Source organism: Callithrix jacchus, chromosome 3 (assembly GCF_049354715.1).
Source record: "Callithrix jacchus isolate 240 chromosome 3, calJac240_pri, whole genome shotgun sequence".
NCBI lineage: Eukaryota > Metazoa > Chordata > Mammalia > Primates > Cebidae > Callithrix > Callithrix jacchus.
In genome coordinates this window covers 8,065,817-8,309,609 of record NC_133504.1, presented here as the reverse complement: position 1 = coordinate 8,309,609, position 243,793 = coordinate 8,065,817, and the positions used below count along the sequence as shown (strand labels likewise).

The 243,793-nt window shown below is 40.3% G+C and overlaps 3 protein-coding genes, 3 non-coding genes and 1 pseudogene across 12 annotated transcripts; 2 read left to right on the top strand and 5 right to left on the bottom strand.

Moving 5' to 3' along the window:
* Positions 1-449: 449 nt before the first annotated feature.
* WWC2 (WW and C2 domain containing 2) lies at positions 450-227,515 on the top strand. Of its 7 annotated transcripts, none has more exons than XM_054252747.2 (24): positions 450-926; positions 104,231-104,340; positions 108,539-108,608; positions 118,558-118,761; positions 119,586-119,662; positions 146,156-146,235; positions 151,405-151,534; positions 154,764-154,910; positions 155,953-156,026; positions 159,701-159,943; positions 165,517-165,606; positions 166,810-167,429; positions 170,835-170,964; positions 171,544-171,624; positions 171,721-171,807; positions 175,009-175,201; positions 177,092-177,253; positions 183,772-183,905; positions 185,952-186,150; positions 189,622-189,786; positions 191,681-191,773; positions 194,561-194,803; positions 221,385-221,512; positions 224,693-227,515. In XM_054252747.2, exons 4-24 carry the CDS (start codon positions 118,611-118,613, stop codon positions 224,757-224,759), a joined length of 3,294 nt encoding a protein of 1,097 aa, XP_054108722.2. In that variant the 5' UTR covers positions 450-926; positions 104,231-104,340; positions 108,539-108,608; positions 118,558-118,610; the 3' UTR covers positions 224,760-227,515. The 7 variants fall into 7 exon arrangements, with proteins under 7 accessions (XP_054108722.2, XP_035148456.3, XP_035148458.3 ...); XM_078366190.1 differs by lacking the exon at positions 108,539-108,608 and adding an exon at positions 90,918-91,138 and having other exon boundaries at positions 568-926; XM_035292565.3 differs by lacking the exon at positions 108,539-108,608.
* Positions 64,745-64,805, bottom strand: LOC118152580 (U7 small nuclear RNA). The gene has a single exon (XR_004741325.1). It is a non-coding gene; the product is annotated as a U7 small nuclear RNA (small nuclear RNA).
* LOC118152427 (small nucleolar RNA U3) lies at positions 78,810-78,989 on the bottom strand (annotated as a pseudogene).
* LOC118152628 (small nucleolar RNA U13) lies at positions 180,368-180,471 on the bottom strand. The gene has a single exon (XR_004741364.1). It is a non-coding gene; the product is annotated as a small nucleolar RNA U13 (small nucleolar RNA).
* Positions 227,516-228,249: 734 nt separating the features above from the next.
* LOC100390461 (claudin-22) lies at positions 228,250-229,257 on the bottom strand. Its single transcript, XM_002745187.6, has 2 exons — positions 228,482-229,257; positions 228,250-228,390 (listed from the first exon to the last, which is right to left on the bottom strand). The coding sequence occupies exon 1, from the start codon at positions 229,197-229,199 to the stop codon at positions 228,537-228,539; it is 663 nt and encodes a 220-aa protein (XP_002745233.4). The 5' UTR covers positions 229,200-229,257; the 3' UTR covers positions 228,250-228,390; positions 228,482-228,536.
* Positions 229,258-230,623: 1,366 nt separating this feature from the next.
* Positions 230,624-231,436, bottom strand: CLDN24 (claudin 24). The gene has a single exon (XM_035292572.3). The coding sequence runs from the start codon at positions 231,387-231,389 to the stop codon at positions 230,727-230,729; it is 663 nt and encodes a 220-aa protein (XP_035148463.1). The 5' UTR covers positions 231,390-231,436; the 3' UTR covers positions 230,624-230,726.
* A 7,370-nt stretch (positions 231,437-238,806) lies between these two features.
* On the top strand, positions 238,807-238,910 carry LOC118152626 (small nucleolar RNA U13). Its single transcript, XR_004741362.3, has one exon. It is a non-coding gene; the product is annotated as a small nucleolar RNA U13 (small nucleolar RNA).
* The last annotated feature ends 4,883 nt before the right edge of the window (positions 238,911-243,793 follow it).

The following is a 243,793-nucleotide window of genomic DNA, read 5'->3' as shown; positions in this document are numbered from 1 at the left end:
GGTGCAGGAGGGGCTCGGGGCGCGGCGTGGGGAGCCTTTGTGTCCTCCCCGCTTGTTGGGAGTTTTTCCTTCCGAGGAGAGCTCCCACCCCACCCCCTTTCCTCTCGAAAGTTTTGTGGTTTCCCTAGAAGACGAGAGGTTGAGAGGGTTGCGGAGACTTTTTGCGATATTCCCAGAAACTTCTGGCGTTTGGCCCGGGGAGGTATCTGGGGTCAAGGGGAGGGAACCCGCCGCACATTCCTCCGCCGCCTCCCTCCCACCTGGAGCCGCGGCCCCTCCTCCGCCCCACCCGGGCGGTTCGCCCAGGCTGGAGCGGCGGCGCCGGCAGCGGCGGGGTTAAGCGCAGGAATGCGGCGGGAGGAATGCGCATGCAGATGAGGCGGGCGGGCGTATGCTAATCGCATGCAAATGAGGGGCCCGCCGCCGCCGCGGCCGCGTCGCCGCTTCCCGGATCCGAGCCCAGACGGCGGCGGCTCCGGCAGCCTGGGCGCCGCGACCCTCGGCGGCCACAGGGGGACTGGGCGGAGGAGGAGGAAGAGGCGGAGGCAGCGGCGGCGAGGGGGAGGAGGGTTCGCTCGCCGGCTCCGACGCAGACATGGTGGACTGATCCCCAGCGGGGCAGCGAGCAGCGTTTCCTGAGGCGCCTCCCGCGCGTGGTTCCGCCGCGCCCCGCGCCCCTCAGCCCCTCGCCGGCGCCCGCGTCGCTGGTTGGCGGCCGGGCCGGGCAGCCGCGTTCCCGCCGCGTCCCGCGCCGGGTCCCTATGGAGGCGCCGCTCGCCGGCGAGGCCGCCGACCATGCCTAGGAGGGCCGGGAGCGGTCAGCTGCCGCTGCCCCGGGGCTGGGAGGAGGCCAGGGACTACGACGGCAAGGTCTTCTACATCGACCACAACACCAGGAGGACCAGCTGGATCGACCCCCGGGACAGGTGGGCGCCGGCCGCGGGGGCGCGGGCCCGCTGGGACGCGGCGGCTGTTGTCCCGGAGACTTGGCCGCGCGGGGGGGCGGGGGTGGCGCCGGCCCGCGGTGCCCCGAGGGGTCCCGGGAGGGGTGCGGAGCCGCGGGTGCCCGGGCCCCTCCGCCCACCCGCTTCCCGACGCCCCTCCGGGACCCTGCGACGCGCCTGGTCCAGAGGCGAGGCTGGAGTCGCTGCCCCGGGCCGACGCGGCACACCCGGCTGTCGGACCCCAGGGGCCATCTGAGCCCTGTTCGGAACTCTACTCGGTTTCGAGGTGCCCATGTTGAGGCTGCAGGGCACCTTTGGCCTCGGGCGGCGGGGGTGGCCTGGGGCCTCAGTGCCAGGTGGGGAGCGAGCCCTCCGGGCCACCTGTGGCATCCCTCGGGCCGTCCTTGGCTCCCGAGCCTGGACTGCGAGCTCTTGGCGGGGGCGCCCAGCCTGGCTGGAGGTACCGAGCTGGGAACGGGTCCCGATCCCCGTCGGGCCCTGCTAGTGGGTGTGACTGGCTTTGCCCCTCAGAGTTTAGAAAAGCGCTTGGAGGTTTCACTGCCTGGAGTTAGGCTTCACCTGAAAACTGGAACCCACTCCCAGGTCGTAACAGGCATATTCTCTTTGGAATGAAGATGTAGTGGAATGAACGTTGGGTATTGAGGAGCTCTGACTTAGCTTACTTAGCCTGGTTTCTTTGTTTTAAAATTAGTTCAGGAGCTGATGTTTCGCAAATGTTTCTGTATCCCATATTTCTTTTTACCTTTAGAAGGAAGTTTCTTAGAATTGTTATAAGATTAATAGGAGGCATTCCTAATTATAAATTTGTAAATGATCCATTAAGGAGATATTCCTAATTGTGAATTTAGATAACACACCACCAGGGATAACTTCAACATTCAGACTTTTGTCATTTCTGAAAATTCGAACTTTTTATCGAATGTAGCCTTTGGGCTTTGTAACCTTTTTAAGTGCTTTTCCTATTTAACATTTTCCCTTTTCTCAGTTTGAAGCTGAAATACCTAAGTACTTTGTGTTCTCATTTACTTTTGCCCTAAAAATGTTGTTTTTGAAAGCTACTAAAAAGCAATTACAAGAAACTCATAAATGACATTATAAATTTATGGAACAATCTTTGTTCAATTATCCATGAAGCTATGGGCTTAGGTTTCCCTCCTGAAATGAGAAAAGGCACCTGTGATGAGGTTCGGTCTTGTCACAGCCTGGCTGCCTGTTGCCGGCCTGATGAAAGTTATGACAGGCATCACACCTTCACGGTCTCTCCAGACGCGCTACGCTACGTTGTCGTAGACTTCACGCACCAAGCAGGTACTTGACTTATGCCATTGCACTTTGAAACGACTTAACAGATAGTAAATGTCAGCGCTGATGGTGTGCACCCAACTGCGGCTTTTAAGGCACCTGTATAAATATTTGACTTTTACAGTTGTGTGGTAATTCTTTCTGCTTTCTGATACTTGGCGGTTCAGGTTATTGAAATAGCAATAAATTCCTGAAATATTTAGGCATTCTAGGTTCTCTTCTCCTTCACTTTACATGTTTTATGTTACCTCATTTGTGTCTACCAGAAAGCATTACAAGAATATGTAATGCCTGGGTAAAGTCAACAGAAAGTGGAGTAAAATGATATGACTTGGTGTATTCATATCACTACTTTTTTCACAAGTCAAGCATGTCCTTTATTTTAAACTCTTAATGGATTAGTGATTACTATGAACTGTTTTCAGGAAACTGGGTAAACAGTTCATTGAATGGGGATAAATAGTTTTGACTAAGATGGCTTTTTATTTTCCCAATTTTCCTTGCAGCTCTTCACTCTTAAATATTTAGAGACGTAAATTTGATGACTTACAAATATTTCTGGATCTCAGTATTAGAGTTTTAAAAGATACTCTGTGAGATCAGATCACCATGATATACTCAGTTTAAATTTGATTATATTTTCTTTTAGGGTAATTAAGTGAATAAATCTTAATAAATAGTGTAAGAGATGATGGGAAAGTATACTTGGAGTAACTATTAACTCTTGTCAGTTTTGTTACACACTTACCAAACATACGGAATGAGAGATGTTACACAGGCCAATAGGAGTGTGTGGATTCTTCTGCAGGATCAACTTACAAATCCTGAAAGAAAAACAACTTGATATACTATGGGTCTGCAGTGCTTTTGAACTATTAAAGCCGTTTAATTAGAATGGTCACGATGATTTACCTTGCGTATTTGTTATGTTATTCTGTTAAGAAAGAGAATTTTGTGTTTTTGATATCTATCAGAATTTGTAGAATATTTCTGATTCTATAGGTGATTATGCTAATTTAGCAGGGGAGGCTAAGGGATTTTATAAGAACATAACTTCATTCAAGAAGTTGTCATACCAGAATAATAAAGCCTGCTTTTAAGCTTTTGGAGGTAAATGACATCATGCAAACTTTGCTGGGATGTGAGCAAAGCTTTTATTGCTCCACCTCTTACGCTTATTGACTGAGTAAGTTTAGCTGAGTTTCTGAATGCCTCTAAACCTCCATTTTTTAGCTCTAAAATGAGGATAATGCCATCTTCTTCATAAGGATGTTTGTGGGCTCACAATCATAAGGATGTTCATGGGCTCACAATTAGGGCCCAGCCTCATTGTATTAGTGTGTGTTGACATTCCAGTTTAAGAACTGAGGGACCCTGGAAATATTAGAAATATTAGCATGGATAGTATTTCTTCAGTGTTTATTGTGTGCTAGCTAGCATGCCAAGCTCTTTAACTGTGATCTCATTTCATTCTCCCATTGGTCCTATGAGGTAGGTACACTCGTCATCTACCAGTTACAGATGAGGAAACTGAGTCACAGAGAAGTAGCCCTTGTTAAGTGTGGAGCCAGGATTTAAAGCCAGACAGCTTGACTCTCCAGCATGTGTCCTTAATCATTCCTTTAAATTGTCTCTCCACTTGGGCATGTTCAGGGGTCTTTGGGTGGAGTACATGGAGGAGCAGAACCTGTTTGTCTAGCATTTATTTTTTAGGCTGTCTGACTAGGCTAATTCTAGGGAAATTTCCCTGTTTGTGATTAATCCCCACCCTGCCTGCATGGGCCCACTTCCCTAGTGTTATTTTGTAGGTTTACAAGCTTTTTTTTTGCTCATTGTGGACACCTTTTGCCCATACCAGTTGGTGTTTATGATAGGCCATAGGTTTTGGCCAAATGGCCTTATGCTTTTTTTCTTTTTTTTTTTTTTAATTCAACAAATAAAAAGGTGGGATGGATTAGATTTATTGCCTTTTGGAGTAGGGAGCTAGAGTGGGCAGGCCTCGGAGATAGGGTGAGTTGGCTTTACCAACTCCTAGTAGTAGAATTTCGCTCATTTTCTATCCTTGGTTTGAATGTTACCCAGAGACACAAGGACTCTGTCTAGTTGAACTGAAAGATATCACACCGCACAAAGTGACTTTACATTGAAACCTACTGATAGATGCTAATCTGTGGCCTATGGCTAGGGTCAGATGTTGAGCAACCTATACCTTTTAATTGAATAAAAGCATCTTGAGGGGTGGGGAGGGTGAGAAGGGAGGAAGGGGGTGCCAGCTGGGTGTATCATTGATGTCACAGTTAACTTTTGACTCTCCACACCGATCTGAGGAACTCTGTTTCCTTCCCTCCCTCCCTCCTTCCTTCTTTTCCTTCCTGCCCAAGCTGGAATGCAGTGGCACAATCTGGGCTCACTGCAACCTTCATCTCCCAGGTTCAAGTGATTCTCCTGCCTCAGCTTCCTGAGTAGCTGGGATTACAGGCACGTGCCACCATGCCTGGCTAATTTTTTGTATTTTTGTAGAGATGGGGTTTCACCATGTTAGCCAGGCTGGTCTCGAACTCCTGACCTTGTGATCTGCCTGCCTCTGCCTACTAAAGTGCTGGGATTACAGGTGTGAGCCACCACATCTGGCCATTTTTTGTATTTTTTTTTGGTTAGAGACGGGATCTCACTATGCTGGCCAGGCTGGCGAAGTTTGTAATTTCTGTCAACCCACTGCTAGAGTGTAAACTCCTTGAGTCCCTAATTGCTTATTCCTGCTTTTTGAATTTTTTGTACATGGTAGATATTAAATAAATGTTGGTTAGTTAATGAAGACAGTTTATTCAATTAATGCAAGAATATTAGTTGAGCTACTGTCTTATTTCTAATTTCTTCCTGTTGGGCTTTCAAAAAACAAACCCATAACCACCAACAGAGACAATTGATTTTCCAGTTAGATTTAAAATAATGAGAGAATTGAGCTGTTGCATTTTGAGTAATAGTATAAATATGAGAATTACTTACAAGAGCAAAGAAAACAAAATGAGCTTTGATAGTCTTAATCACAACTGCCATTGTCATAGACTGCTGGAATTGTTCCTTTCCAGCAGGCTGTGAGTCTGGGTGCCAAGTGGTTACTGTGAATTATTTGAGTGATTATAGTATTTGAACTGTGGAGAGGTTGTTAAAAGAGGATTTAAAAAAAAAATCTCTCTAGGAAGGCCTAATTTAAACGATGCTGTCTTCCAAAAATTCCAAAAGAAAATCATTTTTAACACAGTTTGGTATAATGCTTGCTGGAGTGAACAGTACTGTAGTTGCTTAGTATATTTGAAGGACTCAGATTTCTTCAGTGACATTAATAGTCTATATCTTGCTGTTTAATTTTGTTGAAAGACTCAGGACAATAATTGCTTTTTAAAGAAAACAAATATTTATTAATTTTTTGAGACAGAGTTTGCTCTGTCACCCACGCTGGAGTGCAGTGGCACGATCCTGGCTCCTTGCAACAACCTGTGCCTCGTGAGTTCAAGCAGTTCTCTTGCCTCAGTCTCCTGAGTAGCTGGGATTACAGGTGTGTGACACCCTGCACCTGGCTAACTTTTGTTTTTAGTAGAGACACAGTTTCACCATGTTGGCCATGCTGGTCTCCAACGCCTGACCTCAAGTGACCCGCCCACCTCAGCCTCCAAAAGAGCGGGGATTGCAGGCGTGAGCCACCGTACCTGGCCACAAAAGACTATTATCTTTAAATATGTTATTTATTTTGAGCTGCAAATCCCTAAGCTTCATCTACATTGTCAGCCGTTGTGACGTGTGGCCTTCAAGCAAGTTGGATTTAAATGAAATCAGCAGAAGCCCCAGTGGACTAGGAAAAGGCTGGGAGTTGTCTGCTGGCCCACACTGCCTGGCCCTGCATTGCCTTGTAAATGTCTCTTGCTTAGTTATTTTCAGTACATGTCTGTAGGAAAATGAGGTTATCACTTTGGAGGGGCATGGCCAGCTTATTCTTGCTGATGGAGGAGTTATTAAATTAGCAGGAAACAGTGTTGGCCCTAATACACTGTGAATTCTTTTTGACAGAGCTTGAGTCTCTATATGTATATGCCCTGATTCCTATGAACTTGATTGAAATTGTTTGAACTGATCTTGAGTTAGAATTTTGGACTTGTTTCTTCACGCATTTTTGAAACTCCTGGTATTAAAAAAGTTACCACAGAATAATGTAGAAGAGGAAAGGGATTTTTAAAGGCCCAGTGTGTATATAAGTTATGGTTACAAATGATTTATCAAAATATAGGTTCACAATGTTTTCAATATCTTCAGTGATTTTTCCCAATTATTTTATTTTTACTGAGATAAAAAAAAAAATCACTCAGCCTAAAATTCATTATTTTTAACCATTTTGAATACTACACCTGAGTAGTTTTTAGTATACTCATCGTTATGAAACCATAAACACTGTGTAACTCCTGAACACTTTCAACACTCCCAAAACAACACCCCGTACCTATTAAGAACTCACTTGTCATTCTTCTCCCATCTCTACAGCCTTTTGCAACAACTGATCTACTTTGTATCTCTGGATTAGCCTATTCTGGAAGTTTTATATAAATGGGATAATAACATTTGTCTCCCTTTGTATCTGGCTTCTTTTTTCTTAGCCTAATGCTTTCAAGGTTCATGTGGTAGCATTTACTGGTGCTACTGCATCCTTTTTCATGACTTGATAATATTCAATTATGTGGACATACCGTATTTTGTACTTTCATTAGCTGATGGGCATTTGGGTTGTTTCTACTCTTTGGCTTTTATGAATGATGCTGCTCTGAATATCCCTGCACAGTTTTTCTATGAGTGTGCGGCTTCGGTTCTCTTCAGTGTATACATATCTAGAAGTGGAGTTGCTGGGTCATACGGCAAGTTTGTGTCTAACTGTTTCAGGGGACTGCCAGACTGATTTCCACCATTTTACATTCCCATGAGTGTGCAAGTTCTTCTGCATTCTCACCAGCCTTCCCTCCCTCCCTCTTTTTTTTCATTTGTTTTCTTCTTTTCTTTCTTTTTTTGAGATGGAGTCTGTCTTTCTCGCCCAGGCTGGAGTGCAGTGGTGCCCAGGCTAGAGGGCAGTGGTGATCTCGGCTCACTGCAGCCTCCAGCTCCGCTTCCAGGGTTCAGGAGATCCTCCCACTTCAGCCTCACAAGCTGGGATTATAGATACAAGCCACCATTCCTGGCTAATTTTTGTATTTTTAGTAGAAATGGGGTTTCACCACGTTGGCCAGGCTGGTCTAGAACTTTTGACCCCAAGTGATCTGCCTACCTTGGTCTCCTAAAGTGCTAGGATTACAGATGTGAGCCACCACCTGGCCTGACTTCTTTCTTTTCTTTTTTTAAAGTTATTCTAGTGGGTGTGAGGTAGGATCTGGTGGGTGTTGATTTGCGTTTATCTCTTCAGAGTGTTTTGATAGCCTTAATTTGACCCAGGTCTTCCCTCTTTATTTTAGCTTTTATAGCCATTGCTATTCTGCTCACCTTTTTGTTTGTGTGCTCTCATTCTTACTTGACCAGTAAAAAGGTAAGAGAAATTCAAGGCTTTTAGTCTTACATTGCTCTTCCCTTTTCCCCCTGTCTGACTGCTTTGAGTGATTTAACACTGACGTTATGGATATACATTAATTAACAGTTTTTATTGTATCAACCAGCCAGGTATCCTGGACTCTGGGAGATAAAGATGGATAAGATTTGGTCCCAGCTCAGCTTGTCGCCAATCTAGTGCACATAATCATCATTTAAAAAGTGAAAGAAAATTTTGTGTATTGTCTCTTAAATTTTCTCTATATTCCTATAATTCAGCCTGTGGGTACCTTCTTCCTAAACACTCAGAGGGAAAACAGTTGAAAGGAATTAAAAGCAGGATATATTGGCAAAGTGTGTATTAATTTTTTTCCTTTTCTCAAATGTGATATATTTTATGAGGCATTGGTGTCAGTCACATATGCAGTGTGTATATACATCAGCTTATTCAAAATGATTTGACATGTTAAGGCTTTTCCTTTTAGCTAGTTATATATGTGAATAATTAAATTTATTTTTGTTCATTGTTTTTAAAAAAAAAATGGCACAAACCTGACAAGCACAGCCTCCATTAGGTGATCAAGGGAAATAAATGTCAAGGCTCTAAGTCCTGCTGATCCACCCTTGATGTGACGTGATGGCAATGGCATTTTGTCTTTGTGGTGTTTCTCCTCCAAAACCATAGTAACTCCAATCTAATCTTGAGAAAAATACCTACTAGATCCCAGTAGAGGGGCATCCTATAAAATACCTCACCAGTACTCCTCAAAACTGTCAAGGGAAGTCTGAGAAACTGTCACAGCCAAGAGGAGCATAAGGAGACACCAAGAATAAATGTCATGTGCCCTGGGGGTAGGGGGGAGTCGTGGACTAGAAAAAGGTGTAAACTAAGGAAATCTGGATAAAGTATGGATTGTAGTTAATTTTATTAATTTTAATAGATGTACCTTGCTAACAGAAAAGTAAGTGTGGATTATGTATGGCAACTCTCTACACTAATTTTTTCTTTTTCCTATAAATCTAAAACTTCATTTTTGTTTTTTGAACAAAGACGTATGGATAAAACTTATTTAGAAAAAGTTTATTTTAAAAAACTTCTTAAAAATCACACAAAATGAAGTGGTTTTCTTTAGTGGAAGTGTAACAATGTTTGTTTGTTTATATGAACATTCTGCTCCGTAGGCCTCATTTTAGCCCTCCAGCTAAGAATGGATTTTAGATCATGAAAGGTTGTAAACAAACAAAGATGAAGAAGAGTATGTGACAGAGACGGAATGTGATTCACAAAGCCTGGAATGTTTATTTTGACCCTTTACAGAAAAAGTCTGCCATTGTCTTAAAAAATTTTATAGAAATATTTTTTAAATGTTTCTATAAATATTAACCTTTTGTGATAAAATGCCACATGAATCAGTGATCATTGCATGTTCTTTTATGCCAGCAGTCCCCAACCTTTTCGGCACTAGGGGCTGGTTTCGTGGAAGACAATTTTACCACAGAATGGGATGGGGGAGTTGCAGGGGATGGTTTCAGGATGAAACTTCTATCTCAGATCATCAGGCATTTGTTAGATTCTCATAGGAGTGCACAGCCTAGATTCCTCACATGTGTGGTTCATCACAGGGTTCCCTCCCCTCTGAGAATTTGATGCCACCACTGGTCTGACAGGAGGCAGAGCTCAGGCGGTAACACTTGCTTGCACCACACACCTCCTGCTCTGTGGCCCAGTTCCTAACAGGTCACTACTGGTACCAGTCTGTGGCCTGGGGGTTGGGAACCCCTGATGTATGCACAAGGGATTTGGACTGTAGGTACTGTGTGGGACAAAGGCAAGTCAGACATGGGTGCTGAGCTTGAGGAGTCATCTTGTATCTCATGTTACTTTTTTTTTTTAACAAGGGAATGCAGCATGTTACTTAGTTTTCCAAAGTGATTCTTTGAAGTGGCTGGACCTGATGGTAGTGGAAATAAATACGTCTGTTACTCTTAAGGTGAGAGTGAGTTCATGGGTCCCTGGTCAAATGTAGCAGCCTGTGGACTCTGTATACCTCATGATTATTTTGATGGAAAATCAAGAGACATCTTTGGGAACCTGGCTTTGCCATGGCAGGGCATAAAGCAGAGATAGTTTTTGTGGTGTAGAGACAGCTCAACCCTGGTCACTCAGTAAAGTTACCAGATGCCAGGCGCTGCTATGTAATTCTTGAGAATTGTGCATAAGGACATGACAAAAACAGGCAAAACGAATTTTTGGAAATACCATAGTTGTTTGTTTATTTTTTTTTTTGAGACGGAGCTTCGCTCTTGTTACCCAGGCTGGAGTGCAATGGCGCGATCTCGGCTCACCGCAACCTCCGCCTCCTGGGTTCAGGCAATTCTCCTTCCTCAGCCCCCTGAGTAGCTGGGATTACAGGCACGCGCCACCATGCCCAGCTAATTTTTTGTATTTTTAGTAGAGACGGGGTTTCACCATGTTGACCAGGATGGTCTCGATCTCTTGACCTCGTGATCCACCCGCCTCGGCCTCCCAAAGTGCTGGGATTACAGGCTTGAGCCACCGCGCCTGGCCCATAGTTGTTTGTTTATACTTTACTGTTGGAAGTATAAATATTATGGTATTATGCTTTGGTAGTTAGAAATAGTGACTTTCTTGTGGCATAGATAATATTTATAAAATTACAAAGTTGGTGATGATCAAGCAAAAAATTATCCCATATGCTGTCCTTACTATACAGAGCTGATGCCTGTCACTTTCAGGCATGTCCCAAAGGCTGCTCTGTAGAGCTAAATTTTTCTTTGTCAGTAATTTTTCCTATACTGTTTGCTCTAACGTCAGTAAAGAAATCATGGTTCCAAGATGGAGCCAGCTTAGAAGTGGGGTAGTCCTGCGCTAACAGAGGTATGTATTGGGAGCTGTTTTTTCACTCCTGTAGCTCCTGAGGAATTACAGTGGTGCCAATACAGCCTTTGAATTGAGGAGTACATTTGTACTTTGGTTTTACTAGGAGTGGAGGTAGCAATTTTAAATTTAAAGAAGCATAGACATTATATTATGAAAATAGTCATCACTGGTATTTTTGTGAAAATGAGGATGTCAAGATTTGGAAGGCAAAGAGGCTTTCTTTCGGTGTGAACTTTGCTCCTGCTGCATGTGAAGTGTGGTTTTCTAGTGTGGCCTGGGTTGTATTGGTCACCAGGTCTGAATGTGGACAGCAGAGGTAAATGTTGAGTTACAGAGATTGGTGCTGCAAACCCCTGATTAAAATTCTGACTTACTAATGGACTGTAGAATACGTTGTTCACTTTATTGATGATTATGCATTTTATAAGAAGGTAATTTTATGAAGTGGCAGTGATATTCAATGAAGTTTAAAATGTGGTAGACAACTTTGACTGCAAAAGATTTGAAGAACATGCAGTTTCATTTAGTGTGAAACTTGAATCTCTGCAGTTTTCCTTAGCATTTTGGTTTTTAATAGAGATGCATTAGAATTCCAGTCTTCTTTTTTCTTTGAAACTATGACAGTAAATGAATGTGTGGAATCTACTTTGTACGTAGTATCACTGTGTTATCAGTTTTGTTGACTTACTGGTCTAGGTGTACTTTTGGGCCAGTCAGTAATCCTGTCCACACTATATGTTCTTTTCTTATCTGCTGGTTATCAGTGTTTGAATTTGATAGAAACAGATCATTTACTTTCTGTTTTTTTTGAGACCAGGTCCGTGTAGTGGCAAGATCACTACTCATTGCACCCTGAATCTCCCTGGGCTCAGGTGATCCTCCCACCTCAGCCTCCTCAGTAGCTGGGACTACAGGGGTGCAGCACCAAACCTGGCTAAGTTTTTTTGTATTTTTTGTAGAGTCAGGGTTTCACCATGTTGCCCAGGCTGGTCTCCAAGTCCTGGCCTTAAGCAGTTCCCCCACTGTGGCCTCCCAAAGTGCTGGGATTACAGGCGTGAGCCCCCATGCCCGGCCAGATCATTTACTTTCTTCTCTTTGCCTCCCTGCTGAATGACATAGCTAATGATATTTCTCGTAAGACAGCATGACTATAAACCAGTATTTAACTTGGCAGAATGTTTAACTTAACATCAGTGCCCTGGTTTGCTATTGTAGATCAAAAGACTACAAAACTAACTTGATTGTCTGACTCCACTTTCAGTCCTTTATTTACCCGTAAAGGTATGCCTGCAGAATGTATGCAGATGAATTCTTGAGAGATTTCCTCATGTATCATGTAAGGAGCTTGTGTGGGTCTGCATCAATCATGTTTTTATAAAATTGATTCTGAGTTATTTGAGGATAGAGGATAGAGATATTTGTGTGTGCTCCTTCATGCTCACTGCTTAGATTCCCTGTCCCCATGGGGACACTCAAGAACACAGCGGAGCCCTGTACACCCATAGAAATGAAATATATACATTTGAAGGACTTTTTTCTTCTGCCAGTAACTTCAATCATTTGTCCCCAGCCTAGTTGACTGACTTGACTGCTTAGTCACTCACTCACTCACTCACTCACTCACTCACTCACTCACTCACTCACTCAGTCAAACTATTCATCACACATTTATTGAAATACTATATGCCTAGCACATATATTTCAAGGACACAGTGTTGACTGAAATAGGTAAGATCTCTATTTTCATGGATTTTTTTTTTTTTTGAGAAAGAGTCTTGCTCTGTTGCCCATGCTGGAGTGCAGTGGCATGATCTCGGCTCACCACAACCTCCGCCTCCCAGGTTCAAGTGATTCTGCTGCCTCAGCCTCTTGAGTAGCTGGTACTACAGGCACGTGCCACCATGCCCAGCTGATTTTTGTATTTTTAGGAGAGACAGGGTTTCACTGTTTTGGCCAGGCTGGTCTTGAACTCCTGACCTCATGATCCACCCACCTTGACCTCCTGCTGGGTTTATAGGCAAGAGCCATCGCACTCAGCCTATTTTCGTGGATTTTATATTCTACTTTGGGGAAGGCAAACACATTATAAAGATAGTAGTGAATGTGCTTTGATTAAAATAACCAAGGTGAAATAGTGTCAGTGGGCGCTGCTTTGGGTTAGGTGGTCAGGAAAGGCCTTTCTGAGGAGCTGGCAACTGAGCTATGGGGATAAGAAGGAGCCATTCACGTGAGGATCTGGGGGGAAGAGTAGTCTAGGCAGAAGAAAAGGCTAAGTAGAAGTACTAGCCCTGCAATTTCAACTATGTGCCTTCTAGGAGTATGTGGCTATTTAAAGTTAAACTAATTAAAATTAAGTTAAAAATTTAGTTCCACTGGGCACTGTGGCCCACATGTGTAATCATAGCACTTTGGGAGGCCGAGGTGGGTGGATCACCTGAGGTCAGGAGTTCGAGGTCAGGTGTGAGCCACTGTGCCTGGCCTTTCTTTTTTTTAAAAGATCTTATTTTTAAAAAGACATCATTGCTCTTTGGAGAAGGAATTAGAGACTTTTTTTAGTGAGATAATCTGGGTGAGAAACAATCAGAGCTTGCACCAGAATGATGGCTTTGGCAGTGGGGAGCAGTGAATGGATTTGGCCTATGTTTTTTAGGTAAAAATGCAGGAACTTGCTCATGATGTGGGTACATGAGGCCTGAGGAAAAGAGAGAATAAAAGATTTACTCTTAGGGGAAGACAAAGGGAGAATGTGGTTGGTAGGTAGTCATTTGGATTGCTAATCCAGAGTTCTGTTTCTGATGTATGGGTTTGAATATGTGTCCCCACTATTGTAATTTGTAATTCCTAATTGTTGGAGGTAGGGTCTGGTAGGAGGTGTTCCGGTTATGGGAGTGAATCCTTCATGACTTGGTGCTGTCCTCGAGTAGTGAGTGAGTTCTTGCAGTATCTGGTTGTTTAAGTGTATGGCACCACCTCCCCGCCACCACCCTTTCTTGTTCCTGCTCTAGCCATGTGACGTGCGTGCTCCTCTTTTGCCTTCCACCATGATTGTAAGCTTCCTGATGCTCTCCCCAGAAGCTGAGCAGGTGCTCGGGCCATGCTTTCTGTATAGCCTGCAGAAGTCATAGCTCCAATTAAACCTCTTTTCCTTGGAATTACCCCATTTCAGGTGTTTCTTTAGCAATGTAAGAATGGGTTAATACAAGGTGTGAGATGCCTATGAAGACATACAAATAGAGAAATCCAGTAGACACCTGGGTATAGAATCTGGAGTTCAGAAGACAGCTCAGAGCTAGAGATACTAAATTGGGTTATACATAGGTAGTATTTAACATTGTGGGATAGGATGAGATTATTGGAAGAGAGGAAAAGGAGAGGTTCCAGGATTGAGCCTTGAGACATGGCAATATTTTTTTGTGAAATCTTGCTTCAGCTAAAATGGTTTATTGGTTTTCACTCATACCTTTTTTTTTTTTTTAATTTCCAGCTTTTATTTTGGGTTTACAGAGTGCACATGTGGATTTGTTATGTGGGTAAATAGCATGTTGTGGGGGTTTGGTGTATATATTATTTCATCACCCAGGTAATAAACATAGTACCCCATAGGTTGTTTGTTTATTTGTTTATTTTTGAGACAGAGTCTCACTTTGTTGCCTAGGCTGGAGTACAGTGGTGAGATCTCTGTTCCCTGTAACCTCTGCCTCCCAGGTACAAGTGATTCTCATGTCTCAGCCTCCTAAATAGCTGGAAATACAGTCATGGACCACCATACCCAACTAATCCTCGTAGGTATCTTTTGATTCTCACCCTCCTCCCACCTTCCACTCTCAAATAGGCTGTGATGTCTGTTGTTCCCTTTTAGTTTCCATGTGTACTCAGTGTTCAGTTCCCACTTGTAAGTAAGAACACACAGTATTTAGTTTTCTGTTCCTGTGTTAATTTGCTTAGGATAATGGCCTCTAGCTCTATCCATGTTGTTCCAAAGATCATGATTTCATTCTTTTGTATGGCAGCATAGTATTCCATGGTGTATATGTACTGCATTTTCTTTATAAAGTCTACCCTTGATGGGCATTTAGGTTGATTCTCTGTCTTAGCTATTGTGAATAGTGCTGCAGTGAACATAAATGTGCATGTGTCTTTATGGTAGAATGATTTGTATTCCTTTGGGTATATACCCAGTAAAGGGTTGCTGGGTTGGATGGCAGTTCTATTTTAAGTTCTTTGAGAAATCTCCAAACTGCTTCCCACAGTGGCTGAACTAGTTTACATTCCTACTAGTGGTGTTTTAGCATTCCCTTTTCTCTGTAACCTGGCCAGCATCTTTTGACTATTTTATAATAGCCATTTTGACTGGTGTGAGATAGTATCTCATTGTGGTTTTGATTCGCATTTCTCTAATCACTGATGTTGAGAATTTTTTCATATGCCTATTGGTAGCATGTATGGTCTTTTGAGAAGTGTCTGTTCATGTCCATTGCCCATTTTTTTTATGGGGTTGGTTGTTTTTTGCTTGTTGATTTATGTTGTGAATATCAGATCTTTGTCAGATGCATAGTTTGCATGTATTTTCTCCAATTCTGTAGGTTGTTTGCTCTGTTGATAGTTTCTTTTGCTGTGCAGAAGCTCTTTAATTAGGTTCCATTTGTTGGTTTTCATTTTTGCTGCAGCTGCTTTTGGCACTTTTGCCATGAAATCTTTGCCAAGGCCCATGTCCAGAATGGTATTTCTTAGGTTTTCTTCTAGAGTTTTATAGTTTTAGGTTTTACATTCAAGTGTTTAATCCAGCTCTAGTTGATTTTTGTATATGGTTATAGGAAGGGGTCCAGTTTCAGTCTTATGCATATGGCTAGCCGGTTATCCCAGCACCTTTGATTGAATAGGGAGTGCTCTTCGTGTTGCTCATTTTTGTCAACTTTGTCAAAGACCGGGTGGTTGTAGGTGTGTGACTTTATTTCTGATTTCTTTAACCTGTTCCATTGGTGTATGTGTCTGTTTCTGCAGCATCATTGGAACACATCTTAGACTTTTCACCACTGTGCTAAAGATGATGATGACGAGTACCATAATATATGTTATGTGAAGAGCACTTCACATATTTATCTCAAGCTTCGTTAGGGTAGGTACTGTGTCTGTCTTATTCACGGTTGTTTCCCAATGCTCAGCATTGTGCAAGTTCTTAGTAACTGTTGAATAAAAGAGACTTTGATAGTACCATTATTATTCCCATTTTAGGAAACTGAGACTTAAGAGGTTTAAGTGACTTGTCTAAGGGCACAAAGCTGTCAAGCGTGTCTGTCTGACTTCCAAGCTGTGCATCTAACAATGTACTGCCTTTGATTACTGCTAGGAAGGGCCTTTGGCCTCCTAACTGGGTTTGGAAGATACTGCTTCCTTCAGGATTTAGCTGAAGTTTCATCACTTAAAGTTTGCCTTAACAACTTAGCTACCCATAGTCTTCTAGTACGTAATTCTTCTGCTACTTGTTTTTAGCATCTGTATTGAAACTACATGTGTATTCTATTTTGACTCCTTGAATTGAACTATTACTTTTTCAGAATTTACTTTGTATTTTCCCAAACTAGGTCATAGGCTCTAGGTGTAGTTAAATCATGCACAGTATTATTTATCCTCCCTTGCTGGATACCCAGCACAATGTCTTGTGAATATTAGTTGCTCAAATAAATTCTGATTTGCTTCTGTCATTTCTGCCTTGTTCCAGTGTTTTCAGTTCTTTCAGAGGCGGAGATCTATATGCTGTAAATCCTTTTCATTCTTGTCCTGTGTCTGATTCTAAAACCGGTTCGATGTTGTACCACAGCTTCCTCCTGATCTAGGCTTCTGTGGAACCATTTCCTTTTCAAATGTGCCACTTACACCACCTGCACTTCTGCATATCGGCTCCCTTTTCGAGACAAGTTGAACTGATAATGAAGGACAGAATTTTCAAAGTGATAAGGTGGAGTTCTAGCTCTTCCACGTTATTTTCTGTAGTTCTTTGTAGTTTAAACCCTGATGGGTGTCTACTATAGTCGGGGAAAGCCTTGATTTTCCCACAAACATATAAATTACAAAGCTTTGTCTTTTTGTTTTTTAAACAAAGAGACAGGGTGTCCCTATGTTGTCCAGGCTGGTCTTGAACTCTTGAGCTTAAGGGATCCTCCTGCACCAGCCTCCAAAGTGCTGGGATTACAGGCGTTAGCCACCATACCCAAACTGCAGACCTTGCTTAGGGATTTTTTTTTTAGATGGATTCTCACTCTGTCGCCCAGGCTGGAGTGCAATGGCATGATCTTGGCTCACTGCAACCACTGCTTTCCAGGTTCAAGCGATTCTCCTGCCTCAGCCTCCTGAGTAGCTGGGACTATAAGCTCATGCCACCATGCTTGGCTCATTTTTGTATTTTTTAGTAGAGACAGGGTTTCACCACTTTTGCCAGGCTGGTCTTGAACTCCTGACCTCCTGATCCGCTTGTCTGGGCCTCCCAAAGTGCTGGGATTATAGGCATGAGCCACCACGCCCAGCTGTTTACAGATCTTTTTTTTACATCTACTCTTATAGTCAAGCATCAGTCTAGGAGGAAAATAATTTCTTTCAGCAAATTGGCACATTATAGTTTGCTTTGAACAGCTTAGATTTGGATTCAGGGTAAAGAGCCTTCAAATATAGGAAGTGATGAAAACTCAGAGGGAGTGTGGCATGTTTTTGTTTGATTACTTATGCCATGAAACTTACCTGGAAGTGTACAAGCGGTCACCAAACGGTAGTTACAGAGGAATCTTCATTTGTACATTTGTTATCCCTGTCACAGGTTGCTCCCCTTTTTTTTCTGTCTTTATGGCAGCTGAAACTATATTGCATATCTGAGTCTTTGTTTTCCTACGGTTCTACATTTGACTTGGTTTGAGATCCAAGTTTGTGAATTTTAATTAAATGCCTAGATTATGCATGTGAAAAATCTTTTGTCCTGTGTTGCTATGAGCAACAATTGTTAAAATTAACTTTTTTTTGTTTGTTTTCCTTTTTTAGGAAATGTGGACAAATATGTGAATCCCAACAGATTTTTAAAAAGTCATCATTTAGCATTGTGAATGTTCTGGCTATAAAATAAATTGTTACTGTGACCATAATTATCCTGGCGAAGGGAAGAATGCCGTAGAAGTGAATAATCATCAGACACATTGACAAAACATTCCTAAAATACTATTCAAATTAGGAAAGACATTATGGGGCTGTAGCCGAGTAGCCAAGCGTTGAGTCCTTTTAGCCAGTTGTCTGCCTGGGTTTACTATTGTGACCAAAAAGAAGCTGTGTGTAGTGCTTTGCATGGAAAGGCCATGATTTATCTGAAATATCTCGACTTTATTTTTAAATCCGGTCTCTCATCCTCCCCTGACAACACTTTACCTCATTCTTAAAGACTCCTTTTGTCCTGATGGTGTTTGCTTCATTGCTTTCCACCATTCTTCAGTCTAAATTTTACTGACTCCTAGTGATTGCTTAGACTTGCTCTTTGATTCTGTTGTGTGATTTTTGATTATACTCCTTTGTGCTATTTAAACTAGCAGTGTTTACCTAAATTAGTAGTGGTAGTGAAGGACCCAGGTTGGCCCATTTGAATGAAAATCAAGAGCATTGCCCTGCCCTGCCGTTGAGACAAATTTCTGTGAATTCCTTCTCCAGAAGGGCTTTAGGAATTTGGCTGGACTATGGAGGCCAATTCCCCTAGTTAAAGGTATGGAGTCTGGGACTGGCTTAGTTTAAGGATTTATAGTGATAATTCTCCCACTGAGAATATAAGATGCAGTGAAAAGATGCCCTTCGTTCTCTTCCTGCATTCTTGCCTCTTCTTCAGCTCATTGAAAATGAACCCTGAAGCACTTGTCTTGTACACAGTTAGCAAGAAGAAAACATGACTTGCTTCTTTAAGATTTTGGAAGAACCTGCTGGGCACCTCACCTTCAAGAGGGGCTATAAAGCCCCTCCTTATATTTGCTTCTGTGTGTAACCATGCACTTTGCCCATGGATGTGGGAAAACAGTGACTTTTTAAAACAAAAGTTTTAATTTTGAAAACATAAATTGGACTTTTTTTTTGTTTAAGATGTCAGTTTTTAAAACACAGATATAACTTAGGATATTAATTCCAAAAGATATTCTGAGTTATGGGTGGGAACTTAAAATGAGCATGTAATGTATTTGAGATGGATGTTTATTTCACCCATGGAGGAAAGTTTTTTTATGTGTAAACCATGGAAGACCATGTCACTTACGTACTAAGTTCATTTTCTTTCCACAGTTTTTAGTTCTTCTAAGGTCAGCCTTTAACCTCTGAGTTACTCAGTCTGATATACATACATAGTGATAGTTATATGATTCTTAAACTGTTCATTCACAGAACTTAAATTTGTTTGTTGTTGGGTTTTTTAAAAAGCCACAGTGGAAATGGAAATCATTTAAACAGCTGTTTTTGTCAAGATATCAGAAGAAGAGAGACGACAAGTTACCTCTACAGCTATAGAAAGGCTGCTTTGCTATTTTATGATTCTATTTTAGGGACTGAAAGACCAGGAAAGCGCGTATCCTTTTTGGCCTGGTAGAGGAAAATGAGGAATCAGTTAGTTGGAAAATCAATTGTTTAAAAATTTTCAATGTCAGCTGCCTGAAAGGGAATATATGAAAATTTTATTGAAAAACACCTTTATTCATGTTAATTAAATCATGGCATATAGAATGAAATACTGTGAATTGATAACAGAAAAGATGTATTAATGCTCAGATACCAAGATCTCTACTATGATTATGTGTGCGTTCATGCATGTACAGATTGGTGCTGATATTTATGAACCAGAGCCATTTCGAACAAGACATCTTTATTAGTGGCTGCTTCTGGGGAGTGAAACTGTGGACTAGAGGAACAACTTGGAGTTTATGGAATTACTTTTTGGGTCAGGTGAAATGATTATGTGTATACTGTACTGTTTTAAAATTTTAATTTAAATGAAAATTTCCATTATAGAGAAGAAAACGTTTAAATAATTCAAATTTGTAATAACAGAGAACATATAAGCATTAGTTAAAATCATGATATTCCCTAAATTTCTGTTAATATTTAATATGATTTAATTTTACCTTATCTTTAGTTTTGGGGAAATTCTCTTAAATTACTTTGGTATAAGTTGGTTGTGAACAAATGAAATACTGCTTTGTGGCCCAGGTTGGAGTGCAGCAGTGCAATCATGGCTGGCTGTAGCCTTGACTGTTGGACTCAGGCAGTTCTACTGCCTTGGCCTCCCAAAGTGCTAGGCTCACAGGTATGACCACATGCCCAGCCAGAACACATTTTAAAAAGTAACATTGTGGCCAGGAGGGGTAGATCACACCTGTGATCCCAGCACTTTGGGAGGCCAGCAGATCACTTGAGCCAGTTTGAGACCAGCCTGGGCAACATGGCAAGAACTTGTCCCTATGAAAAAATACCAAAATTAGCCAGGCATGGTGGTGCGTACCTGTAGTCCCAGCTACTTGGGAGGTTGAGGTGAGAGGGTCACTTGACTGTGGGAAGTGAAGGCTGCAGTGAGCTGTGATGGTGATCCTACCACTGTACTTCATCCTGGGAAACAGATAGATACTATCTCAAAAAAAAAAAAGTAACATTGTGGAGGAAAATAATTAAATTGTTGATGTATAATTTTCTGTGATGATTGTTATGCTCATAGAGTTTGGGTATTCCTTATCTGAAATGCTTGGGACCAGAAGTGTATCAGATTTTGGATTTCTTTGAATTTGGGAATTTTGCATTATATACTTCCTGGTTGAGCATCCCTAATCCAAAAATCCAAAATTTGTAATACTCCAATGAGCATTTCCTTTGAGTGTTATGGTGATGGTCAGAAGTTTCCGATTTTGGAGTATTTTGGATTTTGGATTTTCAAATTAGAAAATCCACCTAATAGAGGTGGATCAGAGGTATATATATTTATAATTTTGATAGATTGTTTCAAATTGCTCTTCATGGAGGTTGTACCAATATATATTACCAGTAGCCCATGAATTTGTGCCTATTTGCCACACCTTTGTCAATCATTATGTTTCAAAAACCGATGAGAGAAATACAAATTATAACTACAGTGAAATAGCATTTTCACCTATTATGAGTGAGGTTGAACATTTTTTTGCTTGTTAAGAAGCATGTTTTTTCTGTGAACTAGACTTCATATTCTTTGCTCTTCATTTTTATTGGATAGTTGGCATTTTCTTGCTGATTTGTAAATGTTATTTATGTATTAGGCAAATTATAAAATCAGTGGGGCAAGAATGGATTATTTAATAAATGGTGCTGGTACAATAGGCCGTCTGTTAATATATTAAAAATAAAAATCAGATCCCTGTGTCTTCCCACACACAAAAAAATTGTACATTGATTTATGCCTAAAATCAACAAAGAGAAACAGATTTTAAGCTGTTAGAAAATTATAGGTGGATGGATATCTGTATTTCATAGTAGTTTACAGTACTACAATAAAATTAAAACTCTGACATGACAAAAGGCAGAAATCAAGTTAAAGACAAAAAGGGGAGATGTTTGCCTATAATCAATAAAAAATTAGTGTCCTGAATGAATAAGGATCTGTGTTTTATTTTTACTTTTTTGTGACAGAGTCTCACTCTGTTGCCCAGGCTGGAGTGCAGGTGAGATCTTGGCTCACTGTACCCTCTGCCTCCCAGGCTGATGTGCTTCTTATACCTCAGTCTCCTGAGTAGGTGGGATTACAGGCATGTACCACCACACCTGGCTAAATTTGTATTTTTAGTAGAGATGAGGTTTCACCATGTTGACTCTTGGCTTCAAGTGACTCCGGGCTGTTCTTGACTCCTGGCTTCAAGTGATCCACCTAAGTTGGCCCCCACAGTGCTGGTACTGCAGGCGTGAGCCACCACGCCTGGTCAAGATCTGTATTTTAATAAGTAAATGAGAACAAAGACGATGGGCGTAAAAGTTAACAGTCAGTTCTCAGAAGAGAACAGAATGATCAATGAAAATATGAAAAGATCTTAATTTTATTAGTAGTAAGATAAACACAGAGTAAAACTCCAGTGAAATACCATTTCATTTCCATGAAATTTACCAAAATTAGTAGGGCTAATAACATCAGGTGTGGAGAAGAGGTAGAGAAGTAGGAGCTTTCATCATTGTCGATAGGAGTGTGAGTTGATATTACCACTAAGAAGAGCTATTGTTGGCACAATGTATGTCAGGTTAAACATTCGCATCCTGTTCAGCTCAGGATTCCACTTGCATATCCTAGAGAAACTTTTGTATCTGTGTTCAAGTAAGTTCATTGTAGCTTAATTTGTAAAAGCAAAAAATTTTCAACAATACAAATGCCTATCAATGGGAGATTGTATTAAACAATTTTTATGGTTTAGTTATAGAGTGCTATACAGCAGTAAAAATAAATGAACTAGAATCTTCCTACAAATACCAACATAAACAAATATCAGTGACAGTGTTTAGAGAAACATAGCAAGTTTCAGATGTGTATGTGCGTGTGTGTATATATATTCATGTAAAATTTTTTTTTTTTTGAGATGGAGTTTCGCTCGTTACCCAGGCTGGAGTGCAATGGCGTGATCTCGGCTCACCACAACCTCCGCCTCCTGGGTTCAGGCAATTCTCCTGCCTCAGCCTCCTGAGTAGCTGGGATTACAGGCACGCGCCACCATGCCCAGCTAATTTTTTGTATTTTTAGTAGAGACGGGGTTTCACCATGTTGACCAGGATGGTCTCGATCTCTTGACCTCGTGATCCACCCACCTCGGCCTCCCAAAGTGCTGGGATTACAGGCGTGAGCCACCGCGCCCGGCCCTTATTCATGTAAATTTTAAAACCCTAGAAAACAGGTATATAGCATTTATGGATACAAATATAGGTGGTCAAGATTTAAAAACAGGAATACTCTACCCCAGCATCAGGATAGTAATTGTCTCTCGGGAGGGAAGAGTGTGTGGGGGCATCTGTCATGAAAGATATCTACAGTTCTTTATTTTTTAAATCTGAGCAAATATAGCATAATATCATTTCTTAAAATATAGCATAATATCATTTCTTAATCTTGGTGTTATAGACATATATGTTTATTTGCCTCTGTATTTTTGGACCTATATTAAATACGCATATTGAATTTTCCACATGTCTTTTCACTACATAGAGATAGTTTGTGCTTTACATTATTAATATGATGAATGTTATTAGTAAATTTAATAGATTTTCTAATTTTGAATTTTGATATGAAGTTGGATTCAATTTGTTAATTTTTTAAAGGATTTTTACATTAGTATTTGTGAAAGTAGTCTAGTTTTGTTTTCCTCCTCTTTTGATGCCTTGTTTACCCGATTTTGGTTGTAATGTTATGCTGACTTCCTAAAAAAATTTGGAACGTTCATTCTTCTCTATGTTCTGGAACAGTTTAAGCATTATTGGAATTAAACATGTTCTTCGCAGTTTGGTAGAAATCACATACATAGATTTTGACATCTTATACTTTTTCTGGGAAGGGGTTGTTCTTGTAGATAGCCATAGAGATACCCAAACAGTTACCTGTAGTTATCTGTTTGGTAGCAGATAACTGTTTTGGTATCTATATGGCTGATTTTCCTGTCTTAAGGGGTCGGTTTGGTATTTACATTTTCCTGGAAAAGAGTCTTCACTGTTTTCAAATGTATTGGACAAGATAATCCTTTAATGTTCTTTTCCACTAATGTTACTTTCCTTTTCTCATTTATAACTTTGTGTATTTGTGCTTTTTTCTTTTTTTCCTTTCTCTAGTTTAGGTTGCCTCACTTCTCAGTTATTTGGGTATTTTTTTTCTTAAAGTAACCAGCTCTTGGACTTATTGATATAAATGACTCTTTTTCTAATTCAGTACTTTTTGCTTTTGTCTTTGTTTTTTTCTTGTGCTTTGTTTTTCTTTTTTTTTTTTTCAAGACGGAGTCTTCCTTTGTCACCCAGGCGGAGTGCAGTGGTGTGGTCTCGGCTCACTGCAACCTCCTCCTCCAGGTTCAAGCACTTCTCCTGTCTCAGCCTCCTGAGCAGCTGGGATTACAGGCATGTGCCATCTTGCCTGGCTGCTTTTTTGTATTCTTAGTAGAGACAGGGTTTCACCATGTTGGCCAGGCTGGTCTTGAATTGACCTTGTGATCTGCCTGCCTTGGCCCCCCACCGTGTTGGGATTATAGGCGTGAGCCACTGCGCCCGGCCCTGTTTTTCATTTTCTGACAAATTATTCAATCTTTAGATTTGCTTAAATTATCTTCATTATTTATTTGCTTTTAAAGCTATGAAATATTTTTATTTATTTTATTTTATTTTTTATTTTTTTGAGACAGAGTTTTGCTCTCGTTTCCCAGGCTGGAGTGCAATGTCATGATCTCGGCTCATGGCAACCTCCGCTTCCTGGGTTCAGGCAATTCTCCTGCCTCAGCCTCCTGAGTAGCTGGGATTACAGGCATGCGCCACCATGCCCAGCTAATTTTTTGTATTTTTAGTAGAGACGGAGTTTCACCATGTTGACCAGGATGGTCTTAATCTCTTGACCTCATGATCCACCCGCCCCAACCTCCCAAAGTGCTGGGATTACAAGTGTGAGCCACCGCGCCCGGCAGCTATGAACAATTTTTAAATTACTGATCCCTGCTTTAGTTATATCAGAGCTTCTGCTATGTTGTGATTTTGTTATCTTATACTATCAATTTTCAGTTTTGAATTCTTTATTCAGAACTTAGAATCTACAATAGCTCAGACTCCTCCACCAAAGCATGGAAATGACTAGACACACCGAAGTTTTTTAATGGAATGTGTGGCCAAATAAATTGTCCCAAGAGCAGGAAGTGTTCTCAGTGCTCAGCACTGCCATGGTGTTTAGAGGGGTCCTGGGGCTATTAGGGCTGCTCGTAATGTGTGGGACCAATGCGAGGATCAGGGCTGGAGTTACAGGCTTTCCTTCAGGGCTTTTTCATGCCCACAGTGCCTCAGGGCTGGAAGCTCTTATATCAAATAAGGCATGTTTCCTGGATTGAAGATGTAGGTGCATCCTTGGTTTTTACAGGTTCGATTTGCAAATGACTCGGTTCAAGGGTACCATGAAATCTGCTTTTAGGTGCTGTGTTCAAATTATCTGACAAATATTTCTAGCTATATATAGGTGCTCCCTGACAGCTGTTCTGTTTTGGTATTGTAGCTGTCATTGCTTGTAGCTTATAGTTATTGTAATACTTAAATTATTTGTCACTTACAAAAATGAATGTTAAAACATTTCGAAAATGTTATTTCTAGTGAAAAACATGAGGACTCCTTTGCTTCAATCAAATGCTTGTTTGATTCAAGCTGGTTGTCTACGTGTTCAGTTGTGAAAGAAAATGAAAAAGATTTAGTTTGGTATTGCATGGTGTAATACTGGGTCTCAAGTTTTATAATATTGTCTAGTTTTCTTGCTCCTGCCAGCCCCCGTATAACATTAGGCCCTTTGAAAACTTTTCATACTCTACTTAGTGTGCCTTTTTAGGAATTGTCTTAATATCAAGTAGAAAACTCTGTACAGTCTTTGAGTTTACTTGAGTCTGTAGGTATTTTATTTGTCTTTGGTATTCCAGAAGAATTCATGCTCATTCCCATCTTCCTCTCTCCATGTTAGAAGGGAGGATCGCTTGAGCCCAGGAGGTGGAGGCTGCAGTGAGTTGTGATTGTGCCACTGCATATCAGTTTGGGCAACAGAGCAAGTTCCTGTCTTAAAAAATCAAAATGTCCCTTTTGTCCTCCTTGTTCTCCACCTTAATCTTTTACTTTCTACTTGTTTTTTGGTTATGTCTTTCAACTCTTTAAAAATGGGTGTTTTTCAGAATTCTCAGAAGGTAGGGGCCATTTATCTTGCTGCCATTGTATAGTCAGGGCCAGGACAATGCTTGACACATGTGAAAAGCTGTATTTATTAAACGGATGGACGAATGTACCTCTGTCCTCGTCCTCTAGCTGTTTTCAGGATATTTCCACATTGGCATTCAGATGTTGCCTCCAAAATAATGTCCCAAAACAATCTCATGTAATAGATGTAGTGTATCTGAACAAGCTATATATAACATTCTTATGCAGAACATAGTGCTATATAGACTGACTAACCTCTTAGTTAGGCATACTAGTAATCGAGTGATTTATTATATAAGTACTGTATTGCCTGGTGGACATATGAAGGGAAAGGACTTAAAAGTTTTAATTGATTATTTGGCTCAACATTAGCAAAGAGTGTGACCTGATTTTTGAAAATGCTAAGGTGATTTCGTATGATCAGAATAATAAGTTTTGCTTTTTACTATGACACTATAAATGGAATACTGCATTTGGTTTAGGGATATCAGTTACCTGGAGTTCATTGAGAACTAACGATTTAAAGGATGGTAAAGAGACTGGAAATTTTGTCACAGGAGGAATGGTTGGTGGAAAGGTAAATGCTTAGCCTGAAGAAGAGAATTTTTGGGGGGGAAGGGTATCTCTTATGATTGGATGATCATATAATTGTTCAAAACAGGGCGCTTTGAGACTGAAGGTCAGCACTATATGCTTATCCTGGGATGATGGGCGTGAACTAGGACTGCCTTAGCAAATGGAAACATGGTTACCTACTTATCTTCAAATATTTCAAGGTTTGTCTTGTTAAAGAAAGATCAGACCTTATTCCTGGGAGAAATAGGACCAGTGGACACAACTACAAGAAGACCTGCATCTTTTTCTTTATAATAAGCTATAATCCAATTATTCAGTTGTTGAAGAAGGTAAGGGCTGCCTTACAAATTAGTATGTTTCTCATCACTGTTGATGCCAAGAATCTGTATAGTTGTTCTTTTTAAGTCTTGATAATGTACAGGTTAGATGAATTGATTTGTGCCAATCCATCAAATGTTTGGGTATTTTATTCTTTTCATGTACTATGCAGGTGCATGTTCTCATTACATTTAGTTTAATGATTTGGATACCTCTGGCCTTTTACCAGGGAAAGTTAGAATCCGTATCTTTGATGGCTTTTGTGATAGCTCTACCTCTGCAGTCCTTTGATCACTTACACCAGCTGCAGAACCCGTTCATTTTATGTTACAGCGCAGCTCCCTCTTTTCTATTCAGCAGAGTGCAGGGCTCTTGTGTTTTCTGTCTCTGGCCTTTTTCTCCACTTTGAGCATCTGCTCTTCTTTTCCTGGAAATGTCAGCATCTGCTCTTGCAACCTCTATTTGGTGTAATACTCTTCTTTATTCCTAAGCACCTTTAAAATTAAAAAAAAAATTCTGCGTGGCTGGGTTTTTATGCTAAACAAAGATGTTTATTCTGATCTTCATGGCAGAGCAGTTACACCTAAAGGGCACAAACTTTGGATCTGTTCAGTTTGTTCTGTGAGTGCTGTGGTCTTTCCTTGGCTTCCACAGGGCACTGATTATGTACTTGATTCTTTGGTACCTTATTTAGTCCTTAATAGTCCCACAGATAGGTGTGACTATTTCCGTTTTATAAAGAGATTTAGAAAGGTTAAAGAATCTGTCTGAGGGGACCTAGCCAGGAGGTATCTAAGCTGGATCTGAGCCCAGTTTCCTCATTTGCCCACATATTTATTCATTCAGCCACTGTCTGAGTGCTTGCATTGTGCCAGGCATCATGCCAGGTCCTGTCTGCTTCTCTAGACTTGAACATAACAAGTCACCTTCTTTCCCTACAAATATACATCCAAGTCACATTGGGCATTTTTCTCTATCTCCTGAAAAAAGACTCAAAATTTTCTATTTAAATGTTAAATCTTATCTAAAAAGTAATTTTACAGCACCAGCTAGACTAGTGTTTGATCAAATATCTGGGTACTATGTCCTAGCCAGTTTGACACATAAAGTGAACCATCACTGCAATCAAGACAGTATGATATTTGTGAAAGTTACATATAGATCAGTGAGACATAATAAAAAATTCCACGATAGACCCACACAAATATGGACATTTGATTTTCAAAAAAGCTCAAATGCTGTTTAATGAAGGAAAGTTACTCTTTTTAACAAATGGTATCAGACATCTGTATGCAGAAAACAAACCCCCATGTGAACTTCACATCTTCTACGCAAATTAACTCAAAGTCAATCGTAGATATAAATGTAAAATATAAAATGATAAACATTTTAGAAAATACATCAGAAAAAAATCTTCATGAACTTCTGTTGGGCAAAGAGTTCTTAGAGGTGACACTAAAGCGTGATTCATGAAAGAAAAAATGGTAACTTAGACTTCATCAAAATTGAATACTCTTGCGAATGCTGCTGCTAAGAAAATGAGGTTGAACATGTTTTTGTATGTTCATAAACTGTTTGTTTCCCTTTTCTTTGAAATTCCTGGATGGAATTTTTGTTTTTCTTGATTGCTCGTCATCTTATTGGTCAGTCTTTTATTGATTCTTATAAGTTCTTTAGGTATTTGAGAAGCAAATCTTTGTGAGTTGTATGTGCTGCAGATATCTTCCACTTTATTGCTTGTGTTTAAACTGCCTTTATGGAGTTTTTGATGAACGGCAGCTCTGAAGCTAATGTGGTCAGATTTGTCCATCTTCTCATTTGTGCTTGTGCATTTTGTTTCTTGTTCAAGCAACCTGTATCCTGGATCCTGAGGTTATAATGAGTTATACTACATTATCTTTGCAAAGCTTTAGAGATTTGCCTTTTATATTTGGGTCTTCAAATCACTAGCATTTGATTTTTGAGTATGGGTTATAGGATGAGACCGGTTTTATTTTTTTCTCCTGTATGTGTAACTTGTCATCACAGCTCTGTGTATTGAAAAGTCCAGCCTTTCCCACTGAGCAGCCACGATGCCTCTTCTACACCAGTTTCTTCTATAAATCAAGTCTCCAACTTTGTGTGGGTCTATTTTTGTGTTGCAGTTAAGTTCCTTTAGTTCTTTTATTCATTCCTTTTGCCAATATCATGTTGTTTTCAATATTATAGTTTTATAACAAATCTTGATATTTGGTAGGGAAAGTCTCCCAGATTATTTATGTGAAGACAGCTTTTACTGAAGACATTTACAAATAATGACACTCTTTCTTCCTTGCTTATCTTTAATCCTTTTATTTCGTTTTCCTGCCATTCAGTACTAGTTTGGACTCACAGTACAGTGTTGAATTGAAGTAGTAATAATGAGCATCTTTGTCTTGTTCTAAATCCTACAGAGAGTACTTTGAATGTAAATAGATATTTGTAGACACCTTTTATCAGGTTAAGGAAGTTACTTTCTGTTCCTAGCTTGCTAAGAGATTTTTGTTTCTAATATATGGGTGTTAAATTTTATAAAAAGGTTTTCTGTTTCTTTTGAGGTAATCAAATGTTTTTTTTTTCCTGTGAATAGCACAAGTTTTATTAAATACATTAATTTACATTCTAATGTCAAGCCAACTTTACATTCCTGGAATTAACCAAAACTGGTCATGAATGATGAGGAGGATAATGATTATTATTATGGCACTTGCTAGGATTTGACTTATCAATACTTTATTATTGGCCCCTATTCCCAAATTTAAAATGCATCTCTATTTCAGGGATATTAAGTTTTCTTTTCCATCTTTCCTTTTCTCCTCTCTTCCCCCTTCTTTTTTTCTTTTCTTTTCTCTTCTCTTTGCTTTTCCCTTCCCTTTTGTTTCCCTTTTTTCATTTCTTCTTCTCCTTTTTTTTTTGAGACCAGATCTTGCTCGTTGCCCATGCTAGAGCCAGAGTGTGATACTAGCTTACTACAGCCTTGAACTCCTGAGCTCAAGCCGTTGTCCAGTCTCAGCCTCCCAAGTAGCTGGGACTATAGGAGCGTGCCCCTTTGCCTGTGTGTTCCCTTTTTTTCAAATGGCAAATTATAATTACAGGATGCCATAGATTAAGGTGTAGTCTGGTTTTAGAGATTTGAAAATGTGTGTCATAATGCCAATTAAGTGGCATTTTTTTGTTTTATATCTGTGTTCTCAGGTGAGCTTGGTTTACAACAATTTTACTTTCTCATGTTTTTCGTGTTTTCTTTTTTTTTTTTTTGAGACGGAGCCTCACCCTGTCACCCAGGCTGGAGTGCAGCGGAGTGATCTTGGCTCACTGCAACCTCTCTCTCCTGGCTTCAAATGATTCTCCTGCCTCAGCCTTCTGAGTAGCTGGGATTACAGGTGCCCACCACCACGCCCAGCTAATTTTTGTATTTTTAGTAGAGATGGAGTTTTACCATGTTGGCCAGGCTGGTCTTGAACTCTTGACCTTGTGATTTGCCTGCCTTGGACTCCCAAAGTGCTGGGATTATAGGTGTGAGCCACTGTGCCTGGCCTTCTCATGTTTTTCTTGTCAAGTTTTGGCATTAAGACTATGCACCGTGATGAAATGAATTGAGAAACATGCCCAAATTTTCTAGACTCTAGAATTGTTGGTGTAATATTTATTTATTGACTGATTGAACAAGCCCATAAAAGCATGTGGGTGTGGCATTTTAACTACTGATAGTTTCTTTATTGCTTACAAAACTATTCAGGTTTTCTGTTTCTTCTTGATTCTGTTCTTTTCAATTTCATTTTTTAAAGGACTTTGTTCATTTCATCCATATGTCTAAATTTGTTAGCATGAAGTAACTCATAATAAATTCATATATGATTAATCTACATAACATCTGTTGTCTTTTTTTATTTACAATTCTTTTTGTTTGCTTTTGTTAGATGTTAGTCAGTTTTATTCTTTCAAAGAGCTAAGTTTTGACACTGACGTTCATCTTTTTTATAGTTTGCTGTTTCATTATTTTCTGTGCCTATTAATATTTCTGTACTTTGGGTTGATTTTACTGTTTTTTTTGAACTTCTTAAAAGGGATGCTTAGGAGCATAGTAGATGTTGGTCTTTTCTCTTTAAAAGTTATGCTTATTAGATAATAAACCTAAGAATTTTATTATTTAGTTTTACAAATTTTGTAATTGTTATTTCATTTTCTTGTACTCCTAACTATTTAAAAGTACCATTCTGGCTTTACAGACAGCTAGGATTTATTATTGATTTTGATTCCTGATGTATTTGAATTGGGGTCAGAGAATGAGTAAGTATGGTGCCAGTATTTTGACTTCATTGACTCTTACTTTATTTCCTGTTATATGGCTTAGTGACTGTTCCATGTGTGCTTGAAAATCATGTATATCGTACAGGTGTTGGGCATCTGTTCTATATGTGTGCATCAGATCATACCTGCTAATTGTATTGTTCGGGTGTTTTATCTTGTTGCCTTTTGTCTGTTTCATCTCTGTTACTAAAAGAGCTGCTTTAAATCTCTCACCACGAATTCTAGTTTGTGAAATTCTTTCATATAATTCTCAACTTCAGCCCTTGTTATTGGTCTATTCAGGGTTTCAACTTCTTCCTGGTTTAGGCTTGGCGGGGTGCAAGTGTCCAGGAATTTATCAATATCTTCCATGTTTACTGGTTTATGTGCATAGAGTTGTTTGTAGTAATCTTTTATGGTAGTTTGTATTTCTGTGGAATTGGTGGTGATATCCCCTTTATCGTTTTTTATTGTATCTATTTGATTCTTCTCTCTTTTCTTTTTTATTAATCTGGCTAGTGGTCTATTTTGTTGATCTTTTCAAAAAACCAGCTCCTGAATTTATTAATTTTTTGAATGGTTTTGTGTCTCTGTCTCCTTCAGTTCTGCTCTGATCATAGTTATTTCTTGTCTTCTGCTAGCTTTTGCATTGTTTTCATCTTGCTCCTCTGGCTCTTTCAGTTTTGATGATAGAGGATAGGGTGTCGATTTTAGATCTTTCCTTGCTTCTCATGTGGGCGTTTATTGCTATAAATTTTCCTCTAGACACTGCTTTAAATGTGTCCCAGAGATTCTGGTACATTGTGTCTTCGTTCTTGTTGGTTTTGAAGAACATCTTTATTTCTGCCTTCATTTCATTGTTCATCCAGTCAACATTCAATAGCCAGTTGTTCCGTTTCCATGAAGGTGTGGGGTTCTGAGTTAGTTTCTTAATCCTGAGTTCGAATTTGATTGTACTGTGGTCTGGGAGACTGTTTGTTATGATTTCCATTCTTTTGCATTTGCTGAGGAGTGATTTACTTCGAATTATGTGGTCAATTTTAGAGTAAGTCTGATGTGGTGTTGAGAATGTATATTCTGTGGATTTGGGATGGAGAGTTCTGTAAATGTCTGTTAGGTTTGCTTGGTCCAGATCTAAGTTCAAGTCCTGGATATTCTTGTTAATTTTCTGTCTCATTGATCTGTAATCATTTCTGTAATATTGACAGTGGAATGTTAAAGTCTCTCACTGTTATTGTGTGGGAGTCTAAGTCTCTGTATAGGTCATTAAGAACTTGCTTTATGTATCTGGGTGCTCCTGTATTGGGTATGTATATATTTAGGATTGTTAGCTCTTCTTGTTGCATTATTCCATTTACCATTATGTAAATGCGCTCCTTTGTCCCTTTTGATCTTTTTTCGTTTAACATCTATTTTATCAGAGACTAGGATTGCAACTCCTGCTTTATTTTGCTCTCCATTTGCTTGGTAAATCTTCCTCCTTCCCTTTATTTTGAGCCTATGTGTATACTGAGATGGGTTTTCTGGATGCAGCACACTGATGGGTTTTGACTTTTTATCCAATTTGCCAGTCTGTGTCTTTTGATTGGGGCATTTAGCACATTTACATTTAAGGTTAATATTGTTATGTGTGAATTTGATCCTGTCATTTTGATGCTAGCTGGTTGTTTTGCCCATTAGTTGACACAGTTTCTTCATTGTGTTGATGCTCTTTACCATTTGGTACATATTTGGAGTGGCTGGTACTGGTTGTTCCTCTCTATGTCTAGTGCTTCTTTCAGGAGCTCTTGTAAGGCAGGCCTGGTGGTGATGAAATCTCTGAGCAATTGCTTGTTCGTAACGGATTTTTTTCTCCTTCGCTTATGAAGCTTAGTTTGGCTGGATATGAAATTCTAGGTTATTCAATATTGGTTCCCCCTTTTTTCTGGCTTGTAGGGTTTCTGCTGAGAGATCTGCTGAGTCTGATGGGCATTCCTTTGTGGGTGTCCCGACCTTTCTCTCTGGCTTCCCTTAGCTTTATTTCCTTCATTTCAACCCTGGTGAATCTGACAATTATGTGCCTTGGGGTTGGTCTTCTTAAAGAGTATCTTTTTGGTGTCCTCTGTATTTCCTGGACTTGAATGTTGGCCTGCCTTGCTAGGTTCGGGAAGTTCTCCTGGATAATATCCTTGAGAGTGTTTTCTAGCTTGGATTCATTCTCTCCATCACATTCAGGTACATCTATCAAACATAGATTAGGTCTTTTCACATAATCTCATGTTTCTTGGAGTCTTTGTTCATTTCTTTTTACTCTTTTTTTCTCTAATCTTGCCTTCTCGTTTTATTTCATTGAGTTGATCTTCAATCTCTGATATCCTTTCTTCTGCTTGGTCGATTCAGTTATTGAAACTTGTGTATGCTTCACGAAGTTCTCATGTTGTGTTTTTCAGCTCCATCAATTCATTTATATTCTCCTCTAAGCTGTTTATTCTTGTTTGCGTTTCCTCAAACTTTTTACAAGTTTCTTAGTTTCTTTGCATTAGGTTGAAACATGTTCTTTTAGCTCAGAGAAGTTTGTTATTACCCACTTTCTGAAGCCTTTTTCTGTCAATTCATCAGACTCAGTCTCCATCCAGCCTTGTTCCCTTTCTGGTAGGAGTTGTGATCCCTTGGAGGAGGAGAGGTGTTCTGGTTTTGGGTGTTTTCATCCTTTTTGCACTGTTTTCTTCCCATCTTTGTGGATTTATCTACCTGTGGTCTTTGTAGTTGGTGACTTTTGGATGGGGTCTCTGAGTGAATGTCCTTTTTATTGCTGATGAAGTTATTTCTTTCTTTCTGTTTTTTAGTTTTCCTTCTAACAGTGAAGCCCCTCTGCTGTAGAACTGCTGGTGGTCCACTCCAGACCTTGCTTGCCTGGGGATCACCTATGGTGGCTGCAGAATAGTCAGGGTTGCTGCCAGTTTCTTCTTCTGCTATCTTTGTCCCAGAAGGCTACCTGTCAGATGTCAGCCTGAGCTCTCCTTTATGAGGTGTCTCCTTGGATAAATGGGGGTTGGGGAGCTACTTGAGGAGACAGTCTGTCCCTTATAGGAGCTCAAGTGCCGAGCTGTGAGCTCCGTTGTTCCATTCAGAGCTGCTGGTCAGGTACGTTTATGTCTGCTGCAGCAGAACTCGTAACTGCCTTTTTTTCCCAGGTGCTCTGTCCTCTGAAGGTAGGGCTTTATTGATAAGTTTTTGATGTGCTGCTGCCTTTTTTCAGATATGCCCTGCCTAGCGAGGAGGTAGCCTAGTAACAGTCTGCCAGCAGAGGTGTTGCTGAGCTGCTGTGGGCTCTTCCCAGCTGCTGTGAGAACTTCCTCGTGGTTTTGTTTATAGAGGTATAGTTAGAATTGCCTTGGTAATGGCGGTCTGCCTCGGTAATGGTGGACTGCCTCAGTAATGGTAGACTGCCTCGGTAATCGCAGATGCCCTTCCCCCTGCAGAGCTGGACTGTTCCATGTCCAGCTGTGCTTGCCTGTGAAAGTCTCAATCCAGAATGTTTCAGATTGCTGGTCTTTGTGGGGGTGGGACCTGCTGAACCAGATCACCTGGCTCCCTGTTTCAGCCCCCTTGTTTTCAGTTGAATGGGTGACTTTGTCTCCCAGGCATTCTAGGTGCCAGTTGAAATGTCTGTCCAGATAGGTGTGAGATTTTGTGCAAAGACCAGCTGTGCCTGCTGAAACAGCGGTGCTGGAGACTTGTGGCACTTTTCCACCTAGGAATCTCCTGGTTTGTGGCAGTAAAATCTTGCTTGGAAATGCGGTGATCACTCATCCTCTGTGTTCTCGCTGGGAACTGCACTCCAGAGTTGTTCCTATTTGGCCATCTTGGATCATGTCTGGTGTTTTCTTTTTGTTAATAAAATTTTAATGGAACACAATAACATTCATTCTTTTATGTGTTTTCTATGGCTGCTTTTGTACTTCAGTGACAGAGTTGAGTGGTTTCAGCAGAGACCATATGGTCTGCAAAGCTGAACATATTTATTTGGTGGTCCTTTATATAAAACTTTGTTGACTCCTGCTCTAACTCACTAATCTGATAGACACCCTATCTCATTAGATGAAAGTCTCCTTTAGGGTCCTGATTCCTTTTCTGGTTATTGCTTTGCTTCAGTTCCTGCCCTGAACAGTCTTTATTTTCTCATCAGCTCATGGACAAAGGCAAGTTGTTTGTTTTATAAGTAACACATTAAGGTGTCTTAAGCAGGATTGTTGATCTGGGCATCTAGTCCTTCATATGGCTGAAAATAGTCTCTCCATATGTATTTTGATAGCATGCCCACAGTGATTTATTGTCAGGTATGGGATGTACTACAGGTAACAGCTGGATAGATGAGTTTGCAGAGAATAATGTCACATGTACTCTGTGCCTTGAGTTCTCGTCGGACTTGCAGTAGATTTTGGAATTGGAAGAGTGGCAGCTGACTGTAGTGGAGGGTCATATCAGTAACATACTACTGATTCTGTCTCTTAGCAGCCAAGAAATTTAGGTGGGACCAGCTGCTTTGTCGCCCCAGACTGTAGGATCACAGTGGTAATTCTTTTGCCCCCTTTAATCAAGGTTCACTTGGGAGTCGGGAGCTAGAAGCTGGAAATCATCATCGTTCCTGTTTGGATGGGGTAAGCAGAATGAGGACACTCACTTCCTTGGTGATGTCATCTAGTCATAGGTTTAAATTTTACGTCTGTATGCTCAGAAATCTCCAGTTTAAATTGCTGGCCTAGACTTCAGACCTACTTGACAGGTCTACTTTGATGTCTGGTAGGCCAGTCATCCAAAACATGTCCAAAAATGAACTTCCCTTCTGTCTCCTACATTTGACTCTTTCTTTTCCATCTCAGTAAATGTCAACAGCATTCTACCAATAGATCCGGCCAAAAACCTTGCAGTCATTCTGTACTTCCTTTTTCCCTCTTTCCATTTGCCAAGGTCCATGAGCAACCACAAAGAACAGAGCCCACTGTTGACAGGTGATGGATATGATAGTGTGAGTGAGAAATAAACTTCGTTGTTTGAATCTTAAACGTGTTTGTGGTGCTAGAATAACTGGGCCTATCCTAACTGATACAGTTTATTATGCTATATGTACACACACACATGCATTCACCCCTGCCCTCCCACTGCCCCCCCGCCATCTGCCACCACATAATGTCAGTTTTGAGAGCAGGGAATTATTTTTATTTTTTAAATTGAGGCAGTCTCATTCTGTCATCCAGGCTGGAGTGCATTGGTGTGATCTCGGCTCACTGCAACCTTCATATCCTGGGTTCAAGCAATTCTTCTGCCTTAGCCTCCCGAGTAGGTGGGATTATAGGTGCACACCATGACGCCTGGCTAATTTTTGTATTTTTATTAGAGTCAGGGTTTCACCATGTTGGCCAGGCTGATCTAGAACTCCTGATCTCAGGTGATTCGCCTGCCTCGGCCCCATAAAGTGTTGGGATTACAGGCGTGAGCCACTGTACCCAGCCTGGGAATTTGTTTTGTTTACTGCTGCATTCTTGGTATATATAGGTGCTCAGTAAATACTTGATAATGAATGAATGAATGTGTACTGTGCTGTAGGAGTTGAGAACTGTTAGGAATGTACAGTGGAGAGGAAGATAGATGTTTAACAAATATTACTCTAAAACAGTGAGTACATTGTAAACTATAACTTTGGTCTAACTTATATCCGAATCATATGTGCTGCTGATTAAAATTGGAGATGCCTGTGCCTTGCCCAAGACCTATTAAGTCAGGATTTCTAGATGTGAGGCCCAGGAATCTTCCTTTTCAAGCAGTTATTGCAGTGATTTTTTTCATACACAAGGTTTGAGACCACTGCTTCAAGGGGAGCGTGGTCTGGTGCTGCCAATAGATAAAAACAACACAGATTTGCCTTTTTGTTGTAAATGGGAAGATACTGACTCACATAGGAGTCATAAGCCATTAGAGCTTTTCAGTACTTTAAAGAATATGTTGGGTTTAACAACTTTTTTAAAAAACTATATATAAAGAAGCATTATTTTCAGTAAGCAGAATTATAGTTTTACTGCCAGATAAAATTAATAAGACCTAATAAGAATGTCATGGAAAAGGAAAAATACATTCCTTTCTTGACTCTTTACTTGTTTGTACATAAAAGCAGTAGCCTTGACTGAATTTTTCCTCTAGGCCAGACACTGAATTTAAGAGCATAGACTCTAGAGTCAGACTGCCTGATTTTAAATTTTTACCCCTCTGCTTAGTAACTTTGTAACCTCTCTGTGCCTGTTTCCTGAAAGGAGGGTACTAATCATGCCCACTGACTGCATAGTATTATTTTGGGAGTAAAATTGGATAATTATGCTCCTAAAAAGAATAGCCAGTATTATATAGTATTTACTCTGTGCTGTACACTGCTCTAGACATTTACCATAGATTAATTCTGTCCTCACAACAGCTGTATAAAGTGTATCTGCTGTATTTACTAGGTCTTAGCAAGGCATATCGTAGCAACAAACCCTTTCCAAAGGTTACTGGCTTTTATTGAATTTGCAGAATCTTAGCCAGAACAGCTCCCTGCTGAAGGTGAGACAGATTCATGGGAAACTACATGTGAGTACTGAACAGGAATAAGCTTCTGAAAGATTTCAAGGCTGTTAAGGACCATCTGATTTCCATCTTCCATGTATTAGTCAGCTCAGGCTGCCATAACAAAATACCATTGACTGAATGGCTTATTCAACAGAAACTGATTTTCTTACAGTTCTGGCTTGAAGTCCAAGGTCAAGGTGTCAGCAGATTAGGTTTTGGGTGAAGGCTCTCCTTGCTTGCAGAGACCTCCTTCTTGCTTTGTCCCCACATTGCCTTTCTCTCCATGCATGTGGGCTTGGGAGCGGGAGGTGTCAGTTCTCCCTTCTCTCTTTTTATAAGGATACCAATTCTGTCAGATCAAAGCCCTGTTCTTATGACCTCATTTATCCTTAAATACCTCCTGAAGACCCTGTCTCCAAATACAGTCACATTGGGAGTTAGGGCTTCAACATATACATTTGTGGGAACATAATTCAGCCTGCAGCACCCTGCTGCCACCCCAAGAGGCAAATATATAGCATCTGCTAAGCCTAGACGGTTTCTCTAGTATCTTCTAATGTATTTGGCATTTTTGTAGGTGCCGGTGTATTGCTAAAATAAGGTACAAACACACTGGGAGTAGATCTTTCTGTCTACTGAGAGGTGTCTCATTATGTAGGTATACAATTCTGATATCTTCATGAATTATATGTGATAGCTTTATGTTATTTTACATTTCTAACTAAATAGATATTATCTAATAGTCCTGTAACAAATGTCTATTTGTCTTACTGTATGCTAGGCACTGCTTGTAGCCTTGAATACTACAGCAAAAAACTTAGCAGAGACAAGGCCCTGCCTTCATGGCATGTAGACTATAGCAGGAGACACGTGTTTAGTAAGTAACAGGCAAAGAAATACAGAGCACGATGTGTATGTGCTGTGAAGAAAACACAGAAAGTGATGGTAACTGTTGAGGACAGCAGTTTGCTGGGGTGGAGGGCTTTTTTAGAAAAGTGATAGGAAAGCATGGGCATTCATCAGGGAAATATTTGAGAAAAGAACATTTTCTGGACAGCGGGATGAAATACCAAATACAAAGGTTCCCTACCTGGGATATTCTTGACAAGTAGTTTAGGGGTGATGCACCTTGGTTCTAGGGTTATATTACCTGGAAATGCTAAATGTTGCTGTTATTAATATGAATAAGGTCCAGATTTAGCTACAATACAAATTTTTCTGTCCCAAATAGCCTTTTTTGTTTGAGGCTAGGATGTTACAGGGATTGCGTTGCCACCCCTCTCCTGTTAAGATCAAGATAACGGCTAAAGTTTCTGAGTCAGTTTTCAGTTTATGCACACTCATGGAGTAATGTGTTGCTGGGGTTTTAACCCAAGTATAGTACTCCTAATGCACAGAAGGTTGAACTCGACAGAGAGAGAGAGAGTGAGTGTGTGTGTGTAGGTCCTTCCAAAAAGAACATTGCTTTGTAATCTTTCTGTTGTCTTCTAAAGGTTCATGCCAATTTTGTATTCTTTTAAAGAATATATTTCTGCCTATTTTAATACTGGAATAATGTTTTAAATAGTGGTTTGGGGAGCTGTGCCATGTCTGTCTTTGGATTTGAATACCCTTGCCCCCAGGCACACTCCTTGCTTGCACTAGTATGAGAAGCCCTGGACTAGAGCCATGTGGTGTATATTCTGGCTTACATTCAGCAGCAGGCTAATGTTACCCAAGGGCATTCGGGTGTGGGCTGGGTGGTTTTACTGTTTAGTATCCTGTAAAGCAAAACACAAATGGTCAACTTCCTTCCATAAATTATCTGTAAAGTAAAACCCAAGAGAATGCTGTTTTCTTCCCAGAATGGGCAATATAAAGTGAAGCATGAGAAAATCCAATCTTCTGTCAAGAATGCACAGTGAAATTCATCCTGTCACTGTCAGAAAACAATCACCAGATAGAAAGTGTAGCAACAAGCATTGTCCCCAAACCATGTGTATTTGGCTTTGGAATTCATAATGTGACACTCATTTTTGCAGGCTAATTTTCTTTTTAAATTATGTTTTATTGAAATAATATTAAAATCAACTTAGTAGTTTCTGAATATTTATCAATAATGGGTGTAAGTGACTCAAGCATGGTCTTGGGTCAGAAGAAAAGCTGAACTCTTTGACATTTTGCCAGAAAAAAACTGCATCAGTGGTGGTAGAGATGTGACCCCTACACTCTCGACTTGCATTCCAGTCATGGCATCTGCTTTCTCATAATCTTTCTCAACAGCCTTCTCCAGGAAGTCATGACTAATTGATGAGAGTTGCCTAGAGATGAAACTCATTTGTCAACTCTGTCTGTTAAGTATCAATGAACCTTGTTTGGGTAATTAGAAATGTGCTATAAAGTAGTGAACTCTGATGATAATATTTAAAGTTTCATGTGTTTTTAATAATATACAAAACATTTTTTGGCTGGTCATGATGACTCATGCCTGTAATCCCAGTGCTTTGGGAGGCCGAGGTGGGTGGATTGCTTGAGCTCATGAGTTCAAATCCAGCTTGGGCAATATGGCAAACCCCGTGTCTACAAAAAATACAAAGATTTAGCTGGACATGCTGGTGTGAGCCTGTGGTCCCAGCTACTCAGGAGGCTGAGGTGGGAGGATCATTTGAGTCCAGGAAGCAGAGGTTGCAGTGAGCCGAGATTGTGCCACTACACGCTATCCTGGGCAACAGAACTAGACCCTATCTCATCTCCTTCCCGCAAAAAAAATACGCAGAGACATTTTAAGGCAAGAATGTTACGTTTTATTTCTAGAATATTAAGTAAAATATATTTAAAGCTTTTACTAAAATTGAAGGTGGTATGTATTTTGAGCTATGTTCCTGGCATGAACTCTTTCCTAACTACTAGTGAATATGAAATTAAGAGAATGGAGATGGAGAAATAAAGAAGGAAATTATAATAAACTCTTCTGAATATCCTCTTCAGGTATATGTATTTCAGAAGCCTATTTAAATGGGAACAGTCAGTATGTCACTTCCACTTCTCCAAAACTTCTGAATAATTTGTGTCTCCCATTTGAATTACCTAGTATTTGAAAAATGACCAAGTTACTTTCTTTTAAATGGTGAGTTGATTTTATTAGTTTTTCATTAGTGTGAATTGGGGAGCTTTTCCTTTGGTGTTTGTTGTATCTGTGTTGAGAGGAAGTGGTTGCAGAGATAATGTAAGGTAATAGTTTGGTGAAATGTGACCATTTGACGTGAATAAATAGTCATTGCTTACTCTGAAACTTCAGTGTCCCATTTGAAATTTCAGTTACAGGTTGAAAAAAATTACACATTTAGAGACTCTAGTACTAAGAGATTAGTACTAAGATGTACTGTGGTGAAGAAAACTGCTTGGCATTTCATTATTGTGCAACATTGCTAAATCATTCTTTTGAAGATTAAAATTAACATTTGAAGGTAATAAGTGCATGGCTGCCAGGACTAATTGAAATTTTTGTAGCGAGAAAATATATGATTCCAAATGTCATTACTCATTCGAGATACGTCTTACTAATAAGAGGTTCTGGGTTCAGTAATTTTCATACTAATTGTTTATAACAGGCAAGATTTGTTTAATGATGTTCATTATACACAGAACGCTGTTCATTGTAAATACACGTTACATTGTAATTAGAAGATAATATTGCAAACAAACATTATTGCTTTTAACTATTGGGAACAAGTGTCATTGCAACATCTAGGGCATTCTTGAATCCACTGTGCTTTTCTTAGTCCTTGTTAGATTTGGGTTTGCTTAGCTATCGAAATCTGTCAAAAATCACAACCTAAGGAAGTATAGCCATAGGTGAGACGCTGTGTTTATAGAATTCACGTGCTCTTTTGAGTAGTTTGATAGCCTGTAGTTAGAGAGAAGGTGTTATCTGTTCAGCAGCTGTAGTAGGGAAGCAGCAGGGCTTGCGGTTGAGGCTGTAGTTTTATCTTGACACTGTAGGTGACTGACTTTGCAGCCCCGTGGCAAGTTTCTTTGCCTCTTTCCCTCATAGGGTTGTTAAAGAGGTTAAATGTGTGTCATTTGTAAAACATTTAGAATAACAACTACCTCATAGTAAGTGAATATGAATGGCATTTAAAAAGACAATTCCTGGTAATTTTTATTTTCAAACTATTTGAAAATATATTTAGAAGGATTATTTTTTTCTTTTATTGCTGAAGAGATGTTAGAACAACAGTATTAAAGAAGAGTTTTAAAAGTTAAACTCAATATATTGCTTAAAATCCTGTAATTTCAATTTACCTGCATGCATGTTTTATATAACTGAAATCATAATTTATATAGCAAGCTTGCTAGGGAATGGATTGGGCATAGTGGTCTCAATATAGCCACATGGGAGAGGGCAGGGCAGGGCAGGGCAGGGCAGTCTTTCCTCAGAAAGAGAGGACTGCTAAGCAGCCGGAGCAACTTCTTCAGGAAGTTAAATGTATAAGGAAGAACTATTTTCCCCTTGCAAAACTGACAGACTTAAAAATAGTATATAAGTACTCTCGCATAGCGGTAGTGAGACTGCCCATTAATTGAATATTTCTGGAGCCAATAGCGGAGAAGTAGAACAATTGTTTGATCTGAACTTAACTAGAAAGATAATCTCAGCTTGGTGTTTTTATGTATCATTAAGTATTTTTCTGTAACCCTAGTTTTCCTGTGTAGTTTATGGGGCATGCCTGCCTTCATCTCTTCTTTCTTTGAGAGCGTTACTCTGACTTCACTTTTCAGAGATACATGCAGTTCCCTAAGTTTTGAAGTTTGCTTGATTAATGTGTCTACTTGAAGGATTTATTATGCCAGATGTAGAGTAAACTCCTTAGTTAGATATCTCATATTGATAGTAGGAAGGTCTTAGTAACAGCTTTACTTACCCTGACTCCACCATTGGAGAAGTTGAGGTGACTTATCTTTTGGAAGCAGTTGGAACAATTCATTGCCAGAATGGTGGTCCCAGTCCTCTCTTCCTCCAGGTCTGAGGGCTCATGCTGAGTGGGATTCTGATGGAACTGGTGAGCATGTGTTAGTAGAAGCCAGCCTCTTGGAACCCAACAGGTTGGACCATGATTTCATTTTCATTTAGGTGTTAGTAGAACTGGACTTTGAGAGGGCATTATTCCAGAGGATAAAAGGAAGGAGGAATATGGATTGCCAGGAACTGAAGATCAGTTGCTCTCTTTCTAGCTAAGGGTGGTAAGGGGTGGACTCAGTTCTGGTAAACAGAACAGCTAGTTTTTTAAAACCTTTCTTAATTGACTTGTTGGAAGAGCCTTGACAATGAGATGTATGGAATTCAGAGTTTTGGAGAGTTCTTTCTTGCCCTAGGTACTATGGGTTTGCAGAGTGATGGTTGGAACTTGCTTTTCTGGGACAGAATGGGAAAGGATCACAGGAATTGAGTGTGCACAGACTGGGCAGTGTACAGCCTGGGTGGACACTAAGCCGTTTTAGATGTTGTCTGTATGATAGGGTGGGGCTGGGGCTGGGGCTGGGGAATATGACAATGACCACGTTGTCAGCAGGAAAAGACCCTGCCAGGAAGGTAGAAACCAGCTGTGGTGTGAGAAATGAGCCAGGGAAGCCAAAAGTTAAATCTGGACAGCTGGGCAATTGAAGGATCCGGAGTGACCAACAGGGAAGGAGACCGGTAAGCAAGGATCAGAAAATGGGATCCTTAATTATGGGAGGGTACTGCATATGTCTATTTTGTTTTTCTAGATCAGTGCCTCTCCAACTTTAATGTTTTTAAGGAACACTAGGAAAGCTTTTTAAAATAGTTTCCTATACTCATCCCCAGACATTCGGATTTATTCGGTCGACCTGAGGCCAAAGCCATGAATTTGCAGTTCCAGCAAGCTCACAGGTGATGTCAGTGCTGCTGGTCCTAGGCCACAGTTCTGTGTTTACACTGTATCCCAGGCGAGCTTTGCTTACTCCTCCAATCTCAGCATTTCTGAAACGAGAAGGAAATAGAAACTTGTGAGTTCTTGTTCTTTTGAGATGCTTATATGTAGGTATAGCATCATTTACTTCTCACTAACATAAAAGTCATATTATCTCTGTTTTCTATGAGGCTGTGGAGGCTCAGAGAAGCTAAGCAATTTGCCCAAAGCTACATAGTTAGTCTGTGCTATGACTGGTTTTTGAGTTAATGCCAGATCCTTATTGTAACCCTTAGATTATTTTGCAAGTTGCTGCACAACAGGGTGAAGATTTAGGCAGTGGAGGGAGCCTTCCCTTCAGTTGTGAGTGAGAAACACTCAGATCACTCTGTTGTTACTGTAGATTTCTAAATTCACCAGGATCTAAAATGTGACAGTTATACCAAATAACTGTAAAACCCCTTCAACATTTTGCTTAAAAATGCCATAAAAAGAATATTGAAAAATAATGAAATTTTGAAAGCTTAGGATCAAGCTGAAATGCTGCATAACTTTTTGGCCTTTTTCATTTAGGATTTCAGTTTTAATTTTTTTCTTTGAGAGATTTTGAGTGATGTTAAAACAAAGGATTTTCTGCATTATTTAAGTTCTGTATTTTGAAATGTCATAAGGACGAAACATAAAAGCATGTCAAGGGAGATATAAGAACAGTAAGGTAAAACTTGTTTTTCTCTGGTAAGTATATATTTGCACATGCTAACATACTTCGTTTTGTTTCATTGTTCAAAATGAATGAGAACAGCCTTTATAAAATAAATACTTAGAGTGATCGTACTGAATAATCTTTTTGTTTTGAGTAGTTAAAAAAAGCAGGTTATAAGAAATTTTAGAACTATGTGAAATTACAGCTCTGCTGTTAAATGATCTTACCGAAACCACCCTTTAACTCTGGTTTACCTCCTGAGTACAAAAGATGTATGTAGTGTGTGAGATTGTGGCTCTCTTATAGTACTTTAGGAACGCGTGTTTTCCCCTTTACATAAAAATACCTGACGTGGCAAAACTTTTTTTTTTTTTTTTTAAGATAAAGTACTATTGAAAAATACTGCTGAAAAAGTTATCCAAGGTTTCAACTGTTGATGATATTATCCCTTATTTGTATCACTGCTGATGAATATTGAACTTTAATAAACTTTGTCTAGGAAGCCTGTTTGACCTTATTTAAATTAGATGTGAATCTTAGATTTTAATTTAATGTATTTAAGGTTATCCTACTGCTTGCATGTCCTTCTCCCCATTGTGTAAAGAACATTGGGATACATCTCTGATTTTCTTGTTAAGCTAGCTTGATGTTTTCTGAACTCTGTGAGTGTGTTCACCGCTGCCTTCCCCATTTCTCCACTTAAATCAGAAATGACTTTCCTCCTCTTCAAAGATGGCACTATATAAATGACATAAATAGGCTCAGAATTTCAGAAAATCTTCGAAGATCTTTGCTTCTTTCTATATATCTTTGCTGTAGCTCTCAGCTCATAAGGTAATGATCTATGTTCCCGTGCAAATTCTATTCCCAAATTTGAGCTCCTTGCAGCAAGGACTTTCTTCTTCAACTAGGAATTTCTAGAAGAAGCTGCTTCTTTCCTGTGCCAGGGTGTCCCGAATGAGTTAGAAAAAGCATTTAGTATAGATGAACAATTAAGAATGGACGCAGCTGGGCATGGTAGCTCATGCCTGTAATCCAGAGGCATGAGGATCGCTTTAGCCCAGAATTCTGAGACCGGCCTGGGCCAGAGAGAGAGACCCTCTCTCTACAAATAATAAAAGCTCCAAGCATTGTTAAGATTATTGTGCATCCCTTCAGTATAACTCAAAATAAAGAGCACTGAGTAGTAAAGGAATGTAAGGGACTCCACAGAGTTCTGTTGTTTTTTTTTTCTCGTATGACCTCTTTAATTTGTTTTCTAAAAAGTTGATTGAATTTTTAAAATCTTTCCCCAAGTTTATGGTATTTTGTTAAAATATCTTTTTTTTTTTAAGTATCAAACCCCAAACTATTTTTTTTTAATTGGAGTAGTGTTAGTAGGGAAGGGCTTATTTACTGATACTCAGAGTGCCTAGTACATACGTAGTCAGCTTAGTGGATAATCTGGAATTACCTTTAGAATCTCATTTGTCTTATTTAAGTCTTTTTTATGGTAAAAAAGGAAACATACAGAAATCCACAGAAGACAAAGTAGTATAGCTTTAATGAATTGTCACAAAGAGAATACCCTCCTAACATCAACCAGAATACTAGAAGTTTGCCAGCCACCCCAGAAATCTTTTACAGTACCCTTCTCATAAAACTAAGTATCCTGGCCGGGCGCGGTGGCTCACGCCTGTAATCCCAGCACTTTGGGAGGCTGAGGCGGGTGGATCACGAGGTCAAGAGATCGAGACCATCCTGGTCAACATGGTGAAACCCCGTCTCTCCTAAAAATACAAAAAATTAGCTGGGCATGGTGGCACATGCCTGTAATCCCAGCTACTCAGGAGGCTGAGGCAGGAGAATTGCCTGAACCCAGGAGGCGGAGGTTGCGGTGAGCCGAGATCGCGCCGTTGCACTCCAGCCTGTGTAACAAGAGCAAACTTCGTCTCAAAAAAAAAAAAAAAAAAAAAAAGTATCCTGACCTTTATGATAATCATTTCCTTGCTTTTCTTTAGGGGTACATGCTTGGGTGACAAAACTACAAACACTATAGGTTATTTCTTTTGAAAAATAAATTGGCTCATGCCTGTAATCCCAGCACTTTGGGAGGCCAAGGCAGGCAGATCACAGGATGTCGGGAGTTCGAGACCAGCCTGACCAACGTAGAGAAACCCCGTTTCTACTAAAAATACAAAATTAGCTGGGCATGATGCGAATGCCTGTAATCCCAACTACTCGAGAGGCTGAGGCAGGAGAATCAATTAAACCCTGGAGCCGGATGTTGCAGTGAGCCAAGATCACGCCATTGGGCAACAAGATTGAAACTCTGTCTCTAAAATTAAAATAATAAAATAAAATAAAGTAAAATAAAATAAAAATTTTAAGAATTTATTAAATCCATATCTTCTCTTATCTTTTTTTTTTTTTTTTTTTGCTGATAGTATCCCCATTGTGCAGGTCCATATTTCTTGTAAATTGATGATGGATCTAGAGATTTGCATACATTCAGAATATAAGTATATGAACATTTGAAAGCACACAGTGTCTGAGATGTTAGCAGCCATTGGTACCTACTGTCTAGATCCATGAATTAATATGGGGCTGCAAAACAATGACCTCATTCAGTCATTTCTTTTTCATTTGTTAGCTCAAACATTTCTATAAACTGGGGTTTCTCTTCATCTGCTTCTTTGTTACCTAGTAGTACAGGGTACCTGGGAGGCTTCGGGGTGCTAGGGTTTACTAGCTATGGGATTCTCCTGGGATTTCTTTGAGGATGAGAAACTGAGTATACCTAGAAAGGGCCATTTTATAGGCATAGGTCCAGTGACAGTGTCTTGGTTCTTGGGTTGGACAGAGAGTGAGAGGTCTTGGCTCGCAAGCCTGTTGCTGCCATTGAGTACTTCAGAAGAATGGACTCTGTGCCTTCCCATTTAAGCGGGCCATGTTTTTGGATCTCTTCCTGTTTGTTGACAGACTTAACACCTCATTTTGCTGTATGAAACGACGAAATATCATCTGGTTCTCTCGCTTGCTGTCAGTAGTTTAGGTGAAGAGATTTCCGTCTTACAGAGTGTTCAAGGTCACCACAGAGGCCAAGTTCATTAATTACAATCTCAAAATCAAAGTCAGAGTTAGATTTCCATCTTAAACAGAGTTCAAGGTCATCACAGAGGCCAAGTTCATCAATTTTAATCTCAAAATCAGAGTTTTACATTGTACATTGATGTCATTATATAGTATTAGGTTTATTTAAAAATATTTTAAAAAGAAAACGATTTCAAAAACTATATTTTAAAGTAAACACTTCATATAAGCCTCCAAATACATTGGAATCTAGAATTGGGATTTATTAATCCAACTGTTAGCCTCAGAGTTTCATAACTGAAAATGGGTATGCAGAAACATGGCTTGTCTCTTGGGCTCTGGAAAGTATCAGTGTAGTGTGGACTTCTAGATGCACGGAGACAATGTATCTGTCCTTTTTTCTCATAAGAAAAAAAGGAATTTAATATTTATTAAGTTATTCCTTTGGGTCTGGTGTTCTATGTAACCCAGCATGGTGGCTCATGCCTGTAACCCCAGCCCTTTGGGAGGCCAGGGGGTTCATGACCAGCCTGAGTAACATAGTGAGACTCTATCTCTACAAAAAATTAAAAAAATTAGCTTGGCATGTTGGCTTGTGCCTGTACTTCCAACTATTTGGGAGGTAGAGGTGGGAAGATCACTTGAACCCAGGACCTGGAGGGTGCAGTGAGCTGAGATCATGTCACTGCACTCCAGCCTGGGCAACAGTGTAAGACCTTGCCTCTTAAAAAAAAATAAATAAAAATTAAAAACACAGACACCCGCGCATATACAGTTTTGTTTTCAAGGATTGGGGTCTTGGCTGGGCGCAGTGGTTCACACCTTTTATCCCAGCACTTTGGAAGGCTAAGGCGGCAGGTCACCTGAAATCAGGAGTTCGAGACCAGCCTAGTCAACATGGTGAAACCCTATCTCTACTAAAAATACAAAAAATTAGCCAGGCATGGTAGCAAACGTCTGTAATCCCAGCTACTCACTCCTGAGGCTGAGGCAGGAGAATCCCTTGAACCCGGGAGGCGGAGGTTGCAGTGAGCCAAAATCATGCCAGTGCACTCCAGCGTGACAGAGCTAGTTTCCATCTCAAAAAAAAAAAAAAAAAAAAAAAAGAGTTGGAGTCTTGCTCTGTCAGCTAGACTGGAATGCAGTGGTGTGAACACAGCTCGCTGTAGCCTTGAATCCCTGGGCTTAAATGATCCTCCTGCCTCAGCTTCCATAGTAGCTGGGATTATAGGTATATCACACCATGCCCAGTTAATTAAAAATGTGTATGTATGTATATATATATATACACTGTAGAGACAGAGTTTCTTTATGTTGCCTAAGCTTGTCTTGAACTCCCGCCCTCAAGCTATCCTCCTCCCTTGACCTTCCAGAGTGCTGGGATTACAGGTGTGAGCCACTGCACATGGTCTTACATGTTTTTATTTTTAGGACTTTTAGGCTGTTAATATTATTTATGCCCATTTAATAAGTGAGTGAACCAAAGCTCAGAGAGGTTAAAAACCTTATATGAGATTACAGAGCAGGAGATTCAGTCAGGGCTTCAAAGCCTGGACTTGGTCCTCTTTGCTTCATTGCCTCTTCTCGTTGCCTCTCAGGTAAGGAAATGTGAAGACTGTGTCACATACCAGATATGTTTGGTAATCTGGCTGAAATGTTCTAACTATTTAATTTGTGTTTACTTCATTTTGGTTTGAAAAGTCACTTTAATTCACATGTATAACTAAAATAGCTAAACATTTAAAATGTGTGCCATTTAGAAAATATTGTTATTAAAGAAAAATATATCATACTAATGTTTTATTTTGACTAATAATTGAAATTTCAGTTTTTAGAAATTATTATTGCCCTAGAAATAGTCTTTTTTTGGGGAGGGGTAAGACATGGATTTTCTTTGTCACCCAGGTTGGAGTGCAGTGGTGTGATCATGGCTCCCTGCAGCCTTGCTCTCCTAGCTAGGCTCATCTTCCCCTCTCAGGCTCCTGAGTTACTGGGACCACAGGTATGCACCATCACGTTCAGCTGTTGTTGTATTTGTTGTAGAGTTGGGGGTTTCACCGTGTTCCTCAGGCTTGTCTTAAACTCCAGAGCAAAAGTGGTTGCCTACCTTGGTCTCCCAAAGTGATGGGATTATAGGTGTGAGTCACTGTGCCTGGCCCAAATAGCTATGATTAGTGGACTTGCACTTTTAACAATGAATTGCTAGCTTTAAAAAGAAAGAAAGAGCAAATCCAGTTTGTCATTTAGTTCCTTTTAGATTAGACTGCGTTTAAAAAAAAAGAAAACTGCAATTAAGATATTATACTTCTAGGTTGATTTTTAGAATGCTTAACTTATCTGATCTTTTTAAGTACATTTGTATTTTTGTAGTAGCTGAGTTCATTATGTACTTCAGAGACAGACTGCTTGCATTTGATTCCTGGCTCTGCCTTTCAATGGCTATGTGATTTTGGTCAAGTTATTTAATCTTTCTTGGCCTCAGTTTCCTTATCTGTGCAGTAGGCGTCATAGAAAGACCTTACTCAAAGGCTTATTTGAGGATCCAGTGATACCTGCTCAAAATGTGTTGCTGTGATCACCTTGAATTGTGAAAACTGTGTTTGGGTTAAGTGCCATTCCTGAAGGTCCCCAGGGAGTATCTTGTAATAACCCTGAAGCCCTTGTCCTGAATGAGGAGGGAAGGGTCAGCCTTGTGATTTCCCCAGTGTCGGATTTCTGCGTTCACCAGCAGGATCTTCATTTCTATAACCAAATGGTTACATCTTGCATAGAGAATCTACCTCTGTGTCTCAAAGTGTGGCAGCATTTCACAAATTTGGATTTATCTAATTATAATTTTTAATAATTTGAACTGGATTAGGGTGGCACTCACTCTTCTGTCTATGGTGGCCTGATTTGCTAACCTTTAGCCTTCTTGCAGTTATCTCCCACATGCCCCTACCTGCAGTCGCGGAGCCTAGGAGGATAGCAGATACATTGTATAGCCAATGACAGTGTGCTGCAGACACAATGCCCACCTGTGGGTTGGGCTCAGAACTGCTCTGCTGCCTAACCCGGACTCTGACCGCTCTCTCAGGCCGCAGATATCAATCCTTCAGTGCTGTTTTTGCTTTCATGTTTCTTTAAGCACTAATTCCCTTGACACCACCTTGCTCTTGCAGCTGCGCTGTCCCGTTGTATTATAGGATAAGCATGTGCTAGTGCACCTGCAAAGCAGGAGCAATAAAAACAATGAGAGGAAGGAGGGACATTGTGGGCACAAGTTAGATAATTGACATTCAAACCTGAATGACATTCTAAAATTAGAAAAGTAGAACTTGGTAGCGCTATCATACTGTTTATTTATTTGCAGCAAGTTCTAATGACTTCATCTTCTAAGCAGAGAGAGAGAGAGAGACAGAGAGAGAGTTGAGATGGTGAGGACAGTCTTCCTGCAGTCAGCTGGCCTCACATTTGGCTTTGAGGATTGGCAGGCAAAGTGCTAGGGGTCAGGATAGACGTGGTGGCTGCTGTTGGCAGAAGGGAGATGAGAGAAGAAGACTAGATGATAGGAGGCCTTGGATATTCAGAGTAAGAAACTCGAACCTGATTCTTCATGTTATAAATATCTTTTGAAGGGTTTTGCTAAAGGAGTGATGAACCCAGGACCTGGAGGTTTTTTAGAAAGAATCTGGAAGAGTGGTTGGTATGCTGGAGAGGTTGAAAGGCAGAGTGGCGTGTGGGAGGAGATGGATTTGGACAAGACTCTCATGGTAGAGGGGTGATAGTGGCGCCTGTGTAGAGTGCTGATATTGGAATGAGATTATGTTAAGAGCCACTCTATTGCCATTCTCCCTGTTAGCAGTTGGTTGGACTACATATACTTTAAAGTCATAAGATGAACTTGAAGAAAATATCATATACAGTAACGCTGACTTTTCACTTAGTCCTTTTCTGTATGTGAGTGCCTTATGCTAATAGAGAATCTACTCAGAGTCATTGAGCCAAGACATCCTGTAAGGAGAAGCTGTAGTACCTTTTTCCAGTTCTATCTGTCAAAGTTGGTGGTTTAAATTCGGATTTTTTAAAAAAATTAAAACAAAAAAATTTTTTTTTCGAGATAGAGTCTCGCTCTGTCGCCCAGGCTGGAGTGCAGTGGTGTGATCTTGGCTCACTGCAACCTTCGCCTCCCGGGTTCAAGTTATTCTCTCGCCTCAGCCTCCTGCGTAGCTGGGACTACAGGTGTGAGCCACTATGCCTGGCTAATTTTTGTATTTTTAGTAGAGACCGGGTTTCATCATGCTGGCCAGGCTGGTCTTGAAGTCTTGACCTTGTGATCCGCCCACGTTGGCCTCCCAAAGTGCTGGGATTACAACCGTGAGCCACTGCACCTGGCCTAGGATTTTTCAATCTTTATTATGGACCCTGATTACTTTACAGGATTATAATATTTTAAAAGTTTCCTAATTGAGATTTTTAAGATGATGTGATGATGCGATTTTCCAATTCTGTTGTATTCTATGTTTTGTTTTGTTTTTTTTGAGACAGAGTCATGCTCTGCTACCCTGACTGGAGTACAGTGGCATGATCTTGGCTCACTGCAGCCTCTACCTCCTAGGTTCAAGTTATTCTCTAGCCTCCTGAGTAGGTGGGATTACCACCTATTCACCCACCACCATGCCCAGCTAATTTTTGTATTTTTAGTAGGGATGGGGTTTTCCATCTTGGCCAGGCTGCTTTCAAACTCCTGACCTCCGGTGAGCCAGCATGCCTGACCCTTTGTTCTCTCTCTCTCTCTTTTTTTTGAGTCGAAGTCCTACTTTGTCACCCAGGCTGGAGTGCAGTGGTGTGATCTCGACTGCAGCCTCTGCCTCCTGGGTTCAAGTGATTCTCCTGCCTCAGCCTCCCAAGTAGCTGGGATTACAGACCCGCATCACCACACCCAGCTAATTTTTGTGTTTTTAGTAGAGACGGGGTCTTACCATGTTGGCCAGGCTGTTCTCGAACTCCTGGACTCAGGCGATCTGCCTGTCTCAGCCTCCCAAATAGTTGGGATTACAGGTGTGAGCCACGGCACCTGGCACCTTTGATGTTTATTTATTCTCCACTCTACTCTGCAGTGGCCTCACTGTTCTCAGTGAATAAACTAAGGACTTGATCAGAAAGTACACATTGGAAAGCTAAGTACAATTTATCTTTTGCTCTTTTTTCTTATTTGGAAATAATTTCATACTTACAGAATAGTTGCAAAAAGAGTACAAAGAATTCTCATTTACCTTTTACCCAGATTCCTCAAATGTTAATATTTTACCATGTTGACATTGTCATTCTCTCTCTTGCTCTCTTTCCTTCTCGCGCTTTATACGCACATATACGTATCTTCTCTTATACTCATTAATTTTCATTCTGAACTGTGTTACAGTAAATTGCAGGTATGATACCCTTCACCCCAAAACAGTGACATTTACATGATCACACTGTAATGATCTATATGTTTCTTCAAATTGGCCAAGATTGTCCCCTGCTGTCCTTTATAGGACCTTCTTTCCCCTGGCCCACATCCAGTTCAGGCTTACCTGTTTTATGTGGTTGTGATGACGTCTTTTTGTTCCCCTTTAATCTGGATGATTTTCTCACTGTTTCTTTGTCTTTCATAAATTTGACATTTTTGAAAATGTTTATTTGGTTCCTCAATTTGCATTTGTCTGATATTTAAATATTAGATCCAGATTATGCTTTTGGTAGAAGACGTAATTTTGTGTCCTTCTCAGCATACCGTGTCAGCGGGCACATGATGATATTTCTTGGTTCCATTCCCTCAGATACTAGCTTTAGCCTCCTTTTTAGGGATGTCTGCTGGGTTTCTGACAGTGTCCTCTAGTGGTTGCTTTACTGGATGCTTTACAGAAATGGGAAGGGGAAGGGACTTCTGTGTCACTCAGTTTTCAAGTTTTTTTTTTTCCACTGTCTTCTGAATTTCCCCCTTTAGTATTTTCACAATTAGATGGATTTTGTCTTCTAGGTGGTGATTTTAGGTCAGTCTTAGGACCATATCTAACACTCCCTTATTTCTTCCCTCCCATTTTTCTGTGTATACTCTTCTTCCTGTTAGGGCTTATAGCAGAAACTTGAGATACATAGTCAGTTCTGTTATAATGCAGCATATGCATTCTTGAAAATCATTGTGCTATGCAACATCGCACAATAAAAACCACAGTGCTGATGGGAAAAATGAGGTTTGGGGGATGTATTAGTTTGTAGGGCTGCCATAACCAAGTAGCACTGACCGGGTGGCTTAGACAACAGAAACTTACCTTCTCACAGCTCTGGAGGCTGGAAGTCTAAGACCACGGTGTCGGCATGGTTGGTTTCTTCTGAGACCTCTCTCCTTGGCTCGTGGATGCCGTCTTCTCCTTGTGTCTTCACATGGTCTTTCCTCTCTGTGGGTCTGTGTCCTGGTGTCCTTTCATTCAAGAATGCCAGTCATTCTGGATTAGGCCTACCTATATCATCTCACTTGATTTTAATTAAGTCTTTAAGGGCCTTATTTCCAAACATAGTCAAACCTCAGATTATGGTTTTGGAGGTTACGATTTAATGAATTTTAGGGGACACAAGTCATAACAAGTCACAACACTCAAAACATCAATAACACATTAAGAAAATACAGAAACCTAGTAAAAACTGTAGTACCATTTTACCCACGTTAAATCTTTAGAAGTATGTAAATACCCAGTAAATATGGCACTTTACCTTGGAAAAGATGGGAGGTTTGCTTGTGGGAGTGTGTATGTGCCTGCGTGTGTTTTCCTCCCAGCTTGGTTCTGCTGGGTGCAATTTTCTGTATTCACCTAGTATCTCAGCAGATGAAAATGCTCATAAAGAAATGCAAAATTCTCAATATGTTAAAATTGTTCTCCAATATATCAATCACATTTGAACACCAAATTTTTTGTTTTTAAACCAGATTTTACAGCAGAACTGATAGTAGTTCACTAGGATTTGGTGTTCACTTTTTTACTTACAGGTAATTTGAAATTACCCTAGTCTTCTGACCAGGCATGGATTTATGTAGTCCCACTTGTTCTTGACATTCTTTTTTTTTTTTTTTTTTTGAGATGGAGTCTCGCGTTGTTGTCCCAGTTGGAGTGCTGTGGCGTGATCTTGGCTCACTACAACCTCTGCCTCCTGGGTTCAAGCTATTCTCTTGCCTCAGCTTCCTGAGTAGCGGGGATTATGGGCACCTGGTACTACGCCTGACTAATTTTTTGTATTTTTAGTAGAGATAGGGTTTCACTATGTTGGCCAGGCTGGTCTCAAACTCCTGACCTCGTGATCTGCCCGCCTCAGCCTCCCAGTGTGCTGGGATTACAGGCGTGAGCCACCGTGCCCAGCTCTTGCTTTTTAAAATTTTCTTTTTATATTTTCAGAGAAGGTGTTGGGAGATTTGACTTTTGCACAGCTACCATTACTGCTACTACTTAGATTATTCTCTCAAAAAAAATTTTTTTTTTTTTTGAGACGGAGTTTCGCTCTTGTTACCCAGGCTGGAGTGCAATGGTGTGATCTCGACTCACTGCAACCTCCACCTCCTGGGTTCAGGCAATTCTCCTGCCTTAGCCTCCTGAGTAGCTGGGATTACAGGCAGGCACCACCATGCCCAGCTAATTTTTTGTATTTTTTAGTAGAGACGGGGTTTCACCATGCCAACCAGGATGGTCTTGATATGTTGACCTCGTAATCCACCAGCCTTGGCCTCCCAAAGTACTGGGATTACAGGCTTTAGCCACCATGCCCGGCCTAAATTTTTTTATTTATTTGAGACAGGGTCTCACTCTGTCATCCAGGCTGGTGTACAGTGGAGACATCTCGACTCATGGCAGACTTGATTTCCTGAGCTCAGGTGATCCTCCCACCTCATCCTCTGAGTATCTGGGACTACAGGCATGCACCACAATACCTGGCTAATTTTTTGTATTTTCAGTAGAGACCAGTTTTTGTCATGTTGCCCAGGCTGGTCGTGAACTCCTGGGCTCAGGTGATCTGTCTGCCTCACCTTCCCAAAGTGCTGGGATTATGGGCATGAGCCACTGCATCTGGATGAACTTATCTTTTTAAAAACATTTTGATCACAATACATTAATTTTGTGGAGTAATGTACTGAAAAGCAAAAACGTATAACTCCTCCTTTTCCTCCTTCCTCCTTCCATATGCCTTATTTGTAAAATTAATTTGTCCTATTTGATCACAATGTAGGGATCTACTTTCCCTGAAAGTTTCATTATTTCAATAAGAATTGAAAATATTTAGCTCAAATTGGAGTAAACCAAGTTTTGAGCAGGTATTGGAATGAAATGAGGCATTTCTCACTTTGCCTGATTCTGATGTGCACATATGTCAGTTATGATGGTTTGCTTAAATGACACCAGTCCTTCAGCAACATGAGTGAAATTTCACCTTCCACTTTATTAACTGTATGAAATACAAACTTTGCTTTTGACCCTTCAGTCCACAAATCCTACATAAATAACAAACGTGCATCATGATGAGTGACAGATCACATTTCTTTTTCAACTCAGTAATTTGTCACTGTGCATCTGTTATTCAGTTCATACACAGACAGCAAAGTATGTAGTCGTATTGCCTCTTTGTGTCACCCATTGATAAGCCCATGTAACATTTTATGAGAGTGAATAGTTGAAAGACAAATTGGCCAACAAAGATGAAAGTGCAGCAAAGAAATGAAAAGTGATAAATGCTCAAAGTGAAATCGGACGTTATTAGAAGATTTGAAAATATTGATAGCAAAGCAAATAGAGGAAGAGAGGTAGGCCTGCGTGAAGCAGTGACATGAACCATATTGAATCAGTCCTAGGAATATAAAAAACAACGTAAAATCACGTCACTGCATTTCAGTTTAAATTGCACTGGGAACAGAAAGCTGCTTATGGTTAAAATGGAGTATTACTTTTACTTTAGATTGAAGACTGTATTAAAAAAATCCTGATCCGTTTGGTTAGCATTAAGGTCAGAGTATTGAAGTTAGTCGCCACGTTGAAGGAAATAGTAATTACACTGAGATTGAGGAAGAAATTCTGCCAGTAAAGATTAGCTTCGTCATTCAGAAGTTGGCATGAATTGATGAATCCATTAGGTGAAGCTGTAGCGCAGAGAAAGAGCTGCTGGGAAACTTGCATCCACATTCTATTTAAGACAGGTGATGCTAATGATCATCACATATTTAATAATGATGAGATAAGTTGTAAGGCGACTCCATCAGGAGCTTGTACCACGGAAGATGTAAGATGGAGAAGTAGGTTTAAGGAGTTATAGATAGAGTAACGCTTTTATTAGGAGACAACACAAAAGGTAACTTTAAAATAAAACTTATGCTTATCTGTGAGTCTGAGAATCCCAGAGCATTAAAGAAATTATGAAACAGGCATCTCAGCCAGTCATTTGGCATGCAAATAAAGGATCATGGGTTATAGTACCATTGATCCAAGACTTGTTTCAGTTGTGTTTTTGTCCAGAGGTTGGCAAAATGATTTTAACGTTTAGAGCACAACTACTACTGTTGGATAATGTTGCAGGTCACCCCGGTTCTCTTGAGTACTTGTAAGAAAATGTGAAAATTTGCTTTTTACTACAAATAGAAACTTCATTAATCTAGCCAATGAACCAAGGAGCTATTTGAACTTTTAAGGCCTATTATCTTAGGTGGAGTTTCAGACAGGTTATTGTTGCTACAAGTAGAGATTATGCATTGCTGTAGCTGAATTTGGGAAGAAATGTGACATAAAGCATGCATTAGAAACATTTAAGCATCATTGCAGGAAGTAACAGTGAGTAATATGTGTGCATTATGGCAGAAACTTTTACCACTGCGCAAATAACTTTGCAAAATTTGAACTGAGCATGAGTCATAGAGGAAATACAGCCAAGCACTGCTTAAGGGCAGTTCGGTCAGGATGGACTGCATATACAGCAGTGGTCCCATAATATTACAATACCATATTTTTACATGCCTTTTCTATGTTTAGATACACAAATGCTTAAAACCATTGTATTACAGTTGCCCACGGTGTTCTGTGTAGTATCATGCTGTATATGTTTGCATCGTAGGTATAATAGTCCTTACCGTAAAGCCTAGGTGTGTGTAGGCTACACGTCTAGGTTTGTGTAAGTGTACTCTTTGAGGTTCGCACAATGAAGTCACCTAACCACACATTTCTCAAAACGTACCTCTGTCATTAAGCAACACATAACTGTAGTTGACTTCGTGAATGAATGTTCCACCATTTGAGAGACTTCAGATATGTACTCATAGGAACTTCGTGAGGGCAAATCTTTCAGCATAAATGAGGAAGGATGGAGATGTCTCAGGGGAAGTGATGCTACCAAATGTCTTCACTTAAAAAGAGATAATACGTGACACTGAAAGTACAAAGGATAAAATTGTTGATAGTAAATCCAAACTCAGGAAGGAGTATTGCAACTTGCTAAGGTATAGAAAAGATACTTGCTCTGAATTGTAAGTTATACAACACGGAAGAAAAACCCTGTCCAAGCTACCCCTGATTAGTTTTTTACAAAGAAGTGAACCCTAATCTTCAGTGTTTCTAATGTTTTAAATTGCAGTGTACTAAATATTATTTTTACTACTTTTTTTCATTTTCCTATACACTTACAGAGAATTATAAATGTTTGGATAAAAATTCTCAAAGGTCATATAATAATTATACTATTTTCCCTTAATTATTAAAATTACTTTGCATGATTTCAGCTTGCAGGGTAATTTTTTTTTGTTTTTGAGACAGAGTTTCACTCATGTTGTCCAGGCTGGAGTGCAATGGTGCGCTCTGGGCTCGCTGCAGTCTCCACCTCCTGGGTTCAAGCAATTCTCCTGCCTTAGCCTCCTGAGTAACTGGGATTACAGGCATGCCCACCACACCTGGCCTAGTTTTTGTATTTAAATAGAGATGGGTTTCTTCATGTTGGTCAGGCTGGTCTTGAACTCCTCACCTCAGGTGATCCGCCCGTCTTGGCCTCCCAAAGAGCTGGGATTACAGGCGTGAGCCACTGCGCCCGTCTGCAAGGTAATTTTTATGAAGCAGCACTACCATGCAAAGCAAGGACTGCCTTTCCCCAAAATAAACATTCTTTGCCTCTTGTTGCCATGACTTTCCTTCAGCAAACATTACCAATGTTCTATTGTCTTTATTGAACTCTTCCTAGACTCTTAGTAGTATTCTCTATTAACAATGCAGGCTACCCTTTATTCTGTGGCACCTTGTACTCCAGCTGCTCCTTGACTGACATTTCTTCATCTTCCCTGACTATTTTCTGATTTGCAGTCTTGACAGCTGTTTTGTGTGTGGGGGGATTTTAGGTTGTCTGATTCACAAGAAACTACTATAATGGTATCATTCAACCCCTCCTCTCACCCTATTCCTTCTTCCCCACGCAGGCCGCTCTTTCCCTTCCAGCATCGTCACTTCCAGCATCGTCATTATCATTTCCCCTTTGTCTAGTTAGTGGTTATTTGGTTTCTAGAGCATGTACTTATGGTCTCATCCACGATTCCAAGGCCTCATCAAGGCTTTTGCCTTTTCAAATGTATTCATCTTTCTTTTGTGTTCCAAGAAATGTCTTCATTTCCTGGTGTTCAATTTTTGTTCTCTCTAGTGCCTTGATAAGATGAGATGACTTCAAAGGAAGGAGCCCTTTTACATGAGTTCCTAGCAGTAAAAAGCTTTGAGATAAAACAGTGATTTCCATTAGGGACAAAAGAGGGTAGAGCAAAGCTGTAAGACTTTATTCCGTGAACCCATAAAGGGGAAAAACTGGAAATATTAAGAAGTGTCAACAGTAAAAAGTAAAGAGGTAGACCCATTCATGTGGCCACAGAGAGATTAGAAAGTAAGTGTCTTGGGAGATGTGTAGTACTTAAAGTGTGCCAAGGGTGATGTTGACTGCTAGTAGCTCCTCATTCTTTGTGTTGTACACCTAACACTGCCAGCTCACCCCTGCCCTGGGCTGCTGGAATAGCCATCCATCAGTGGAGTGCAGCTGGGAGCCGAGAAACCTGTTCTTTCACCACCAGAAGAGAAGCCCAGAGCCCATAACTGCAAGGGTTAGTAAGAACAGAACGACAAATCCGTCCGGTAAAAAAACTGGTCACATGATAGGGAGGATGCAGAGAACTTTATTTAGGTAAATTGTGAGGTTGAGACGTATGTGAACTGGTTTGGGGGCCTGACAAAATGAATAACCTGAGTGTGAAATGGCTGACTACAAATAAGCGTTTGGGGCATAACCTCAGTGTCAGTTAGGATCTGTCTCTAATTCCTTTATTTTTCATTTTGGCTGTTTGACTTGACCCATATTATAGGTCATTGCTAAATTACTTTGGAAATACCCTTTTTGTCTTGATTGTGTTACTGTATGTGGATGGTGCTAAAAATTATCAAAATTAACTTAGACGTTTCAATTTTGTGGAGAGATGGTGGGTATTTTCTAGGTCATAATACAAAAGTGATTTGTGATCTAGCTGTTGGGTGCCTTATAATTGTATAACATAATTATAGATAGAATTGAATCATCAAATAAGGTGGCAAGATTAATGGGAGTGGCTAGTTTTAATGTTCCAGGTTATATTAATTTTAGATAAAATGAAATTAGTGTTCCTATGGCCAATTGAGTCAAGTTCCTGAATTACTCTATTCAGTTGGGATTGAGTCAATTTAACAAAATGGTACTATTAGAGTTTTTGAGGATAATGAGAAAATGGAACTGAAGTTAAAATTCTCTCTTGTACTTTGGACAAAATAATTTCTGTGAACAGCAATTAAGAAGGTCCATATAAGAGATTCACCTTCTGCTCTAATTTCATTAAGTAAGATTGCATGATCTTAAGCTCCCTGAAATTTTACTTGGAAAATGTTATGACTTAACATAGGTCAGTGTCCCCAGCATCATGTGATATGGGGTGTGTGTGTGTGTGTGTGTGTGTGTATTTTAAAGTAGTGGCACAGAAAAAAGAGATTAGGAGTTGATCTTCAAAAGACAGAGAAAGTTAGAATTATGGAATTCTTACCTTTTTTAAAAAAAAAAAACTAAAAATAGTTTGGGAAGCTCTTTAGACAATTTACACTGTTGGAGAAAAACCCTGTGATATGATTGGCTTTGGAACCAGCAGCAAAGAAGTAAGTCCTTTCTTGTAAGTATGGATCCTGAAACGGATTGGGTTTAGGCTTACTTGACTCACCTGTTATGAGGATGCTCCTTGGTGGAGCCCAGCCCTGGGTATTCTTGGGCAGTGTTTGACTTCTGGGGACATGGACACATGTTTTCAAGAGGCTGGGCAAATTATTGTTGGCTGGGTGCCAATTGCATGTGGCAGCCTCCAGTTAAGTGACATCCGCATTCTGGTTACCATAAGGATTTTTTATGACCAATGGTATGCTGTAGAAAGGGCACATTTTTAGGCATTTAGTAAACCAGAGGTATTGATAACTATTAATAACAATAGTCATAAGTACTGCTGCAGAGGTACTAATAACTGATAGTAAATGTTAGGCTCACTTAAGAGCTGCATTAACAGTAATTACTTCTAGCATAACACAAACATTACTCAGTCTGTGTGTTTCACATTCCATTTGTGTCAGAGTCTTGTATTTACTGAGTATATGCCTGGGAATTCAAACTGTGGTTGGACAAAGTTGATGTGAGGGCAGGACGGGGAGTAAGGAGTTAGAGAGGGTAGAGGAGGTACAATGGCCTCTTCTGACTTGTGGTATCAGGGACACATTCATGTCAGGGCTTTTGAAGGGCCTCTTGACTAGGGTTTGGTGTGTGGAGAATAGAAAGCTGAGTTGGGAAGCCTTCTTTCCTCCTGAATTCAACCCTGATAACAACAGAAAAGCATCTTTGGCCTGTGTGACATTAAAATATTTGGGCATTAAGAGTCAGGTGCTAGGCTTGAGAAGCTATTTAAGCCAGGCTGAATACAACTGTAGTGGAGATGAACTGAGGAATAGGTACACTGTTTCTTTTAGTAACTAATGTTTAATTTTTAGAGAACACAGCAGGCCTTTTGAAGGCAGTTTAAGGAATGGGTGTGGAAGGGGGTGTGGGGGAAGGAAATCTCAGCAGAATGCTTTTAGATACTTCCTGTTATATAAATGCTACATACTTCTCATGCCTTCAAACTCATAGCAAATAGGACTGAAGCCCGTTGAGGCTTAATTACTGTTACAAAGAATGTATAAATGATATAGGTAATCAAAGAACCTTAAAAACTGGCACCAAATGCAACTTTTGCTTTTTCATCCAAATCTTATATTGTGGAATTTGAATGTGGTGTGATGAAATACACTTGGACAAAAAATAACTGTGTTTAATTTTTTAAAAAATGCTTTTGTTTAATTCATAAGACTTTCTGTTGTCGTAAAGGAGTCTGTCTTGGTGTAGACATTCCAGATGATAAGTATCTCATTTATGGAATCCCCAAAATAACTCAGTACATTTATCTAGCAGTATTTTATTGTGTGTTTGTGATGAAGAGTGCTACACTGATATAATACTTTTAGTATCTACTAAATAGATAATAATGACTCAGATTAGTTAGGGAGAATAAAGCCTTTCATACACATAGCTCAAATACATGCAGGAATGGTAAGTGAAAAGGAATTTAGTAAATTGAGATCTTGTATTAGTAATGGGAAGTTAAAAATTCTTTTTTTCTCTCATTTATGTTACTTCCTTTCCCAGACGTAGCCAGGTTTATATGTACTAGTGGCTGAAAGACACAGCTAATAAAAGCTTTTCTTTCTTTTCTTCCTTGATTTCAGGGAAAGTGATAGAATTCAGTAAGGCCTTTGGGTAATTGCTGTAGCCTGTGGCATTCAGGGATGAGAATAGCCATCAAACTTGTAAATATTTTCTTTATATAAATGCTGTATCTGTCAGGTTCATTGCAGTGCTTCTGCGGGGGCAGAATGTCTCAATTTTAGAACTGGCTGTCACTTAGCTGATTATTCTGGACAGTGCTCTTCACTTTTATGAACCATAGTGTTTTGTAAAGTGGAGCCTCATTATATTTATCTCACAGGATTTTTTTGCATATAAATGAGTTGGAATACATAAATGAAGCAGGCCTAAGTTCGTATATATTTGAAACATGCTTCAGCAGGGCCATGGGAAATCTTATTTCAGTTGGTGAACAATCTCAAGTCATTTACTCGGTTGTTTTTAAAATTAATTCAACCAGTATTTGTTGAGTATGTATGATGTGTGTTATTCTGTGTACTCTGGAGTATACGAAGATCAGTGATTGTAGCCCTGGACTCTCAGATGTCTAGAATATATAACTAGAAGGTAGTCAATATCATAAGGAAGGTAAGATCAAATCCTTTAGGATCCAGGGTAGTCAAAACCTTGTTGGATAAAAAGGTAATCTCTCAGCTCTGTGTCCTGAGATCTAAAGCTCAGATTCTAAGTTGAAACAGTGCTCTTCATTAACTATCTCTTCATAAATTAGAACCACAGAGCTCTGTAAATCTTGCACCAGAGCTTAGACATGTAGTTGTTACCAAAGCACCAAATGGTTGGGCAATATGGTTTCTGTCCCAGCCTGTATGATGTTGTATGTGAATTTGTCATTTGCACCATGGAAGTTTCCCATCAATCAGGACAAACCACCATGGTTTGTGAACATGGGACATCTCTGAGGAAGACAGACCTTTCTTACAGCCACAGAGTGTGGTTCTTTTCTATGTGAACTCTGGTGGTGATTTTTAAAAGGCATGCACTGATTCGAGAGAAACTAATTTTATATATTGGAGTTAGACATACCTAGGAAACCATTCATCCATCAGACATTTATTGAGAACCTACTGTATGCTAGACATTGTGGGGATAATGATGACTCAGATTAGGGAGTATAAAGCCTTTTATACACATAGCTCAAATAAATGCAGAAATGATAAGTGAAAAGGAATACAAGTGTAAGTCTGGCAGAGATTTAGGGGAGGGAGAGGTTATATCTGATAGATGTGCATTTGAGTCAGGCTTTGAGTAGAGCTATCATATCTCCCAATCTGCTTGGGCCCGCCCTAGTTTACTCTGGATGTCCTGATGTCCCCTCCAATTAACATCTTAATGGTCCAAATTGTTTCAGTTTGGATGATAAATTATACGGTCTCCCAAGCTTTGAGAATCGGGTAAGACTTGGCTTAATGGAGATAGAGAACAGTCTGGGTAAAGATAAATGGCATAAACAAAAAACATGGGTGATGGAACACTTTGATGCACTTAGAAGAAACATATTTAGTTTGACTGTAGCTTTGGGAACAGGAAAGGGAAATCATTGGAAAGAAGGTTGGGAGGTGAGTTGAGGTCAAATTTTTGAGTATCCTGAACGCCAGACTAGATACCTTGATTTTATGTAGTTGGCCATGGAAACTTGTTACTTTTTTTTTTTTTTTAAGACTTAGAAAGATCCTTGTATCTACTGCCAGATATACAAAAGGGCTTTTTTGGGTTATGGATTTAAAACAAATTTTTTATGAGCCATTGCCAATTAAAGATCATTTAGATATTTTTCTAAATTAGTGGGAAAATAAGATAGGAATTACTACAGTGTACAGTGAAGTATCACAAAACCTAAAAACATCATTAAGTTTTAGAGCATGAATTGACTTTGGATCTTTGAGTCAAACATAATCGTTTTGTAGAAGAAGAACACTGGCAATCAGAGAGATTATTAAATGTCAGCGATGCCCCAGCACGTTATCTGTAGAGATGGGGTTAGAACCTAGGCGCCCTGATTTCTTGTGCAGTGGGTATTTAACTTTAGAGCTTTGTCTAATAAAGAGCTTTATTTTGGAGACTCCATGATTTCTTTTGCTGGGGGTCACATCAATGTCTGTATCTTGACTTAGTTATGCTGGAGCTAATCATTCCTTCCCTGGGTGTCATTGCCATTGTGTGCACTGTCAATGGTAGAAATTGTTAAGGATAAAAATGAAAAATGAGAACAACAGATACCCTTCTCATACAGTGAAATAGGGCTTTAAATTATGGCATGCGAATACAAGAGTTTTTAAAAACTGTCTTTAAATATGAAATGTCATTATTTTATGGCATATAGTATTATTATTTTTTGAGACGGAGTTTTGCTCTTGTTGCCCAGGCTGGAGTGCAGTGGCATGATCTCAGCTCACTGCAACTTCCGCCTCCCAGGTTCAAGCAATTCTCCTGCCTCAGCCTCTTGAGTAGCTGGGGTTACAGGCATGCGCCATGACACCTAGCTAATTTTGTATTTTTCGTAGAGATGGGGTTTCACCATGTTGGTCAGGCTGGTTTCAAACTCCTGACCTCAGGTGATCTGCCCGCCTTGGCCTCCCAAAGTGCTGGGATTACAGGCATGAGCCACCACGCCCGGCCTATAAAATTTATGTGCCTATTTTAAAAACATCAAGAAGTTGTAAAATCAACAAAATTGTTCAGTTAAGTATAAGGTTACAAATCTTTGGCCCATGAAACTTTTAATTATACTTAATCATTATTGATGCTCTTGAAATTTTATGTGTTGCTCTATAGCTGTTAAGAGTTGAGGAAGGACTGACAAGTATGCTTTATGTATTTTTTACGCATTTATAGAAGACTGGAAAACCTGCTAGACGAATTCTAAAAGAGCTGTAACACGGACTCAAAGTTTAAAAAAAATTTTTTTTTCTTCATAGAGGTGGAGTCTCACTATGTTGTCCAGAGTATTCTTGAACTCCTAGCCTCAAGTGATCCTTCTGCAATAGCATCCTAAAGCGCTGGGATTGCATGGGTGAGCCACTGCGCCTGGCATGGTTTTTTAATCATATTTTTGAGTGGCCATCAGAGAAACCCTATTAAAAAAATATGATTTTGGAATGCCCATGGTATACTCAAATAGTAGGGTGAATACCTTTATGCATATAAACCTAATTTGTTGATATAATATAGTAATTATGTTAAAGGAAGCAAGTAATTTTGGAAATTTTACTGTGCATAAAGAAATACTAAATAAAGTACTACAAGTTCCTCTCAAACCAGTGAATTACCACATTTCTAATAATTACGTTATCAAATAAATATGTAAAATTATGTTCATTGCAGGAACACTTTTGAAAAACCGATTTCTAGCTTATTTAATATAAGCAATCAGGTAGACATTTACCTAAGTAGAAAAGCTGCCATGCTAAATCCATACTTTCTCATGGATACTAATTTGAACTTCAAAAAAACAGTATGATTCAAAGGATGCTTTTATTTGGAAAGTAGGTTTTCTTTCTTTCTTTTTTTTTTTTTTAAGTTCAGTGTTTCTTTATTGTCCTGTTGTGTGTTCTGTGAAGCAGTGTCACTTAGCCTTTCTTTCTTTTTTTTTAAATTGCACTTTAGATTTTGGGGTACATGTGCAGAACATGCAAGATAGTTGCATTAGGTACACACGTGGCAGTGTGATTTGCTGTCTTCCTCCCCTTCACCCACATCTGACATTTCTCCTCAGGCTATCCCTCCCCAGTTCCCCCCCCCACTGTCCCTCCCCTATTTCCCCCAATGGACCCCAGTGTGTAGTGCTCCCCTCCCTGTGTCCATGTGTTCTCATTGTTCATCACCCACCTGTAAGTGAGAATATGCGGTATTTCATTTTCTGTTCTTGTGTCAGTTTGCTGAGAATGATGTTCTCCAGATTCATCCGTGTCCCTACAAAGGACACAAACTCATCGTTTTTGATTGCTGCATAATATTCCATGGTGTATATGTGCCACATTTTTCCAGTCCACTCTATCATTGATGTGCATTTGGGTTGGTTCCAGGTCTTTGCTATTGTAAACAGTGCTGCAATGAACATTCGTGTGCATGTGTCCTTATAGTAGAACGATTTATAGTCCTTTGGCTATATACCCAGTAATAGGATTGCTGGGTCAAATGGAATTTCTATTTCTAGGTCTTTGAGGAATCACCACACTGTCTTCCACAATGGCTGAACTAATTTACATTCCCACCAGTAGTGTAAAAGTGTTCCTATTTCTCCACATCCTCTCCAGCATCTGTTGTCTCCGGATTTTTTAATGACTGCCATTCTAACTGGCATGAGATGGTATCTCAATGTAGTTTTGATTTGCATTTCTCTGATGACCAGGGATGATGAGTATTTTTTCATATGTTTGTTAACCTCATGTATGTCTTCTTTTGTAAAGTGTCTGTTCATATCCTTTGCCCATTTTGAATGGGCTTGTTTGTTTTTTTCTTGTAAATCTGTTTGAGTGGATATCAGCCCTTTGCCAGATGGGTAAACTGCAAAAATGTTTTCCCATTCTGTTGGTTGCCGATTCAATCTAGTGACTGTTTCTTTTGCTGTGCAGAAGCTGTGGAGTTTGATTAGGTCCCATTTGTCTATTTTGGCTTTTGTTGCCAATGCTTTTGGTGTTTTGGTCATGAAGTCCTTGCCTACTCCTATGTCCTGAATGGTTTTGCTTAGATTTTCTTCTAGGGTTTTTATGGTGCCCGGTCTTATGTTTAAGTCTTTAATCCATCTGGAGTTAATTTTAGTGTAAGGTGTCAGGAAGGGGTCCAGTTTCTGCTTTCTGCACATGGCTAGCCAGTTTCCCCAACACCATTTATTAAACATGGAATCCTTTCCCCATTGCTTGTTTTTGTCAGGTTTATCAAAGATTGTATGGTAGTAGATATGTTGTGTTGCCTCCGATGCCTCTGTTCTATTCCATTGGTCTATATCTCTGTTTTGGTACCAGCACCATGCTGTTTTGATTACTGTAGCCTTGTAGTATAGTTTGAAGTCTGGTAGTGTGATGCCTCCCACTGTGTTCTTTTTGCTTAGAATTGACTTGGCTATGCAGGCTCTCTTTTGGTTCCATATGAAGTTCAAGGTGGATTTTTCCAGTTCTGTGAAGAAAGTCAATGGTAGCTTGATGGGGATAGAGTTGAGTCTGTAAATTACTTTGGGCAGTATGGCCATTTTCACGATATTGATTCTTCCTAACCATGAACATGGAATGTTTCTCCATCTGTTTGTGTCCTCTCTTATTTCGTTGAGCAGTGGTTTGTAGTTTTCCTTGAAGAGGTCCCTTACGTTCCTTGTAAGTTGTATTCCTAGGTATTTTATTCTCTTTGTAGCAATTGTGAATGGCAGTTCGTTCTTGATTTGGCTCTCTTTAAGTCTGTTATTGGTGTATAGGAATGCTTGTGATTTTTGCACATTGATTTTATGTCCTGAGACTTTGCTGAAGTTGCTTATCAGTTTCAGGAGTTTTTGGGCTGAGGCAATGGGGTCTTCTAGGTATACTATCATGTCGTCTGTAAATAGACACAATTTGGCTTCCTCCTTTCCTATTTGTATACCCTTTATTTCTTTTTCTTGCCTGATTGCTCTGGCTAGAACTTCCAGTACTATATTGAATAGGAGTGGTGAGAGAGGGCATCCTTGTCTAGTGCCAGATTTCAAAGGGAATGCTTCCACTTTTTGTCCATTCAGTATGATATTGGCTATAGGTTTGTTGTAAATAGCTTTTATTATTTTGAGATACGTTCCATCAATACTGAGTTTATTGAGGGTTTTTAGCATAAAGGGCTGTTGAATTTTGTCAAAGGCCTCTGCGTCGATTGAGATAATCATGTGGTTCTGTTGATGTGGTGAACTACGTTTATAGACTTGCGTATGTTGAAGCAGCCTTGCATCCCCAGGATGAATCCTACTTGATCATGGTGGATAAGCTTTTTGATGTGCTGTTGCAATTGGCTTGCCAGTATTTTATTGAAGATTTTTGCATCTATGTTCATCATGGATATTGGCCTGAAGTTTTCTTTTCTTGTTGAGTCTCTGCCGGGTTTTGGTATCAGGATGATGTTGGTCTCATAAAATGATTTGGGAAGGATTCCTTCTTTTTGGATTATTTGGAATAGTTTCAGAAGGAATGGTAACAGTTCCTCTTTGTGTGTCTGGTAGAATTCAGCTGTGAACCCATCTGGACCTGGGCTTTTTTTGTGTGGTAGGTAGGCTCTTAATTGCTGCCTCAACTTCAGACCTTGTTATTAGTCTATTCATAGTTTGGGCTTTTTCCTGGTTTAGGCTTGGGAGGACACAAGTGTCCACGAATTTATCCATTTCTTCCAGGTTTACTAGTTTATGTGCATAGAGTTGTTTGTAATATTCTCTGATGATGGTTTCAATTTCTGTGGAATCTGTGGTGATTTCCCCTTTATCGTTTTTTTATTGCATCTATTTGGTTATTCTCTCTTTTCTTTTTTATCAATCTGGCTAGTGGTATGTCTATTTTGCTGATCTTTTCAGAAAACCAGCTCTTGGATTTATTGATTTTTTGAAGGGTTTTTCGTGTCTCTATCTCCTTCAGTTCTGCTCTGATCTTAGTTATTTCTTGTCTTCTGCTAGGTTTTGAGTTTTTTTGATCTTGCTCCTCTAGCTCTTTCAATTTTGATGATAGGATGTCAATTTTGGATCTCTCCACTCTTCTCATGTGGGCACTTATTGCTATTTATTTTCCTCTAGAAAGACTGCTTTAAATGTGTCCCAGAGATTCTGGTATGTTGTGTCTTCGTTCTCGTTGGTTTCGAAGAACTTCTTTATTTCTGCCTTCATTTCATTGTTTATCCAGTCAACATTCAAGAGCCAGTTGTTCAGTTTCCATGAAGCTGTGCGGTTCTGAGTTAGTTTCTGAATTCTGAGTTCTAACTTGATTGCACTATGATCTGAGAGTCTGTTATGATTTCAGTTGTTTTGCATTTGCTAAGGAGTGCTTTACTTCCAATTATGTGGTCAATTTTAGAGTAGGTTTGATGTGCTGCTGAGAATATTGTATAGTCTGTGGATTTGGGGTGGAGAGTTCTGTAAATGTCTATCAGGTTTGCTTGTTCCAGGTCTGAGTTCAAGTCCTGGATATCCTTGTTAATTTTCTGTCTGGTTGATCTGTATAATATTGACAGTGGAGTGTTAAAGTCTCCCGCTATTATTGTGTGGGAGTCTAAGTCTCTTTGTAAGTCGTTAAGAACTTGCCTTATATATCTGGGTGCTCCTGTATTGGGTCCATATATATTTAGGATCGTTAGCTCTTGTTGTATCGATCCTTTTACCATTATGTAATGTCCTTCTTTGTCTCTTTTGATCTTTGTTGCTTTAAAGTCTATTTTATCAGAGACGAGAATTACAACTTCTGCTTTTTGTTGCTTTCCATTTGCTTGGTAAATCTTCCTCCATCCCTTTATTTTGAGCCTTTGTGTATCCTTGCATGTGAGATGGGTTTCCTGTATACAGCACACTGATGGGTTTTGGCTTTTTATCCAATTTTCCAGTCTGTGTCTTTTGATTGGTGCATTTAGCCCATTTACATTTAGGGTTAATATTGTTATGTGTGAATTTGGTACTGCCATTTTGATGCTAGCTGGCTGTTTTGCCCATTAGTTGATGCAGATTCTTCATTTTGTTGATGCTCTTTAGCATTTGGTATGTTTTTGGAATGGCTGTACTGGTTGTTCCTTTCTATGTTTAGTGCCTCTTTCAGGAGCTCTTGTAAAGCAGGCCTAGTGGTGACAAAATCTCTGAGTACTTGCTTGTTCGCAAAGGATTTTATTTTTCCTTCACTTTTGAAGCTCAGTTTGGCTGGATATGAAATTCTGGGTTGGAATTTCTTTTCTTTAAGGATGTTGAATATTGACCCCCACCCTCTTCTGGCTTGTAGGGTTTCTGCCGAGAGATCTGCTGTGAGTCTGATGGGCTTCCCTTTGTGGGTGACCCGACCTTTCTCTCTGGCTGCCCTTAGCATTTTCTTCTTCATTTCAACCCTGGTGAATCTGACGATTATGTGCCTTGGGGTTGCTCTTCTTGCGGAATATCTTTGTGGTGTTCTCTTTATTTCCTGGACTTGAATATTGGCCTGCCTTGCTAGGTTGGGGAAATTTTTCTGGATAATATCCTGAAGAGTATTTTTCAGCTTGGATTCATTCTCTTCGTCACATTCAGGTACACTATCAAACGTAGATTAGGTCTCTTCACCTAGTCCCGCATTTTTTGGAGACTTTCTTCATCCCTTTTTGCGCTTTTTTCTCTAATCCTGGCTTCTCATTTTATTTCATTGAGTTGATCTTCGACTTCTGATATCCTTTCTTCTGCTTGGTCAATTTGGCTGTTGAAACTTGTGCATGCTTCTTGAAGTTCTTGTGTTGTGTTTTTCAGCTTCTTCAATTCACTCATATTCCTCTCTAAGGTATCCATTCTTGTTTTCATTTCCTCAATTCTTTTTTCAAGGTTCTTCATTTCTTTGCATTGAGTTAGAACATGTTCTTTTAGCTCACGGAAGTTTCTCATTACCCACCTTCTGAAGTCTGATTCCATCATTTCATCACAGTCATTCTCCATCCAGCTTTGTTCCCTTGCTGGTGAGGAGTTGTGGTCCCTTGTAGGAGATGAGGTGTTCTGGTTTTGGGTGTTTTTCTCCTTTTTGCGCTGGTTTCTTCCCATCTTTGTGGATTGGGGTTGCTCTTCTTGTCCACCTGTCGTCTGAGTAGTTGCTGATTTTCCGATTGGGTCTCTGAGTGGTCATCCAGATTGTTGATGATGAAGTATTTCTGTTTCTTATTTTTTCTTCTAACAGTCTGGCCCCTCTGCTGTAGGACTACTGAGGTCCACTCCAGGCCCTGCTTGCCTGGGGTACACCTGTAGCAGCTGCAGAACCATGAGGGTTGCTACCAGTTTCTTCTGCTGCTATCTTTGTCCCTGAATGATGCCCGCCAAATGTCAGTCTGATCAGTCCTTTGTGAGGTGACTCTTTGGATATACAGGGGTCAGGGAGCTGTTTGAGGAGACTGTCTGTACTTTATACTTGAGGAGACAGTCTGTACTTTATAGGAGCTCAAGTGCTGAGCTGTGAGCTTTATTGTTCATTCAGGGCTGCTAGGAAGGTACATTTAAGTCTGCTGCAGCAGAACTCATAAAGCCCCCTTTTTTTTCCTCAGGTGATCTGACCCGGGGAATTAGGGCTTTATTTATGAGTATCCGTTGCACTGTCCTGCCCAGCAACGAGGCAGTCTAATCACTGCCTGCCTGTAGTGGCTATGCTAAGCTGCCATGGGCTCTGCCCTGCTGCTGTGGGCTCTGCCCTGCTGCCATGTGTAATTCCCTGTAGTCCTGTTTGTATGGGTGTGGTTAGAGCTGCCGTGGTTATGATGGCCCACCTCTGTAGTGGTGAACTCTCTCTGTTATGGCGGGTTGCCTTGGCAACGGCAGGCTGCATCAGCAATGGCAGTGTACCTCCGTAGGGGTCGAGTGCCTCGGTAATGGTGGACGCCCCTCCCATACTGAGCTGCACTGTCCTGGGTTCAGCTGTGTTTGCTGTGAAACTCTCAACCCCGAGCGTTTCCAATTGCTGTTTTGTTTGTTTTTGTGGAGGTGGGACCTGCTGAGCCTGATCACCTGGCTCTCCGCCTCAGAGCCCCCCCGCTTTTTTTTTTTAAGTTGAACGGTTGACACTCTCCCAGGTGTTCCAGTTACCTGCTGAAAGGGCACTGGGATCTGTGTGATTTCCCGTGCAGTGACCCGCTGCGCCAGCTGGAAGCACGTTGCTGCCCGGGAATCTCCTGGCCTGGCTTTCTGTTTAAGTCCCGTTTAATCAGATGAATGTGCTAATCTGCCTTCTGAAATCTCCAATTGCCAGTTTAACAGGGCAACCAAACCAGTGTATTTTGTACGGAGTGCCGCTGCGCTGTGGCCCTGGCCCAAACAGCTGCGCCGGTCCAAACAGCTGTGCTGGTGGCCCATGGGGTTCCTACACCGGGGAATCTCCTGGTCTGTGGGCAATAAAGATCCGTCTGGGAATGCGGCATCCACTCACCATCTGCGGTTTCACTGGGAGCTGCAATCCTGAGTTGGTCCTACAGCACCATCTACTCAAGGTCCTGTCACTTAACCAGAAAGTAGGTTTTCAAGTTACTTAAGGATAGTTGGTTTGTTGGAAAAAGTGGACAGAAAGCTGTAGCAGAAATAATGCTGAGAGGATTAGTATTCCAGATGTTTATTCACTTAAAAAGACACAAGCATTAGATAAATAGTTTCTGTGCCCTTGGCTAGAGATTGATTTCCACTGTAGGAAATAGTGGGTCATGCTTGATCCATTATTTGTCTTAAAACAGATTCAGGAGGCAGACACCTAGAGTCACAGTGGGGGACCAGCTAAGGCTTTAAGCATATAAACTAAAACGTTCCATCGCCGTGCACGAACATACTCTTCAGACACCTCACAGCAGTTTGAGGGGCTTCCTTGGACAAACTTTCTAGCACTTAAGTCCTGGAGTGAGTCATTAGGATGCCTGTGGAGTATGTGGGCAGTGGGTGGGGTAAAGAGAAGAGCCCTTTTGAGGAGAGCAGGTTTGGGAACTTGTATTGCAAAGGGTTGGCACGGAGCGAGGTAAAAGTCCTGAGGTGAAACCCGCGGAGCCTGGGTGCTGAGATGCACGTTTGTGACGTGATTTTGCATTTCTATTGATTTTTGAACTATTTATTGAGAGCATGGTAGAAATAACAGGGAAGAGAAATAAATGGTTATCATGTTATTTATTTATTTATTTACTTATATTTTTAAAAAGTGACAGTGTCTCGCTCTGCCAGCCAGACTGGAGTGCAGTAGCACAATCATAGCTCACCGTAACCTTGAACTCCTCAGGTGACCCTCCTGCCTCAGCCTCCTGAATAGCTGGGACTACACAAGCTAATTAATTAATTTTTTTTTAATAGAGAAAGAGTCTTGCTATGTTTCCTAAGATGGTCTTGAACTCTTGGCCTCAAGTGATCCTCCTGACTCAGTCTCCTATTATGACATTTAAATAAAGTAATTTCTTCAAATCAGTTTGGTTTTCCACTTTATAAATTGAAGAGAGAAGATAACTGGTAAAAGCTTACAGTGACATCCATTATTTCAGATGGAACCATATGGCAGCTTTTCTAATCAACGGCCTTCATTTCTTCTTTGTACTGTTTACAGGGTTCTTAACACAAACTGCCTTAGGTTATAAACATTTCTGCATGCGCCTTATCTTTCCAATTAGACTGTAGCCTCATTGAGAGCAGGGTCAAAGATTAAAAAATAAAAATGAAAGCATTTATGTTGTGCTTTAACTCTGTACAGAATATTTTCATATATATTATTAGGTGTCTTTTAACAATGTATTGACTGTAACAAGGATTTCCAAATGAAAGGTAGAAGAACAAGGTATAATATTTATGTTTTTAAATTTGATTTAAGATTCACTAGAGTTTAGTTATACTAAAAGTCTATATTGGTAATATCTTTATATTTTTAATATTCTATATTTTAGAGTACTGAAATATACTTTACATAATCTCTGAGTAAATGTAACTAAAATTTTTTATGAGATTTCTTTAGAGGTAAATTTGAAATCAGTAAATAAACATGCTAGGGAAAGTTTTTTGACTTTTAAAATTAAAATTGGAAACAATGGGAGATTTTAAAACTATTTAATCAAAGTTATATCTGTAAATGATTAACAAACACTCAACTAGGTTCCCAAAGCAAGACAGGTGCCCTGTGACCCACTACTCTCTCCTACATCTGATTCACTCTCTCTAGAGTCGACCACATTTACATATTTAAAAGTTTCTTTTGGTATTTTCGGCTGTGTTTTTAAATAATGTTATCTATCTATCTTGACTTTTCAGCTTTGGATTTTGAGAACTGACTTCCCGCCCTGGTTGAGGACTGAGCTTTCTTACCGTGTCTTCCTCGTGCACATGCGCTTCCCTCCCCTCATCCTCTTGGTGTTTCCTATCACCTTGTAAAGAAATCAGTAGTCTATGTTTACATTTTTATGACTATGTAAATATTATTCATGGTGACCTTTCTGGTGTACTATGATTGCATTTTCTTTTGTTTTCTCTGTAGTTAATAATCATCTCTTTTTTCCATTGGCTTACTTCTCTGTATTTCTATTGCCAATTTGCTGCCAGAATTATAAATCTCCTTTCAGTACATTCATACACACTGGGTATTCTTATCGGTTTGAAACCTCCTGCACCTTCTGTTCTTAATCTCCAGTTTGTCCTGGTTCATCACTGTAACTGCTGCATGCTGTCATTAGATGGTCTCCATTTACTATAATTTTGCACATCTCATTTGTCATTTTCCTGTGTTGAGCCCTTTTTCTGTATATCGTGTCTTTCAGTTTTCTTGGTTTATTCTGTTTCGATGGAGTTGCATTAGAAAGGGAGCAAAGATTCGATGAGGCTTTGCATCTCCTCAGATGCCATTATTCTGCTCTCATATGTGATTGATATTTTAGCTAGGGGTATAATTCCAGGTTGGAAGTAATTTGGAGTAAAAATTTGATGGTATTGCTCTACTGACTTGTAGCTTCCAATGTTGTGTTTGAGAAGTTTGATACCTTTATGTTTCTTGTTTTGTTGTTGTTATTATTTGTTTCTTTCTGTTTTTGTGACCTGATTTCTCTCTGAAGTTTTTAGGTTTTATTTTCGCCCCCATGTTCCAAAATCTCACAAGGTTCGGTGCTGATGTAGGCCTTTTGTAACCATAGTGCTAGGTGGGTCATATATAATCAAGAAACCAGTGTCATTCAGATTCAGTTCAGGGAAATTTTCTTGCACTAGTACTTTGATAATACTTTCCTCTTTGTATTTACTTTGTTCTCTCTTCCTTGGAACTCATGCAAGTCAGATATTAGACCACCTAGACTGGTTGTTCACTTTCCCTTTTGTCTCATTCTTTGGGAAAATTTTTAAACTTGATCTTTTAATTTGTCAACAGATGGGTTGCTTTCTGCCAATGTATTGTTCATTTCCAAGAGCTTTAAAATTCTTTGTTCCAAACATTTATGTATTTATTTATCTCCCCTTCCCCTCTCTCTCCTCTCCCCTCCCTCTTCCCTCCCCATCCCAGCTCCCCCTCCCTCCCCTTGCCTCCCTCTTCCCTCCCCTCCCTTCCCCCTTCCTCCTTCCTCCTTCTCCCTTCCCCCTTCCCCCTTATCCCTTCCCCCTTCCCCCTTATCCCTTCCCCCTTTTCCCTTCTCTCTCTCCCCTCCTCCCTTCCCCTTTTCCTTCCCCTTCCCACGGTGTCTTGGTCTGTTACCCAGGCTGGAGTGCAGTGGTGCAATCACAGCTTACTGCAGCCTTGACCCCTGAGGCTCAAGTGATCCTCCCTTTTCATCCTCTTGAGTAGCTGGGACCACAAGCATGCTCTGCCATGCCTGGCTAAATTTTAAATTTCTTTGTTTTTCTGTGGAGGTAGGGTCTTGTTATGTTGCCCAGGCTGGTCTCAAACTCTCAGGCTTAAACGATCTTCCTGCCTTGGCCTCCCAAAGTGTTAGGATTGCATGCGTGAGCCACAGTGCCTGGCCACATATTTCTATTTTGATGGTAGCCTCTTCTGTCTCTCTGAAGATGCTAATTGAAGTTTTCTTCAATATCTCTGAAGAAATGAATTCTTCAGTTTTATTTTTTCCGTGTTGTTTTAGTTTCTGCTTTCATTTTAGGGGACTAGTATTCTTAGCTTTTGCATTAGAGATAAGTAATACCAGCCATTCTGGTTCTTCACTCCTTCCAGACACAGGAGAAAGGATTAACTTCCCTGCCTCCATGTGACTTGTTCTGGCCAGTGGATTGCAAACGGAAGTGATGTGCTCGTCTGCCCTACCTGGGTGATTGACGCTTGTGTTGAGATTGCAGATGCCACGCACCCAAGATGCAGTCCGGAATGCTCCCCGCTGTGGGGGCCAGCTGACTGGGGATTCATCCAGAGCCACTTTGGACTTGGCTTGAATGGGAAATAAATGTTCGTGTTTAACCACTGAGACTTTGGTATTGTTCTTTATTGCAGCATTATCTAGCCTGTCCTTACTGAGACAGCTGTCAGTCATATTTAAGAATGAGGCACAAAAAGCTGTTTGGAAGCTCTCTACTAGTGAGTAGTGTAGTCATATGCCAGTGATCTGGCTCAGCATTTCTGTTAAGGCACTCCCAGATGTTAATGTCAGTGGATCTCTTCTCTTGGTTTGGCTAGTTTTCCAAGGAAAAACCCTCCAATTTTCTGGCCTGACAAATGTAAGCCCAGCTCCTGTGTTCTACAAGTGGAGTAATGGAAGTGGGGCTTGGGATGCTTGCTGTTCAGTGTGTGCACACTCCCTTACTCTCCCTGTTTTTAATAAGGCAGTCCTTTCAGCAGTCCCAGCTGCCTGGAAATCCACAGCCTATCTGATTAAGTCTTTTTAGAGAATAAACCTTCTGTTTCTGCCCAGGTTGGGCAAAGGCAGGTGGGGGTCTGCTTCCAGCAGACTTCTGGCGACCCTTCATGGTCACACCCTCTGTCTGAAGTCCTTGGTGCTGGAATTTCTGAGCCATTTCAGGCTTTTGCGGTATGAATTGCTCTGTTTCTGGGCTTTCTCTGTTACTGACCTAGGCTTTCTGTTTTTCACGTCTGCTGAATCACTTACACTGCTATTTGCTTCCCACTGTCCCAAATTTTATTCTCATCTGCTGACCTTCCCATTGTCCTTTTGTATTTATGCCTTTTTAAAAATCCCCTTTCTGCTATTTTCTAGAGGGAATGAAGGTAGTAAGCACATATATTAAATCTATAGTGTTTACTAGTAGTTCTTTAATAATGAATTTTATCCTCCCAGCTTAAGAAAAAATGAAAACAGTAGAATGGACACCATTATATATATATCCAGCTCTTAGATCTGACAATTAACAACTTTTTGCCAGTTTTCTTTATCTCCTCCTCTTTCTCTCTCTCTCTCTCTCTCTCTCTCTCTCTCTCTCTCTCTGTACTCTTTCTGTGTGTGTGTGTGTGTGTGTGTGTAATATTCTCCAAGTATATCTGGTATATGTAAGATATATTATGTCTATATTTATATAAATAAATATACATATTTATGTCTATATTTTCTCTCCTGTTGTATGTAACATTTGAAGGTAAGGTACAGATATTATGATCCTTCACTCTTAAATACTTCAGCATACATTTCCCAGGAACAAAAATATTCTCTTACAGGACTGTAATTATCATACCTGTGGAAATTTAAAAAAATAGTTCCATAACATCATTTAACATCTAGCATATCTAACATCATCTAACAGCTAGCATAAATTATGTGGTTTCAAAATTTCTTATTTATTTATTTATTTATTGTTTTTGAGACAGGGTCTCTATTGCCCAGGCTGGAGTGCAGTGGTGTGATGTTGGCTCACTGTAGCCTTCACCTCCTAGGCTCAGGTGATCCTCCCACCTCAATCTCCCAAGTAGCTGGAACCACACACACACACACCACCTACCACTTGTTTATTTTTTTTAGAATGGGGTTTTGCCATGTTGCTCAGGCCAGTCTCAAAGTCCTGAGCTCCAACGATCTTCTCATATCAGCCTCCCAAAGTCCTGGGGTTACAGGTGTGAGCCACTGTGGTTGGCCTCAAAAATTCTTTTGTAACTTTTTTCCCTGAAAAGTTGTGATCCCATGGTGGTAAACATGCTGCAAGTGGTTGTTATTTCTCTTTTGTACTACAACAGTTTCTCAAAGCATTTGTTTTTTGTACTTGTTTTTTTTTTTTTTTTAAATTAATCTTCAACAGAACTAGCACCTATAGAAAAAGATAAATAAAGATGAGGCCCTGATAAGGAGATATTAGTGAAAGTACTGGGAAACAGAACAAATATTGTTTTTTAATGGTTTGTTTTTCTAACCCAGGTGCTGCTGATCTAAAACTTAGCCAAGCTGTGCTTTTCACATTCAATTAAAATAAAAAAGCAGTATTTGTCTTCACTGTGATGAGGCACTATATTTAGAGTTTTTCCAGCCCACCCCACTTCACCTTGCATACTTTGCCAGCATTCGGCCTTATGACTTATGTTTGCTTCGAATTGAATTTGAGTCTAAGCTCAAAGGGCATGCATTTTTGTTTATGACTAAGGGCTGATCTCTGAAGTTAGTATAGTTATCAAACATTCCTCACATTCCATATGTCTAATTTTTAGTGCTTGGAGGATCTGGTGCTATGCCAGAGGAAATTAGAGGCTAGAGAGCACAAGGAAATACCACCGAAGAAAGTCTCCATGTAAGTTATTAAAGTTTAGTTGTATGTTTAAATAGCAAAGCAAAGACTAGGTATGGGATTGATTTGTGGCATGTTAGTGCCATTCTTTAAGCTGCTTAGGAACATTTCTTAGTTTTCTGTTATTTGATTCTTGAAATTCCAGCCCTGGAACTTTAAAAAATCTGTGGTTCTTTCAGTTTCTCTTTTAGTTGTACTCAGGGCCAGGATGAGTAGTTTAAAAATTTTTTTAAAATTTTTATTCATTTATCTTTTTGAGATGGAGTCTCACTCTGTCACTCAGGCTGGAGTGCAATGGTGCTATCTCTGCTCACTGCAGCCTCCGCCTCCCAGGTTCCAGTGATTCTCCTGCCTCAACTTCCTGAGTATCTGGGATTATAGGTGCCTGTCACCACACTGGCTAATTTTTGTATTTTTAGTAGAGACAGGATTCTACCATGTTGGTCAGGGTCATCTTGAACTCCTGATCTCAGGTGACCCACCTGCCTTGGCCTATCAAAGTGCTAGGATTACAGCCATGAGCTTTCATGCCTGGACCTTTTATTTTTATTTTTGTTCTTTTTTATTTTTTTGAACCACTCAGACTGTGTCCTCTCCTTCTTACTCTCCCACGAGAAGAGAAGAATGATTATCAATGGCAGATGGCAGCTGCAGCCAAGCAACAAGGGCCAGCTTCACACTCAGGGGAGAATGCTGTGTCCCCTCCTCATGGAGGAGTTTTTCAATACTGCAAAACAAATGCTTGCAAAAGCTTCATTCCCCAAGTGACTTAGTGTGCAGTTGAAAGGGTCATCACAACAGATGTGGTGGTCACCGGAAGATAGGTTCGTTGAACACATGTTGAATGAGCACCAGCCGTTGTTCTAGCCCCTAAAGAATAAAGTAGTGGACAAAATAAGTCATGGGGAGGTAGGAAGGAAGACTAGAGCAATAAAGGAGATACATTCAGACATAATAATAGCTTTAAAGAAATAAACTACATGACATGACAGACAGTGACTACTTTAGATAGACTCATGCATTAGTCAGCTCTGCCGTGGTAATAAGCAACCTGTAAATTTGTGACTTCCACAGGTGTCTCCTTCTAGCTCGTATTACATCATCACTAGAGAGTAAAGTGAAATATCATGTAAGTCAAAACTCTCAAGGCTGAGGACTGTGCATGATCTGTGAAATTGTTTGGTCACTAAAAGTGTGTTTAGAAAAAAATTCAAATTGGTCTTGGTGAAATATATGCTTAACACAAAAGAGTCAAATTCGATTTATGGTAATAACTAGAAATAGAACCTTTGTAAATTTAATAGAAAACAATTTAATATGGCCGGGCGTGGTGGCTGACGCCTATAATCCCAGCACTTTGGGAGGCCAAGGCGGGTGGATCACGGGGTCAAAAGATCGAGACCATCCTGGTCAACAAGGTGAAACCCCGTCTCTACTAAAAATACAAAAATTAGCTGGGCATGGTGGCGCGTGCCTGTAGTCCTAGCTACTTGGGAGGCTGAGGCAGGAGAATTGCCTGAACCCAGAAGGCGGAGGTTGCGGTGAGCCAAGATCGTGCCATTGCACTCCAGCCTGGGTAACAACAGCAAAACTCCATCTCAAAAAAAAAAGAAAAAAAAGAAAGAAAACAATTTAATACAAAGAAATCGAGGAAGAAAATTGTAGGGCCTTTAGTCAGAAGCTTTAAATGTTTATTATGCTACTTTGATGTTTAACAAGGTTCAAAAATAATTAAGAAAGGATGTTTTTTTCTTCTTAATAAAGACAATATATATAAAAAGGTGAACATTTTTGTAGAAACAGACTGTAATAAAAATTGAACCTAAGTTTAAAAAGCCTTAGATGATGTTAGGAAAAAATATCAGAGTAACATTTATGAACATGTGTGTACATTTTTTGGATGTCTATAAATAGTCATCTTTGAAATGTTAAATGTTCCAGCATGTGCTTTTTTCTCTGGCCTGAGAAGCTACAGGTGCACCGAGATTGACTGACTCATTTACCTTCTTAACATCTTTTTGGGAAGCACTTAGACTTGTTTTAATTGCGTAGTAATCTGCCCAGATGCCTCCATGATCTTCCCATTCTGGAAGGCCGGTGCTTAACTGAATTTCTTCTTCGCCTTGAGACGCTGGAAGATCACTGAGAGTCAAGGCTGGGAAACTCCATTTAGGTCAATTATGTAGCGATCTCCTAGTTAAGGACCAGGCCCTACTAACAACATCACTATAGCATTAGGACATTTGTTCAGTTAAATCCCACAGAAACACAATGTTCATGTGGCCAAACCAACATACTTTCTTTTTTTTTTTTTTTTTTAGACGGTGTTTCGCTCTTGTTACCCAGGCTGGAGTGCAATGGCGCGATCTCGGCTCACCACAACCTCCACCTCCTGGGTTCAGGCAATTCTCCTGCCTCAGCCTCCTGAGTAGCTGGGATTACAAGTACTCACCACCATGCCCAGCTAATTTTTTGTATTTTTAGTACAGACAGGGTTTCACCATGTTGACCAGGATGGTCTCGATCTCTTGACCTCATGATCCACCTGCCTCGGCCCCCCAAAGTGCATTACAGGTGTGAGCCATCGCGCCCAGCCCCATACTTTGTAATTGCATTTATCCAGGCAAGATTAGGAGTTGATATATACTGAAACAACACCAAGTTCACGTTATGAACATTTTGAAATTTATTGTAAAATTCATTGATTTTTGTCTCTAAATGTAACATTTGCTATAGACTATAAAAAAGTTAAAATCAGGGCCATAGTGGCTCATGCCTGTAATTTCAGCTCTTTGGGATGCCAATGTGGGAGGATCACTTGAGCCCAGGAGTTTGAGACCAGCCTGGGCAACACAGTGAGACCCTGTTTCTACCAAAAAAATAAAAAATAAAAAAAAGTAGTCAGGCATAGTGGCATATTCCTATAAGTCCTAGCTTACTCCTGAAGCTGAAGCAGGAGGATCACCTGAACCCAGGAGTTCGAGGCTGCAGTGAGCTATGATTATGCCACTGCACTCCAGCCTGGGCAACAGAACAATACCCTAAAGTCCCTGAAGTCTTGCTGTGCTGCCCAGTGTCTCTTAAAAAGTAAAAATCAGAGAATGGAACTGAAGCACCAGATACTTCCTTACAAGCTATTAAGGCTGAGTTAGGTCTTTTAACTTTCCGCAGACAGCAGCTGTGCCTGTTCGTTGACCAGCGAGCTTGCTGCATGGGAGCTAGGACTCAGTCTGATCTAGCTGAGCTCTCCCTTTAGAGGCAGCAGGCTTTGGGGCTGTGGAACTGAGAGCTACAAGTAAGGCTAAGGCACCATGACTCCAAGTCCCCTTACTGCAGAAGCTGCATAGCTGGCAGTGCTTCGGAGGTTAACTTTATGAATCTGTGTCTGAGTAAAATACTTGTCAGTATCTAACTTAGGGCTCATTTAAGGATATTCAGTACAGTGTTGTTTTGGACACAATTAAAATGTCCATCATCAGTACCAGACTGTACTGTAAAGGCTAAACTGTGGTCTAAGCTTATTATAAAAGATGCTCCCGTGACATAAAATATAAAAAATGAGATAGCAACATGAAAAGTCTCATAAATTCTTGAATGAAAAAAGTAAACCTCAGAACAATGCACACAGTATGTGGCATTTTCTAGGCTGTATGTAAAGAAAGGTTTGGAAGAACATACACTGCTGTTAAAGAGGAGTGTGAGAACTGGAATGGGAGCTGGTAGTCAAAGAGATCTAGCATTATCTGTGGTATTTTAATATTTTACAAGGAGGGTATGTTCATGTATTTTTTAATGAAAATCTTATATTAAAAGTAAGATTTTAAAAACTGTTTTCAAAATACCACCAGCTGCTGTGTAGAGAACGGGTTATAGAAGGATGAGAGTACAAATGTAACAACTAGTTAGGAAGTTTATCCAGGCAAGAGGTGCTGATAGGTTGGATTAGAGAGGTGGCGGTGGAGAGCAAAAGTTGTAAATGGGGCTGTGTTCTGGAGGGTGAGCCTGCAGGATGTTGACGGGGAGGGAAGCATCAAGGATGACTGCCTCCCTGGTTGTGTTGTGAGCATCTGGCTTGATGATGGTGCCATTTTCCAAACTGAGGTCATTTGGAGGAGGAATGGGACTGGGGAAGTGGTCATGCGGGGAAAATTACGAGTTGTTTTTTATGAGTTGTTTGATATGACCATTAGATACCCTATTATAGAATGATCTGGGAGATGTTCTCTGATAAATCTGGACCTCTAAGGAAACGTCTGTGTGGAAATCACTCACTGTTTTCTCTAGCAAACCTTGAGTGCTATGTACCATGTATGTGCTTGGCATACAGAGATGAAAAAACCACTAGGAACTCAGTAAACTGAAGAGTACAGTCAACTAAAAAATGGAAACAGTGTGAAATATTTAAATGGGAAAATATTTCCAAAGCTTAACAATGTCACTATATAGTGACAGCTTTGGGAACATGATATCTTCCCCAAGAAGATGATGTTTGAATTAATATTTAAGGACATTGAATCTTAGAAGAAGACAACTGTTTAAGGTGAAACTGTAAAAGAGGCAGGATGGTGGAAAAGTAGAAGGAGAGAAGATGTTCCAGGTGGAGGGAATTGCACATATGAAAGCATGTTTTTACTACCTGTATGTCTGGGCTTCTCCTTGACCTCTCCTGGGATTCTACTGATAGATTTTTCAGTAGTTGGTGTCATAGGCATCTGCAAGGCAGATGTCCTGCTTCTGAGCTGTGAAGTAGTACTTCTACACTTCGCCATCTTGCCTCATGGTTTCCTTGTATTCATGAGCGTATCTTGTTGGTGCTAGCTGACATTTCTTTCTTCTTAGATGTTTGAATGGGAAAATATTTCCAAATTTGAATGGGAAAATATTCCCATTCAAATTCAAAATACTCTGGATTTAGATGTTTAGTATTTGTAGTATATTGTGCCTGTAACTCATGCCCAAGTGATGTGCTGAAACCTGGCCAGTGCCACCAAACTTGAAGTCCAGTGTTTTGTGTTTTTTTTGCGCCTCTCAAAAGCTAACCTGAGATTCAAACATTTATAGCAACATCATTGATAGTAGCTAGAAGTGGAAACAATCCATATATCTGTAAACTGGTAAATGGATAAACAAAATGTGGTATCTGTGCAATGGAATACTATTCAGCAATAAAAGCAATGAATTCTTAATGCATGCTATATAATAACATTATATATCTTGAAAACATTATGCCAAATGATAGAAGCTAGACATAAGAAACCACAAATTGTATGATTTTATTTATATGCAGTTTCAGAAAGGGCAAATCTGTAGGGGCAGGAAGTAGATGAGTGACTGCCTGGGTCGGGGGCAGGGAGTTTTTCCACAGTTTGAAAAAACTTACATGAACTGCATAGACTACAAACATTGAAAAAAATTAGGAAAAAGATATGGCACAAATGCATAAAATATATGTAGATACTAGACTGTTTCATTATTTACTACCATAAAATATACACATCCATTGTAAAACATTAAAATTTATTCAGGAGATCCAAGATGACTGAATAGGAACAGCTCTGGAGTGCAGTTCCCAGCGAGAACAACGCAGAGGGTGAGTGATCACTGCATTTCCAGACGACTTTTTACTGTCCACAGACCAGGAGATTCCTGGGCTGAAAAGCACCACTGGTTTCCAGCATGGCTCTTTCTGGAGATGCCGTGGGTTTCCACACAAAAACACACACAAATCTGGGTGGCCGTTTCAACTGACTCAGGGAACACATGGGAGTAAGAGCTGCCCATTCAACTGAAAAAGAGGGGGCTGAAACAGGGAGCCAGGTGATTTGGCATGGCAGGTCCCACCCCCACAAAGACCAGCAATCTGAAATGCTCTGGATTGAAAGTTTTGCAGCAAGTGCAGCTGGACTCGGGATGGTCCAGCTCGGTGTGGGGAAGGGCATCCACCACTACCGAGGTAGTCAGCCATTATGGAGGCAGTCCACTATTACTGAGGTAGACCGCCATTACAGAGGCAGTCCTAACTGTACTTCTGTAAACCAAACTGCAAGGAAGTTTACACAGCAGCTGGGCAGAGCCCACGGTAGCTCAGCAATGCCTCTGCTGGCAGATTGTGATTAGACTGCCTCCTCGCCGGGCAGTGCAACTCTGAAAAAAGGCAGCAGCACGTCAGGAACTTATGAATAAAGCCCCACATTGCCAGGACAGAACACCAGGGAAAAGAGGCAGTTACGAGTTCCACTGCAGCAGACTTAAATGTACCTGCCCAGCAGCTCTGAATGGAACAACAGAGCTCCCAGCACAGCACTTGAGCTCCTATAAGGGACCGACTGTCTCCTCAATCAGCTCCCCAACCCCCATATATCCAAAGAGACACCTCATAAAGGAGAGCTCAGGCTGACATCTGGCAGGTAGCCTTCGGGGATAAAGATAATAGAAGAAGAAACGAGCAGCAACCCTTAGTGTTCTGCAGCCCTCACAGGTGATCCCCAGGCAAGCAGGCTCTGGAATGGACCTCCAGCAGTCTTGCAGCAGAGGAGCCTGACTGTTAGAAGGAAAACTAAGAAACAGAAAGAAATAACTACAACATCAACAAAAAGGACGTCACTCAGAGACCCCATCTGAAAGTCACCAACTACAAAGACCACAGGTAGATACATCCACAAAGATGGGAAGAAACCAGTGCAAAAAGGATGAAAACACAAAACCAGAATGCCTCTTTTCCAAGGGATCACAACTCCTCACCAGCAAGGTAACAAAGCTGGATGGAGAAAGAGTCTGATGAATTGACAGAAACAGGCTTCAGAAGGTGGGTAATAACAAACTTCTCTGAGCTGAAAGAACATGTTCTATCCCAATGCAAAGAAACTAAGAACCTTGCAAAAAGGTTGGACTAAATGCTAATGAGAATAGTCAGCTTAGAGAAGAATATAAACGACTTGATGGAGTTGAAAAACACAACATGAGAACTTCGTGAAGCATACACAGCTGAATCCACCAAGCAGAAGAAAGGATATCAAAAATTGAAGATCAACTCAATGAAATAAAACGAGAAGGCAAGATTAGGGAAGAAAGAGTGAAAAGAAGTGAACAAGGCCTCCAAGAAATATGGGATTATGTGAAAAGACCTAATCTACGTTTGATAGGTGTATACCTGAATGTGACAGAGAGAATGAATCCAAGCTGGAAAACACTCTTCAGGATATTATCCAGGAGAACTTCCTGAACCTAGCAAGGCAGGCCAATATTCAAGTCCAGGAATATAGAGAACACCACAAAGATACTCCTCAAGAAGAGCAACGCCAAGGCACATAATTTCAGATTCACCAGGGTTGAAATGAAGGAAAAAATGCTAAGGGCAGCCAGAGAGAAAGGTTGGGTTACTCACAAAGGGAAGCCCATCAGACTCACAGTGGATCTCTCAGCAGAAATCCTACAGCCGGAAGGGGGGGGGGGGCAATATTCATCATCCTTAAAGAAAAGAACTTTCTTTTTTTTTAAGAAAAAAGACGGGGTTTTACCATGTTGGTCAGGCTGGTCTTGAACTCCTGACCTCAGGTGATCCGCCTGCCTTGGCCTCCAAAGTGCTTGGATTAAAGGCCTGAGCCACCACACCCAGCCTAGAAAAGAACTTTCAACCTAGAATTTCATATCCAACCAAACTAAGCTTCAAAAGTGAAAGAGAAATAAAATTTTTTAAAACAAGCAATTGCTGAGAGATTTTGTCACCACCAGGCCTGCCTTACAAGAGCTCCTGAAAGAAGCACTAAACATGCAAAGGAACCACCAGTACCAGCCACTCCAAAAATGTACCAAATGGTAAAGACCATCGACACAATGAAGAAACTACGTCAACTAATGGGCAAAACAACCAGCTAGCATCAAAATGGCAGGATCAAATTCACACAAAACAATATTAACCTTAAATGTAAATGGGCTAAATGCCCCAATCAAAAGACATAGACTGGCAAATTGGATGAAAAGTCAAGACCCATCATTGTGCTGTATTCAGGAAACCTATGTCATGTGCGAGGACACACAGGCTCAAAATAAAGGGATGGAGGAAGATTTACCAAGCAAATGGAGAGCAAAAAAAAAGCATGCGTTGCAATCCTAGTCTCTGATAAAATAGACTTTCAGCCAACAAAGATCAAAAGAGACAAAGAATCGCATTACATAATGGTAAAAGGAACAATGCAAAAAGAAGAGCTAACGATCCTAAATATATATACACCCAATACGGGAGCACCCAGATACATAAAGCAAGTTCTTAGTGACCTACAAAGAGACTTAGACTCCCGCACAATAATAGTGAGAGACTTAGACTCCCACACAATAATAGTGGGTGACTTTAACACTCTACTGTCAATATTAGATCAACGAGACAGAAAATCAACAAGGATATCCAGTACTTGAACTCAGATCTGGACCAAGCAAACCTAATAGACATCTACAGAACTCTCCAGACCAATTCCACCGAATATACATTCTTCTCAGCACCACATCACACCTTCTCTCAAATTGACCACGTAATTGGAAGTAAATCACTCCTGAGCAAATGCAAAAGAACAGAAATTATAGCAAACAGTCTGTCAGACCACAGTGCAATCAAATTGGAACTCCGCATTAATAAACTAATTCAGAACTGTATAGTTTCATGGAAACTGAACAACTGGCTCCTGAATGTTGACTGGATAAACAATGAAATGAAGGCAGAAATAAAGATGTTTTTCAAAACCAATGAGAACCAAGACACAACGTACCAGAATCTCTGGGACACATTTAAAGCAGTGTCTAGAGGAAAATTTATGGCAACAAATGCCCACATGAGAAGCAAGAAAAGATCTAAAATCGACACCCAATCATCACAATTGAAAGAGCTAGAGGAGCAAGATCAAAAATATTCAAAAGCTAGCAGAAAACAAAAAATAACTAAGAGCAGAACTGAAGGAGACAGAGACACAAAAAACCCTTCAAAAAATCAATACATCCAGGAGCTGGCTTTTTGAAAAGATCAACGAAATAGACTGCTAGCCAGATTAATAAAAAAGAAAAGAGAAGAATCAAATAGATGCAAAAAAAAAAAAAGGATTTTGATGCAGTTATTGAAAGGTTTTCTTGTATCTTGTTCCATTGTCAGGAAACGTAGGTATCGACTAACACCTTAATACCAGCTTCGTGTTGTTATTTGAGTAATTGTGTATACTATTACTTCTGTAGAAATAGAAAACTTTTGAAAGAATAAATTACAACCTTTTCTTGATATAGTTGACGTTTTCTTTCTACCTTCCTTTGTACTCTTCTTCCATTCAAACATTTATTATGTGTTGACTATATATGAGGAATGAATTAGGCATTGTGCTAGAGAGTGAGAAGAAGGCAGGGTCCCTGGCTTTGAGAAGCTCATAGTTTGGGCTAGAGGCTGAGTCTGAGTATAGTACATGCCTTAGGTGGCAGCTGATCCCTGTGGAGGTGGGATAAGGTTCATGCAGCACAATTAAGAACAGCATTTCTAGGTTAAATGGAATCAACATTTTAAAAAATTTAAATATTTATTTATTTATTTTTTGAGATGGAGTTTTGCTCTTGTTACCCAGGCTGGAGTGCAATGGTGCGATCTCAGCTCACCACAACCTCCGCCTCCTGGGTTCAAGCAATTCTCCCGCCTCAGCCTCCTGAGTAGCTGGGATTACAGGCATGCATCACCATGCCCAGCTAATTTTTTGTATTTTTAGTAGAGACGGGGTTTTCACCATGTTGACTAGGATGGTCTCGATCTCCTGACCTCATGATCCATCCGCCTCGGCCTCCCAAAGTGCTGGGATTAAATATTTATTTTTATTGATAGGTGCAGCAAGCCACCATGGCACACATTTACCTGTGTAACAAACCTGCACATTACCGCACACATATCCCAGAACTTCAAATAAAAATAAATATTTATTTGAAATATCCCAGAAATAAATATTTGTTTGAAGTTCTGGGGTATGTGTATAGTAATGTGCAGGTTTGTTACACAGGTAAATGTGTGCCGTGGTGGCTTGCTGCACCTAACAATCCATCATATAGGTATTAAGCACAGCATGAATTCACTGTTTCCCCTAACTGTCTACCTTCCCCACCCGACATCAACATTTTAATGGATTTTTAACACTACCAAATTGTTTCTTAAAAGGACTATATGGAGTTACAAAGTCACCAGCAATAAATGAAAGTAGTTGATGCCCCACATCCTCACCAGAGTGAGTTTCATCACTAAGACAAAGCAACACAGTGGGAAGCAGTGGCTCATTCCTGTAATCTCAGCACTTTGGGAGGCCAAGGAGGTCGGATCACTTGAGCTCAGGAGTTTGAGATCACCCTGGGCATCAGACCTCCCTTTTTTCCTACAAAGGAAAAACTAAGAAATTTAGCCAAGTGTGTTGGTGTGCACCTGTCATTCCAGCTCCCTGGGTGGCTGAGGTGGGAGGATGGCTTCAGCCCTGGAGATTGAGGCTGCAGTGAGCGTCCCACTGCACTCTAGCCTGGGCGGCACATTAAGACCCTGTCTATAAAAACAAACAAACAAAACTTGATACTTTAATAGGATTAAATTTTAACCTCATTATTTGATTGTATTTGGCATTTCTTTTTATTATTAGAGATGTTTAACATTTTCCCATGCTTTTATTATCTTTTGTGAAAATACTTTATTCACTTAGATTCTGGGCATTATTATATACGTGTTACTCCTTTTTAAAACAACTTACTGAAGTGAAATTTACCTAATGTAAATTAACCATTTAAAAATGATCAATTCATTAAGCACATCCACAGTGTTGTGGAACCAACCCCTTATATCTAGTTTCAGAACATTTCACCACTCCTGCAAGGTACCCAGTAAGCAGTTTCTATATGTCCCTCTCCTTGTCACCAGGCAACCATTAATCTACTTTCTGTTTTTATGGATTCGTGAACTAGATATTTCGTATAGTGGAATCATACAACATGTGGCCTTTTGTGCCTGGCTTCTTTCACTTAGCATAATGTTTTGGAGGTTCATCTGTATTGTAGCATGTTAAGTACTTCGCTGCTTTTTATGGCTAATACTCCATTTCATGTATATATCACAATTTTTTATCCATTCACCTGTTGATGGGAATTTGGGCTGTTTCCACCTTTTGGCTGTTATGAATAATGCAGCTGTACTTATTCGAGTACCTATTTTCACTTCCTTTAGAAGTAGACCTAGGAGTGGTATTGTGGGATCATATGGTAATTTCATTTTAACTTATTGAGGAATTGGAAAACCATTTTCTACAGAGGATGCACCATTTTACGTTCCCACCCACAATGTACAGAGTCCCCATTTCTCCACATCCTTGTCAACACTTGTGTCTTGTGTATATGTTTTTTTAATGATAGCCGTTATAGTGGGTGTGAACTGGTACTTGACTGTGGTTTGATTTGCATTTTCATAATAACTAATGATGTTGAGTACTGTTAATATTTGTAAGTGAGAAAATGAAGGAAAAAGAAAGCCATACTCTTGAAGTTATTTTCAAGTTAGTTAAGTATCCTTTGAAGAAAGGAAATGTTTACATAAAATTAAGTAAAGAGTCCTATTCCAAATTTGAGGACTGTTAAGCTATTAATTCTGTTTAAACATTTCATCATTTTCGTAACAGAGGTGCTTCTGAAATACATTCTTTTGCCTCTAGGTTTGTTTTTAGCTTGTTTTCCATTTTTCCGTCACCTGGTTGGATTAGGGATCCAACCTGATTTATGCCCCCCGCCCTTTTTTTTTTTTTGAGACAGAGTCTCTGTGTTGTTACCCAGACTGGAGTGCAATGGCACGATCTTGGCTCACCACAACCTGTGCCTCCTGGGTTCAAGCAATTCTCCTGCCTCACCCTCCCGAGTAGCTGGGACTACAGGCGCGCACCACCATCCCCAGCTAATTTTTTTTGTATGTTTAGTAGAGACGGGGTTTCACCTTGTTGACCAGGATGGTCTCGATCTCTTGACCTCGTGATCCACCCGCCTCGTCCTCCCAAAGTGCTGGGATTATAGGCGTGAGCCACCGCGCCCGGCCCCTAATTTATGCTTTTTAAACAATAGCACTCAAAGTGAACTTCTGGTCCCTGAAGTTTACTGATCAGTATTGCCTCAGAACTTAGAGATGTAAATCCTCAGGTCCTTCCCATGTCTACTGAGTCAGAAACTTTGAGGGTGACCCCAACAGTCTGTTTTTACAAGCCTTTCAGTTGAGTCAGATTGGAGGCACACGTAGGTGTCAGAACCACTGCTGTAAACCAAGATTCTCAGGTTGATTATACGATAAACAGCCTTTGTGGGAGTTGTAATCCACAGCGTTGGTCTCATTAGCACCAAATTCTTTCAGCTTAGGTAGTCAGACAATATGAACAATTAAGTTGAAATCATGTTATAACCTCCTGTTTAAGAAAGCATACATCATATAGTTTTACCTAGAAACTGCTGTTCAGTTTAAAAATCATGTAAACAAGAGGAAAGCATTTTTCAAAAGCTACTTGTGATCTTTGGCCAAATACTGAAGTAATTTAAGAGGCACATACCCATGAAGTATATTTTCCTTTTATTTGTGCTTTTCTGTTTTTTTGGCCTTGCTTTTCACGAGCTATGTTTCCTCTTATTTGTGACTAGACTTTGTGTTTTACTACTTCAGAGCCAACGTTGTGAAGGTTTTTAGTGTGAAGGCCAACACGGCAGAGATGTTGACTGCAGAGAGACGTGTGCGTGACCCAAACACGGGCTTCTGTGAAGAGGAGTCTTTTATTTCCTGCACAGGCTATTCAAATGGAGAAAGTATATCTACTTTGCAGAGTTTATGAGGATTTAACTCACACGTTTATATATATTAGAACACGTGTGGTACATAAGCATTCAGTAAGTGTTTTATATTATTAGTGTAATTGCTGTATGTAAAATTTGACTTTTTCTTTAACATAGAATATGGTGAGCATTGAAGCTTTTGCAGTAATCTATCTGGATCTCACAATCCAACAGCATGAACTTGTGCCCTTTCACAGGCAAATCACCCACAGATACTGTCTTTCCAGAGTGTATTCATGAAGTAACTATAGAATTAAGTGTTAGGTGGCAGAGGGGAAATTCTATGATAGGGCCTCCTAAAGTCTTCCTGTTTAAAGCCTCTAGGTTAGGATGAGGGAATGGCTAGGAACGGTTAGTAAGTGAATGGCAAAAGAAGAGTCAGAGGGTTTGAGGAAAGGCTTTTTTGTTTTGTTTGAGATGGAGTCTCTCTTGCTCTGTAGCCCAAGCTGGACTGCAGTGGCATGATCTCAGCTCACTGCAACCTCTGCCTCCTGGGTCCTGGTTCAAGCAATTCTCCTACCTCAGCCTCCCGAGTAGCTGGGATTACAGGCTCGAGCCACCAATGCCCAGCTAATTTTTGCATTTTTTAGTAGATAAGGGGTTTCACCATGTTGGCTAGTCTGGTCTTGAACTCCTGACCTTGTGATCCGCCCACCTTGGCCTCCCAAAGTGCTGGGATTACAGGCGTGAGCCACTGGGCCTGGCTGAGGGAAGGCTCTTTTAGGGAGGGGAGATTGAATATATTTATAGACTGAAGGAGAAAAAATTAACCATATGAGAAGAGATAAGTATCAGATGGTAAGAGATGGAATGAGACTGCAGAGTAGAGAGGAGTGGCTAGGGTAATGGCAGGAGACTGGCAGGCTGGAGTGGAGGAGGGATATGAGACATGCAGAGAAGAGTGAGTTGTGTGGGTCTGGGGGAGCAGCCCAGGGAGCCAAGACAGTTGTGTTCAAATATTTGAAAGTCCATGATGTGGAGGAGGTAGCAAACTAGTTCTCTTGGGTACCAGGTGACAAAACTCATGCCATCTGTAGGAAGACCAGACCTGGGACCAATATAGGGGAGAATTGTCTGAGGACCCAAGCAGGTGCAAAGATGACATGAACTAATCTGAAGAAATGATCCTGGCTAGGCTACCTAGTTATGTTTCTTGCCAGCTCTGTAGCACTGGGTGAATTGTTTAAATGCTGGAGCAACAGTCTCCTTCCTAACCCATTGCACCAGGCTCAGGGCCTTCCTGGCCAAGTCCTGGTGTGACAAGTTAGTTATCTGCCTGGTTGTCCTCACCTTGGCTCTCTAGGGCAAGGACCAAGTCCTTGTTATATCCCCCTATGCACACAGAGTCTGAAACACAGGACTCTGTGACATGTGTTTTAGGTTTTCCATAAAACACAAAATTCTGGATGTGCATACACAGAATTAAATCTGTAAAAGTTGGGAACAGCAATACCCATTTTGAAGGATTGTTGTTAGGGTTAAATGAGGTAACATATGAAACAACCTTGCATAATTCTTGGAACATAATAGACAACTAATGAAATTAGTTTCTTTCCTTTCTGAAAAAATCAGCATGTCATAAAATGATATTTAAGATATTGAGTAACTGTTTTAATAAACAATAATACAAGTTTCCAGATACCTAAAAGGGCTCGTGGCAGAAAGAATATGGAAGTGAGGCTAGATTGGAGCTTCCAGATGTTGCCCAGTCTATTTTTAATTTTTCTTTTTTTTTGTGTCTTTAGGTAAAAATGATTTCAGGAAGAGATGATTCTCCCCATTGTGACTTGTTTTGTTTTGTTTTTGAGACAGAGTCTCGCTCTGTTGCCCAGGCTGGAGTGCTGCGGCACGATCTTGGCTCACTGCAACCTCTGCCTCCCAGGTGTAAGCAATTTTCCTGCCTCAGCCTTCCAGATTGCTGGGATTACAGGTGTTAGCCACCACGCCTGGCCCATTGTGACCTGTTGTAATATCTAATCCTTATTTTCTGGAAATTCTGTCTAATATGACTTCTGTAATAATTTAAGCTAATTTCCTCACAGACATGGAACTAATCTCGTTACTATTTTCTGAAGCAGTTTGTACAATTTTTCTTAAAGCCATTTTTTTCTAGTTGCTTCCATCCACTCTTTCCTATTATTCTCCTTTATTTGTTTCTTTGTGTTGGTAGTTTCCCTATCTAGTAATAGATAGAAGTTGTTGGCCTGGCATGGTAGCTCAGGCCAGCACTTTGGGAGGCCAAGGCAGGAGGATTGCCTGAGGTCAGGAGTTCGAGACCAGTTTGGCCAACATGGTGAAATCCAGTCTCTACTAAAAATACAAAAAAATGTAGCTGGGTGTGGTGGCGTGTGCCTGTAATCCAAAAGTGATCGCAGAATCACTTGCTTGAACTAGGAAGGTGGAGGTTGTAGTGAGCTGAGATCGTGCCACTGCACTCCAGGCTGGGTGACAGAGCAAGACTCTGTCTCAAAAAAAAAAAAACTGTTTTGAGGAAACTAATTGACATCATTATAAATGAAGATTCTTTTAGGACTATAGAAAGATTTCTAGTACTTTGTCTTCGCTTTAAAATTCAAATTGTGAAACACATCTCTACTTCCTCCCTGTTCTCTTAGAGCAATTCAGTAATGTTTCTGTGAGCAGATTCTATAGTGATCATAGGCAGTTGACAATATGAGCAGGGCTTTATGTTAGCTAAACAATGAGAGCAACAGATGCTACAAAGTAAAAATTAAGACTTTTAATGTTTGTGCTAAACTGTATTTGGGAGCTTCTGAATTGTGGCAAGAGTTTCAGTAATCTGAAATGTTTTTTTCAAGTGCTTATTCATTTAGTGCAATTAGCACGAAGTCAGATTTTCTGGAATTGTGCTTGTACACGTGTACACAGTATTCATCATGTAATTATGAAGTGAACAAATATATCACTGTGTGTCATCTCATGTCATAGGACAAGTATCTATGCATTGACAATAAATATTAAATGACTGTAAAAGACTGATATAATGCCAACAAGGAGAGGAAATATGGTGCAGAGTTAAATTTTGTATATAAACTTGGCAAAGTGCTGCAGTAAATTACCATTTTCTTCATATTAGGCATGGTGCAAAGGAAGACTTTTTAAGTAAAGAGAAATCTCTGGAATTTAGCATAAAGACTCTAGTTAATTCCAGGATTTGTTGTTGTTGTTCTAAGTTGTTGCTCCTTTGCAGGGAACCAACAAAAAAAAACAAACTATTTGTTACTTTCTTAACATCAAAGAAAGCTTGAATGTGTAAGAGATTCCTTGTGTACAACAAAAGGAAGAAATTTAAAAGTTAATTAACATTTCAGTTCCCCGTATTTGTTTTAATGTATGTTGTTTGTAATTTTGGAATACATCTGTTCTTTTTGCTTTATGTTACTTTTTAGTTCATCATAGTAATATTTTCTTTTTATCAGGATAGTACCGTAATTGGGTGCTTAATTCGTTTGGAATCTGAGAATGTTATTCTATTTATATTTTATAATTTGCATAAAAATTCAGTTCTAAAATTTTAATATTTACAAATATGTATGTAATGGTTTTACTTATTGATAGAGTGTAGAGAAAAGATACGTATTTATCCATATATAGAAAATAAAGTATTAAATTGATATTTGAAGTAACACTGCAAAGAAATTTTTATATTAAACATTTTAGGAGTGGAATTTTCTGAATTTTTCAGAGTTCACAATTACATGTATACTTATAGATGTAATTCTAGTCTTAAAATAGTGACAGATAAATGCTTATCTGCTAATCAGTGGAACAAACTGGATTATTTCCAAACGTAATCAAGTTACTATTAACTTGTAATCATAGCACATGCTCTGAAGCTTTTATAAGTTCTTATTCTAAAAGCAATAAATGTATTCCTGTCATACTCATGCTTAAGCAGATTGAATCGGTGCCTGGGTAGTACTAGTCTAATATGTCTCTTGTCACTTAAACTTAACGTTCTCATGTTTCCTCCTTCTTCATTTCTTTAGGATGCATGTGCCTTTTAGACAGCATTGATAAAGGAGTTAGTGAAAGAGAATCACCAAACAGTGATACAGAGTGTGTCCCGGCACAGAAGCTCTTATCTAGTTGCTTTATTGAGGTAGTCAAAGAGACCGTGTATGTAGACAAGGAGGTGTCCAAGGGTATAGGGATTTTTGATACGGTATCTCATTCTTTGTCAAAAGGAAAATCAGTTTTCCTGGACAGTTTTTGATATAAGGCAGAATTTGAGCACAATTCTAAGAATAAAAATGTTTGCATTTGAACTCAGATTGAGTTCAAATAAACTCCATGTTTACAAAGAAAACATGGCAAGTTGACATATTTGAGCACATTGCCTAGCATGTTTGAGATTCATTTTACTCACCTGTCAGATATGGAAGCCTCTTGGGCATTATACTGTTTAGTTTTCTTCTAAACTTAATCATCGTCTTACCACCTTAAAAAAAGAGGAAACAGGGGCTTTTAAGGCTAATAACTTGCTCTAGGTTGTATAGTGAGTAAGTGGAAGAATAAATATTGGAGCCCCGTTCTCTTTGATGCCAAATTTCAAGCTCTTCTAAGCCCATCGTTCCCACACTTTAGTGTGCAGCAGAATTACCTGGAAAGCATACATTGCTGGGACCTAGAGTTTCTCATTCCACAACAGGGCTCAAGAATTTGTATTTCTTTTTTTTTAAACATTTCAGTTTTTCTAGAGACAGGGTCTCACTCTGTTGCCCAGGCTGGAATGCAGTGATGCAATCATGGTTCACTGCAGTGTTGAACTCCTGGACTCAAGTGATGCTCCCACCTTGGCTTCCCAGAGTGCTGATATTACAGGCATGAGCCACCATGCCTGGCTAATTTTTTATTTTTTGTAGAGAGAAGGTCTCACTGTGTTGCCCAGGCTAGTCTTGAACTCCTGGTCTTAACCCATCCTTCTGCCTCAGCCTCCCAAAGTGTTGTAATTACAGCGTGAGCCACTGTGCCCAACCAGAATTTGTATTTATAATCAGATCCAGATGTCGAATCTGATGCTGCTGGTTCTGGAAACTATATTGTGAGAACCACAGTTCTGTACTGTGCTACCTGATTTGATTGCTCTGAGGGATAAATGAGAGAATTCACATATGCCTGTGTTAATAATCACTGACATTTATTGACTACTTAGAACATCTTGGCTGCTCTTCCAAGTTAAATTTGTCTTATCCTGAGTTTAATTTTAGGAGCTAGTTAAATTGTAGGGAGAGTATATAAAGGTATAATGACCATTCAAAAGAGAAGGAAACCGAGGTAGGAAGAGGTGCCCAGTATGTGGTCTCACAGTGAGTCAGTGGTAGAGCGGGTTACCCTCATTATTGCTTCTGTCTGCTCATCTAGTTTGGAAGGCCAGTGTCTTCTTTGGAGCCATCCCCAGAAAGAGAGATTTCATGCTATGGGAAGGTTGAGAGAAAAGTAGACCCTTCCTTTCATCTATTGGTGTTTTGTGTCCTTGGAGGACTACTGCAGAGTAGGCCTGGAAAAAAAGAATTTTCCTCCTTTTTATATCATTCTTCAGCATTCTGAAGGGTGGGTGATGTACTTTGTTATTCCAATGAATGATGTGATTCTGAAAATGACCTGTAGTTCAATTGAACTATGGGATCTTTGATAGTCATTAGCGAGAGGACTCAAGATGGCGCTGTGAGAACAACCCAGGATTGGAGCTCTCATTGTGACCGCGGAGAGGTGAGTCTGAGCTGCATTTCCAGACTGATCTTTGTTGCCCACGGAACGGGGAAATTCCCAAGTGAAGAGGATACGCGGGACACCAGGCAGAACCTCCGCCTGGTGAAGCCGGCAGCTGGGGCGGTGGCGGCCGGCCCTACCCAGCGCTCCCCACAGGGCGCGCTTGTCCGGGTGCCCCGTTGAACCGGCAACCGGAGACGTGAGAGGGCTGGACTTGAGACTGAGCTAGACTTGGACAGTGGGCCAGCCCAGGGGATTGCAGGGACAGAGCGTTAGGGGTGGCCCAGTGGGACGAACAAAACCGTGATTTCAAACAAGCCCCGTGCAGACGGCCCGAGACGCTCTGAGGGGGAGGGGCGGCCACCATTACTGAGGCAACCCGCCCCAACTGAGATACACGCCCATTGCTGACGCAGCCAGCTGTTGCCGACGCAACCCGTCCCTACTGAGATACACGCCCACTGCTGATGCAGGCTGCCGTTGCCGAGGCAACCCGCTACAACAGAGAGACTCCGCCGCAGGGCGTGGCGGAGAACACCGCAGAACAGCAGAGCCAGGGTGAGCCTCACAACAGCAGGGCGGAGCCTCGGCAGGCAGACAGTGGCTAGACTGCGTCCTAGCTGGGCAGGACCTTAACGGACATCCAAAAATAAAGCCCAAACCCCTCAACACAGAGCATTTGAGAAAAAAAGGGTTTTTTTAAATGAGCTCTGTTGCAGCAGAATCAAACATAGCAGCCTAACAGCCCTGAATGAACAACAGAGCTCACAGCTCAGCAATTAAGCTCCTATAAAGTACAAACTGTCTCCTCAAGCAGCTCCCTGACCCCTCTATATCCAAAAGACTGACATTAGGCAGGCATCATCCTGGGACAAAGATAGCAGAAAAAGAAACTGGTAGCATCCCTCGCTGTGCCACAGCTGCTAGAGGTGCACCCCAGACAACCAGGATCTGGAGCGGACTTCAGCAGTTGTACAGCGAAGGGGCTAGACTGGTAGAAGGAAAACCAAGCAACAGAAATACTTCATCATCAACATTCTGGGTGTCCACTCAGAGACCCAATCGAAAAGTCAGCAACTACGCAGACGACCAGCGGACAAATCCACAAAGATGGGAAGAAACCAGCGCAAAAAGGAGGAAAACACCCGAAACCAGAACACCTCGCCTCCTAGAAAGGACCAAAACTCCTCATCAGCAAGGGAAGAAAGCTGGACGGAGAATGACTGTGATGAAATGACGGAATTAGACTTCAGAAGGTGGATAATGAGAAACTTTTGTGAGCTAAAAGATCATGTATTAAATCAATGCAAAGAAACTAAGAACCTTGAAAAAGGATTTGAAAAAAGATTCGAGGAAATGATAACAAGAATGGATAACTTAGAGAGGAATATGAATGAATTAAAGGAGCTGAAAAACAATACGAGAACTTCGCGAAGCATGCACAAGTGTCAATAGCCGAATCGACCAAGCAGAAGAAAGAATATCTGAAGTCGAAGACCAACTCAATGAAATAAAACGAGAAACCAAGATCAGAGAAAAAAGCGCAAAAAGGAATGAACAAAGTCTCCAAGAAATGTGGGACTATGTGAAAAGACCTAACCTACGTTTGATAGGTGTACCAGAAGGGGACGAAGAGAATGAATCGAAGCTGGAAAATACTCTTCAGGACATCATCCAGGAAAACTTCCCCCACCTAGCAAGACAGGCCAACACTCAATTGCAGGAAATACAGAGAACACCACAAAGATATTCCGCAAGAAGAGCAACCCCAAGCACATAATCGTCAGATTAAACAGGGTTGAAATAAAGGAGAGAATACTAAGGGCAGCCAGAGAGAAAGGTCGGGTCACCCACAAAGGGAAGCCCATCAGACTCACAGCAGATCTCTCGGCAGAAACACTACAAGTCAGAAGAGAGTGGGGGCCAATATTCAACATTCTTAAAGAAAAGAACTTTCAACCCAGAATTTCATATCCAGCCAAACTGAGCTTCAGAAGTGAAGGAAGAATAAAATCCTTTGCGAACAAGCAAGTACTCAGAGATTTTGTCACCACCAGGCCTGCTTTACAAGAGCTCCTAAAAGAGGCACTACACACAGAAAGGATCAACCAGTACCAGCCATTCCAAAATCACACTGAATGCTAAAGAGCATCAACATAATGAAGAATCTACAACAACTAACAGGCAAAACAGCCACTTAGCATCAAAATGGCAGTATCAAATTCACACATAACAATATTAACCCTAAATGTAAATGGACTAAATGCACCAATCAAAAGACACAGACTGGCAAATTGGATAAAAATCCAAAACCCATCAGTGTGCTGTATACAGGAAACCCATCTCACATGCAAGGATACACAAAGGCTCAAAATAAAGGGATGGAGGAAGATTTACCAAGCAAACGGAAAGCAGAAAAAAGCAGGAGTTGCAATTCTCATCTCTGATAAAATAGACTTTAAAGCAACAAAGATCAAAAGAGACAAAGAAGGCCATTACATAATGGTAAAAGGATCGATACAACAAGAAGAGCTAACGATCCTAAACATATATGGACCCAATGCAGGAGCACCCAGATACATAAGGCAAGTTCTTAATGACTTACAAAAGGACTTAGACTCCCACACAATAATAGTGGGAGACTTTAACACTCCGCTGTCAATACTAGACAGATCAACCAGACAGAAAATCAACAAGGATATCCAGGGCTTGAACTCAGACCTGGAGCAAGCAAACCTGATAGACATTTACAGAACTCTCCACCCCAAATCCACAGAATACACATTCTTCTCAGCACCACATCACACCTACTCTAAAATTGACCACATAATTGGAAGTAAAGCACTGCTCAACAAATGCAAAACAACTGAAATCATAACAAACAGCCTCTCAGTCCATAGTGCAATCAAGTTAGAACTCAGAATTCAGAAACCGACCCAGAACCGCACAGCTTCATGGAAACTGAACAACTGGTTCTTCAATGTTGACTGGGTAAACAATGAAATGAAAGCAGAAATAAAGAAGTTCTTCGAAACCAATGAGAACGAAGACACAACGTGCCAGAACCTCTGGGACACATTTAAAGCAGTCTCTAGAGGAAAGTATATAGCAATAAGTGCCCATATGAGGAGAATGGAGAGATCCAAAATTGACACCCTCTCATCAAAATTGAAAGAGCTAGAGGAGCAAGATCAAAAAAACTCAAAACCCAGCAGAAGACAAGAAATAACTAAGATCAGAGCTGAGCTGAAGGAGATTGAGACACGAAAAACCCTTCAAAAAATCAATAAATCCAAGAGCTGGTTTTTTGAAAAGATCAACAAAATAGACAGACCACTAGCCAGATTGATTAAAAAGAAAAGAGAGAACAACCAAATAGATGCAATAAAATATGATAAAGGGGAAATCACCACAGATTCCACAGAAATTCAAACCATCATCAGAGAATATTACAAACAACTCTATGCACATAAACTAGTAAACCTGGAAGAAATGGATAAATTCCTGGACTCCTGTGTCCTCCCAAGCCTAAACCAGGAGGAAGCTGAAACTATGAATAGACCAATAACAAGATCTGAAGTTGAGGCAGCAATTAAGAGCCTACCACACAAAAAAAGCCCAGGTCCAGACGGGTTCACAGCCGAATTCTACCAGGCACACAAGGAGGAGCTGGTACCATTCCTTCTAAAACTATTTCAAACAATCCAAAAAGAGGGAATCCTTCCCAAATCATTTTACGAGACCAACATCATTCTGATACCAAAACCCGCAGAGACCCAACGAGAAAAGAAAACTTCAGGCCAATATCCATGATGAATATAGATGCAAAAATCTTCAATAAAATATTGGCAAGCCGATTGCAACAGCAAATCAAAAAACTTATTCATCATGATCAAGTAGGATTCATCCCGGGGATGCAAGGCTGGTTCAACATACGCAAGTCTATCAACGTAATTCACCCCATAAACAGAACCAAAAACAAAAACCACATGATTATCTCAATTGACGCAGAGAAGGCATTTGACAAAATTCAACAGCCCTTTATGCTAAAAACCCTCAATAAACTCGGTATCGATGGAACGTATCTCAAAGTGATAAAAGGTATTTGTGACAAACCAACAGCCAATATCATACTGAATGGGCAAAAACTGGAAGCATTCCCTTTGAAATCTGGCACTAGACAAGGATGCCCTCTTTCACCACTCCTATTCAATATAGTACTGTAAGTTCTAGCCAGAGCAATCAGGCAAGAAAAAGAAATAAAGGGTATTCAAATAGGAAAGGTGGAAGGCAAATTGTCTCTATTTTCAGACGACATGATAGTATACCTAGAAGACCCCATTGCCTCAGCCCAAAAACTCCTGAAACTGATAAGCAACTTCAGGAAAGTCTCAGGATATAAAAACAATGTGCAAAAATCACACGCATTCGTCTACACCAATAACAGACTTAAAGAAAGCCAAATCAAGAACGAACTGCCATTCGCAATTGCTACAAAAAGAATAAAATACCTTGGAATACAACTCACAAGGAACGTAAGGGACCTCTTCAAGGAGAACTACAAACCACTGCTCAGCGAAATCAGAGAGGACACAAACAGATGGAGAAACATTCCATGTTCATGGTTAGGAAGAATTAATATCGTGAAAATGGCTATACTGCCCAAGGTAATTTACAGAATCAACGCTATCCCCATCAAGCTACCATTAACTTTCTTCATAGAACTGGAAAAAACCACCATGAACTTCATATGGAACCAAAAGAGAGCCCGCATAGCCAAGTCAATTCTAAGCAAAAAGAACACAGTGGGGGGCATCACACTACCGGATTTCAAACTATACTACAAGGCTACAGTAATCAAAACAGCATGGTACTGGTACCAAAACAGAGATATAGACCAATGGAACAAAACAGAGGCACCAGAGGCAACACAACATACATACAACTATACAATCTTTGATAAACCCGACAAAAACAAGCAATGGGGAAAGGATTCCATGTTTAACAAATGGTATTGGGAAAACTGGCTAGCCATGTGCAGAAAGCAGAAACTGGACCCCTTCCTGACACCTTACACTAAAATTAACTCCAGATGGATTACAGACTTAAACATAAGACCTGGCACCATAAAAACCCTAGAAGGAAATCTAGGCAAAACTATCCAGGACATAGGAGTAGTCAAGGACTTCATGAACAAAACACCAAAAGCATTGGCAACAAAAGCCAAAATAGACAAATGGGACCTAATGAAACTCCACAGCTTCTGCACGGCAAAAGAAACAGTCACTAGAGTGGATCGGCAACGAACAGAATGGGAAAAAATTTTCGCAGTCTACCCATCTGACAAAGGGCTGATATCCAGAATTTAAAAAGAACTCAAACAGATTTACAGGAAAAAAACAAGCCCATTCAAAAGTGGGCAAAGGATATGAACAGATACTTTACGAAAGAAGACATATATGAGGCCAACAATCATATGAAAAAATGCTCATCGTCACTGGTCATCAGAGAGATGCAAATCAAAACCACATTGAGATACCATCTCACGCCAGTTAGAATGGCGATCATTAAAAAATCTGGAGACCACAGATGCTGGAAAGGATGTGGAGAAAAAGGAACACTTTTACACTGTTGGTGGAAGTGTAAATTAGTTCAACCATTGTGGAAGACAGTGTGGCGATTCCTCAAGGCCTTAGAAATAGAAATTCCATTTGACCCAGCAATCCCATTACTGGGTATATATCCAAAAGACTATAAATCGTTCTACTATAAGGACACATGTACACGAATGTTCATTGCAGCACTGTTTACAATAGCAAAGACCTGGAATCAACCCAAATGCCCATTGATAATAGACTGGATTGGAAAAATGTGGCACATATACACCATGGAATATTATGCAGCAATCAGAAATGATGAGTTTGTGTCGTTTGTAGGGACATGGATGAATCTGGAGAACATCATCCTCAGCAAACTGACACAAGAACAGAAAATGAAACACCGCATATTCTCACTCATAGGTGGGTGATGAAAAATGAGAACACATGGACACAGAAAGGGGAGTACTAAACACTGGGGTGTATTGGGGGGAAAAGGGGAGGGCCAGTGGGAGGGGTGGTGGGGAGGGATAGCCTGGGGAGAAATGCCAAATGTGGGTGAAGGGGAGAAGAAAAGCAAAGCACACTGCCATGTGTGTACCTACGCAACTGTCTTGCATGCTCTGCTCATGTACCCCAAAACCTAAAATCCAATAAAAAATTAAAAAAAAAAAAAAAAGAATTTAAAATTTAAAAAACAAACAGAACAGTTTTGTCACCCAGAGAAGTTCCTTGAGGCTCCTTGCAGGCAACTCCTTCTTCCACCCCAGCCCCTTACAAGCATTGCTGTGTTTTCTATCCATATAGTTTTGGCTTTGAAAAGATGCTATATAAATAAAATAATATAGTAGGAAAAAAAAATAAAAAAAAAATAAAGATAGTCATTAGCATGGATAAAAGGGATTCCAGGGGATTTTCTATGTAAGAACCATGCTAGTGGTGCCAGTGCATTAAATTACAAAATGTGTTGACTGATGGTGGCCGCACTCCAGCAAGGCATCTGTGGTGTTAACCTGCCCATGGCTGCTCCAGTAGACAAGGAGAATCTCAAAAACAAAATGCAAGGATGTGAGAAAAAAAAAATCTATTGTAATTAAGTCTGAAACCTGTGCTCTGCTTAGGAAACTATGTAGTTTCTTCGTTAGTTTTAAAGAGAAAAGTCCTACAGAGAAAGCGTCTTAAAGAAAAAATGGTCTTAAGCGAGGGTATAAAGCAATTTCAAAAGATGAGATCACATTGATATGTGAATGAATACTTTATGTATTTGGTTCAGTTAAAAATTTTGTTGGGTGACTGTTATGTATAAGATACTTATAAAAAAATTGTCTTTCCTCTCAAGGAGAACTTATAGTAGACTTCACAGTTGAGTGTTTTAGTTAATTTATATAGGAGTATTCAGTCTGAAACTGGTGTCACCTGATGCAGATCTTGTCTCAAAGCTACTGATAGGATTTTCATGATACCAGTATTTGAACCCTGGGAACCATTTTTCTTTTTAATGGGGTATCTGTTTCACTGCAGAGCTAGAGCTAGATCCCAGGCTTCCTGACTCACAACTTGCCGTTTTCCCTGATTTAGGATGTCTTTATTTATTTATCGTATAGATTTATCTCCAGTTATTAGGGAGTGAACTTTCAAAAGGGTATTATGGCTTATCCTACTTTTTTGGATATACACCTCTCTGTTTTATCCTTTTTGTTTTTCTTTAAGATTTTAAATGCAACCTAGACACTTAACTTGTGGTTAGGGTGCTGAATTTTGACATATGCAGTTTGACGGAAAGAATCACTGGTGTGTCTATTCTGGTTTGTTGTAGGTTAACGAAGCCCTTGTCATTTGCTGATTGTGTTGGGGATGAGCTGCCGTGGGGATGGGAAGCAGGGTTTGACCCTCAGATTGGTGTCTACTACATCGATCACATCAACAGTAAGTTTTCCTTTTTGGTAAAAGCAAACATACCAGAAAAGCAGTCCCCAAAAACCTAGTCACACGGAAGGATAAACATTTTACAAAGTGATTTCCTTATTTTAAACCCCATTTTCTTAGTGACCAGTATTTAACTGAATTGGCTGTTTTAGTATTTGGAACATGTACATAGGGTTGTCCTTAAGGGGATGGAGAGGGAGAAGGGGTGTCTGACCCGTGTGCCTGTGTGCCTGCCTGCTGAGGAAGGAGGATTGTCCTTTAGCACAGGTCTCGGAGCCTGTGGGGATCAGAGCTGTTGGGCTTGTCTTTCCATGGCCACTGCACCTTCTGACTGGGCTCCTCCTTTCCTTATGTTTGCCACGGAAAGACTTGGGCATTGACACAGTGTGGTTTCTGGACTGGGATTGGAGAGGGGTTGGCCCTCATCAGTGGCTGTGGAAGACAGCATAGCTGGGAAAAGTCCTAAACCCCTTCTTTCTGTTTCCTGATTTCTTTGTCTTTGGAAGGGGAAAACCTCTTAACAGCTTTTAGATCTTTCACATCTCTGACATGGTAAGTCTAGGGCAGAGGATTACTGTGGCTGTGAATGACTCTCAAAAAACACACTTGGAAGTATTTTTATACCGTTGTGTGTGTTTGTACGTGTTTATATGACTATCTAGCTCTCTACTTTAAAAATTTATTCAGATGATGTCATATAATATTTATTTTGCTTATTCACTTAAAAATAATTATTTTTATAGATTTTGGGGAATACATAATGAATTTATTCTTTATCTTATTTCTTTTAGATCTATTCTTATATTTAAACATTTTATATGCAATACTCTGTAATGTCTTTAGGAACAGTATTACTGTAGCAAAGGGTTTCATTTGATACTCACTCATTGGTGATGGCTTGCAGCTGCCCTTGTGTAGCTAGATGATGTGTTTCTCAAGAGGTCAAAAAAGCCTGGATTATTGGCTGTGAGGCACCATCTTCCAGGTGGGTGAGATAGAAGGGCAGAAAGGAGCGTAAGCACTCTAAAGTCCAGTGAGCACGTACGGTCACGGATCTGTTTCAATAGAATACCTGTCATGCACAGTTTGGGAACCACCTTCTGTGTGTACTGTACATTGTTAGTTCAACATAAATACAAATAATAGTTTCTACAGTTTGTTGCCTCAGCCTCTTTTATATGACCAGAAGAAACGTGACTTATTTGTAGAGATATTATTTCTCTCTCCTTGAAAGTTTCTAAAAGTTCTATGAAGAATCAATGATTATGTTTTTAAATTAGCTTTTAATTTTGTGTTTTCTAATAAATATATATTGATATACTGTATATACCAGGTTTTATTGTGTATCAGTAACTGACAACCAAATGTCATCTGTAATGGTGATGAAATGAACTAATTTTGGTAAAATTAAGTTCATTTCAAGCACTGTCTCACCCTTATGTAATTGCAAATAAACAAGTCAGTGAAATATCTGAAATGTATTAACTATTTAACTCTCACTTCTTTACTTGCTTTAGATAAATAATTATGTAGCTTTCTTTCCTTAAAGTAGTATTTGGGAAACCAGAAACCAACCTTGCCATCCTAGGTCAACAGAAATAAGCTCTACTTGTACCAACATGAGAAAAGGAATCCTCTCAGCTTCCCTCTCAACACCTACAAACTCTTTACCGCTCTCTCTCCTCTTTCTCAGTGAAAGAGGCATTCCTCTGGATACCACCACCCCTATAGATACCTCTTAATAACTTTTCTATTTCATCCTTCTTTCCTATTTGGTATCTTTACTAGTTATTTCCTGATTTTAAAATGTTCTTCCACCATTTCTAGTAATAAATTATTTTGTCTTAATATATAATCACTGGAAACTCTCAAAACGAAACCAAAACCACAAAAGAAATACAAACAGATGGCATTAAACTCCTTTTCTTCACCCTCTCAAAGCCATCCTTCAGCCAGAATCCCTCAGCAGCTTTGGTTGTCTCCTCTTCCCTTCCCAGCCAGACTTGCTGAAAGCTGTAGCCTGCAGGAACTCCACTTCCTCCGTTACTCTCCGTCATCTCCCGGAAACTGTTCTTGCTGAGGGCACCTGAGACCCCACGATGTAGTCTGGATGTTTGTCCCATCTAAATCTCATGTTGAAATGTAATCTCCAGCGTTGGAGGTAGGGCCTGATGGGAGGTGACTGGATCGTGGGAGTAGATTTCTCATGGTTTAGCCCCATCCCCTTGGTGCTGTCTTCACTGTGGTGAGTTCTCACGTGATCTGGCTGTTTAAAGGTGTGAGGCATCTTCCCCTTGCTGTCTGGCTTCCTCTCTCACCACATAATCTACCTGCTCCAACTTTGCCTTCTGCCATGAACAAAAGCTCCCTGAGGCCTCCCCTGGAGCCCAGCAGGTGCCAGGGCCGAGCTTGTACATCCTGCAGAACCGTGAGTCAATTAAACCTCTTTTTTTTTTTTTCAGTAAATTACTCAGTCTCAAGTATTCCTTTATAGCAAGGCAATAAGGGTCTAATACAACCCACAAATTATCAAATCCAAACAACACTATAGTCTTGTCTCTGTGACTTGTCACTGTGAGTTATTCCCACCTGCTCTTTATTCGTTGGATCTTGTGACTGCACCTGCCCACCTTTCTTTTACCTGTTCCTTCTTCACCTGGACCCACTGCCGGGATTTCTGTAATAGTCCTCTGTTGTTTGCATACTGCAGATCTCCTTGGGTGATAACTTTAGTTACTTCCTTCAGGCTGCTGGCTACCACATCTAAGTCTTTCTCAGAGTCCAGATGTATATGTTCTATTCCTTACTAGAAGCCTCTTCCCAGTCTGCTTGCACTGGCCTCTCCTTTTTCATCTCCTGCCCTGCCTGGCACTGGAGATCTTAGGAGTACCCTGTGTCCCCTTGGCTGGCTGCCTTTCTTTGCATCCATGGAGTCTAGGCTGAACACTCTCTGCACAGGTCCTAGACCTTCTTCACTGAAGGCCACATCCTTCTAGGGGTGGTCTGCTCAGGTGCCACTGCCTCTCATAGGCCTTCTCTGATACCCACCCCTCCACTTCCCAGGTCCCATCACATTCTGGTTGAGTGCCCCTTCCAGATATTTCTGGAGGACCAGGTACATATTGTCATATTGCATGTATATTACTTTTTGTATGTTTTCCTCACTAAATTGTGAGCCTCTTGAGGGCACTGACTGCATCTTTTATGTTTACATCGCTGGGTGACTAGTAAAATGATAAACTCTTAAAATGATAAAAAGAAGAGCTTGATTGCTTAACTCAGCAATCAAAAGCTTTCTGTTCTTATTTAAAGGAATTAAAGTACACTTCAAGTATAAACTATGCTTCAGAAAGCACCATTTTGAATATTTTAAAACTTCACTATTAGAATATAAAATTTTAAGTCTACTGTTTTGCTTTAACGGCAGTGGTATTCTAGTGGTCTGATGCACCCAAATTACCAGCAGCAAATAGTCCCCCCACTGAAAATGGTCTGGTCCATTGTCTCATTAATCTTCAAGACATTCTCGTGAGGTAGTTTAGGAAACAAATGGTATTATCTTCTCAAACAGCTGTTTCACACATATGTTGTGTTTTGACATTGTATAGTTTCAGCATCATTTTCTCATTATTTAAATAGAAAATGAAATAAGAAATGTTTAGCTGTTTAATCCTATTTCTGAGAAACACTGTTGAATATTTAGAAGTAAAAGATTTGACCTTGACAGTAAAGGTTATTTTGGGCCGTAAGTGTTTTATGGTCATACTCCCCTTTCAGTGGGTATGTGTGGTATCAGTGAGGGCTGTGTGTAACTAACTGGAAGGTAATGAGGAGGTATGGTCTGTAAGGTTTTGATGTTACTAATACAACCAGAAGTAACTCACTTTTTGGTAGAGTCAGAGTTATACTACAGTTTTTTTTCTTTCTTTTAGTAATCGAGGGTTCATATACATACACGAAAATGCACAGATCTGAAGCATTTATTTTAGGTGGACTTTGACATATGTATAATCTTTTGTAACTTGCCCCTGCATCAAGGTACAAGCTTCTTCCATCACCCTAGTAAGTTCTATCCTGCCCCTTTCTACTCAGACATTGTTCTGGTTTTTATGACCACAGCTTAGTTTTGTCTGTTCTGGAACTTCATATAAAAGGATGTGTTCGGTTTTGAGAATAATTCTTTCAACATGTTTTGCAGTTTGCACCTGTAGTTCCACCTACTCGGGAGGCAGTTTGAACCTGTGGTCCCATCTACTTGGGAGGCTGAGGTGGGTAGATCTCTGAAGCCTGGGAGTTCGAGGCTGCAGTGCGCTATGATCACACCACTGCACTCCAGCCTGGTTGACAGAGTGAGACTGTGTTTCAAACACAAACAAACAAAAAGTACTGGTGTATAGGAGAAAAGTAGAAAATATAGATAAATAGAAAGAAGATTGGGAGGCCGAAGTGGGCGGAACATGAGGTCAGGAGTTTGAGACCAGCCTGGCCAACATGGTGAAACTCCCTCTCTACTAAAAATACAAAAATTAGCTGGACGTGGTGTTGTGCGCCTGTAGTCCCAGCTGCTCGGGAGGGTGAGGCAGGAGAATCATTTGAGCCCGGGAGGCGGAGGTTGCAGTGAGCTGAGATCTTGCTCCAGCCTGTGTAACAGACTGAGACTCCGTCTCAAAAAAGAAAAATTGTCTATGTTCATACAACCCAGTAACTAAGTATTCTAAATATTTTGATGTGTATCCTTCCAGCCTTTTTATATTGATACACACATGCACATACATACAGTTTTAAAAACTTAATTTTGTTTTTATTTTTTTGAGGTAGAAATGGCATCTCTCTGTGTTGCCCAGGCTGGTCTCAAACTGGACCACAAGCAATTCCCCTGCCTCACATACAGTTTTAAATGTATTTTACCTCTCAAATGGGGTAATATTGTACATACTGTTGTATAAACTTTTTCATTGAATGTATAATTTTCATCAAAATTTTTTTTTGCACCATCATATCAGTTCTTTTGATAATGGAACCTCACATTTCTGTCAGATGATTTTTGTATAATATAGTTAAGATCCTTTGAAGCAAGAGCATGGTGGCTCTTGCTTGCAGTCCCAGCTACTTAGGAGGCTGAGAGGTGGGAAGATCGCTGGAGCCTAGGAGTTCAAGGCCAGTCTTGGTAACATACAAGACCTCATCTCTTAAAAAAAAAAAACAAAAAAACAACAAAAAAAAGGTCCTTTAGTGCTCTTGCATAAAACCCTTCTGTGGCACATTATTGCTTACAAAATGAATTTTACGTTTTTTTACCGGACATTCAGGAGATCATAGGCTATTCCTTCTTGGAGTATTGGTAAAGAAATGAGAGTGCATAGTGAAATAAGGAAAGGAAGCATGCTAGGAGAACGCAGGGAAATAAGAAGACGCACCTTCTCCATTCTGAAGAGTATAGCCGTGGCTACTTGGAGAAAGTGCTTTTAGCTGACACCCAAGAGATGACTGAGTTAACCAGGCTGGAGAAAAGGAGGATGGGGAAGAAGGAGGACCACGAGTAGATTCAAAGGTCTCAAGAGGCTAAAGAAAGCAGGACTCGAGGAAGGACATGCAGGAAATTCAGTGCAGCTGGAGGCTGGTGTGACTGGGATAACCGGGGGTTTTGGCTGGAGCAGGAAACGGGCCAGGTTCTCTCGTTGGTAATCTTTCAAAGCCGTCTTTAAAAACTGCCTGTTCCCTGGAACTATACTCTTTTCAGCCAGAAGAAACCCATTTGTCTGTAAACTGCCATGGCACGTAGCCCTTCTTCACTCAGGGCACTAATCATGCTCTACAAAATGTGTGTCACTAGTCTACGTTTTGTGAGGTTTTTCTTGGAAGGAAGGATCATGCCTGAGTATCTCATTTTCCCCATTGCATATAGTAGATGGTAAATAATTGTCTGTAGAAATTAATGGACAGATAATAGATAAAAATAGCAGATACTTTATAAAAAGGAAGATAAGGAAAGTTACTTATGTTCATTTGATTTATTCTTCCTGAGCACAGTAAGGAGAATAGAAATTTGCATTATAGACAAAAATAATCTTCTTTTGAAGAGTCTAATGTTATCTTCCGTGATAAGCTCTTGTAACTCATCTGTTCTCTACCTATAAAGTTCCATATCTATAAAACTGATGGAATGTGAATGCCCTTGAGGTATACGGCATTTTAACAGTATGTAATATATTGTTTCTTTCATATAGTAGACAACAGCAAATTACATTATAACGCCATGATCTCCCAAGGCCACTAGGTCTTAATAAAAAATACCACATTTGTATAGTATACTTGAGTATTTACATTTAATAAATAATCTTCACAAATCTATTCTGCAAATATAACGATGGATATGAAGCACAATCCTGCTTTATGAAGCCTTCTTCTAAGGTGCCTTTGGGAAGCCTCTTGTAGTTCATATCTGAATTGTGCAGTATTTCAGAATGTTAATGCTTTCCACTGACTGTCTTGTAATGTGCAGTGTTTAAACCAGTCTACCAGAGTGTTTTTCCCGACCTATCTGAGACAAATGCTGATAGTTTATTTTCATTGTTATGATTGCACTTTATTCATTTAAGTGTCAACAGTGTTTTGTGGCATTTTTTAGCCATTGACAAATATTTTATTGAAATATAATGTGTCCCCAACATGGAGGGAAATATGATTGGCTCAAACCTGAGAGACAACTGAGAGTACATGTCTTATAACTATTATAACTTAAGAACATTTCAGATTTCTAACATACATTTTTAATTTTTATTGTCTCTTTATTTTATTAGTTTATTAATTATATATCTCATCCTCACAAATTGTCCCAAAATTTAGTGGTTTAAAGTAATATTTATTGTCTCATGTCTTTTGTGGACCATGAATCCAGGCAGGATTCTCTGGCTCAAGGTCTCTGTCATGGTTTGTAATCAAGGTGTCCGCCAGGCCGCAGTCACCTCAAGGCTTGGCTGGAGGAAGATTTGCTTTCAGGCCACTCATATGGTTGTCGGCAGGATTCATTTCCTTGTTGGCTGCTGGCCAGAGGCCTCCATCATTCCATGCCATGTGGGTCTCTTCATAGGACAGCTCACCTGCAGCTTGCTTTGTTAGAGCCAAAAAGCCAAGAAGACCCAGGGAGAGAGAGAGTGACCAAGACAGCAGAGCAGTCTTTTGTAACCTAATCTCAGAAGTAGTATCTTGTCACTTAATCTATCTTCTGTTCATTAGAAGCAAGCCATTAGATCTCGCCCAAACTCAAGAGGCATGAATTACTAGGAAATGAGGATTATTGGGAACCATCTACAGTTCTGAAAACTTTCCAAGACCACACATTTATCTTTGTTAGAGGATGAGTTCTATACTTTGAGGCAGGTTGCATTCACACATATAAATATTGGAAATAGATATAGGTATTAAATACTAGGATAATCAGAGACCTCAGTTACAATGAATATTTGAACCCGAGAAGTTCGGACTCTTATTTGATCTCTGCCTATCTCCCACATTCTCCAGATGGCTGGGCTGCCTTGTGGTGTTGATGTCCTTGAAGATTCTTAGCTGGAGGGTTTGTCCATCCTGGACTATTCTCTTCTACGTCCCTCATTTAGACATCAGCTGCTCTAACATGCAGTTTTTTGGTTTTTTTTGTTCACAGTTAGGTGAGATAATACATCTTTGCATATTTAAATATTTGCATCTTTAAAATTAGTGTTTAAAATACTACTTTAGCCAGTGAATGTGAGGCAAGCGCTCTAGGTCTGACGCAGTGGTTGCATTGTGCCTGTCCGACTCAGGCCATTTTGTTCATCACCCAGGGCTTCTCTTGGCCTCAAAAAGACCCAGGCTTCACAGCCTGAACCACGTTAGTTTGGAGTCATCCCTTATCCCTAGAGGCCAGGTTAAACATCCATAGAACCAGTCTGGTCTCTAGAAATTCCAGTGGGCCAAGTCAGATGCCCTCACATTATTCTCTAGGGTTTGACTTGTAGCTCTTGGGGCCAACCAGAAATATTTCGTAGGGCTATGTAAGATCGAGACTAACAGACAAAGCTCTTGAAGACAGTACATGCCCCTGGACGTTCCAGAAAATTGATAGTATTTTTATTCGGATTTCTCAGGAACAGGTTCTTACGTTCATATAGTGGCCAGCCCCTATGGCCCATCTTGTTTTGATTATATGCAGGATTTAATTTATAGAGGTGACCGAGTGATGATGGAACGAGGTGAGTGCCATGGAGGGAAGTTTTATTGCAGTTCTCAAGGGAAGTGGCGATACCACACCATTCTGGGACACACAGCGGGTAAGTATTGGGTTGGTTGGGACGCAGAAGGAGCAGAGGAGAAATCATGGCCCAGAGCCTGTATTGTGGTTTCCTTGGGAAGGAATGAGTGAGGCGGGGTAGGCAAGTCTGAACAAGTTTAGGATTGGCTAGACTGAATAATTTCAGCAGACCCTAGGTTATGGGAATGGTCTCTAGGTGTCCAGTAGCTTGCCTTGGAAGGTGATGTAGGGTAGGGGAAACTGGTTTGGAGTGTGAGTTAGATAAAAGAGGAGGTTAGGGATATGGGCTTTGAACTGTTGGTTTCCATATGAAGGATGGGTTCACGGGAGACATTTGCTATCTCTAAGATTTAAATTAGCCCTGGGAGAGGCAGTCTCTTTCCAGACAGCAAGGCCCCTGAGATGTCAAAGCATCATAAAATATATAAATGTTTTAAAAATGATCAGTGTATCACCCACTGACAAATGGAAAGTGCAGCATTATGTGTCATACACAGAAACTTTGAGAAGCAGGATTTTCTCGATTGTTTTTCAGTCTCATCTGCTGATCTGCCCCTGACATCTTGTATAAATGCATATGTGGTAGCATGTGCAAATTCCTCTCAGGGAATGGGAAGCAGAGTGGATATAATTTTATAATAAGTTACAGGTGTCCTTTTTCCCCAGTGTTGCTTCCATGTGCACAGATTGAAGGGAGGTGTTGAGCATATGTATATATATGATTCATTTGTTACAGCTGACTGTATCCCATTTTCATCAGCTGGTTCAAACCAGGGTAGGTTAACATGGGTGCAGAGTGATCTGTGGAGACTTAGTTCTAGACACAGATGCTCCCTGGAGTCCGGCCGGGGAAATGTGACTTTATAATTTCTTTCCTTTGGATTTGAGCTTCAGAGACATTGTTATAGCTTACTAGCATTAAAGGCTTTTTGCATTTTGCAGTATCTCATTTGATCTTCCAAACAGCCCCCTGAATTAGCTCCATTTTATTAAGGAGGAAATTGAACCCTGGAGCAGTTTAAGAACCTGCTCAAGGTCACACAGTTTGTAAATGACACCCCTGGATTTGAACCCAGTTACACTGAATACAGAGTTTATGATCTTAGCTACTGGGATATTACATCTCAGTTCTTTCCAGTATTCATGTTCTTAAAACTTCCTCAGGACTCAAATAATTCATCTGCTTTTTTTGAAACCTTACTTCAATATAACCTGAGTCTCAGTATTCTCAACGTATATTTCAATGTGGAATCATTTTAATCATTCAGGTATTAGGTGGAAGGAACAGTTATCCCTCCTTTTCATGTTTAGTTTTTACAGTGCAGGCACCTCAGCCTTCCTGCCGCCCAGGTGTAACCATATCATTTTCTTTTTTCCTCTTCCTCCCGAACATCAGTACCTCCTCATCCCTTTCCAGTAGTAAGTGCTGAGGTTCTTGTTGGAACACCTTCCTTCTATATGTTCCATAGTCCTATATCCCTCCCTTTCATTTCCAGCGTGGCCTGCGCTGACTAATGTACACTCTCTCTGCCCCTGAGAAAGGGGTTGTAGAACTCTGGGCTGTGGAAGTATTTTCAGGTATGATATGACATCAAGGGCTTAAAATCTAAGAGTGTTGTTATTAATGGAGCAAAAAAATGATTTTATCGAGGCAATTAGGCTGTGCTTTAATCTAATTTTATGTTTTACAATCACCAGAGCAGCTTATTTATTCAGTTCTCTACTAGAATCTTAGAAAACAGTTGCTAGAACTTGCTGTCACATTTCTCTATTAAGGACAAGTTTATTTTCCTTTTTTATTTTCAAGAGTGATTCTTCCTCTCATTTCTCCCCTGCCATGCCCATACACAGTGTTACTAAAAGCCATCACGTGAGGATATGAGAAGTACAGTCCAAGATCAAACTTCATCCATTTCCATTTGCATAGATTATGCAAGGTTATGTTAGATTGAGTTCTCTCAGAAGCAGACCCTAAGCCAAGAATTTAAGTGAAAGTGGTTTATGAAGGAAATCCTGGGATAAATCAGTAAGGAAATAAGGAAGTAAAGAAAGTGAAGGGAAAAATCAAACGGATATTTTATTTCTGTAAAGTCTCTGACTCTGCATGATTGCGGTGGCGCTGAAGTGCAGTTTACAGAGTTTGCTCTCCCTCGGGGCTGTGTCCATCTTTTTCACTAGTCAGCCATTGGCTGCAGGTGAGTTAGTGCAGTGCCCAAGAGCAGTCAGACATCCATCAACAACAAAGAGCAGGCCCTGGCAGAAAGACCCGAGAATACCAGGATAGGACACCAACGGTGTTCACTGCAAAGACTACATCAGAAAATATTCGTCCATATTTCACCCTCTTTTTACATTTGACAGACGTGAGAGTAAGAGAGGTAAAATACTTCTCCTAGAGTCTCACATCTGGTTGGTTGGATATGGAACCCACACGGCCTTAGTCCGTAACCAGTGCTCTTTTCCAACAGCTCACAGTGGAAGAGGATTTTATTACTGTTCCATTATACCTCAGTTCTCTTTACTGTTCATCAGTCATTCATTTGAACTTTGCAAAGCATGTTTTTAAATAAACTTTAAATCAGCTTTATTATTGTATACAAATACATAAATTGAATCTATTTTCACTATACAATTCATGAGTTTTGACAAGTATATGCCATGTAACCATTACATTAATCAATATAGAGAACATTTCCATTCCCTGAAAAAGAGCTTTCTTCTTGCTCTGTTGTAACAAGTACTTCTCAGTACTGCTGGGCCCCAGCAACCACTGGTCTTCTTTCTGTCACTGGATTATATTCACCTTTGCCCAAATTTCGTATAAATGGAATCATACAACATGTGCTCTTTTGCGTCTGGCGTCTTTCACTCAGCATGTGTTTCAGAGTCTTATATATTGCTGTTTAGTATTTTGTTTCATTTTATTGCTGAGTAGTACTTTATTGTATGGATATACCACAATTTGCTTAGTCATTACCTGTAGTAGAGAGTTTTGTTTATTATGAAAAAAGCTGTTAATGAACATTTGTTTAGAGGTCTTTTTGTAGATACATATTTTTATATTTCTTGGGTAAATAACAAGTTGTAGGATTGCTGGGTTGTATCTTAATTGCTAAGTTGTTCTCCAAAGGGATTGCACCATTTTAGATTCCCAGTAGCAGTGAATGAGAATTTCAATTGTAACACATCCTCTTCAACACTTGGCATTGCCAGTTTTTAAATTTTAGCCATTTTACATAGTGTGCAGTGGTATCCCATTACAGTTTTGACTTGTATTTCCCTGATGATTAGTGATGTTGAGCCTCTTTTCATCTGCTTACTGGCTGTTTGCTAACAGTAGATGTGTGGGTTTATTTTGGGGCTCTATTCCGTTTTATCAGAATAGCTGTTTTTTCCCGATAATGCTCATTCCATCATTTCTACATTTCCAGATCTGTTTCTGTTGACTGATTTTTCTCCTGATAATGGGCCATATTTTTGTTACTTATGTTATATTTAGTAACTTTATAGTGGATGCTAAACGTTATAAAGTTGGTTTTGTTGTTGTTGTTTTCATTGAGTGCTAGATGTTGTGCCTTTTAGGAACTCTTACACTTATTTCCCTCTGACTGGCAGTTAAGTTACTTGCTGACCAGCTTGGTCCTTTGGAATCTTGCTTTAAAGCTTTGTTAGTGTAGGTTCAGAGTAGCCTTTACCCTATGTCTTATTTAGCTCCATTGTTAAGGTGTAACTTTGCTGTGGTCTCCACTGTATTCCCTAGATGTTAACTAAGGCCTTTCTCCTCTGGCTGGTCATAATCTGAAAGTGTCACAGCCCTGTGTGAGCTCGGGGAATTTATCTGCCTGTGGCTTCCCAGTTGTCCCTTTGCCTGACCTTGTGCATCTCAGCATGTACCCACAGACTTCTTGTGACACCTGTGCCCATTTCTGGAACTTCTGCAGTCTCTGGAACTTCTCCTGTGCTTTGCTTTACCTATTGCACTCATCATGGCTTCCCTGAAATCTGCCTCCTCTCCCTTCAAGTTAGCAATACTTCCTTTCTCTGCTTGCATTACCCCTCCTTGCACTGCTGTCCATCAAGTGCTTTCAGCAGGAACGTAAGATCATTGTGGGGTTAATTCCCTTCTTTCGGAGATCACAGTCCTGTGCCACCTGTTGTCCAGCATCTGAAAGCCACTGCTCATGTATTTTACTTTGCCTTCTAGTTATTTACAGTGGCCTGTTATGCTACCTTTTTGTGTTTTGCTTTGTTTTTTAAAAATCTCAATTAACCTTTTGTATATCACACTTCGTGTGTTTTCTGTATTAAAGCCATAACTTCTGTTTGTCCCAAATTATCTCTTGTTTGTGTTTGCTCTTGTTGGGGGTGGGGTCCACTCAGATACAATGGCCTGCTAGAGACAAGATCTTAAGTCATAAAGCCATAGTTTTTGTACCTTAGAACTATTTTTACTTTTGTTTTAAAACATTCATTACTGAATACAACATACAGAAAAATTCATAGATTGAAATAACAAAGTTTAACAAATATTTTAGAAGTCAACTGTGTAATTGTGATGGGTGAGAAAAGTAGAACACCAGCATCCAGGAAGCCTCTTTTATTTACTCTGCCCCGTTCTGAATCCCTTCTTTTACTGGAAAATGGCCATGCTCCTTTCTTCACAGCAGAGGGGTCCAGTACATGTCTGCAAACACAGGGGGATGTCTCCTAAGCAACCTGCACTAAGCATCACCAAAACTGTCCATTCTCTTGTACAGTGGTATACCATTGTACCCCATTGCTGGACACCCAGTACACTCCAACCCCTTGGCCCAACATGTGGCCAAAAATTTTGTCAATTTTAAAATATAAGAACACACAATATTTAGGGCAATCTGATTCTTTTGTTTTTTTTTTTTCTTCATGTTTTGTGGCTCCTACTGTAGCTTCACCACACAGTAAAGAATGTGTTTTGAGTTCATAAAATGAGCATAAGCTGCTGTGGAAGACAGAGGATAAAGGGCTGACTTGCAGATGAGGTGACTGGGGAAGCTTCTGGAGGAGGTAGCCTGTGAGCTGTTGCAGAGCAGTGGTTCTTGGGCTCAGCTGCTCATTGGAATCACCTGAGGGGCTTTTAAACCTATAGTGCCTGGGTTCCACCCACAGAAACTCTAATTGGACTGGGTTTTTTCAAAAAGGGGTCTCTGGTTGATTCTAGTGTGCAGAAGTACAGAACCAAGAACCAGGGCCTTAGGCTAGAGCATTCTGTGGAAAACAGGACCAGGGTTTTGTTTGTTTTTAAATTTCAGATCCACTGCAGACTCACTGATATTTTTGTAAAATAAAAAGTGAATTACTAGAAAAGTGAAAATGTATGCACACAAAGAAATGCAAAATGTTTATCAATAGATAAACAATATCTGACTAAAGTTGCTATAAAGATTATAAAACGTTTACTCTCTATTTCTATACTTACTGTTGTAGACAGAAAACTGGGTTCATGGACTGGTGTTGGTCTGCAGAGTAGACCAGCTTTGATTAGTGCTGATGCAGAGGGCAGTGTGGCTAGAGTCCTGTATTAAGTGAACAAAGGTAGGTTGGGTCCAGATTATAGAGGGCCTCAAGTGCAGAAATGAATAGCTTGGCTTTTATTCTGTAGGCACTGAGAAGCCACAGAATTCTGGAAAGGAATGATCTGATTGACAACATCGTGTGTGGTAGATTTATAGTGAAAATACATTGTTGATGAGAACCTGAAAGGGGAAGGAAGTTGAAGGCATAGGGACTGGGTAAATTAAAACAAAACTATCACATTTCTGGAGAAGTCACTCCAGCACTGCTAAATCAACTCGTTAGAGGATACAAGAACTTAAGCTAGCCTACTCCCTAAAGCTTAATCCAGAAAACAAAGTTAAATTCTAAAAAAACCCTCTACCTAACGTTTTCAGAAACCACACAGATAGAAGATCCAAGGAAACAATGGAGGGGGGAGCAGGAGAAGATGCTGAAGGACTACCTCTCCGTGGCACAGGATGCCCTCCGGACCCAGAAGGAGCTGTACCATGTGAAGGAGCAGAGGCTGGCCCTGGCCCTGGATGAATACGTGCGATTGAATGATGCCTATAAGGAAAAGTCAGGTTCTCGCACAAGCTGTAAGTCCAATGTGACTATTCAGACTTTAGAAGTGGAGACTGAACTGTAGATAACGGAAGGCCACTTACATTTCTAGGGAGTTTAATTTTGAGTCCTTTTCCCTCTTAAGCAGGAAAAGTCTCTCAAAACCAGGAGAGGCGAGGGCACAGCACAGATTTTTCAGTAAAACCCTCACCTCCACTCCAGTAAAAGTTGCCCTGTTTGGGGATTATGCATGCCTTCTGTTTCTGCTCCCACCTCTGCCAGGTTGCCTGTATGCATTTATGAGTTGATTTTTACTTTTTCAGAAAAATGAAAGTAATTTGGCCCCTTTTTGCTACTTTTGTTCAATAGAGAGGAACTGGAACTATTATCTACAGTGTAATTTCTGTTAACCACCTGAGTTGATTTACCTCTCCCTCATCTCACAGATTGATTATTTGGAGCTGGCTTTGTTTAAAGAAGCAGCTATGATGAGTGTAGAAGTTCTACTTAAATTATAAATTCCTTGATGATGCAAAACTCTGATATGCTGCCGCAGCATGGTCCTCTAAGGACATAGTATATATAAAATTCAGAAGAGAATTAAGCACCAAGGCCTGTGTGACATTACTCTTTACAGAGTTAAAAAAATGATAGAGGTTTGAAGATTACTTTTTATATTTAGGTGTCTGATGAATGACAGTAAAGGAATTGTAAAAAGTAAGTATTCACAGAAGCACATAAATCTTGTTTTTAGTTCAGTAAATTCTTTTTTTCCTGGTGTATAGCTTCAGTAAATTGCAAGCTGAAAACTTGTTACGTAACTTGTAAATAATTAGGTTTTCTTTTTCTCTTTAAAAAGTATTCTCAGGATCTTCATCCAGTACTAAATATGATCCCGATATTTTAAAAGCTGAGATCTCCACTACAAGATTAAGGGTAAGAGGTTTTAAATTGTGGTTCTATGTTGACTAATATGCATAGAGTCTGAAGGGTGTGGAAGGGGCTTTAGTGATCAGCTCTCATCTCCATTTGGTATAGAAAACTCCTCCACTTAGCCCTGATGAGTGGTCTTTCTACCTTTATGTGAACAAGTTTAGACTTTGGGATAGTCTTTATTATGGAGACAGTGCGTTCTATTATTGGGCAGGATTTTTTTTTTAGATAAAGTCTCACTCTGTTGCCTAGGCTGGGTCACTGCAATCTCCGCCAACTGGGTTCAAGCAATTCTCCTGCCTCAGCCTCCTGAGTAGCTGGGATTATGGGCACATGCCACCAATATTAATTTTAGTATTTTTAATAGAGATGGGGTTTCACCATGTTGGCCACACTGTTCACACTGGTCTCGAGCTCCTTACCTCAAGTGATCTGCCTGCCTCGGCTTCCCAAAGTGTTGGGATTACAGGCGTGAGCCACTGCTCTCAGCCTATTGGGCAGTTTTATTGTTAGAGTTAGAATATTGAATCAAAATTCGAGTCCTGTAACTTGCTTTCCCTCATTGTGCTGAGTTTTGCTCTCCAGAGTTAAGCCAAGTTGCTCTTTTGTCAGACAACCCAATATTTAAAGATGCCCACAACATAAAAGTCTAAGTCAAACTTAATTAGGTCTCATGATGCCTCATGAAGAGTTGTTTCCTGAGTCTCGGCCAGAATGTTTTGAACCAAACTGCTGTTAAGACAAGAGCTTGTTTATCCTTGATTTTTGGAATATTAAAGGCTGTTCACCAAGTAAATAAATTCATGTAACCAATACCCAGGTCATGAACTAGGTTATTAACATGACCCCTCCTCCTTATTTTTCTTTTCCCTAAAGGTGGTACTAGCCTCATGAGCACTGAGGGTTAATTTTTCACCTTCTTTGAACGTCCTAAGACTAGATACCATTGTGTATTAATTTGCTGGCTCGCCTTGCTCAACAGCATTTCAAGATCCACATTCACTTTTTTTGCTGTATAGTGTTCCACTTTTGTGTACATACCATAAATTCTTTATCTTATGTAATATTGATGTACATTAAAGTTTATTTCAATTTGTGATTATTAAAAATTATGCCTTAGTGTACATGTCTATTATACATGCCTTATATGTGGACTACTTATATGTGGACTCCTGAAAAAAAAAAAAGGATCAAATACACAGAGACAGAGAATAAAACAATGGACCTTGGGAGGTGGGCAGAGGTCAGGGGAGTTGAAGTGGTGAGATGTGGTTCAGAGGATGAAAGGTGCAGATGTGTAGGCGGAACAAGTCTAGAGTTGTAATGTACACTGTAGGAACTAAAGGGAAGAACGTTGTATTGTATTAGGGATTCTTGTTAAGATTTTAGCTGCCCTTGTGACAAAAAATGATAACTGTGTGAGTTGATAGATAAGTTAATTTGCTTCACTATAGTAATCATCTTACTAACTATATGTATTCTATCACATCATGTTGTAAACCTCAAATATACACAGTAACATTTATTTAAAAAAAATAGAACCATGGCTCACTTAACAATGGGTATCTATTCTGAGAAGTGTGTTATTAGGCAGTTCCTTTGTCCTGTGGACATCACAGAGTATACTTAATGCAAACCCAGAAGATATGGCTACTACACACCTAGGCTATATGGTATAGCCTGTTGCTTCTAGGCTACAAACCTATACAGTATGATACTGTACTGAGTACTGTAAGTACATATTGTAAGTACATTCAGTACCTAGAATTGTAATACACCGTGCTAAGTATTTCCATGTCTAAACTTATCCAAAGGTAGAAAAGGCAGTGTGAGACATACCATCTTTTTTTTTGAGAAGGAGTCTCACTCTGTTGCCCAGGCTGGAATGCAGTGGCACCATTTTGGCTCACTGCAACCTCTGCCTCCCGGGTTCAAGTGGTTCTCCTACCTCAGCCTCCTGAGTAGCTGGGACTACGGGTGCCCACCAGCGTGCCTGGCTAATTTTTGTATTTTTAGTAGAGACAGGGTTTCACCATATTGGCCAGGCAGGTCTTGAACTCCTGACCTTGTGATCGCCTGCCTTGGCCTCCCAGAGTGCTGGGATTACAGGCATGAGCCACCACGCCCTGCCTGAAACATACCATCTTATATGCAGGGAAATGTGGACATGTGGCACCTGACTGTACATATCTTAGTGGATACTGCCAAACAGTTTCAGCCCTTCCTACTTTCTCATGTCTAAGGCTCTAAGCTACTTTATGCACAGGCTTTTGCCTACATTTCACAAGTTTTGTGAGAACACTCTGTATCCATTCTGACCAGGTAACACTTTAGGAACGGCCCAGCCATTCAGAAGTGGATAGGTAACTTGGCAGAGTCTGTTAGATTTTGATAATCTGGCCTTTCTTGGCTTGTATACTCTGTTAAAAATCCCTTTCACAAATTAATGCCTTAGGAGTAGTAACTCTTGAATCAACTAACTCATCGCTTTGGTGTCTTGGAGTACCGGCCTGCATTTTTGGTCACAGTAACAATTTTTAACGCATAGCCAAACACTAGTTTTATGCTTTACTGTTTTGTTGCAACAGTCTAAGCAGGTGTACCTCAGTTGTTTTACTGAATTAGGACTAGTAGGTCAAGTATTAGGGAATTATGTATTTAGAAGCATCCGTCTAAAATATGTTTCATGGTGTATTATGGACATAGGTATTGATAATCATTGGGCTTCAGTTTGACCAAATGATAACTGACGAATTATCATTCCTGATAACTTGTTTTTATTTGTCAAAATGGTAAAATGAATAAATTAATGCTTTTTAAGTTACTTGTAACTTTTAAAGCTAGTGTTTAATTGCTTGAGAAAATCTCAACAGCTGTTTTTTTAAAGAATATAAACATTTTTACTGCAAAATTTATTATTTATTGATAATAGATCTCAGACCATAGTCACCTTAAAATATAAACTGTCTCACACAAATTAAACCTTAAATTCATTTGCCGTTAAAAAGAAAACTCAATACTGATGTTTACAAATAGGTGAAATTTAGTGAAAATTTTGGGGAGAAAGTTTTTGGCAAACTTTTATTAAACTTTTACTCTTCTTAAACCTAATTAGAGTGTTAGAAATGTAAAAGAAAGTCTTTAGAAATACAAATGTATTTGAAAAGTGTTTTGAGTATTCATTGCATGTGCTTTAATACAACTTTTAATTTTGTAAGAGCGAAGAACAAAGACTCCGTTGGCTAAACTGTTTGCACTCCATTCCAAACACATAGCTGGCTAGTGGGCACTGTTATTAATAACAGTGTATGATCTTTTGTTGTCAGGGATATGCTGCTCATACATTGTTAATACTGACTCAGTTTGAATTCATTTAGCAGTGGTGATGCACTTAGAAAAGTCATCCGCAGTCTTAGCTGTTTGTAATCTTGGACACAGATTTAAAAGAATGGCAGTCAAATTTGAGGTTCAGTTTGTAAGTATGAGCAAAGTAATTTACTAATGTACACATCAAAATATGACACTGTAACCAATTATCTAACATAACAAAAATCGTATCAGTGTTCTTCAAATTAAAAGAAATATACCTTTGGAGAGTGTTAATTGCTACAAATATTCTTCTTGACTAGACATGAGAGATATCCTTATCCTTATACTGCATTTACAATTTAGCTTACATTTCAACTTCTTTCAGCTGTGACTTGCTTTCTTTTAGGGTGTTGAAAGAGAATGATGCTAACTTGCAACACCAATCTGTAGATAAGGTTATTCTTAGGATGTTTGGAGATGAATTTGTATTGTACAGTAGCCCCCCCGCCTTATTCATAGGACATATGGTCCAGGCCCCCCAGTGGGTGCGTGAAGCCCCGGATGGTACGGAACCCGTTGTATACAGTTTTCTCCCATACGTCTATAGCTATAATAAAGTTCAGCTTATAAATTAGGCATAGTAAGAGATTATCGACAATGACTAATAATAAAATTGAACAATCATAGCCCTAGACTTTAGTAATAGTTACGTGCACCCGGTCCGTCTCTCTCAAAATGTCTTACTATATCATAGTCATCAATCTTTGGACCACAGTTGACTGCAGGGAACTGAAACTGTGAATAAGCGAAAACGATTGTAGTCAGTGTCGGGTTATAATACAGTGCAGTAGTCTTAGTGAGTTTTGAGGGAAATTAGAAAAAAAAAGAGCAAGCCATAAAATGAGAGATTCTGTTTAATGCAAGAACTGGTGTTACCTAATATGACATTCTAGTAGCTTGAAATAATTAAAATGTATAGCACAGTAGTGTCTTTTGAGAAAGCATACTCAGAATTTGAATAGAGTGAACTTTAATACTTAATCACATTTATTGATTTTATAATGTTTTATTTCTCTTGCTCTCCCTCTTTCTATGAGTTTGGCTTCCTTTTCTAGCTTTGAAGGGTATGAAACTGCAGGCTAAATATGTATTTTAAAGAAGAAATTCTTCATTGACATTGCGTTGTTGAGGAGGAGATGCTTAGTTTCTCTTCACCTAGATAAGCCACCATGTCAGTCTCTCCATCTCAATTCTGAAATACCCTTATATCCATAATGCTTGTGGCATTTTATAATATTAAAAGCAATTAATTTCTCCGGTTAGAGAATATATAAGCTGAGCAAACAGTATTGACAGGAAAATAATCACCCATAAATGATCTATTTTAAATGATTCTATAAAGCCTACAAAGCGCGTTGGCTCATATTTGAAGGCCATGGGGGCTAAGCCTTATGGAATGTTATAAGATAAAGATATAATGTATACAGTCAAACCAACAGTTCCTTATATTTCATTGACATGTACACAATAAATACATTGACCTAACATGTTCACATTGAATTTTGAGTCAACCTCCTGACGCCATGACAGTGCAGCAGTGAGAGTATGAAACAGCTATTTATTCTGCATATGTTTGCAATCTTCAGCATCCTCAAGTGCACATATATTTCTAGAACTTACTGTCAGCTTCTACTTAATGAAGGCATCAGAATTTTAGCTCCTTCAAGATGTAAAGGAATAAAGTTTTGTGATTTGAGATTTGTCAATTGGATGACAATTTTAGATGTGTCTTCAGAGAGGGGGTGATATTGAGGAAATAGGCTCAACAAGGAGACATTTTGTCTAAAATTCAGGCTGTCAAAATCATGTGAATATATTTTAAAAGATCCAGCTTCCTTCTGTTTATGCCCATGAAAGATTACTACGAGAATTGCCCTCTAACAGCAGGTAATTAGAGAACTGGACAAAATTTAGGAAACAGCTGTGTTCAGACTTCAGATAACAGTAGAAGACTGTAATCCCTACCCGAAAGGAAATAGGTGAAGTGAGCCCTGGCACTGCAGCATTTGCAGTATGGGGAGAAGGGCATAAACATAGTCTAGTAGCGTGCATGAGTTGATGAGACAGAAGAGAAAAGTTCATTGGTGGATGGAGAGGTGGCTAGAATATGTAGGAAATACTGGAGAGGAGGGAGTTACAGAGAAAGAAGAGAGTGAGAGCAGGCAGGTGCCAGCCTGAGATTTCTAGTAGGGTCTCCTCAAATCTTTGACTGAATACTGATTGAGTATGCATGGTACAAAATACCATAAGGCTGGAGAACGAAGTGGTAGGACAAACAGTTCCCAGAGCTCACGCAGGGCTGGGAATAGTTTGTGTTTCCACCAGCCAGCATAGAGACATAGAATCTTGAACAGAGGCATCAGAAGGGTAATGCCATAGGAGTGGGACCAAATTAGTCTGAGGCTAAGGCTGTATCGGACTTAGTCTAACAAAAACTGAAAGCAAATATTGAAAGGATCAAGTTGATTTAAAATAGTTTATTTGTGTACTAGAACAAAGTCCAGGATCCTTTAAGATAATACAACAAAATCAAGCATGAAGAATGTAAAATTCACAATGGCCAGTTATCTAGTCAGGATTTTTCATGTGTGTTGGGAATGAGAGTAGTGTGGAGGGGCAAAAGAGGGGGCTTACCAAGAGGACATCAAGACACCTTTGGGAGTGTTAGATCTATTCTTTATACTAAGCGTATTGATAGTTACACGTGCATATACATGTGTCAGCACTTATCAAAGTATGTAGTTTAAACATAGCCACTGTTTCGTATTCTGGTTATACATCAATAAAGCTGTTAAAATGATCAGGTATGCAAAGAAGCAAGAAAACATGGTCAACAAAAAGAAGAAATGATAGGTGCAATTTAATCAGCAGACAAACACATTTAAACATTATACACATGCTTAAGAATGTAAAGGAACATGTGAAGATGAGGAGAAAAATATATTTAAAAATAAAAATGGAACTTCTACAAATTAAAAATGAAATAACTGTATGAGAGTAAGCTGATTATTCATTTACCAAATAAAAATCAGCGAAGTTAAAGACGTAGGAATAGAAACTATCCAAAACAAATTGCACAGAGAAAACAAAGCCTGGTAAAAGGTTAACAGCTTATCAGTATCCTGTGGTTCAATATCAGATAGTTTGACATGTGTAGTTAAAGTCTCCTAGAAAGAGGAGGGGAGGAAATCACAAACATTATTTGCAGAAACTAAAATGATAAATCTATCAATATAGGGAATTCAACAAACCCAAGGCAGAATAAAGACAAAGAAGATCATACCAAAGCACATCATAATCATATTGCCAGAAATCAATAATAAAGAGAAAACCTTAAAAGTAGCCGTAGAAAAAGACATGATATACAGTGGAATAAAGATAAGAATTACAACAGACTGCTTATTAGAAATAATACCAATTGAAAGACAATGGAGTGATAGTTTAAGAGTACCAATACTAAAAGAAAGCTGTCAACCTAGGTTTCTATACCTAGTGAAAATATCTTTTAAAATTGAAGGAAAACAACCAGTATAAAAACGGGCAAGAAGCTTCATTAGACATTTCTCAAAAGAAGATGTACAAATGGTCGATAAGCATATGAAAAGATGATAAACATCCCTAGAGTCATTAGGGAAATGCAACTTAAAATCACAGTGAGATACACTTCACACCTATTAGGAAAGCTATTATTTAAAAAGCTGACTACACAGGTTGGACATTGGTGTACAAGTATCTGTTTGAGTCTCTGCTTTCAGTTCTTAGGGATATACATCCAGAAATGGAGTTGTTTGATCACAAGGTAATTCTAAATTTAACTTTTTGATATATACTATATAGGTTTTGATATATATCTTCTAATCTTGGAAAAGGTTTGTTATAAAGAATTGTCTCACGCAGTTATGGAGACTGGCAAGTGCAGATTTGCAGTGCGGGCTGACGGACTGGAGGCACAGGAGAGCCAGTAATTCAGTTTCAGTCCCAAGACTGGCGGCAGCCTCGAGACCCAGCAAAGCCGATGATGATGCAGATGAAGTCTGAAGGCTGGCAGGCAGAGACCCAGGAAAGCTTATAGTTCAGATGAAGTCCAAAGGCACTTTGTTGAATTCCTACTTGCTTGGAGAGGCCAATTTTTTAATTCTCATCAGGGCCTCAGCTGATTAGATGAGGTATACTCACATTATGGAAGGCAGTCCATGTACTTAAAAGTTCACCAGTTTAAAAATCTTATCCAAAAATATCCTCTAAATTGACACATAAAATTAACTGTTACATACCTACAACCTATCACCTACAATCACAGGTGAATATCAACAAAATATGGCACATACATATGATGGAATATTATTAAGCCTTAAAATGTAAAGAAATTCTGATACATGCTACAACATGGATGAACCTTGAAAACATTATGCTAAGTGAAATAAGCCAGACACAAAAGAACCAATATTATATGATTCACCTTATCTAAGGTACCTAGAATAAGCAATTTCATAGACACAGAAAACAGAATAGTGGTTACCAGGGGTTGAGGAAGAAAAGAAAGGGGAGTTATTGTTTAATAGGTACAGAGTTTCAGTTTAAGACAATGAAATAGTTCAGGAAATGACCAGTGATAGTTGTACTTAATGCCACTGAATCATATACTTAAATGGTAAGTCTTGCATGTATATTTCATCACTAAGTAAAGAATAAAATAAATTTTCAGACAAATATGAGAATTAATTGCCTGCAGAACTATGCAGTTATATATGATTTCTTCAAGCAGAGTGAAAACGATACCACGTGGAAATTTGGATCGAAACAAAATAATGAAAAATGTTGGAGATAATACATATTCAAATACAAGACTATTTTAGTAATTTGAAGTCTCTTTAAATAAAAGTGCCTATTTAAACAAAGATAATAAAAATATGTTGAGGTTTATAAAATATTTAAAAGCAAAATAAAAGAATATCACAAAGAATGGGGGAGAGTGGAAGGATGCTGTCATAGGCACTTTCACTATTCATAAAGTAGTGACTTTTATTGGCAATAGATTGCACATTTTATATACTAGAGCAAACTTTTTCTATAAAGATCCAAATAGTAAATATTTTAGATGTTGCAGGTATAGTAAGCAGAATTTGAAAATATTTTCCAGTCCCCCAAGATTTTCCCCTCCCCCACCTTTCCTAGTATACATGCCATTCATAATTTCCTGGCTGAATTTAATGCATTATTTAATACGGCAAAGTTAACTTTAAGATAGAGAAATTATCCTGGGGACTGGAGGTGACACACAAGCCCTTTAAAAACAGTTTCTCTGCCTGGTTACTGTAGAGGAGGACATTAGATGTCAAAGCACGAGAGGGTTTGAATGTACGGTTGCTGGATTACAGAGGGAGAGGCCAACATGGGAAGAAACTGAGAGCAACCTTGGCTGATAGCCGGCAAGGAATTCAAATCTCAGTCCTAAAGCCACAAAGAACTGAATGCTGCCAACAGTGAGAATGCAGTGGCTGGGCACGGTGGCTCACGCCTATAATCCCAGCACTTTGGGAGGCCGAGGCGGGTGGATCACGAGGTCAAGAGATCGAGACCATCCTGGTCAACAAGGTGAAACCCCGTCTCTACTAAAAATACAAAAATTAGCTGGGCGTGGTGGCGTGTGCCTGTAGTCCCAGCTACTCGGGAGGCTGAGGCAGGAGAATTGCTTGAACCCGGAAAGAAGAGGTTGCGGTGAGCCGAGATCGTGCCATTGTACTCCAGTCTGGGTAACAAGAGCGAAACTTCATCTCAAAAAAAAAAAAAAAAAGAATGCAGTTAGGAGTGGATTTTTCTAAGCTCCAGATGACAACTCAGCCTGGCTAACACCCTGATTTCAGCTTTGCAATACTTTGACCAGAGAGCCCAGAGAACCTAGTGAGCTATTAAATAATTGTAATTAATTTTAAGCTTCTAATTTCATGATGATAGTTTGTTTTACAGCATCAGAAAACTCAAACAGCAGGCCATGTGCAGTCTCTGTTGCAGATTTTTCTTCTTTTTTTCTACTTTTCTTGGATAATGGTTCAAAATTTGCAAACCTTTATTAACTAGTGGGGCATGAAAAACAAATGAACAACAACAACAACAAAAAAAAACCAGGCCACAAGATGAGCTGTCATTGCTGATTCCTGCCCTAGAGTATCCCTTTAAAATAAAAATAGAGGCTGGGCGCGGTGGCTCACGTCTGTAATCCCAGGAAATTGGGAGGCCAAGGTGGGCGGATCACCTGAAGTCGGGAGTTAAAGACCAGCCTGACCAACATTGAGAAACCCCGTCTCTAGTATAAATACAAAAAGTAGCTGGGTGTAGTGATGCATACCTGTAATCGCAGCTACTCAGGAGGCTGAGGCAGAAAAATCGCTTGAACCTGGGAGGCGGAGGTTGCAGTGAGCCGCGATTGAGCCATTGCACTCCAGCCTGGGTAACAAGAGTGAAACTCTGCTTCAAAAACAAACAAACAAAAGATCACTAGTAAGCCAATAAGGGAAATAAAATGGAATCATTAAAAAAAATTTAGTTAACCCAAAAGAAGGCAAGAATAGAAGAAAATATGACAATAAGAAAGCTAATATACTAAATCTATTAATAAATGGCCTAAATACTCCAATTAAAAGGCAAAGATTATCAGAAAGGTTAAAATAAGACCCAATTTCATGTTAGCTGCAACAGACCTACTTTAAATATGAAGACCTAGATAGATTACTTAAAATATTAGAGAAGGTAGATCATGAAAATACAAATGCAAACAGTGTTGTCAAAGTATGATCAGACAAACTCAACTTCAGAACAAGGACCGTTACTAGAGATTTTATAATTATAACTGGATCAGTCCGTCAGCAGACACAAGAATCTTAATGACGTCTGCACATCCTAACAGCTTCAGATGTCTGGGATAAAGACCAATACAACTGCAAGGTAGAGGACAAATCTACAATTAAAGTTGGATATGTCAGCACCCTTCTTCCAGTAATTGATAGAATATGTGGACAGAAAATCAGCAATGATGTCAAAGACGTCCACAATACCATAGACCAACTTGATCCAGTCAACACTCACAGACTAGAACATACCATCTAGAAACAGCAGAAGCACATATGGAACGTCACAAAGGTAGTCCTTACTCTACAATATGAAGAGAAGACTCAGTACATTTAGGGGGACTCAGATTCACACAGAATATAGCTGCACTGGAATTAAACTAGGCAGCATAAATGTATCTGGAAAAATACTTGGAAATTATTAGCATACTTCTCAGTAATTCATTGGCCAAAGAAGAAAGCACCTGAGGAACATTTAAAAATATTTTGAACTAAAGAAAAAGGAAAATACACTGTATAAAAATTTACTGGGTGTAGCTATAGCAGTGCTTAATGGCATGTCATTAGCAAATGGAAGTCTCATACATTGCTATGGGAATGTGAAAGGGTACAACTGTTTTGCAAAGCAAGTTAGCGGTTTCTTACAAAGTTAAACGTATATTTAACATACTATCTAGCAATCCCATTTATGCGTATTTACCCAAAAGGAAAGCATATACCCACACAAAAACTTGAGTGTAAATATTTGTGAGAGCTTTATGCTTGTTAGCCTAAACTGGGAACCAGCCTAAATGTCTATCAATAGATAAATGGATAAACAAATTGTGGTGTATCCATAAAATGTAATTTAAAAGGAACAGGTTGCTGATACAACATGGATGAGTTTCAAAAGCAGTGAAAGTTTAGTGGTTGCTACAGGCCAGGTGGGGATAGACTATAACGAGGCATGAGGAAATAATTGATGGTTGTCCTGGTGGTACATGATTATATATACTTGTCTAAACTCATCATATTGTACGTTTAAAATTTGTGCAGTTGATCATAAATAAATATGGTTAAAGTACCATTTTCTATGTAGGAGGAAAAGATTCAGATGAATAATTGTTAACACTAATAAATAAGATAAATAGAATCTATTGTATTTTATATCTAAAACATGTAAAATCTTTTAACATATCTATCATAGCCATTTGTAATATATAAAATAAAAAAATCATATTCACAGCAGCAAACCCAAATCATAAAATATCTAGAATTAACTTTTATCAAGAAATATAGTGGCCCTATCTAAAGAAAATTATAAAACATCTTTGAGGGATATAAATGAAAATTTTAGTAAATGAAAGGCATATATTTTTAAAAATAGAAACATAAGGCAGTTTCAGAATTCTAATTTGGGAGTGTAGGAGGGGGAACAAGATATAAATTTTCAGAATATCATCTGGACATGTTGTTAGAGGGAATTTGCCTTACATCTAAAAATATAGTTAATGTGGCTAGGCATGTGGCTCACATGTGTAATCCTAGCACTTGGGGAGGCCAAGATGGGAGGATCACTTGAGGCCAAGAGTTCAAGACCAGACAGGCCAACGTGGTGAAAACCCATCTCTACTACTAATAAAAACACAAAAATTAGCTGCATGTGGTGGTACACACATCTGTAGTCCCAGCTACTTGGGAGGCTGAGGCACGAGAATCGCTTGAACCTGGGAGGCGGAGGTTGCAATGAGCTGAGATTGTGCCGCTGCACTGCAGTCTGGGCAATGGAGTGAGGTGCTGTTTCAAAAAATAATGATAAAAAATGTAGTCCAGATAATGACATTGCAGTGATGACAAACCACATATATATGCTGGTCCCATGACATTATAATGCCATATTGTTACTGTACCTTTTCTATCTTTAGATATGTTTAAATATACAAGTGCTTACCATTATGTTACGGTTTGTTACAGTTGCCTGCAGTTTTCAGTACAGTAACATGCTGTACTGGTTTGTAGCCTAGAACAGTAGGCTGTGCCAAATAGTCTAGGTGTGTAGCAGGCTGTGCCATCTGGTTCTATGTAAGTGTCCTCTAGAACGTTCGCATGATAACAGAATTGCCCAACATCTCATTTCTAAGATGAAGTGACGCCTGACTATACTTTATTATGGGAAATATTAAACGATATATGTGAGAAGAGATAATAGTATAATTTTCTCCCATATTTCCATCACATCTCATTCATTTTATCTTTTACTTTCGCCTTATCCTCTCAATTATTTTGATGACAGTTTGAAATAGTGTATCATTGATCTGTAAACATTCCAGCATGTATTTTTTTTTTTTTTTTGAGATGGAGTTTTGCTCTTGTTACCCAGGCTGGAGTGCAATGGTGCGATCTCGGCTCACCACAACCTCCGCCTCCTGGGTTCAGGCAATTCTCCTGCCTCAGCCTCCTGAGTAGCTGGGATTGCAGGCACGCGCCACCATGCCCAGCTAATTTTTTGTATTTTTAGTAGAGACGGGGTTTCACCATGTTGACCAGGATGGTCTCGATCTCTTGACCTCGTGATCCACCTGCCTTGGCATCCCAATGTGCTGGGATTACAGGCTTGAGCCACCATGCCCTGCCCTCCAGCGTGTATTTTTAAAGCTAAGAAGAAAGTAACTACAATGCCATTATTATATTTGAAAAATTAACTAGAATTCTGTATTGCTGTCCAAATGCCCTATCAATATTTATGTTTCTCATTTGTGTTTCTGTTAGCTTGTTTGAATCAGTGTCTAAATATGGTCTGCATATTGCAATTGGTAAATGTATTTCTGAAGTCTTAATTTTATTTATTTATTTTTTGTTATTTTTTTATTGCATTTTAGGTTTTGGGGAACATGGGCAGAACATGCAAGATAGTTGCATAGGTACACACGTGGCAGTGTGATTTGCTGTCTTCCTCCCCTTCACCCACATCTGGCATTTCTCCCAGTGCTATCCCTCCCCAGCTCCCCCCACCCGCTATCCCTCCCCTATTCCCCCCAATAAACCCCAGTGTGTAGTGCTCCCCTCCCTGTGTCCATGTGTTCTCATTGTTTATCACCCACCTATGAGAGAGAATATGCGGTATTTCATTTTCTGTTCTTGTGTCAGTGTGCTGAGAATGATGTTCTCCAGATTCATCCATGTCCCTACAAAGGACACGAACTCATTGTTTTTGATGGCTGCATAATATTCCATGGTGTATATGTGCCATATTTTCCCTGTCCAGTCTATCATCAATGTGCATTTGGGTTGATTCCAGGTCTTTGCTATTGTAAACAGTGCTGCAATGAACATTCGTGTGCATGTGTCCTTAGAGTAGAACGACTTATAGTCCTTTGGATATATACCCAGTAATGGGATTGCTGGGTCAAATGGAATTTCTATTTCTAGGTCTTTGAGGAATCGCCACCCTGTCTTCCACAATGGTTGAATTAATTTACACTCCCACCAACAGTGTAAAAGAGTTCCTATTTCTCCACATCCTCTCCAGCATCTGTTGTCTCCAGATTTTTTAATGATCGCCGTTCTAACTGGCGTGAGATGGTATCTCAATGTGGTTTTGATTTGCATTTCTCTATTGACCAGTGATGATGAGCATTTTTTCATATGTTTGTTGGCCTCATGTATGTCTTCTTTCGTAAAGCGTCTGTTCATATCCTTTTATTTTTTATTTTTGAGACAGTCTCACTTTGTCTCGCCCAGGAGTCTCGCCCGGGCTGAAGTGCAGTGGGACGATCTCGGCTCACTGCAACTTCTGCCTCCTGGGTTTAAGTGATTCTCCTGCTTTAGGCTCCCGAGTAGCTGGGACTACAGGCGCGAGTCAGCATGCCCGGGTACTTTTTGTATTTTTAGTTTCACCATGTTGGCCAGACTGGTCTCAAACTCCTCACCCCAGGCTATTTACCCGCTTCGACCACCCAAAGTGCTGGGATTACAGGTGTGTGACGCCGAGCCCAGCCTGAAGTCTAATTTTAATTACCCTCTTTTCTTTGTAACTTAAAAAAAAAACTAGGTCATTTGTAGAATTCCTCGCTGTCTGATTTTTCTATCTTATATCCCCATGGTGTACTTGAACAAATTCCTTTGTTCCTGTAATTCCTGTAAATTATTAACTAGATGTAGAGGATTATGAGATCTAGTTTTATTTGGAGGTGGGCATTCATCATGGGTTGTGCTATATATAGCCATCAGGAAGTACATACCTCTTTTTTATTGTAGTAATTTATGATTATCTAGATTCATTATTCCATTACGGATTGCAAAAATATTATGGTCTAAGTATACCACTCCTTATTTATCTATTTGTTGGAATAATTTGCTGATCCTTAGCTCATACTGGAAAGATGGATGAAACGATTAGCTGTGCCCTAGCTCTATCTAACACCTGCCAGAGATTACCAACAGAGTTGAGGTTTTTGTTTAGTTTTTTGGTTTTTTTGCGACAGAGTCTCACTCTGTTGTCCAGGCTGGAGTGCACTGGCGCTATCTCAGCTCTACCTCCTAGGCTCAAGTGATTCTTGTGCCTCAACCTGTTGAATAGCTGGGATTACAGGCATGTGCCGCTATGCACAGCTGATTTTTGTATGTTTAGTAGAGATGGGGTTTCACCATGTTGGCCAGGCTGGTCTCCAACTCCTGACCTCAAGTGATCTGCCTGCCTCTGCCTCCCAGTGCTGGGATTACAGGCATGAGCCACTGCACCTGGCCTGTTTGTTTAGGTTTTAAAGTATGAATTTGTTTTCACAGATTTAAACAGAACTGACATGTTTTTGATAATTGTATGCTTATTCATCCACAAATTTTCCTATCTTGTGATATAGGAGCCTTTTTATATTGGCTCCTCATACCTTTGATCCTAGTATTCTGAGAGTTTTCTTTTACTCTGGCCTGAAAATACATTTTTGACTTCTTTTTGCACTAGACCTGGAATCAGACATTTATTCAAGAAACTGATTCTTTTTGTAAGATGTTGTATTTAGAGACCACACTCTACGTGCATGAGTGTTTATTGCAACTGAGTTGGCAATTGTAAGTTCTTATCTTACTACATTAAAATACATACATTGCCAGTAATTACAACAGTGTGATAGTGACACAAAAATAGGAATATCAATGGAACTGAACATCCACAAATAAGCAGAAACATCTTGTTGAATTTAAAATATGATAAAAGGATTCCTCATTACTAGAATAAAACTGGATTATTCAGTGAATGTATAAGGATATCTCTTTGCCCACGTTAAAAGAAATTAAATAAAGGTGGAAATTTCGAAAATAAAGATGAGTTGGTACCCTACTTTTGACATAAAATAATCCCAGATGGATCAGTGATTTAAATGTGAAAAGTCCAGTCATGAACTTATTTCAATTAGCCACAAAACATTTAAAGAAAAGATTGAGAAAACAATGGGGAGTAACAAACAAAGCCACCTGCTGGTGAGACATTTTAAAAATCAAATGCAGTAACTACCGGGATGAGAAGTCTGTAGTCTTTCATTCATTAAGCAGTTATCTATTTAGGGCTTCAGATATGCCAGAGGCTGTCTTACACAGATGATATAGCAGAGAACAGATAGATTTCAGATACTATTCTAGGCAGTGAGGTATAGCATAAACAAACAAACAACAGTAACTGCTCTCATGGAGCTTGTGCTGTATTGGGGTGGGAAGGTTTGAACAACTAAGTTAATAAGCTTGGTCTAATGGTTGTATGTAGAGCTCACCAAATAATGAATGCAGATTTCTTTCTATTACTCACTAATAAAAATTAGCTGCAGGCTAGTCATAATGATGCCCTTTAAAAATTAATACAATGGATTATTATTATATTGAGCATACTGTTCAGCCAGGATGCCAATTAAGTTAGAAGTCAATAACAAAAAGCCAAAAAATGCAGAACTCTTCGTGAAACTTTTTTTTTTTTTTTTTTTTAGAGACAGAGTTGCTCTGTCATTCAGGCTGAGTGCATGGCTCACTGCAGCCTCAGTCTTCCAGACTCAGGTGATCCTCCTGCCTTAACCTTCCAAGTAACTGAGACCACAGGTGGTATTCTACCATGCTTGGCTAATTTTTGTATTTATTGTAGAGGTAGGGTTTTTGCCATGTTGCCCAGGCTGGTCTCGATCTCCAGGGCTCAAGCAATCCACCTGCCTTGGCCTACAGGAAACTTTTAAACATACTTTCAGTATAATGCACGGGTTAACAGAATTAAATAGAAATATAGAAATAGTTAGAATTAAGTGGTCCTAAAAATATGTATAAATTTTGTAGGCTACAACCAAAGCAGTTTTTAGTAGAGAAGAACTGAAACTCTTTACTGCTGGTGGGAAAACTGGCCGTAAGAGAGAGAGAAAGTGGGGAGTAGTAAGGGAGAAAGGAAGAGAGTTAATCCACGTGATCAAACAAGACAGAAGAGCATGCAGGCCTGACACACCCCTGGAAAGGCTGTGGATGTGCATCTGAACTAGGAAACCATTTGACCCTATTTTTATTATTTGTATTTAATTTTTGCTAGTTTAATTGATGTGTAATGATGTAATACTTTTCAATTTTGTCTTTATTAGGAGGTGATTTTGTTAATGATTTTTTACCATGTGTATTTCCATTTGCTATTTTTTTAAAATCTCACAGCTTTGTTAAGAAACCATACAATTCACCCACTTAAAATGTACATTTTAATGGTTTTTAGTACATTCATATTTACATGCCTGTTATTATAATCTAACTCGAGGACATTTTTGCCCTGCCCCCAGAGGAAACCCTGTACCCATTAGCAGTTACTCCTCATTCCCCACACCTGCCTCCTCCATCCCCCGAGCTCTGAACGACCACTGTTTCCTGTCTCTCTAGGTATGCCTGTTGTTATAAACATTTCATATAAATGGCATCATATACTGTGTGATCATTTGTGACTGGCTTCTTTCACTTAGCATATGTCTTCAAGATTTGTTCATGTTGGTAGCATGTATTGGAACTTCATCCTTTGAATTGCCAAATAATATTCCATTATGTGAATAAATATCTTATTTATTTAATTTTTTTGAGACGCATTTTCACTCTGTTGCCCATGATGGAGTACAGTGGTGAGATCTTGGCTCACTGCAACCTCTGCCTCCTGGGTTTAAGTGATTCTTCTGTGCCAGTTTCCCAAGTAGCTGGAATTACAGGTGCACTCCACCACACCCAGCTATTTTTTGTATTTTTAGTAAAGATGGGGTTTTGCTGTGTTGGTCAGGCTGGTCTCGAACTCCTGACCTCAAGCAATCCACCCGCCTCGGCCTCCCAGAGTGCTGGGATTATAGGCATGAGCCACCCCGCCTGGCCATATTTTATTTATCCAGTCATCAGTTGGCAGATATTTGGGTTCTTACCACTTTTTGGCTATTATGCATAATGCTGCTGTGAACCTACATGTACAAGCGTTTGTGTGAACATAGGTTTCCATTTTTCCTGGGTATATGCCTTGAAGTAGAATTGTTGGGTTATGCGGTAATTTACTGGTTTAATTATTTGTAGATATCTAGCATTGACCTTCCATATATTAATATTTATCTGTTATTTACATCTTAAGATAGTATATTTCATAAATGTTTTTTCTCATTGGCTTTTGTTTTAATTCCTTTTTATTGTTGTTAAACAAAAGATTTTTTTTTAAAAAAGATAACTGTTTAGCCATCTTATTTCTGATGACAAATTCCATTTATTAGCTATCATACACTATCCTCTATTTATGAAAGTTAAGCGGTGTTTTATTCTGACTATTTGACTATCTGGAGTTAACTTCTTATTTTCTTTAAAGGTGACTTTAGAGATGAAGTAGGGAGATGAGGATTTTTAGTAAGGTGGAAGTGGTAGTCCATAGAAAGATTTCCAGAAGGAGCAGTTGACAGTTGCCCTTTATTGGCTTGCTTAAGAAGTTCTGCAAGACAAAGGAGAAAATGGTGAGAAGGGAAGGTAGTCATTAGTAAATACCCTTTTACTCATCACAGCTTTAGTGTTGCAAGATTCCCTTTCAGGGCGCGCTTTTGAAACCTGTCTGTCTTGTGACCTTTCTATGGTCTACAGCTTTCCAGAGTTTACTCTTCCTTCATTGTCATCTCCTTTCCCCTCCTTTTAAAATAAAACCTATGACACTGGGATTGTAAGAGGTGGCAATAAGCTCTGCGATTTTCAGTCATCACGTCTAATCATAGTATCTTCCTGGTTTTCAGAAATAACTGAAATCAATTTAAAATAGCAGTTGCTTTAGTGTAGTCAGTATAGACGTGGGAAATGTGCAGAAATCGTGGGTCTCTTGCTTCCAATTTAGCACTCTGGGTTGTGAAATCTGGCTCCATAGAAGTAAAGTTAGGTGGTCAGCTACAGCTGTAGTTAAATTCAGTAATGTGAGAGAAAACACAGACACTGGGGATCGTGGGCTGCTTCATTTCCGGTGGGACACAGGAATACCGAAGTCTCTAAGGCAGAATGAGGGTCACAGATTTTATTTAGGTAATTTTGCTGCTATTCTCGTTTGTCTTTCTTTTTATGTATTATGCCATTAATAACAAAACTTTTTGAATTGTATTTTTAGAAGTTCTCCTGGTTCTAGGTAGACTGTGATAGCAGTGTGACCGTCAGCAGGTTACTTACCTATCCTTTTTACGTCCCAGGTTCCTTACCAATAAACTGAGAATGAACACTGTATCTTAACAGAGTGGCTTGAGGATTGAAAATGGGTATTTGTATTAAGCGCAGTGCTTGGAATACATTAAAAGTACTTATGAATTTAGCTCATTGAGTCTACATTGTGCTAAGCTTGTAGGCCAGCATTGGCTTAATCTTCTAGTTGTGATCTAAGGACGTTTGTTTTTACATTCTTGTCCTACATTTGAGACTGGGTTAGAGAATGAAAGAATGAAAACAGTGACCCTCCAATAGCTAGAATGATGCCAAGTGGCTCCAGAGTGTAACGGTGCTGAACTAATGAAGACCCTACTGATAAAACCAAAACAACTGGAAATAATGTCTGGTTGGAAATGCTCATTTCACTTATGGGAGCAAACTTTTTAATAGTTCATAAAATGCCATCTTGGCATTTGGGAGCTAAAATCATTCAGGTTGTCCATTAAGAAGACTCTCCAGTATAAAAACTAGCACATAGCCATCTTTAGGTAAACTAAATAATGTGGGGAACAAAGAAAGCACAGGTTAGCTTCCTACAGGATTGTCACCCAACATAGAATAACATTCCACTCATAGCACCTAAACAGAGCAGAGGCCAAGTTTGTCAAGTCCATTTTAGATTTTTTTAAACTTCAATTTTGATTTTATTGTAGTGATAATACTTAACATGTGATCTATTCTCTTAACAGAATTTTTAAGTGTATAATGTATTCAACTATAAAAACAACGTACAGCAGATCTCTAGACTAATTTTTGTGTTGTGTAACTGAAACTTTATTTCCTCTAGCCACTTGGCCTTTTCTGCACACCTTAGCACCTGGCAACCACCATTCTGCTTGCTGCTTCCATGAGCCTATTTTAGATACTTATGTAAGTGGAATCATACGGTATTTGTCCCTCTCTGACTGACTTGTTTCACTTGGCATAATGTCCTCAAGGTTCATTCATAGTGTCACATATTGCAGGATTTCCTTCTTTTTAAAGGCTGAGTAGTATTCCATTGTGTATACACACTGTATTTTCTCAATCCATCCATCTGTCAGTGGACATTTCGATTATTTCTGTATCTTGGCTATTGTGAATCATGCTGATGCAGTGAACATGGGAGCACTAACAGCTCTTCAAGATAAAGAATGTCTTAAATAATTTTTAAAATTTTAAATTCGCCTATCACAATCCAAATGATTTTCTGTATAATATTTATCTCACACAATCCAAATTATTTGACTTAGATTTTTTGTCAATGAGATATAATAATTGTTTTAATTCATTATTTCTAAGTTGGTTTAATATCACCATTGTTTTTACCAACTGTGCTTTCATTTGATTTTTGTATATGGAGAGAGATAGGGGTCTAGTTTCATTCATTCTTCTGCATATGGATATCTTGTTTTCCCAGCACCATTTACTGAAGGGACTGTCCTTTCCCCAGTATATGTTGTTAGCACCGTTGTCAAAAATGAGTTCACTGTACATGTATGGATTTTTTTTCTGGTTTTCTATGTCTGTGTGTCTGTTTTTATGCCAGCCATGTGCTGTTTTGGTTACTATACCTCTGTTGTATAATTTTGAAAAAAGAAAACCTTTAGCCAAATTAAAGTTAAAGGAGTTTAATTGAGCAGTGAATGATTTGTGAATCAGGTGGCCCCAGAATTATGGCAGATTTATAGAGACTACAGGGGTGCCTTGTGGTCAGAAAAAATTTATAGACAAAAAATATACAGTGACGGACAGGAATCGGAAGTGAGGTACAGAAACAGTGAGATCGGTTACCGCTCAGCTATTGGAAGGCAGTTTGAACACTGAGCAGTGCATGAGTGGTTGAAGTATGGTCACTGGGATTGGCCAACACTCAGTTCTTGTTATAGGTGTGTATTATTAAGTTAGGTTTTAAATTTTGTCTGACTACTAAGCTAGGTTACAGTTCATTTACAAGGTCTCAACTACAGAAGTATGAAGTCCTTCTCAGGCCATATCTAGTTTGCTTTAACAATTTGAAGTCAGATAATGTGATTCCTTCGGTTCTTTTTGTTCTTTTTGCTCAGGGTCTTTTTTGGTTCCGTATAAATCTAAGGATTGTTTTATCTGTATCTGTGAAAGGATTTTGACATTTTGATAGAGATTGCATTGAATCTATAGATTACTTGGGGTAGTATGGACATTTTAATAATATTGATTCTTCCAATTCATTTACATGGACTATCTTTCCTTTTTTTGTGTGTCCGCTTCAGTTTCTTTCTTTTTTTTTTTAATTGCATTTTAGGTTTTGGGGTACATGTGAAGTACATGCAAGATTGTTGCATAGTACACACATGGCAGTGTGATTTGCTGCCTTCCTCCCCATCACCTATATCTGGCATTTCTCCCCATGCTGTCTCTCCCCAACTTCCCACCCCCTGCTCTCCCTCCCCTATTACCCCCCAACAGACCCCAGTGTGTGATGCTTCCCTCCCTGTTTCCATGTGTTCTCACTGTTCAACACCCACCTATGAGTGAGAACATGCGGTGTTTGTTTGATTTTCTGTTCTTGTGTCAGTTTGCTGAGAATGACGGTTTCCAGGTTCATCCATGTCCCTGCAAAGGACACGAACTCATCTTTTTTGATGGCTGCATAATATTCCATGGTGTATATTTGCCACATTTTACCTGTCCAGTCTATCATCGATGGGCATTTGGGTTGGTTCCAGGTCTTTGCTATTGTGAACAGGGCTGCAGTGACCATTCGTGTGCATGTGTCCTTATAGTAGAACGATTTATAATCCTTTGGATATATACCCAGTAATGGGATTGCTGGGTCAAATGGAATTTCTATTTCTAGGTCCTTGAGGAATCGTCACACTGTCTTCCACAATGGTTGAACTAATTTACACTCCCACCAAGAGTGTAAAAGTGTTCCTATTTCTCCACATCCTCTCCAGCATCTGCTGTCTCCAAATTTTTTAATGATCGCCATTCTAACTGGCGTGAGATGGTATCTCAATGTAGTTTAGATTTGCATTTCTCTAATGACCAGTGACGATGAGCATTTTTTCATATGTTTGTTGGCCTCATGTATGTCTTCTTTCGTAAAGTGTCTGTTCATATCCTTTGCCCACTTTTGAATGGGCTTGTTTTTTTTCTTGTAAATCTGTTTTAGTTCTTTGTAAATTCTGGATATCAGCCCTTTGTCAGATGAGTGGCCTGCAAAAATTTTTTCCCATTCTGTTGGTTGCTGATTCACTCTAGTGACTGTTTCTTTTGCCGTGCAGAAGCTGTGGAGTTTGATTAGGTCCCATTTGTCTATTTTGGCTTTTGTTGCCAATGCTTTTGGTGTTTTGGTCATGAAGTCCTTGCCTACTCCTATGTCCTGAATGGTTTTGCCTAGATTTTCTTCTAGGGTTTTTATGGTTTTAGGTCTTATGTTAGGCCTTTAATCCATCTGGAGTTAATTTTAGTGTAAGATGTCAGGAAGGGGGTCCAGTTTCTCCTTTCTGCACATGGCTAGCCAGTTTCCCCAACACCATTTATTAAACAGGAAATCCTTTCCCCATTGCTTGTTTTTGTCAGGTTTGTCAAAGATCAGATGGTTGTAGATACATTGTATTGCCTCTGAGGCCTCTGTTCTGTTCCATTGGTTTATATCTCTGTTTTGGTACCAGTACCATGCTGTTTTGATTACTGTAGCCTTGTAGTATAGTTTGACGTCTGGTAGTGTGATGCCTCCTGCTTTGTTCTTTTTGCTTAGAATTGACTTGGCTATGCAGGCTCTCTTTTGGTTCCATATGAAGTGTAAGGTGTTTTTTTCCAGTTCTGTGAAGAAGGTCATTGGTAGCTTAATGGGAATTGCATTGAATCTGTAAATTACTTTGGGCAGTATGGCCATTTTCATGATATTGATTCTTCCTAACCATGAGCATGGAATGTTTCTCCATCTGTTTGTGTCCTCTCTTATTTCATTGAGCAGTGGTTTGTAGTTTTCCTTGAAGAGGTCCCTTACCTTCCTTGTTAGTTGTATTCCTAGGTATTTTATTCTCTTTGTAGCAATTGTGAATGGCAGTTCATTCTTGATGTGACTCTCTTTAAGTCTGTTACTGGTATATAGGAATGCTTGTGATTTTTGCACATTGATTTTGTATCCTGAGACTTTGCTGAAGTTGCTTATCAGTTTCAGGAGATTTTTGTTTTGGGCCACATGTAAAATACACTAACAGTAGCTGATAAGCTGGAAAAAAAAAAGCAAAAATCCCCATAATGTTTTAAGAAAGTTTATGAATTTGTGTGGGGCTGCATTCAAAGTCATCGTGGGTTGGGCAAGCTTGTTTTACAGTTTTCATTGTAGAAATCTTTCACTTCTTTGGTTAATTTAATTTAATTTTATTTTATTTGTAGCTTTTGTAACAAACCGTATTTTCAAAGGTAAAAGACAGGTTTCAGCCCAGATATTTGAATGCTATCAATTTTTGGACTCATTTTTTTTTTCCAAAAGATGAAAGTGTTGCTTGACAAAAAGCACTTGAGAATGTTGTACTAAATAGAAATACATGTAGAATAAGCTACTGCTTGCTGTGGCTCTTTTGATATGATAATAGCTTAATATTAAGACGGAAATGTTTTTGTGATATACTGTGAATGAACTCACTGCTGTCGTTCATCTTACAGTACCTTTAAAATCCAGTTCAGTAGCCTTCTCCAGGTATGCCACCCTCATCCTCAAGCCGTAGTAATCTTTTCTTCCTTTGAGTTCCAGTAGCACTGTTTATACCTCTCTCTGTAGTTACAAATTGGGCCTTGATTATTTATATTTTTATATTTATATTTCTTTGTCCTAATAAAATAGAAGTACCTAAGGCCACAGACTGATAAACATTCAAGTAAACTCAACAGATATGTTAATGAATATCTACTTCGTCCAAAGCACTGTGCCCAGACATGAGTATTACATGGCTCTTGTCCTTGTCATGTTCCTCATAGTGCCCAGTCTCCCTCTTGACGTTTATCTCTTGTATTCTAGGATGCTCTTTTTTTCCTCTTACATCTCTTGTCACCACTTCACAGTGTATTTTCTCTCCCTCTAGTAGACATGTGAATAATGAAGATGACCAAGGCTTGCTCTCAAACTCTCTTCTCTTTTCATGCACACCGAATTTAGCTAATCTCATTTATTCTCATGCATCTAAACTATCATCTTTGTGCCAGTGACTCTCAGTTATCTACCTCTAGTCCAGACACTTCTGAACACCAAGTTCACATATTCCAGTTGCCTTTGAAGTCTCCTGGACATCACAGAAATAAATGTCCTAAAGAAAATCCTTCCTCTTCCACATTTGGTCCTGCTCTCCAGGAAAGCACCTTCATCTACCCATGCGGCAAGCCAAAATCCTGACATGGTCTTGGTCAAATGCTCTCCCCACCCTCCATGCCGAGTCCATCACCAAGTCCTGTTGATTCTGCCTCTGAAGTATCTTCCTCCTCTGGCTCTTGCCCACATGCCAGCCCACAGTGCTAGGAGGAAGGATCAGTGGGGGCTCACTTGGTAGAAGGGGTCCTCAAAAGGAAGAGCTTGTACAAAACTCTAAAGGGACAGCGGGGTGAGGGGGTATTCAGCACACCTCTGGAATTTAAAGAATGCCACTATGGCTGGATTACAGAGGGTGGGGTGGCAGCTCACAGTGCTGGCATAATGGACCCTTGTGGCACTTCTGGTCAGCCCCCACAGCATTGTCACAGTGGTTACTTAAAATCATAAAGCAAATCATGCTTTAAAATCCCTCCTTGATTCTCATGGTTCTTAGAGTAAGATTTAGAAATTCTCAATGTGGCATCTATATATCAGTCCTTTTCCAGTTCCATCTTTTGCCACCCCACCCTCTGTAATCCAGCCATAGTGGCATTCTTTAAATTCCAGAGGTGTGCTGAATACCCCCTCACCCCGCTGTCCCTTTAGAGTTTTGTACAAGCTCTTCCTTTTGAGGACCCCTTCTACCAAGTGAGCCCCCACTGATCCTTCCTCCCAACTGAAGCATTGTTTCCTCAGACAGGCTCCCCCCAAGCCCACAGAATAAATTAGGTCCTGTTCTCTTGGCATATCTAAGTATCCTGAACCTTTTCCTTGAGAGCACCTTTGGTCATTGGTAAGATTTCTTTTGTTGCGTGACTGTTTGCCCAATATCTAGCTGCTCCATTGTCTGTAAGACCCCTCAGAGCAGGGATCATGTCTTTTTCGTTCATGCTCAGGCCCAGCACGAGATGCATAGGAGAGTCAATGTGTATTTGTGGAATGAGCAAAATAAATCAACATAAAAGTTTAAAAGCACACTTAAATATTGCACAACAGAATGTGTTTAAAACTTAAGGCTCTGGCCGGGCATGGTGGCTCACGCCTGTAATCTCAGCACTTTGGGAGGCCGAAGTGGGTGGATTACTTGTGCCCTTGAGTTAAAGACCAGCCTGGCAACATGGTCAAACTCCCTCTCTACTAAAAACGCAAAAACTAGCTGGGCTTGGTGGTGGGCCCTTGTAATCCCAGCTACTCAAGAGGCTGAGGCATGAGAATCGCTTGAACTTGGGAGGCGGAGATTGCAATGCGCCGAGATCATGCCGCTGCGCTCCAGCCTGGGTGACAGAGCTCCATCTCAAAACAAGCAAAAACCAAAAAACTTAAGACTCTAACTTAACATATGGAATTAAGTTTCTAACCCTTGCATGAAGACCTTTATTAGTTTGTGACTAAACCAGACATGTGTTGCTTTTCTGATCTGTCAAATTTTAGAATTTTTTTTTTTTTAAATGGGGTTTCACTATAATGGCCAGGCTGGTCTTGAACTCCTGACCTCAGGTGATCCACCCACCTCGGCCTCCCAAAGTGCTAGGATTACAGGCGTGAGCCACTACGCCCAACAAAATTTTAGAATTTTTATTACCAAAGAATATATCTGACAACAGAAAAATATATTTGATCAGTTTGACAACAAATATTTATTGATCATCTGCTGTTTGCCTGACTTGGTTGTAAATGCTCAGGATACCGCTGGTAGGACGCAGCTTGCTTTCTCATGGAGGACAGACAGTGTGCATGGAGAATTTCAGCTCCTGAAAAATATTGTGGTCTAAATAAAACAGTCATGGGAGGGGCAGGAGGCTAGAAAAGTCCTATATGAAAAGGTAACATTTCAGCTAGCATTGGAGGGGCAGGGTGTCGACTGCTGGAGATCTGAAGCACAGCTTTCCAGGCAGAGGGAACTATCAGGCCATTCAGGGAATGGAGGGGTGGGCAGTAGCCCTGGGCACAGTGAATGAAGGACAAACACACACTTTTATAGAGATGCCATGGCCTGAATTTCTTATTCTGCCCTTTATGGCTGAAGACAATGATGATGACCAACTCTTAAGAATGTTACTAAGTAAGGTAATGAAAGTAAATAGTAGTAATAATACATATTACTAATAGTTTTAGACATAATTAATATGCCTTCCACAGAATTTATATGAAGGAGAAAGTAAATGTTACTTTAATGATTTTATCTATGTGTTTAATAGTTTACTAATTTATTACTTTTAAAACAATATGCTATGTTGCTAATTATTTGCAAACATTAATATTTATATCGATTTCTCTTTAAAGGTTAAAAAGCTGAAGAGAGAACTCTCACAGATGAAGCAAGAACTGCTCTATAAAGAACAAGGCTTTGAAACATTGCAGCAGTGAGTATGAAAATACTGAATCAACTTTAGAATAAGCTCCCTAATAATAATACAAAGAAAATAGAAGTACAGATTACATAAGAGATTTCTCAAAGAAATGTAAAAGGTTCAGAGCTCTACACCAAAAGAAAACAAAGCAATCAACCAACAGATAAAAAACTTGGGAAAGATCTCTACACTTGAAAAGATCCAAAGTGTTTATTAATCATTGGAGATCTAAAGACACCAACGTGAAAAGACTTTGTCTTACCTTTATCTCCTGGACCCTTGCTGGCCTCCTCTGAGACGTGGTGCAGATCTAAGAGACCAGGCACAAGAAGTTGTCTCCACATTAGACTGGGCCTGCTGCACTTGACCCCTATGTAAGCCTGCAGCTGTCCTGGGCCTTCGGGTGGAGGCACGTCTGTCTCTCTCTGTCAGCCCCAGGGATGACCTAGAGTCTAACCCTGACAGATGGCAGGGGAGCAAGAGCAAGTCAGGATTATTAGCAAAGGAGTGGGAGTGCACTCCTCACTTCTTGCGTTCCTCTGTCTTTCCTGTTTGGTACTGAAGTCTGCTGGGCCATGAGCAGAGCCCTAGGCTGGACCAGGTTAAGTGGAAAAGCGGGTGACAACGGGTCATAGGATCAGGATATCCCTTCCCCATTCCTGGCCCCTGAAAGCCACTGAATGCCTGATGCATTCTCTGTTATGACCCCTTAAAAGCCCTTGTTTTAGTTCTAGAGCTAGTCTAGAATTACCAAGGGTAATTCTAGAGAAAGCCACTATTCTCCCTGCTGCTGAGGCCCAGCCTATGACAAAAAGCATGACAAGCACACCTGAGCCTTTGTAATCCCGCAGTCTACTCCACAGGGGTCTCATGGGAGAGAAGCAGTCCATGGTTTTCATAGCCGCATGACCATGGAGAGGAGGTAAAACTTCCCTCCTGCTTGGTGCCTCCAAGTGCGGTACAGTATTTCTGGGGATATCCCTGGTCAGTTTCATGTTCAGACAGGTTTTATTTTCTTCCCAGCATCTCCCTTGGTAGCATCTCGGGAATGCCAAGCTAGTCTCAGGAGTCACCTCTGTGGAAAGTACCCAGCTGTGTTTCTTTTCCCTGTGGAATCCTATTTTGCCTTCTGCTCTTAGGAAATTTGGGATGCTCCAAGCAGCAAGGTGTCACCCCCTTTAAAGATCCTGTGTGTCACTGGCCAGACAAACTGGTTGTTCTCGTTTGGGTGATTAGTCATATCTTGAGATACCCAGGCGCTGCTCTTGACCACCAGTCAGGCATGTGACTTTAATTTCCCACGTGTGCTTTTATTGCTCAGATTTCTTTTTTGCCTGCTCACTACATATAATCATGACCTTAATATTCCTTCAGATGCTCCCACCGTAGTGGTTCTCAAACCTGACTGCACAGTTAGAATAATCTGGAGAGTGCTTAGAAAAATAACGTGTTTCTAGTCTGTACGCCAGGTATATGTTATGAGATCCCCACTGCTTCTCAAGTACAGCCGTATTGTAAGAACCTCAGCTGGTTGCAGAGCTGCCTGGAAAACCAAGCAGAACTAGAATGACACAAATGCATTATTTAGTAAATGTTTATCAGCATAAAGCAGGGCTTTGTGGTGGGGGTAGGGAGAGAAAACAAACTTTGAAGAGTGCCATAAAGTGTTTAGCTGTATGTTCCACGTGTTTCAGACACATGAAATTATAACTCACGTCACCACTTGGGATTAAAGGTTAGCCAAACTTGCTGTCTTTGTTATATTGATGTAACAATGCTGTATTGTTTGAAAGCAGTTTGCTTGCAAGCAATTTTTTTAGGAATCTAAGGCATGTTTAAGAATCTGTCAATAACATTCCACAAGAAAACAATAGACATTTGTTGTACAAATTCAGGCATTCTCTTGCAGTGATTTTAATCCCTTGAACCAAGAGCAGAAAGATATGATATCTAACATCAGAGACCTCTCCTGTTTATCTTAACTATAGACAAAATAAAGCTGTTTTTATTCTAGTATTAGCCACCATACTGCTAAAACCCTGAATGATCAGCAGTCACACCCAGCAACCAGACTTTTTAAAAAACCACATTCCTGATACTGTAAAGGGACTTATATTTGTGGTTAGAGCAGAAAAGGTTTAGATAGAATCTTATTGTAGGCTTTTGTAAGTTTTCATTTATTTACAACAGAGTGAAATATATTTGTTGAACCTGGAATTACAATATAATTTAAACTTGAGCTTTCATTGTACTTGGTACGGTAGTTTTATGCTGGGTAGACAAATATGGCATTGTTCTCTACGTTATTCGTTCTAGTTTGTGGTCCCAAATTTGACTTTGTCTAAGCAGTAGTGTAGCATATGTATAAATGGACACCAGGAAGATGCATATTTCCATTCGCTGCCTCCAGTGTGCATTCAGAATTGGAAACAGCAAGTCGCAGGCATATACAGATCCTGAAAATTTGGTTCTCAGGGTAGACATTTGCCAGAGAAGGGATGTAAATGAACATCTTTTCTTTCTCAAAATAGACTAATATATAGAGGAAAAATTAGTTGTAGGGCACACTCAAGTCAAGAACCTCCAAAAAAATTTTTAGGAAAAAAATGGCACTTCTCATGTTAAGAACAAAAAGCATGATTCTTTAAGTCAGCAAATGATGCTCATATTTCAGTTTATTTTATGACAAGTTAGGGTCAAAAGAGAAAAGGTGGGAAATGCAAAGTAGAGGAGAACAACAAGAAAGAGGGAAATAAAGGAAAAAGACCACAGTTACAGAAGTTCAAAGGAGGCAAAAGAAAGAGAAGGACCACAGAACCCTCTATGATGAAAGCTGAGCCATGTTCTTTATATTTAGCATTCTGTCGAGCAGTAGATAGCCAAGAAATTTTCCTGTGTTTAAAGCTCTCTGAAATTTAAATTAGCAGTCTTGAGCTAGTCGTGCTTTTATTTTTAAATGTTAAGGTTTATTTCTGAAAACAACTTACCTGCGTTTATTTTCAAATGATAGAGTTTATGTTTATTTCCAAATCAAAGATTTGTTTTCTCATTAAATTCTGAAGACTTGACACAAATGGGAAGAAGTTGCTTGAGCTTTAGAAATTCACTTCGACGCAGTTTCGGATGCCCCATTGCGACCTATTTTATAAAATCTCACAGTTTAGTTTTCAGTTTTTACTTTTAGTTAAAAAGTGCTACATCTGGAAACATCAGAATGCTATAATTGGAAATAGTATTTGTTTTATTTAATAAACCATTTCCTCAGCTAAGTTGATGGATATAATACTTAAGGGAGTCAGAAATTCCATTGATAAAGCTCTTCCCAAATAAATGGAATTAGCTGCTAGTCAGAGTACTTCGTTAGTCCCATCAGATACTCTAAATGCGATAGTCAGGAGTCCCAGGCCTGAATCTGTCATTTTGGGATAATTCCCCTACTAGCTAAGTGTCTGTGCGATTCAGGGTGTAAATTTGCATCAACTTTCTGCCTTGGCTTCTTCATTTGCAAGAAGTGTGAGTAGGGGATCTTTAGGGGCCCTTCCTATTCTAAACTGTGTGTGTGTGTGTGCGCGTGCGCGTGCACCCTTGCATGTGCATATGTTTAATCTGTGACTTGATTGGTTGTACTTTATGATCAGATGATCTTATGATCAAGTTTATGTTATTTTCTTAGGTTCTTTAAGTCTTTAACTGCTTGTTCCGCAGCATAAGTAGTTACTAAAACAGTACTTGAGGAAATACGTTATCTACAAACCGTACTTGTGTGAGTGGACGTTGTTTGGAAGAGTGATTAAGATGGCATTGCTTTATTTTTTTCAGATTATACCTTTCACATTAAAAATAAATATTAAGTATTAAATGTTTTTAACCAAACAAGCTCAGAGTCTGTTTTCTCTGATTCAGTAGGTGTTGTTTCTCCGGAGACTCGGGATATAAGACTCAAAACATGTAAACATGTATAGAGTTGCTAGCTGGGGCAGAGGCATAATCATACATCCCACAAGGAAAGCTCGTGCTGTGTTAATAACGAATCCAGGACAGCACAGGTAGCTGGAGAGGACCAGGAGAATGATCATGAAGAGTACATTAAACGATTTTTTAAAAAAGAATTAGGTAATTTGATTAGGCCCTTCAAACACAAAGAATTAGGTTACATGAAATCCTCTAGCCTAAGGTGACAGCGTAAACTGTAGGGACACTTGGTAAGCAGCTCTGCAGGGATAATAAATTAGCTCACTGAAGAGCTGTTTATTCAGTATGAGTTGAGAAATGACCACTGCCCTTCTGCCATTTGCCTAAGTTTGAACTCATCCAGCAAGGCAAGCAATTTTATCTCGACTCCTACCTTTCATAAAAGCAGAATAAATACTTATGTGTGTGTGTGTGTGTGTGTGTGTGTGTGTGTGTGTAGAGAGAGAGAGAAATATTAGTGAGAATACTCACTAATATAAATAATAATTTATTAACCACTTATTTAAGGTCTCCCAAGTTGCAGGCCCTGTGCGAGGTTTTGCACAGACGTTATAGCAAAACATTGTGTAAAATTAGGTGCAGTTTATTTGCCTCTGTGTTCTGCTGAAGCATTTGCTCATGTCTTTTGCCTTTCTTGGGTGAAGATCAGGATCAGCACTTGATGAGGTTTGGGTTCAGCCAGCAGTGGGATCAAACAGATTGAAGACAAAAATTGTATTTATTTGAGCCCCAAAGTGATTAGAAATGGATTGGGTTTGAAGTGGGGGATGGGAGAAATCTTAGGTGGCTGTGATGAAAAGAGAAAGGAGGGGCCAAGGCCTGTGGATCACAAGGTCAGGAGTTCAAGACCAGCCTGGCCAATGTGAAAACCCATCTCTACTAAAAATGCAAAAATAAGCCAGGAGTGGTAGCGGGCGCCTGTAATCCCAGCTACTCAAGAAGCTGAGGCAGGAGAGTTGCTTGAACTCAGGAGGCGGAGGTTGTAGAGCGCCTAGCTCTGTCCACCCTGGATGACAGAGCAAGACTGTCTCAAATAAAAAAGAAGAGAAAGGAAGAGAAACAGCCTGAAAAGATGATTGCTGGTATGTGAGAATCAGAAGTGAAATAATCGGCCAACTTAGACAACTCCAAAACCAGTTCCTACTGTCTGTTTAACTTATATGCTACCATTCTTTGATATTTTTTTCTTTCTTCTTCTCTTTTCAACAGAATTGATAAAAAAATGTCTGGAGGACAGAGCGGGTATGAACTCAGTGAAGCCAAAGCCATTCTAACAGAACTAAAATCTATCAGAAAGGCCATTAGCTCAGGAGAAAAAGAAAAACAAGATCTGATGCAGGTACATTACAAAACATTTCGTTAAGCCAAACTTCTACCTTCTTAGGCCCCCAGAAACTCTCACTGGGGCAGTAGTGCTCCCTCAGAGTCCGGATGGCCCTTCCATCCCTGTCCCATTTGTGCGGAACAGGCCCTGTGGAGGCTGTTGGAGGCACAAAGGTAGCCTGCTGCCTTGGAGGAAAGCAGAAGGATTCCAAGTGACTGGGACACTTCTTTGTAAGCAGCCTTTGGATGTCCTTTGAGATAGTGGGTGGTGGAGCCTGGAGCTCATGTGAGGAGATTAACGTTTTGCTGCACCCTGAAACTCACTGAAAACTTCATATGGGACCCAGATAAGCAGAATTTGCAGCCCAGGATGCACAAAGGATATGTCATTTGCTGTGCGTAGGTAGAAGGCATGCTTTTTGGAGATGAGGCTATGTGAGGAGCTTAGAAAAGCTTCTTTCCGACCCATTGATTCTGAGGTGCCCCCCAAAGGTGGGTGGGGAGTGCAGACCCAGTAGGGGATTCCTGTACAGTTATCCTAGGAAAGCTGCTAATGGCCATAGATCCCCTTACTAAACCTGTACACTTCTCAGCCTGTATACTTTTTAACTCCCAGTGATCCAGCATCATGTGTGCAAAAACCAAAATAGCCATTAAGTGATCAGTATTCTGAATATCTATACTTAGCAAATACAGTCAAGTTATTTTTAAGGGTGTCTCTCTTCCTCTCCTTTCCTTCATCCCATAATTGTCACAAGCACTAAGAATTCTTATTTCATATATTTGGAGTTCTTTACTTAGCTGAGGAATAATGTAGTCCACATCTTTGGGAACTTGGAGTCATTGATGATGTTTACATTCTCAATAGAACATCTGCATTTAACTACCATGTTTAACGACTTCACATTGGTTTTCAAAATATTAGTTGAATATAGATAAATATTCTTGGATCCATGTAATTTTGCATTTTGGGAAATTTGAAATAACTTATGAGACGAGTTCTAATAAAAAGACAACAGTCATAACAGCAAATACTTATAAATACTGACTTTCTGCCAGACCTTCCTATAACCGCCTTGCATATAAATAATTCCCTTGATCCTCACAACCACCACTAAAGGTAGGCACTGTTATTCTCAGCTTACAAAAAATTTCAGCACAGAAAAATTAAAGTTTCTTAAAGTCATACAGCTGGTAAGTAGCAAGACTGTGGTTCAAACCCAGGCAGTCTGGTTAATGAGTTTTAACATATATAACATGCGCAAGACTTTACTTGTGTGTATTTTGTTTTTGTTCCACAATTGTCTTGCTGATTAAGTCAGTAATTCCAGAAATACATGTCCTTTAAAAAAAAAAAAGTTAATGGAACTAGAACAAATTTACATTGCAGCCTTCTAATTCAACAATTTTAGGTCGTCTTTCATCCTTCCTATAAACTTTGGATTCATATGCAGGCCCAATTAAATTAAAAGATTAGATTCCTTTTCAGTTATTAAAGTACATAGAATAATTAATTAGTACATGCAGAGATTGACAATAGAGTTATAAGGGACTTTAGATATCTTCTGTGACTTTCAAATCTCTTTGACCACAGTAAGAAATAGATTTTACAAGGCCGGGCGCGGTGGCTCACACCTGTAATCCCAGCACTTTGGGAGGCTGAGGAGGGTGGATCATGAGGTCAAGAGATCGAGACCATCCTGGCCAACATGGTAAAACCCCGTCTCTACTAAAAATACAAGAATTAGCTGGGCATGGTGGCGTGCGCCTGTAGTCCCAGCTACTCGGGAGGCTGAGGCAGGAGAATTGCTTGAACCCAGGAGGCGGAGGTTGCAGTGAGCCGAGATCGCGCCACTGCACTCCAGCCTTGCACCTGGCAACAGAGCAAGACTCTGTCTCAAAAAAAAAAGAAAGAAAAAGATTTTACATCAAAACCCAGTAACACGCAATTGTTGTATACCTATAGATACACAGGTGCGCATGCGCGCGCACACACACACGCACTCAGTGAATTTCACAGAAATATGCCTACTCTTAATACTGGTGATGCACTCTGATTTTACTTTCTAGTATCTTCTATTTCATTTAAAAATACTAGTAACAACCTACTAATTGATTGAATGCATTGCCATCACAGATAAGTTTGAAAAACACTAATTTTTTTTCACTGTATACGTGGAAAAATGGAAGAGACTTGCACAAGATTACCATAAGGTTTTTTTGTTCTTTTCTGTTATTTGATGTGACCATTTAAGTTTTATCCTCATATATATATATAGATATATATAGATATATATGAGGATAGACATTTATTTATTTATATTTTGTGTAAATATCCCTTTGAAAGAAAATAAAGGTAAAAAATTTCAGATCTCTAGTATTTTTTAATTCCTCTTAATCATAAAAAATTTAAATATCAGGATTAAATACAGGCTTTTTTTGAGGTTGATAATAATGGTTTGGTTTCTTACCATTTTATTAGTATTACTGTAGGATTTCCTTTTTATTTTTTTAAGTGATTCAGATTAGTCTTTCCTGTTCAATACTTTCACTTGTTCATATTCTCCCTCTAAAGTAAATCACAGTATATTAAACCTCAGTGCCCACAGCAGGCACATTTGCTTTTGATTATGTTCTTTACCAAGCCAAACATGTCACCACAGGCAGTGCCGTGCAGTAGACACACACACAGATGGCCCTGTTTGAGGCCTGTGCCACTCATTAGCAACTTCTGAGCCTCAGTTTCCTAATCCCTAATGTTGATGTGAGCTAAATAATCTCTCGGCTCCTTTCCAGATGTACAATGGTGTAATTGAAGAAGTCTTCAAAGTAAGAGGTTCTCTTACTGTATCTAAAAAGAGAGATTATGTTACAGATATTCTGTGTTTCCAGAATTTCTATTGCATAAAGTGAGTGGGTTCCTATTGAAAGAGACAACTTCTTAATGAAAATTTTAGAAATAAGACATGCATGTATTGTAAAGATACCATTATTCACAGGAAAATGCTATCTTGGGAAAGGTGAGACAACTGGCTTAATATGATCGCACTTCCGAAGTCACATGTTTGTAGGTACAAAATTATTTCCTATTATTTTTTCAATTATATAAAGTGGTAAGTACCTACTAAAATAAAGTAGTTGTTTTTTCCATTGCGATTAGCTCTTTCCTTTTCATTTCACCTGGTGGGGAAGGTTTGCCCTCTTACATGTTAAGCTTTATAAAACACTTTGTGTTTTCTGAACAGAGTCTTGCTAAGCTGCAGGAGCGGTTTCATTTGGATCAGAACATTGGCAGATCTGAGCCAGATTTGAGATCTAGTCCTGTGAACTCTCATTTATCTCTCTCCAGACAGACCCTTGATGCTGGGTCACAAACAAGCATTTCCGGAGATGTAAGTTGTCTGTGTTGAAGAGTTGGCCCAGTGTTGTCCTTGATGGGCCTTAATTGCAATATGGATGGTGAACTGGAACCAGAAGTATATGTGACTTGGATTCTGGCTTTGTGCATTGAGTGTTTCATTCTCGTAAGATTAGTTTTAAAAATCATAGTCTTATCTTTTCTGTCTAGGTGCCAAGCATATCAGGATTTGTCCATATGAATAGCTTTGTTCAAACTTTCTCATGTGGTATTTCTTCAGAGACACACTGAAAGGCTAGAGGCATATAAGAATTTAAGTTTTTCCTATTACATTTAGAGTCTTGGAAATTTAGTCCTTTCAAGTAAACATTAGGCCAATGAGACATAGAAAAACATGCCTTTTAAGACTAATAAGAAAACTTGTTTTTATAAATCTGAGTTGATTATATTAAAATGTTTAATTTGAGATTTAAATGTTTACTGGGGCTCGGCTGTTGTTGACTATTTTACCTTCTTCATTGTGGGATGCCATGAGCACGGCTTTACTTCCCAATACATGCCCATTTATTTTCATACTTTCTTATGCTGCTTTGAAACATGTATTGTGAAAGTAAACCAGGTCGAGGTCAACAGTAGGGCTTACCCGTTTGAAAATTAATTTTTGAACTAATTTAGTTTATATTTTGTACAGTTAAAAGCTAAATGATAGAAATTAGGCTCATAAAGGCAAAGAAATTAGTTCCAGTTCATAAATTTTATTGACCTGTACACCCTTCATAAACTCTAAGATATCAGACACATTTACCTTGGTATTTACAATACCAAGATTTTTTTATCTTGAACTTAACATATAGAGAAAATGTTAAAGGCTTTGAAAAACAGACGAGCTTGAATTGAAAGAAGTGTTTTGCCCCTACTGAGACAATAAAGTAAGTCTTTTAAAACTCGTGTTTCCCAATTTCAGTACTATCTTCTTTAACTTTTCAATTACACATGCTTCCTAGAAACAAAAGCAATTTACTTCATTCATTAGCAGAGTTAATTGACTTTTTTCCTTTTTTTTTTTTTTCCACTAGATTGGAGTGAGAAGTAGATCAAATTTAGCTGAAAAGGTCAGGCTAAGCCTGCAGTATGAAGAAGCCAAAAGAAGGTAATGACAGAGAAGCTGTTTTGTGCATGGCTCCATTTTCTTTTTCAGAATTAATCTTTACTCCTGTGGTGACATCTGCTGGACACTTCCCATACATTCTTACCAAGGTTACCTTTGGGTTGTTAGCACTTAAGGGTTGCTTCCTCTCTGGTCTACCTTTTCTTGCCCCCAACTCCCCTCCACCCCCGCACCGTCAAAGCTGAAGAGGGAGAATTAATGAGAAGTGTGGGAATGAAACTGCCTCCTTCTCTTCTGAGAAAAAAGAAACTTTGAGTTGGTACAATACTTAATTCCCAGTTAAAAGTGAGAAAATCGGTTGCTTTAATGGAAGTATGATACAGTGGTTCAGGTAGAGGACTAAATAGCTGTTGAGTTCTAAAGCAGATAAGCATGTTTCTCTGATTTGAAGGGAAGTCTCACTGCTAATATCTTTGAAGGTGCTGAGGTGTCAGTTCCAGTTGACTTACTTTAGGGAAAAGGAAGAGAGATTCTTATTTCTCTCTTTTACCTCATAAACTCTCCTTAACCCCTGTGCTATCTTTTTCTTTCTTTGTGATTCTGCTGGAGTGAGACACAAGAGACTTTACCATCTTTATCTGCTTGATAGACTCAAATATTTTTCATAATATAGAACTCCTTATTATGAAGGATTATAGTGATACATTTGATTTCATTATTTTCCTCATCAGAGCTTTAACAGGCTACTGGGTTATTATTTAGGACATTGGGGAAAACTGCATTATCATCCTGCAGGAAACAGGAATTTATCATGTTTCTCCCCATGAGTGTGAAAAGCTCAGCTGAGAACCAGATATTGAAGTCTATTCCTTATTATTGGTGATGATGATAATTTAAAAGCAATTGACTATGGTCCTTAGAGGTTGTCTGGTTTAACAAAGCAAAATAAAGACAATATTCACCTCTATGTAACCTGTGTTCTTAATATTACTTGATTCCTCACTTCCTGAAAGAAGACTAAGTTTCATTCTGTAAATTATTAACCATGTGAGCTTGAACAAGTCACTTAGTCAATCTGAACAGAAAATTATTCAGCTAATTTTAATGCCTTTAAATTTCCTCTGGCAGATTTTAAATTTCTTCAGGATAGGAAAAAAATTGTAGGCTTTGTTGTCTCCTTCTCAGTGCCCAGATTTGCCTTCCTTTCAATGAGTACTGGGGATCAGCTTCTGGTTTTGTGGCTTGGTGATGCGCCAGCTTTTGGTAGATACTGCATGCGGTCCCCTTGTTGTGTGTCCACCTGGGCTGGGCTGTGGACAAATCCATGATTTAGGTCTGCTTTCCTCAAAGAGAATGGCCGTTACTCAGAAGCAGTCTTGGAGAACTGGGCCCGATGCCCCTGCATTCTTTTGGGTTTGACTCTGCTTCCCATGGATCAGCTTCAACTTTGACCCTCCTTTGACTTCTAAGTTAATTTTATCTGGAGCTCACATGGCATTTCTTTTCCTAAGTGCTTCTAGAAGTCTTCTTCATGTTCTTCTCCCCAAATTTGGCACACCCCTTCTAAAATAAAATTTAAGACCTGCCTAATGTCAGATCACACAAATAACAAACAGGCACCTCTTTTTCCTGTATTACGTTGTTGCTCCTGGTTCATTGGTTAATTCGGTCGCATCAGAACTTCAGACGCTGGTTCTTTCCCACTTGTTTGCATTGCCAGGCCATTCGGGGTTTTGTTGTAAAGTTACTGGTGATGTCGACGAGAAGGTAAAGCTCAAGGGCTTACACATGTGTTGAACATGTTCTTTTCTCCTTGATTTTGAATAAGTAGAGGCAGGTTGTGTTTCTATTAATTCTGTTTTCGCATCCAGCCCTTGTTTTATGTGCTTAATGAAGCTAATAATATGCTTATTTAGCATTTTGATGATTAATTTTCTAGTATATTGAGACAGTTTTTTATGGTTTGTGGTTAAAGCTGGAGAATAGCTGATGTTACATCTATCATAAGCGCAGACGGTGGGGGAAAATCAGAAGTACACTGCATACGCAGAGCCAGTCTAAGATGGCAATTTTAGTTTTAATTAGAACAAGAACCTTACGGCACAGAGGTATGGATCCAACTCCATCTTTGCTCTTGATTATGTTTTTCGTTCACCTTTTCTCTTCCCTTCTACAATTTCTCTCATCAAAATGGGAAACAATTATTTCTTTTCTGTTTTTCATATTCTGGTGTGTGCTGTAACAATATCCAGAGTAATCATCCAGCATTTTTCTGTAGGAACATAGATTCCTTGTGAAAACATCAGTTGAGTTCATAGTTTGCTGAGATCTTGTCCTATGGTCAAAAGAACCATGTGCCGTTTACCTTGTCCACAGCCCTGATTGTCTTCACAGTGCCACGTAGCAAGTTATTTGACTCAGGCGGTTAGGACATTCATACTGAGACGGGAGTAATGTACGTCTACCATGTGTTATGAAGCTCTAGACATAAGAGAAATCTGGGGTCAGGCAAAATTATGGAACCAGTGAGGTTTGCCTTGGTGCATTTTCCTCCTCCTTCTCCTGTCCCTGTCCCCATCACTTCAGCACCTGTTGTCACTCCAGTGGTATCACGCCGGCTGCCTAGTGAAGGTCCACTGTGTGCTGCCTGCAAATAGCTGTGTACAGAGGAAGCACAGGGCTAGCACAATAACCTGTAAAGTGTCAGTGCAATGAGTGCTCAGTAAATGGCTTGTATACCAGTCAGGGCACTGATGGGGAGGAGACTCACATGCAGCTTAAGGAGAATATGAATGGGAGAAGGCCGAGCCGATGGGAGAGCCTTGATGGATCAACCCCTGACTCCCTCCCAGGGTCTTGTTTTATCACCCAGTCAGGAGTGCAGTGACACAGTTATGGCCCACTACAGTCTTAAACTCCTGGGCTCAAGTGATCTCACTTTAGCCTCCCGAGGAGCTGGGACCACAGACACTCACATCACTATACCTGGCTAATTTTTAAAAATTTAAAAAATATTTTTGGTAGAGACAGGGTCTCACTGTGTTCCCCTGGCTGGTCTCAAACTCCTGGCCTCACACGATCCTCTTGCTTGTTCTCCCAAAGTGTTGGATTACAGGCATGAGCCACGGCACCTGGCCCGACTGCTCTCATACCCGTTGGTCACACCACTGCTCTCTTTGCTGCCCTCTTCTTCCCTGACTTACTCAAACCCTTGTCTCTGGCCAGCCTGCTCTCAGATTCCTATTTCCCTAGCAGACAGCATGTAAACACAGAGGAATAAAATTTGTAGTAATGGCATCTCAGACATTATTGACCTCAATTTTTCTAAAGGGGTCAATTTTTCACCTAGGCCTCTTTCCTGTCACCTGCACAGGCAGTCACATGTCGGGGCTGGTCTCTCGTGGCCCCCAGAGCACTCAGCTTTTGAAGCCTCTGTGTACTTGGCCTTGACCCTTTTGTCATATAGCCAGGTGTGCTCACTCACATGTTAAAGATGGGGAAAGATGTGGGTGATGGGAGAGCGGGGTCAGGCCCAGAGACTGGCGTGCGAGGCTGCTGCTCCCACTATGGCCTCTCACTAGTACACCACACCCCTTTCTGGTAAGGTCAAGTTAGGAAAATCTGGACAGCATGTCAACCCCAAACTTGGCCTAGGCTGTGTTTACCTTTCTTGGGATTGTTAAGTATGTGCATACCTCTTTTATCTCTTTTTTTAGTATGGCCAACTTAAAAATTGAGCTGTCAAAATTGGACAGTGAGGCATGGCCCGGGGCACTGGATATTGAGAAGGAGAAACTGATGCTGATTAATGAAAAAGAAGAACTTTTGAAAGAGCTTCAGTTCGTCACCCCCCAGAAACGTACCCAAGATGAATTGGAACGCCTAGAAGCCAAGAGGCAGCGGCTAGAGGAAGAGTTGCTGTTGGTGAGGGGAGCACCAAGCAGAGCTCTGGCTGAGAGGTTTGTTTTCCTTCTGGAAATAGCGCAGCTTAACTCTTATGGGCTGTCTTAACTGGATACTAGTTTCCCTGGGTTAGGAAATCTCAGTTGCATCTGTTCGTAGTGGACTGAGAAACAGCACAAATGGACTTTGTGTAGAGCGGTCAAGCCTGATGCCCGCAGGATGAGCTCTGTGTTTGTTAGGAACGTGCAAGTGTCTGTGACAGATGTGGAATAACTGAGGAATGCTGCCATAAAACCAGGCATGTGCATCGTTGGGAAGTCTGATAGCAATAGCTGTACACTATTGCCCTCTGATAAGAAAGAGTATCTACAGTTCCAGCAGTGACGCTTCCTGTCCTGGGTTTTATTACTCACAAGAATGCAAACGGTCATTGCTGTTCATTTCACAAGGAGAAGACAGCTTGCTACCTCTGACATCCTAACAGGTCACAACACACTCACTTGCATTTTGTTTGTCAGTTGCAGCCCTCCCGTGAAACAGGTGAAACTGTAAGGAAAATACTCTAGGCAATTTTCCTATCTTTCTGTGGGAAGGTGTGCATTGATTATTTCATCTAAAAAATCCAGTTCTGTAAACAGATGAGCTGGAATGTTAAGTGAGGGGACTTCTGTGTGAGTCTGACATGAATGCATCTGCATAGGAGCCTGTGTCCACGCCTTGATGGCAGAAAGGGTTGGATGCCTGTTTCATGGCAGACCATAGAGCCCTTGAGAACCACTGCATGTACATCCTTTAGGCCAGCCAGTAAAGAGCAGTTCCCGTTTCAGAGTGATGGGAAACATTCACACTGATATAATTTCAAGTGACCGGGAAGTAAGTTTAAAACACCCAGCCTAATCCAGTTGCTTAAAAAAAAAATTCTTGGCTTCTTGCCTCCTAATTCCTTGTCCTCAATAAATGTTTAAGGTTCCATGTCTAAATAATGTTAAAACATTTGAAAAGTAGGGGGAGAGAGAGAGGAAAAAGTCTCTGACATTCCCAGTTAGGTGTTGTTAGCATGGGGACTCACCCACCCTGAGGTTAACCATTTTAGGAGAGTTGACATCTGTGGCTTAAACTGTTGATCAAGGTAACATGCAGCCTCAGTGTCGTAGCTGTAGGGAGCATGAAAATGTATCCAAAGGAAAAGCCTCTGTGAACTGTATTCTTCCACCCTCTCAATAATACTCATCTTTGCCCCCATTCCCCCTTCTTTTCTTCCCCTCTTGTTCTGGCTTTTCTGTCTAACTGTGTTGACCAAAGGGTCAGCCTAAGGAAGTGTCAGGCAGGCTGGCAAAGTAAGGCCCCATCTGACAAAGACCAAAAGGAACGAAAAGAATTAAGAGGGCAGGGCAGAATTCCTTTGTTTTGTTGTTGTTTTGTTTTCTGAATTACCCTGATATGTCTACATTTGTATACCTAAAGTTTCTAGGATAAACATTTCATAGTCATCAGTAGCTGTGATGAAATGGGTAGCTTTTATGTGGCCCATGGATAAAGCACCAATGATGTTTCATACTACTACGTAGAACTTAATAAAATTTCATAAAATTGTATGCGTCTAATGTGCCATGGCCAGCTCAGCTGTTCTACTTTGTAGTAGGTGACTCTAGGAAGGACCTATAAAAAGATTTGTTCTGGCAGAGAAAGAAAATATGTTTGTTTGTTTTAATCAGCTTTTATTGGGGTGGTGCTTGCCTTTTTTATTACGAGTAGAGCTTCCAAAAAATGACTAGTGATGGAACATTAAAAATAACAGTTTGTTCCTAAGTACCTAAACTTTGACTTTTTTCCTAAGTACCTAAACTTTATACTTTTGTTTGCACACACATAGTAACTTAAAATTCCAGCAGAAATAGTATGCTTCTTTCTTTCTTTTTTTTTAACAAAAAGCCCAAGAGACAGTAGGCTTGAACTCATTAGGAAGAAGAGGTATAAGATATTTTTATAAAATCCTGTATTTACTGAGATCCAGCCACTGGGTTTGTGTCATAGGAGGAGTAAGTGGTGTGGATGCCTCCTTGGCCCTGTCTCTACGATTGGATCTTAGCAGGAAGGGAAACAGATGTATTTTATATATGTAGTATGATGACTTTCTGAATTACTTGGAAGAGCCAGGTCGTTTAGTATTCCAAATAAGTGGATAGAGTTTCCTTATCAGTGTCAGTGGCCAAAGGCAAATCCTCATACTTACATTGCCATCAAAGGTTGAAGGACTCAGACATTCTCGCTTGACCAACTTAAAGTTTTCTAACTCTATCCTGGGATGCTCAGAGTGACTCAGTATTTCACGTACTGAGGTCCAGAAGAGCAGAACCTACTGCTATTGGGAACACTGAATCCTTTATTTCCCAAGTAGATACAACCTCGTTTGGCCTTGGGGTTTACTGTTGCTATTCATGGTTTTGCTTTCTATTCCCCTGCTCTGGCATTTTTTCTTATACTTCTCCCTACCATGTCTTCCTATTTTGTGGGTTTTTGCTCTGCTCATTGCTGCTGTTGCACTGATGCTGGGACTTTAAGAGGGAAGAGAATGCCCTTGTCAGCAGTGTCTCACCAGGGTCAAAGGAGGGTTGGCCAGAGCAAATAGTACTCACTATGTGAAAGTCAGTTTCATTCATCATAGACCAGATTGTGTGCCACCAACCCCAAATCCTTCCCTTTCTTCTTGGTACCTACATGACTGTCAGAGCTGCCTGCTACATTCCTCAACATTTTCCTGTTTTCCACTTAAATTTGGGGTTCCCCATTATTTCAGGGGTGACCTCTGGCAAGATTCTGAGTCATTACTGAATGTTGGTCTCTGAAAGAGCTAGATGCACCTGAGCTTTCAGCCTCTGAGTGTGATCCTCCAGCCCCCAGCTCTGTTCCTGCCCCAACAGGCTGCAGCGTCGCCCACTGGGCCTGAAGGCAGCGACTGTGCTCGCCACCTAGTGGTGGGAAAAAGGTGCTTATGGTGAAGAAATGCCAGGCCAAAAGAGAAACTGCTCGCAAATGAACAAGCCTTGCAGGAGAGGTGCTTCTGTGCATCTTTCGTATTCTTTCCATGCAGTTACTGAAATTTCTTAAATTCTGTGCTTTTCTATAGCTGGTCATATCTTAATATTGCTCCTTGTTTTTTCACAAAGTTTGGGAGTTTATGTTGTAATTGCCAAGACATCTTAATTGTTTCTTAATCATTTGAATGTTTTTGCCACTGCTTCTGAAAATTTTTTTAAAGCAAGTAGGTGAGGGTATGAGTGTCATTTAGTTTTGAGTGGAAAAAAGACTTTCTGCTTCTATAAATGACATGAAATTTTCCCTAGGTGCAGAGTTCTGAGTTCGGGAGAAACCAGGCCGTGCTTGTCTCCTGCAGGGCACTGAGGGCAGAGGCAGGCAGGTGTGAAGGCCCACACTTCACAAAGGGCCGCTTGAAAGGAGACGTGGGAGCAGCTGGGCCCGGGGGAGGACTCTTTTAAGGGCCAAGTAAAGGAAACCCTTTCTCACCCAGCAGACCAAAAGGCAGGAGCTGGAGAACTCAAGAGAGACAGGTGTGCACCCTTTTGAGAGGTCTGATGTCTGCAATATCTTCTAACCCCTGGTTACAGGGAAGTTGGGGAGGGTGTTCGCATGAAATACACCTAGATTCTAAGGAAGACTTCGGGCTGTCACTAGGAGATGCTTTGGTGATCACATCAGAGACCAACTGTGGCCCACTGGGAGGGTGTCTGTGCCTCTCCCCAGTGCCTCCCTCATGCTTCTCCTGGGGAAGGTTTCTTCTCAACACCAGCAAGAACGGAGGGACTGGCGAGGTCACCCTGTGCTGCAGCGAGAAAGGGCTGATGTCTGCCTTCTGGGACTGTAGGAGCTAACTGGGAAACGGGAACAGGAACACAAAGACTGGCATCTGTAGTTGAAAGCAGACATTAAAGGGCTGGAAGAGCAGCTGTCTAGCATCCCCTGGAGAAGGCTGAGGACACCCCCTAGTGACAGGGAAGGAGCAGCACTGAAAGTTTCAGTGTGGCTCAGGGTCATATTCTGACGTCATCCTGGTGCGTCCTGAAAGCACTAGAGAAAGTCTTCATTTTAATAAAAGTAATACTGAGTTTTAAAACTTACTTCCAAAGTGTTTCTCTGGTTTCAGAAGACATGGATTTTAGTAGAATTGGGGGCTTTCTTTAGACCTTTGTGCACCGTTTAATTCAGTCTAGTTCATACTACTTTTTTCCTTGTTGAGTTTTTGTTTATATTTGAAAGATTTTAAAAATGCTTCTTTTAAAAATGCACCTTTGAAAGCCATGAATTAAGAATTTATCACGCTTTTGAAGTATTAAAGAAGTTGGCAAGAATTACTTCTTTTAGTTTAACATATAATGGAATAGTGTTGTTGACACATCAAAGGGATGGATACCTATAAATAAAATATGGGCCTGTCTTCTTACTGCCGAAAACATAAATAACATTTCAAAGAGATTGGAAATTAAGGAAATGTTATTTTTCTCCAAAGAAAAGTGGCTAATTTTTATATCACCACTTTGCAGGGCATGCTGAGTCTTAGAAAAGTCAGATTTTCTTCTCTGTCGAGCACTTTCCCATGCAGTATTCCATTGCTCCCTTTAACAGCCTTACCAGGGAAGCGCAGGGGAATTATAGTCACCATTGTGCAGTTGAGAAAGGTAAGACCCTTGAGTCAGCGACCTACCAAGGATATGCAGCTAGTAAGCTGCAAATCAAGACTGGAAACCCAGGTGCCCTTTTTCTGAATTCCATTCTGCTGCTCACTACTCTGAACTAGCTTATTTCAATGATGTCTAAAGACCTTCATATGACATGGACTGTACTTGCACAGATTCTTAGTTGCATAAACCCCTAGGTACTTAGTATATTGTAAAATGACTTACTATTCAGGTATACAGTTCTGTAACGCTGTACTCTAATTAAAAAAAAAAAAAACTTTTGCAGTTGAACGTGGATGAAACTTTATGATAATCTGATGCAGGTGATGAGATGGGCTATAGCTTGGAAGGAAAATCACTTTTAAGTCATATTCTTCTTTGAATGGCTAAGCCCAAATTAGCCCACAGTGGTAATGTGGACTAAATTGTTTCTTAATTGCTGAAATTCTTATCAAATTAGGGTTGGAAATGTTATCGCTAAATATTATTTTGGAAGAAGCTTTACTAAATTCGGTACTTAGGATGATCTTTACCATTGCTGTGAAATGTTTTAGGAAAGGATTCCCAAGTCACAGGTCTGTGTCAGGATTCTTAGTCTTTGTTTAGTTTTTTGCTTTCATGGTTGTTTTCCTCCTCACTCTTCTTCCCAACTCAAAGGACCATATTATTTACCCACTTAAAAAGATTCTAGACTGCCAGCAAGTTTAAACTCTCAGTAACATTGATGATTTGGCATAACGTTCCCATCCTTTAGCCTGGCTGCATGTAGCCTGCCTCCGACACGTCTTGCTGGGTGTCCTGTTTTCTGTCTGTGGAGTCCATTCAGATTTCCCCCTTGTGATCTGTAATGTTTGTACAATATAAATCTCTCTTTTTAGTTTTCATATTTTGTTATATTCATTTGAAAATGAATTAATTTCTTTTTTTCTTCCTAGATTGAGATTGGAAGAGAGAAGAAAAGAGCTGCTACAGAAACTTGAAGAAACTACTAAATTAACTACTTACTTGCATTCACAACTTAAAAGGTGAGCTTATCAGATTTTCGAGGGAAAAACTTTTCTCTGAGTATTTTCAGGCATATTCATGTTCATCTTTGATTACTTTTCACTTTATTTCCAACTACTTAAAAGTAAATAAAGTCTTTATACTAGTACAGTTAATATTTGAGTGATGAAATTTAAAGTCACATTTTCTTTTGCATGAATCCAGTGTCATTTTTGGAGTACATTTGAAATATGTCGTAGGAAGAAGATATGTTTTAGCTGTCAAAACATGCTTAGGAAAATAACACATTTTCACTATTGCTCCGTTTTTTAAAAAGGGAAAGTGGGGGAGTTTTGCCTTAAAATAGCTGTAGATTTCCTTACATTGATTAGAAAAATATTCACTCCTCACATTGACACACAAAGAGGAAAGGTGAGTGAACCCAAGGGTCTTTTGTATAACCGCTTTCTTTTTATAAGCTTGCCTTCTTTTCTCTAAAAATAAAAAGGTTTTTTTTTTTTTTAATGAAAAAGCTATGTTAACACCTTTGCCCTGTTTCTTTTTTTTCCCCCTTTCAATATTTTTTTTAATTGCAAAGTGCCTTTTAGATGCCTGTGCAAATAAACTTACCAACAGGTATTTGATTCTTTTTTTTCTTTTTGCAACAGGAGGATGATGTTTAATAAGAATAGATTTGCTACTTAAAGAGTATTTGGAGAGCAAGGCTGAAAATGTCAGTGAGTAAGCATAGACATGGTATACTATTATGTACCGCATAATTACTTTTTGGTCAAGGCTGGACTGCATATGTGATGGTGGTCCCATAAGTTTATAATACTGTATTTTTTCTGTACTTTTTCTAGTTTAGCTACATTTAGATACACAAATGGTACCATTGTGTTATCATTACCTCCAGTATTCAGTACAGCAACTGCTGTGCAGGTTCGTAGCCTGAGAGCAATAGGCTATACCATATAGCTTAGATGTACAGTACCTGTACCATCTAGGTTTGTATAAGGACACTCTTTTGCACATTGATGAAATCACCTAACCATGCATTTCTCAGAACTCGACCTGGTCGTTAACTGACACATGGCCGTGATAGGGAGTTCCTCTGGCCCTGGGCATTGATTCTGCTCTTTAGCAGGTTTCTTCCCTCTGCAGATCTGTAGGAGCCAGTAGGGATTGTGATTAGGTTTTCCATTTTACAACAGATTTTATGGTGTGTGCTTTTCATCTTTCAGTCTCTCCGCCAGCACCCTGTCCATGTCATCTGGGAGCAGCCTGGGTTCCCTGGCATCAAGTCGGGGCTCTCTGAACACCTCCAGCAGAGGGTCACTCAACTCCCTCAGTTCCACTGAGCTTTATTACAGCAGTCCAAGTGATCAGATAGATGTGGATTATCAGTATAAACTGGACTTCCTTCTGCAAGAGAAAAGCGGTTACATTCCTTCCGGACCCATCACCACCATCCATGAAAATGAGGTGGTCAAGTCCCCCAGCCAGCCTGGCCAGAGTGGACTCTGTGGGGTGGCGGCTGCAGCAACAGGCCACACTCCTCCACTGGCTGAGGCCCCCAAGTCTGTGACCTCCCTGTCCTCGAGGTCCTCCCTTTCCTCCTTGTCTCCTCCGGGCTCTCCCTTGGTTTTGGAAGGCACGTTTCCCATGTCTTCTCATGGTGCATCTCTCCATCAGTTCACTGCTGACTTTGAAGACTGTGAGTTGAGGAGCCATTTTGCAGATCTCAGTCTCATTGAAAATCAGATCTTGCTGGATTCTGATTCAGGAGGAGCCTCCCAGTCTCTTTCAGAGGATAAAGACCTCAATAACTGTGCCAGGGAGCCATTATATGGAGGAACCGCAGGTAAATGCAGACCTTTGCTCTCATCCCTCTTGGTGAGTTTAAGGAGAACGATTGGAGGGTTATTTTTCCATTTAAACAAAAGGGTGTGATTCCTCTTCTCTCTCTTTTGAGTAATCGTTTTGGCTTCATTTAAGGAGTTTTTATTTATATACCTAGATATTTTTCATTGTCAAATAAAAATTACCTTCCCTATTTAATAGACTTAATCATTTAGTGCCTTTTCAGTTGTCCAGGGACACTCTGTGTGTAGTGGCTGACTGGGAACATATTTTGTGAACACATTTCATATTTCCAAATAGATTCTTGTGAAATAGTAAGGCAAAGAAGGGGGTTTTCTTTTAAAAGTTGGCCTAAAACAGATGAAAACCAAGGCAATTAACATACTAGCTGATTAGTACCAAGGTTCAGTGTTTATTTTGTTCAGGGAATTCTAGATAAATACAGTTTTTGTTTCAAGCCAGACTCCTTTTCTGTGGAAAGTTAATTGGAACAGCAGGTTGCAGCAGATGGTATTGCCCTGCCACCTTCTGGCCAGGTTAACAGTTGCAGCCTCAGGAAGAGACAAGAGATTGGCATTCTTAGGCCTGCATTTGTATTCAAACAGACAGAAACAGGAAGAATATCATTTTTGTCTGTTTGTTTTCCGTTGCAAAGCAGGAACTTTGAGTATGTTAGATGCGACTGTAAAGAGCTCAGGATGGTACTCTTGTTGGCAGATGAGCACTGTTGTGGTCTGAGGAGGATGATCTGTTCCAGAGCTAGCTTGAGACAAAATGTGAAATAAAAGCTCCGGTGATAGTCTACGGGAGTCCTGTTCATAGCACATGTTTTACTGACCACACAAAGAGGGCAGAGCTCTTTAGAAGTGCTCTCTTGCTAGAAGCATTTTTATTTGTATGTATGCTCCTAAGATTTCTGAGTAATTGATTGGCCAATTCAGATGTTTAAAGACATTGACAAATCCAGCTTGTTTCTGTGGTTGCAAATACTGAAGACCAAAGTGCTGTGCCCTGCTACTGGCCTGGGGCAGAGGGAGGGCCCATGAGACATTTGTATGGTGTGTGCGCCCCTCCTGGGGAGATGTCAGAACTACAAATAATGGGTTGTGGAAATAACCACAAAGAATTAAATAACCAGGGGAATGGTGTGTACATAATGGCCCCAACAAAACAGAAAGCCACGTGAGGACTCACCACTGCTTCTGGGAAGGAGTGCGGGGGTGTGTGTGTGTGTGTGTATGTGTGTGTGTGAGGGGTGCACACCACTCCTGGAACCAGCCAAGCCTCCACTCACATTTTAGTCACCACCATGTTCGGGTAAACACGCTACCCAGTTGCTCAGGCTTATGGTTCCTTATCTGCAAAATGGGGTTGCTACAGTAATCCTCGTGTCAGACTGAGGGATTAATGCGGCGATACATATGAAGCACCTAACAGTATCTGGCACTCAGTACATAGTTCATGTAATTATGAGTACTCTGTGACAGTGATGATGATAAGTAATACCAGCTGGCTAAATACAGTTCTTAGCATGAACCATGGAAAGCTATGAGAAGAAAGAGTAAAAGATGGAATGTTCTGGGTGCCAGCATTCCTTCCTGTGCTTTGAACTAACATTTCTTGACCTTTCAAGCCAGTTTTGGTCTTTCTGTATTTGGAGTGGTATCTAGTGACCATTTCTAATGTTCAGTCAATTTGGAGGGGCAGTAAGTGAGGCTGGATGCCGAAGAAGCGGGGAGAGTGATCAGAGAAAAAATGGCCTAAGGTCTGTCACCCACCCAGTAATCCTGAGGCCTGAGAGTCCTGTCCTGCAAGTGTCTGGTTGGACCACGCCTTGCTCCTGACACTCGGGTCTTGCTGTGTCTGAAAAGTTCGTGGCTGGAGACAGGTATCTCTGAAGCTTTTGTGAGACCATTTTTAACTTTTTTAAATGCATGTATTAGAAAACTGCTGTTAAAGTGTTACCGTGAGAGAAAATATATGCAGGAGCTTTGACTGCGGATAATATTCAGTAGCATGTCTGAAAACAACTGAAAGCATATATTTAAGTACAAAGACTGATTCTCAAAAGTTAGCTGGGCATGGTGGTGCACACTTGTGGACCCAGGAGGCTGAGGCCGGAGGATATCGAGGCTGCAATGAGCTGAAATTGCATCACTGCACTCCAGCCTAGGTGACAGGAGTGAGACCCCATCTCAAAAAAAAGAAAGATGAATTCTCTTTAGGTCACCAACACTTTTTTTCAGGGGACATCTGCCCTGCATGTGGGGGCGGATAGCTTCCTATCAGGGATGTTTGTCATCTCCCTCAGTGCTCTAGAGGCTTAGGCAGGTAAAGCCAAGTCCCTTTTATGTAAACTTTGCTCTCCGGTGCCAATCCCTGCTGGATGGCAGCAACCCCATTGGAATAACTACGAAGGCCTTCCACATTCGGTCTCTGTCATTGTCAAAGTCAATTTCAGGCTGCTGTGGTTATTCCTGGGGGTAATCAATAAATCATGTCATCACCTTCACCCCTCACAAAGGGGGGTGGGCGAAGAGAAGGCACTTTATCATCAAGGAAAAAGCATTCCCACTGCCAGAAATAAAAGGGAAAATGCAGCAATCAATCCTGTAATCTGAAGCCTTAAAACTTAAACATCTTAACAAGATGTAAAGTCACGACTCAGAAGGGGGCCGAAATGCATACCAATGCAGATCCCGCGCTCACTCTCACTCACTGGAGGATGAAAGAGCACCACAGGCGTGCAGCTCATTATGGTACAGAGCACAGCCTTAAATGAATGCTCCTTGCTCACTGCAGGATGCTGGTGTATGAATATGAGTTAGAGATAAAAGTTAAGTGGTCATTGGTGCTAAAGATTCAGTAGCACAAGACGTTTTTTAATGGTATTAGCTGGTGCAGAGTTCCTGTAAGTCAAAGACATTTTTTCTTAATTTCCGTTAGAATAGTGGCGCAGGAGATACAGAATGTGGCATGTGGAGAGAAGGGGAGAGCAAAAGAGGTGGGAACTTGTCCACTGAGTAGCTAGAAGCTCTCTGATAGAAATGTCCCTTGAGGGAGATAGATCATTTCCTGTTCCTGAATATGTGAAAACTGCGGTGAATGCTTGACAGAAAGAGACTGAGGACCAGTGAGAATCCGTGTAATTCACCCCTTCCTTTAAAGCATTTCAGGGCAGAGAAAAACCATATTCTCTTCCAAACAATGACTGAAATAACTGGTGTCCCAGGAATCTTAAAAGTCATAGTGCCTTGAAATTGCTTACATCTGTTGATTTGAATATTAACATCCTTGACTCCCAGAAGGAAATCTTCTTTTGGATCGCTCATGACCAAACTGTGTATGTATTTAATACTTAACTGTTCCGAATAAGACGTTCTCATGACTGCTCTCCCCTTCATAGATGTGGAAAAATCATTACCAAAAAGAAGAGTGATCCATCTGCTTGGGGAGAAAACCGCTTGTGTGTCGGCTGCTGTATCTGATGAGTCTGTGGCTGGAGACAGTGGGGTCTATGAAGCTTTCATGAAACAGTAAGGATTCAGCAGGGGTGCTTGTTAGCTGCAGCCGTCTCCTCAGCCGTGGGTGTGGGTTACATGCTGTAAATGTCCTGCTACCATGAGTCCACTCTTTGGCATAGTAAGGACTTCAGCCATTAAAGAAGTAGTGTGCCTGAAAATTGCAGTATGTCAAAAATGACTTAGCCATGGGAATGATAAGCAGATTGGTGTACCCAGAGGCAACTGACCCTCTTTAAAATATAAAAACCTTTGTTTTAGTGGAAATATTGGAAAAATTCACCAGACCCTGTTTGGCACATGAAGCTTCTCCTGTGTATTTCCGAAAGCCTGGGATGTCTCTAGGGTGTGGTATATTTCTAGTAATAAAGAAAGCAGTCATCAGAAAGGCTTTGCCCGAAAGCCCAGAGGCAGACTCTTCTTGAAAAGAGAAAGCCTCTAAAACAGTAAGCTTTCACTGGTGTCAGTTCCACTGGGTGGGCCTATGGGTGATGTTAATTCGGGTTTTCATTCAGAATCACTAAGTGGCAAACTGTAACCATAACAGTCGATAACCCCATTAGTTAACTGTTCATCTACTCCCTGTCCATATAGACCTAGTGAAATTGAAGATGTCACATACAGTGAAGAGGATGTTGCCATTGTAGAAACTGCCCAGGTTCAGATAGGACTCAGGTAAGGAACGTGCATGGGAAAGGAGCAGTTCTGACGTTTGTGCAGGGTGAGTGGCCTGTGGTGATTTCTGACTTCATTTAGCCTCTCTTTTGACAGATACAATGCAAAAAGTTCACGTTTCATGGTGATTATAGCACAACTCCGAAACCTTCATGCCTTCTTGATACCTCATACTTCAAACGTGTAAGTAAAATCAGTGAAGATCAAATTGAGGAATTTAAAAATTTCCATGTAAGAGAATTTTACACTGTAATCATATAGTTCATCAAAGTGAGGATGTGGAAAAGACACGGCAGGTCTGAGCACGTCTACTAAGTGGTAGATGCAGATGACAAGGAAAATGTGAGGAAGGCATACTGGGTTTTCATTCTTACTCAGCTGATTCTTTTTAAGGATGGAAGCCAAGAATTTTAATCTCTTTTTTGTAACCAGAAATACTGTATTACGCTGTGTTGGAATTTGATTGAAATATGAGTAAAATTTTTGTTATTGTGTAATTGTTACTACTGTTGTTTAAGGAATTTTCTGATCTTTTACATTAAAATGTAGTGATTAAATTTTATTTATCAGTACAACGTTGCCAGTCAAACATTTTATCATGCTATATGTAAGAGCATGTTTTTATCTTTAAGCATTTACTTCCCTGTGACCAGTGAGCTCTTAATGTTATTTCACTTTATCAAACCAAGAATACCAACAAGTGGTGACGTCATGCTGCAGTCCATTGCTTAGAGACTGTTAATTTCCTGACAGATAAGTCTAGAAGTCTTAGACACCACCAATCACATCAGAATTTCAGTGACTCTGAAGGGCTTATGGCTAGAAAGTACTGGGAAGAATCCAGATTTACACTTAGCACCTCTGATATAGAATCCGGAATATACATGTCTACTCTGCATTGAAACTTCTGTAAGAGGTGGATCTTAATAATATTTTGAATATGCAGTGTAAAGGTTTGGAAATTTAAAAAGAGCTGTTGAGGGGTGATCCCCAAGACTCCATATCCAGCCAGGTGAATGGTTCTTTTTTAATGATAGAGTATATTCCTTAGCGATAGGACTTAGAATAGAATAAATTTAAGAGTTCTGGATGTTTTTCCGACAGACTTGTAAGTTCACATCCTAACATTCCAGTAATTGTCAGAAGAAACTGGATCTAAGAGAAAAAGAACTAGATAGGGATTATGTAATTGACAATAGAGTAATGGATTTCTTTTTTTTTAAAGATGGGGTCTCACTGTGTTGCCCAGGCTGGTCTTGAACTCCCTGGGCTCTCCCACCTCAGCCTCCCAAAGTGCTAGGATTACAGGCATGAGCCACCAAGAGATAGTAGATTTTAATGTGTTGAGATAGTAGATTTTAATGTGTTGACAAGCGTCAAAGCTGGAGGTAGGATAGGATTCCAGGAGGAGGGTGAGCTTAGAGAACTTGCAGGATCAAGGCATGGGCTGTCCGCATCATTAGTGAGACCAGTGAGGAGAGCAGGCGTAACGTGGACGTGCCTGAATCAACACAGAGAGCCTGCTTCCCAGGCCTGAGATGAAAACCACAGCCAGTGGTGTCCAGAAAGACTGGCTTGGTATAATCTGTGACTTCTCCCTACTGATAAATAAGCTGTGATGTTGGAGCATGCCATTGGTGTCCTTTTAGTAAAGCAGATCACGGAGAAGACAAATCTACCAGTGAACAGTGAGAACTAATGCACAACTTCAGGAGAAAACTACAGAACACCTAAGAACGCACACTTTCTCTAAACTCTCTGTGAGGGTGCACCTACAGTATGCTCTACTTCAACTAAACCACTCACGGCCATTCTCACTTACCTCTTAGGATGCCACAAAGTCCCTTCCGAAGGCATGGTGATACCAGCATGGTGTAGGAACAATAAATACTCAGCCCAACCGATGAGTAGACATTGCTCTTCTGCTCCCCAGCTAGTGTGCAGGCACCTGTTGAGTTGGTGTGAACCTTCCTGACATATATAGCAATTTTCCTTAAACCCATATAGAAAAGCCTTGGCCTAAATAATGACACTGCTAAATATGACAGTTAGTATGAAATATTCTTAAAATTGTTTTTTTCCCAACTTCAAAAGTGATTTTTTGATTATTAATTGTGACAAGCAGAGTTTATGCTTCATCTGGTTGACAACAGCCACAGTATTTTTGTGAGTGGCTCATGGCTTGCTGGACTCCAGTTTGAAGAGATGCACCCCACATGCACACCCACCCCTAACAACAGAATGAGGGAACTGCCTTCTTTCCCTCGTGTACTTGGCCTTTAACTGTGTAAAATATAAAGATTGGAGAAACACAAGATCCCTTCCCTCCATGGCCACCCTAATACGCTTCTCCTTTATTACTTTTCCATGAAAGTGGAGAAAAGATTTTCTTCTGCTGAATCTTTGGCCTCCCAGGGGTAGTGAGCTGTGTCTTGGTAAGGCCTAATCAATGGCAGTGGCCTGAGGCCCACTAGATTTTCAGTGCTGAATCTCCATAATTAATACTGATATGAAATACAAAATAATATGACATTCCTCAGTTCTACATTTGAATTAGAGTTTTTCTAACTGGAGAAAGGCATGTTTTAGAATACAGATTAGATAAACCTGGAAATGAGGGTGGAGGGGATAGAGTTAGCAGTATTCTCTTTCTGGGATTTAAAGAAATTACCTTGTACTGTTTCTAAGAATTGTGGGTCCTCATATAATGTATGCTCAGAAAAGTCACTTTAAAGTAGTATTAGAAGTTACTGTTTTTCTGTAACTCTTAATTTTGCAAAGCACAAGACTCTTTTAAAACAGTTTGTCATATCTCAGACTTCGGAGATGCTAGACCGTGATATTTTTGAACTGTTATTTCATCTGTTTTAAATTTTCTTAACGATATGCTACTTAGCCTTTCTTTTTCTATAGTAGGATAATGTATTCCGTTCCTGGGAAGTGATCATCGGCATCTCTTGTTTAGCACTCAGGATGAGGGTTCTTTGGGATCGAGTCGCCAGTATCTACTTAGTGTGTTCCTCCCTTCCCAGGCTCAGAAATAACTTGTTTTGGAATTGGCTGTACATGGGGCAGGTGGGACGTTAAATTCGTCTGCCCCACGGACTTTCTTCCTCTTCACTTTCCTATTATGTGCCTTTGCTGCAGTCTCGTGGTGAGTGGAGGCTGGGCCGTTGCATGCTCAGGGGCGTAGTCAGCTTGGGTGGGTTAAGAACAGAGCATCTATGCAGCTGAGCACGGACCCATGATGGCAACAACACTGTAGATTGATAATGAACTCCATGATCTCTCATTTTCTCTCTTTGCAGATAATTTCACATGATAGCTGTGAATCTGATATAATTAAAGTACCTATGAAATCCATTTTATTCTTCTTCTTTGCAGATATTTTAGGGTTGCCGTTCTTCCCTCTTCAACTGATGTCAGCTGTCTGTTTCGCACAAAAGTTCATCCGCCCATGGAATCCATTTTGTTCAATGATGTGTTCAGAGTCGCCATTTCCCAAACAGCCTTACAACAGAAGACACTGAGAGTAGACCTTTGCTCTGTCAGTAAACACCGGAGGGAAGAATGCCTGGTAAGGTTCTTCATAATTCCCACTATCAGATAACACTTACGATAGGATGGTCTGAGAAGATATTTTGTAGTTGCTATTTTGCCAGCCCTAGAAACCCCTACAGACCTGCCCAGCATCTTGGGACACATTATTCCTGTAGTGGTTTCTGTTCATTCTCTTAATCCAGACCTTTAAAATCTGCTTATAGATTGTGATTTTCTATAAAAGCTGCTTTGTATTTCTGCCTTTTAACCACAGAGGAACTTTACCTCTGAGATAACTATCACTCATGGAGTGTGCTTATCACTCCCAGTGCCAATGACAAGCCCTGTGTGAGTGCTGTGTGTGTATTATCTCATTTAATCCTCATGACAACCTGATGAAAGATTGGTTATGAAACAGATGATTATCCAGTATTTTCAGATAAGGGGCTGCTTAGAGAGGTAATTTATACTACGGTCAGACAACTAGGAAACGATGAAGCCAGATATCAAAAAGACATCCCCACATAATTCACTGTTACAAATTAAAATTAAGCAAGACCACGAGTACTATATAGTACCCTTATTCAGCTCATTCTCTCCCACCATAGTATTGGAGTTTTGGGAAGACATGGTGTTACTCTTTAGAGCAATATGAAATTTAAATGCCGCAACAGAAGAATTCCCACTAATTGTGAGTTTTACACACTGTTATGCATATAACCAAAAAACCACCAGTTCCCAGTAAAGTTACATAGATATTCAAATGCAGGCATCTAGAGATGTGCACATGTGTTCAAAATACAATGTGAGTCTCCAACTGAGCTTTTCTCTGCAGTCCAGTGAGAAGCACAGAAACACACGTTTCATGATGAACAAAGTGTAAGAGTGGTAGGTTTCTTCTTAATTTTATTTCTTGTTTTCTTTACTTGAAAAAAATGTCTGATGATATTGTCTGACAATAAAGTTAGAAAGAAGCAAAGATCACAGACTTGTTAGGCTATCATAAAGGGTTTACTCGAGTAGATGTCATATTTAGTATTATAGATGTCAGAGGCTCCAATAAAGTTCATAAATATGTTAATTGATAGCCTTAAAGAAGAGTATAACTTAATTTAGATTTTTGCTATGTGTGATTTGGTAGAATATGAAAGCGTTTATCCTTTACTTTTTTTGCCATTTTCCTAACTTATGAATCCAAAGAAAACTATTGCTATCTGATGTCTTATTCAATAACCAAAGTGGAGTTTTTATTTGTTTTTCAGTGGATAATGGGTTGTTTGTGAGTAATAATCAAGTCATCTTTACAGCATATTATAAGAAGTACCATGAGGCCAGGCACGGTGGCTCACGCCTGTAATTCCAGCACTTTGGGAGGCCAAGGCAGGCGGATCGCCTGAGGTCAGGAATTTGAGACCAGCCTGGCCAACATGGTGAAACCCCAGCTCTACTAAAAAATACAAAGATTAGCTGGGTGTTGTCACGCGTGGCTGTAATCCCAGCTACTCAGGAGGCTGAGGTAGGAGGATCACTTGAATCCAGGAGGTGGAAGTTGCAGTGAGCTGAGATTGTGCCACTGCACTCCAGTCTGGGAGACAGAGCAAGACTCCATCTCAGTAATAACAATAATAATAATAATAATAATTTTACATTTACAAAAAGGCATGCTTAGCCATTAGGTCTTCGTAAAATAGTATCTCACAAACTAATCCCAGGATTAGCTTTTAGATTGGGGGTTATTTCTTATTTAGTAACAGCTGAAAATATAACATATCTCCATGTTTTAAAAAATCCAGCAATGCTTTATGTCATGAGAATTGTATTTTTTTTTACCCTTAAACAAGCTCATTCAATAATCTTCTTTATATCAGAACAAATGCTAATTTAAACGTTTTATTTTCTCTTTTCTTGTTTTCTTTCACTTACATAGGCTGGAACTCAGATTAGCCTGGCAGATTTACCATTTTCCAATGAGGTTTTCACTCTATGGTATAACTTGCTTCCTTCCAAGCAAATGCCTTGCAAAGAGAATGAAGAAAATGAGGACTCTGTACTTCAACCAAACCAGCCATTAGTAGATTCCATAGACTTGGTGAGTCAAAATTGAAGAATAATATGAAAGTAATATGAAACGTGGACTGCTACAAGACCAGCGTGTTTTGATCACTTCTGCTATCCTTCCTCTTCTCCTTCACAACTTTGTTTCTCCCGGTTTCCCCAGAAAAAAGAAAGTTAATTTCCAGCTTTATTTCAAATATGGTTTATAAAAGGACCATCCTTTTCTGCTCACACCTCCTTATTAAAATAAACTGACATAAAGGCTTTATTGTTTTCAAGTGATCATGGAAAAAAACCTTTTAATTTAAATATATACTTTTTATGCATTGTGTTTACATTGTTTGATTCTGCTGTCAGGTTATACATTTGGCACTTTTATATTTTGCAAATTTGAAATTATTAAGTGTAAACAGTGTATTAGCTTTTCATTTGTAACATCAATAGCCATAAACTTTTTCTATTAAATAGTTTTCTTAGGTCTGGGCGAGGTGGCTCAGGCCTGTAATTCCTTGCTTTTGCTCAAGAGTTCAAGACCAGCCTGGGCAACATGGGAAGACCCCGTCTCTACAAAAAAACAAAAAAGTTAGCTGAGTGCAGTGATGCACACTTGCAGTCCTAGCTCCTGGGCAGGCTGCGGTGGGTGGATTGATTGAGCCTGGGAAGTTGAAGCTGTAGTGAGCCATGATCATGTCACTGCACTCCAGCAGTGGGGGTGGATTGTAGCCAGCAGTCAAACTTCAATACAGTACTTCAAAAAATTTACAAAGGGGCATTTTGTGAGGCCATTCATCATGGATTTGGCATTTGTGGATATTGTTACTGAGTTCAAGTTTGTTTTAGATTATGAGGAAAGCATTTCCTAAGCAAAGGTCCAATAATGAAACAACAGTGGTCATCTGCCGTGTGTGAGAAACTATTGTAGACACTGTGTAGTGGATGGTGAAAGGGAAACAAACGTGATGATACAGTTTAGAGTACATGCCCAGGCTTGTGGTAGACACTAAATGATGCATACAAGATGGCAGAATATGATTTTTCAGTGCTTAAGAATGTTTTTATAATGGCCACACTTTATGTAAGTTCTTAAAAATAGCTTTATTGCAATGTAATTCATACATCATACATTTCACCCATTTAAAGTGTGACAGTTTATCCATTTGAAGCACCCAACTCAGTGGTTTTTAGGATATTCACAGAGTTGTGTGTACAGCCTAATATTAGAATATTGTCATCATCCCCAAAGAAGCCCTGTACATGAACAGAGACTCCCAGTTCTCCCTAACCTCTTTCCCCCAAGGCAACCACTAATCTCTACTACAAGGCAAACACTAATCTCTTTCTCTAAATTTGCTTCTTTTGGACGTTTCATGTAAGTGGAATAATAAAATATTTGTTCTTCTGTGGTATCTTTTTCACTTAGCATAATATTTTCAAGGTACCTCCATGGTGTTGCAGTATTAGTATTTTATTCCTTTTTATTCACACATGATATTCTATTGTGAGTGTTCCACATTTTATCTGTTCATCAGCTGATGGGCATTTGAGTTGTTTCCACTTTGGGGCTATTTTGAAAAATGCAGCTCTGAACATTTGTATATAAGTGTTTTTGTGTACATCTGTTTTTATTTCTCCTGAGTATATACCTAGGAGTAGAATTGTTGGATTGTATAATAACTCTGTATTTAATATTTTGAGAAACAGCTAAACTGCTTGCCTAGGTGTTTGCACCATTTTGCATTCCCATCAGTGTGTATGAGGATTCCATTTTCTCCCTTGCCATGTATTATCTGTCTTTCTGATTCTTGCCATTCTGGTGAGTGTGAAGTGGTATTTCACTGTGGCTTTGATTGACATTTCCCTAATGACTAATGACAGTAAGCATCATAGATTTATTGGCCACCAGTATATCTTTTTTTTTTTTTTTTTTTGAGAAATGTCTTTACAGATTCTTTGTCTATTTTTTTTTTTTTTTTTTGAGACGGAGTTTCGCTCTTGTTACCCAGGCTGGAGTGCAATGGCGCAATCTCGGCTCACCGCAACCTCCGCCTCCTGGGTTCAGGCAATTCTCCTGCCTCAGCCTCCTGAGTAGCTGGGATTACAGGCACGCGCCACCATGCCCAGCTAATTTTTTGTATCTTTAGTAGAGACGGGGTTTCACCATGTTGACCAGGATGGTCTCGATCTCTTGACCTCGTGATCCACCCGCCTTGGCCTTCCAAAGTGCTGGGATTACAGGCTTGAGCCACCGCGCCCGGCCATTCTTTGTCTATTTTTAAAAGATGTTTCTTTTTATAAGAGTTCCTTACCTATTCTTAATATAAACTCTTCAGCAGGTAAATGATCCACGGATATTTTCTCTGATTCTGTGGGTTGACTTCTCACTTTCTTGATGGTTTTATTTACAGCACAAAAGTTTTTAATTTTCATAAGTCCAATTTATCCATTTTTTAAAATCCTGTGCTGTTGGTATCGTAGTTAAGACTGCTTTGCCTAAATTAACATCACAAAGATTTACTCCTGTGTCTTTTTTTTTTTAACAGTTTTAAAGTCTTATATTTAGGTCTCTGATTCATTTGTTAATGAAACTCTGTACGTTTGAGTTTTGTTTATTCGTATGTGGATATGCAATTGTCCCAGCACCATTTATTGCAAAAATGATTCTTTCCTCTTGAATTATCTTGGCACCCTTCTTGAAAATCAAGTGTGAGGATTTATATTTCTGGACTCTCAGTCCTGTTCAGTAATCCATATGTCTGTACTTAAGCCAGCACTATAGTGCCTTGATTACTATTGCTTTGTAGTCAAATTTGAGATCAGGAAGTGTGGATTTTCCAACTTTCGTTTTCTTTTTAAAGATTATTTTGACTCTTCAGAGTCCTTTGCATTTCTATAAGAGTTTTAGTATCAGTTTACTAATTTCTGCAAAAAAAAAGACAGCTGGGAGTTTCCTAGGGGTAGCATTGGACCTGTGGATCAGTTGGGAAGATACTGTCATCATAACAGTTCTAAGTCTTCTGATCTGTGAACACAGGACATATTTCTATTTGTTTATGTCTTTCATTTCTTTCAATAATTTTTTATAATTTTCAGAGACAAAGTTTGCATTTCTTTCTTTTATCTTTTTTTCCTTTTTTCTTTTTTATTTTTATGTCAGATGGGTAATGTGCTGATGTCCTAATGAGGTTTGAGGGAGGTATATCTCACACATGAGTATGAAAACCTGATCATCATACTTAGAAACTACAAAGGGATCAGTATGCACTTGTTTTGTTAAATGTGTTTCTAAATGTTCTATCCTTTCTGATGCTATTATGAATGGAACTGGGATTTTAAAAATTTTGTTCATCATGACCCCCATACAGCAACATAAAAAAGATCTACGCTGTGACCAAGTGAATGCAAGGTTGGTTTAACACTTGAAAATAAATTAATAAATTATATCAGATATTTAATCATTTAATGTTTTAGTCATTTAAAACAAAGTTTGAGGACCCACTGAAACAGTGTGTTGTTTCAGTACATGTATTCATTATATAATGATCAAATCAGGGTAAATTAACAAAACCATCACCTGAAACATTTATCATTTCTTTGTGATGAGACCATTCACAATCCTTTCTTGTAGCTATTATGAAGTATATAATGCCATGTTGTTAATTACGATCACCCTATTGTGCATTAAAACAGCAGAACTTATTCTGCCTATCTGACCGTAACTTGATATTCCCGTTGACTGACCTTTCCCTTTCCTCCTCACCTTCCCTACTCTCCCCAGCCACTGTGGAACTGCTTTCTCAGTTGTATGTTTAATTGTTTGTTGCACAATTGATTTTGTTTATCTTGTATCCTGCAACCTTACTGAACTCATTTATTAATTCTAATAGTTTTTAGTAGATGAGTTCTAATAGTTTTTTAGTGCAAAGAGAGATGATTTTATTTCTTCCTTTCCAGTCATATGCCTTTTATTTCTTTTTCTTGCCTATTTGCCCTGGCTGGAACTTCCCAAACAATATTGAAAGAAGTGGTAAAAGCAGACATCCTTGTCTTCGTCCTGATCTTAGTGGAGAAGCTTTCAGTCTTTCATCGTTAAGTATGATTTTGGCTGTGCCTTGTTCATAGCTGCCCTTTATCAGAATGAGGAAAAGCTCTTCTTTTCCTACTTTGTTGACTACTTCCAGTTATTAAACGCTGTTGAATTTGTAAAATGCATTTTCTGCATCTGTTGAGATGGTCATGTGGTTTTTGTTCTTTATTCAATTGATATAATTTATTAATTTATTTTCATGTGTTCAACCAATTCTACATTCCTTGGATAAATCTCACTTGGTCATAGTGTAGATCCTTTTTATGTTCAGACTCAAATTGCTAATATTTCATTGAGGATTTTTGTGTCTGTATTCATAGTTTTGTCATGATAGCTTTGGTTTTTATCAGGCTAATTCTGGCCTCATAGTATGAGTTAGAAAGCATTCTACCGTTTGGAAGAGTTTGAGAAGAAGTTGTATTAATTCTGTAAATATCTGGTAGAATTCACAGGTGAAGCCATTCAGTCCTGGACTTTTCTTTGTGGGGAGTTTTTGGTTTACAGATTCTATCTCTGTACTTCAGTCTACTTAGACTTACAAGTATTGCTTTTGAGTCTGTTACTAGGTAAATGTAAATTTTGCATTTACCTTTAGCATTGTATTGCATCTTTCTGTTCAACTGAACCTTTTATCGTTAAGAAATGTTCTTTTTTTATCTCTAGCAATACCTCTTGTTTTAAAATCTAGTTTGTCTAGTGTTAGTAAAGCTACGTATCGACGATTTTGGGTTAGTGTTTGCGAGGTTTCTCTTTTTTCATTCTTTTACTTTCAACCTTTCTAGGTTATTATATTTAAATTATACTACTTATAAGCAGTATATAGTTAGTTTTGATTTATTATCCAGTCTTAAAATCTTCATCTTTTAATTGAAATATTTAGTTCATTTACTTTTAATGCTATTATTGATATATTTGGGGTTGATCCTATTATCTTCCTATTTGTTTTCTTTTAATTATATATTTAATCTTTTTCTTTTCTTGTTTTGAATCATTTTAAACTTTTCATTTCCCCCTCTGCTAGATCTGCAGATTTATTTTTTGTGCTTTCCCTGGAGATTATACCATGAGTTCTTATTAAAAACCAACTCAAATTAATTTCTTTACTTTTTCTCAGACAATGCAAAGATTTTAAAAGATTTTAGCTTCTTTTTATTCTCTTTCCGCCTTCTGTGCTGTGTCACATATTTTGAATCTCACAAGATATTCGTATTGTTTCATTAACAGTATTTATTTAGATTTCCTCACATTTTAACCTTTTTGTTATATTTTATTTCTTTCTGCATCATTGTGCTTCTATTTGAGACATTTCGCTTCTGCTCAAAGAATTCCCTTTAATATTTCTTTAGTATAGATCTCTTAGTATCTATTTCAACTTCATTTGTGAAAGACAGCTTTTTGCTGCATATTCAAAATTCTAGATCAACAATTATTTATTTGAACATGTTAAAAATATCATTTTATTGTCATCCAATTTCCATTTATTCTGTTGAGCTTTTGGAGGAAACTTAATTGTTGATTCATAGACATTATTTATTTTACTGCTTGTAAGATTCTTCTTTTTCTTTGATTTTCAGCAGTTGCACTCTGATATGCTAATGTTATTTTCTTTGTGTTTATACCAGTGAAATTCTTTATTATTTCATTCAGTTTTTTGTGCATATTATTCATAAAAATTTAAACTTTTCTCTCAGTGCCCATAGTGTGTGAATCATCTGCAGGTCTGCTTCGTTTGGCTATTGTTTCTCTTGACTTTCACTCTTTAGGTCATAATGAAAGGTTGGATATTATGTATGAGGGTATCTGAGTGATACTTTCCTCCAGAGAGGATTTGCCTTCTGAAAGACAAATGACAATATGGGTAGCTTACCTGAATCATGTGGGGACCTGAATTACAGTTTTTCTCTCCATGAGACCATATGAGACAACGGAAATATCTACTTACTGTTTTAGCCTGATCGCAGCTGGTTTATTGCTTTCTCAGCTTCTTGCTCTGCATATAGGCAGCGTAGGAATGGCAAATGCCATGGCAGGAATATCATGAAGAAAATTAAGCTCCCTTTACAGTTCATTTCTTCTAATCCCTTGTAGGTTGACTGTTTTAGTGTTCCCATCCTGCTGACACTGCCACCATTCTAGGCAGCCACAGTATGTTTACCCCACTTATCTCACCACTAGAACTGACAAACAACCCTTAGGGAAAAGAGTGGCAGTGGCTCACCTTATTATATTTCTGTTCTGCCTGGGATCTTGGTACTCTAGTCCTAATTGTCTTTGTTGCTCTTCATTGCTTTAAAACATCTGGGAGGTTTTGCTTGTTTTGGCTTATATTTTATTCAGCTTTCATATTTGTTTTCAGCAGGAGATCTGGGTCTTCTTTACAGATAGAAGTGTAAATTCCCATCTGTTGAGTTTTTAAATCATTTCTTCAGGTATATGATGTGAATTGCCATATGCTTTACTTTCTCCAGGATGCAGTGTCAGCCTTACTTGCAAGAACATCAGCTGAGTTGTTAGCTGTGGAACAAGAATTAGCACAAGAAGCAGAAGCAGAAGAAGCAGCAGCAGCAAGACAAGAAGAGCAAAGCGGTCCTGATGGAGACTGGTTAAACAGTTATTTACTTTTGCTATTGGGAACTCAAAGAGGATGTGTTTACACGTCTTAGAATGAAACCTTTGTAGGCTCATGTTTTATTCCAGAATTATGAAATGCACTGAAGCTTCAGGAAGTAATGCCAGAAAAAGTCTTTCCTTGGTCATTAGAGTTAAGAAAGTAATGGCAGTTTATGGGCAAAGTTAAGACATTAGCCAGATTCTTTGTTCTTGTTTCAAGTAATTTTAAAACACTATTTTCTGAGCTTTTTTTTTCCCCCTTTCTTTTTTTTTTGAGATAGAGTCTCACTCTGTTCCCAGGCTGGAGTGCAGTGGCTCAATCTTGCTCACTGCACAATTGAGAACCTGAGGCTCACTGATCCTCCGCCTCCTGGGTTCAGGCAATTCTCCTGCCTCAGCCCCCCAAATAGCTGGGATTACAGGCACATGGCACCATGCCCAGCTGAGTTTTTGTATTTTTTAGTAGAGACAGGGTTTTACTGTGTTAGCCAGGATGGTCTCAATCGCCTGACTTCATGATCTGCCTGCCTCGCCTTCCCAAAGTGCTGGTATTACAGGCATGAGCCACCATGCCTGGCCAAGCTGTTTTTCTTTCTTAAAGTCTAAACTTGATTTTGAAAGATATGGTAGCTTATTGTAGAGTTGTAAATAAATCTAAAAGTGACTCTCAATTTGCTTTTAACTACATGGAAGTACAATTTAGGCTCTAGTAAGACAAAGCAAGTGTTTAAAAAATAACTTCTGATTACTCATGTTTTTGGTTTGTTACCACTCTTGGCTTCTTTTTCTGTATCCTTCTCTATATCTATACCCAATCCTTTAAAAAGGGGGGATGGAGGGGAAGTTATTACAGTGTTTGTCCAGGTTCATGTATATATGAAGAACTGTCCTTGGATTGCACTTTTTTCTCTTAAAACAAATTTTAGTGAATATTTTGCTTTTTAAATACATATATATATACACACACACACACACACACACACACACACACATAAAATCATTTGAGTTAATTTTAAATATATGGACATTTAGAAGGAAGAACTTCTGTTGTGATTTTTTAACATGTAGATATACTTTGTCCTTATCAAAAAGTTCTTTATAGTGAATAAAAATTGCAGTACTGCAAAACAAATAAATATGAAAGTGATTATAGGGTTCATGATAGTGTCTCTAAATACTAAGCCTTTCTCATGTATGTAAAATACAATTTATTTTACACGTAGTTCCAAACAGTACATTTAATATGTAAACAAATGAATTTGTTTTGTTCGATGGTTCCCCTTGTGCTCATTTTCATGGCTAGACATTTATTACCTGGTCTGTTCCAGTTTGCATTATGTCACCAACCAAATTAAAGCTGAACATTTAGTTATCAATGGAAAAAATGTTTGCATTAGGAGAACATGAAACTCAACAAAGTGTGAGATGTTCTAAACCATCCTAGTAGTTCTGCTTTATGTATTCTATTTAAGCTGTATTTATATTCTGGAGCACCACTTATAATGCTGCTTCAGCCCATGCCAGGGCTTTTGTCAAAGAAGAGTTCTGCTAGTTGAGAAGAAAAACTCCCTTAACATAGGATTCTCCCTGCTAGACTGTGAGCACACTCAATAAAATGGGTATTTAAAATCCTTATTCTTCATTCAGTCTTAGCTGAGAGTAACTCCATTCTGTTACATGATTATTTTACAATAAATGAACAGTGAATACCAAGTTATTTTATAGTGAGTGTCAATATTTTTAAATGCTAACATTAAACTCTATGATTTTCAGAATATGTCTATTTTAATATCTAGAAATTATGTTAAATTTCATGAGTTTAACTTTTTAGTACCATGTTGAGGTGATTTTGCTGCAGTTTACTAGAGGGTGAAGTGAGAATTTTATTTTTTATGAGACATTTAGTTAAAAACCCAGCCAAAGAAATGGCTTGTCTCATTATGTGTGAGTCCCAGGTAACCACTTAGCATGCCCAGGTTGTGTGTTCATAGAGCATGCCTGCCTACCAAAAGTGTGTTTTGTTTTTGTTTTACCATAGGCCAACAATGCTAAGAGAGGCCTCTGATGAAACTGTGGCTGAAAAAGAGGCTGAAGTTAAATTGCCAGAGGACAGTAGCTGTACGGAAGATTTAAGTTCATGTACTAGTGTGCCTGAGGTGAACGAAGACAGGAACAGGAAAGAAAACAGCTGTGCCAAAGACCTCAGAAGTCGGCCACCTACTGGAATACCAACGCTGGTGACTATTCCACTGTGCTGTCTTAAAACTGATACTTTACAGGCACCGTTGGATTAGGGAGATGCTTGTTTGTCTCCTTAGGTGTAAATTCCATGTCCAGATTTTGGGCCAAAAGCTGATCGTAAAAGGCATGTGTGGGCATAGGCTCTAAGGAGCATTGTAAATGCTTTAAAGTGGGCCCAAAATATTCTCCACTTGTATTTGGCGAATATATAAGAAGAGAAAAAGTGCTAGCTGCTTTAGATCTCTATAAAGATTCTGTGAATATTAAAAAAATATTTTCTGAATTCCTTGGAAAACAGCAGGGTGTCTTGTATCAAATTCACATATGTAGTAAGTTTATTTCCATTTCAAACATGAAGTAAACATTTAAAGTTCATTTGGTTAGGTGGTGCCCTGATTGGAAAGGTGACAGGTGACTTAATTTAGGCACAAGTGCCAACCAAGTTATTAAACAGGTAACTTTGCTAGTTAAGTGAGAGATGTATTGAGACTGTCAACCCCATATGGGGAAAAATGTTTTCAAGCTTTGGGAATGTTCACACACTGGGGGATATTGGTAATAGAGTTTAGAAAATTCTAATTAATTCAATAATAAATAAAATTATTCCTGAGGAAATAATATTATGCCCTGAGTGAGAACTTTCTTTCACAAAGGAGCAAACTTTCATTAAGAGGTAGGTTTAGGGAACGATCCAAGATGGCTGATCGCTAACATCTCGGGATGGCAGCTCCCAGTGAGAACGAAAGGACACCACACTTTCAGACAAATTTTTGTCGCTCACAGAGCAGATTCCCAGTGGAGGAGCCCCAAAGGTCGCCAGCGTGACTCTTGTGGCCGGCGCAGCGGTTTTGCTGTCACCTCAGCGCGGCAGCTCTTGGTGCAGAGTAAACGGGACTGGTTCCCCTTCTGACCAACGTTTGGAGCTCCGGGAAGGCAGAGTCGCCTATTACAGACTCAAGAAGGAAGCCAGACTGGAGATTCCTGGGCAGAAAAGCACCATCAGTCTTAACGCCGCTGTTTTGGCCAGCGGAGTGGGTTGCTCATATTTCGGCCCTGGCAATTAACAACTTGGACGTCCACTCAGAGACCTAATTTGAAAGTTGGTAATTACAAAGACGACAGGTGGATAAATTTACAATGATGGGAAGAAACCAGTGTAAAAAGGCTGAGAATACTCAAAATCAGAATGCCTCTACCTCTAAAGAGGATCACAGTTCCTCATCAACAAGGGAACAAGGCTTGATGGAGAACGAGTGCATCCCATTAACAGAATCAGGCTTCAGAAGATGGATAATAACAAACTTCTGTGAGTTAAAAGAACATATTGTAGCCCAATGTAAAGAAACTAAGAACTTTGAAAAAAGGTTTGATGAAATCCTAATGAGAATAGATGATTTAGAGAGGAATATAAGTGAATTAATGGAACTGAAGAATACAATACAGGAACTCCGAGAAGTATGCACAGGTTTAAACACTCAAATTGTTCAAGCACAAGAAAGGATATCAGAAGTCAAAGTCCAACTTAATGAAATAAAATGAGAAGACAAGATTAGAGAAATAAGGATAGAAAGGAATGAGCAAAGTCTACAAGAAATGTGGGACTATGTGAAAAGACCAAATTTACATTTGATAGGTGTACCCAAATGCGATGGAGAGAATGAATCCAAGCTGGAAAATATTCTTCAGGAAAATTTTCCTAAACTAGCAAAGCAGGACAAGATTCAACCCCAGGTAATACAGAGAATACCACAAAGCTATTCCTCAAGAAGAGCAACCCCAACGCACATAATCGTTAGATTCACCAGGGTTGAAACGAAGGAGAAAATACTAAGGGCAGCCAGAGAGAAAGGTCAGGTTACCCACAAAGGCAAGCCTATCAGACTTACAGCAAATCTCTCAGCAGAAACTCTACAAGCCAGAAGAGAGTGGGGGCCAATATTCAACGTCCTTAAGGAACAGAACTTTCAGCCCAGAATTTCATATCCAGCCAAACTAAGCTTCACAACTGAAGGAAAAATGAAATCTTTTATGAACAAGCAAGTACTCAGAGATTTTATTACCACCAGGCCTGCTTTACAAGAGCTTCTGAAAGAAGCATTACACATAGAAAGAAACAACCAGTATTAGCCTTTCTAAAAATATACCAAAAAGTAAAGAGCATCAACATAAAGAAGAATTTACATCAACGAATGGATAAAACAGCCAGTTAACATCAAATGGCAATAATCCTAAATTTAAATCGACTAAATCCCCCAATCAAAAGACACGGTCAAAACCCAACGGTATGCTACATCCAGACCCATTTCACATGCAAGGATACCCAAAGACTCAAAACAAAGGGATGGAGAAAGATTTACCAACCAAATGGAGAGCAAAAATAAATAAATAAATAAAAAGCAGGAGTTGCAATTCTCTTATCTGATAAAATAGATTTTAAAGCAACAAAGATATAGGGGTAAAAGGATCAATGCAACAATAAGAGCTAATGATCCTAACACCTAGATACATAGAGACTTAGACTCAATGAGACAGAAAATTAATAAGGATATCCAGGACTCAAACTCAGATCTGGAACAAGTAAACTCAATAAATATTTATAGAGCTCTCCACTTCGAATACACAAAATATACATTCTTGTCAATACCACATCACACCTACTCATAGGTTTAAATGAAATATTGATTGGCCATTATTAATACCCATTTTTTTAGAATAAAGCAACATTTCCATTCTCTCTCCCTCTTTTTCTTCCTCTTTCTTCCTCTCCTTCACTCCTTTTTTTTCTTTCCTTCTCTCAAAAAAAAAAAAGAGGTAGGTTTAGAATCCAGTTAAACCTATAAGATAAAAAATGGACCTCTGCCTTTGCCTACTGAGTTTGTATTTTGAGAAACTTCCATTTTTACTTGTTTTATTTTTGTTACATTTCTAAAGATCCAGTAAAATACAACTCAGCTTCATGACAGTTATGTTTATACATGTATAATTACATATTCTATTTAAACCTACAAGTTTGTGGTATGTTTCATTTTCTTATATTTAATTATCTTTATCATTTATTCTGAAAAAAATCTAACCAGAAAGTTGAATCAAGTTTAATGATGATATATACTCTAATTGGATCCTTTTTAGAATCACTTTAAATCTAAACCTTTATTTTTATGTCCGGCCTTTTGGAGGCAGCACCTCTACTTAAGGGTAACCTTGTGGACAGATCACGCTGCCTATTATGCAGAACTTCCTAAGAACTCAGTAGAAAACCATTCTTGTAGAAAACTCAAGAGAAATTCTCCCCAGAATTTCTCCCCAGTACTTAAGAAGTACTATAGTCTGTAATACAAAGCCTTTCTCTTAAGAAACTGCTCCATGAGTCTGTGTTGTAACCTGAGATGTTTTTTCTGTCTTAGAAGAAAGGAGCATAATGTTTACAGATCTATCAGCTCCTCACAAATTGCTGACTTCTCTTACAGGTTGATAAAGAGACGAATACTGATGAAGCTGCTAATGACAATATGGCAGTTCGCCCCAAAGACCGCAGTAGCCTGAGCTCTAGACAGCGTCCCTTTGTGAGGAGCAGTGTGATAGTGCGCTCACAAACCTTTTCTCCGGGAGAGCGGAACCAGTACATCTGCAGGGTAAGGCGCCAAGGCTGTGGCAAGGTGCTGGGACTGCAACTTCTTCCCTGCTGCTAGGGAGTGGCCTGCAAAGGACAACAGACTGTGCTCTGGGAGTCTTCACTTTACAACTACAAATACTGGAAATGCAATAAAAGAGATGTAGAATATCACACACTTGTGGTCCCTTTGAGTTTGTTTGTTTCCCCATCAAATTTAATGTCTCCTTGGTTCCAGTGTGGTTTATTTGGCAAGTAAGTGAAGTTTAAGGATCTGAGTGCTAAGTATACGTACGTTATTTGGACTTCAGTCTGTGTTTAGAAACATAAAGTGGGTTTTTGAGATATATGTAGTCTGTATATTTCTATTCTATATCGTATGTCCTTCAAACCATGTTAGTCTTGTTGAACTGAGAATTGTGAATTGCTTTTTAAAGCAGAAGTCCTCCTTTAATAATGCTTATAAACACTGAATCATATCGATAGTTCTGTGAAGAAAATTATGAGATTTGCATCAATTTACCAAATTGTACTTCTAGAAGTATTTCTAATTTATGTAGTAAGACAGACATAGTATTATAAACTAGGGTAGAAATACTTCTTAAATTCTGTTTTTATTCATTCAGTTCAACACATTTTTATTAAGCACCTGCTTGTAAGCACTTTCTTATATACATAGGATTCATCTAGAAACAAGAGACCCAGAGGCCTGCCATTGCAGAGTTTATATTCCTGTGAATCGAGTCAGACCACAGCAGCAAATATGATGAATAAGCTATGAAGTATCTTGGAAAGGGATCAACGCTGTGGACAACAGTAGTGCAAGGGGGTTGGGGCTGATACACAGCCTGCATTTCAGGGAAGATTTGAAGCAGGTGAGACAGTGAGTGTGGGCTACTTGCGCTTGCTCCTAGTCCAAGTAGCCCACACTCACTAGCCCATTCTAGATAGCACAGACTGTGTCTCAACTCTGACCTTGAACTCTGTGCTTTATGGAGATCTTTTTTTTTTTTTTTTTGAGACGGAGTCTCACTCTGTTTCCCAGGCTGCAGTGCAGTGGCGCAATCTTGGCTCACCACAACTTCTGCCTCCCGGATTCAAGTGATTCTCCTGCACCAGCTTCCCAAGTAGCTGGGACTACAGGCGTGCGCCACCATGCCTGGCTAATTTTTGTATTTTTAGTAGAGATGGTATCTCTATGTTAGCAAGGCTAGTTTTGAGCTCCTGACCTTGTGATCTGCCCGCCTTGGCCTCCCAAAGGGATTACGGGTGTGAGCCACTGTACCCAGTCTTATGCAGACCTTTCTTTAAATAAACAAAAATGATCTATTAACTAAAACTACAAAGGATAATTTTATTTCAAGAAATATAGAAGTACCTTAAACATAGGATTTTTGATAACCACTACCAGAAGACAGCTATTTAAATTATTTAAGAGGCCAGGCATGGTCACTCATACTTGTAATTCCAACGCTTTGGGAGCCGGAGGAGAGCGGATCTCCTGAGGTCAGAAGTTCAAGACCAGCTTAGCCAACGTGGTGAAAACCCATCCCTACTAAAAATACAAAAATTAGCCAAGTGTGATCGTGCATGCCAGTAATCCAAGCTACTAGGGAGGCTGAGGCAAGAGAATTACATGAAGCGGGCTGGTGGAGGTTACAGTGAGCCAAGATCACACGACTACACTCTGGGTGGCAGAGTGAGACTCCATCTAAAAAATATATTAATTAATTAATTAAGAAAATGAAGTTATTTAACAAAACATAGACCAGGAAAAACCTTGTTTGAGTGGATTTTCTTAAAGAAATAAACTCTTAACTGTCACTACCTGCTTTACTTGGTAAATATCTCAGTTCCAGACTTCCACTTGTACTCTGATATGCAGTGATTTTTGTTTTTCAATCTTTTGTTGCCAGTTAAATCGGAGTGACAGTGACAGTTCAACCCTGGCTAAAAAATCACTGTTCGTGAGAAACTCCACTGAACGGCGCAGTTTGAGGGTCAAAAGGGTATGTATTCCCTCAGCCACGTCCCACTGTCCCTGGACCAGTCCAAAACTGTGACTTGTACAGCACAAACTCCAGAACCACAGAATGAATGTCAGTGCTCCATGCACTCAGCCTACTGAATGCAGCCTCTGGGACACACAGAGACACAGATGCCCTGGCTGCTACGGAGATGGGGGTGGGTAGAGCATTTGCTCATCATTGGTGTGGAACCTGTGTGGTTAAGGCTGGATACGTAGCTTCAGTATCTCTGGAGAAGGGGCCTACTGAGCCTGCAGGGGTATCATACAATGGTGGAACACATTTCTGATCATGCTGCATACCATGTCCAGGTCTTGAGCAATTGTGGGAAGGTGTATAAGACCTGGTGAAATAATATGGGAACAGGGACACACAGGGCATGAGGAGCATCAGGTTTTGCCAACAGTTTTGGCACTTTGGACAGGAGGATCAAGCGTGAAGGCTGGAAGGTAAATCAGATGCATTGACATCACCTGTGTCACTCTGGTCTCATGCCACCATGTGCAGAGTAAGAGATGCGTGGGCAGGCAGCACTGGACACCCCGGTTTACCTTTCTAGTTACTTGAAAGGCATACAAGCGTATTTCTTTCTTCTAAAGGCAGATGAGATGTGCTGGCGTTTATTCAACCTTCATCATTTTCAGGAAATTGTGCGATGTAGATTTTTCAGGTTACCAAACTTCATGCTTTAAAAGCACCAAATTTTTATCATCTTGATTGAAAATTCTTCCAAACTCCTTTCTAAGTTGCCTGCCTTCTTAAGCCATCCATGCTTTCAGGGGATAGTTGCACTCTACAGAGAAAATTAACTGAAAGTGTTTATGAATCCAGTGGAGCTGAGAAACAGTTGGGTTACGGATAAACTTAATTATTAGGACTACTTGAAACAGACAGAGGTTAATCCTGAAGCGTGTGTAGGAGGTAGTTTTACATGGTTTTCAAGTAGACAGATACAGTTTGATAGGAACAAGTGGGGAATGGCATTTTGGTTTAGGAATTCCAGCGTGAGCAAGGGATAAAGGTGTATGAGGACAAAAGTATCTGCGAAGATGAGTGAAGGGTTCGCCTGATTAGAAGAGCAAAGCGCCAAGCATAGGAGTGATGAGGTTAGAGGGGTACCCACTGGCAATGGTGTACTGCACCCTCCTCATGCTGGCTCACAAGAGCCGAATGTGCACGCCTTTTGCCAGTTAAATCGGAGTGACAGTGACATCACAGTCATAGTTTGAAAATGGTTATGGTAGGAGTATTTACCACATAGAAACTGGCAAACCCTGCAGGTCAGTGCTTTCTTCTCTGCCAGAGAGAGCCAGTTATTAAACATCTACCAGCAAACCCCTGTATATGAGTGCTTAGGCTCTGTGGGCATGACAGCTAGGAGAGATGTCTGATTCTGAAAAATAAGTAATACAGTCAAAGAGAATGTCTGTCTAGATGATTCTCACTGTGTAATGCATTTGTAGAGAGGGAAGAGGTTGAATAAAGGGAACCTAATAATGGGAACATGCCAGAAGCCTAGCACTGAAATTTTTAGAGACCATGCAATATGTGCCGGGCGTCGGGGAAGAACAGGACACAATAAGAGCACAATAAGTCAGAACACTTGGGCTAAGGCTCCGAAATCAGAACAGGGATAGACAGGGCCTCTCCCTTCCACCTGGCCTGAGCACTACCATTATTTCATGTCTTCAAACTAGAGTACTTGTCGAATTCCAGTCCCTCCTTACTCATTCCAAATAATACCACTTCTTATCAAGGGTCATTTATTTTGCATTCAGACTGCCAGTAACCTAGATAAGAAATACCTCCTTGTTTCCCTCTGCTGGTACAGTGTCACCTCTCACCCAGCCTTGCTTAAAATCTCTTCCTCAAGGGAATGTGCCCTGACCCTGGGTGATCTGTCCCCTTCCCTGACATCCTGTGCACTCCTGCCCTCGCTCACAGCTTCCTCTTGCTTAAGGTCTCGTGTCATTCTGCAGTTGAAATCTTCAAGGGCAGAGATTCTGTCTTCTCTGCCTAGTAGTTTGCCTGCACAGCCCCAGCAGACATTTATTTCATATATGTTCAATGATTATTGCTTGATGAATGGGTATGATTGGCCCTGGGAAGAGCCATGGTGATTCAGTGGTGAGAGTAAGTAGCACACAATGGGAAATCAAGGAGGGCAACTCAGTGTAAGCATTCTGATTACAGGAGGGAGTCAAAACTTAGCAACATTGACCAGCTGTATTCCGGCCGACTCATGGGAATGGTAGTTATGTGTCCTAAAATGGAGGAAACAGAAGTGCCTTACAATGTTTTTATTTATCACACAAGGCAGGCTTCATGCCATGAATTGGTCAGGCTAAGTAAGCCAGGCTATACTGTGGTAACAACTTTAAAAACTTCTGTGGTATAAAACAGTAAAGGTTTATTTCTTGCCTAGCTACTGGTTCACTGCAGGTTGGCAGGAGGCCCTGCTCCATGTTGTCTCACTCAGGGCCCATGCTGATGGAGCCTCCCTCTGTGGTTCTTTGCTCTCCCTCTAGCAGGGGACAGAAACATGCACCTCTCACACTGGCCTTGACAGGCTCCTGCTGGAGGTAAGGCACATCCCTCCCACTCTCTTGCCATGGGCCAGAGCAAGTTGCTCCTGCCACTTAGGCAGCTTAGGCCCTGGCTTCTAGGGCGCAAGGAAGCACCATCCATTGTGCGCCAGGAAGGAAGGAAAGCGGAGTAACCACTGCCTGTGTAACCAGGGTGTTTGTCATTCTGTTTCTCACTATCCAGACGGTTTGCCAGTCAGTCCTTAGAAGAACAGCACAAGAGTGCCCCGTGCGGACATCTCTAGATTTGGAACTGGACCTTCAGGCATCTCTGACCCGGCATAGCCGCCTCAATGATGAGCTGCAGGCGCTCAGGGACTTGCGGCAGAAGCTAGAGGAACTGAAAGCTCAGGGAGAGACTGACCTTCCACCTGGCGTGCTGGAGGACGAGAGGTTCCAGAAGCTTTTGAAGCAAGCCGAGAAGCAGGTACACAGCTCAGGGTCTGTCATCTCGGAGGGGCTTACATCTTTTTTAAAGCATGCCATGTAGCAGGTACCCAACTTATATTTCTGTTTTGTGCATAAGTCTTTAGATGTTTTACTACACCTTGAAACACATTTTTCTCCACTGTTATGGGCCCTTTTTTTTTTTCCAAACTAGAAATGTTGAAGGAATAAGGAAGCTGGGAAAATGGGTGTGGCAGCAGGGGATGGGTGTGGTCAGTGGGGGTGAGGGCATGGCCAGAGGGGAAATGGGAAATGGTCATAATTTCTTCAGATTTTTCTCCATCTCAACATAAGACTTGGCAAATAAATACAGTATAACTTTTAGCATAAGTGAGACATTTTGTTTCGATTTTTCTATGGATATCTCTTTAAGATTCATTAATCACATCAGTTGTGAAATACACTGCTAATTTTCATGCTCCTAAATTTTCACTTTCATCCTTATCTTAAAAAAAAAGTATACTTTGCTATTGACGTTCTCTCTTACCTTTTACCCTACAAATAACTATACCAAATAAAGATGAAATCACTGATTTAAAAATAGAGTATTTTCAAAGAAACTGTTTCCATTATTTTGCTACCTAAATATTACTGACATTTTCAAGAATCTGCATACATATGAAATTGATTTACTTTCTCAAGAGTAGAATTTATATTTTGATTTAGGAATGTGTATTCATATCCATGTAGTAGCAAATAGAATTTTCCATATAGCTGAAATACTAGTATTACAAATACCAAAATATTGTTTTCTTTCAGTCCCTTTGGGTGGGAATGTAAGATGGATTAGATAGTTCCCTGAAACTAACAGAAAATGTCGTCTATGATATAAACTGCTCTTTCTGGCCGAGAGTTGTTATTTGATCCTGTAGTATATAGTACCATCAGGAAAGTTTGACTCACTCAGCTAACTGGAACTACTCATCCTAGGTGGAACTCAGAAACTAAATGAATGAATTTCAAGAATCAAAGTGACACCAGTAATCTTTAAAGAAACTTTAAGCAACAAAATGTGTTACATATCTGTATCATATCCCACCTGATAGAAGGAAACCTTCACATTCAGTTGGACCTCAGTGTTTGCTCAATCTGGAGTTGAATGGTAGGCCTTACATTTGCCACTGCAGTGAATATAGGATAATTAGGCATTGCCCTGGTGTCATAAAGGAGATTCGCCAAGCACACCAGGTCCATGAGAGTAGTGCTTCCTGGGCAGGTCAGGAGAGGTTTCCTGGAGGAGGTGGTACTTGAACTGGCTTTTAAAGTGGGCAGTGGAGGCCAGGCATGGTGGTTCCTGCCTTCGGAGGTCAAGGCAGGCAAATCATGAGGACAGGAGATCGACACCATCCTGCCTAACATAGTGAAACCCCATCTCTACTAAAAATACAAAAATTAGCTGGACATAGGGCAGCTACTTGGGAGTCTGAGGCAGAATCGCTTGAACCCAGGAGGCAGAGGTTGCAGTGAGCTGCTATCGCGCCACTGCACTCCAGCCTTGGTAACAGAACAAGACACCATGTCAAAAAATAAAAAGGTGAGCAGTGGAGCTTCATAGGGGTCAGAAGCCCAGGACTCTCCATTAGTAAAGGTCCAGCAGGTGGAAGGCAGTCTTAGGAAATGGAAGACTGAATTACAAGCAGAAATGACTTGCTCTTATGTTTGCAACCTCTGTAACCATCATTTTTACTCTCTTGAGTTCTTAACATTAGCAGTAATTTCAAACTCTTGGTTGACTTTGACCTACTTCAATGTCATGGAGAAGCATCGCAGTCTTTGACTCTTACGGGTTAACGCCTTCCAAAGCTGAATTGGAGTTTTACAACTATAGATATAAACAGAACTTTGTATCTTTGGGTCTTTGGTTGGTTGTTCATTTCTAGTGTGTCATGATATGAAATTCCAAATCTCTAGATGTCAGTTATTACTAAAACTATGGGACTTAATTTTTTTTTTTTTTTTACTTAATATCATAAAGCTAAGATTCATCCATAAATTGCTTCTTATTGCATCTCATTTTTTTTAACTGCTATCTACTCTCCATTGTGTAGAGAGAAGTTCAGTAAAGTAAAAAGTTCTTTAAAAAACAAAGGAAAAACAGAAAGCTATGGCAAAATTAATGAAGAGAATATACAAATAAAGAACATTATAAAAGTAATCAGAGACAGGACTACAGGTAAATTTGAGGTTTACAAAATAATTACAGCTGAGGTGGGAGAATCACTTGAGCCCAGGCATTGCAGACCAGCCTGGGCAACATAGGGAGACCTCATCTGTACAAAAAAGTAAGTAAAAATAAGAAATTCACTAGGCATGGTAGCATGCACCTATAGTCCCAACTACTTGGAAGGGTGAGGTGGGAGGATCACTTTAGCCCAGGAGGTAGAGGCTGCAGTGAGCTGTGATTGCCCCACTGCATGGCAGCATAGGTGACAGAGCGAGAACCTGTCAATCGGTATTGAAAAATTTAAAAATAAATACATAATAAATGCATTCTCTCTCTCTCTCTCTCTCTCTCTCTCTCCCTCTCCTCCCCCCCATCCCCTTCCCCCCTCAGTGCTTTGGGAGGTCAGAGTGGGAGGACAGCTTGAGGCCAAGAGTTTGAGAGACCAGCCTGAGTGACATATCAAGATCCCATCTCTATGAAAAAAAAATTTTTTATCAGTTAGCTGAGCACGGTGGCACATACATGTATAGTCTTGGCTGTTCTGGTGGCTGAGGCAAGAAGATTGCCTGAGAGTCCCCAGAGGTTTGAGGTTGAAGTGAGCTATGATCACCCACTGCACTTCAGCCTGCACGGCAGGAAAACATCATTGAATACTGTAAGAAATATATGCCCATAATTGGGACATATATCTAGGAAAATATTCTAGAATGGATGTTTGGAAAGAATAAAAAGGATAGAAAATTCTACAACTCTTTTAAAAACATAGAAGCTGTGATTAAAACTCTGTCCATAAAGAAAATATAAGTTCTGGATGCTTTATAGGCATTTTCCACCACGCTTTCAAAGAACAGATTATCTCAATTTTATACAAACTCTTCCAGACACTAGGAAAAGAGAACACTTCCACAACTAATTTTATGCAATCAGCATTCCTAATACCAACACTAGACAGATATTATCAGAAGGAAAATCACAAGCCAGCCCAGTTTCATTTATGAATGTAGATGCAAGAATTCTAACTAAAAAGTATTAGTAAATAGATTCCAACAGTGTATTAAAAAGATAACACATGTTGACCATGTTGAATCGTACAAAGGTTTTGTTTTGTTTTATTTTGTTTTTGAGATGGTATCTCGCTATGTTTCCCAGGCTGGAGTGCAGTGGCATGATCTAGGCTCACCGCAACCTCCACCTCCCAGGTTCAAGCCATTATCCTGTCTCAGCTTCCTGAGTAGCTGGGGCTACAGGCGTGCTCCCCCACACCCAGCTAATTTTTGTATTTTTAGTAAAGACAGGGTTTCATCATGATGGCCAGGCTGGTCTCGAATTTCTGACTTCAGGTGATCCACCCACCTCAGCCTCCCAAAGTGCTGGGATTATAGGCATGAGCCACCATGCCTGGCAGTTTTTTTTAATATTAGAAAACAGTGTATTAAAAAAATACATGTTGACCATGTCGAAATGTCTAAGGATGTTTTTAATACTAGAGAAATCTGTTAATATAATTCATTACTTTTAACAGATTAAGGAGAAAAACCATTTGGTCAACTCAGTAGTTTCAGAAAAATATTGAGAAAATTCATTGTTCCTTCATGATTAAAAATCCCGGTAAGCTAAAGACAGGAACTTCCTCAACTTGATAAAGAATAACTTAAAGTAAATGTGGTCATAAATAGATAAACATTAGAATCATTTTCTTTAAAATCGAACAAAAGACATTCAACATTGTTCTGTTCAACATTGTATTAGGAGTTCCTAAACAGTACCATAAGGCAAAAAAAAAAAGCAGAAAAGTAGAAACAGAAAGATTGAAAGAAATAAAGCTGTCACTATCTACAGGAGACATTGCATACATTAAAAAATGTATAATTTGTTACAAATAGTAAGAGTTTAGCAAGATGGGTGAATAGAAGGATATCTAAAAGTCTGTTGCATTTCTTTACACCAACCAGAAACACCTAGAACATTTAAGTAAGAAAATTATAACAGTCCCCATATCAAATATCAAGAAATACATTTAACAAAAATAAACAATACATTATAAAGAAAATTAGAAAACCTAGTGAGAAGAAATGTAAAAGCAAATTTATTGAGAATTTATTACATTCATGTAGAGAAGGGGTCAGTACGCTTTTCCTATAAATGACCATATGTTAAATATTATATCAAATATTACACTATAATGTAATTATAATTAAATACTAATAACGTTAAATATTCTAGGCTCTCTGGCCTATATGTTCCCTGTTGCCACTATTCAGCACTGCCATAGATAAAATGTAAATAAATGATGTATTTGCATTCCAATAAAACTTTATTTACAAAAACAGATGGCGGGCCATAGTTTGCCAACTGCTGATCTAGAGGAAGAATTAATAATGTGAAGATGGCCAATTCTTTCTAAAATGTGCCATAGAGTCAATGTAATTCCAAGCAGAATATTCACATGGTTTTTCATGGATATTGATGCAGTTAATGAAAAAGTCAAACAATCGCCAGGGTACTTTGGAAAAGAATAACAAGAGGGTCTTGCCGTACAAGAAATCAGGGTTTATGAAACTGCTAAAATAGCAGGAATTTGTGGAGGAATGAAGAGATCGATGATGACGTGAACGCAGAGCTCAGAAACACACATCCCTATGGAGCGCCGGATTGTGATGTGGGCGGTATCTGTGTGGAGCACTGATGTGGGATGCCTAAGTAATAGGGGAGCCATGAAGGTGTCTAAAGTGTTCTCTGGAAAGACAGTGTGGCAGTAGTATATGTGACCATGGCTAAAGCCAGAGGCTCCTTCCCATCCCAGTCCCCAGCGTCAGACATTTTCTCATAAGATAATGTCAGAGACTTTGGCAGATCCAAGCAGTATGTGTAATACTGATTGAAAAAGAAGATTAAGACCTTCTTTTAAAAGTAAAAATATCATAAATACTGTTTTCCTGAGTGTTATTTTTTTTTATTATTTTCCATTGTAGAATTCTGCTAAGATTTTTACCATTGTTGATGGATGATTCAAGGTTTGGGGGCCCATAGGGTGACCTTTGTTTTCTTTCCACACGAAAGCAATCTTTGGATTTGCTCTAAGCAAAGTCGAAGTAAGTAGGAGTCTAGAACCCAAGGAAATCATCAAGGCAGACACATGGCTCACAGTCTCTGAAAACTGGCAGTCAAGTAAGACTTCATGTTCGAGACACACATGTTCATTTTAATGATTGTCCTCTAATGAGCCAGTCAAGAATGTGTGTCTGTTTTCAGCTGAAAAAAAATTAAGGAGTTTCTTGGGAAACTTGAGCAGATGTATTTTCTGTAAAAACACAAACACCTCCTAATGCTGATCCTTCCTCTCGAACTCCTATGCTGCCTTCAGACTGGAGTGTAAACGCCCCAGGGAAGCAATGAGGCTACTTTTGCTTCTTTGGTATTACAGTGCCTTAGTAGATGTTCCATCCAACCTTGGCAGAAGCCTCCTTTGTCTCATACAGGCTGCTCATCTTGTTGACCAGCCATGATTTGAATTTTGCTTGCCTCCTCCTTGCCACTAGAGTAGTGGCTGAATACCCTGACTTATGGGTGAATAGATCAGTACAGCCTGTAAAGCATGATGAGAATCTGACTGGTGGGCACTGTCAGTAGCCCTAGTGTAGTTTGGCCATGTGAGGTCCCCCACCCTGTCCTCAGAGAGCCCTTGGTCCAGCTGTGCCTTGGTGGCCCTGGGACCAAGTGTAAGGAATATCATGGTCTAGGGATATTACCAGATCAAATCAATATTGATTACTTTTGAAATTGACCCTCAACTCTTTTGACGGCGTTCTGAAACAGTTTTCTGCCGTTTTGTTCCCAGCATCTCACACGATATTCACAGCCATGATCTAGGAAAATAATTTCAGTGGGAAGGGAAAAGTGGCCAATCATTCTTCCCAGGGTGCCGAGATCCCTGACACCCCTTGTTTGTTTGTTTTCATCCCTATCGTGCCAACCTGTCATTCTCTGCTTAGTAACAGGAATAACGATAGGAATGTGAGGCATGTTCCTCAGACGTCATATAAGGTGGAACTCACTCACCCTCTAAGTGACCTGTTCGGGAACTGTCGTCTCTGTCATTCATTGCAACCGTGGTGGTATTTTTCACTTTCATCTCCTAATTGTTAGCGTCTAGTTATTCCTATTGCAGGGCACCACCTAAAAGTAACGCTGGCTAACATACCTGACGGATGCTGTCACTTCCTGGGCCTGCCTCAGAGCCAGCGTCTTCGTAAAGATGCCGCCATAGCTGTGTGAGGGTTTGGATTCTTTAAAATGTCAACACAACCCAACATGCTTGTATACAAAGCCGAGTGAAGTTGGGCTTGCCAGTAGAGGTACCATTAATGCTACGTTGGATGTATTTTGCTCACAAAACAGGCTTTCTGTTACCCCTGTGGCAGTATACTCTTAGATATGTAAAAACTGGTCACTTGAGCTCAGAACTGCCCAGGAATAATCCAGAGATCATGGAGCTGTCCAATTTGGATCAAGAGTGCAAAGATTTGAGAGGGTCAGAATCTCCTTTGTCTTGCCCAATGACGGATACAAGCAAGCCTCGTTCCAACTGGAAACTGTCTGAGAAAGAGTGACACTTCAGAACTCTGCTTTGTAAAATAGTGCTTTATTTTATATTAATTTACAGTTGTTTAGTCACTAAATGATACCTGTGCATGATTCTGGCCTCATAATAAGTTTTGATAATGATTAGAATCATGCTTACATAGGTTGCACTGATGATTTTGCTTAGAAATTATTTCTTAATAGAAGATTTCTTTTTGAGACAGGGTCTCTCTGTGTTACCCAGGCTGGAATGCCATGGTGTGACCACCTCTCATGACAGCCTAGACCCAGGTTCAGGCAGTCCTTCCACCTCAGTTCCCTGGGTAGCTGGGACCACAGGCACACACCACCAAACTCAGCATTTTTTTTTTTTTTTTTGTAGAAACGGGGTTCCACTATATTTCCCAGGCTGGTCTTGAACTCCTGGGCTCAAGCAAGTCTCCCTCCTCAGCTTCCCAAAGTGCTCGGATTACAGGTGTGAGCCACCATACCCAGCCTAGAGGATTTATGATCTTTATTATCTGATGAACCAGCACTTAGGTGGTTTTAAAATTAGTTTGCATACCAAGATAATAAGAGAAAAGAAGATCCCAAGTAGCTTTCCCTAGTGATTATGGCAGAGCCTGAGATAAACACTTTTTTTTTGACATGGAGTTTCACTCTTGTCACCCAGGCTGAAGTGCAGTAGCACAATCTCAGCTCACTGCAACCTCTGCCTCCCAGGGCCAAGCAACTCTCCTGTCTCAGCCTCCCAAGTAGCTGGGACCACAGGCGTGCATCACCAGACCTGGCTAATTTTTATATTTTTAGTAGAGATGGAGTTTCATCATGTTGGCTGGGCTGGTCTTGAACTCCTGACCTCAGGTGGTCTGACCATCTTGGCCTCCCAAAGTGCTGGGATTACAGGTGTGAGCCACCACACCCAGCCTGGGATAAACACTTCTGTTCTACTGCTTCACTAAGAGGGTATAGCCCAGGGGAGCTGAGGAGAGAAAAGGGAGGAGATGGCTGCTAGTGTGCTGCTGCCTGCTTGCTCCCCTGGGACCAGCGCCCAAAGGCCATGCTAACCCCATCTCATAGTCATCCCTCATAGGAAAAATAAGGAAGAATTGTTCTACCAACGTGAACATATGGGTGCCAGACAATATCATGGCACACATTGGATTCAACAAAAGGGCCATGGCAGGGGCCAGGGGAGACACTAGTTGTACCTTCATGAAGTCCACTAGACCCTGCAGAGAGCTGATGACTCCAAGAGCATTTGGAAAAGTCAAGAGGATTTGAACTGATGATGTGTTAGAGGTCTCTGATTCGGAATGAAAATGTGTGTTTTCTAGTTCTTGCCAAGAACATTTCAGCCTAACAAAACATGAAGATAACATCTAAAAAATTAAGGGCTAGTAAAAGCTCACAGTCTTAATAATTTGTATTGAGCTTTCTCCATGCCATTGCTATTGTTTTTCTAGATCACTACTGTGAAACATAGGGATGCTGTTACTAGTTCAGTATAAAACTCATTTGTCGGAGAAGTTGAAGCTTATATACAAAATGCTGCCTTTTTATACACAAGATAGGGCCAGAACTCTTCAGCTAGCCTGATGATACCCAGGGAAAGAGCCATTGGTATACACTGAAGGTCCCTGTTTAGGGTCCAAGTGAAGAGAGAAAGACTAACAGGAAGGCCAGGAGACCTGTGAGTGCCTGTGGTCCCAGAGTCAGATCTTCTTAGAGGCTGCTGTGGCTTCACTTTCTCATTACCATTCCGCATTGCTTTCCTTCACAACTCCTTTCTTTTCCCATCAAAAAAGAGGTAAATAAAAATAAATCAGCCTTATAAAATGCCATAAAAAATGCATACCTGTGGCTTATGTTTTTCCCATGCACTGATATGACTGTATTACTTATCTATAAATTAAGAGGATTGAAGTAGATAGCCACCAAGATCCCTTCTAGTTACAGAATTCTGTGATCTATTTGAGATCAAGTCGAATGTGTTTTCAGTGTGAATAAGGATTCAGAGAGATTTGTGGAAATCGAAATCTGCATGGCCTAAAGGAACTAAACCTTTAGGGTACCTGCAGTACTTTGATAATTCTGAAGTCCAAGGTGAAATGTAATTCCTGGAAATGTTTTTGTATCAGGATATCCACAGTGCAGTCTTACACAGGTTATGTAGAGCAGATTTTTCACACTTTAGGAAATTATGCTGTCTTACTCCATTTTGTGCCGCTGTAACAAAATGCCACAGTCTGAGTAATTTATGAATTACTTTATCACAGTAAATTTATTTATCACAGTTCTGGAGGCTGGAAAGTCCAAGATCAAGGGCCTGCAGCTGGCAAGGGCCTTCTTGCTGTGCCATCCCATGGTGAACGGTAGAAGGCAGGAGGGAGAGAACTCGCTCCCAGAAAAGCCGTTTGATTAAGGCGTTGCCCACACGTGTTGGGGGGGCCCTCCTGGCCTACTCACCTCTCAAAGCTTCCTCCTCTTCATACCATTACAATGGCAGTTGAATTTCAACTTGAGTTTTGGAGGGACAAACATTCGAACCATAGCATATGCCAAGCCCGCTGCCCCTCCGTCTTGGCTTCCTTCTGCTACCGGCAGTTCACATCAAGCAACACTGAAAAAAGCTCACAAAACAAGGTGCATTTATCCTGCTTTCAAAATGATATGATTCTCCCTAGTGCAGAGGACTTTATTTTTACCAACTCTGTGGATATATAAACTGTTAGAGTTGTGTACTTTTCTCACCACTGAAATTTGCAAAAACCAGTTTTGTGAAAATACAAACTTTCCATTGTGTGCCTTTCATTATAGCCACAGAAACTGGTGATAACTGTTGACTTCTCTCACCTGCTTCCTCCTCACTTCCACAGCCATTTGTTAACATACACATGGGTATACCAGAACCTGCACACACACACACACACACACAGTCACACTCACACACTGCCCTTTCATCTCCATCATTTCCCTGTGGTATTGGGGATTTGTGAGGTTTTCAGCAAGATGACCATAAAGTGCTAATGATGAGCAAAGAGGCTGCCAATTCCCATAAAAAATATGGCTCCCAGAAAAGCAATGAATCGAAGCCAGCAGCAGATCCTGGATCTGCCTCCCTTGTCAGGGAAAACTGTCAGGTCTCAGGGTTACACTCCATAACCTTCCTCCTTTGTGGTCCAAAGTCTGTTTTGTAGCTCAGAATAAAAAAACAGAATCTTATTTATTGTCCTTGTGTATCGTAAAACCCCCTTAGGAAGCAGAGCAAGAAGCTCAGGACTGTAAATTAAGACTGGATTGTGCTTTTTATGCCATTAGGCTTCTTAACACAACTGTGAATAAATCACTGGGCCTCTCTGCAGGTTGGGCTCCTGTCACGTAAACTGGAGGTGAATGTCACCCTTCTGGAGTCCACAGCATACAAAGTGGCTCCCAGGCCTCGTGAGCCAGGCATTTTATCATGACTCATTGGGGTGAGGGGAGAAGTGTGCCAAGAGAGGACTGGGGTTCTTCCAGAGGAGCCTCATGGTCCTTACAAAGCAGGAATTTCCTTTTTTTCCTTAGAGTGTTTTTCTGTCAGAATTCAAAAATTCTGTGGTGCTAGACTGCAGAACTGCTAGACTTTTTGTAAAGCCTAAAATAATGCCAATGTTAACACTCTTAAAAGTTAGATCTATTTTTAAAATTATGCCGAAGATATTAATACACTGAGTTTGACAAAATCTTAATGATTACAGTGAAGTATTCAGCATTGAGGTTTAACTGCCTGCAAAGTTGTTTGTTATTGATTATTAGCAGCTGATAATTCTATATTTTGCCACCTAAATTTTTGGAGAAATGTATTGGTGTAGATACAGATATAAACATAAAACATATAGACATAGACATGTAGATATAGACATAAAAACATGGAGACATAGACATGTAGATATAAACATAAAAACATGGAGACATAGACATGTAGATATAGACATAAAAACATGGAGACATAGACATGTAGATATAAACATAAAAACATGGAGACATAGACATGTAGATATAAACATAAAAACATGGAGACATAGACATGTAGATATAAACATAAAACATAGAGACCTAGACATGTAGATACATAGACATGTAGATATAAACATAAAACATAGAAACAGACATGTAGATATGAACATAAAACATAGAGACAGACATGTAGATATAAACATAAAAACATTGAGATATAGACATGTAGATATAAACATAAAACAGAGACAGACATGTAGATATAAACATAAAACATGGAGACACAGACATGTAGATATAAACATAAAACATAGAAACAGACATGTAGATATGAACATAAAACATAGAGACATAGACATGTAGATATAAACATAAAAACATTGAGATATAGACATGTAGATATAAACATAAAACAGAGACATAGACATGTAGATATAAACATAAAACATGGAGACACAGACATGTAGATATAAACATAAAACATAGAAACAGACATGTAGATATGAACATAAAACATAGAGACATAGACATGTAGATATAAACATAAAAACATTGAGATATAGACATGTAGATATAAACATAAAACAGAGACATAGACATGTAGATATAAACATAAAACAGAGACAGACATGTAGATATAAACATAAAACATGGAGACACAGACATGTAGATATAAACATAAAACATAGAAACAGACATGTAGATATGAACATAAAACATAGAGACATAGACATGTAGATATAAACATAAAAACATTGAGATATAGACATGTAGATATAAACATAAAACAGAGACATAGACATGTAGATATAAACATAAAACATGGAGACACAGACATGTAGATATAAACATAAAACAGACAGACATGTAGATATAAACATAAAACATAGAAACAGACGTACATATAAACATAAAACAGACATAGACATGTAGATATAAACATAAAACAGACAGACATGTAGATATAAACATAAAACATAGAAACAGACGTAGATATAAACATAAAACAGAGACATAGACATGTAGATATAAACATAAAACATAGAAACAGACGTAGATATAAACATAAAACATGGAGACACAGACATGTAGATATAAACATAAAACAGACAGACATGTAGATATAAACATAAAACATAGAAACAGACGTACATATAAACATAAAACAGACATAGACATGTAGATATAAACATAAAACAGACAGACATGTAGATATAAACATAAAACATAGAAACAGACGTAGATATAAACATAAAACAGAGACATAGACATGTAGATATAAACATAAAAACATGGAGACATAGACATGTAGATATAAACATAAAACAGACATACACATGTAGATATAAAAATATGGAGACATAAAACAGAGACATACACATGTAGATGTAAACAAAATCATAGAGAAAACAGACATAGACATGTAGATATAAACATAAAACATAGAAACAGACGTAGATATAAACATAAAACATGGAGACACAGACATGTAGATATAAACATAAAACAGACAGACATGTAGATATAAACATAAAACATAGAAACAGACGTACATATAAACATAAAACAGACATAGACATGTAGATATAAACATAAAACAGACAGACATGTAGATATAAACATAAAACATAGAAACAGACGTAGATATAAACATAAAACAGAGACATAGACATGTAGATATAAACATAAAAACATGGAGACATAGACATGTAGATATAAACATAAAACAGACATACACATGTAGATATAAAAATATGGAGACATAAAACAGAGACATACACATGTAGATGTAAACAAAATCATAGAGAAAACAGACATAGACATGTAGATATAAACATAAAACAGACATACACATGTAGATATAAAAACATGGAGACAAAACATAGAGACATACACATGTAGATGTAAACAAAATCATAGAGAAAACAGACATAGACATGTAGATATAAACATAAAACATAGAAACAGACATGTAGATATGAACATAAAACAGAGACATAGACATGTAGATATAAACATAAAAACATTGAGATATAGACATGTAGATATAAACATAAAACAGAGACATAGACATGTAGATATAAACATAAAACATAGAAACAGACGTACATATAAACATAAAACATGGAGACACAGACATGTAGATATAAACATAAAACAGACAGACATGTAGATATAAACATAAAACATAGAAACAGACGTAGATATAAACATAAAACATGGAGACACAGACATGTAGATATAAACATAAAACAGACAGACATGTAGATATAAACATAAAACATAGAAACAGACGTACATATAAACATAAAACATGGAGACACAGACATGTAGATATAAACATAAAACAGACATAGACATGTAGATATAAACATAAAACATAGAAACAGACATGTAGATATGAACATAAAACATAGAGACATAGACATGTAGATATAAACATAAAAACATTGAGATATAGACATGTAGATATAAACATAAAACAGAGACATGTAGATATAAACATAAAACATAGAAACAGACGTAGATATAAACATAAAACATGGAGACACAGACATGTAGATATAAACATAAAACAGACAGACATGTAGATATAAACATAAAACATAGAAACAGACGTAGATATAAACATAAAACAGAGACATAGACATGTAGATATAAACATAAAAACATGGAGACATAGACATGTAGATATAAACATAAAACAGACATACACATGTAGATATAAAAATATGGAGACATAAAACAGAGACATACACATGTAGATGTAAACAAAATCATAGAGAAAACAGACATAGACATGTAGATATAAAAACATGGAGACAAAACATAGAGACATACACATGTAGATGTAAACAAAATCATAGAGAAAACAGACATAGACATGTAGATATAAACATAAAACATAGAAAGACATGTAGATATAAACATAAAACAGACATAGACATGTAGATATAAACATAAAACAGGCATGTAGCTATAAACATAAAACCTAAACATAGACATGTAGCTATAAACATAAACCTAAACATAGACATGTAGCTATAAACATAAAACAGAGACGTAGATATAAACATAAAAACATGGAGATATAGACATGTAGATATAAACATAAAACAGACAGACATGTAGATATAAAAACGTAGAGACAAACACAGTCTTCAGTGAAGTATATTCTTATTCAGGAGTGAAGGAAATAGCTTACTGTGTTCCCTGGTCTGCTTTGTTTTTTTTTGTAAAACAAAGCCAAGTTTCAAAGTAATTTTATAGTCACTACAGAAATGCTGGAAGTTGGAAATGTCAGCAGCCATTACGCTACTTAGAGGGACTGTCATAAGAGTTCTCTGTAAGTGATATGATAGACCTCTGTGTTCCATTCACGTGGACGGTGGCAAAGACTAAGGACAGGATCCTGGGAGCCTGTCTTATTTTCCATCCCATAAAATACACTTCCAGGTAAGAAAAGTGTTAGATTTTCTGACCTATGCATGACCCAGTTTCTTCCATGGCTTTTCCTGATAGATCTCTTAACTCAGTCAACAGATGTCTGTTTTAAGAGTGATTTTTTTCTTACGGTATTTGACCAAGAGTTTGAATAGCAGCATAATTTCAGCGTGTTTACTAACTTAGCGATTTGATATACGATAGCAAGACAGAAGCCATTTCTCAGTGTGTGCTAAGTCAGCAGTTCTTTATCTGGGACCTAATGAAAAATTGTCCATTTACTAAAGACAGGGCTTCGCGAAGTAACCAAAATACCACATCTGTCCCCTTGTACTTGAATCACATAAATTCACAAGCTCCAAGTGGCAACTAAATTCGCTCATCAATTACAAAGTAATCAAGTGAGAACTGTTACTTACCAGATATAGGCAGCTTTTATAGACAGAGTCTTTCAAAACAGAGAGTGGGAAATGGGGGGCAGTAAAAAAAAAATACCTGGAAAAAGGACAGTGTGATGAAAAAAAATCAAAACTTACTGCAGTAGATGATTATCAGCAGAGTACCAGGGATGCCCCGTTGCGGGTTATTCATCGTTCCATAAAGCAGTGAGGATGTAACTGACTTTTTACTTACAGATTTAAAGTGAGTTTAGGATATTTTTGTTTTAAGAATATTTAAAATTTTTTTGAAGTTTTTAACACATGATTATTACAGCAAATTCAAGTGCTGCAGAACTATATAAAGAAAACTAAAAGTCCCCCTTGGAGTTGCGCTTCCCAGAGGCTACCACTGTCGACACTTTGGTGTATGTCCTTCCAGCTGTTCTTTATGCCACATATGTGTTAGTGTGATTTGGAAGAGTTACACAGAAATAGAGTCATCAAGATAAATTGTTCTGAAATTGCTTCTTTCCCTCACTTAATTCTAATAGTATATGATGAACAGCTTTCCATATTAGTAAATGTTACTACAACGCATTATTTCAGTGCATTCACTTGTATAGCTATATCACAATTATTTAATTATTCTAGTGACAATTTCTCAAATTTTCTATTATAAACTATGTGGAAATACACACTTGTATGCATATTTTTGCACCTTTCTGGTCACACTAGTATTCCTAAAGCATAAATTCGTAGTAGGAGAATTTCTGATAGTATTAGTTTGGGAACTGTAGTCAACAATCTTGTCTTTGTCATGTCTTTTAAGCCTGAAGGCCTTGTTTTGTTTCCTGGCCTTAAAAGTGTCTGAAACAGTGGGTGCATATGAGATAACAAAGTGCTTAATTGCCCTTTTTGCCAGCACCAGTCTTATTTCCTTCTGAAATTTCTTTTTTTTTTTTTTTTGAGACAGAGTTTCACTCTTGTTACCCAGGCTGGAGTGCAATGGTGCGATCTCGGCTCACCGCAACCTCCGCCTCCTGGGTTCAGGCAATTCTCCTGCCTCAGCCTCCCGAGTAGCTGGGATTACAGGCACGCGCCACCGTGCCCAGCTAATTTTTTGTATTTTTAGTAGAGATGGGGTTTCACCATGTTGACCAGGATGGTCTCGATCTCTTGACCTCGTGATCCACCCGCCCTGGCCTCCCAAAGTGCTGGGATGACAAGCATGAGCCACCATGCCCAGCTTCCTTCTGAAATTTCTAACTGCTTAAGTTGTAACAGAAACAGTTGGCTTTTCAAGTCTGGAAGGATCCCAATTACGGGACTGATCGTCAACTTAGATTGTAGGTGCAGGCTCCGCACCGCCTTTAGACCTTTAGCTAAGCTGTTTTCTCTTCTGCCTCTTTATGTCAACTGCTTAACTCTGGCCTGAGTTGTCGATCTCTCTCTCTCTCTCTCTCTCTCTCTCTCACTCGTCAGGTACGCCAAGGGGCAGCTTCTCACAGCACTCCTGGTTAGCTTAGTTTCCCCAACATCCCCAGTGAGAATCGGGAGGGAAAGTGAACAGGAAAGTTACCCTGTATTGGCACCAGAGATTTTGCCTAGAATGCCTTCTCTTAAAGCAGCTTTCCAAAAAACTGACAGAAGCCAACTCACATATTTATAAGGCCCCACTGTCCCTCAAGACTCAAATAAACTAAATTAAATTAGATTCTTGTATCAGTCAGATGGGGGCTGGGCACAGTGGCTCACACCTGTAATGCCAGCATTTTGGAAGGCCGAGGTGGGTGGATCACTTGAGGTCATGACTTCACCAACATGGTCAAACCCCGTTTCTACTAAAGATACAAAAACTAGCTGGGCATGGTGGCAGGCGCTTATAATCCCAGCTATTCTGGAGGCAAAGGCAGGAGTATCGCATGAGCCCAAGAGGTGGGGAGGTTGCAGTGAACCGAGATCTCGTCACTGCACTCCAGCCTGGGGAGCAAAACTCCATCTCAAAAAAAAAAAGAGGATTTGTGTATCTGTCAGATGGAGATAACAACTGTTTTTAAGTATGTGTGGGCAGACTGATTTAAGACGAGACCACCCCCCCTCATTAAATGTATACATATTATATAATGACATCTCCAGCCATTTGATTTAATTAATTCATTTTGTAAGACAATGTTGCAGGTAACTTCTGCAAATATAGGCAGTTGTCAGAAGTAAACTACTGGTTTAAAAAAAATTGTAATGAGCACTTGAGCCTTTATGAGTTATGTTAAACAGACACATCCTTTGCCCTCCTGAAGCTTTTGGGCCCAGTGTAAACATCTCAGCCACCAAAGCAAACCTTGAGTCATAACCCAAATTAATAACTAGGCAGCCTCCTAGTACACCTACAAGAGGAAGTCGGTGCCTTGGGTGGAGCACAGCAAATGGGGGAACAGAGTCATCGTGGCCCTTTTACCCCGTAACAGTAGTCCTCACCATGAATTACATAACTTTCTTTTCTTTCTTTTTGCTCATGTTGCCCAGGCTGGAGTGCAATGGCGCAATCTCAGCTCACCGCAGCCTCTGCCTCGGGTTCAGGCAGTTCTCCTGCCTCAGCCTCCCAAGTAGCTGGGATTACAGGCACATGCCACCACGTCCAGCTAATTTTTTGTATTTTTAGTAGAGACGGGATTTCACCATGTTGGCCAGGCTGGTCTCAAACTCCTGACCTCAGGTGATCCACCCACCTCGGCCTCCCAAAGTACTGGGATTATAGGCGTGAGCCACCCTGCCCGGCCCTTGCCAAGATTTTTAAATGTTAAATCCCACTTGAACGAACACTGCACCCTAGAAATGATTTAAATAGGTGATTGCAAAGGGTTTATTAGATAAGTAAGCTGTAGCTACTAAGTAGAATGTTATAAAATCATTAAAAGTTACAGGCTTTGGTTTCTGGTTCAGCATATTAGGAGTTTGAAGTCTTCAATCTAACAGCAAGTAAAAAGTTGAACAAAATGAAAAATCAATTCTTAGATCAGAGAGGTGAAGTCATAGGGCGAACCGCTGTGCCCAAAATTGGAGTGACAGGCAAGCAGAACAGAGAATCACAACTTACTGGAGCAAGAACCTATGAGCAGTGACCTCTGCAGGAGCCCATACTAGAGTAAGAAAACCTAAACTACAATTAACACGCTGCTGGAGACTCACTATAATCTGAGAGTTAAAAACTGCAGGAGTAGCCAGTCATGAGAGGGGGCCTCCCCACACTTTCATTAGTTTTACTTCCAAGAGCTTGACTGGGTCCTCAGATGGATGTTTAAAGAAAAATTTTCCCCTGATTCTGATAGAGGGAGGGAAAAAGTAGCCATTTGAAACACAAGAGCATTCTGTTCTTTTTAGCAAGGCTTCTGCCCTCAGGAGAAACTATATTATCAGAACTTAACTGACTTAGGTAAGGGAAATACTCAGCTCTAGCCTCATCTAATCTTCCATGTGGAAGAAGGGGAATACCCAACTCCAGCCCATTCTAGATAATTCTGTTCCACCTAAGGAGGGGGAAAGACTGAGAACACTTGTGAAACTCATAGCCCAGGGGCACAGGCCTACTAAAGACTAAAACCTCTTCATAGAACTATAGAACACTTTCCCTCTTCACCCCCATCTCATCACCACAACACTAAAGGCCTGTGTACCAGAGTTTCTTTCACCTACTGTATACGTCTGGTTTTGAACCGAAAATTACCAGGCATACAAACAGGCAAAAAACACAGTTTAAAGAGGCAAAACAAGCATCAGAACCAGACTTACATGTGGTGGGGATGTTGGACTTAGCAGACCAGGAATATAAAATAACTGTGATTAATATGCCAAGGGCTGTAAGGGGAAAAGTAGGCAACATGCAAGAAGAGATGGACATCATAAGCAGGGAGATGGAAACTCTAAGCAAGAATCAAAGGAAGTGCTGGAGATCAAAAACACTGTGACAGACCTGAAAAATAACTTCAGTGGGCTCACTACTAGACTGGACGTGACTAAAGAAAGACTATCTGAACTCTTGAGGATATGTCAATAGCAACTTCCAAAACTGCATAGCAAAGAAAAAAAGAGACTGAAAAAAAAAAAAAAAAAAAGAAGGAACAGAATATTCAAGAACCGTGGGACAACTACAGAAGATGTACAAATGTGTGATAGGAATATGAGAAGAAAGAGAAGGGAACAGAAGAAATACTTGAAGGAATAATGACTGAGACTTTCTTCAAATTAATGTCAAGTATTACACCACAGAGCCAGAAAGCTCGTAAAACACAAGCAAAATAAATACACACACACAACATTCACCTAAGCATATCCAAACTGCAGAAAATTAAAGATTAAATAATTTTGAAAGAAGCCAGAGGGGGAAAAACTCCTTCCTTATAGAGGAGCAAAGATAAGTATTACATCAGACTCCTCCTAAGAAGTCATACAAGCAAGAAGACAGTGGAGTGCAATAATTTAAATTGTTGAGCGGAAAAAGAAATCAACCTAGAATTCTGTACCCAAACACAAAATTATTCTTCAAAAGTGAAGGAGAAATAAATACTTTCAGACAAACAAAAATTAGGGACATTTATGGTCAGTAGACCTGCCTAGCAAGAACTGTTAAAAGAAGTTCTTCAGAGATAAGGAAAATGTTATGTTAGAAACATGGATCTTTACAAACAAAGGAAGAGTATTAAAAAAGGAATAAATAAAGGTAAAATAAGAACCTTCTTATTCTTTATCACATAAATAATTTGTTTAAAGTCATGATAGCAACAGCCTATTCAGTTATGTGCACTACGTGTGTGTATGCTTACATATAAGTGAAATGCGTGCAGCAATAATGCAAGGGACGGGAGGGAATAATTAGGGACATTTTGTTATTACAGGGTATTTGTACTACTCATGAAGTGGCATAATGTTATTTGGAAGTAGATTTGGATACTATAATACATACTCCAGAGGAACCACCAGAAAAAGTAAGAGAAATATAAATGACATGCCAAGAAAGGAGAGAAAATTACATCATATAAAATCCTCAGTTAAAACCACAAAAGGCAGTGAAAGAGGAGAAGACAAACATAGGAACAAACAACGAGGGCAGCAAATAGAAAACAGTAACAAGTATAGTAGATATTAATCCGGCTATTTAATTACCGTAAGCATCAGTGGTCTGAATACACCAATTAAAAAAGTTTGTCAGAGTTGATTGAAAAAGAACCAACTGTATTGTTTATACAGGAAGCCCACTTTAAACATAAAACACATAGAGACTAAATGGATAGAGAAAGATATACAATGCTAATACTAATCAGAAGAAAGTGGGAGTAGCTATATTCATTTCAGATGGAGCAGACTTCAGAGCAAGAAAAGTATCCAGTATAAAAAATTTAAAAAGAGCATGACATAACAGACAATAAAGAGGTTAACTGTCCAAGAGATAACTTTTTTCCCTGGGAGATGGAGTCTCACTCTGTGCCCAGGCTGGAGTGCAGTGGTGCCATCTCAGCTCACTGCAACCTCCACTTCCCAGGTTCAAGCAATTCTCCTACCTCAGCCTCCTGAGTATTTGGGATTAAAGATGCACACTACCACACCTAGCTAATTTTTGTTTTTTTAGTAGAGACAGGGTTTTGCCGTGTTGCCCAGGCTGGTCTCGAACTCCAAGCCTCAGATGATCCACCTACCTCGGCCTTCCAAAGTGCTGGGATTACAGGCATGAGCCACCATGCCTGGCCAGGATAACAGTTCTTAAATATCTATGTGGCTGACAGCACCAAATATATATGAGACCAAAAAAAAAACTTAAATAAAGATGTTTAACAACAATTCCTAAATGTTCTTAACAGTTTTTAAATATCTATGTGACTAATAGTACCAAATACATATGAAGCAAAAAAAAAACCTGGCAAAACTATAAGGAGAAGTGGATGAATTTATTATTATTCTCTGTCAGAAATTAACACACCCAGCAGGCAGAAAATCAGTACACGTAATTGAACTCAACAGCACTATTAGTTAACTGGACATAATTGACATCTGTAGACTACTTCATTTAATGACGACAGACAACACAGTCTTCTTAAGCTCACTTGGAACATTCACCAAGATACAGACCACAGCCCAGGCCATAAGGATGTATATTACACTGTCTGCTTTTACCACAGTGGAATTAAACTAGAAATCAGTGATAATTGTAGCTGGAAAATTCCAAAATACTTGGAGATTAAACAGCACACTTCTAAGTAACAGATGGGTCAGAGGAGAAATCTTAAGAGAAATTAAAAGGGATTTTGAACTAAATGAAAAAACAACTTAGTCAAAATTTGTAGGATGACTTTTGGAGGACAGCCACTGAGTCTGTGGACATTGCCCCAGAAGCAGGAACTATGGTATCCTCTCCTCTTCTACTTCTCACTACAACCAGTAAAGGCTGTTCCTACTGTAAGAAAAAAAAATTGTGGGATGCAGCCAAAGCTGTGCTTAGAAAGGAATTTATAACATTGAATGCATATACTAGAAAAGAGGGAAGAACTAAAATCAGTTATCTAAGTTTACACCTTAGGAAACTAGAAAAAGAAGGGCAAACTAAGTCCAAACTAAGGATAAGGAAAGAAGTCATAAGCCTTAGAGCAAAAATGAATGAAATTGGAAACAGGAAATCAATAAACTGGGTCTTTCAAATGATCAATAAAATTGGTAAACTGCTAACCAGGGTAAGGAAAAAGGGAGAAGACACACATTATACTACATCAGAAATGACAAAGGAGACATCACTACAGGTCCTGTGAACACTAAAAGCATAATAAAGAAACACTGTGAACAATTCTATACTCTCAACTCTGATAACCAAGATGAAATGGATCAATTCCTTCAAAGATACAGTCTGCCAGGAAATAATCTGAATGGGCTTATATCTTCTGTTAAAGAAATTGAATCAATAATAAACAGCCTTCCCAAATAGAAAGTACCAGGTATAAATGGATTTACTAATAGATTCTTCCAAACTTTTTTTTTTTTTTTGAGACAGAGTCTTGTGCTGTCACCAAGGCTGGAGGAGGGCAGTGGCATGATCTTAGCTCACTGCAACCTCTGCCTCCTGGATTCAAGAGGTGCTTGTACCTCAGACTCCCAAGTAGCTGGAATTACAGGTGCCCACCTGGCTAATTTTTGTATTTTTAGTAGAGATGGGGTTTTACCAGGTTGGCCAGGCTGGTCTCAAACTTGTGACCTCAGGTGATCTCCCCTCCTCAGCCTCCCAAAGTGCTGGGATTACAGACATTAGCCACCACACCTGGCCTTTACCAAACATTTAAGGAAAAGCTATATTAATTCTCTGCAATCTTTTTTGGCAAACAGAAGCAAAGAGAATACTTCCCAACTTACTCTGTGAGGCCAGCATTATCTTAATACCGAAACCAGGCAAAGACAAGGAAACTGTAGACCCATAGCTCTTGTGAACATAGATGCAGAAATCCTTAACAAAATATGAGCAGATTATATCCATCTATGCAGAAAAAGAATTTCATACCATGACCAAGAGAGATTTAGCCCAGGTGCACCAGGCTGATTCAGCATTCAAAATCAATTATTGTAATCGATCACATCAACACCTGCTCGTGCTAAAAATAACTCCCAGCCAACTAGGAATAGAAAGGACCTTAAGGAATATCTGCAAAACTCTACAACAACCATTATACTTAATGCTGAAAAACTAGAAGCTTTCCTGCTAAGAGTAGGAGCAGGGTAAAAATGTCCCCTCTTGCATCTTTTCTTTATCACACTAGAAATCTTAGCTAATGAAATAAGAAAAGCAAAAGAAGATATAAAGTTTGGGAAGGAAGTCAAAATTGTCTTTGCTTGCGTGTAAGGTGGTTTGTCCATGTAGACAGCCTGAAAGATCTGACCAAAAGCAAAACTAACAAAAAAGTAAGTGACTGTAACAAGGTTGTAAGGATCTAAGGTTAATATGCGAAAGTTCATCACTTTTCTATGCACCAGCAATGCGCTAGTGGGATTTGAAATTAAAACAATGCCATTTACATTCGTATCCACAAATGAAATACTTGTAAATCTAACAAAGTATGTATAAGGCCTATAGAGGAAAACTACAAAACTCTGATGAAAGAAAATTTAAAAGGAACTAAATAAATGGGAAGATACTTCATGTTTATGTATAGGAAGACTCATTACTGTCAAGATATCGGTACTTCCCAAATCAATCTGTAGATTTAATGTAATTCCACTCAAAATCCCATCAAGTTGTTCTGTAATAGTCAAACTGATTCTAAAGTTTATATGGAGAGGCAAAAGACCCAGAATAGCCAACACAGTATTGAAGGAGAAGAAAAAAGTTGGAGGACTACTGACCCTACCTAACTTTAAGACTTACTATAAAGCTATAGTAATCAAGGCAGTGTGGTTTTGGTGAAAAAACAGCCTAGAAATGTCAACCCGCTGAAATATACAGTCATCCTTCAACATCCATGGCAGGGATTGATTCCTGGACTCCCCATGGACACAGATGCCCAAGCCCCTTATATAATATGGTGCAGTATTTGCATATAACCCACATCCTCCCAAATGCTTAAGTCATTTCCAGATAACTTATTGCAATTTAAATAGTATGTAAATAATTGTTATACTATATTTAATGACAGTAACACAGTATAATACGTTAATAATAATGTCATTAGTGGAATAATGACAAGGAAAAATAGTGTCAGTACAGATGCAACCATCCATTTTTTCCCAAATATTTTCTATTCATTGTTGACTGAATCTATGGATGTGGAACCCACAGATAACAGAGAGTTGACTGTATTCAACTGACCTTTGACAGAGGAGCAAAGAAAATAAATTTTAAAAAGATCCTCTTTTCAACAAATGATGCTGGAACAACTGGACATCTATCCACATGCAAAAAAAAAAAAAAAAAAAAAAAAACATGAATCTGGACATAGACTCTCCTACACCCTTCACAGAAATTAACTCAAAATGATCACAGACCTAAATGTAGAATGTAAGCTCTAAAACTCCTAGAAGTTACACTAGGAGAAAATCTAGATGACCTTGCATGTAGCAATGGCTTTTCATATACAACACAACATGAAATTCATGATCCATGAAAGCAATAAATGAAAAGCTGGACCTCATTGCAATTTAAAACTTCTCTGTGAAAGACACTTTCAAGAAGAGAAAACAAGCCACACATTGGGAGAAATATTTGCAAAAGTTATATCTGATAAAGGACTATCTAAAAAACCCTTAAAATTCAACAATACAGAACAAATACCCAGTTTAAAAATCAGCAAAAGACCTGAACAGACACCTCATCAAAGCAGATATGCAGACGGTAAATAAACACATGAAAAGATAGTTAACATCGCATGTCAATAAGAAATTGCAGATTAAAACAACAATGAGATAGCTTTATACACCTGTTAGAGGACCAAGATCCAAAACATAGACAATACCAAATGCTGACAAGGATGTGGAGCGTCAGGAACTCTCAGTCATTGCTGATAGAAATGCAAAATGGTACAGCCACTTTACACGGCAGTTGTAGATTTCTTATAAAATTAAGCAGATTCTTACATACAGTTCAGCAGTTGCGCTCCTTGTTTGAAAACTTACATCCACATGAAAACCTTTGCATGAATATCTACAGCAGCTTTATTCATAATAGCCAAAACTTGAAAGCAGTCAAGATGTCTTTCAGTAGCTGAAACGGTTAAATAAACTCATATCTAGACAGTGGAATACTCTTCAGCACTAAAGAGAAGTGAGGTATCTATGAAGCCATGAAAAGACATGGAGGAAACTTAAATGCACACACCAGGTGAAAGATGCTGTTCTAAAGAGGCAGGATGCTGTGTGATCCAACCATGTGACCTTCTGGAAAAAGGAAAACTACAGAGCCAATGGAAAGCTCAGTAGTTAAGAGGAAGAGAGGGAGGAATAGGCAGAGCACAGGAGAATTTTAAAGCAATGAAACTCTTCCATATAATACTGTAATAGTGGATACATGTCATTATACTCTTGCCAAAACTCATTGAACATACCCCACCACGAGTGAAGCTTCATATAAACTATGGATTTTGAGTGATAATGAAGTGTCAGTGTAAGTTCACTGATTGTAACAGATGTACCACTCCAGTGGAGGATGCTGATGAGGGAGAGGATATACATGGGTGGGGACAGGCAGTGAAGGAGAACTCTACTTTCCACCCAATTTTGCTTTGAACCTAAAACTGTTCTGATAAATAGACTGTTTTTTAATGTTATGTGCGGAAGGATTTACCTGAGAAAATACTTACAATATATTATTGATTTTCAATAATTATTAAACAATTTCTCTTCCTTGGTGTTGTTTTTCTCTGCCACTGGTCTTTACCTGTGTTTTGTTTGTTTTGGTTTTTGAAACAGGGTCTTGCTCTGTCATGCAGGCTGGAGTGCAGTGGTGTGATCATAGCTCACTGCAGCCTCAAACTCCCAGGCTCAGGTGGTCCTTTCACCTCAGCCTCCTGAGTAGTTGGGACCACAGGCACATGCCACCATGCCTAGCTAATTTTTTTCTATTTTCCTTAAAATATGAAAATAGGGAGACAGTGTCTCCTATGTTGCCCAGGCTGGTCTCAAACTCCCGGCCTTAAGCAGTCTTCCCACCTTGCCTTCCCAGCATGCACTTCTCTGTTTCATTCACAACCCTTACCCTACCTCCTAGTACAGAGCCTGGCATATTGTAAAAAAAATAAACAAAAAAGCAACAGTAATAGTTTAATACTGAAATAATATATTTAATGACGTGTTGGGTGCTGTTCTAAGTACTTTACATATATATCTACTCATTTAAACTTTGCAACTTTGAAGTAAGTATTTATTCCCAGTTTACAAATGGAGAAACTAAGACACCAGGAGGTCAAGCAGCTTGCCCAGATTTACGTTGCTAGTAAGTGGTAGAAATGGAATTTGACCCCAGGCTGTATGACCTGAGTGTTTGCTCTTCATCCGTTTATACCACCTTTCCTTAGAAGGCAGTCCACAGTATTTTTGATTGAGTGAATGAATGAGTAAATGAATATGAGTGAGAGAATGAAATGAAAAGGCAACTCTTAATATAGTATTACTAGTCCATTTTTATTTTAAAATGTATCATGTACAGTATCCAAATTTTCATTATTACTAAGAGATCATAAATTGTAGTAAAGTCACACAGTGGAATATTATTTAGCAATGAGGAAAGCGAGTTACAACTACACATAGCAGTGTGTATGATTCTCGTGAGCATAATGTTGAGCAAAAGAAGCCAGACCCTAAAGAGTATCTGTTTACTGTTCCATCTATACCAAGGACAAAAGAGGTACAAGTAATGTGTGCCATTAGAAGTCAGAATGCTGGGAACCCTCGGAGAAGCTGGAAGGGCACCACGGGGGGCTTTTTGGAAACAGGATTGTTCTCCCCTTTATCTGGTGCTGGTTACACGGGTGTGTTCAATTTGTAAAATTTATTTCAGCTATACACGTATATCTGCAGTTTTTTTGATTGGTAAATTCTACTTTAATAAACAGCTCTTTAAATGGCTAAGTTAGAAAAAAGCATCAAAAAGATAAACAGGAGTTTGAAAGTATATTTGCCCAAAACATTAATTAACTGTAGATATTTTTTGGAAGCAGTGCTATGAGTAATTTTCAGTTTTATTTTTGAGAACTCTTAGGTTTTTCAGATATAATAAAATTGTCACGTATTAGCTGTGTAATTTGATTTCTAAAATGTGATTAAAATGAACTTGCCCCACAATTGACCTATGCTCCCGCTCAGCATGCGTTGGGCACGTGGGTGTTGGCCCCTGATGGGTGATAACAGGGACACCAGCCCACTGGCTACCTTGCTTGCCCTCTTGCTTTAGTCACAGTCTTTCAAGCCTCATAGGACGTTCAGGGCTTTCTAATCAGTGTTTTGTGTTTGTCTTACATTTTTATTCCCTTTTTCAGGCTGAACAGTCAAAAGAAGAGCAGAAGCAAGGTTTGAATGCAGAGAAATTGATGAGGCAAGTCTCCAAGGACGTGTGTCGGCTCCGGGAGCAGAGCCAGAAGGTGCCTCGGCAGGTGCAGTCCTTCAGGTGAACGGCCCCATCCAGGACAGCTTTTGCATTGTCCTCACGTGGTCTGGTTTTGTAGGAAGTCTCCTCAGTGCAGCGAAAGTTAGTATTAGGATCTGTGAGAGAAATCCTCTGTTTCCCACTTTGAATATATAATTTTCCCTTTGCACCTTCCTGAGGTGATAAATGGGACTGGCAGAGTTAAAGACTGGTGAAAGCCTAACTCCCCCCAAGAACCCAGGGTGTCCGCAGCTCTTAGCATATCTCACTGGGCTATCTTCACACAGGATACAAAGGTACAGAAAACCCAGATATCTTTGGAGTTTTTTTCACTCATTTTAAAGGCATTCCTTGGGCAGCCCCATAAGCCTTGCACCGTGTCAGGCTCTGAGATGCGGAGGCTAAGAACGTATGTGTTCTGCTTTTCTGGGGGGGGGCTCTGGGCTGTAGCGAAGACAGGTGGGTAACCAGGTCATTCAGTGCATGTGGAAAGAGCTAACTAAAGGTATAGGTCGGGATCTGTGAGAGATGAGGGAGGAGCCTCAGTTTGTGTGGGGCAGGTGCTGGGGCTGTGGGCGCCAGCAGGAGAAGGTTATAAGGGAACCCATCATGAAAGGGTGGCTGTGAGTTCCTTAGGCACCTAGAGGTGGCAGTTTGCAGTGGGACATTGAGGCAAGAAGAAAAGCACTGAGAGGCACAGACCTTAGAAGTCACCCCAAGGTCTGTGGCGCGTGGGGAGTTGCCAGCTGGTGAGCCGGCCTGGGAGAGCTGGGCTCACACTACACAGGCCTTGGATGCCGTGCAGGCTTCCACCTGTGGTACCAGATTCTGGGGAGCCAGCTGGGCTTTCACTACTCAGAAGGAAATGATGGGGTTGGGCTCTGTGTGGGGCAGATGTCAGAGGCATTGTGGAGAGTGAGTGGGGAGAAATGGGTAAGGATGCCCAGTTAGGTTCATGGGAGGTTCATGGTGGGAGTGGTTGCCCTGTGATACCAGCACTCCAGATGGAGAGCGCTGAGGACCATGGGTATGAGGACGATGCTGACCTCTGCTGTGGGCACACCAGGCAATGCCAGCAGGCCAGCGAGGTAACCATGACCAGTAGACAAGTGGGAGTAAAAGTCTAAAGCCGGGGTTAGGGGTCAGTATGGAGATTTTTAAATGGGAGTGCTCATCCTCAGTTCGTGGTCCCACCAATGGAAATGGGGCAGACATCCCAGAAAACGTGAAGGTGACGGAAAGGAGGCCTGGTTGGCACACCCCGAAAGGATACTAGAAGGAATGGCTGGAGGGGTCAGAGGAGAACCGGGGGCCTGGGGCCGAGGGCAGGGAGAGGAGATGGGTGGAGAGAACTGAAAAGAACACTCGGGATCTGAGCACACCAGGGATGGTTTCAGTCCCGTCGGAGGGAGCTCAGCAGAAAGGTTTGCTCATGCTGAGTTTTGATGTGGTTTTGGTTGGTTTTGTATAGATGCATCTTTGGAAAGCATTTAGGCATAAGCAGAAGCCCAGAAGAAGAGAGTGTTTTTGAAGTCTGGGGAAGGTGGGTCACATGGTGGAGCTGGGACACCTATGGCTGGCAGGCTGGGGTCCAGTGCCAGGCAGGAGGGCAGGGTGACACACCATGCGGCCACGGCAGGGTGCCTTAGTAGGCTCACAGCTCTTTCATTTTTATGTGACATCTTGTAGTAGAGAGGTTCTTCCACCCTCTTTTCTGCCAAAGAACCACATTTGTGACTTTTAATGAGCGCTGCTACTTGGGTTTTAGAACTGCAGGTGAGGGGAGTCCATTCATGCCTTCGGTGCTGTGGTCGCCTTGAGAGTAAGCCGCATTGACTAGTATGGAAAGTCACACAACTGGCAGTTGTTACTGAAACCCAATGCAAAGAATCCACGAACATTTCCCAGCTTCTCTTAGGATCCAAAGCCATTATGTCACCAGGCAAGTGATGAGGATGATGAGATGGACCACAGTAGAAAGACCGCGCTGGCGGCACAACGGCCTGTGCGAGGGATTTGCACAGTTGCCATTGCCTGGCCTGGGGGGTGAGAGACTGGGCAGTGGTGGAGTCTGGGGCGTTCTGCCCAGCACCACCCCAGCCGCTTGTTTCACCCGGAATCAGGAACACGATGGTCTCTGGCCTTCTTACTTTTCAAGAGAAGTTAGAAATCAAGAATTCGATGTGAAGTATCTCACATGCAGGCACTGGCAGCTCACTCAGGCATCTTTAACACCCCGGTTGCCAGCTGCACCTAAGGCCTCCGGTGCCACCATGCCCACACTCTTGGCGTGTTTCGTTCTTGTTTCCCTCTTACGGAATTGAGCAAATGTCAAGGACACTGTTCACAACAGTAGCTCATTCCAGTGTCCACAGTGATTTCACTCCTCGTTTTCTTCTCTATCCTTTCTTAGTTTTCGAAACACCCGCCTCAGCTCTGGTTTCTAACCTGCACCTCCTCCTCCTCCTCTGGACTGTTCTTTCACAAGGGCGGCCCAGTGCTTTATTCTTCAGCCGCCAATGTGCCCCTTGCATGTAATATGCCCTCAGGAAATATGTGCTGATGGCATGTCATGTACAGTGTGAAGTTTTGTAGGAAAATAGACACGCTGTCTTCTTTTCTTTTTTTTTTTTGAGTATGCTCGTCACTTGAAAACCACTCTGCCCTTCCTCAGCTTCTCCTCTGCTTTGGGACGAGGGCAGTTACTGCCTTTCAGAGAGTAAATTCCTCCCCTCCTTTCACTTGTGTTGTGCTGTCACTCATCAGATGGTGCCTGCCTCGGCATGGTATTAATTGTAGAGATTTTCCCAGTATTATGTACTTGCCTGTGAGGTTACTGAAAAGTTTCCATGTAGGGTTTTGGGCCTTTTGAGCCCTCTACTGCCTAGTTTGGAAACACCTATCTGAGACCAAACCCCTACTAGTTTAAAAACTGTCTCCTGTAGGAAGTTCCCTAAAGGGAGCTCACTGGCTTGGTCTGTGGGTGACTCTGTGAGCCAGAGCCGTTCTCCTTGATACCCTACCGTTAGCAGGCAGGGGCTCTCTGGATTTCAAATGGAGTTTTGCTTAAGGAATAAAGCTCCTCTCGGCCTGTGCCTGTAGAGACATCACCGCCACTGTGGGTCGTGGGGATTGTTGTGATGGTCCTAGATTATTTTTAGCATCATATGTAAGTCAATTTATTTCTCACCCCAAATCTAGGGAGAAGATTGCCTACTTCACCAGAGCAAAGATAAGCATCCCGTCCCTGCCGGCTGATGATGTGTGATTACATGGCTTAAGAAATGGTTTTTCATCTGTTCACTTTCTTAGGGAGGGTGAAAAACTGAAGATCTGTTTGTTTATTGTTTTGTTTTTGGTAATACGACCGTCAACTCTTGAAGAACTTCTGTTTCACATTAGATTTTCAACACGTTAATTTGTAAAATACCTTGAGTGTAACTTTTATATGCTTAAAAAAGAAAAAATTGATAAGAAAAATGGGATAATCTGATACACAAATGTTGCCCAGTATGTACGCATTGCCAGTGGGCTTTCTTTTGTAAAAATGGAATCTAGGCAGGACCCCACGTGTGTACCGTTGAGCCGACTGGAGAGAGAACTTGGTTTAGCAGGTAGTTTTGCTTCTCCTTTGCGTTGCTGTGAGTAGGCTGCGCCAATGGCAGCAGCGCCATGTGCACTAGCAAGGAGAGGAGCTCCTTCCATTTGGAGAGCAGTGTGAGCATGAGCTGGAGTGCAGCGTTCCAAGTCCATTCAAAGTGGGTGGTGCGTTCATGGCCATCACCTGTGCAGGAACACCTGATTTTCTTAAAACAATTTCCTTTTTGTCCTTTTGTATTTTTCTAAAGAAAACTAAAATATAAACTACCCAATGCTCTTAAGAATATAAGAGTACAAAGCAGCACTGCTCTTGGCTACACTAAAGATCTTGGGATTCATGACACTGGGGGCAGGGAGAAGAAAGAACGCCAGCCATGCAGAGACACACGCAATAAGTTCATCAAATGGGCAGCTGCTTTCTCTCACTCAGCCTGACTTTGCGTAAGTGTTCAAATGTGAGTTTCTGGCTTGCACCAGTGGTTTGTCCTAAGTCTAAGCATGGTGCCAAGTGGTGGCCCTGTGTTCTGAGGACAGAGGGAGCTAGAGGTGTGGAGGGAAGCGCATCAACACTCATTTGGTGTGACCAAGAAGAGAGGAAATGATGTTTTGATAGAATCATAGTTGCCAAAAACAAAAAAGAGTTTATCAAGCAGATTTCTAACATTTAGTAGAAATTACTTCATAGCTCTCATTTTTAGGGGATTTGATGTATAATTGATGGCAAATAGTTGGGAGGCAAAGGGAAGAATGTGCCTGGGGGGATTATTAATGTGAAGAATAAGCTAAGTTGTTTATAAAAAAGACGATTTTGGATGAACAAGTTTAGAGATAGAAACTGACTGATGTGTCTTCCAGTTTAGAATTTCAGCTTACCCAACCCAGGCACGTCTTAAAAACACAGATCCTCAGTGCAGCTCTGACAGCGTCAAAGCTTTTAAAATAAATAGTATTTAGGCCATTTAAACCATACTTATCACTCAGAAACAATTTTGGGCTAGCCGTCTAACATAGCAAATGGAATCAATTTTTTTAAGAAATGCAAAATTGTCTTCAAGGTATGGACCTCTTAAAGAAAAAAAATGTGTTCCTAAGAATGCTCACTAGCAAGAATTTTTATTTTCTTGAAAGCAATTATATGTGTTTTGGAAAGTTCATGTTACTGGAATCAAAGTTCAAATTAAGCAACTTCTGAGCCTAGAAATTTATTTTTTCCTAAATGTCCCACCACTTAATACAGATTTCTCTGAAGACATAACTGGACTGAAGAAAAATGGGATAATCTGATTCACAAATGTTGAAAGACACTACTTTCAACAAAAACCAGCCTTGGGAATTGACGGCACAGTCCTGTAAGGCTGCTCAGTTCATTCTATTAGATGACTAAGGAAAGCTAGAAAAAGAACACAGTTCACCCTTGTCAAGGTCAAATGTGAAAGGCAGAAGTTTATTTAACATAGAGGTAAATGAAGGCGCGCTGTTTCCAGTCTCAGTTTGACCATGAAAATATCTATAGAGTTATGTGTAGTTGTTCCGTACAGTTTTATTTTCTTCATTTATTTATTTACAGTCTTATTTATGTCCTGTTTAATATATAGTTTGATTCTGGCCATTTTAAGTATTTGACACAGAAGAGACTATATTGGAATATTTACAGCTTTATAAGTCTTTGATCAGATGAGCTGTTGACTTTTTGTAATACAAAAGGTTCAGACAGGTATTAAAGAATAAAATCTGTCTCAGGCCGGTAGTTAGCAGTTGTGACCAAGATGCTTTTGGTTGTTGTATTTTACAAAATTTCCTCATTTCTAACATGAGAGATGACCTTATTTTAATATAATCCCTTTTCTACACTTTACAAGTCAGCAATAGTGTTATGTATTTACAGGCAGCTTTTAATAATCTTGTCATATTTGTACTAACCCAAATGATCACAGTGAAAAAACATTTTCATAACTTGATCACAAAACCATATGGACAAATATGAATTTTAATATTATAAATACTATTTTTAAAAGGTAGAATTTATTCACACAGGGTAAAAAGAATGTAATATTTAGTTCTCAAGTTTGAATTATCAGCATATTATTACAATTTTGTATATCAGAATCTTAAGTGTTACAGGTACAAAAAGAATATTGCTAGCCAAATAAAGTTTAGCGGAATCTCTGTGGCATGCAAATCAAATTAGTTAAATTTTTTTGCTATTGCTTTATCTATATTGTCTTAACTACCAAAAGCTCAGGACTGAACTAAACATTTAATCAGGTTAAATCCTGTCTTAATTGTCTTGTTTGTAAACGTATGCAAATACATCACATACATTAACTTTGGTTTCTGCACTTTCCATGTGTTTGTGGGTGGAAAAAAACTCAGTGGGTTTTTTGAAAAAACAAAAAACAAAGATACATATTGTCTAACACTCTATTTCAGTGTCGTTTATTGTTCAGTTTCTTTCCCTGATTGGCACAAATACAAGAATTTCCTTGAGCTATGTACCAAGCAAATACAAAATATTTCATGAAGAAATCCCCAGGCCAGCAGTTTGTGATGAATAGCTCTTGTTGGAACTATGTGTATCGCTGATAAAAAAGGATGAAGTATTTTCATTGTGCAAATAAAATGAAGGGCTCCGGAATATGTGCTCTGTTGTCGCACCGTCTGGGCTGGCGGTGCGCTGCCCTGTGCGGCAGCCCTCCCAGGAGGTTCTCCGCCCGCACACCTGGCCTGGCCTGGCCTGCCGTGCGCCCCCTAGGCTGCAGGGCCGGGGAAGCCAGAAGTGCTGCCTGTCAAGTACAGAGCACAGGACGCAGAAGCAGGATTGTGCGGCCCAGTCTAGGTGAGTCATCCAAAACACAAGGTCACCCTCCTGCTTCTGACATCGTAAAGAAGGCATGATTGAAGGTGCCTGCCTTTTGAAAAAAGGCTCCGTGGAGACACTGAGATCTCTGACTCTGAAGGAGATGTGTCTACGCCTTTTACTTCTAAAGCTTTTAAAGGGCCAATGATGATTTTATATAATAAGATGTCATGCATTTTAAATAAATATGCAACAGGACCTCAGGTTTATCGTACTAGGTTACCTTAAGCACCTGAAAGAAGTACATGAATGCCACAGTGATTCAGCTCCGTGGGAATAATACCTTCAGAGGCACGTAAGGTTGATTTAACGCTTTATTTACCACTTCTATGCAGTCACTATTTTACAACCGAGAAAACTTATCCACGGTAACGCATGTCATTACTATTAAGCCTTGATTGGTTTTGGTCTCAGAATAGAAGATAAAAGGGGTTCACCAGTCCTAGAAAGAAATTATAGTTTACTAGCCACAGGAAAAAATGCATTTTAGAAAATCAGAAGCATAGTGAGATGGCAATAGTGGGAAATCCTACCAAATCCAGTGTTGAGCTGGCTCCTCCTGCACAGCAGACGCTGGTCGTTTCTGGCTTAGTTTTTCAGGTTGGTGTTTCTCGTCTCCAGTTGCTGATGATCATCTTGCATTTGCGCCACTGCATAGTGGCCCGAAGCTAGGTGAGCGTGGCTGGAGCAGGCTGCACAGTTGAGCAGACACCCTCCTAGTACAAGAGAAAGTCCAGCAAACCAGCCCAGAAAGAGGGCCTCCCCAAACTCCCACCTGGGGACGATGTCTGGGATGGTCTCATCCCAGAACTCCTGTACCGTCGTGTGGGCAACCCAAGAGACAGGAACCAGGGCTGAGATTCCCGAGCTCCAGGACAGAATTCCTCCCAGGATTAGCAGTCGCCTCTTGAGATCTCTCTGACTCTCTCCAATTCTCAAACAGTCCAGGCCAAACCCGGACACCAGCAGGCCCAGAAATCCCAGCCCATTTGACAGAAACATTAAGATCCTGGAGATCCTGAGTTCAGCAGGCAAAGCCAGGAAGGAGTCAAAGGCCTTACACTGCATCCCCGCTTCCTCTTGGACGACACAGGTTTGCCAGAGTCCCATGGTCCAGTTTTCCATTTCATTTAAGTCCAGGTTGAGGTTCTTCCAGTGTGGCAGGTAGTTTGTGAGACAGGATAAAACCCATCCCAGCAAAGATAATGAAACTCCAGCTAGTTGAGCCGCAGTTCTAAATACTAAAGCCATTATAATATCCCGAGAGCTTTGGCCAAACTAACACCTGCCCTTCGGTTGCTGTGAAAAGAAGTGTGACACTCGCGTTATAACTTATGAAACTCAGAAATATTTCTTCATTGTGTATATAGGAGGATTCTTGCCAGAGTTGCTATTGTTTGATTCCATGTTGAATGGGTTTAGAAAAGGATAGGGAAATAATGTCGCAAACCAGTAATGCCAAGGTGTGGCCGAGATCATGTTTGTGTCCCGTGGGCTGGATTTTTCAGAAAGCAGTTTGTCACTGAAATGTAATTAGGTGATAATAATCCTTTCACGGTTAAGGTAAAAGTGGCTTTCGTGTTATTCCCAACCTTTCTAAGGGTCAAAGAATGAAGAAGTCTAAATACGAAATGTTTAACTGATGGTTTTGCTTCAGCTCCTCCTGCTTTGTATCTCACTAATTGCACCTGTCAGATTTTCATCTCTTTATAGTTCTCACATTTTAAATGTGCATGTTATGGTAAGACTGTTATTTTTTAAAAAAATAAGTTCAAGGAAAGTCTTTCTTAACCAAATAAATCAATCTTACCAGAAACCTCTCTACACCTGAACTCAGGCCCGTGTTTTAGAAATTCCTCAGGCTACATGTACCGCATGGCATATGAAGCAACCCTGAACTACATAGCTAGCTTATTTATCTGCATGCCTTTCTGTCTCGTTCATGCTTGTGTGCATAAACACTTTTTTTTCCTTATATATGCTTTCTTTGCGGAAGAAAAAATTAAGCAGTAGGATTGTAGGGTAGAGTCAGCATTTCTGTTTATTCCCCACTGAAGTACATATCCCCATGTTAGTAAGTTTTCATTCAGATGACCTGAGAATTTCTGGATATCAAGAAAAAATATCTTTGGAATTGTTTTTCTTTTTTTAATATGAAAGTTTTGAGGGAAAGGATGAGGGAAGAGATTAGTCAGTATTTTGAATCTGAGAGTATCAGAAGGTTCTGAAAACCTTTCAGCCTCATAAAATCTTGTCGCACTGAGTGCCTGGTAATATCCTAAACACAAACCGCTCCTGTTTGAAGAAGAAAAAGGTCACTGTTGTGGAAATAACACTTTGGGGTTGCTTAGCATGTGGTCTTGCTCATGTAGAACACTGAGTTTTCAGACTGTTCGCTTTTTTTTTCTTTAGGAAACAAACTAATGATCATTTCTATCTAACAATAACAACAAAAAACGGAAAAGGCTTTCTAATATGAAATTTACACATTAAAGCTTGAAACTGACTATATTGGACAGCCACCACATTTTGATTTCAATAACCAGATCAATTAAGCTCATCTCACTTCTACCTATGTAATGCTTACCATAATCATTTTCTTTCAGACATAAGATTTTCCTTCATTATTCTCCAGATTTTAGGGGGAAGTGGGCCTACCTATTGTAGAAAAAATGGTTACTGAATGAGAAAACGTGAGCATCACAGATTTAGCTATAAAACAAAGATGTCTTTGTCATCACAGTTGATATAGGATACATCTCCTGCCTTGTCGAAGTCTTACACTTGAGGATCTGCAGTTCCATCTTCCAGGTAAGGACACTGAGTTTGCATTTGCACCACTGCATAGTGGCCCGAAGCTAGGGGAGCGTGGCTGGAGCAGGCTGCACAGTTGAGCAGACACCCTCCTAGTACAAGAGAAAGTCCAGCAAACCAGCCCAGAAAGAGGGCCTCCCCAAACTCCCACCTGGGGACGATGTCTGGGATGGTCTCATCCCAGAACTCCTGTACCGTCGTGTGGGCAACCCAAGAGACAGGAACCAGGGCTGAGATTCCCGAGCTCCAGGACAGAATTCCTCCCAGGATTAGCAGTCGCCTCTTGAGATCTCTCTGACTCTCTTCAATTCTCAAACAGTCCAGGCCAAACCCGGACACCAGCAGGCCCAGAAATCCCAGCCCATTTGACAGAAACATTAAGATCCTGGAGATCCTGAGTTCAGCAGGCAAAGCCAGGAAGGAGTCAAAGGCCTTACACTGCATCCCCGCTTCCTCTTGGACGACACAGGTTTGCCAGAGTCCCATGGTCCAGTTTTCCATTTCATTTAAGTCCAGGTTGAGGTTCTTCCAGTGTGGCAGGTAAGTTGTAATAATGGATAAAACCCATCCCAGAAAAGATAATAAAAGTCCAACAAATTGCATCGCTATCCTAAAGATTAAAGCCATTGCCACAAGTCTTAGGACTTTACTGCCCCGATAGGAGCTGCTGTCTTTTGCAGTGGACAGTAATGTGACAATCTTGGTTCTATGCTGCCTGGAATATAAGCTGTGGTCGTTAACTCTTTGGGCACTCTGAAATGCGTTTTTGTTCTTCTTGAATATAATGTTTCATGTAAAGGACGAAGGACTCTGTTAAAACTATGAGTTAGGCTTTCTGATAAGGACTTGATCTGTTACCTTCCAATTTGCTTGGTAAAATTATATCCCCAATGCTTGATGGTTATAAGTCTAAGGATGAACAAAGAGGGCTCTATGACCCCTCACCCTAAAATACAACAGAAATCTTTGTGCTTCAATATGGATTAATTAGATTTTAAGTGGTGATAAAAGACCAGCTCTTTCTACAACAGGACTTCATTGTAAGAGCTGAATCTGAGATTTCAGGGATGCAAAACAAGGCCTTGTAAAGAAAGGTAGACTGTTTCCCATAATCTCTATTCTTCTCAGACTTCCTTAACCTACACAAGAGCCTGGCCCATGTCCTGGAGTGTTGCAGGAGCTCAGTAGGACTTGGCAGGAAGGTTCCTCAAGAGTCCTTTGAAAGGTAGAGGCTGGCTTATGGGGCTGATTAAAATGAAAAGGACCGAGGCTGATGCCAGGGGCTACTGAATGAGGAAGGGAATGTCCCGGGAAGTTCCAGCATTCACTCTGGTTTTCTCTATCCTTGTTAAGGACGTGGGGGTACAGCATGATGTCTCAGCGTCCACGGAGGTGTTTTTTGTCCACAGCTGAAGCTGTCCCCATTGTCATTTCAGCAGCCTACACAGAGCAACACCAGCTTCAAAACTCCTGCCAGCTCCCAGACAAAAGTCTCTGGTACAAACACAATAGTCACAATGGGGCTGAGCTTTGAGGCTTCATCTTGTTTATTTTTTTGGTTGAGGCCACTCCTTGAGAGCATACTTCTGCCGAGGGTGACCCCTCAGAGAACACAGGGCTGGCCTCACAGGCCAGGACAAGAGGTCACCTGCCCCAGATTCCCAGGGCTGCACCGTCTCCTCACTGCGTCTCCTCTCCCCTGGGCATCCTGCACCGGCTCCGAGGAGATAAAATCAGATGGGCCCACAGGACGGAAAGGTCTCTAAAGGTGGAGCCACTGCCCTGGGAGGTTCTAACCTGGAGAAATGGAACCACTGCCCCTCACGTTGCAACAGTTAAGTGGAGTCCGGGATCAGAGATAATCTTATGGTGTCTCCCGGAGATCGGAGAGACAGAGCCTGGATCCCGATGTATCCAAATTACTTTGGATAAGATTGCCTAAGATTTGGATTTGGAGTGGTACTGTCTTCCTTAATTTTTACAAGTTTTCAGAATGCCTGAGGATATACTGGTGCCCTCACCATCCTGAAATAAGTCATTCCAGGGTGCACAAATATCCAGAGGGCCAGAGACCTGTGTGGGGCCTCATCACCAGTGGGCGGGATGTGGCAAGCTAGAGCTCTCTTCCAGGAGGCACTCAGGGCGGTGGAAGGCCTGGAGAGCAGGCATGCAAGATCACAGGGAGATGATCCTTAATATGACATTGAAACAGTTTTTGAAAACCTAATGGAGTAGGCTGCTCTGTGACATGGTGAGCTCTCCCTGCTCCAGGCATCTAAGCCACAGGTTCTCACCTGCCAGGGTTATCACAGAGGGGATTTCTGCTGTGGTGGGACTTGGGCCTACATCACCTCTTAGCACTCCCCCAACTCATTTATTCCTTCAGCATTAAAAAAAATATGTTGTGAGCCCCTCCTGCCAAGCAGGCACTGAGTGCTGAACAGTATGGATTCGACCCCTCCCCTTTGGGCTCACCTTTGCTCAATGGGCCATCAGGAAACAAGAGGGCTGAAAGAAGTCAGAAGAGCTGGGGTGTGAGTGTTGCAGACAGACGCGCAGATGCAGCAGCCCTGAGGCAGACACCTGGGCAGGAGTGGAAAGCCTGAACACAGTCTGGATGCGGTGCTGGGAGGCTCCCACTGGTTCCCACCCCCACGTTTCAGTTCCTGAATCAGCTGCTGAGACAGGTTGCTCACAGAGCGGGGGTGCAGTGAAATTTGGACAGCAGACATAATTGTCACCACGTTGTGCAGGGTGTGGGGGCTCCATTGTGTCTGTCTCAGGACTGTCCATCTACAGTATGGGGGTAGACACACGTATCTCAGAAACAGAACTGGCGAAGTCAGCAGACTGATGGAAGCTTAGAGTGACCACCATCCCAGTTTGCCCAGGACTGTCAGGATTTTAGTCCTCAAAGTCACCCATCCTGAAGAACGCCTCAGTCCAGGGCAAGGGTTGATAAACATCCCGTAATAAGCCATCCCAAAACTTAGGCACTAAAACAGCAATAATTTCTCATTTCTATGTGTGTGTGTGTGTGTGTGTTTTGTTTCTTGAGACGGAGTCTTGCTCTGTCACCCAGGCTGGAGCACAGTGGTGTGATCTCGGCTCACTGCAGACTCCGCCTCCCTGGTTCAAGCAATTCTCCTGCCTCAGCCTCCCGAGTGGCTGGGATTACAGGCATGCACCATCGCACCCAGCTAATTTTTGTAATTTTAGTAGAGACAGGGTTTCACCCTGTTGGCCAGGCTGGTCTCGAACTCCTGACCTCAGGTGACCCACTCACCTCAGCCTTCTAAAGTGCTGGAATTACAGGCACGAGCCACTGCACCCAGCTGGCCATTTCTATGTATTTTGCTCATGAATGTGCAGCTTGGGACTCAGCAGAGACCACCTGTCTCTGCCCTGGGTGGCATCAGCCCAACTGGGGGCTGGAAGGTCCCATTCCAAGGTGGGTTGCCCACAGGGTGGGCTACCAGCAGGGAGCTCAGCCTCTATTGTCATGTAGGGTACAAAAGCCACACAGACAAGACCACCTCAAGCCAAACTGTAGCCAGACTGCTGCTGTTAGCAGCCCCACCTCATCTGCTGGCTGTGGGAGCTGTGGACCCTGGCCTTGCAAGAGAAGGTTGAGGAAGGGCCAAGGTAGAGGCCCGAGATGTCCAGCAAAGGCTTTGGATTCTGAAGTCAGTGGAGAAGCCAAATCTTTCATTGTCAAAATTACCCTTTAAAAATTCCCTTAAGCACTGGAGTTCAATGCACATCTCTCCCCAAGCCCGGCTGGCTGGGGCCTTCTCTGACAATGGGCAAGTTTACTCTGGGTCCACAGGTTGAGCACAAAATGAAGAAGTAGGCTTGGTTTGGGGTCTTGCAGGAAGAGTATCTGCTGAATCTGAAGGCAGCAGACTCCAGCGAGGAGGGCACTGGGAGCACCTGGGACATCACAGGCTTTCCCGCCTCCCTTCTGCAGCACCCAGCGATGCTGCCAGGAAGAGCCTCCCTTTCTCCTAGCAGGCACAGGCCTCCCCGGCCCTTTGATACATAGGTGAAGATGAGGGATTCCTCTTGCCAAACATGATTTTATCTGATTAAAATAATGTGTTTTTTTTTTTTTTTTGAGATGGTGTCTCGCTCTGTCACCGGGCTGAAGTGCAGTGGCGCAATCTCGGCTCAGTGCAACCTTCACCTCCCGATTCAAGTGATTCTCCTGCCTCAGCCTTCCTAGTAGCTGGGACTACAGGCATGCACCACCACGCCCGGCTAATTTTTGTTTTTGGATTTGTTTTTTTTTTTTTTTTTTTCAGTAGAGACGGGGTTTTACCATGTTGGCCAGGATGGTCTCGATCTCTTGACCTTGTGACCCGCCCAGCCTCCCAAAGTGCTGGGATTACAGGCGTGAGCCACCGTGCCTGGCCTTAAAAGAAAATTTATAGTTTATTTTTTCTTAATATTTCTTATCCTGCCAAATAGTGATTCACAGTACTAATTCTATTAAGCTCATTATTAAGGACAAGACATGCTGTTACCCTCACAACCCCACAACCCTCAAAGCACAATACCTTGTATCTACTATGTGTTCAACAAATATTTGTCTAATAAATGGATTAGAAGGATCCTTCTAAATGACAATGGAAGTAAATATAGAACGCCAACACTACAGATGCCATTCCCATTGCCAGTGGCTTTTCATCATGGTGACAAAGCCAGCTGTCCTGGAGTGTCTGAGCATGAGTAATGGACTTAAATAGAACTGAACTCACCACCCGCCTGGAGTGGGAGAGGAAGTATTGCTGAAGCCTCACACATTAGCGAGCAAGAGCGTCCCCTTCCAGAAGGGCATCAAGAGTGACATCTCTTATGTGCAGGAGAAAGACTAGACGGCTGAAGGCACCCCAGAATATTCACAGGGTGCTAGAAATGGATGCTTTTTTTCCTGGCTTTATTTTTATTTTCTGAATTTTCTACAAAGACTGTGCAGGACTCTCCTAAGAAAAAATGATATAAAAGGTAAAAAGATGATCTGCTGGACAAAATGAACTTTTTTTTGTCAGACTGTAATAATAGGTAACAATTCTCAAGAGCCTCTACCTATTGGGCACTGTTCTGAGACTTGAACAATCCTCACACTCACACAATGGGGGTACGTACTGAGTGCATCACTCTTACAGATGATAGGGCCAAGCACAGTGGGGCAGGTAACTTGCTCGAGTCATGGGGTCATTTACAGAGCCGTGGGGGCAGCACCTCAGTTCCTTTCCCAGTGATGGTTTGGCTGTGTCCCCACCCAGATCTCATCTTGAACTCTCAGGTGTGTGGGAGGGACCCACTGGGAGGTGATTGAATCATGGGGGCGGGTCTTTCCCATGCTGTTCCCATGACAGTGAATAAGACTCAAGAGACATAATGGTTCTTTAAGGGGGAGTTTCCCTGCACAAGCTCTCTCTCTCTTTGCCTGCTGCCATCCACGTAAGACGTGACTTGTTCCTCCTTGCCTTCTGCCGTGGTTTTGAGGCCTCCCCAGCCACGTGGAACTGTAAGTTCCTTAAGCCTCTTTCTTTCGTAGATTGCTCAGTCTCAGGTATGTCTTTATCAGCAGTGTGAAAATGCATTAATACACCCAGAGAACAGAGGAACCTGGGGCTGGACCTCCGAGTCTATACTGCACAGTGTTGTTCCAGGCAGAGCTTCTGCATTTAAACCACCTGAGGAGCTTATTCCAACTCAGCTTTTGGGTTCTCCCCTCCCCTGCCTGCAGTGTGCAGGTAAATGTTTCACAGCAACTGTCAGGTTAGTAGCTCTGGATCACAACCTTTGCCCATTTCCATTTGCCCATTTCCATGGTGTCAATACTCTCACCGTGGCCAATTCCAGGCTACCAATGTGGAATCACTGAGTATGCAGTGAGTTAGGAAGAGATAATACAGTCATATAACGGTGACTATTTATAGCAGCGGGGACACGTGCTGGGAAATGAGTCAGTGCGCAAGTTTTGTCATTGTGTGAACATCACAGAATGGACTTACACAAACCTAGATGCCGTAGCCTCCTACACACTGAGGCTGTATGGTACGGCCTGTTGATCCTAGGCTGCAAACCTATACAGTGGGTTACTACCCTGAGGACTGCAGGGAGTCAACACAGTGACAAGGATTTGTGGATCTAAAATAGAAAAGAGGCAGTGGAGGCCGGGCACAGTGGCTCACACCTGTAATCCCATCACTTTTCAAGGCCGAGGTAGGCAGATCATCTGAGGTCAGGATTTCAAGATCAGCCTGGCCAACACAGTGAGACCCTGTATCTGCTAAAAATACAAAAAATTAGCCAGGCATGGTGGCGTGTGCCTGTAATCTCAGCTACTCGGAAGGCTGAGGCAGGAGAACTGCTTGAACCTGGGAGGCGGAGGTTGCAGTGAAGGCCTCGTTACCTCAATGTTTCTGTCTTCTGAGGCCCTAACTGGTATTTTATGCCAAACTTTCAAGGTATTAATGTCTAAGAAATAATGGGAGACATCGGCTCTGGGTAGTGAAGGGAACATCCTTTTAAAAAAAAAAAAAAAGATGCAGAGGAAATGCAGTATTATAATCTTACTGTACACATATTTTCTTTCTGAGACAGTCTCACTCTGTCGCCCAGGCTGGAGTGCAGTGGCGCAATCTCGGCTCACAACAACTTCCGCCTCCCAGGTTCAAGTGATACTCCATGACAAGCACAGACACTGCACATCCGGGGCGGGGGTGTTCGGGGGAGCTGGGGGCAGGATCCCGCAGGTTAGCAAGCTCCTCCAGCAGGTCTCACACACACTGATGCTTTTGAGTTTGAGAACGGGGCTGTCTGGCCTTGTTGCCTGGAGCACAGGTCTGAGACCCCTCAGAATCCTCAGCCAAGCCCAGCCCCACAGCCGATGCTCAGCCTCTAGGCCGTGGAGGAGGCAGAAGGGCAGGCTGGTCTGGATTTTGCCAACCCCCCTCCTGTGGTGCCTACCTCTTGATTTTTACTGTTTTGCTCAAGTGACTTGTCTGAAATGTAGAGTGGTGCCTTATGCCTTTCTGTTCTAATCCTGCAAACACCACCCACTTGCCCTATAGACATTGAGGATGTGGGTGGTTAAAAATATATATTGCTTTTAGATTTATAGTACTTATCAGTTACTCGAATTGCTGCATTTGATTCATTACCAGCTGATCTATTAGTTGAGTGCCCATGAGGCTTTCATCAGAGGGTTTGGGGAAAGAAAAAAGAAAAAAAAATCCAAGTTCTTGCCCATTGGAGGAAAAAGAAAAAGCCAACCAGAGACTCTAAGGAAAAAAATACATTAACAAGTATAAACTAATACTTACCTGGAAACTGGGACTTTAAACTTGCAGGCAGTGGCTTCCTACATAGGAGGATCTTTAGGGAGCACCAGCAGAAACTCCCTCCCTTTGGCCTGACACTTTTTGCCCAGGACATTCAGGGGGTGGGAGGGGTACAGCCCAGCAAAGCATCACCAGGCTAGATCCAGAGGGGTACGTGCAGACCCCTCCAGGAGGCCTCACTGCTCTGCCCTCAACTCCCAGTCCAGAGGGCGGGTGAATGAAGGCATACAGGATGTGCTGCCTCCACGTGATTACTCAGCTGTGAGTGGCCCCAGAGGTGCCCTCCGCTCATTTCAGGTGATGGCATTTAAGAGAGGAAATGGGGGAACCCTAGTCAATATTAACTTGGTCTCTGCTTGTGTGGACACTGGCAAGGAGGAGTGTGTGTATTTCCAGCAGCAGGAAACCCGTCTTTTTCGTAGCTGGGTGGGTGGGTGGGCGTGGAGTGTTTCTGAAAGCCTCATTATCTCATGTTTCTGTCTTCCAAGGCCCTAACTGAGATATTATGCCAAACTTTCAAGGTACTAATATCTAAGAAATAATGAGAGACATCAGCTCTGGGTAGTGAAGGGATCATCCTGTTGTGCAACAGCCAAGGTACAGAGGGACAGAATCACGCTGTCTCTGTTTTGTGCTGCTATAACAGAACACTTGAGACTATGTAATTTATCAGAAATGTATTTGGCTTGATCCCTTTGTAGTTCATGAGCATGATGATTAGGTGTTCACGTGCCAGTGTGAGATGTGCCATGCTCGAATCTTGTTACAACGTCAGCACGTTAGCCATCTGATCTGAAAAAAAGAAAAAGAAATGTATTTGTCTCATAGTTCTGGGGGCTGGGAAGTCCGAGAGCATGGCGCTGGCATCTAGCGAGGGCCTCTGTGCTGCGTTATGCCGTGGCTTAAGGCAGAAGGGCAAGAGTGGATGAGAGTGAGAGGGCAAGAAGGACCCGCTTTTTTAACAATCCAGTCTCAAGATAACTCACTCCCAAGACAAAAGCACCAAGTGCTCCATGAATACAGCGCCCTTTTGACCTAATCACCTCTCATAAGGCCTCACCTCTAAACACTGTTGCACTGAGGATTATGTTTCCAACACAGGGACTTCAGGGGACACGTTGAAACCATAGCAAAATCTTAATAATAATAATAGCCGGTATGTATTAGCACTTACTGCTTGCCAGGGATTAGGTTAAGAGCTTTAGTGCTGTTGTGTTCTCACAAGAACCCTCTCATCCACACACCATTTTTATCTCCATTTAACAGATAAGGAATCTGAGGCTTAAGGAAGCCAATTAGTTTGCCAGAGAGTAGTTCAAAGCCAGTCTCACACTGAAGTCCAGGCCTTAATCTTTTATGTTGTAAAGAGTGATCTGAGGCCACTGTCATGGCTGCCTCCCCATTTGTTCCTGAAGCTTTATTTGCTAAAGTCGGCACTCACTTGGCAATCCCAACGTCAGGTTGGACCAGAGTCAGAACCCTGAATGCATTCTCCGGCAGTGGGGGCCGAAGCCGTGGGAAGCACTTGCTGGCTTCGTGGCTGTAAAATTAGAAACTGCCACAGCAGAGGGGCTTTAAGGGAAGATTAGGGGACTGTCCTAGCCAGGGACTGTCTCCACCCACTACGCAAATAGAAATGAAAAGACCTCTATCTTGGGATTAACTGGGTTCTTTTCTTTGTAAATCCTTTCTAAATATTAATCTAAGCTCCCAACCCTCGTAGCTAATGTTTCCTTTAAGTTTCCAGGTAACATATGGGAAAATCATTGCGAATCAGTGACAGCCTTGGCAGGTGCTCCTGAAGGGGGGGTGTCTGGAGACACGGCACCCTGGAGGCAGCCGACACCTCAGGCCTCACAGTGACTTCATTTTCTAGTGAGCTGAGGATCAGTGTCAAGACTAGGACCTGGCCTCCAGACTCGGATTCCAGGGGTCTGTCCCCTCTGCTGCACTGCTGGGTTCTAGCAAGCAGCCACAGCCCCAGCTGGTGCCCCAGCAATCAGAATATCTGCCCTTTTCTCCAGGAGAGAGACTAAACCACGCAAACAGTAGCCAGACACCTGCCCTGTCCTGGAAGGAATGCTGGGAGCTGGCAGAGAGGGGAAGATGTGACATGGAAGCACCTGACCCTAGGTAGAGGCAACAGGAGCACAGGCAGGGCCGTGAGTGGGTCCAATCCGGGGACCACGGCAGGGAGCCCTGGACTTCCTGAACAGGAGGGCTCTGGTCCTGCTTCCTAGAACGACCCTGAAGGAAACAGGATCTGAAAGATTTTGGGACCATGCCAGCCCCAGCCAGGAGTTGAGACACGAGGACTTTCTGAACACAAAAGTGAAAACTGGAACTTGCACCACTGCCTGAGTCAGCTCTGCTGTTGCCCTCCTATTTGGAGCACTTCTGTTGCACAGCTCCAGGACGCATCATTAACACAGAAGATGTGGCAATCCCCTCACTCTCATTCTTTCTCTTTAAACAGAAAGACCAACTATAATGTGAGCCACTCGTTCAACAAGTGTTCACTGGGCATCTAGGGTCAGGCCTTGGGTATACAGTTAACAAGCAGTCAGGGTCCCTGCCTTCTTGGAGCATGGAGTGTGACAGAGTTTGGCAGAAAACACATATCTAATGCCTAAATGAAATCAACTATGGGAAAGACAGCGAATGAACACCCATGTGCATGCACGTCCTGAGCTTCCAGGACCTGCGACCCTCAGCCTGGCAGAGTCACTACCTTCAGACACTCTCCAGGGAGAAGTGGGAAATCCCTCCTAAGCTGGGGGCGGGAAAACTCTGCTTCAGTCAGACCCACCCCCTGAACCTCAAGGAGCTCAGGTCACGTGCTTAACAGGCCTTTCCAGAACAGCGAGCCTTCCTGGGGACCCATCTAAGCAGCTGACTGTGTCCCAAATAGTTTAGTGCCTGGACGTGAAGTCCCAGCTGGAAGCAGTGCAGTGTGTCTGGCACCGGCGTGGCCGAGTTTGGGGCGTGAGGGGCTGTGGAGGAGGCCTGCCTTGCATCTTCCGCTGACACACACCTGCTGCTGCCAGCCTCCCAGGGGCCACAGACGCAAGAGCTGCTTGCTCTCTCAACAGGTTGTTCCCCCCAGGCTTTCCGAAAACAGTGCACTCACGGGGGCTGAAGGGTGTTTCTCTCTGAAATTCCCCTGCAAAGGCAACCGCCAGATTGCAGTGGGACATTTTGTCATGGCCTTCTCTTTCATAAAGTCCTTGTTGTGTGTAATAATCCTGTGTCCAGCTCAGAGGCTGCTCCAAAAGCAACAGACTGCCCCACCCAATGGCAGAGCCTGCAGTTCAAACTCCCCCAAAGGGGACACCATTTTACCCAGTCGAGGTAAAAGAGACTTTGAAAGTCCCCACCTGATACTCATAAAGACGGTCTCATTTCAGAGTTATTACGAGGATTTCTCCCCCAAGAGGATGAAACTTTTTCATACATTAAAGATTAATTGAATGCAAATGGAAGAGCTTGGGCTCTGAGATCAGAAAGACCTGGGTTCAGATTCTGACTCTGCTGTTTAAACCTATGTGGCCTCAGGCAACATGACTTCTCTGAGCCTGTCACCCAGTCTGTAAAATAGTGATAATAACGGTGCCAGCATTCACAGCAGAGATGGGGACAGCATAGAAAGTCTCAGAGCACCTGGCAGGCTCTCAGGAAATGGGAGTTCCTATTTTTATTTGTATTTGGTTTTTCAAACCCATCTTCAGAGGCAGCTGTGAAAGTACATTTCATCTGCGGATGGGTTGTTTGTAGTAATACACTGGCAGAAACAGATGCCGTTTTCCGGTCTTTATACAACTGGATTCTTCTGTAGTTGGTTTTTTGTTCCATGGAAAAGGCTTGCCTGACCATCGACCCCGCTCTTCCTCCTCCTCCGACATAAGCGAGTGCTCTGTGCTTCTCACCGGGCCGCTCCCTCCCACGCTGTGCCGTCCATGGTGTTTGTGCTGAGTTCTCACTTTTCTTCAGACTGAGAGGATCAGATACCATGGTCGGTGACCGTGGTTCCTGCGGCCACTGGCCCACCTGCTCTACCTGGGGCTGCGGCTGGGAGGCTGGATCCAGAGGAAGTGTTTCTTGCCAAGTTTCCCTCCGATCCTGCTATGGGAGAAGAGTGTGCATGTGATCAGCACAAAGATTCCCCCAACCTTTGTTGGAAGGAAAATATTATTTCTAACAGGGAAACACTGAATAGATTGTACATGTGAACTACTTAGCACCTGCATCTGAATCTGTCATCCATCATCCATCCATTCATCCACTTATTCATCCGTCCATCTGTTCATCTGTCCACCATCCATCCATTTGTCTGTTCGTCTGTCCATCTGTCCATCCATCTATCCATCCATCCGTCCATTCACCCATCCGTCCCTCCATCTATTCTTCCTGCATTACGTGTCCTTGTGTTGAGTTCCTGTCATAAGCATGTCACACACGGGGGATCAGGGATGGAGAAGAGGGGTCCTCTCTGTCAAGCAGCTCACAGACCATTCAAGGAGGTGGATAAGCAAAAGAGGCAACTGTGATGCTGTGTGACAAGTGTGGAGTGAGGGAAGGAGGGAGTGGGAGGAGAGACTGAGCACTTGCCTAGAACACGTATCCTGTGTGGCATCACCAGGGGGGCATCATAAAGTTGGTGATGTTTCATGTCCATGCAAAGCATGATGGGAGCCACCAGAATTACATGCCTGGCAGACAGGAGGGAACGGACAACACAGGGGAAAGGAATAGCATGTGTGAGGCCACAAGGCCACAGCAGATTCCCAGGCGGGGGGGCCAGTGGCAGCCGCAAGGGAAGGGCTGGGCTCGGGGCTTCTCACTCTTTGTTGAGCCATCAACCCCTTGTACAACTAAATGAGGTTTGTGGGTCTTTTTTTGGAGTAATGTCTTTTTATTTGTTTATTTTTTGAGACGAAGTCTTGCTCTGTTGCCCAGGCTGGAGTGCAGTGGCCTCGCCTCATTGCAACCTCTGCCTCCTGGGTTCAAGCAATTCTCCCGCCTCAGCCTCCCGAGTAGCTGGGATGACAGGCACGTGCCACCATGCCCAGCTAATTTTTGTATTTTTAGTAGAGATGGGGTTTCACCATGTTGAACTCCTGACTTCATGATCCACCCTCTTTGGCCTCCCAAAGTGCTGGGATTACAGGTGTGAGCCACAGTGCCCGGCCCAGAGTAATGTCTTTAAAGGCATCAATTAAATACACAGGATGATAAAGGCAACCAATGACATTGAAATACAGTTATCACAACACTTAACAAATAGTGATAGATGCCCTCTTTCAACACATTAAATAGCGAGATCTAGCAAAGGGTCTACAAGTACCATGGGGTCTCAGTGGTGAGATGTATCAACATTACAAGATATTGGCAACGACTGCCACATAATACGAAAACATCTGTGGTTTCTGTTGGTGTCAAACCACCAGTGCTCCCAGACCACAGGGTTTGTTGCGCACGTTCATAATTAAAGGAAATGCTAAATTTCAGTTTGAAGTTAGTAGAAAATGTAATTCCTCCTCCCCACCATTTCCTATCCCCAAGAAGCCCCTTCTTGGACTTCATGGCCTCCAGCCTCACAAACGCCTGGTCCCATCTCAGGTGGCTCCTCCCGCCGCAGCTCCTCAGTCACTCTGGATTCCATCACCTCAACAATCA

Bases quoted from the DNA above. Each gene is read 5' to 3' on its own strand.
- WWC2 (XM_035292565.3), top strand. From the start codon at position 796: ATGCCTAGGAGGGCCGGGAGCGGTCAGCTGCCGCTGCCCCGGGGCTGG. The intron at 170,965-171,543 runs GTAAGGATTCAG...CTGTCCATATAG, and splicing joins TATGAAGCTTTCATGAAACA to ACCTAGTGAAATTGAAGATG. The intron at 221,513-224,692 runs GTGAACGGCCCC...CCCCAAATCTAG, and splicing joins CGGCAGGTGCAGTCCTTCAG to GGAGAAGATTGCCTACTTCA.
- LOC100390461 (XM_002745187.6), bottom strand. From the start codon at position 229,199: ATGGCTTTAGTATTTAGAACTGCGGCTCAACTAGCTGGAGTTTCATTA.
- CLDN24 (XM_035292572.3), bottom strand. From the start codon at position 231,389: ATGGCTTTAATCTTTAGGATAGCGATGCAATTTGTTGGACTTTTATTA.